The sequence below is a fragment of the Harpegnathos saltator genome, unplaced genomic scaffold, assembly GCF_003227715.2.
Source record: "Harpegnathos saltator strain DR-91 unplaced genomic scaffold, Hsal_v8.6 scaffold31, whole genome shotgun sequence".
Classification (NCBI taxonomy): Eukaryota; Metazoa; Arthropoda; class Insecta; order Hymenoptera; family Formicidae; genus Harpegnathos; species Harpegnathos saltator.
In genome coordinates, this window is record NW_020230106.1 from 9,564 (window position 1) to 297,921 (window position 288,358).

Consider the following 288,358-nt stretch of genomic DNA (forward strand, 5'->3'; position numbering starts at 1 on the left):
CTCCGCGAGATAAATACAGAGCAAAAAGGGAGGAAGAAACGGGGAGAGAGAGACAGAGAGAGAGAGAGAAAAAGAGAGAGAGAGAGAGAGAGAGAGTGAGAGAGAGACAGAGAGAGAGAGAGAGAGAGAGAGAGAGAGAGAGAGAGAGAGAGAGAGAGAGAGAGAGAGAGAGAGAGAGAGAGTAGGAGAGGGAGAGAAGAACACACCGCAGCCGCACGAAGGGAGGAAAGTCGACCAACGACAGACGGATATTACGGGGGCGGCTGGGTGAGATCACAGACGCGCTCGATCGCCGGCAGTGATCGCGTGGGAACGCGGAGGCGAACGCGATCCCGCAGTTTTCCGGAGGTCGCCGTTGCGAACGAATACATATCATTTTATCCTAGTTGCAGAGAGACGTATAGAGGGAAAGAGGACGACAGAGAGAGAGAGAGAGAGAGAGAGTGAGAGAGAGAGAGAGAGAAAGAGATAGGAAGGGAGACGGAGATCGAGAAAGAAAGAGAGGCAGAGAGAGAGAGAGAGAGAGAGAGAGAGAGAGAGAGAGAGAGAGGGAGAGGAAGAGAGAGTGGGAGAGAGAAAGAGAGAGAGAGAGAGAGAGAGAGGAGGGCGGAGGATAGATTCGAAGGGTGAACGAGAGAACAAGAGTATCGAGAAGAAAAGCGAGTGTACTTAACGAGAATACATGGAAGGAGGAGAGGACAAAGGGGAGGAACGGTGAATTTGATTGAGGAAAAGAGAGGAAAAGAGAGATGTATATGTACAAAGATATATATAAATATAGATAGATATATATATATATATATATACATATACATATACATATATATACGTGTGTATATATATATATATGTATACACATGCGCAACGCGGAACGTATGAGTGTACTTGGCTTGAGGATCATCATCGTCGTCGTCGTCGCCGTCGTCGCCGTCTCTTAATTGTCGCCGTCGTCGTCGTGAACGCGCCTTCTTCTGGCCCGGAAGGCAGAATAGTGAGGATCATTTGAGGGAGCTCCGGAAGTGAGTCCGAGGGGATTTCCGACGAGAGGAGGCATCCCCCGCGAATGATCGCTCGCAGCTACGTGTCGCCCGTCGTGCATATCTTTTCTTGTGAACTGTGATTCCTTGTGCCGTTCGGAGGGGTGGGACAGAGAGAGAGAGAGGGAGAGAGAGAGAGAGAGAGAGAGAGAGAGAGTGATCTGCGGCGACGGAATAGATACAGGCAGGGTAAGTAAGCCGAAATTTGCGATGTCTCCTAGCCGAGTCGAGGGTGGACATTTTCGCTCGCGACGACGCGTGGTCGGAAGGTTAATGGGCAGTTAGGCCGGTTAAATCGAAGCCCGTTGACGACACCGGAAGCCGTGTTAATGGATCGCCCATAAACTTGTCCGTGCATCCTGCGAGTTAACGTTCCCCGACGTCCTCCGTGTTAAAATATCCAAGCTCTTCGGCTGCGAACGCGCTTCGCGGAGTTCTCGCAATAGATGCGCGCGTATATGTGTGTGTGTGTGTGTGAGTTGTGCTTGCGTATCTCTCTTTTAGTCCGACAGCACTATTGCTTGCTTCCCAGGCGGAATCCTGGATGAATTACACCACGAGAAATTCGTCCGCGATGTTGCGTCGTACTTGTTACGAAGAAATTCTCTCACAAAGAATTTAAATTTTCTATTTTTCCCATTTCACCCACCTTACGCGGTGTTTGTACACGTAAGAAATTATGTTTGCATCTCATTTCTGGTCTGACAATGCAATGCGATCCTGTTTCTCAAGCGGGATCCTGTAAAAATTACATCGCCGGGAATTAGCCTTCAATTTTGCATCCTACAAAAATGATGTCACGAGGAATTCAAGTGTCCCATTTTTTTCCATTTTATCCACTCTACGCTCAGTGTTTGTACGTGTATGAATTATGCTCTCTCTCTTGCATCTCGTTTCTGGTCCGACAGTGCAATCATTGCCTCTTTTCCGAGCGGGGTGTTGTAAAAATTGCATCGGGAGAAAGTAGCTCTCAATTTTGCATCGTATTTCTTACGAAAACTATGTCGTTAAGAATTTAAGTGCTTCGTTTTTTTTTTTCATTTCATCCATCTCACGCAATTTCACGTTATATTTTTAAACGTCACATTTTATTTATTGTATGTATATCTCAAGAAGAAACTTCTGATCAATTTTTAAATATTCATTTAATATTGTGATATTTCTATATACCATATACATATATATATATATATATAAATATATATATATATATACTGTATTACTATTTATTATATTATATTATTATGTTCATTTATGTTATATCATGTTATTATGTTTCTACTACGTCTTCGTGTTGCTTTATGCCATTTTCCGTCCCCATGTTGCCTTGTTAATACTCGAAAATCAGTGGATGATATCTCTTAAACACTAATACGTTTCATTGTTGGGGATCGTGCGCGAATCAAACTTAAACGTCCGTAACGGCGTGCGAAAGTTCGCGTGCCGTGAAAGAGGAAATAAAATTTCGAGGCGATTGTCTGCGAAAACGAAGTCCGGTCGGTTTCGTGGCCGTATAAGACTTGACTTGACAGGAAAGCAGCGGAAGAGGAAGGAACAGGGGAACGTACGACACGGCAGACACTTCCGCGCGGGCGATCGATCAAACAAATTCGCGGCAAAGCCGAAGATATCGTTTTATTGGGCCCCGCGTTGTCCGCGATGATGGTCGCGGACGAGGTAAAAATACCGGCGAATGCGCGCTCTGTGATACACGCGCGATGAAAAGATATATTTTTACGACGACGGCATTTCGGTCGCACGGACGTACGGAGCGTTTTCGGAGAAAACGAGTCGACGATAATGCCGAGGAACACGCAAAAATACAACACGGAGCTAAATTGCTCGTACGAGGACGTCGTTCTTTCTTCTTCCCTTTCCCTCGGTTTTGTTCTCTTTTTATTCGGCGGATTCTTCCAACAGCCGGATTCCTTCTGACCGAAACGTCGCGAGCTGCTGATACAGAGCCGCCGGGTTTTTGCAAGCGATTGAAAATAAAGTGCCCTTTGCGAGGCGAGTTTCCGGGCGCAACGCGATTCAATAACAAGAATCTCACGTTCGTTTAAATTCACAGACGGAAATTGCTTTGCCGGAGTATTAAGTTTCAGCACTAATTACCGCGACATTTAACGCGCGACTTCAACAGAGACGTCGAGGGGTCGCGGATTGGAATGATCTCGCAAAGAAAATCTTTATCCGTCGCGAGGAAAAGCCGCAAAGAGGCGCCGATACGACACATCTCGCGTTTCTCCTCGCGATAGAAGAACTATCGGGATTACCCCGTCAGCCCGTCGCGCGGGGGGGGGGAGAGAGGGTTTCCGTATCAGAAGATTCGCTCGAAAATACCGATCGTGTGTCATGCGCAACGAGACTCTCTCTCTCTCTCTCTCTCTCTTTCTCTCTCTCTCTCTCTCTCTCTCCCTCTCCCTCCCTCTCTCTCTTTCTCCCTTCCTCTCTTGCTCTGTTTTACAAAACAAGCTGAATGTTCCAATCCAGCGACATATTCCGATTTGTGACAATTGCAGCGGTCTTTTTCACCAATTAAATAATACAGCTCTGTTTTCATTTTAAAAATAGAGAAGAAAGTTTGATTGAATTAACGTGACGGTGAACGCACCGAATTTCCGCTTTTCACCGAACTGAATTTGACTCACAAGAACGGGGGGGAGTTCGATTCCCTTCAAGTAAAACGCGTCTGATCCGTTCATTACACGTCGATTCTTTCTTCATTTTCACTCTCCTTACGCATCCGATCCATCTCGTTTTCTCATTGGAGAACGTCCGAACGACATATCCAATTCGTTTCAAGTATTGGTAAAGTGTTACCAATAAAGACAGCACAGATAGCTCCAGAAACGCTTCTTTTCCAAGTTATGAATATTCTTCACAGGAGAAGAGTTTATCATCTGGGACAACGCCCCTTTTCCACCCTCCCAATCCACTTCGTCGTCTCCGTTCCAAAATTCCGTGCACGTCGGGCGACGCGATCGTCGTCGTTGTTGTCGCGCGACTGCGTTTCAACGGTGAATTATTATCGTTCCACATCTCGCGAGCCGCCGAAAGTCGCGTTAATATCGATGATCGCACGATTGAAATCATCGACCGACGCAGCGCGACGGGCGTTTCTCTCGACGTCTTTCTTTCTCTCTCTCTCTCTCTCTCTCTCTCTCTCTCTCTCTCTCTCTCTCTCTCTCTCTCTCTCTCTCTCTCTCTCTCTCTCTCGACGTTTCTCTTCTTCTACGTGACGCAACTCCCGCAGCCACCACCGCGTATTTGCACCACGAATCACCTCCCCCTCCCCTCTGCCCCCTCTGCCTCCTGGCCGACAAATCTGGATGTATCTGCACGCAGGATGCGCGTTAAATATTCCCTTTTACGAGCGCAATCCGCGCGCACCCTCGCTCTCGGCGACACGCATTGCGTCGCGTCGGATTTCAGCCGAATTCTAAATACGGAAATAAATGATTCATCGTTCAGGACAGCGCAGGGATATTTGCGGCGTTAGAAATATCAGGATACGCAGGGCGCATCAAACGCGGCGAACACGCGCTATTACCGCGCGCTTTGTGGCCTTCACCCCTCCCTCCTGCCGCAATCACCAACCCCTAACGCTCAGCTCGTTGATTTCGACTTCAAGTCGCGGATAAATCGGCTGTGCGCGCATTCGGCGCGATCGCGAGAATAGCTGGAGTGCCTCCCTGGGGCCTCCGAACCCCCCTCGCAATCGGCGACTTCGTTCGCTGCTCGCGTGTTTATCAAGCGAGAGGAGATTGGAAAATATTTTCCGGACAGTCGAAACGCGTAGCTAGACGTAGCGAGCGGCCGGGGCGATTAATACAAGGCCGGTGTGGAATTTTTCGATGCAACGGGGGAAGGGCTTTTTGACCTCTACACCGCTACCGGGTTAATACCGTTTCGGCCGAGCCAACGAAATTCAGAACGACCCTGTTGGGACTCCGGAGGCCGACATCCGAGGGATTAATCGAGGGAGCGTGTAACCTGTCTCTCGGTATAAAAAATCCGCAAATGCGTGGAGTTTGTATGAACGAGCCTCGACAGTGTCTGGGAAGGCTTCGGAGTATTGGATAATTATTGGAACGATCCACAGTGGGAGTCAGATGACATTCTTTGGTTCAAAAATTCTCTAGAGACCTGAATTTCCAACCGATCATCGACACCAATGGATGAGGTTGATCCTGAATGAATTCCGAAGAGATCTGTCTTGCCAAAATTAAAAAAAAAATTTTTTTTCTCCAATTACCAGCCTCCAAAAGAGGAAAAATTATCGCGTTAAACGCGAGAAACTCGTGAAATACTCATTATCCGACACTTATTTCGATCTAATAGCGTATTCAGCGGATTGGATCGAAATTATGGAACCAATCAACAGACACCTCGAGATTTATCGATCTTGAGCCAGAAACTCATTGACCCAAAACTCATATGCCCAGAATACAAAAACATCAAATAAAAACCCGTTAAGCACAAAACCGAGGGATTTTAATCCTTAATTCTTTCTTAATGTGGCCTGAAATGATGAGTTTTGAAATTCTGAGTTTTCTAAAAAGTGATTATAAGTTCCATAGGCTCGAATCCATTGAGGTCGAACCCAAGACACTGTACTTTAAACGATAAACTTTTAAGACAAACCCTAAACCCATGAACCTTGAACCGATAATTTTTTCAAAATTCGGCTAGACAGATCTCTTTGGAATTTATTCAGGATCAACCTCATCCATTGGTGTCGATGATCGGAAATTCAGGTCTCTAGAGAATTTTGAACCAAAAAATGTCATCTGGCTCCACTGTGCGACCCTTTGCAGTCGAGGGTGACTCGACATTGTTTTTGAGATGAACTATTAAAAGTGGCAATTAAAAGAGACCGAAGATAAGTAAGAATGAGAACAAAAATTGGGCTGCAAAGGGTTAGATGTAATCTCATTCTCATTACGCTCAATTTTCAAAGTGCAACGTGCCGTCGCGATGTGAGGTTATTCGCAATTCGCAGCTCGCAGGATCTGACGGTCGCCGCGGAAAGCTAATCTCTCGTTGCCTCGTCGCGTCGACAGGGAAGCCACCCTCTTCATCTCGTTTACTTAATCGCACTGTCAATGTTTCCTCATCCTGTCGGCTGAGCGGGTAAAAGAGTCAGATGCCGGCACGGATATAATCGAACGCTCGAGCCTCGCTGAATCAATACGTATATCGCACTGGGGATGTTGGGTGGAAGGAGATGTTGAATCTAATGAACATCTCGTAGTCGACTGTATCTTCTTGCTTTTTAAGACAATAAATGTATAATAACGCAGATACATGCACACAAGGTTATTATTGTTAACGCTGCAACAACTTTTGCAAAAGTGCCTCTTCTGGCCACCAATCTTTCACCGTGCGATTATACGTATGTAATTACAAAAAGCAGAGTGGATGTGTTTCTCCCAGTTCGTAAACTCTCTGAAGTGCGTTGTTTAAAATCGTTAACGACGAGAGGAACACTCCGCGCTGAATCTCGTGAACTCGTTGCTTTACGATACACGAGGCTTTCGATTTTAATTATTTTTTTACTCCGCCCTTTCTATCGCAATGTCAATTTTTCCACACAAAATGGAAAATGGAAATTAACGTCGTACTAAAATCGTCATTTTCGGTGCCAACAACAAAGCAGCAACAGCAATATGCAAGAACACTGCAGCAACGCTCGCTACAAGAATGGTCCTCTTGGCGAGAATTCTTCCATTACACGCTATTACAGTTACAAATACCGGAGTACACTTTTTTTCTCGGTCGCTCTGTGTGGAATGCATCGTTTAAAGTCGCTGACGGCAGAAAAATCCCGCAAATTCGCCGCTCGCCGCTCCGGATAACAAACGATTTTAATTATCGCTTGAATCGCCATTTCTATCGCCATCACTCATAATTACCATTGCGCCGCGAGATCGCCGATACGAATTTCTCGCCGAGCGTAAAATGAAAATGCGCGTCCCTCTGATAATGCAGAGATAATTTCATCCAGCGAGCGAGGCGGCCTCGATGCTTATCGATGTTCCTTCGCGCATTCTCTCTCGCGCCTAATTTTACGCTCCCCTCCTCCTCCCGCCCCTTGCCACCACTCTCGCTACGTTACGCCTGTCGCGCGAGAATCGCCAACTTTCGTCGCTGATAAGGCGCGAACTCGGCTCGGGATCACGTAATCACGCTCTCCCGTCCCCCCTCCGTCTCTCGTCGCATGTGTCGAACTGCACGATGACACGTAAGATTAGATCCTCGCGGCGCGCCTCGTGAAATCCTTCAGGCAGCGTCTGAGAATAACGACGAGTACCCGCGGCTATTTGCGTTAAACGACGACGCGGGTCCGGCGGACCTCGTCAATTTTGTCAGAGACTTCATCAGCGTGCTCCGAATATCGCTGGTTTCAGCTCGATTAACAGCTCGCCGTAAACACAGGCTGTCGTGAAATATAATATTTATTCCAACGACTCCCCCCGCGAGCCGCGCCAACTCTTCCGCTCTGCGTCGCGTTCTTGCGTCACGCGCGACGCGCATTTCGAAAAAGATATTCTTCCTGCGGATATGTCAAGTCACAGCCTTGCGACTTACAATCTACCTAAGCCAACCACCTGCCTGCCCGACATCCCCCGAGTGTTTCGCGCACGTGTCTCACGATGATTGCTTCTCGGAATAAATGCACGCGCTTAGAGCGACGTAGGACGACGTGCTCGAATCCTCGAAATTCCTCCGAGCGAAACTCGTACGGTGAATTTTCTCCAATCTAAGCGGGGGATTCCCATAGTGTTTCTACTTTGATTCTGGACAGAGGATCAGTGTTTAAGATAGGAATAGGATTCCCAAGTGGCATCGTAGCCGGATAATTAATTTTGGGACAAATTAAATTTCGGAATTCTGATTTGTCTGTTTGTTGCATCTGAGAAAATCCCGAGAAGATTCTATACGTGGGATTCTCACTCGAAATTGGTGCAGATTCGTCGGAAGCAGTATTGAAAATACTATCACTTGAAATTGTACGAAGCATTGGATGCTTCACTCTGGCTTAAAGCTAATTTTGCTTCCGCGCAAGTGAATGTTTCTACCGATTAGAGTGAAATTGTTTTCAATGCACGAGACATTCGTAAGAGATTCGCTTTTCAATTCTAAGTGAAAATATTCACTCGGCTATTCAGAGTGGAGACTTTTCTTTATATGAGCGAGACATTGCGCTAATTCGAGTGAGTCGGCTGTCGCTTTACTTCTCGAGTGGAATTTCACTCGAAGGAATTTAATCGTAGTCAGAAAGATTGGCTAATCAGAGTCGCTCGCTAGATATCGGGAGCGATAATTTTTAATTTAACAGCGGGATAAAAATTGCTCGACGGGATATTTTTGGGGTTTTCTACTCTCGAAATTTCTTGGAGTGAAAACTGGCAGTATTTTTACTTGAGAAAAAATACTGCCGCTCGAAATCGCAGGCTCTTCTCGAAAAGACCTGATTCTAACCTATATTGCAACAATTTCTTGTAATTTATCAATGCCGAAGGATACAATCTGCTGTGTATGCAAAAATAACACACGGATAGCCGAAGCTTGATTCTCAAGAAATGTGAATATATTTGGTTAGAGTTAAGTTTTCTGAGAAGAGGATGCAGAGAGAGCTGCCCCTTCGTGTATATACAAGTATGCGCGAGGGAAAGTTACGTACATTCTGAATTTCTTTTGTTAATAACTTTTGAATAAATAATGGGCGACGGGGGCTTGAAACTTTTTTCCGTGTTACTCAGAGACCTCATAACCCTAACAACATATGTCAAGGCCAAAGAGTTATCGGAGCTGGTTTCGCTAATCTAAATAAATCCTAATCAGATTCAAAGAACTTTTCTAAGAATTCAAAGATCTAAGAAATTTCCTACTTTTCTAAGTTTGTTATTTATATTATATAATTTTATCCTTAACCCGAACACAGATTCTCCGTGTGTAGAATCGAGAAACATGATGGGAACTAAAATTCATGATTTAATTTCTCACTTGGGAAACTTGTGAAGGGAATTTCGGGAAATTCTCGAAGGAATTTAGCATTTACATCAATTTAGACAGTAAATGCGGATAATGCAAAGACGTTCGCATCGTATTACCCGACGGCGCCGTTTCACGGCGAGCCTTCACCCGCGCAATTATGCGAAAATAGACGTCAGCTACCGCCGCCGCCGTCGTCGTCGTCGTCGTCGTCGTCGTCGTCGTCGTCGTCGTCGTCGTCGTCACCGTAGTCATCGTAAAAGGTCCAATTAAGCCGTTCGCCGCTGTCGTGCGAATTAAACGCTCGGCGTTCACGCAGTCGCGACCGCTCGCGCTATTCCCTCGTGGCGACTCATCGATTGTAGAATGAGCTCGCGGCTACACACGCCGGCCCCGCGGCCGCCATACACAGGGTGTTTACGAGTTTTTTAATTCCCGCGCCCCGCTGGTCGCGCGCTACACGCAGGCACTTTCAGACGCGGTGATGTATCTCGTACTTGACCCGATTTCGCGGCGGCTCGAGAGTTTGCCTGAAAATAGCGCGGCCGATTAAAATAGGAAAGGGTGGGTGAAACGGTGATAACTCAATATCGCGAGTCGCTATTAACATTCACGCGGCAAGAGCCTACCCCGCGTGCCTATTCCGCATGACTTCCACTACTTCGTGTTCTTCTTCCGTCGCAACGCGGACGAGCTCGCGCTCCTCATCTGAGCCTCGGCGCCGCGGGTCTAAGAAGAGGCGTCGCCGTCGCGCGTAGCGTGATATATACGGCAACGTTAATCGCGACTTGATTCAATTTCGGATCTGTACATTCATCCCGCAGGATCTCGCGGCAGCGCCGCGGAAATGAAACAATCCGTAATCGAATCCGTTTCAATTTGAAGCCGCGGCGCTTAAGTACCGTTAAATTGCTTAATTTGACCGTAAAGTCTCCAGGTGAATTGCGGAAATAATGTCGCTTTAATTCGAGAATTACGCCGCCGACATTAATTGTCCTTCTCACAATTGCCATTGTTTGCGACTTCGCTCGAATCGCCAAGCCGAGCGTGTGGTATTCGTTGCTCCAACGCGGCGGCCGTCGACTTGCACTTTCGCGTTTGTGGAGGAGGGGGAAGGGTCTCGGGGAGAAAAGAAGAAGAGAAATAAAAAAAGATGAGGGGAAACATTCAGGGCAAAGTTCGGGGCGAAGAAACGGAAGAAGTGCCTTCCCCTCTCTCTCTCTCTCTCTCTCTCTCTCACCGGACGTCCGTTTGCGGATCTCCCTCCCGGTGCGGCCGGCGCTATCCTGAGTAATTACGGCTCCTGCGCAACCAACAACAAGCAGCACTTGACTTATCGTCCGCGGTGCAATAGCGGTCGCGATAAATCTCGTGATGGACGCGCTCGCGCGCGCACACCGACTCTTAATAAAATTTCTCAGCGCTCTTACCGCCGAGTCTCGTCCGAGCAGCCGCCTCTCATAGAGGCGGTGTTTCGAACGCGGATCGATCTCGCGCGGGTTCAGGGTTACGTTGTAAGGTCTCCTCCTCGCGCGTACGCGAAAATCTGCAGCCGTACATACACGTCGCGGCCACGACTTGGAGATGTTTCTCAAGTCCGCGGATCGCCGACGAAAACGGCGACGACAATCGCGCTGGGAATGCCTGCAAATGACTCCCGTCGCGCGAAACGCGCGTCGAATATTATTAACTGCCGCATCGAATCGATTAGCGATATTAATGACGCCCCGCCACCGCTGCGCAAACGGCCGACGAGGGAAGCACAACGCGCGCGTGTGCACGGGAATTTACGTGAGATATACCCAGTGTACACCGAGAGAGAGAGAGAGAGAGAGAGAGAGAGAGAGAGAGAGAGAGAGATAAATGTCTCTCATGGCTTTTTACCGCTGTATTCGTGACTGTAGATCTCTATAAGGTTTCCACGGATTTTTATCTCACATTGAGAATTGAATGTTAACGATAAAGTAATTTTTCACTTCATGCTTCGTTCTTTCATCTTTCATTCCATTTTTGTTCATATTTTCGTTTCTATTTTAGGCGGATACTTTTGATTCGGGGGGTAAAAACAGGATCTTCGATTGGGGTTATTGGATAATTCGTTTTGGGACAGATTTGGTAATTTTAATTGAAATTTATGTTCTATATCTGGGGGATCCTGAGAAATTTCTACGCGGGATCTAAAGCAGATTTCGCGTTCTTCGTTCCCTTTTCATTTTTATTAAATTCAATTTGACGAATTTCCTGAACCAATCGTCAGTTTTATCAAGTTCAAGAATCAGATTTATTCTCGAATTTAGTTGATTCTGCATTCTATCCGTGAAAAAATGACCGATAATAGCCAACGCAGCACGGCGATTGCGATTAATTAATTATTTTACGCAAAGATAATAATATCCGAAATGAAACATCGCACCTTCCATACCGCCAAGATGCACCTTCTCATACACCTTCTCATCAATAAATCGAACCCGTCGCTCTCACACGCCGTGTTACGGAAGATCTCGGCCGTGTAGAAAAGAAAACTCCTTCTGATTACGTCACAGTCCTATTCGGCTTGTACGAAAAAACGAAATTACGCTTCCAAAGTGTAGTGAATAGTGCTTTCCGATATTTTTACCGTTCGCAATGCGAAAGCGCAGGCATCGCGAGGGAAAGCTGAGACTCGATCTGTAAGATCACCGCGCTCCTTCGCGTGGGGCATAACTTTTTCATTTCCGCTCGCGAAGTGGATGGATCGTTTTGCGATATCTGAGAACATCTCCGCCGGTGACGACGGTGACGGGGGATGCGCGGCCGAGGGTGAACAACCGCGACGTAGAAATTCGTCGCGGCTATTGATCAGCTCACCGGTGTTACACAGTGTATCGTGACAGTGTTATCACTGCGCGCGGTAGTCGCGACGATGTTCCTCACATCGTTAAACGCCCTCGCATTTGCATACAGTTTAATACGGCGCCGCGCCGTCCGTTACCGAAAATCAACAAGTACACGCGGACGAATTCGACAGACACCGGGCTTACATGTCGCGCGTTTTCTCTTTGTGTTAACCGTTTAATCAGCGCGCTGTGGCGCGTTACGTTTCGCCGCTGGCATTTGAAATTCGAAGTACGAGCATCGCGAAACGCGAAGCACGCCGCTTATACAGCAACAAAGTACCGCCCGCTGTAAACCGGGACTAAATGGCCGTAAATTCGGACGCAGCCGAGGAACCGTGAAATCGCATCGCGAAAAAGGAACGCAGTGGAATTATAATAAAACGCTTTGCCTCACACACACACACACACACACATACACACACACCTTTCACAAAGTGGATCGAATATTCCGCGAAATTCGCGCATTCATATTCATATCCTTTGTTATTTATTTGCACAGTAACTTACGTGCAAAATAAATTCTTGCGCAACAATAACGTTCAATTTTGCAATGTAGGTCATATAAATTAGGTCATACAATTAGACCGTACTTTGTAAGTAATTAAATAATAATTAAATCAGCCCGTGAAAATACTGTTAGAAAGGCGATGATAAACACGACACAGAGAAATCCGTCGACAAACGCACGTCGACAAATGCGCATAAATCTGATATTTGAGACATAAATCTGACATTATCAGTCGCAAATTTATATAATATCCGGAGATCCGTTAAGAAATATAATCGTTAATAACACTTTCGGGACGCTGAAGCTGTCTGCGTTATGCGTTCGTGCGAAAAAAGTGTCACACAAGTGTACCGATGCACAGACGCACACTGATCTACGCTAATTAATTAGATTAACTAATTACCAGGTACACTAGAAAAATGACACGTCGTGCACGTCTCAACCGCCATAAAAAATGGCGTACTTTTCACACGAGCCTCCCCAGAACGATACCCTCAATGATCCTGTAATTTTTTTCCAATATTTCCACATGTTCCCTTTATCGTCTTCTTGTTCCTCGTTAAAAGCGCAACAGAGTAACTTGCTCGTTGGAGTTAAAAACGTAACGTATCGGTATTCGTTTCCTTCATGCGTTACACACGTAACTTCGATTTCCATTGTCTCAGCTCCGACATTTTTCGATATTTTTCTAATTGTACATTTCCATTTGTTTGCAACGTAGCGCGCTTCTCCGTATCGATGTCGACCGCGAAAATTAAGAAAACTGTTCGAAAGAATAAGTTCGCGGGCTTATTCCGGACGAATTCACGCGGAACGCATAGATGTTATTAGTCCGACCGACACACAGTGGCCTTTCGCGTCCGCGTTGTTCCGTGGATTATCACTTCGTTCGTGCGGTCTATCGGCGCGGCACGGCGCTCTCTTCGAATATCGACGTTCTACTTAGCAAAGCGGACTTTTCTTTTCGCGATACATATAACGACCTAGTTCGCCGGTCGGCCTGTGCATGCGGCGAGGCAATGAATACCGAGGTTAGCTGCTGCCCGACGGCACTTATCGTTCCTAATTGCTAATCACCCGCGTTGGCAATCCCTCCGCGATTGTACGCTGCAAGGTACAGCTATCATTTTCCGCTACTATCTGCCGCTCACGGTTGTCGAGTGCGAGTCGCGACATGGCGTGATTGCGGTAGTCAGATGTCTTAATTGCCGAAGCGCTGATTCGTCAAACTGCGTCGTCGTCCGGCGAAATTATCTTGCGAAATTATCATCAATGCGATCAAACGTGTGAGGATTTTCTTTTTTTTTTTTTTAAGGAACATGGCAGGGAGGATGAAAAGTTCAGTAGCCGGCACTCCTGCGTGCAGGATTTTATTGAGATGTACGAGGATCGCAAAATAATAAAAGGAAAATGGCAAATGACAAGAAATTATTAATTAATAAATTCTTGTACACTTGAATATTTGATAAAATTCGAGCAAGATCGCCTCGGGTCTTAACGTATGCTCAGACGAATACTTTCCGTCGCGTTAACGGAGATACCGTTTCTCGTCGCCGAGGCAGTACCGAAAGTTATTTGATTAAAATCTTATAATTGACTAAACTAATCAGCAAATCAATAATCACAATTAATCAATCGCCATGTATCGAATTGTGAGTAATTTAATCGATTTACAAAATTAATTATTAATCAGTCAATTACCCGTAATCGGTTGAAACGATCGTTATATGTAGTCCGAGTTGACTTTATTAAATTCTTCAATACTGTATTGACTTTTTAATCCTATATATTTTTTTTAGAAAATCTGTTTATTTTGCTCAATCACAATTGCTCGGTCGATTTAATGCCCGGCAGCAATGAATTTTCATCTGACTTCCATCCTCACGTTATACGAGCTGAGATATTTTTTCCGTTTTTAGATAAAGTTCTGTGTGTAGTTACAGGATGAAATACGGGCGCAAGATATATTATGAAAATCGAGACAGCCTGCTTTCCCTCTCGTCATAATGGAGTGGGTGCGAGGGAGACGAATTTTCGTAGATCTGATGGAAGAACCGAGGCGATTCTCGCAAAACGACGCGTGTTGTTGCTTACAAGCAAACCTCGGGGGGAACGTCAGACGTCGAAAATTTGTTTCCAATTTTTTATAGTTATTTTTAATGTCAAAATATAAAGAAATCTGTTATCATCTTCAGTTTAAATTAATTTTTTCAATTTTTTCGAAATTTCTCAAGTTTTTTGTTCATTCTTCTTTTTCTGTTCATTTCTTGTTCATTTTTTACCAGATTTTCACGTTAAAATGAGCTTGTTTGCTGGATAGTGAGCCGAAAGATTACCCAACGTCGAATGTAGCGTAAAACTGAACACAATGACGTCAGCCATATCAGATCCGCCATTTTGAATTTTACAAAATTGTTCCGATTCACAATCGGCGACATGTGTGTGCAAGTTTCAACAAATCAGACATATATATGTTTAAGAAATATTCTTTTAAATATGTATAAAATAGTGTACTTGTGCAAAACTTGAAAAATTTCGAAAAAAACTGAAGAAATTAATTTAAGCTTAAAATGATAACAGATTTCTTCATATCTTGACATAAAAAATAACTGTAAAAAAATTGGAAACAAATCGGCGTCTGACGTTCCCCGACGTTACTTATTAGTGTACAGACGTATGTTGTCGCGCAAAAAGACCCCGGCGATATCAGATATCGAAAGTCGCTCGAAGGAACGTTCGACCTGAGCTATACCCATATATACCCTCCTCCTCATTTTCGGATGATCTTATGATAAAACGGGCGTTGTCAGAAAAGCGTTTTGCACCGTCGTAACGGCGCGCACATGATTAGATGAGTTTTATCAATTGCCGCACTAAATCTTTCACCGTGACTAAAGGGAGCTCTCCACGTTACCCTTTTATTACTGTCGTGCGTGATGCTTTCCCTTGGAAATTATTCACGCTTAGGTACTGCCATTTGTCTCGACGGAAGGAAGAAAAAAGAAATATATTCGCGGTGTATCCTACGCAGGCAGCAATAACGCAGCGATAACGGCAATTAAATAATAAATCAAAGTGCAATATTAATGCACAACTCTTGACACGGCAATCTCTTTGTGTACTGAATATATTTTATATTTTTGTTAAATTTTTATCGGCTTTGTGAAAGAGTCGAACGGTCCGCTCGAAACGTTTGCCCGGCATGCTCGTTCTATATATATTCATACTCGATGATATCTTCGACATACATCGCCCGAGTACATTTACATTGATATTCGCGGATAAGAATCTAGAAAACGATGTCCCCCGAGTTTTTTTTTTTCGACCACAACGTCAAGATGTAATTTAAATTGCTGTTTGAGTTTCATGCTCCGTTACGGTAGACTTCGGTAAATATTTGGCCGGAGTGAATGATGGATCTCGAAAACTCGGCGTGACTCCCGTATGAACTGCTTGTCCGCGCGGTTAGATTAATTTCAATGAGCAAACTGACTTAAATTATCTCCGGGATAATACTCGGAAAAATTCCTCGTTGACACCGCCGCGGGGAGACTTTCGAGAAAAATGGCCGATTCCATGTCGTTCGGTTTCGCGATGTTAGCAGGTCGATGTCGATCGGGCCAACAATCGTGGCGGACACGCACATGCATATCCGTCGCAATAGAAATTCTTTAGATTCCTGAATTGAAATCCGACGTTTTGCATGCAAAAGCATATTTTATACATCCATGAGATACGCAACACTGGAAGATATTCTATATCGACTCTGTACTTATTTTATTCTCTCTCTTCCTCTATCTGGATCTGACTCACTTAATTAACGACTTCAGATAAATAATTAGGAGCTCTCAGGCTGTAAATTAGAACACAAGCACATTAATTGAGTGGAGGTAAGCAAGGAGACGCTGAGATGGAGTACTTAGGCGCACTCTGTTATTATTGTTTTATCACCGGCGATACTTTCAGCACATCACGTGGCGCGATTGTAACATCATATGTAGCGATGAGAAATCACGAACTGACGTGAATGCGAAGTGTTCGCTAATTAACTTGTACGCGTCCGTCCGATAAAGGAGACACCGATTGACGATTGGCAGTCTCGATATTGGATTAATGAAATATTCTTGACGCATGGCCGGCGATTGCAACCGCCCGCGTTGCACGTAATCCAACCTTTGATTTCAAGCGTGGTAGACATATCGAACATAAACGAGACGCCTCGTTTTCGAAATATCCTCCCGGTATTGTCGTAATAATTTCTTTATGAACATGTCGCTCTTAGTTTAGCTGCGTGTTTCCCATTTGTCGCGAATGTGCGGTTTGTTTAATGAGCTTTTAACTGTCTTACAAATGACCGCCTCGCGCGCGCGCGCGCGCGCGTGTGTGTGTGTGTGTGTGCAGATGCAAATTATTAATTGCATCTTTCTCTCTCTCTCTCTCTCTCTCTCGTTATGCGTCTTGTATTTATGATGAAAATATCGGTAGGTCGAATCGATATTCGTCCATGAGGCAACCATGAAGACCAGCATTAGCGCGAGTAAAGCACCACGTTCCCGGCACTTTTTCGATTAATAATTGATGCCAGCGGCTGCTCTTCGTGCGCACTTGCAGCTTGAAAGTCTCGGTTACTTATTTACTCTTTAACTGTAGCCGCTTGCAACGCAATAAACACAGTCTCAAATTAAACATGAATATACCGGAAACATACTTACGGTAACCGTAAAATGTACACATTCCAAATTGTATCGAAAAAAAGTTTCTCCGAATAATTAAGCAAGATCTTCTCTATGAAAATATGTGGAATATTGGCCGTACAAAAAACCGCTCCAAGTAGTACAGTAGTTTGAAAGTCGATAATTTCTTTGCTTACTGCTCTGAAAAGGGATTATATCAGAATTGAAAATATTTGTATTGTTTCTACGTCCGTTTCTATATTTTTGTCGTCTCCCGAGTAGTGCAGTTTTAACATCGTATAATTTTATACTTTCGCAGTGATGATGTAAAGAGTTGTTTAATTTTATCTCAGTATTTTTCCCTTGTGAGAAACGGCGAGGTAAGAAGTAATCATCGCGAGGTAAACTTTAACAACTAAATGGACAACAAAATAAAATAAATAACGAAATTGAAAACTCTGGTCAATTTTAAGTGGAGTTCATCTTAACACATAATTTTAACCTCAGTCGTTGAGATATATATTCAACAACTGAGAAAGTCGCCAATAAACAATGTTACATCCGCGATATTTCCGCTCAGCAACAATATTCTTAGAATCGCTCAAAGTATGAAAAAAAGAAATTAAGAAAGTCACGAGAACTCTCCAGGATATCCCATATATTTTATTTCTCTTGGTTGAATATATAATCGTACTTCGAGGGTCAATTTCAACTTCCTTGGTTGCATCAAGTTTATAAAGTAAGAGTTATGTCTGCAAATATCGTGAATACGGTATAAGTTACCGGCGCTACAGGAACCGAGTGCATGCACTAACGAGTTAAACTAGGCTTGTCGCGATGACGTTACGACGTTACGTGTGTTACGAGATGCCAGATACGGCTCTGGCGAAATGTCTCCGACGTATCCGCAAATAGTATTAGTTTCCGCGGCATCAAATAATCATCGCGAGAGTATTCCGGCTTGATTGACATATTCTTGATTGGCGTATTTGCGGGCGTCGTAATTTACATTGCTGCTCGAGAGCCGTCGGTTCGACTTTGATCGATTGCTTTTTCGATGCGCATATTTGAATCGTCTTCCTTCGTAAAGATCCAACGTATTTGGATACAATTCGTGAAAAGAAACAGATATTTTAACAATAAGTGCATAGTGAAAGATTGTAACCAGCAGCACTCGTGTGGCAAATGTTACCACACGAGGGAAAGTGCATTCAGACTTATGTAACAGAGCAAGGATTAGACGAGGATTTTATGACGAGAAATGATACCCCTATTACACCGCAGCCGAGAAAAACTCGTCCGAGTATTCAGTTGTAAGCTGAATGTCTCAGTTAGTAGCGGTGACCTCCAACCTGCAATTGTTAGCGGCAATTACTCCTGTTTCCTGTTTCCTTAAATCGACTAACACGGGTCCATATTTATCCCAGACATGTGTTCTTACTCCGGATTTCAAGCATTATCGACTATAACAGGTTCAAGTAACGTTAAAAGCCGCGGTAAATGCGGGAACGTAATTAGAAGCGTACTGCGGACGGTAATTCGGGGACGGTCACGGTCGGCCGACATGCTAGAAGTCGATTGTGTCTATTCGTTAGATCTCTGTGCAGTTACTTTTTAACTTTTGACGAAAGCAAACCGTCGATACCGAAATACCGCATCGTGTCACTAAACGGTATTTCCCTCACTTCCGAGAAAATGTTATAAATAAATGAAAATCTTTCCATAGATTTCCACAGATAAATTAGAAAGAAAAAAAGAACATAACGCAATTAAATGTCCAGGCTTTCCGGAGAAATCAATTTTGTGTACCATACTTAACACGTTTATAATTAATGTAACAATTAATTTGAAATGACCGAAATTTGAAATGTTGAAATTACTTGATCATCAATTCAAACGTCCATTTTATTATCAATCCGACCGAGATGATCGAAAACGATCGACTGATTGAAAATCGCCTCACTTTGCGCGCGCGCGCGCGTTCAGCGTCAGCTTTTCTTTATTCGACGAGAGCCCGTTGTGTTTTTCGGCGATGAGGACACTCCTCTTCGCCGAAAGCGCAGGAGGAGTGGCCGATCACTCCGGGTGGTTAAACGTTTCTTCCCGCGAAGATCACGTGAAATTCCCGTGAAAATCAGAAATTCTTTCGTTCCCACGATCGAGCTTTTCGTCTGGACCTTATTCCTTCCGGACGACGCAAAAATTCAGTCACGCATTATAACGGGATTGTATTCTCTCCATGTATCCAGTGTTAGCGAGAACGATAATCTTTCACAGTTATTACTACCACGACAATTTTGTCGGACCATCAAGAAGTTATAGCTGGCCACCAAAAATAACGCCACAATTTTAGTGACGTCCATTATTGCTTTATTCCGTCAGTTTATGCGATGAGGGGAGAATTATGCGATATCATCGATTTTATTTCGAGTTTCTCGCCAAGTTCCTCGCCAACATCGCCCTCGATCTTGATCACAGAGACGATCCTTCATCGCGCAACAGAAGCGGACGACCATTGTTCCGGCAAATTAGCGAATAACGAGGCTGCGAGTGCTCTTAGAGGATTTATCCGCGGTTAAAGGCTCGTCACGTGTCGCATCGTGACGTGTTAAACTACGAAGCTGTCGTTAGCTTGAACGGGGGAGGGGGGGGGGACCACGCGCTTCGAGGAGGCAGGTCGATGGCTACACACCGGCGGTTTTTTACGGCGCGCGATCCGGTAAACAGGAGCTCCTCATAAGGCGGGATTAATTAACACCCCGAAGCTCTCTCCAGCCGATAACGAACTTTCCCTCGAGCTCACTTTGTGAACGCGCGCGCGTTCCGTCAGCTTTTCTTCATTCGACGAGACCCCGTTGTGTTTTCGGCGATGAGAGCACTCCTCTTCGCGAAAGCGCAGGAGGAGTGGCCCCACTCCGGGTGGTTAAACGTTTCTTCCCGCGACGGCGAGTAAACGTTGGTGGTAAACGTCGCTTTGAGTCGTTTCTGCGTGACTACGGCACGAGGATTTCTTTTGTCTCGATGCTACACTCACCCGTTCTCCGCAAGTCGGCGAAGAGTCCAGCCTGAAGATGATGTCGAAATCGAGCTGAAGTCACGCGGAAATCAAACGACCTGACACATCTGAGACTTCATCGCGACACTTGGCAGTAGTTACGTAGAAGGAATTTTTCTCACGAGCCGTCCGCAATAAACAACCCATGCCGGGATAAGCAAGGATCGCGCGCGTTATTCGGCTGAGCTTTTCATTGATCTTCGTCGCGCTTCCTCGGCATGACGTGACGACGCGAGGCAAATGGATAACGGCGTCGATCCGCGGCGTCGAGAGATCGGTGCGGAACCGCTCTACTCTCGTCTACCCTACTTTACCCTACCCTCTCCCCCCCCCCGCCTGCGAATGTTCGCCGTTAATTCGATTCTCTGAGCAAGTACTCGAAAATTAAGGATGACTGCCTGGCGGATTAGCCAACTAACTAATCGAATTATCGTAATAAACGAACTTATATCGGACGTCACAGTCCTGGCGCATTTCGCGTAACAGCCATTTGCCTGGTTAAAATTCAAGCGAGACGGGGCGAGAGAGAGAGAGAGAGAGAGAGAGAGAGTCGACTGTTTCCCTCTTGTTTGCCGCTTTCGTCGCGGAGCGCAGGCGAATCCTGTTCACTACATCTTTCTCTTTCTCTCTTTCGTCGTTCCTTACATTCGCTCTGGTTTCGAGTTGTTTTCTCTCGTTTTAAAGCCATTACACGCAACCAAATTAGCGCTCTCGTTGTTTCCTCTTTTCGTTCCTTTACACGTCGTAATTTATACACCGCAATTTCCATACCGACGTCGACGGAATTATTATTTTAATGATATTCAAATTAATGATCGCAAACTCTCGCGGAAATTTAACATTAGGCATTATGTCCTATTTTATTTAATCAAGAGAGAGAGAGAGAGAGAGAGAGAGAGAGAGAGAGAGAGAGAGAGAGAAAGAGATGTCGACGTCGAAGTTCGAATTAATTTCCAACGCCAATTAGCAAATTCTCTCGTGGAAACGTCCACGCGCAAAATTGGAACGTGCGGTCCGCAGGAGCGCATAGGGGTTTTTTACTTTTACTACGGTCACATTATGTATCGCGGGGAGGTAGGAGAGCCCAGACGATTATTCAATGAGGCACAGTGATGATTTCGTATTAACCGTGGTAACAGAACGCGATGTGCACGCGGCGCATCCATCGAGCGACCATCGTGCGGCGCTGTTGGGCGCGCGCAATTCTGCGCTCGCGGCTAGAGAGAGAGAGAGAGAGAGAGAGAGAGAGAGATGTGCGAATTTGGCGACGCACCGCAAGCGCTGCGATTTGTTTCTCTCCGGCCGCGACGGGACAATGCGGTTGGATTTTTGCCGCAAAATCATCCCTGCGATTCGACAGCGCGCTCGGAAACGCGCGAGAAGTCGACTTGAAAAATTACACGCGATCAAAACGCGAGTTAGCGGTTGTGAAATCGCGCATTTGCGACGTAGAAATTTGCGGTGCATCACGCGTTCGTCGCGATTCTTGCGGAAATGCGCGCGCCGCGATGTGCACGATGCTCCCCTCTCCTCTCTTCTGTGCGTGTTTTGTCGCTCGCTGCGCCGCAACAACGCGCAACAGAGACACTTCTCGATTGAGCTCAGCGACGTCGAGCATTGTTTCTTATTAATCTTCGCGTCGCAGAGCGACGAACTATATAACGCATATTACCGCGGTGACAATAATTGCGAGAGAGAGAGAGAGAGAGAGGGAGAGAGAGAGAGAGAGAGAGAGAGAGAGAGGGAGAGAGAGAGAGAGGAGATGGATTACGTTTCACTCGTCCGAAAAACGCAAGGACGTGGCAGTATTTACAAAACTCGCGAGCTCGCGCGCGCCCAGAGCGAGGGGGACTGCATTTATCAAAATAATGATCCGCCGTTTATCTCTCTTTTCAGCTCTTCCTCAAATATTTGCAAAGCGCTTCTGCGGCGCTCAGCCATATTTCTACTCTCCATGCGCCGGAATTTCTTCGTTCTTCTCGTCTTTTCCTCGGGATTTCCGCGCGGTTTGTTACGTTTCGCTTCCGCTTCCGCTACGCGAGTCGAAAACTACTCGGCGGCTCTCTCGGCTCCGCCGAAGCAACAACGTGTAATCTGGCTCTCGCGAAAACAGAAGAAAGTGCGCGAGGACGCAAGTGTGGCGAGCGCATTTGCGTCGTCGGGCCTGCGTCCGGTTAATTGGCGGGCCGTTAATTAGCATGTTTCGCTCGCTGTGGCCGTAGTAGATAATGTTGAAAAGCGCACCCTCTATGTGCGCGACGTGTGTGCAGCCGTATGTAACGCCGGCGCGTGCACGCGTCATCGCAGAGGGTGGCTTTTGGCCGGCACAAAGGGAGCATTTGACGGATGTTGCGGCCCCGATGACGATGGCAAGCAATTCGACATAAGTGCGATTCAACGGCGGCTCTTCATTCCCCCACTTAACCGAGTTGCGCTGCCTTTTCGGCCGACGATCGTCGCCGACAGTCGTTGACGTCGGTGCACTCGTCGTTCGCACTCGTTTCGTCCTGATGAAAATCACAGATCTCAGAGACTTTTCGGCGCGTATTGTTTGGGTTTCCACATTTCTCGACAAGTTGCCCGTGGAAATTTTAAATATGTCGCTGTTAAACCTTCAGCTGCTTTTCAAGCCAGTAGCCTATCACTTTCGATAATTTCTGAATATCGATCGAACAGCCATTCGCATTGTTCTCGTTTGCCGCGAGTGAAATTAAAAGAAAACGTATTATTTCCTCTTGACACGTCACGGACGATGCCTACGCTTCGGAGGAACTCTCAGAAATTTTCAACGATTTTTATAACAGTAGGTGTGTCACTTGTTTGTAAAACATGATTTAACGACTAAAATATGTAGCTTTCTTTTTTCTTTAACTAAGACTGCAGCAGAATATCTCAGAAACTAAGCGTTTGAGGACATCCCTTCACACAGCACTTCCTTCTTAACTTACTTTTTTATGCAGGATCTATCCTGCGAGTTTGTCACCGGAACTCAGGTACACTCAGGTGCATAGAAGGTTCTACTGAGGAGAAAGAAGTCTTAATCTCTCCCGTAACGTTCTTTGTCCCACGACCTCGCCCCGAGGAGGCCACGACCCGAAGCGAAATTTATACGCTCGATAATCGCGCGCGCGGAGTCGACCCTTGTTTTAATCGGCGCGATAAATCAACTTCCGTATCGCGGAGGAGCTCCCGATGGCAACTTCGGGAAATTCGCGAGTTCGGCCAAGTTCTCAGCGCGCTCCTGGGAATAAAATATTCACTCGCTTATAACGAAGCATCTGTCAATGGCCGTTATTCCACCGAGGTGCGATCGGGGGCGGATAACGATCGCGCGATCTCTCCGACTCCGCTTAATCCGGGACCGCGGCGCGTCGTAGCCCATCATCGTCGCCGTAGCCAGCGTTGTTTCGCGTTTTCCATTCCGCCAAGTATCGCCGAGTTAACGAGCTGGCCGCGTGTCCATTTTAGCGACGAAGCGGCGGTCGCGCGACACCGGAAGAGCAGCTCTCGCTTAGCGTCCTTGCGTTTCTCCTACTTCATTTCCGCCCGCGACCCGAACCAGGGCTTTCGACTTTCTCCTCGTCGCCTGGCTTCTCAATTTTGCTCGCAATCGCATTACGAACACTCTCAGATCTCCTCGCGCCGATCCTCACTCACAATTTTCAAAGGCTTCCTCCATTTATCTGCAACACCATATATACGGTATTATATATACATATATATATATATATATCACACATACACACGCACACGCATACCTATGTGTGAAAGCTTCGTTCGTCCGTCAAGCACCCTTCCGTTTTCACAGCTCGGATTTGGCCTCTTTTGAGCCCACGGATGCGCCTGTGATAAAAACTGCAACGTTGTCGGGAGGTGACAAGAACGGCAATACACCAACGAGAGTCCGACGTCCGAGTACTTCGCGATTCGATGAAATTCAATATCGCGATGACGCTTTGAGGTGTTACGCGACTCCGCGATCGCGAGATTTTATAAATTTCAAAGTTCAAAATGCGCTTCTCTCTCTCTCTCTCTCTCTCTCTCTCTCTCTCTCTCTCTCTCTTTTACCGCCTCTGCCTCCCTGTTACTCTTTCTCCGTTTTATCGGCTCTAATTTTATCGCCGCGCATTTCACGTATCTCTATCGTTCCATTTTTAACTCTTACGCGACTCCTCGCGCTCTTGTTTCTCCCTTTTTCGTTTGCATCCTCCGCGACGAGCTCGCTCGGCGCCACGTCGATTACGAGAGGAGCAAAACGCGCGATTATATTTTCCGGTTAGTTCGCGATTCGCGCTTATCGACCCCAGCCCCTCCCTGCTCCCGCCTCCAGCGCCTTCCTCTCCGCAGCCCCTTTGCTCACGTTCACGAATAAATTATTCTAACGACTTCGCCTCCTCCGTATCGGAAAAGCGGCCGGCTGCGCCGCGGACTGCAAATTGGACTCTCGCTTCTCGATGAAAAGTATAGGGAGACCTCGGAAGGAATAGAAGAATAGAGAAGGAAGGAGAGAGAGAGAGAGAGAGAGAGAGAGAGAGAGAGAGGACACGCGAGAGTACATCGGACTGCCGTTCGTTCCGCGGCTTGCCGCTCGATTAATTGCTCAAAAGCGTGGCGCATCCGCTCGGGGAGGGCTCGAAGGGCTGGCGGACTCGTATCTGGGTCGAAACAGTCGCGGCTGTTCCGGGCAAAAAGCCTAAGGGCGATCTGTAAACGGAACACTGTGGCTTTGTGCCCGGCCAGAATGCGCATGCATAAATTGCAGCTGCGGATAAACGCGCGCGCGTTTTACCTATTTATTCCCCCGTTTCCTCCGTTTGGATAGCTCATTTGTGGCCGCGCGCGCGTAAGTTTCGATATCACTTTGGATATCCGCGTTGATCGGCTGATGATCGCCTGGGAATAGCTTCGGCCACCGGCGCTAAAAGAGGCGGAGTTGGCGAGGCGAATTGAAAATTACTGGCGCTGCCGAGAGTCACTCTGTGTTTCTGTGTCGTTCAGCGGCGAAGCAGCTGTTGCTACATGAACAATTTGTGTACTCGCCCACAACAGCTATTCCAGGAAGAAAAGTGCACCAACCACTGGAAAGAGAGACAGATGTGATTTGAGTGGAGCGCGGCTGCGCATTGTCCTGGTGTTCCCGTGTAGAATAAAAGTCGAGATTCAATCAGTGACTCTAAATTTACGGCGTACCCGCGCTCGAGCGAGTCCCGTATGGAACAAAAGTCGAATTAAATCAGGAACTCTTAGTCCTGGGGCGTTCTTTCGCATTTAGGAGTTTCTAAATGTTAGCCTGTTTCTACCGGAGCGATCGAAAAAAGATACTATCCCAGCAAGGACGAAAATGTTTTTTTTTATTTTAGTTTTATTCAACATGCATCGAAAGTGCAGGTCAGGTTTATTTTGAGGATTGACGATGGGAACGGATTGTCTACTATTTGAATTATCTCGGGAAAAGTATCGACCCTTCCCCATCTTTCTGGCAATAATTGGATTTACTTTTAGAAACAATCTGTCTAACGTCAACCCTCAGTTCGACGATTTAAAGTGAGGAATCTCTCCATTTGATGCGAGCGAAGAACCCCTCGAATTCGAATGTGCGCGAATGTGATTCGGCGATCATCTCTATTTTTCACCTACATTATATCTCTGAAATTTCATTCCAAGAAGTATAATGGGTACAAAACACCCTTCACCGGCCGTGCCGGGGACGCGTTCACCATGTCAGCGCGAGGTTCAGATTTCGCTATTACGGATCCACCCCGCTATCATCCATCCTATTCTCGTCGCTATTTTATTTCGCATTAAGCCCGGGCTGGCTATTATTACGCGTTATCGCGGTATATTTGCACGTCGTGCCGTTAGGCCAACGGAGACTATAACCTCGACAAGGACAAGTGCGCGCGGCGAATCCGGGTCAAAGGCAAAATCGAATTCTATTTAGGAATCAGCCATTTTATACGTTACGAGGATAACGTACAGAATGATAATTTTGGGGGATAATTCCGGGGACCGGTGGAAGTCGCGTGCGCGCGCGAGCGGAATCGAGGTCGAATTCGAGCCGGCGCGGCGCGCGTTCTATTTGCGACGAGAGAAGAGAGCCGCAGCGCGGCAACGCTATGAGAGCGCGTCTATGAAAAAATGACGAGACCGCGTCGCGAGTGGCAGCGGAGTCGCCGCGAATGGGGCTGTCGCGCGCGTTATTCACGAGCGAGAGAGCGATCGGGGGCGCGTGCGGTTCTCCGCGCGTCTTCGAGCGTGCCAAGTGCAGCCCGCGTCGCGTCGCGTAAACGCGCGTTTCAATTACAGAGCGCAGCGATGCGTCCGCCCGCCGTAAATCGCGCCAGCTGCTACGCGGAGAATGCCGCGATCGCGAATTTAATAAGCTCGCGGATTCCCACTCCATGAAATTAATCCCGCGCAGCGGGCGCAAAACTCCCCGCTGTGTGCCGCGCGACGATTACGCGAGGTGCTTCATCCGCGGGATGGATTCTTCTCGGCTCCTCAAGCGGGCCACGTGTTGGGTCGCGCGTTACTCTCGCGGACGAGGGACGATAAATAATCTCGGGAGGAAATTAGAAGAAGATTATTTCAACTTGCGAGATGAATCTCCCACATTCGATGGGACGTTCGGACGTTCGCGTGAATCTTTTCTTCTTCACTTGGAAAGATATTATTGACCAAATCGATAACCTGCTTTGCAAGCTGCTTTGTTTCCTCTTACTGCACTTATTTGTTGTTTGATTATATTCGGTGTTGTGTTTGGAGATGATTGTAAAATTAGTCGGAAAGATGAGATGAAATGGGTAAATTTTTCTTAGCATCTTGTCCTGATTACAAATGAATCCCAATGCAATATCAGTCTCAACGCTGTCGGATGTATATATATATATATATATATATAGCGTTAACGCAAACTTCTACGATGTAAAAATTGACAATTCAATACTTGGTATATTTGCGGTAGAAATGTAGTCGAAATGATGATGAAGATCTGTGAAAGTGTCATTTTGGATAATTTTAGATGACATTTTGTTCAGTTTAAGGTGTACAACACCGACTATAACTAATAACTGCGGGCGCATTCCCGACTAGAAATTTTGATCAGGTTCACCTAACATTGATAAGGACCTAATAGAGTGAATGAAAGGTAATCCTAAGTAAGTCAGTCCTTATAATGTCCTAACAACAAATGAGTAAGGAAGACCTTTATAAGTTTATAATGATTGGGTCCTTAATGGACCCAATCACATTAGGACCTTAACTTGTGTACCACCCTAGTGTATGATGTAATATGGTTCAGTTAATCAGGTTCTTGTCGGGATTTTATTCATTGTATCTAATATGATTTGCATTATCAAGTTTTAACAAAACAATTTTTGGGTGTGATTTCCAAATATAAAGATGTTTGCATTGAAAAAACACTTCGGATCACTTGAATATATTTGTAAAATGCTGTAGGAACTATCCTTTTCTTAGCAGTCAATAAATAGTTGTAAAATTAACGTGACATGCAACTTTTCTCTTTAACACTACTTTATGTCTTGTCACCTTGTGATACTTTATGATATTCATTTTACGTTTCTCTTCCGAAACGTTTTACAAATATGCTCAAGCGATCTAAAATATTATTTCATGCAAATATCTTTTCATTCTCAGCGTGTCATTTCTTATTTCTCATTCATCATCCAATATAGCCATGGCGAGTAATCAGGAGTCATAATTTGAAAAAAAAAACCATAATAACGATTCCATAAGGTAACTCAATAAAGACCTGACTATGAATCCTTACTAAGGTCCTGAGCTATCCACGCTGCGTTACATGACATATCAGGACCCGATAATACCTTATCGGGACCCGATATGTCCAAATGCGGTTAACCTGATCAGGACCATGGGATAAATTTCTAGTCGGGTTGTTAATTTGCGACCATACACCTCGTTCGCGGAAATATTGCCCGAAGAAGCATAACTTCCCCGATGATCGATTCGCGGCTCCATGTCACTCTTCAACACCTCGGTTACCAAACGTCGCCTCGGGCGACGTGTTCGCCTGGCGCGAGGGCGCATCGCTCTTCCGTGAAGAGATCGCGACAACGGATTAAAATTCCGGCGCCGGCTGATAAATTCAACCCTCTCGCCCCCTCCCCCCCTCCCCGCCCTCCGATGAATACGCCGTCGTAAATATATCCGTCCTGGCGGCGTCAAGAGCAAGTTCCGAAAAGGAGGAACATGCCCGTGAATTTATTCCCCGCGCTGAAGACGGATAATACGCTCGCGGCTGGCGCCCGGCCAACCCTTAATCGCACCTTCGCTCGGCTTTGCGGGCCAATCTGCCTCGACCTTCTCGCAGTGTACGCGCTGCGGATCGGAAAGCGGCCTTTACACACCCCTGAGCTGACCCCGATTCACCGGCCGCGCCGGGGTTACACCTCGTTCGCGGTACAGGGTGGTTTGTGCATACAAGTAAACCGCGCGTACGTTTGCAGGCAATGCGAACAGAGGGCAAGTGCGAGGAAAAGAAAGTAACTTCTTTATCTCAGCTTAATGAGATTCCGAGCGAGAGAGAGAGAGAGAGAGAGAGAGAGATGGGGAGGGGGGGGGAGTGAGGAGTTGAAACTCCCGCGGCTCGAAGCCGCGCAATTTACGTTATTACATCTCGCCGCGCATTCGCAACGCGATATTAACCATAGTTGATGCTGCAGTTGCGTTAGGAGAACGTGGAATAATTATCGTCGAGTGAAAAGTTCGTCGGCAGAGAGAGAAAGGCGGATAAGAATGCTCTCGCGGGAGCATAAAGTCGGAGAATCGCAGGGAAGAGACAGTTGAGGGTTGGCGTTTACGAGTATCGTCCGACGAGTCTTGATTTGTCTATTCTGCTCTAGTAATTTGCGTACGTATTTCTAGCCGCTAAGTACAGGTCTGTTGCATAAAAATTTGGTCACCTTGTAATTTTGTCATCTTATACTTTTCACCGAAATGGCACAAGAGCGGTAATTCGGTGGGATTTCACGATGTCGCTTACAGCGGCAGAATTCTTCTGAAATTTTAGCACTGCCATACGAAGGCATAAAGTTTAAAATGTTGTGTGCCTCATTAACGTCGTCGTGGGTGCCGCTGGACGGATACCGGTACCGGTACGGGACGAAGAGCGGCGCATGGGTCGGTCGGTGCCATCTCGGGGGGCTCGTCATTATCCCCGATCTCTTAACGTTCGAGTCACGTCAGCGGGCTCTTCGTGAAATATATTCAGCGGAGGGGTGCGCGCGTGATTGCACCAAAGTGAAAGAGGTCTCTCGGAGCCGTTCGAGGCCTGAGAAAATAATCAACAAGCGGACATTGAAGCTGAAGCTCGCGGATTACCTTCTCAGACGTTGAACAATCCCGGCTGCTCTCATCGTGGCTGATGCGAAGTTATCTCATTTCTCGCGGGCGTGCGGTCGCTGTGCCATCTGTGTGCATAAAATACACATAAAAATGACTAACCGCCGCATTTGAGACGTGATCGAGGGAGGGGGAGGGGAGAGGGGCGAGGAAATGCTGGAAAATATTTACATTATCTTGCACAGCCGAGTGCAGCGATTACTCACTCATTTGAGTACAGCATGTGTGAGCACGAGGTTTGATCAGAAAGTAACGAGAATTTTTAATTTTCTCGAAAAGTATTTATTTAATCTCCAATGTTTATCCCATCTCCTTCAAAGTAGTCCCCCCAGTGATGTTATACACTTGTGCCAACGTAGTTTCCAGTTTGAGAAACACTGGTGGAACGCCTCTTTAGGAAACGTCTTGAGCTGGACCTGCGATTTCGTCTTTATCTCATCTATCGTTGCAAAACGTTGAGTCCTCTGAGTGTCCTTGTGAGTTTCGGAAATAGGAAAAAGTCACAGGGGGCCATGTCTGGAGAATAAGGTGGTCGCGGCATCACAACGGTGTTGTGTTTCGCCAAGAACCGTTGGATAAATCGTTTCACGTTCAAAACATTAGTAAAAACCGCTTCGCATGAGCCGTATGAAATTCCTATTTCTTCAGCAACCTCTCCAATGGTGATTCTTCTATTAGCAAGCACAATCTCTTGAACTTTTTTCCACGTTTTCATCGCTGGTGGACGCGCTAGGACGCCCAGACCTCGCGTCAACTTCGATGTCTTCTCGGCCTTGCTGAAAGCGTTTGTACCGTTCATAAACTCATGGTTGTGACATAGTATCGTCGCCAAAGGCCTTCTCTAACATCTTGAACGCTTCGCTGCACTTAATTCCGTTTTTAACACAATATTTCAGACAAATTCTCTGATCCGACTGATTTCGCCACACAAAATATCGCCAAGGACACGTACGTCACTGATAGCGCTACCAACACACAAGAAAAGGAATCAACTGAATAGACAAGATACAGCGCGCGCAATTTCAAAAATCTCGTTACTTTTTGATGAAACCTCGTATATTTAAAGCAAGACCATCTTCGCAGCAATAATTCCATCTCTGAGCAATTTTAACCCCGGCAAGACATTTCAGGATATTGTCTCACACTGTTTGGCTCCTGTTGTTGCGACTCTTCGCGAAATTCTCGCAGTTTACGCGAATTTGGAGATTTTAATTTCCCGCGACGTGCACGTCTACTCTGATTTGCGCCCGGTGAATGAAATAAACGCCTCCACCCCTCTCTCTCTCTCTCTCTCTCTCTCTTACGGGGATGCCGGTGATACACAATTGCGTCCGAAAATATCCAACTTTAAACGGATTATACGAATACCCGCGAGAGAGAAGCGGCATGTGTCGTTACGGATTCAGGGACCAGCGATTTACCGCGTGATAACCGCACGGTGTTGTTACGTATCACGGTGCGCCGTAAACCCGGCCGAGAAGAATGCTAACGTCGCGCGCGCGCGCGCGCGCGAGGAATCGAAATTTTGCGGTGATCGACGCGACGGTGGTCGCCGCGGTCCGGCCCGCGCCATGTCTGGGATATCGGGATGCCCGATATCACTTATACGGGCATATCGTAAATAAGCCCGTACCGCTGGAATATCGTTTCTTCCGACGGCGACCTCGTTAAACGTGTAATAGCTTCTCGATAGCAGTGCCGGATTAAAGGACACATCGAGGACACGGCCGAAATTGCGAGCGTCGATCAGCGCGCGCAGTCTCCACTGAACGTCTCGCGCCGTATTTTAAAGTTAGTTTCGCATTTCGTCCGTCTGGAAAGCAGGTGGTGGACGCCGCTCGAGATGCAAATCTACTGCCGAATACACGCTAAGCGAACGAGCGACGAACGAGCGGACATTCGCTGTTACGGTGTTCGAAAAATATGCACGCCTTAATGAATTCGAACAGGGCGATCGATTCGCGCGTTCGGACCGGCTATCGGGGAAAGTTCGCGAGTAACGGATGTATGTAATTGGTGTAAAAGTAGAGAAAATGGAGAGTGGCCCGGAGAAATTATATCGCAAGATTAATCGGAGATCTTATAGAGAGCTTAAACTGTTAGCCCGGAACCCGTTATCGTAATAAAATTAAAAGGACTCACGCAAAGGAGAGAGAATTTCTGTGTATGTGTGATGATATTGGCACTCGCAATGATTAGCGATCTGCCTGGCATTTCCTGCCACGCGCGGCGAGCACCGAACTCAGTTGGATGCGATTGTTTCTTGGCACGTCGAGATAAACGAATAAACAACGAACGCGATTGCGAAAGTCCGAACATTCGCGTTCAATGTCCGTTTGTTGTCCCTCCGGCCAGTGTGTATCCAGCTTAGCGTTTCGCTCACTTGGACGAATCGCGTGAGCGCGAGTGTTTGCCAGCGTTCGTTACAGTTGTGTCGAGATCCATTACGCAAATTTATACGAATGTCCAAGCGCCGTCTTTGCGCCGTCCGGAGCCGCGATCGCGCTTCCCGCCGTAGAATCTCATTTTCTTCGCGAATACACCCACTCGTGAGTGATCCATCTACTCCCCTTCTCATGATCCAGCCGACGGAGATGAATTTATCTTGGGGGCGCGTTTATAGCGGCTCCGCGATTGGCAGGGAAAGCAGCGTCTCTGTAACCTTTCCATCCATTCCTTCCACCCATATGACGTGCACGCGTGAGCATTCGATTATTCAGTTGCTGACACGTGCGCTTACGTGACTCTTTTTCGATACACCCGCGGAGGGCCGCACGCGAACTGGCCGTTGATTTAGATAGAGGGAATGTCATCCTTTTTCTCTTTCGATTATGTGAGCTGAGCTCCGGAGGGGTCGAGTTCTGCGCGCGCGCGCGCGTGGAGAAATACAAGTTGCGTGAAAAGTTCGCGGATCGAAACTGAAATAAAGAATACGAAATTCTAAAAATGACTTTATTCTTCAATACAGTCTCCATTAACTTCGATACACTTGGCCCAACGGCTCTCCAATAATTTTATTCCATCGCGGAAGTGTATTTCTGGAAGGTCTGCGAAATATGCCTCTACGGCTGCTGCAGCTTCTTCATTCGACAAGAAATGCTTTCCACGGAGGAATCGTTTCAGGTTTCGGAACAGATACAAGTCGCTGGGTGCCAAATCTGGCGAATACGGTGGATGACCAAGCAATTTGTACTTCAATTCATTGAATTTAGACATTTGACAAAACACTTTTGTGAGCAGGTGCGTTGTCTTGGTGAAAAATGATTTGTTTGCGCTGCAAACCGGGTCTTTTCTCACGAATTTTTGCGTCCAATTGATCCAAAAGGTTACAATAATATTCAGAGTTTATTGTTTTACCTTTTTCCAGATAGTCAATTAACAAAATCCCTTTAGCATCCCAAGAAACTGATGCCAATACCTTTCTTGCCGATCTTTCATGCTTTGTTTGCTTTGGAGCTGAACATCCAGCTTCAGTTCGCTGTAAACGTTCCTGTTTCAATTTAGGATCATGGTGATAGATCCAAGTCTCATCCATAGTTATAGAACGACGCAGAAAAGCGGTCTTATTCTTCTTAAAACGATCCAAATGACGCTGAGAAATTTACTTGCGAGCGAGTTTTTGTTGAATTGTTAACGTATGCGGCACCACTTTTCCAAACACCTTTTTCATTTGTAATTCTTTATGCAAAATATGCCGTACCCGTTCATCTGAAGTGCCTACGGTCACACTTGGATCTTCAGAAACAATAACATGTATTTGCTCAATGATTTCTGGTGTCGATGCGCTTTTTGGACGTCCACTGCGTGGATCATCTTCAATGCTTGTACGACCACGTTGAAACTCAAGTGCCCATTTACAAACCATTGTTTTTGAAGGAGCAGATTCCCCTAACACATTTACCATCTCGGAATGAATTTCCATTGCCTTTAAACCTTTTTTAACAAAAAAGTCAATCACTGCACGCTGTTTCAAATTTTCCATTGCAAACAAATATACTGACCCGTCAACTTCGATTGGCTTGTAAACGCAGAAAGAATTGACAGATGGAAATGAAACCTAACCTAGGTTCATGTGAAGAGTGATTCCATACAACCGACTACAATTCTACCGTTTACTTATAGATGCCGCTCCGCGAACTTTTCACGCAACCTGTATAGGGAATTTCTGCTGTATTCAGACCGAAGCAGCTTCTCGCCTCGGCTTCAATTTGCTCGACGATAGATTCTCCATCCTTTTGCATTCGCCTTCCTTGCCCGCATCTTTAAATTTGGAATCGCTGACATTCACGACGGACAACAGCAGGAGACTACGAAAAGTGCGCGTTGCGAGAAGCTATGAAGGTGATTTATAATTTTTCGAAAGATACTGGCCAGCTGATGCAGGGTGGACAATGGTTAGTGGAGAATAGAAGAGATTAAGAAAAGGCCAGCATGTTCGGAGAGAAGTGGAAATCGTGTACAACCTTTTCATATACCTGCGTGGGGAGCTGAAGACGCCGCGACGAGTTCTTGAAACCTAAAAAAGAAAAAAAGCGAGAGAGAGAGAGAGAGAGAGAGAGAGAGAGAGACCCACGTAGATCCATCCGTAGAGCTAATGCGGTATCTCAACGACGACGAGGATTGTTCTCCTCGTCTTATCTGAAGCAATACGTTTCGCATGTACTGTCTAAAGTGCAACTTCTGTATTTTTCAGCGAAGCGCTGCACTTATGGCTCGAGTGTAGCACTGCAATCAGCAAAATCTCGCTGAAAAGATCAGTTAACAGTAGCGACTGTTATCCCATTATCGATTTTGCAGTTCGCAGACACGGACAGTGTCATCGCATGCAAGGCGCATGGAAGCTGTTAATTCCCCCGCCACAATCGCGGAAAGTTGCTGCAGCGTGTAACGAATTTGCGCAGCGCGCATTTTGCGACGAAACTTTATTTTCGCCGACCACACGAGAGCCGTAAAGTGAAGAGTGTTCCGGCTGAAAATCAGTAAATATCCGCAGATTACCGGTGAGCTACGCTTCGCTTTACGGTCATTTTATTGATCCGATAGGAAAGAGCTTTACTGATACACTTTATGGGAGTGATATTTAAGAGAGAGAGAGGTACGGAAATAGTTGACGCGTGAAAAGTTGAGTAATTGGAACGAATTTGCGCTCGAAAAAAACGTTTAAAGATACTTTGCTCTTTCCAAAGCAATTTCCCACCTCGACTTTAATCTGCCCGTCGATAGATCGCCGGAGATGTATTCGCGCTACTTCTCGCCATCTTTAAATGGCTTGTGTTATTCATTTACAACGGGCACTTCTCAGCAGCTCTGGATATTGATGGCGCGTTGCTCGATGAAAATGAAGAAATTTGCACAGGACAGAACTGATGCAATATTTTAACAGCGAGCTAGATTCTTTTTGTTTTATCTTAAACAATACGTATCGCACGCAAGACTTAAGTATAGAAGCTACTAATGCTTCTAATACAGAGAAACTACGTGACCGAATTCTATGAGAAATATCCAAAAATTTCTCATTCAGTTCGAAGCAGTTTCTTTCCTCGACTTTAATCTTTCAGGGAGTGAATTTATTAAAATCAGAAGAAAATGATTGAATAATAAAGTGCCATATATAAATATTACATCTGCCAATCACGCGGCTAGATTTTTCTCTGCCTTGTGGAATTTTGTAATGGACGCCCGAGGACATCACCGTTCGTTCGTTGTAGCTTTGTCAACAATATGGAATTAATCAAGAAAACTGGATCGTATCTATAGTATCTATCTGGACGTATGTGTCGATATTCTTGAAAAGGTTAATTTGTGGAACGGTGGAATGTCGGACGTGTATTTGCAGACCTTCCCTCCGTCTTCGAGTAATGAATTACTAATTTATAACGGACATACCTGTGCGTCTTTCGGCCCGTCGTTAACGCGTTATCAGAGATCGAAGAACTTACATGGATATTCGCAAAGTCGACAATGATATTCCGCCAGAGCGATTCCCTCCTCTGCATTTCTTTCAAACAATTTAAAATAGTTAACGTGAAAAATTAAGTAATTGCGAAACACGAATCGGTTTCGCTCGCGGCCGTCTTGTTTAGCTTATAGGCTGCCCCAAGAGATCGGAAGGAAACTGGCGACTCCTCTACATTTTGCAGTGTGTACCTCGCTCGGGTACGGCGAAAGGGGTCCCGCGGCGAAAGGGAGCCCCGTCCTAAATTCTCTCGGCCGCAGTAACTCGTGCTCAGGCGGAAAACCTCGAGCGCGAGCACATTGGGGAATTGTAGGACGCTTCGGAGAGGGTCTGTAAATTTAGCGGTATTCCTGTTTAAACTTTCAAGGGTTCAACGGGCCTCGATAAAGTTTGTCAAGCTGCCGGCATAGTCTCGGAGAAACGTTTAACATAAGGTAATAAACCGCGCGTGCGTCGTAATGCGAAAAATAAAAGTTTAATGGCGACTATTTGGCGACGCGACGGGATATTCGCTGCGAAGCGCTGAACACCGATTGCGATTGCGATTGCGTAAGCTCGACGGTGTGTTCCCCGACGAACAAGCGAGCTCGATTTCTTTCGCCCTGGAATTTAACCTTCTGCCGTACACGATGTCATATAACGGGAACAATGCACACAATGTGCCTGTCAGGCGCATTTTATGTCGCTTCGGAAAGACATCCTAAAATTATTTTCCTTTCTATATCGGCGTTGTTTAGGTTTAAAGAACACAATGTACCACAATTAATCCTTTTCACGATAAAACGACGAAATTTAGCATAAGGTAAATGACAATACATATATATATATATATATATATATATATAAATAAAATGACGTTTAATGTAAGGTAAGCCTTCGGGTTCTCGCGCCTATCACACACAATATCTTCTTAAAGTTGACTTATCTCTTCAAGTGGAAAGCAATTACACTAGCTTAAAAATTGGCGTTAAAATTACCGACGATCAACGCGATCTACTTCTACTACCGGAGCGCATCGAAAGGTTTTTGAAAAATAAAAAATACATTATGCAAGGACAAAAATGTTAATCTGTGCCTTTTAGCGTTACTCAACTGAAGATATAAAATGCGCCGTTGGATGAAAATTTGATAATTTCCGTGAGAAACTACAGATCGGTCATCTTCGATCGCGCTTGGTAGTTTTGGCGTCGAAGATTCTAGCCTGATCTCGCCAAGATCGATTGCGTCCGAGTGAAGGTTAAATCATTAGCGAACCGAGGAAATCGCGTCATTAGTTCGAGGCATAATCTTATGTTCTTCCGATACCGCGTCTTATGCCGTTATGATAACGTAATCCCTTTTACGTAAGTGGAATGCCTAAAAGTCGACGGTGGACGTCGCTTCTTCGTCGCCGGCGCCATCGCCGTCGACAACGTTGGCGGCCGCGACGGCATAATGGTCGGCATTGTACTCATCTAAAAGGCTCGCATTTTCAAAGGCACGAAAAGTATTCCAAGATAAGACAGGGAGAAGAATCTCCCTCGTTTCCTCGCTAACGCCGCACGCGAGAGAATGGAAAGCCTTTTTTCTCGTCGTTCGCTTAGGGAAGATATAATGGCGAGACTAGGCGGCAACTGAAGGGTAACAATCGGGGTAGGATCGGACGAAGGGGGAACTCCTGGAAGATTTCCTGAGCACGCGAGGATTGTATATCTGATATCGAGCCGGTGTTATGAGCGCGCGTGAGTGCCCGTGTCTTCAATTTTTTACGACAGAATTAATACCACCTCGCCTCACTGTTGCGTGCATCTCTAATTGCGCATCTTGATCGATGAACATAAACAGTGTCCCAGAAAAGAAATGTAAGGTGAACGTTTGAGAGTAGCGACGAAGTGACGCGTGATCGTGAAAATTAACTAATAAATTAATGATGCACGTAGCAAGCAAGCTGAGCAAAGTCGATTTCTCGAATACTTGGAGTGTCAATTGTGTGGAGTATATTTCTATCGTCTGTCGGGCAAGATTTTTATGTATTTGTAATATTTTTTTCAGGAAAGGCTAGCACATCATTTAGTGACGTTAGTTTTGTTTTTTCATTGACCGTTCGATTTTGAAGAAATTGAAGAACAACTCTGCACAGATCCAACACAGACATTGGCATTTATTTATTCGAATGCAGCAAGAGGATATTCAAATGGATTCAAATGGATAGATTTTAATACACCTAAGTGTGTATTGTTCTCGGGATAGCAGTTCCTCTCTGAAAAAATTGTACTTCGGTATTTGGCTTTCGATCTACGGCTTTTCGAGAGATCGTTCCAGTTTCCGAAGTTCAGGTTTCGTTTTTTTTTGGGGGCAAACAATACATTTTTCACCTTTCCATCCGCCGAAAAATCATTCTGGCCCATCGATCTCGTTATTCTCATCCTGTTCCCGTCAGCGTCAAACATTTCTCAGCGGTGTCCATTTTTCATCCGATACACTTCCCGAATTTGCAGTCGTTTCGTAGTCGTAAAATAACGTCACTCGAAGCTCTCCGAGTCCGCAGCAAGTCTCTCGTCTCCCAAAAGCCCTGCCAATTTTCCCCGTGTGAAGCGTAATTTTGCAAATCAAATATTTCATCTTAACGCGATACATCATAATCAATTATGGCGGTAGACACCCTTGTATTTCGCACGGGAAATTCAGATTTTCCGAGCGTCGGCCGTCGGCCACGCGTGCGAGACCAAGCGATGCCGAAGTGTTCGCAGTTTGAATTTTTCCGACGCGGATAACATCGAGCGAGCGAGCCAGCCGACTGTGTTAGTCTCTAATTTCCCCCGCAATTTCCACCCCTGCGCGAGCCTTCTCGCATTCTCCCTCCCTCCCTCCCTGTCTCTCCCTCTCTCCCCCCTCTCTCTCTCTCTCTCTCTCTCTCTCTCTCTCTCTGTCTGTCTGTCTGTCTCTCTCTCGGGAGCAGAAGACGGGGGTAGTCGATTGTTCGCGTTCAGTTGAGTTGTGCCTCATGCAGATTAAATGCCGTGCCGAAGAATTCGCCGATGACGGCTTTGAAGGGTGAGGAAACGAGCAGAATGGAAAACAGCCGGGAGAGGATCCGGCTCGCGCGAGGAGGTGCATTTCAGGCCGTTATTCTCAGGAGCGCTCATCGGTGTGCTATTGGCCGAACGTCTGTTCCGAAGGAATCTCCACGGCCGGTTCGTTTAATTATCTTCCACGAGATTTTCCGCGGAAACGATTCCATTACGTGCGGTGACGTTTCGCTCGCGCACCATAATGTCCCTCGGCGTGCTCGAGCGCCTTCTATTCGCGATCAATTTCTCGCCGAGGAAGGCGCGGCATTAATACTTCCACGAGCACGGAATTAATTTTGCTCCCACCTGCCCTCCTACTCTACTCGAAATATTCGATTGACGATTTACTCTCATCTGACGCACCGCGAACGCGCTGTTCGTCTGAATGTTTCATTCACGGAAAGTCGGCGAGTGGAATTCTGAGAGGCATTTTTTCTTCTCCTTCCCCGCCGCCCGACACGCGACTTCATCTCATCTTTGAACTTTCCTTTCCGTCCCGGGAGTGATCGATTTGAGATAACTTAACGAAGTCTATTGAAATAAATGACTCGTTTCGCGCACCGTCGACTTCCACGTCGATTTCCAACTGGCTGTCGCCAGCTGTACACAACTTGATGTTCGCTATCTTCAGCGCGTGAAATTTGTCGTTTAAAGACTCGCCCGTCAGTTCCGCTTCAATATTTATCGACTATAAACGCGCGGCGGGCGCGCTGTGTGCTCCTCGTCGTATTGTCACGATATTCCTCCTCGAATGCCGCTGCAGAGGGATCGTTTACATGTTTAGATACCGCGAGGATGTATGTCTCGCGAAATGATGCCGCGCGACGTGATTTATGCACGACAATGCGGTGATAAAATCTCTTCTGTACGGTTTATGCTCTTGTTACGAGCAATTCCACAATACGCGACGACTGTTTCGCCAGTTGCGTAACACGTCGACGTGAGTTACAGCGGGGCGAACACGATAACTGAATTCGAACGCCGACAGAGAGAGAGAGAGAGAGAGAGAGAGAGAGAGAGATCTTCACGTTAGAAGTCTCGGAGCAATCGAAACTCGAATTCTGAAAGTCACGTGGAAACAAACGTCCAACTGCGAGATCGAATCTCGCTCGGAAAATGGAAATTGACTTGTCACTGTAACTGAGTAACGCATCGATTGACCGTCGAGGCAATTACGTTTCGAGGACGATGTAGGTCTGAGGAAAAATTTCGAGAAAAATTACGCCATCATGCAGACTCACTAATCGCGCTCCAATTTGCGAAAATTACCAACTCCTGAACCCCTGCGAAATTGACTCAATTAACAAAGTACGATCACCAGTGTTATCACCAGATGCGAATTTAATTATAAGAGATATCGTTGGAGGGAAATACGTCGGCAGAGATAATTGCAATGAGAATTTCCTTCGACGTGTCAAGCGTCGGGACAACCAAGTCGCTTATAATTTACTCGGCAAAGTATGAGCGAACTTGCTTTAAATGGACGTACATTCAGCTTCTTAAATATTCAGAACTTCAGCGTGCAGTGTATATGCCAGTTAATTGTGACAATATACGATGAGTCTATAACGCGCTCGTCGTTATTGACGCGTTTAGTACGAAGAATGGTCACTGTCGATTAAACTCTGCGGCAAGTTCGGAAAGTTTATTCGGCCGAAGTTGATGTCGCGAAGTGACCCATGCAAAGCGAATAGTCTCTGTGAAAAGTATAGAGTGGGCGATCGCATTAAACATTACTTGCATGTAAATTGTAAATATTGAATTGTGTTACGTAAAGTATTATTCTATATATATGTACATACATACATACATACACATATATATATATATATATATATATATATACATATATACTCGTTTCGTATGCGCGTGCATGAAATTTGCGATCGCTAAATGGATAAATATAATTTGTGCGATTGTATATATTCTGGCTCTCCGGAGAATTATAGAGTGCATACACAAAATACATATTGCATTCAAGCAAATAGTGCTTGTTTCACAAGTATGTCAAAAGTTTATACATCTGCAAATCTATCATAAGCATCAAAACCATCGTAAATGTCACATTTACCCAAATACGTATATTCTGAATCTTGATAAGTTTAATATTTCAATTAGGAATATTACATTAAAGTAACAGTATTAAATGAAACATACGGTTTATCTTTTTTTTATAAAGCATAAGTTTAATGTTATTAAATCTTTCTCCGAGTACATGATAATAAAGGAAGAAGGTAAACTGGGTAACAGCTTTTCTTAGCGGTAAAATGATATTTTTCTCCGTGCGATTTATAATTTTAATTTCAATGCTTCCCTAAAATAAGATGGAAGTGGATGCATTATTCGAAAAAAATATTTCAGATCAAGGTTTGAAATAAAATCTGGCCAAAGTCACTTTATGATTGTCACCTTAATTAAAACCATACAATTTCTTGTCTAAAACTTTTTCCGCATAATGCATTTTTTCCGAAATTTTGAAGTTGCCGTTTAAAAAGGATCATTATGCGTGCAAGCCGAAGACGTAATAATTAAATAATGTTCGTTTCAATACGTTGAAAAGAACACATTATCGTGTTATTAAAATATATATTTCTGTGAAATTTTGCTTTTATTATATATTAATATATATTTTTTATATAATACGTTTTACTTTTCTCAAAGTTATTTTTAAACAGGCATTATCATGGAAGATGAAGGAATTTTAAGAGAATTTAATTATTCAAACAGGAAGTTCTTCAAGTTTTCCCCACTGTTAAACTGGACGCAAAAATTATTTCCTCCGAGATAAATCGAGATAAATCTGTGTTACGAATTCGCGCGGTAAGATATAATTCTTAATAAATTTGGTACTTTATTCGCGCGGAATTTTTGTTTGAACGATCGTGTTTCGAGAGCCCGGAGAATTTATGAAGCGTGTCGCGGCCGGCAATTTTGAGCGGAGGATTCATGGTATAGCCGGTAGCCTCCACGTCCAGCCGGATGAAAGCTTCGGTTTCGCGAGCCTGAAAATACCCTCGTGCCATTATCGCTCCTACATCGTCGTATTACACCGACTTTTCTTATCTCGCCGATTTTCTTCCCGCCCCGTGGGCGTTGTATCACCTTTCAACTGAATTTAGCGCGCGGTCATTCACGCTAAATAAAATAATATAACGTTAAAGCCCGCGACGAAGGGTCGAGTTCTTTCTCCCGCGAGCAATAAACTTTAATTTCTGCCCGAGAAAGGCGCAAGAACTTTGCTTTTCTCCATTTACTCTTTCACTCATTCGCTCATTCCTCCTCTCTTGCTCTCCCCTCTCTCTCTCTCTCTCTCTCTCTCTCTCTCTCTCTCTCTCTCTCTCTCTCTCTCTCTCTCTCTCTCTCTCTCTCAATTTCTCCCTCTTTCTTTCTGTCTTCTCTATTCTGTTTCAATTTTGCTAATTACTGAAATTGCTACAAAACGGAATGAGATCGGAACGCCACCGAAAAAATAACGTGCAAGAAGAGAACGGCACAATTGAAGAACAAGCTGAATTAAAAGAAGTCGAATTTTTCTCGTCGAAGCTCCTCGCCTTAATTGATGTCGAAAGAGTCAAGTAGACGATGGCCGCTGAAAAGAAGGGAGAAGAATTCGCCTCCATCGCTGACCCGAACAGAGTCGGCGAGCACCCGGGCAAGGAGAGGAGGAGGGAGGAGGGGGGAACGTCGTGCAGCCTGAGGGAGAGTGCAAGGCACGTAAAACGCGAAGACAAATTGCCGAGAATACCGCGTCCTCCCGGCAGCCACTTAAACTCGGGAATTCGAAGCGGGCCGCTATTCACTGAGCAAATCGCGAGTAAACTGGTGTGGTCGAAATATTAGAACAGAATTTCGAGATATTAAAAATGCGCTGACAAACTGCGATGGTTCTCGCGCCACTCGCGATCGCCAGCTGACGATTTCGCCAGCCGGCGCGTTTGCTACCCGATATCGACTCTCATTTTCTCGGTTCGTCGCCGTCGACGGCGGAGATTACACCGTTTTGTGAATTACGCAGGCGTTAAAAGCTGGCGACACGGGCGCGATTGAGCGATTTTATCGTCGATTTAGCCCCGTCATTTGAAACCCGCCCGTATCAGCGCGTTTCGGCCAGTTGCAGCCTGAAAGCAGCGTTGAACTACAGTGTACTGTATCGTGTTTACACGCGAGAAAAGGATTGGTCGAATTAACATGACAATGACATGACTAAACGCGTTTGAATTGGAAGGCAATGCAATTTACGGCTTCCTCAAATCCTCTGAATTTGTTTGGGACGATACGCGCCCGCGCCGGCGCGAGCGACGTTTGAAAAGTTCACGGTTTGACGTAGAAACAATTGTTTAATACGGTAAAAATCGATTCGGTAAATATTCTTCTTTTCTTACCTCCTCTCTTCCCCCCCCTCCTCCTCCTCCTCCTCCCCTCGCCCTCTGCGACTTTGATCTTGATCAGGATGTAGCTCTGTCGTGTTTATTGTTCATGAAAAAGTTCTTAATAAAAGAAGTTTTATAGATGGGACGTGGCACATTACTAAACTGCTCGTTCACTTCTTTGGAATACTTTTTGTAAATATAAGTTTTATTAATTTATTAGTTATTGCGTTACATCAACGCAGATTCACTGAATTGCACACTGTAAAATAACGAACGCGTCGCTACTATTCATTAGCGGCGTAAACTGCGCTTAGAACGGTGAAGTTCAAGTTAGCCATAGTTAAAAAGTTAAAGAGTTGGAGATCGAATTTGAATCGGATGATGCGGACCGGAAATGCTGTTTCCTCTTCCGTTTCCTTCGACTGAAACGCGCTCACTCGTAACATCGTCATCACGTTAGTCTGATCGAGTGTACATTTCGGATTTTAAAATGCAAAAATGCGTAACGACAATGAGAACCATAAGTGACAAAAGGAGATAAAATTTTGTCTCTTATTGTCGTTGCTTATTTTCGGATCGTCGTTAGTAATTGTTAGAGCCCTTCATCATTTATGCGAACTCTTAGACTTGTATCGGCCATGTGTGCGAAGAATGGCGGAAGATTATGTATCAATTAAACGGCGCGTACGATCCGTTGCCGACATTATTATATTATCCTCCCACGAGAGATTATTCGCCACCGTTCGTCCTTGTGCGCGGCTCCTATTGGCCGAAATTAATTTTCAGTGATCAAATATTCGAGAGCGTTTAATGCAGGTGTCGCGTGGAGAATATAAAATTTTTAATCTCGGTGAGATAGCGTCAGGTAGAAATATAATAATCCATCGAATAGCACGCAGGGAGCGCCGCGACCCAATGTTCTTTCCATATTGTTTGACGCGCTATTTTTTAACAGAATGTGGAAATTTTCCGTCGAATTCAGCTGGTTCGTCGGTATCCGCGTATCGACCGAAACCCGATTACACGCCCGTTCGTCCTTTTTGATAAACAGGCTCCGCCGGACTAACGCGCACGGTCGTTAATACCGCTTTGGGTTTTATCACTTTGTGCGAGTGATCGAACGCGATCGTTAACGTGCACGACGACCGGTTGCCGCGGAAATACAGGATAGCGCGCCATTGTAAAATCTCGCTGATCCTGTCTCGCATCGCATTCCAACTAACCGTTAATTATATACATCCGCATTATTCGAACGCGGCTGTTGTAACAATCGGCGCGCGGTAGTCAAGGTAGAAAAAATGTAAAAGAATAAGAAGAGAGGGAGAGAGAGAGAGAGAGAGAGAGAGAGAGAGAGAGAGAGAGAGAGAGAAAGGAAGATAAGAATAAATCGTCCAAATCATTAAGCTTGGGTGAGTCGAGAGAATTTTACTTCAGCTGTAACTTCGCGTGAACGTTTTTCCTTTGAGGAGAATTTTAATCTCTTTTGACAAAAATAATGAGATCTCTCCCCGCTTCACACTCGACTACCCACATTTTTCATTCTTTATGCGCGTTGCTTAGGAGGCCGCAAGCTTTGGACAGCATAATCTAGCCATAATTTTCGAGATTACTTACGTAAAAATTTATTTTGTTTAAATATATGTGTTTATAAATATAACGTATACAATAATTTATTCAATTTTTTGAAGACGCGCTGAAAATCTGGACTAGTTTCGAGTTTGACACGGATTTCTATTGCGCAATTAGCGGGGCAGAAATATTGCTTAATATTAAATTATTTAATTAGATTTTATTGAAGAGAATTATTGAGTGGCATTGGTGAGTAATTTCGGATCTTAGAACATATAACGAATAAGTGATTAAAAAAATTTTTTTGGCATTTTCCTTTTATCGTTGTTATATATTTTTATGTTTCGATTTGTAATTTTAGAGCCCTTAATTATTTATGTGAATTCTAGATCTTGTATTGACCATGCATGCGAATAATGACGATTCACGGGAGACCGCAAGTCAAAATGGCGCATACATTGTTTCATAAAATTATAATCATATAAAGATACAATCGTTTCATAATCTACCTGAAAGGTCCGAAATTATTTCTCACATAATCTAATATAAATCGCAGTCTCTCTCTCTCTCTCTCTCATTCTCTCACTCTCTTCCATACATCTATACACGTAGTTATTAGAATACTTATAATTGAATAAAAATCTCACAATCGAAGAACGATACCATTGCCTTAATCCGTCGTACGTGACTGCTCACAGGTTTCCAGATCACGTATTTATCACGACATAATCGACACCAGCTGTATCGCGCGAGCTCTCGTAAACAAGCGCATAGCAATGCGCTCGTTTAATGTCATCTATTTTATCGTGACGCGGCCAGTGATCGAGCTCAAACATTAGCTTGGTCGGATAGCGCACTCACGTTTATCGATTTTCAGGAAACGGAGCGCGTACGTGCGCTCTCGTCTTTAACGAGGTTATTTCAGTACTTTGTTCGCTTGCCGTCCTAAACAACTTTTTCTGCTGTCTGATACTTCAACGCGAAAGCCAGAGCTCGGGCTTTTATTGATATTTGGAAAACCCGAGAAAATAGCATTACGCGAGGAAAGATAAAATATCACCGATCTGAGAATTCAATTTCCAAGATACGCGAGCGGCTGTATGAATCCTAGAGTTTTAATTTCTCTCTCTCTCTCTCTCTCTCTCTCTCTCTCTCTCTCTCTCTCTCTCTCTTTCTCCTTCTCTGGTGAAGCGCTTGTAACGCTTAAGTAATATCAAGTAATTAGAAAGTCCTTTCCAGTCCTCTTTCTCTCTCTCTCCCTCTCTCTCTCTCTCTCTCTCTCTCTCTCTCTCACTCCCGCGCACATCTCCTCCACCTTCAATATCACAGAATTACACCGACGCTCCAGCGAGCAGCAGGACGCAGGAGTGCGATTTAATAAACATTGAGATCTTCCAGTCGCATGAAACGAAAGTTGAGCAATCGCGTAGCAGAGAAGTTTGCGTGCGCGATCCGCTCGGCTGACTCTTCTCTCGCCAGCGCGCTCGTGCGGGCGCAGTCCTGCAGTCTTGCGAGATGCGCGTCGAGCTGGTTGAATGAGGCTCTCGAGTTCGTAGTTTACGACCGGGCGACGAGGTCGGGTCAGAATTCACGTTTGGACGATGAGATTCTTCAGGGAAAAGAATATATCTTCTTACGAGGGTTGAGGGTACGCGTGCGCTCGCTCGCTCGCTCGCTCGCGGCTGCGTGTGCGTATGGGTGTGCGAGCAAATACGGGGGTAGTTGCACACGTGGGCGGGTTGGTGGTTGCGCACTCGGCATTATGGTTGTTTTAACGACATCGTAGAGCGGCGGGAGAGGGGAGAGTGAACACACCGCGGGGGTGGGATCGATAACCACGAAATCGCCGCACCGTGACCGAGAGATGCGAGTCGGACTCCCTCCTTTCCGTCGCCGAGTGTTTCTTGTTTTTTTTTTTTTCACGGCTGGTATCGACGCGCGTCAGCTACACCGGGAGCCATTCCGCTTCTCCGCCGAATGGCGAGAACGGCTCGCTTAGGAGTTCCACGGGATTTTCCCAGACGCACCGTAGATTCCGATTAAAGTTCCCAGATTTGCTTATTCGATTACGATACCAATTGGGAATCCCCGTCAACAGTGGAAACAAAAATATTGCAGAGGGGCGCGCTTTTATTTTCAGTCGTTTCAACGTCGATACAGTTTTATGATATCAAGCGGGGATATTTTATTCTATTGAATAAGATGAAAATAAACATAATATGAAATACAAAGGAAATATTGGGGTGTCTTTGAGTTTTCTACTTGGAATTGTGTATTTATAGAACATTTTTTCGAACCTCTAATTGAGATCTACTCGGATTTTATCGTCAAAAAGAAAATGAATTCTGGAAATATCGGGAAATCTATGAGGATTTGGATTAGCAACGTAATGTTTCAAAACTGCTATCCTGAGTGGGAAACCTGAAAACGCATCGCAATTTCTCTGCCGAGCATTTTGCCAAAGTTTTCACTGTTCCGTTCTCTACTTTATATTTATGTTGAATAAAATATCTGAAACGCTTTGAGCTTGAAATATCCGATCAATTTCGAGTATTTTGTGCAAACTCTTACTGAAATATGTATCAGCTATAAATATCTCGAGTAAAAATAATTTATAACACATTTTCTTCCTTCAAATGTAAATTTTTAACATCACATCAAACCACAAGAGAAAATAAACATTGGGAGAACTCTGGACAAAGCAAATGGGATCTGTTTGGGGAGGGGGAGGGTTTTGCACTTAGAATCGCAGCTTTATTTACTTGAGGAATCGTATATTTTACACGGCGTAAATTCGCGCTTTCAATTCGAGCGGAATTTACGTTTGGAAACGTTTCGGAAATTTTCACACTTGAATCCGCGCAGATTTGAGGGAATCGCCAAGGTGCCAATTATTAATCTCAAAAAAATGCTCTTTACATCGGAGTTGCGATTTCCACTGCGGGTGCAGTGGCGCGGCGAGGTGCGGGGAGAGACAGCACTCTGAATTGGCGGCGTTCAGCGTGTCGAAAAATACGGCCGCGATTAAAACTTCGTACGTTCGAGCGCTCGTCGGACTGATGAAATATTTGCCAGCGTGCATTGAGCCATTGAACGTTTGCTTCACAAAGTACCAATTGCCTCGCCCTCGCGTTATTATCGCGAACGAAAATACGCGATAGCCATTACACCGTGCACGCTCGTGATACGCTGTACAGCGCGTTGCGCCGCCAAAGTATCGATCTCCTCGCGAACGTGCGCGCGCGCGCGCGCCAGGAATTCAGATGAGAAGCGCATTTGAAATAAGTTTTACAGAAACGGTCCTCAATCCCACGTCTAATGGGATCCCCCCTCTCTCTCTCTCTCTCTCTCTCTGAAAATTCCAGGACGGAAGTTAACGCCACGTGGGATGTTAAAAGGGTCTCCAGCGCGCGCGCGCGCGCGCACACAGCACACACTCACAAACACACGTACGGCAGAATCCCACCCTCGTAGAAGGGTAGTCCGCAAGCACGACGCGATTCTCGCGGCGGGGAAAAAAGCACGACGACCAATGAGATTGGGCGTGTCGACTTGCGCGTGTGAATAAAATTAACATAATACCAAGAAAGAGAGAAGCGAAACCGCGAGAAAGCGGAAAGAGAATGTAGGTGTGAGAGAGAGAGAGAGAGAGAGAGAGAGAGAGAGAGAGGAGGAGCGGGGGTGGAAGGGGCGGGAAAAAGGGAGAAGAGGAAGGTGCTGATGATTAGTCTCGCGATAATGGTGGACTCGCTGCAACGTGTCGTATCTTGCAAATTATATGGAAATAGCACGCTACCGCGCAGCGAGTGAAAGGGGAGGGGGGGAGGGAGAAGAAGAAAGACCCTTGTGTTTTCTGGCCGTTTTCTTCGCGCGCGCATAATGTTCGTAATTCGTAGTCGTTGCATTCGAACCTCCGAGACCTGCTCTCGGGAGGAGCGTGGATTCGTAAAAATTTTGATTGCCGGCGCGATTTGCAACGGCGACGATAACGCGTGTCATTACGTCATTACGTCAATTTATCAACGACGTGCGTCGAGAGTAATTTGCATTCCTCGGTGGACCCGCGCGCGTAATTCGAATACAAAAGTGCGGGCGAGTGGGAATTAAACAAGAGGAATCGGCCATTTTACGGCTCTACCGAATATTTCGATCTCTCCCTCGTTGTCCGTGAATGTGCGTGAATGTGTGAGATAATCGCACCGCGTCTGAAAACCTGCGGACTAATTAACGCGGCCGTCGGGACTCTCGCTGCGCTCTTCTCGCGCGAGATTAATAATTCCGCCGATTTATCAACGGCGTCGCGCGCCACCACGAGCTTCCTCCGCCGACGATTGCATTCATAATAATCCGCTCGGCCGTTCGTAAAAAGCAGCTTATCGCCGCAGTTATTTGCTCGTTATTCGCGAGGTTTATCATCGCGTCGTAATTGCTCAACGTACACGGGATTTCGCCGTGTTCGCGCGCACGGAAACGGTCGCGGCCGTTCCTGCGAGATGTATCGATCGCGACGCACCCCCGAGAAATTACGGCGCCCGATTATGAGGCCGGCCGCTGTCGGCCGTCGGCCGATGCGTGCCGTAAATCATCTGAAAATTATCATGCTCAATTGTTCCGAGCGATATCCAGGCCGCGACCGAATTCTCGACGTTTAACTGGAGATTATTATCCCAAGTCTCGCCGCGTACGTTCGTCCTAGGCGCGCGCCAGGAATTTCCATTGGACCGTCGAATTGCACGTAATGGCGTACCACGTGGAGGCTAAATCCTCCAACTTCGTTAGGGAGGGCACGCTCGCGAAGGAAAGACACTTTAGTCATTAAATGGGATCGCTGATAAGTCGAGGAACGCCCGGGAGGTGTTTTTCTTGGATTTACATTTCAGTCTTTTCCTCGCTACAACGTGTACACACAGGGTGAACGACAACGGTCTTCCATTATGATTTTCCTCGAGAACGGCTGAAGACACGGTTGAAAGATAAACATTTTCTGCGGCACATCGCTGCCACAGAAAATTCAGCTGAAATATTCCCAACCTTTTGTTAGAGAGGTTCTCTCGGTGAGTTGTCGGTCTCTCGAAAATTTCGCAGAAAAAAAGGTACGTTTTGAATCACTAAGAATTAATTTTGATATACTTCAAGCTCAGAGGATGGTTGTTAAAACAAGCAACTTTTGTCTCTGGAAACTTTTTGAGATTTCAGCCGTCCTCGTTTTCTTTCTCCCTTCACATAGGAGGGCGAAGAGAAAGAGAGAGAGAGAGAGAGAGAGAGAGAGAGAGAGAGAGAGAATGGCTGGAATCTCAAAAAATCACTAGGAACAAGAGCTGCTTGTTTCTATAAGCATTCTCTGAGCACTCAAACGTACAACAAATAAACATATCTATTAGATTTGTATCCGTAACAATCGAGATGTTCCGTGAAGTGCAGTCAACACTTGCAGATTGAAAAATACATGTATAGATATGTGTAAATATATACATATTTGCATACATGTGCATAAACGGTACACATACGTGTACGTTTAAATAGGATTTCTTCAATTAGCAAGCAAAACTTACAAATCCGTCATTCTACGTTAAAACGGCTAGTCCACTTCGTACGTTGTACGTGTGTACAGCTCAATATAATAATAATAAATAATAATAAATAATAATAAATAAATTCTCGCGATTAACGTTTACTAAAGTTTTATCTACAAGATATTTTTTGCGATATTGAATTTTGTGGCTGGATAGCGTTTCTCAGCGACATTTTCGCACTGAGACGTCCAAGTTCGACAATCTCGCGATATTAACGACGTCGCGACGACGTCGTTTCGACGAGACATTTCTCGTCGGGACGGTCGCTTCGTGCGTCCCGGCGTCAAAAAGCCCGGTAAATGTAATCATCCCGCGCACGTGCAGTTCTCGCGAGCAAACCTTCGCGTAGCGTTAAGTCCTCGTTTCGCAAGTCCGTGTTTCGGTATAACAAAGCATCGTTATTATGCGTTAATCGTGATCGCATAGCGATCATCGGGCGGCGCGGATGCACCGCAGCGAGCGTCTTGATTTTTGCACGGTAAGCGCTTCGACTCGTTCTTAATTAAACTCGTTCGCGCGCGCGAGCGCGTGATATCGTCGGGGGATCGCGTTATAACGGGACAAAGCCGCGATATTATTTTTCCCCGTGGATTTCGCTGATTGCAACCTCCGCAGCCGCTTGCGCACTGGAGACTCCGAGCGGCTGGAGCTTTTGGAATCGCCGGGTGAAGCTTGCAGTTGGCGCGTGTCGCGCGCGCGCGCGCGTATTGTCCCTTTTAAACCCGAGACTCTCGACGAGGTCGACGACTACGTTGGATTGTATTTCGCGGATCCTGTCATTAACTCCTTTTGCGTGTGGGACAATACGCGAGTTACCCGTAACGTGAGAACGCATACGCGTGGGCTCTGTTCGTTATTCCTTGATTAATTGGTCCGATTGATCCTCCCCCGGCGGAACAATAAAGTATGAGGAAAACAAATCTGAGTGAGAAATGTAAATGCTGTGTTCAGCCTGAGTCGAAAGCTAATAGCTCGGTTAAATGCCCCGGCTCGTTATTGGCTCGTTACCAGCTGATTATTCATTGGAAATATCGAAAGCAAGTTGCGGTACTTCGAGTCGATGGCGCTCGATTCTTCACCGTTCATGTGCAAATGTTAACAACATATCACAAATTAACGCAGCAGATCTTCTCAAAGATTACAGTTGTTTGCAAACGTCGGAGCAGCGTGAGCTGATATGAAATTAATGTTCCACTTGGTGACTTAATGACCGAGTTTTCCACTTTATGATAAATGCGCCTGTTTCTCTAACTGAATCAGCTAATATGCGTCTATATTTATTTTACATATGTGTCTCTATCATGAATATTATTTTATATATATCGTTAATATAATACGTCAGATGTCTACATTTGTTTGCTCCGTACAGTTAATTTTTAATCCTTTTGGGGATAAATTAAAAATTGATGTAAAAATCGACTGTAGCAATAAGCTATGTACTTTTGCTTCACATACCGAAACGATTCTGCTGTAGCAACGAAACCCAATGCGCTGGAAATAAAGAATAATAAGAAATAAGAACTGCTAAAGCTGCAAAGCGAGATATCACGAGTATGACAAATGACGGGTTAATTGCATTACGCCACGTTAAAAGACGATCGCGTGGGACCGGTCGATCTCGCGGTGAGCCTGCTGTTACTTTGTCGCAAAATTGCATTTGCATTATTGAGAGAGTTGCTCTTATGCGTTATTTAATAGGGCGCGAGGGAGTGATTGTCTTGCATATCGAAAATGTTTGAAAGCCTCTCGGCTTTCGTGATATTTTCATTTCCGATTTTATTGTCGCCACAGATCCTTCTGCCGAACGTACTAATATATTATATATTCAACGTGTACGTGTGTATATTATATATATATATATATATATAATATATGTAATGTATATGTAAAATATACAAAATATATAATACATATATTTAAATACATGTATGTCTCTACATACGTCTAAATATACGCCGAAAGTCTGACTATACATCACGCTATACTACTTTCGTCCATCCACTTGAATCATTCGTTATAACGAATGTATTTATTAAATAAACATAAGTGCAAATAATGTTTATTTTCGATAAACTGTACAAAGCTCTCTCGCGTAGATTAGGTCATATCGAATAAAAAAAAATTCTCTCCCATTTTGCGAATCACGTAAAATCATGAGCTATTAACCGAATTTTTGCGAACAAAAATAAAGAGAGAAAAAAAGAGTCTTTTACATAGTTTTATCTATAATAACAAGCACGTCTCCAATGTGAAAAGCATAAGTCAAATATATTTCTACTTACATTTGCATATTTTACTTTAAAGTTTTTATGGTACTCACGAATATTACTTGAAAGTTTCACTCGGAGAGTTTCAAGTAACTTTTTCCCGACTAGCCATTGAAAGTCAGTTTGTTGCCTTTCGTCGGAGGGATGAGTCATGTGCGTGCGTGCGTGCGTGCGTGCGTGTGTGTGTGGCGCAAGAGTTTAATAGCAAAATCCAACAGTAACGTTCACTGAAATCTTATAACGAAACCAACAGTGGTTGATCTTGAAATACTTGGAAATCCGAACGATCGCTTCGTGCAACCCGGTGCGAAGAAGTCCCATAAGTGCAGCCATTCATGTTCCATTTACGTGATTCTCTCGAGCATGATTCCCTTTGCAGCGTTAGGTCTTATCTTACATGAGTGCGCGATACGAGAAGCAACGAGAGCGACCGAAGAGCTTTCGTACGTAAGACATCAAGTGCAACGATGAATTATTCAGCTAATATTACATCGATGTACGGCAAGGATGCACTTGGTTGTTTCTGAGCCGTGACGAGCCGTGTTTCCCGTGGCGGTCGCGTCCGTTCTGCAGACGCGCGATCACTTCGTACGGCCTGTCGCTCATACATTTTTCGACTCGTCAAAAATCCCGCACCCTGCACCCACCGGGAGCTTCAGTCTACTCGCGAAAACTCGTTGCACCGCGATGCGATTTACGGTCTCGGTTGAGAGAAATTTCACAGGCCCGTCCGTCTGTCCGAAGCAACCTGGCGTGTCTGTGTATCTTCTCACGGTGGTTCTTGGCGAAATTCCAGACGCAACGCGAAAATCCATTATATCCTCGATGCCGACCTCGACGACGGCGACTAAGAGTGAAGGAGAGAGGAGGGATGTTCGCGCGATTTTTACGCGCGTTATATTTGCCCTCGCGCTCGCGCTCTGTGCGGCACTTGAATAATTCACTTTAATGCGCACTCCGAGAGCGCGCCTTTTCACTCACTCGTTCGTCGATTGTCCCGTCTGTGTTCGTTGTTTGCATAATCCGTCATGAGAGGAGCGCATCGCGTCTGCATTACAAGCGACGCGGGACATCGAATGGCTTTTCGCATCAATCGCGTTCACGCGTCGCGTGAAGGCAACCGATCGTTCCGGAGCGTTCGCGACGTCTCATGGAGATTTTCGCCGAACATTCCTATCCGGCGCTCTCACGTATGCCGATTTATGGAGCGACGGGGTTCTCTCCGAAGAATTCAATTCAGCCACGGAGACGAGGAAAAATTCGCGAGCGACGCCGCCGTTTGTCGCAGCGTTCTGTGTCGTTTTTTCCGTCGTAGACAGTTGCATCCAGAATTACACATTTTCGTGGGTTCGGTCGAGAGAAGGGAGCGATATTCAAGCAAGAGTTTCCGAAGATGTATTTAAAATATATAAAACTGAACAGAGCTCTACATATGGTAACAATAAAAAGATATAATAATAATAATGACGAAATAATGATGAGTGAAACAAATTAAATATAAAATATTGGAAACAAAATAGTAATAGCAGTAGGAACAATATAATAATCATAAATATAATAATAATATAAAGTAGAATAACAGAATCGGCTAGATCGCGGAGGCCGAGGAGATTTCAATTTTGTGATTCAGCAGTCGAGTGTTAGTGTGTTAGTCGGCACGACTGAGATCTTATCGTCACGACCGCACGAATCAATCATCGTGCGAATCAGCGAGTCAGGAAGCGCGCGAGTGACAATTTTTCATCTCGGATAAGCCCCAGAGAGAACAGAATGCGCGAAAGAACCCGGAGGAGCGCGCTGCTTCTCGCGCCGGATAATAAATCGATAATTCGTGTGTGCGACTTTCGATCCTGGAATAAGCGAGCCGGACAAAGTGGCTCCGCGTGTGCCGGCGATGTGCTCCTCTCCTTTTCCCTTTCCTTCTCTCTCTCTCTCTCTGCCTCTCTCTCTTTCCTTCTAGCTCTCCCTCCCGGCCCATCAGCGCTACGTTGGGGTCGGTTTGTCTCCGTTTGTCCCCGCGAACGGCCGATTATGCGGGACGGGCACGGCCAATTTCTCAGATCCACGAACGTCGAACGTGCTGCCGGAGAGATGGACGCGAATTGTTTCCTTTATGGGGGGCGCGCGCGATATCGACGCGCCACGGCTATTTCTCGGGAGCGAGCATTCCAGGATCCTAGTTTCCAAATGCGCGAGATTTGTCAGATCCTCCTCAGCTCCGCCGGAAACGCCCGAAAGTTTGACCAACGTATTTTCGTGCGTTCGTTCTCATCGCCGTCGCGGGGTTACTTTTAATTTCGCGAAAGGACTGTGTGTTGACGCAGGTATGTATCAACCGTTCGCTGTAAACAACGCGAGCACATACTGCCGACGCCACTCTCAATTATCATCTGTGCGTGTCGCAAGTTTACATTTCCGATGCGCGTCCTACACGTACACACACACACACACACACACATACACACACGTGCGCGCACGCGCGCGCGCGAAGTAACGCTCGGCTTTATCTCCTTGCTGCGAGAAGAGTGTAGTTATCCTCGAGTGTATCGTGCTCCTAATCTCTATTTAAGGAAATGCGCGACTCGCTGCTCTCTCGCGCATTTCCGCGGATTTGTTTCCTAATTATTTTCCCCCGTTCCCTCGGCATCCGTCCGACAAGGCATCTGACAGGCGCCCTCATCCGATACTTGTCCTATTATCTGTCCTTTCTCTCTCTCTCTCTCTCTCTCTCTCTCTCTCTCTCTCTCTCTCTCTCGATATGTTCTCTATGTTGCATTATGTGTGTCTACGACGACAGAATGTTTGGCAAACATCGATCAAAAGTACCCCACTCGAGAGCTTCTTTCGCTTCATCTCTTTTTCTCTCTCTCTCTCTCTCTCTCTCTCCTTTTCTCTCCCCGTCGCTAAGAAACCCGTCGATGGTAATCGTGGTGTCTCTTATTCTGACTTGCAGAAAAATGAAGCTCGATCTGGACCGGGAGAAGGGCCTCGAGCTCTTCGGCAAGCTGATACGTACAAAGAACGTCGAAAGTCTTCAGGGTGACCAGCCCAAAACCGGTCCCGAGCCACTTCATCCAGCCGACTCCAAGCAGAAATTACAGGTAACGGAGATAATGATAATGATGATAACAACAAAATTATCGATTCGTAAAGCGCGTGCAAACAAGATCGGCTGGCAGGAGCTAATCGTTAAATACCGGGGGTGCGATGATTTCATCCACTTAGATAGTATTTCATGATTATCGCGATGCAAGACAATCGATATGATGGAAACTTTAGAATTCTTGTAATTAACGCTCACGAAGCGAATGTATCGAATTGACCATTAAATTTACTCCACACGATGCAACGTGAATTCTTTGTTACAACGACAACAGCGGCAACAAATTTGCTGAAGATTCAACTTTCAATTCCGACTTCCGTATTACATTTCACGTGGCAGGTTGTCGCAAGCAAAGTTTGACAATTCTCTCATATTCTTATTTGGTCAACCTATTGATCAAAAAGTAACGAGAATTTTTTACTTTCTCGGAAAGTATTTATTTAATCTTCAATGTTTATCCCATCTCCTTCAAAGTAGTCCCCCCAGTGATGTTATACACTTGTGCCAACGTAGTTTCCAGTTTGAGAAACACAGGTGGAACGCCTCTTTATCGTATCGTCTTGAGCTGCGGATCTGCGATTTCGCCTTTATCTCATCTATTGTTACAAAACGTTGAGTCCTTTGAGTGTCCTTGTGAGTTTGGGAAATAGGAAAAAGTCACAGGGGGCCATGTCTGGAGAATAAGGTGGTCGCGGCATCACAACGGTGTTGTGTTTCGCCAAGAACCGTTGGATAAATCGTTTCACGTTCAAAACATTAGTAAAAATCGCTTCGCATGAGCCGCATGAAATTCCTATTTCTTCAGTAACCTCTCCAACGGTGATTCTTCTATTAGCAAGCACAATCTCTTGAACTTTTTTCCACGTTTTCATCGCTGGTGGACGCGCTAGGACGCCCAGACCTCGCGTCATCTTCGACGTCTTCTCGGCCTTGCCGAAAGCGTTTGTACCGTTCATAAACTCGTGGTTGTGACATAGTATCGTCGCCAAAGGCCTTCTCTAACATCTTGAACGCTTCGCTGCACTTAATTCCGTTTTTAGCACAACACTTCAGACAAACTCTCTGATCCGACTGATTTCGCCACACAAAAGTCGCCGAACACAAACTAAAGTGTCGCAGCTGCCTGAAAATTGACACGTACGTCTCACTGGTAGCGCTAACAACACACAAAGGAAGAATCAACTGAATAGACAAGATACAGCGCGCGCAATGTCAAAATTCTCATTACTTTTTGATGAAACCTCGTAAATGCCGTGCGAACCCACTCATACGGGGCAGAAACTTTACAAATCGACAGAGGGGCGGGAGAGAGCGGCGGATTGAAGAATCCAAACAGGGCATCGCGTGCTATCGAGAATTCAGCCAAGGTTCCGCGTCGCGTTCAATTTAAGCGCGCGGTTCGCCAGGGTGTCGGCGGTCTCGCGAGGGGATTATCGCCGCGCTTGGAAAATTGCGAATAATCGAGAGCGACTGACGTGCGTGGGCGGTGAATTTAATCAAAGAGTCGGGCGTTTAATAGCTCGCGCCACTCCTAATTACCAATTAAACCTAACTTTTCGCGGCGGGAAATGAGGGACCTTCCTTTTCCCACGCTTCCATCGCTGTCGCTCCACGGCCGGCGATATAGTGGGCTTTGTGCGGCCGAGCTTTCGTTATTTGAGAACCGCGAATTACGACACCTGTAAATAACGTCCTCGGTGAAGAGCTCGAGTAGAAGAGTAAGCACAGCCGGCCCGAGTCGAAAGCTCATCACCAATTAGGGCAGACCGGTTAAAATTTTATAGCTCGTTATCGGCCCGTAGCTGATTGTTCACTGAAACGAGGAGTCGGTTTTTTTCGCGAATTAGCCGTTATATCTAGCAATTCTTGCTATTCCGGAGGAAATTAAACTTGGTGGAAATTATGTCTCACGTCGCTATTAACTAACGATCATTTCTCCAAGTGGCCAGATAAGTAAGTTAGTAAGTTAGTAGACGGCTAAATAAAAGAAATTACAAAGTTATCGAGTGTGTGGAAAGTCATAACCAGTTACCAACTAGTGATGCACCGCTCAATTTTCGGTCAGCGACTAGACAAACGAGTTAGTGACGGTTGAACGAAAGAAATGATATGCACAAAGCGAAAACAGCGTTAAAAATTGAGAACGATTACTTGCCGAGCCGGAGCGCGGAGTAACGCGACGACGTTCTCGCCGCTGCTTTCTGAATTTCACATTTAGCACGAGATAACCTCGCTTTCGATTCGCTATCAATTTTACAAATGCCAGCGCGGCGAGTAGCTAGCTCTCATGCATACTTGAAGTAAGCATCTGCACCATCTGCTCTGTCAGAGCATTACTTGCTGTGCGATGGCTGGACTGGTTACATCACAAAACCGTGTTTACATTTCGGTGAATAATTATCCGGTTGCAAGATGAACAGTTTGCTTCAGCCTGTGTCGACCACTGGCCAGTGGTCTCTCTGTGTCAGGCCGGCTGCTTACATTTCTCCTCGACCGCTGAATAATTCCGCGAGTGCGCGAGCGGACGACGACAGAGAGAGAGAGAGAGAGAGAGAGAGAGAGAGAGAGACTGTGTCGTGTCGCGCTCGGTCGCTGTGTTTGAGATTCGCCGCGATTAAGGGAGCATGACCATCGTCCATTTCGCCGGGATCGTCGGGCGAAGACAACGCCCGCTGTGGGATTACAAGGACGCCGACGAGGCGCCGCGCCGGCAGGTATGAAACGCCCTAACGAGCGCAAACGCGCGGGGTGGGAAAGATCGTTCGCGCTGGAACTGTGTCGTTTTCGCGGCTCCGACGCGGCCGGACGGCCGTGTAATTTCTTCGTGAAAGAGAGAAAGAGAGAGAGAGAGAGAGAGAGAGACAAAGCTCGCGCTCTCGCCCTCGTCGCTTGTATCCCAGCTGGTGATTCTTGTCGCGGTAATTCCGCCGTCCGGACAGCCTCTGTCGAGCATCCCTTGCTCCCTCCCCCCGCTCCCTCTCTGGCTCATTCGCGAGAGCTAAAAGAGACACACAGGCGAACTTTCTCGCATCTCGCGACGAGCCGCCGTTACTTCGTCCTGCTTCTGCTGGACCTTCGCAGCAGACGGTGCCAGTCGCAGCCGCCGGCGAGCGCATAAAACGGCGCGAAGTTTCCCAATAACCGATCCAGTTCCTAGCGGAAAGTAGCGCAGACACGAACGTAGCCCGACATCGCGCTGCATGCACAATGCGGACGCGGCTAAGACGCGAATTTTATCTACATGTTACGCGAAAGTGGCACGCGAGAACTCTCTCTCTCTCTCTCTCTCTCTCCTCTCTCTCTCTCTCGCTCTCTCGCTCTCGCAATGGAGGTCAGTGCTGATCGACGAGGATGTCGACGATGTCGACGGAGAGCGCGACGACTCGTTACACGATTTTGTCATTGAAAGCGGAGGCGAACGTCGTCAGCGATATTTTTGCCGACGGTGGTTAAACGATCATTCCCGTCCGTCCAGACAGAAGAGGATTTGATTGCCGGCTTCAATTGCGGACATTCTCCGTTTCGTGTCGGCTCGGCGAAAAATCTGCTGATGACGAAACGTTTGTTCGCAACAGCGTGAAAAAAAGAGGCGAGAAAATGGAGTAAAATGCGAGGGGTATTAACGTCGGGACGATTTTCGTTCGCCGCGGGAACGTTGTTTCGTTCGCGTGCGTTTTATCGATTTGTCGCCGACGCACACACACACACATAGAGTGGAGCGTCGCCGTCGTCGTCGTCGTCTTGCGTTCCACCAGTGCGTCGCTTGCGTCCTCGAATTTCGCTTCATAAAGCGGGTCAGAAATCGCGGACGTTGCGACGCGTGCGGCCGTTAAACGACGTTATGCAACCGAGACGATCCCGCTCGGTCTTCTCCCTCTCCCCTCCCCCGCTGCGGCTGGCTTCCGCTATTTACCAAGTCACTACGCGCGGTTCCGGGGCAGCGGAACAACTTCCAATCTCGTTTGTTATTTAGCGACCGATGGTCCGTCGCTGCTCGCCGAGCATATCGAGTTGCGCACCTCCTCGCGGACTCTAAGCGGCGATAATTAAAACTCGACTGTGTATGTGTAGGTTTGTGCGCGCGATAAGGCGATCGATCTAGCGCTACGTGATATTTGCAAGCGGCTTGTTATTATTTCATTTATTCCGCTTGCTTATTCATTCGTTCCCGTCGTCCGCTTTTAATCGACTCCCGTGCAACTGCGGAGACATATATTTTCTTTCGCGAACGAGAACGCTAAGACGAACCTGTTGATGACGAAGCGCGATTGCTCGCAACGGACGAGAAAAATTACGTTGAGTTTTGTTCGCTGCGCCTCGCCCGATGTGCGCGGTTGATAATGAATGGAAATAAGCGGAAATAATTGTTATGAAATGATCACGCAGGATATTCAAGGTTTGTAAGATTCTATTTATACAGGATGTTAAGGAAAGTATATACCGAAACAAACTTTCAGTGGCTAATAAGGGACACTTAAATAAGGAAAGTTCTAAAGGACGTTTAAAGCATTTGAGAAAGCCATTTGAGAGTAAAAATATCGTAACTTTGACAACAGTTTCAAAGAAAAGATTTCAAGTACAATTCCAGAGTTCTCTACAAGTAGAGTTTTTCAAAGTTGAGTTCTGCCGAAATAGTTGAAAAATCGATGTAGAAGATGTCGCACGGAGGAGGGTAGCATAATTAGCCACAACTTTTTAATTCCGACCTATCGCTTTGTTGATATTTATCGTTAGAACTCTTCGAGGAGTTGATAAAACTTTAATAAAATTTTGACTGATTTCCAGAGAAAAGACCGAGAAGATTGTAGAAAATGTCAAGAGACCGTTACGTGTCTCTCACGTCAAGGCAATATTAGTTGAAAATAGTGAAAATCGAATAGATTGTTATATTAAATATACTTAGCCACTTAACCGCCGTTAATTAAAGACGATAATGCGAGTGATCGTTGAATTCTACTCGGAGTATCGGATTTTTCTACCTCAAGACACCGAATAGAGAGTTTCTAGGTCTGCATAATGGACCATCAGAATCGAGACCATTTGAAACAGACATTAAGAATCTTACAGGGTCAAACTACAAATTTTGATATGTCAATTATATCTTTTGCATAACGCGTAGAAAAGCAGCTAGTTAGCTATCCGGCAAGATTTTCGTCATTCCGCGCGCGATCGCATAAATCAGCGTTACGTCATGCGTCGATTCTGCGACAGGTGAATGCAGCTGCACCGGCGCAATAATTCATGCGGGATTTGCATTAATTTACGACGTTGCATCCATTGTGTTTTAAATCCCGTGACGGTGCGCCTCGCGGATCGGTCTTGGAGTCATGACGAAATTCTGCATTGCGAATCGCGAGCGAGCGAGCGAGTGCGCAAATGCGGAAAATGCCAGCTGCATTTTCCATAATTACGGGCGATTACGTCTCAATGGGAATCGGCTAATTATAACGGATAAAATTCTATCGTCGGCCATTAAAGACGTCGTAACTTTTGTAATTAAGAGTAACATCGCGTCGATAAATCATCCCTCCCTCCGCCACATGACCGCCTTTGACTCATTTCTTTTTCATTTATTAGCTGTACCGGGTGATGCGGCGGTAACTCAAGCACTATAGCCGTGCATTTTACAATGTTGCAGTCGTCCGACTAGCTCGAGTCTGCGTAAAAGGTGCCGAGTAAAAAGAGAAAGAGAGAGAAATTATGTGCGAATCGAGAATAGCTCGATCGATCGTTTTTAAGACGAATGTCCCGATTGATGGTAATGGTATCCTAATTTGTGACAATTGCACGTTTTTTTTCTCTTTCTTTTTTCTTTTTAATAAATCTACTAATGCGGACTCATGTTTGTCTCAAACGTGTATTTTTACATTAAATTGCGCATATTATCGGCCATAGCAAGAGCTTTGAGTACGTATATTACACGTATATTATTTGTATACACGTATAAAATTTGTTAATTTATTCATACGATGAAGTTGCTCGGCCAATCGGGACATTCACCTTTCGGATCATTCGGGAGGAATATCCTTACGTGGAAGTGCTATTTAGGATCGGCGGAAGATTCTATCCTGAAGGCGCAAATTTCTCGTCCGAATTTTCACCCTGCCGCGACTATTAGCGATATGTCCGTTAATAACATTGTGCAATGAAGCGGCCGCCCGCCGAGGAGGAACAAGAGAGAAAGAGAGAGAGAGAGACAGGGAAAAAGAACGAAAGCTCACACGATCGCTTTATTCTTACCCTCGCCATCATTTTAGCCACTCCCATGGACGGCGCGAGGGAGCACCCTTGACAGTCGGGGGGGACTTCGCGTTTATTAATAAGTATCGAAGGAAAGTAGTAAAAATGGCGCTGACATTCTGCGAAGAAATCGGCTAGAAGACGCGGGATTATATGTGCATTGCCGCGTCGCGTCTTATTACGGAGCTGCGCGGTAATAAATTGGAAGTCACGCCGCCCTCTCGCCCTTTCCCATTGCTCGCTCGCTCGCTCGCTCGCTCGTTGTATTATTTATCGTTCCGTCGAAAGCTTACATATCGTCTCGATCGTTGCGACGTCGCGCTCTCCGCTGATGACTTGGCCGATTTTCCACGCGCGCAGAGTCGTCTCGCGCGTGTAAATGCATTCGTTGTTCAACATGCGCGGCTCAGCGCGGGACAGCAAGAAGCATGAAAAATGATGCCCGATGAATAATGGCTTTATTCGGATTAAACATTTTTTCTCAGCGGAAGGAAGCATGGAAAACAATTTCAGAGCTCGTACCGCGCGAGCGAGTAAATCACGCTGGAAATGATTTTTCGCGCACAAATGAATTGTTCACGGCGAAATGTTAACTAAAACGTCCGCGTTTCGGGAATAACTCACCGCGCGCGCGCGCGCGCGAGTCGCGATTTCATTTCGCATAGCTGGTCGCAAGCGAGCGTTCAATTTCGGGAAAGAGAAAAATTGGCAATTGAAGAGGCGCGGAGGGATGAACGTTGAGAAGGGTTCGCGCTTCGTCGCTACCGCGCGCTTATTAATCGGCAGATATCGCTCGTGCTGGGAAATGCGGGTGATACGCCGCCCGCCCGATCAATCGAATTTCTGCGACCTTCGCAGACCTTCTCACGTTTTCGTCGTGCGCACCGACGCGACCGACGATGGCTCGCTCGTGGCGGCTGTCTGAACGTTCCACGAAATGTTTGCTGCTTGCAGAAGTGCCTGACGACTCTGGACCTGACGTCTTTAGGGGTTGGCTCCTGCGTCGGGACAGGGATGTACCTTGTCGCAGGAATGGTGGCGCGCAGCGTTGCCGGGCCTGGTGTCGTCGTCTCATTCATAATCGCAGCTATTGCATCCATTTTTTCCGGTGAGTATCACTTCTCCGTCTACCGCCACTACCGCCACCACCGCCTTCCGCTTCTCACCGCTTCATCCTTACGATCGCACCGACGAGCGTAGAGAGAGAGAGAGAGAGAGAGAGAGAGAGGCGCCGCTGCTCCTCGGTCGTTATTAATAGCCCGTGAATTCAATAATACGGTGCGGTGCGGTGGGGCGCAAGCTCTCGGCAAAAAAAACGGCGAATTAGAAAGGCGATTATGCAAGCGCAGCCACTGCGCTTGAAAGCTGCATTTGCATTCGTTTCGTGCGTCAACAGCCACTTCGCGGAGGTGCGACACAACGTACACGTGCGCGCTCACACACAGGCTACATTCGGGTCGTGATGGAACTTAGCGAGAATCGTCACGTTAGCTCAACACACACGCGACATTCGTCGACGACGCGGTCGTTCGACCGCGCTCGCTAATTGGGATCGACCGGCGCCCCTTTATCAAAATTGTTTCTCGCGATCGCGTCCCGCTTTCGCGGGGATCGCCGCGCGCGCTTTCACGCGATGGCGATTCACACCGCCGCGGTACGCAACGTCGCGCCGTTCGAAGTGGTGCATATATTCACACACACACACATACATACATACATACATACATACATACATATATAAAGCATGTATATAGTCGGAGGGCGCCGACTATACATACACAATTCGCTGTGAGCAGAATACGAAAGCAGGGCTTTATTTTTGCCGCGATTCACAATCCTACTGAACGCGAAGAAACGGTCGCGCTCGCGAGAGAAAAGGGTAGAAGTGGCCTTTATCCATCGTAGAAAAGGGGCTTCCGACTATTTTTACGGGCGATCAATTTAACGATGGGCTAGCGCGCGCGCGTGTGTGTGTGTGTGTGTGTGAGTGTGTGTGCGCTCGTACATTACGACTGGCTGGCGTGTGGATGTGATGTCAATGCTTCGGCGGGGGGGGGAGACGGATACAGAACGCATAATACTTCCGAGCGAGCGACCGGCCGGCTGGTCGGCTGACAATTCGTATGACAGTCGCGAATAAATTAGGAGGATGTGAATGTTTGATCGACTGGCATTAATAATTAATCGCGCGTTACTCGCGGTTTCGTCAAACCTTGATCGTTGCGTTATTCAATCTTCGAGATACGCTCGAAACGTAATCATTATTAATTGTATAATATACATCAAATATATATATATATATATATATATAACGCAGAATAAAGCGAGTCGTAACAGCCGAGGTTTTGTCGGGCTCTATGAAAATTTGCTTTCAGGAAAATATGAAAATGGCGCACCGGGTGAATTTCAGCGATACGCAGCGATGGCATTTTTCGAATTTTTATTTCAACGTGTATTTACATTTATACAACCGAATTTTCAGTAACGGTAATATGAAAACTTTGGTTTATTTTCTTATTATTAGAAAATCATTGTTGCAGTAGTGGCACTTATTGTTACACCGATATCGCGCTTGAAAATAATATTCGATCTCTGCCGCGTCTCCCACCGAGAGATTATTACAATATTGGGACATGATTGAAAGAATACATAGATAAGATTTTCAATGAATAATATATCATACGTAAAGTAGTGTAACTTTCTATACCGCAAATGTTCGAATAACATGAATATTTCCTGGTCGGGTGAGCTAGCACAATATTTTCTTAGTGGATATTAACATCTTCCAAAAGAACTCTCCCCGTGTGACATTAATTAATAAACATCCACTTAGGAGGATAACATAAATTTTGTGACGCGTTACATAATGTTATTTAATGGCTTGAGTACGCGCGCTCGTTTGATATTAAACTCTACGTGTCACACGACAAAACTGCACAAAACTCCGCGTTATTACAAAACTCTCCGTATTCCGTAATAAAAATTGCGACGCGTTTATAACTTACTCAACATGCGCTCGCTTGGACCAGGTTGTGTTTTATGCACACTTGTGTAGCTCGGATTATCATGTAATCGCGATATAACCCGGACTCGAGTCGCTCCTCCGGGGGATTCTTCGATTATTTTCCGTCGAATGTGCAACACGTAGCTCCCGCGATTGTCATCGTCCAACGAGGCGGCAACGATATTTTTGACGGGATAGAGGTCTCCTCACGCTAGAGAGCTTCGACGAAGTTGCGATTTGAGTAGCGTGATAAGTCAGGCAGCTTCTCCCGAGTAGAGAGAGAGAGAGAGCACAGTAGACCCGGGGGAATAACTAGTCTGTAGTGGCCGGGGAGATAAGAACCTTATTCTGTGAAAATATGGATTTCACTGGCGGAATATATGGCTTGGAAAACTCTCGTCTTCTCTCGGCCATATATCACGTATAAATCCGCTGACTCTGCGAAGCCGCGAGCGAATTTACACTCGTAAATACATAATTTTGCAGAATCCACGCTGTAAACATTTGCGGTACAGTCGCGACGGCCGCGAAAATGGGACGTCATGGAAAGTAGAAAAGTTCATTAAATCCCGTTCTCTCTCTCTCTCTCTCTCTCTCTCTCTCTCTCTCTCTCTCTCTCTCTCCCTCTGTCGCGACGCGACAGAGAAAAACGTCGTCGATTATAAATCCCGTCTCGGACGGGGAGTAACGTCGTAATAATCCGGGAGAAGCCACACGTGATTATTACGCAATGTTACATAACGTCGTAGCTGTCGCGTAAACTCCCGCGTAAAACAATCTCTTTTTGCTATCGGTGGTAGTTTGGTGCGATACCGCTTTAACGTGCAAATCACATTTCTCCCACGTTCTCCCATATTCTCCCACACACGGTGTTTGCGCTAATCTAGATAAAATTATATACACGATAATCCGGGTAAAGGCAAATTTCCGATATATACGCCAACGTACATTTATTCAGATAATATAAATACACGCACCATCTTTGTCCGCATTTTAAATAAAAAAAAAAAATAAATATTATCCTTACAAAATTATCACAATGATGACGTTCACAGAAATTTATTTTGCACCGCTGCAAATGCGTAAAATATTGAAATATTTGTTTTAAATGTCGCTGACGTTTGTGTTGGCATTGCATATATCATTGCGACCGATTTATAATCAGGACTGAAGAGAAATTTACATATTTCCTTTTTCATCTTTATCCAGCTAATTTTTTAATTATCCGAGCATAACACTGACTGTATAATATTTTCTAATTACTAATGCAGTTAACACACTCATTCTATCTATCTCTCTCTCTCTCTCTCTCTCTCTCTCTCTCTCTCTCTCTCTCTCTCTCTCTCTCTCTCTCTCTTTCTAGCTGTCTTCGAAGTAAATGTCGTGTCGCGAGTAGTTTACCTTAACTAACGGGTACTTAGGTTATTTCACTGCTCTATACTTAGACGTCGCATCGATAACAACTTGTCGGCCATTCGAGTTTCTCATCTGCCAGCGATCTACTCTCAAAGCAGCCGCGAGAAATACTCGTCAATGGAATTTACGATTCATCGCGCGTGATACGAGTTCCTAACGTTGTCGTCGTCGTCGCCGTCGTTGTCTCGTCGTCGTAAACAGCCACGTGTTGTCGCGGCGGGTACTCCAACCTCCGTTCGAAATTGCAAATACGGAGTTTCAGTCCGGCGGTAAGGACGCGAGGGGAACCGTCTTTCAATCAAGCTCGCTTCGTTGTCGATCCTTTTATCCGACACCTCGAGAAGAAGTTCGCCAAGTAATCCTTACCACTCGCTGCGTCACCGAATCATGTCGATATCGTGACCGCGTGACTCACCAAATTGCGTCCTCGACGCTGGAGGAGCTTGAAGAACGGCTTAAAAATTTTCACGGGATAAAAACTTGTAGCTCCTCTAGGACTCTTCAATTAATTTCCGAACTTCCGACGTGATTGATCCGAATCTCTCATTTACGTATAATTAATTTCTATCTGATCGCGTTGAAAATCTTTTAATTTCTACATATACAGGGTGTCCCGTTTCAGTCAGTCCAGTCAATTTTCTCCCAGGTTGTTGGTGATACAAGAAAAATTTCTCGAATAAAAGTGGAACGATTTCAAGGGGGATGTACTTTGGTCATGTTGTCTTTCTTCTAGATGGCGGCTTTGAAAAGATATGAAAGTCATTTTTATCTTGAGAAAAACATAAGCAAAATACGTCCCTTTCGAAACTACTTTTATCTGAGATACTTTTTTGTATCATCAATAATCTCGGAGAAAATGGGACATCCTCCTATACGCGATCATGAAGAGTAAAAGAGAAGCGCTTCGATCATTCTCTCGTTAGATCGCCCGCGGCCCTCAATGGTAATTATCGATCTAACTAACATGCAAAGCTCTCCAACTGGCCCGATATTCAGGATGCGGCGCGAATTAATGGTAGGATTAAAGTTAGAACAGGACACATCACGGCCATGTCGTTTAATTAATTCGTTGCGTTGTTAACAGGCGATGCCGTCGGCTGACGGTTGACATAACGTACTAATCGCCGATCAGACGATAATCACAAAATCGAGAACCTTATTAGCGCACACTTCTAATTTGCGGTTTTTCACAAAGGACAAAATCTCTCTCTCTCTCTCTCGCGGAATTTAAAATCCGAAGTCGGCGATTTGAAAGTGATAACGGACTATCGCGATTTTCGAATTGTCCTCACTTTTCTCCACGTCATTGACAAAGAGCACCTTTTGCTCTTTTTTATAATTCGTCAAGAGCGTATAGACAAAAGAATTGCTTTGTGAATTATGAATAAATACGTAAATAAATATCCGGACAGAACATCCTAGCGGCTTTAAACAGCGGCAAGGGGAAAATTAAGTTACTTCGAAAATTAAGTTTTCTCGTCGCGGCTTCTTCAAATATATTCATATTAGCTGACAGCTGGCAGGAACCGCGTGACGTTTGCGAGCAACTGAGGAGACAACTAAATAATATAAAGGATTTGTTACCTCAATTCATTTGTTGTCAGTGTATCGTAAGATGTGTGCGAACAAAGTAAGCACATGTCAGCCGAATAACCCGAAGTGTCGTAACTTTCCATTTACCGCAAAAGTAGGTACGTTCTCCTTGCTTAAATAAATAGCATACGCGAGCTCCGTTCAGATATTTCTACGTCGACGGTTTACGTACAGTCTTTAGTTCTCCACGTCTCGGCGACTCGATCGCGACTGTCTTATCACATTCGTCCGGCTATAAATAATCGTTGTTTAAAGAAACAAGAATGTATTCTTCGACTTATGCGAGACGGTCTCTATACTTTCCGCTGCTCGATAGTTACGAAAGTAAAATAAAGCTAAGAATTCTGCAGCGCGGAAGAGAGACGGAGCAAGAAGGGAGAGGGAAAAGAACAGAGCGTGTGTTTTTTTTACTTTTCCACCGTCCAACGGCTATCTTTTTCTTCTTTGGACTTTGGTAGCCCTTACGGACGATAACATACGCGGGACACAAATTTATCATCAATGGTTGTTGCTTTCTAACCTTGCCGCGGCAGTACAGTTTGCGCAAACCGGCCGACTATAGCAGAAGAAACGGCAAGTGCAGTGGCTGACGTCAAAGGCAACGACGTCGCCGACGGGGACGTGAGAAATCAGATACCGCATTGAGCAGCGCGCTCGCAGTGCGTTCGCATTGAATCCGGATGCTGCCGCATCAACAATACGTTAATATCATTAAACTAGAGAGGCAGCGTTCACCCGACGGTCTGAAAAGATCGCGGCTGTAAGCGGATTAGATCACGTTTATATAGGCGCGGGCGCGAGCGAGATTTATCCGCTGCTGTAATCCAGGCTGAAAGGTTCAACCGACGTTTAATCAGTCGGTTACGTAAGCGAAGCATAATGATCGCTTTGGCGCCGAGGGTAATTTTCCTTCACCGCCGCGCAGAAATGCGCCGATCGCGCCAGCGTAAGCCGCTTCGAAATAACAATAGCGCTCCGCGCGGGCGCTTAAAACCTAACGAATTTAGGCGGTAACCGTTTGACATGTTCCAAAGCGCATCGAAGCTTCGGTTATGCTTATGGTTGAACCAACGAACCAGACGCATTTCGCTCGAAGAGAACGAAATGCGTCCTGTTTCTTACGAATCAGATTCAATTCTCAACGACCAAGGCATTCTGCTCTCTTCAAGTGGAAACGTCCTTGGCTCGTTCGGGGTTTGTTGTTACTTTAATCGTACTTTTTTTCTTCATGCGGTCTCATTTGTCCTTGAAGTTGTCGTTGAAGTCTGAATGAGAAGCGAGCAGGTGCATTTTTGAAAGAGGGAGAGCTCGGATCCTCTCTCTCTCGAGGGGTAAAAGTCACCCTCAGAATCCCTCTGCCGCTTACGCCGTCGTGCCGCTTACGGGTAACTTTGTCTTCCGTCTGATTACAGGGGCGTGTTACGCCGAGTTTGGAGTACGAGTGCCTCACACGACGGGCAGTGCTTATATGTACAGTTACGTGACAGTAGGCGAATTAATAGCATTCATTATTGGATGGAACATGGTGCTGGAGTACCTTATAGGTACGAGTGCGTGTGCGTGCGCCCTTAGCGCCTGCCTGGACGCGTTGGCGAACGGTGCCGTTTCCGAGGCGATAGCCGACAGCGTTGGAACCATGTTCGGTGAGTGAGCAGAACATAGTCGTCATTGCGTTGCGCGAGACACACGCTCGCCGGCGATCAGAGTCGGCGTCGTCGATTACCGCCGCGGAGAAGTTTAATATAACGAACGCTTTAATCCACGCGCGTGTGTTGTGTTACACAACGTATTATTGAATTAGCACGACGGAGAGTCGTACTAATTTAATAAGCTGCAGAAAAAGCAGCTTTCAGCCGGGAATGCATAATTCTATGGACATCCTGTTCTGCGTGTTCGCCTCGCGCGCGCGCGCGCCTCGGTAAATCTTGAAGCGGAACAGCAAACTCCTCCGTATCGAATGTTATACGTATATATGTTGAGGATAGGGTGTTTAGAGTTAGAGAGATGGATGAAGATTCGAAACTATATGGAGTAATAGCAGGAATGCCGCAAGGTTCGATCCTGGGTCTTACGCTGTATACAATTTTTACGTCAGATATAGCCACAATCGAAGGAGTAATGATGGCGCAACGTTCGCTGATGATACAGCAGTATTATCCGATAGCAGTGACCCGATAAGAGCAACTGTGAACTTACAAGCGCAACTATCCAAGCTTCAGCGGTGGCTGCTGGACTGGAGGATTAGAATTAGTTCACAATAATCTAGTCGTATAATTTTTACCTTGAATCGGAAATGCTGTCCACCAGTTGGTGCAATTGGTGATGAGATCTTACCACAAGCGGAACCAGTTAAATACTTAGGTATGTTCCTCGACTGCCGCCAGACCTGGAAGGAACATATTCGTGCTAAGCGCGCAATGAACTGGCCAACAAAACGCGAAAACTTATAATTCTACTTGATAGAAAGTCAAAACTCAGCCTTGAAAATCAATTGCTGATATACAAAACTATCCTAAAGCCATATAGAACTGTGGGGGGTAGGGGGGGGGACGGCTAGTAACTCAAATATAGAAATCTTACAGCGCCATCAAAATAGTGTGTTAAAGCTCATAGCACAGGCATCTTGGTTTACCAGGAACACTGAAGTACACGCGTATCTTCAAATTCCAACAATTAAACAAGAAATAAGAGCAAGAAGTCGAAAATATTGTCAAAAATTATCTGGTCATCCAAATAAGTTGGCTAAAGCATTATTCTCAGAAAGGCGTCAACACAAGAGGCTAAAATGATATCATATTCTGGAATTATTCGAGCGGTAACGAGTTTCATACGAGGCAGGGAATCATCATCCGCCTTTCACAATATCCACTCACTCAAAATGTCTGCTTATAATGCTACATATTGCAGATGTCCACTACGAAAACAAAAAAAAAAAAATTAATGTTATCTTAAATTAAATGATTGTCGTGAAACGTGAATCTCGTACATCGTGAATATCGGCGGGATAAAAGGAGGAAGGTTCAGCCGGAAGTATATTATTTCGTAAGTGTCCTACACACGCCCGCGTGGGTCCTGATGATTTTTTCACGCGTCAGTAAACCTTAAAGTCGCAGCTTCCCGTCCGGTCGCTCATAAAAGCGTGAAATGCCGAGTCATAGTGAACGCTGTCGTCTTTGCCGTCGTCCTCGTCGTCCTCGTAGTGCTCGGTCGCGATGTTGCGGAAATTTACGAGCGCATTTCCGTCCCTTGCCGACCCGAAGACGAGTGTTCGGGCGACGACGTGTGAGTTGCCGGACTTCTTTGTCGTCGTCCGGTCGATCGCGGAATACTCCCGACGGGTCTTTCCCGAGGCGTAGCGGAAAAAGCGTTAGTTGAGAAAGACGCGGGCTAAAAAGAACCTACCTTTTACTTGCCTGGCGACTTTAATTCGCGGCGACGTCCTTATTGTCGCGCGCGCACGCATGGATTTGGATTACCAGCGCGATTGCCAGCGTTGTGGCTTTTAACGTTCGCGCGAGCGACTGTTTGCGGTTGTATGTACGAGGGACACGTGGTGTGTCTTCTATTTCTGCGGATATCGGGTCGAAGGATAATGATTTTTGACTTACTCCAGTTGCGCGACACCGACACGCCAAATGAAAAAAAAAAAGAAGAAAAGAGAGGGGGTGCATGTGTGTGTGTGTGTGCGTGTGCGTGTGCGTTGGGCGCTGACCGAATGAAACTCAATTGGTCGTACACAGCCGTCGTTTCTGCAAATATATCGTGACAAAAAATGTGTGACGCGTCATGCATGGGCTACGTGGTGTAATGAGATTTTCAATTAATCCACGCGATCCGCGCGTCGGATAATCAGCAAAAGCGGCTCGAGGGCGCGAGGTTCTTCACTCGGTAAACAAAATGCTCGCCCTGTTCGCTCGTCCCGAGGTAGCGAGGGCGTAAATTCGAAAAAAATCTCTGCGCGCTCCTGCCGAGGTGCTCGATCCAATTTTCTACAGAGAATTAATTTACTGACGCTAGCGGGCTCCTCGTTCCGACGTTCGCTCGAAAGGCGAAAAGGCGGAACGTCATAACAGTCTAGACGTTGCGTTTTTTTCTTGTTGACCGCGGTTCATATAAGCGGAATGTCCGGGAATACCGACCTTAATTTTCACAGCGGGCTCTTCAGCAAACTTGAGGGCAACTTTTCAGGTCAATGTTTCAGGACAGACCCGTGAAAGTCTATCCCCCTCCGCGACTACGTTTTGATATTAAATATTTAATATGTTGGGACACGAAGTAGAATATCAAATGCCCGGAAAGTATGAGATACAGTGCAAATTAAAATTTCATAAAGCTTCACCTGTGCTTCCTATCTGTGCGTGTACGTGTGTAAATGTGTAAATTTCGAACGCGAGAGATGCGAGCTCGTCTCTCGATCGCATCCGGCAGCCTACTTGGCGGAGATTAATTCTGACGAGAACAAAAAGAGTCGTCCTTGAGGGATCTATCAGTGAAATTAAGGTCGACATTCCGGCAGCCGTTCGCAGGTGGGGAGGCTCCGGATTCATCCATTAATTCGCGACACGTTGTCGTCAACGAATTGATCGCGCGTACGAGCACAGATTGTAGACCGCTTAATGCGGGCAATTTTCGGCGTGCGCCCGTTTTATGAATATGCCGTGTTTAGCGGCGCCTGGCAACGGTATTAAGCCAATATCCCCTAATGTGGACGCCGATGTGCGAGCGGCCCGTCGCTGGAAAAATGCCAGAAACGTCCAGCGGCGATACGCCGCGCTTATCGTGCCTCGGAAATGACAACACGCAATTATCGGGCCCCCCGTGTACATGAAAGCCATGATTTATGTCGCTCAATGACGTCAGCTTGATAAAGGACCCGCTCGTTCATTTATCCGCACAGCTCTTACGTCATAAAGAAACAACGGACGAACGTCTCGATTCATCTAATAAGGTGTGCTCGCCACAGTTCACTCGCTTCTCTCTCTCTCTCTTTCATGATCACGACGACTCGGTTAGTAAAATATCTCTTGACTTACAAGACACGGCTGTCATGCCGTAGCTGATAAGCATCGCATCTGATAATTCGGCGCTTGCACAGCTCTCCCGTGCGTGAGGCACGGGAATTAAGCACGCAATTAGTCACGAGCGGATCGAGCCGCCGGGTGTAAGAAAAACTTGCCTCCCCTCGGCCGCCCTCCAACGTTCGGACGACGACTTTCTAGATTTTTCTTCGAGTTTCCAGCCCTTCGCGAATTGATTCTGCTCGCGGCTCGATTCGAGTCCACCCTCGGCCGGCATTCTCATCGGGACGGATAATGATTTGGAAGCGACGTGAGTGATTTTTCGTGTTACACCGGGCGCTTTCCGCCCGGATCAGCCTCCTTCTGTCAATTTTACGAGCAATCCACGTGGGATCTTCCACGCTCTCGTTCTCGACATTCGTGTGTGCTCTTGAGAGGCGGAGAGAATGTGTGCGCGCGCGCGCGCGCGCGTCGATTCCATCATATCGTACGTTCGTCTGCGACGGACTTTTTTTTCACGTCAAGCTCGAAGCGCATCAAGTGGCCGCAATTGTGAGCCGCCGCTTACCGCGTTGCGTGGTAATCCGTTATGACAGGAGAGCCGACGTGACAGCACACGATTGCTAATCATTGGTCCTTTATTATACTCTTATGCGATACATAAGAATGCAATAGAGGTACTTTTCCGGAGCCCTTTGTTGCATTTGTGTTGCATTGGGTGTGTGTCATTTCGCTTCTCGTCGTAACGCAATTACCGCGTAGGTAATTTGTAAAGCGGCTCATTTGACGTGTTTCTATCTTCATCCTGGGAACGGAAAAAAACGTGGCTTTCAAAACGGTCCGAATATTTTTCGGGACGCAGCAGATAAGTCCGATAACGGAGGATTTAATTTCTGGGAGATTTTTCTCAGAGATCTCCACATTTTGGGAAGACGGTCACTGGAGCATCGGCTGCGGTCTCCGAACTGCGTCCAAAAGCAATCTCCTGGGAAAGGAGATTTCGGAAAATGTTTCACAAATTAAAATCTCTCATTAGACACTCGACGCACACTCTGCGAATTGCAAACAGTTTCGTGCAGTTCGCATCCGCGAACTGCACGAAACTGTTTGCGCGAACTGAGATCCTCCTTCCGTGGGTGACAATTTCGTGCGCTTCCTCCATCTTGTGTCTAAATCATCCCTCAACGAGGTTCGCTCGCGAGCCGTTTCCCAAGTGGATGCACATACTTCGTGACTCATTATCGATCTACGCCGGTTGCGCATTTCGCGCAGCGCATTGTGTATTGTTTGCTGCTGATGTTTTATTTTATTGCAACGACGCATTAACCTGCGTAATTAATGACCAGCTCGGCTCGGCTGGGGCTCGATAATAATTAACACGACTTTGACGACTCTAGGTAATTAATTGTTACACGATTGCACGCGACGTCGGTCTATTAAAGTGCAAATGAAATAATTACTTCACAGCTGCCTCGTTCCGTGCGCGCGAGAGACGAATTTGATTGATTTTTTAAACATTCGCCGGGCAAAATGCTGGGCTCCAGTTTGCCAGTGTCGCACGTGAAATAAACAGCAGGGCGTATTTCAACAATATGCTACGACGATCTTTCGTCGCGCAACACGTTGCCGCATCCGTGACGTGCGGGCGGCAAATTAAGACTTTCGACTTTGCTTCTCGGAGACTTTCAATTTCGCTTGAGAATAACGCCGGTCGGTCAGTATATTTTCGCCGCGTTCGAGGGGCGCCGTGTCATTAATAGTTTACCTCGCATTTACCGTTTCGCGAAGAAAGCTTTAATTATCGAGTGCGGTTAGCGTGATATTGAGTCCCCCCGCACTGCTCCCGCCGTTCTTCTTTCACCCTTCATGCATTTTCCGTGCGGTCGAAGGAGCTTCGTCAACTCTTACGATATTAATGCATAACGACGTTATGAAAATAGCGCACGTCCCATAAATTTCATTCGCATCTCAATAAGAACAGGGCGACCGAGTCGCACCGTTCGTCTGATGCACACTACATGCGGAAAATGTTAATGTTGTCACTCGTAAATTTTGCTCTGTGTCTCATTCACTCTCCATCTCTCTCTCTCTCTCTCTCTCTCTCTCTCTCTCTCTCTTTTTCTTGCAGAATTTGGCTTACGTGAGACGTATGTTACGCGAGAAGTGATGTGTCGTGACTGTATTCGATCGAGTTGCGTACGTGTGCATGTAGTAGAGGCGAAAAGGATTTATTATAAACTTATGGCGGCAACTTGGAGTAATATTGGAATAGCTCTCGAATAAGGTTGTAACGTTTGCACGTGCGTGCGCGTGATTATATTTCTCGATGAAGTGGATCGGCGGGCGTAAGTGTCCTTGAATTAAATTCGTGACATTACCCGGGCGGACGTTCCTGATTGTTGTCGCGACATGAGACAATCGATGATGGAAAGTCCACAGTTGCTAAATTACATTTGCGAGGAAAATACGCTGCCTTGAATTAATCGTTAAGTCGATTTAATTACTTGCATCCTAAAATAATGTAAACTTTTTTGTAACATCGACGCAGCTATAAATTTGTTAAAAGTTACGCTTAGTTAGTCAGATCTTTTTGTATTCCATTTTACACGATTTCACAAATTGTTTTGAGTAAATTTTCTCCCGATTCTTTCATGTCCTCCTTTTTTGACTTCGTCAATTTATGATGCAGCAAACATTAGCGTCAAACGAAACACCCACGAGGTATGCAACTTTCACAAATCGAATTTAAGTAAGTTCGCCGTGAAATTTACATGCGCCTATCCACCTGAGTGTATTGGAGACTTCATGATTGTCGGGACGTGAGGTAGTCGGTGATGGAAAGTCCGAAATTTTTAAAATTACACTTTTCGAGCAAGCAAACGCTGTATCGGGTTAATCATTAAATTTGCATCGTAAAATAATGTAAATTTTCCGTCGTATCGATACGTGCGGTAACAAATTTACCAATATTTCTATTCACTTCGCATGTTACTGTTTCGAGCGAGAATTCTGATATAATCTCTCCCCGTATTTCTTTCTAATTCGTCAAACTACGCGACAAAACGAGTGCCATATAAATCATTCATGAGCGACGCAATTTTCACCAATCGACTAGCAAGCGTTAAAATTACCGCGCAAACAGACACCTGTCTATCTGGTAAGCAGGTGTCGAAAAAGTATCGATTGCCTCTCTCCGTGCGCTCTCGCAGCCGTGAAAAATCGAGCGCCGCGGGAAATCGTTAGATTTCCCGGCGCGTCAGCCTTGACCAGCAATTTCCCGGAAGCTTAAGCTGCATTGTTAATGCTTTGCCATCGTTCTTAGCCTTAACGTAAATTTCATTGTGCGGCTCGCGTCGATGCGACGAGGAAAAGTTTCCGCCGTTGGTGGAGGAAGAGGCGCGTTCGCCGTCCCGGCGGCGGCGGCGGCGGCGGCGGCGGCGACGACGACGACGGTAGTCGCCCACAAAACCATCCGACCTTAATTAACTTTTTCCCTCCTTCGCTCGCGTTGTCCCCGGCATTTGCAGATGAGTTTGAGCGCAAGGCGACGCGGCAGCTGTTATCCGGCGACGACAACGCGCGCGACCGCGCGGATAATCGTTAAGCGCGCGAGTCAAACACGCCGGGGCTGGGCACTCGAAACGATCGGATTAATTAGTACGTTGCCGGCGCGGAAAATTGCCGCGTCTCGCGATAAATCCGCGCGGATCAAATTGGTAGCGGTGAATCGACGCGCGTCGTAAACTCCATTGGAATGGTACACAACAAATTCGCCGGCGCGCAACAAATCCGCCGTTGCGAGTGCTCTCGGTGTAACCCCGTGACTCCCCCCTCCCCCCGGCGCGAGATCCCGAAGAATCGCACGAAAGCGAAAGCCGAAAAGCCCGTTGAATTTTTTACACGCGTGTCGGCTATCTCGCACTCGCGTCGACGCGACTCGCGGCTAATCCTACGCGCGTTCGCATGCTTCTCCTTTCTCTCTCCCTTTCTTCGCGTGGAAAAGCCACCGAGTCAGATTCGGAATTAACATCCGGAGCCTCAGGAGCGCGATCCGTTGATCCCGACATAGTCATGTATGCGTGACCCGTCAATTTGCCCGGCGTCGAGGACACGTGTAATCCGCACGTTCCGCACGCGAGTTACGCATCGCTCACGCAACGCTGTACACACGTTTTACGACACGCTGTGCGCGCGCGCCATGCATGAAACACCGTCGTCGCGACGCGAGACGGAGGAGGTGGATCTGGGACATGACGCCCCGAGGACAAGGCGAGGGAGGCGAAGGGTCTTCCGGCTGGGCGGCGGAAAACAGCGCGAGGAGGAGGGAGGACAAAGGTCGGAGGGGTGCGAGAGGGGCGCTTGCGCGGATGAGGCTAGGTCTGGCACCTGTGGACCTCATCGATCCGAACCGGTTCGTGAACCGCACACTCCGACGCTCTTTAACCTGTCCACCTGGATGCCGCAGCCAACCCTTTCCGCCGCCGCCGCCGCCGCCGCCACCGGGGTCGTGTCCTTCTACGCTCGGGCCATTCGAGCCTGTCGCGATTGTTCTCCTTGAGGAGAACCGATGTCTTTGATCCCGAGAGATCATACCCCCCCCCTCCCCGGACTCGCAATCGCCCGTGGCTGTCTCGCCTCGGGATCCGCTGGCTCGACGGAACAGCGCCCGTGCGAAATTCCGTAAGCTCGCACGGACTCGTCGACGACGCTGCCACGCAACCGAGTAACTTGTATCGCGCGGACTGAATCACGCGGGTCAGCCCTGGATAGTAGCGAGGATTATCAAGACGCTGGATGATACCGATGCCATCGAGTCGGGTATACCGGGTGCTACAGACCACCCGGGTCACCCGATCTTTTCGTTAACGCGCGACATTTTGGAGAAAAATATTTCAGACAAAAGCTGTTGGGGCAACTTCAAAGGATCTATTTACTGACGCTATGAATTTGACCTTGGGATAACCTTGGAAAGTCCAGTCAAGATCAACATAAAGATCTTAAATGGATACCCCCATTTTTTATCACATCATCTTTTTCCAGCAATTAATTTGAACAACTTTTGTTTGAAACATTTTTTTATTTTATTTTTTTTATTTGAAACATTTTTTTATTTATCTAATATTTTTTGAGATATTTAAGGAAAACTTGACAACTTTTTCAATATTTAACTCACGGTATCTCGCTAACTAGATGTTCCAATAGCGCCCTGAATTTGGTTAACTTGATGATTTTGAAATTTCCAAAAATCAGCGAGTTAACAAAAGTTAGGGCGCTATTATAGAGATATATTCTTGAGACTAGATAAAGCAAAAAAGTCTAGTACCACATTTTCTTCCGACAACTAGTTAGCGAGATATCGTAAGTTAAATGTTGAAAAAGTTATCAAGTTTCCCTTCAATATCTAGAAAAATATTAGACAAATGAAAAAATATTTTAGACAAAAGTAGTTCAAATTAATTGGTGGAAAAAGAATTGGTGTAATAAAAAATCGCGGTTTCCATTTCAGATTTTTATGTTGATCTTGACTGGACTTTTCAAGGTTATCCCAAGGTCAAATTCATAGCGTCAGTGAATAGATCCTGTGAAGCCCTACAACTTTTGTCTGAAATATTTTTCTCTAAAATGTCGCGTTAACGAAAAAATCGGGTGACCCGGGTGATCTGAAACATATCCGGTATATTGGGTCCTGAAGCGATTTGTTTATTTTTTCTAAAGATAACACGACTTCTCGACTTGAGAAAGGCATATGAGGATAATATATACACATATATTCATATAAAGATAAATCGATGTCCTGATAAAGATAAAGATACAGATAAAGATAAATTGATGGTCAGAAACTGACCCGATCGATCGATATAATTTTATCTAGATAAGAGCAAACGCGCTGACTACGAGATGTGTAGGTAAAAATGTTAGCGAGAGATATCGTTAGTTAAATATTGAAAAATCAAGTTTCCCTTCAATATCTAGAAAAATATTTTAGGCGAATGAAAAAATATTTTAGACAAAAGTTGCTCAAATTAATCGGTCTCGAGTAGGTAAAAGTGTCGCGACCTTTCACCTGCTCTAATGGTGCGGAAACGGTGAAGGAGATCTTTCGCAGCCCACGCGCGTTCTTACGTGACAATTTTGACAATTTCACACGTATTCGTATGGCAGAATTTTCGGAGCGTAAATCGCACGAAGAGCGGGCGCATCTTCCACTGGTAGGTAACCGGTGGAGCCGGCGAGCGGAACACGGCGGGTACACGTTTGAACACGACACTAGCCTCATAAAATTACTCCGTCGCCGTTGTTCTCGCGATCGTTAACTCGCGAGACGCCAGTTAGGTAGAATACTTAATCAGGATTCTAGTAGCAGTGCGCGCGTCTTATGCACGTGGTACGACGTCGTCATAGATAACGGTACGGCCGAACTTTAGCGGCGCGTTTATGCGGCTTAGCGCTTTACATGTCTTGTTACGTGCGTATAACCATCAGCATAGAAATATCTGGACGGAGTATTTTACGAGGGGAAGGTCTAATTAGTGGCAATAAAAAAGTTACGTTACCACGGGTTTCTCCCTGCTGCGGCTGCTTCAAATGTATTCGGCTTTTTAGACCGGCTTGCGTTGGGACGACGTTTGCGAGCAACTGAAGTGGCGTCTTTCGAAAGGTTTGCCGTGTCAGTTTATTGCGAACTGTCGGTGTGTTGTAAGATGCACACGAAATACCTACGTGTGAGCCGAATAATAATGGCGACTCGGGTCGAATGACTCGGAGAACGGGAGAACTTTCCCATTACCGTAATTGGTACACCCTCCTTGCCTAAATTAATAGTACAGTCGTAGGGAGGAAGGTAGTTTGTAATGTTTTGTGTGAGTTTCGGAACATCTCAAAGGAATGCGTACGTTTGGCGTTTACTTTATCTTGTTGTTTTTACGTCTTTCGGGAGAATTGTGAGAACGTTTTTCGTGCAGGCCGCAGTAGAATAGACTTAGATTGCACCAACACAAGCGTCATCGTGTTAAAAGAGTGTTACACAAACGCTAAAAGCAAACACTCCGAGGTGTATACTGAATATTTGGGCCTGTCTCGAAATTTCTTCAATGTTGGTGTCTCAAAAAGCGAGATCCGAAACGAATATGAAAATATTTCCCAGACTGTTATAAAACGTTGACTTATATACATTATAATTTTACGCTTACAATCGATGACAAAACATGTTTTTTGTAAAACATATAAGCTTGAATTAATATTATGTAATATTATTAAATAATATTCATTTTAATATATAATAATATTAATATTATTTATTATTATTAAATAATATTAATTTCAATAACATTTTTTAATGAGAAATAATATTTTATATTAATATTTTGTTTGATCGAGAGAGCACGTATGCTTGGCGCTTTTCTCAACTTTTGGAAGTTGCTGAGGTCCTTCCGATGTTATCTTCGCGCAAACCGCAGTAGAATAAGCTCAGATTGCACGCAAGCCGACGCAAGCGGCATCGCGTTAAAAAATGTTCTCGGTGTTGCGAAATATTGGACTAACGAACCGTTCCCTAACTTCGCTCCATAACAATACCGCAATCTTTATTCATCGCGACGTAAAGTCACCTTTCCCGAGCGCCTTCGTGGCGGAACCGACAACTCGGACAACGTGAGAATACGCTCGGCAGAGTAACTGCTATTTTTTCCCTTTTTGCACCAAGTAGGCGAATTAATGGAAAATTATCCCGGATGTTAATTCTGCACAATCTAATTTCGAACTCGCAATTACGTCCATCCAGGATAGATCCCCACAATTTTCTCGTTATGTATATATAATTAAAGAAATTTTCCCAGTAAAATGAAGTTTCCCTCGCAGCTAATGCTCGGATGAGGTAGCAAACTGTTCACGCGCTCGGGGAAAAAAAAACTGCAATTTTTACCGGAGACTCGTCCGATTATCTCCCGCCGTACGAATTACGTCGTTTGCCACTCGTTGAAAAATTTCCGCGTCGACGTTTTCCGGTTGGCTGTCACACAGATGTGTCATGCTCGAGCGAAACACAGGGTGGAGAGGAGGAAAAGGAGCAGAACGAAGAGGAAGAGATCCGAGTAATTTGACGAGTAAGAGTCCCAGGCGTTTACTTTTTCCGGGGGGGTTTCATCCGACAACGAAGCGCGCGAGCACAGAGCTTTTTGCCGGATGAACGTACGCAACGCGTCGGCCAGTTTGGACTCGAATTCTCCTATGTATACCTCGCAACGAATGTTAAAACACGAACCGTTAATTTAATCTCGTCAACTCCGTTGACTCGATCCGTTCAATGGCGGAGCGACGATGCGAAACGTGAAACATTCAAAGAGAAAAAAAAAGGATGTTGACGTGTGATATATATATATATATACCATATATGAGTACATGGCGAGTTGGCTGCACCAACACATTTGTGTATGTCGGAATTAGTTAGTTAATTAGTTGGAGCTTTTGACGGCTTGTTAAAAGGCACACAGAGGCATCAATAATTCTAGGATGCGGATATTAAATGTACAGGAAACATTTTTCGTTTAAGCGCGGAAACATCGCTGTTTTTCAGCGCTTCTCATATTTCAGTAATATCGATGTCCTTTTGCTTGTATTCGGTTGTTCGCGAGAGAGAGAGAGAGAGAGAGAGAGAGAGAGAGAGAGAGAGAGAGTCCGATACAACTCATACATTCGCTCCTGTGCAAGTAGAATTCATCAAGCTAGATGAAAAAGCCTTGAGGTGAATGTCCCTTCCCTCCCCCTCCGATTGCAACGCGATCACTCAAGCGTGAAAGTAAATTAATAAGTTAGTGATACAAGCGTCAAGCTGAGTACAATAATTTTCAATATTTTGAAAAAATTAAAAAATCATGAAAGGATTAAGAGAAATTTTTTAACTTGAAAAATTATAAAAATTTCATTAAAAAGCTTGAGCATTTTTCAATTGCGTTATATTTTTCTAATTTATATCGGATCGCTAAAAAAGTTTTAATACACATATTCCTTTTTCCTAGAAATAGTTCAAGTACTATTCAGTAACGCGGGAGTTTATTTTTGAAGAAGTTGAAGAATAATTATGCAGTTGTAACAAACAGACGTCCGATATTAATTACCAACTAGCGACAAATTCAAAGTGTCGGCGAGTAATTGTTTAAACTGTCGTTATCAGCAGTACGCTTGTAATCGCAATGTCCCAGCATTTCCTCTAGCTTTTAATCTTATTCGAGACTTGTTGCAACCGATAATACGTAAAAGGAAGTATCCGCGCAAGACCAGAGATACGAGTTACCTCCACACACCTTGTATATGAATCGTTTTCGAATACATTACATCGGGAGATTGAACCACTAATCTCACTAACGACTTCCTTTGTCGATTGTTTCAGGGCGACCGCCGGATTTTGTCGCGTTCGTCATCACGATACTCATGATGCTGCTGATGGCGGCGGGCGTGAAGAAGTCCTTGGTATTCAACAACGTGTTGAACGCCATCAATCTCGCCGTTTGGGTCTTCGTCATGGCGGCGGGTATGTTTTACGTGGATTCCGACAACTGGTCCGAGCACAAGGGTTTCCTCCCTTACGGCTGGAGCGGGGTAAGTACGGCACACGTGTAGCAAAATAGAGCATCGCGAGGAGTCCAGCAGCGTTATTTGTCACGTAGGATCAAGCGTAATGTCGGAGAGACTCGGGGATAAAAATTAAACGCGAGAGATATGCTCGGAGAGAGCAAGAGTTACGTGAACGTAGATCTCGTTTGGAAATGAGAGAGAGAGAAAAAAGAAACGTAAGTCTGATCGAGAAAATCGAAAGTCCCGGGGAGCCCGCGTTTCCTCGCTCGTCCGCTTTGCGATACAAATGATTCCTCCCGCGCAAAGGATTGTTAAACAATAGCGATTCGCTGCATCCTACCCGAGCGCAGGCGCAGGCTTTGTCGCGCGGCTCTCGCGGATAACCGAAAGAAAAAAGCGAGGGTAGAGATAGGATGAAAAAGCTCTCACGGCTGAAGCCCTCTCGGCGTGTCTTTTCGTAGCTGCTTTCAAAGATCCGGAGGCTTCCAAAGCCTCGTTCTCGGCGTCAACGACAGGCAGGGTCGTACCGCGGTATTCTAATACGACGAGAACCAAGGGTTTTATTAAATTAAAGAAAGGTCGCGCCGTTGAGGGATGACTTTGGGAACGATCTATCTCGCCGGCCGACAAGCACGTTCCCGTGCGGTATATAACAACGTGGCGCTAATATTATATTAAAACACTTGACTATATATTAACGATAAATGGAAGGAGATTAAATGCTGGCAGGAGAGGATTACGTAGATCTAGAAATATCCACTGAGGCACTCATAAATCCGAAATATCTTTAGGAACGATTAATCTCGCGAACCGACAACACGTTTCTACGTGATAAAACAACAGTGACGAAAGCGAAAACAAAATTATATATATATATATATATATATATATATATATATATATATATATATACGCTAAAATATTGTTTATATATTAATGATAGAAAAAAAGAGATAAAGCTTTAGGAGAAAAGGAAAATATATTCTAGAGATGTAAAAGTCATATAAAATTGGAGATATCTTCAGAAGAGATTCATCTCGCAAAGCGACAAACGCGCTTCTGCGCGGTGTAAAAGTGTTGCATTATACATTGACGAATAAAAAGAGGGAGAAATACTTGTAGAACGTTGAAAATGGAGGATATAATATATTCCAAGGATATCTAATAAAATATTAGGAAGGATTAATTTTGTTTGAACTGACAACCACGCTTCTATGCGATATAACAAAACGTTGGAAGAGAAGAGAGAGAAAAAGGTATATCAGAAAAATATCTAATAAAGTTCACATCAATCTTTCTCTCTCTCTCCCTTTCTCGAAAATATTTTTAAGACCGACTCATCTCACGAATTTCATTCGACAAACACGCTATTGTGCGATATAACAACGACGCTAAAATTATACGCCAACATATTTAAGTATATAGTAAGAAAGACACACATAAAACGTTAAAAGAGGAAAGAGGGATGTATTCCAGGATCTAATAAAGTTCATATAAATCCCAAAGATCGTCATAAAGCGAGAGGACTGGAAATCATGAGGACTTTATACACGAAGGACATCGCGTTTTTCGAAAGCTTCCAGCAAGTCAGAGAGTAGCTGGACGGGTTTTGCGGCCGCTTATTAGCTCTGAATAATTTTTATATACGCTCCACATATACACACACTCTCTCTCTCTCTCTCTCTCTCTCTCTCTCTCTCTCTCTCTCTCTCTCTCTCTCTCTCTTTCAATTACAGCCGCAGCTTTGCGAATCCTGTGGTATAGCTCGAGCAAGTCTTTTGCCGTCGCAGCTGTCGTCGCGCACAGTCCTGACGTTAGCCTCGTCGCGGTTAAGCAAGGCGCATGGAATTCCAGCCGCTCGAGGCACGGAAACCGCCGCCGTCGGCCGTGAGATTTTCCGGCCGTGGCTTGCGACAGTTGCGCGAAACAATGGCAAACTTGTTGCACTGAGAGTCGGCGGTGCACGGCCGACAGATGTAGCCGGCCGCGGAGACGCGCGCGACAGGACAATAATAATCGCGGAGAAGGCCGATGACGCGCGCCCGGGTTCGCACACGGATGGATAAAGCTCGACGCGGCGCGGCGGTTCAATCAATAGCGCGAGATAACCCTGGATATCGGACGGATGGCTGTCCAGAGAACTGGTGGACGGAACACGATCAAGGAACAGCGAGATTGCTGCACATCCAAGTTTCAGACATGTTCAAACGTCGAGCGAGTTTCAGACTATTATCCGACGGCTTGTTCGTAGATCACGGAGGATTTTGCTTGCCTTCGTGCAGTTTAGTAGAAATTAATATTAGAGAGAAAGAGAGAGAGAGAGAGAGAGAGAGAGGGGGAGGAAAGAGGATGAGGAATGAGCAAGAGATAAATACACGGATAAGATTATTATGTACTTTGACAAAATTACTCCCAAGCGCAATTAAGTATAAACAAACAATTAGGTAACAGCGCAATTAGATAATAATCAACGAAGAGCAAAACAAGCGAAATTTATGCAGAGTCGTAGAGGAAAAATGGGTATATAAGTTTGAGCCAATTAACGCTATGACTGTCACGTCGTTCTCCACTGATTATTTCAATGCTTAAATTAAGTGTGAATAAACATATTTCGCGATGCACATGTTCGTTAGTTTATTTTATCGCTGAAAAAGAAAGTATTTATTATTAATATTAACAAGCTTTTGGTAACACATTGTAGAAAGTGTCGCACGGCAGAGAAATTATATTCAGAAGAGCCGATTTTTTGTCAGGATAACAAAAACAGCCGGAGAAAAAAATAATTATAATTTTATTATCAATATATAAATATATAAAATAATTATAATAATATAAAATTTTATAAAAATGATTATAATTTATAATTTATAATTATAATTTTAGTAATATTAAACACATTTTTTCTCGGTGATTGATTGATGATAAATCGAGAAACATTTGTAACTCTGGAAGGATTGATTTTTTTACCAACATTTACTGAACATTTATTCCTCGATATGATTGAAAGCACTATCTACCTTGCAAGTCTCGATTTTTTTTCTTGTATATAAACATAGGAACAAATAGAAGCGAGGCAAACATTTAACAAAGCTAAGTTTAAATCAAATTTTATTCACAGCCGTCAGTTGAATTTGCTGCGCACATCAAGAAATAGAAATACAACGGAAAACAAAGCACAACTTAATGTTAGACAATAGAGATGTGCATTCCAGCATTACGAGATAGCATGTTTTAACTGCCTACCGTTACTAAGAGATTGTCAGTAAATTCAGACATCTTGAATGAAACTTTCACTAAAGAGCTCGTCCCATCGTATCACTTACATTTATTCGCTAAGTTTTTTTTTTAAGTAATATTTCAATAATTATCGCGGTCGTTTGTAAAATAACAAAAGACTTTTTTATCCAGTTTAACGAGTTTTATTTGCGCACGAGCGGATATCTATAAATTTGGATATCCTGGATAATGTATTAATTTTCGCAAAGTTAGTTCATTTTAAACATAAATTATTGAACGTACTACAGCGCCGTGTAGTCACTGATGATTATTATCGCAGTCGGCGTATTAAATAGAGACACTAATTAATTAGAGGCGAAAATAATGCTTCCGAGAGGTCACGAAATTTAAATTTAAATACAAAATTAAGTATAGGAAGTCTAAATTTCGTAATGAAATAAAAATGGATATGCAGTTTCTCCACAGGAAAGAGAAAGAGAAAGACAGAGAGAGAGAAAGAGAGAGAGGGAGAGAGAGAGAGAGAGAGAGAGAGAGAGAGAGAGAAAGAGAGAGAGAAAGATTGAAGAGAGAAGGGGAGAAATTTTGAAGTTAAAGTTTTCAGATGAAGTTAAACATTCGGATTAAATTAGATTAAACGACAACAAAGCATGCTTTAAGATATCGAGCACACTCTGTATCGTTTTGAGAGATTAAGATAATAATAAAATGAAACGAATCAGAATAAATTGCGAAAAGGGAATAAATCGGGAGGTATATTGGAACGAAGCGAACGCGCAATTCAGACCGCCCGCAGACTTCGGTCAAGACTGATCAAACAATAGCGTGGGATCTGCATATATCGTGTGGACGCGACTGAAAAACTTCGCCACTGGGCCAAAATTATACGTAAATCATTAGCGATGCACTCGTGCGGCCCAGCGCGCTCGATGAAAAAGCGCATTCCGTAGTCGAGTTGGCGCCGCGCGGGCAGTTCCAATGCGGCGGGAATAATAATTCGCGCCGCGGTCTCAAGGGAAATAAATTAAAAACCTGTCCGAGGCAGAACGATTGTAAAAACAGGTCCGTTTTGCCGCGAGCGGCTTTCGTTCTTCGTTCCGGTGTCGACGCGTTTCGCGTCGTTCGTATCGAAAGAATCTCCGTTTTGAGATTTCGCGGATAGAAAGCTGCCTGTCGTGTTCTCATCGCACGCGGAGTTTTTAGAAGTGAAAGTCTCGACAGGATTACTTTTTATTAATATCCACAAAATATGAATTATTAAAAATATGAATTATTTCCGATTTGCCAAATTATTATTAATCGTATATACACAATTTGCTCCTTTCGTTAATTACTTTTCATTGTCGCGACACGTCGGCCGATTTCTTTGCGACGTAACCTGCACTTCTGCCGAAAAAAGTAACAACGATTATCATAATCATTAAATCCAAGCTTAAAAGCGCGATCCGCAAGACGTTTCGCTCGTTCTTCTATAAATTTTCGGATTTGTAATTTATCGTTTATGATCAATTCGTTTCCAGATGCTTCGCGGTTCGTCATACAGACTCGACACTTTTTCTTTGATTCATTAAATTATTATTAATCATTCAGTTCACCCTCCTCATTAATTATATTTTATTATCGCGACGTGACAGCCGATTTGTTTGCGACGTAACGTATGTTTCTGCCGGACGAGATGACACAACCGCTACATCGTCATTCGCTGTTTCATTTTTCTGCAGTGGTTTATTTATAGCGAGCGCCGTATGATTCGGCAGAACGGCGTTATTTGCAATGGCCCACGACACTCTAATATGATAACACGCGTATTGTGCGTGCATCCGCGCGAGATATTGACGTGACTGTGCGTCGTGCTTCGTCCATTTTTACGCGGCTTCGAGCGGCGGACAAAGACCGCAGCTCGCCATTATTCCACGTATCACGCGGGAACGTCGAGCTCTTTTTGCTCGGCTTTACCTTGTCAACGATCACCGTATGACACGTTGGCGCACTCGAATTAAAATGAACGCGGTTGAGCAGTCGACGGCTAAAAATTCATTTGTTTCATAGAGCAGTCGCGACGCGTTCCCTTTGGATTTTATTGACCGGCGCGCGCGTTGAATCCGGGCACAATTAATAACACTTGTCCGTCAGATCACCGCTCGGATACCGAAGAAGAATGATTGCGCCTCAATAAACAGTCGTGAGCCTCGCGGCTGGGAACGAACGAATTATCTGGCTGCCATTTACGCTGAAAGTTTCAGAAGGTCGCGGATTCTTCGTGTGGAATTAACATAGTCCTTATACGCGGTGTCTGATCCTGATGTAACTTGTACGTGCGTTCGTGAGCAGACGAGCTCTCGTTGGACGCTTCGATAATTGGCGCGTTGACATGTATTTTCAAATTCTTCCTTTTATACCAAAAACATCTGAATAATTTAGACGAGGATGCGGTTGCATAATTTCTTACAGATTGCATGATTCCTTACAGTTTCAACAAGTCCCTCACTCGCATCTTGTATACATCTTAAATACTTTCATTCTGCTTAAATGTATCTCTCAATTCTTTCATCTTGTGCATTATTGAATAGTTCCGTAGTCCGATGGAAACTGTCTGTATCTGCTTAGCATTTAGTTTCACGTCATCTCTCTCCTGCGCCGATAATCCTCGATATCGGCGTATCGGCGGACGCTTCCGAATTCTATCGCATTAAAGAGAAATTTGTATAATTAATTCACAGACTTGATTGCACAACGATCTTTTATGCGTTTTCAACGAATTTTCATTTGCATCTTTTACAATTGTTCTCGTCCTTCTCAAAGATCTCCCGATTATTTCATTGTCTTTCTTACGAAGTAAGTCCGACAAGAATCATCTGTATCTACTTGGATTTAGTGTTGTGCCACTTTTCGCACCGACAGTTTTCGACATTGATGCGTTTTATCGTGTCCCCACCTGAATCCTGTCTGTTTTGCATAAAGGAAACATCTTAATAATTTACATAAAGATGTGTTAAAAAAGTCAACAAATTTCTCATTTGCGTCTCGCACGCTTGTTCTTTCACCCTTCGCAAATATATCCCGGTTTCTTAGTCGTCTGTATCATTAAGCAGTCTGACGAGAGCTGTCCTTTTCTACTGAGGATTAGCTTCTCGTAATCTTCCGTATCGATAGTCCTTGATATCAGTGCGTCAGCATGTATTGGGGCAGCACCTTTGACTTTTACAAATCGCGATGCTTATGTGTCACAGCTAGTACAACATCCCGTTTGCCTGGCGGGCCGACTCGACTACCATCGACCGTTTAATCTCGCGACGATGAATCAACTTTACTTCCATGATTGTATTAGCAAGGACGCGGGACGTCGCTCAAATTAATGGGCCACAATTCCTCACGAGGCGTGAAGATCTTTTTTCACTTCGGCTTGATGCATACGTAGTTTTTATCTTTCCTGGCTCTCTCCATTCATTAGCGACATTAAATTCGAGCCGTATCAACGAATTATTGTCATATATATTAACGGTGAGATAAAAATTATCATTTTCTACCCCTCTTAAAATAAGAGAAACGTTTTATGATTTGTACGGGAAAAGGAACTGGATTGTAACTGGATTGAGCTTGGCCAGATGATAATTTCAGGTAATTAGAAATAATATCTATGTTGCCACGACCAAAAATATTCGTCTGAGTATGCAGCTGTATTAAAACTCGATAGAGATAACTGAAAGCAATTGACGCGGTAGAAAGCTTTTACAGGGATTTTTCTGTTTTTACAACCGGAGTTTTCGTCCGTCCCCTATTTTTCTCGGACTCAACTCAGGAGAATTCAGTTATATTAACGGAAAACATTAGTTGATCTACAGAGGATCACCATAAGTGATTAAACCATAAAAGAAAGTTCATGTCATAGGAGAAAATAGTAAATTGAGAGAATATCTGCGAAAATATCTCACGGAAAGAAATCTTATTTGATGTGATACAACGGGGACAAAGAAGAAAACTCGGCGATATTGGATAACATTCATTCACGACTGTCTTAAAAATCGATTGAGATCACTAAGAACAATTGACTGAACAGGAATATCCTACGGGAATCATTGTGTTCGTACAGCGAAATTTTTATTTGTTTTCCAGGCAACAAAAAGTCAGTTACACGAATCGAGTTTTTCGTTTCTGTACAGAAAACTTATACGTAGTAATTGGCAGTTTATAACTTGATAAAACGGCCACAATAATAACACAGTTGAGACAGATGAGACAATTTTACTCGGGAATCGATCATTAAACGAAAATTTGATTGATACAATTTTGATTGAAAAATTATTCTGATTAAAGTACTCAAAATTAACATCAAATAAATTATGGTTATATACAATGGTTGTTTCAATCGATTACTTCAATCTGCTTAATTATACATTAATTAATAATTAATTTTATCGATCGATTAAATTATTCATGATAGCATCTATGACGATTAATTAATTTCGATTGGTGATTTGCCGATTATTTTCGTCAACCAAGATTTTAATCGATTAATTGCCTTAATTAATTCTCCATAATGATGCGAAAGTCGAAGTCACTCGCGCTGCTGAAGTTTATCGAAAAATTCACCGAAATATCTCGCACGGCGTTTTTCCCTCTGCGAGAAAATATATTTTGGGAATTTGTCGGGTGCACATGCACTCGACAAAGTTTCAACTTGACGAATCTCACTGTAAATAAGCATTCCTGTTCGCGTCTGTTTGCCTACTGAGAAGTCTGCGAAGTACCGAAACTACGGCGTACCAGCGAGTGTACGCGTATACTCGACGAATTTCCAAGATCGATTTCCTCTAAAGCCGAAGCCCCGCACGAGCGAATCCCGCGTTTCGCGTTTCCAATTTCTTCTCCCCTTTCCGGATCAGAACGATAATTGTTTGGCAAGGAGCGCGCGTATGCGCGAGAAAAAAAAAACCGGGCGAATTTTAAGAATCGTCAAACACAACAAGGCTGCGAACTCTCATGCCGCCGCCTCGATTCTGTTAAATCGCCCGTGAATCGCGACTCCGGCTCCGGTTTGCCGCCACTTACCCTCCAGACCGCCAAATATTAGCACGAGGTCATTACGTAGCTCGAATCCGCGGTTCCATCTCGCAAGGTGGGAACAAAGATCCTTTCAAAAGAGCGCTCCATAGCAGAAGGGTGCTGGGTTTCGGGTTTAGATGTAAGTGGAAGGGGAGCAACTCGGGTTTCTTTGTGACCTCGCCTCCGACTCGCCTAACCCCTTGTCATGTCCATTAAAGCCGGCCTGTGGCATCACGTATACCCTCAATCTGAGCAGCACCGCCGCCGCCGCGATCTAACCCACCCCCGTCGTCAACCCCCGGTACGTGGTAGAATTTCGCCGGCGAGCGTACAGAGCGTCGGACTCCGCAGTACGGAAGATGTATCGCTGTTATGTGAAAAGAAGGAAGAATCCTTAAGGGCGCGCATCCACGGCAGATAATTCCGCGACGGACGGGCAGGAAATTTCCCGGCAGCTTTGACACACGACGTCTCGCCACCGTTACGTGTCCTTTTCTGCTCGTGAGAAAGCGCGCGTTTTTATTTCTCCGTGAACGACGGAATCCGCGTGGACTCTCCGAACGTTCTCGGCATGAGCGGCACGCTCGAGATCGTGGCTGGTACCTTCTAACTGCGAGATACTGAGCAGCCATTGAAGAGGCCGTATACGTTATTCAAACAATAAAAGTTTAATAGGGCGCAGCAGTGAGAAGTGCATGCCGTATGTGGAATAAATTGTCGTGAGCTCGCTCTCAAAAGAGCATCTCGCGAGTAAGGAATCTCTACGTCTGATCCTCAATTACCAAATGACCAGCGACAACAAACATTTCGATGATTGAATTTGTTTCTGACTTCGAGATAATGAATTATAAACACTTCGCAGGAAACTTTCCAGAAGCTGTTTGTACGCTCAGTACAACTTACAGGGTAAAATATAAGTAGACGCGGTGATTGTTTAGATAAATTATACATTCCGAATCTCTTTGATCTTAAGATGCGTAAAAAAGGAAGCGCAAAAAAATTTTCGAGCCACCTGTACTTACACTCGCTTTGAGATATGGCGGTTTTTTCTTTATTCTCAACATGTTTCTCTCCCTTTCTTTGCGTCAACTTGTGTTGTTATTTCAGGACACCGCATCCTCTTTTTACTTCTACCTCTTCTCCACGCTCATTTCTCGTTTGTTCGGGATATCTTTGTTTGCTGTTTTACGAGTGTGGTTTTCTTGATCTTTGAGCGCTCCACTCGCGGACGCAATTCCCATTGAAAGCGGGGGAATAAATCAATCGGACGCAATGCAATACGAGGATACGGCGGCTTTCTCGTGCTCTCTGAAGATTTATCCCCTTCCTTCCGGTGCAATCTACGTTTTCCAGCCACGCCGCGTGCATCGCGATATTTTCAAGAAAATCCCAGAAGTTTCCTCGAAGTCGTTCGTTCTTATTGCGCCACGAATGTTCCGCGCTTTGCACATAGGATGTTCGATAATATACACGCCCGGCAAACGCGACTCATGATTCTCATCGTCCGGAAACTGGAATGATCTTTCCGCTGTTGAGATTTAACTTCCTTTAAGACAACATCTCGCTCGCAGTTTGGGAAGATGCCGTATATTACAGATACGAGATAGAATTCTGTCGATTTTGTTGAATTCAAGAGTGCGTGCGATTAATTAAAAATTAAAGTAAAACCGAGATAAAGTTGAGATAAAATAAGAATGAAATTTTTTTTTCGCCAGGGAAAAAAACGGTAGGTAAAAGTGCAGGTAAAAGCTTGCTCGTCTCTTCGTTCCTTCGTTCGCTTTGTCCGTTCCTCGCACGAATGTTTTCTAATCGAATAAATAACTCGAACTTTTAGTCGCACTTTAATCGAATAGGTAAAGAGTCAAATACATAAATCGATTAAATACCGATGAAACGAATCGTATCTCGTGCTGTTGAGCGTTTTCACAATATTTAGAAACAGTCGAGCGAATGCTCCTTTAATACAGAGACCGAAGGATAGCATGCGAGAATCCCCAACAGGGTCAGTTGTCCTATTGTGAACGATTCACGATCTTCCTTCGAGAGAGGACTGCTTTCGTCCTCCTTTCGTCCTTCCTCAATGTTCCTATATAGTCTTTACCGCTCGTATATCGGCCTATAAAATTTGACATCCGCCCGTTCCTCTTATCCTCCCTCATCCGCGCTCCCTTTTAAACGCAACTGGAATGCCTTCGGTCGGATAATTAATTTACAAAGCGCAACTTTCCGTTAAAAAACGGCGCCAACGACAAGAGCGCTCCGAGCGAACACGGGGAAAGTTCCGGCGGGACGTTACGCGATTCCTTTCTTTCGCGGAATTACGAAGAAACTCGCGATGTAATAATATTCCACGAAGCAAACTTGGCATTGTTCGAGGAATGTCGGGCCGGCGACGGGAGGCGAGCGCGAAAATAGCGCGACGGTATGCGAGCGCGCCGTAGCCTCACCGCGAGCGATTTCTTCACCGGCTTCGCCGGCTGATGAGATTCCGGACGGGAAGTCGGATTTTGCATTGCGAAGTTTAAATAGTGATATTTACCCCCGTGTTGTGTGGGCCGCCACGCCCGACCTTTAACTACGAGTTAACTGCGCTTTTGTGCACAGCGCGTGGGTGCAACGGGATGCAGAGACTGAGCGAGTTGATATGTACGACGCCCACCCCTCGCGAAGATTCACGACTCACCCCTTGGTACATTCTCCCTCGTAATCTCCCCTGGTTCCACGCTGCTGGCGAAAATTTAAATTTCAGCATTTCCATCCGACAACCTTCTGATCTTTTGCTCTCCCAACTTCCCTCCCCCCTCTCTCTCTCTCTCTCACTCTCTCTCTCTCTCTCTCTCTCTCTCTCTCTCTCTCTCTCTCTCTCTCTCTCTCTCTCTCTCTCTCTCTCTCACTCACTCACTCTCTCTCTCTCTCTCTCTCACTCACTCTCTCTCTCTCTCTCTCTCTCTCTCTCTCTCTCTCTCTCTCTCTCTCTCTTGTTCACTCTCTTGATAGGAGAGCTCATCAAAAATTCATAAGCACGTCAAGCAGACTTTAAAAATGTAAACACTTTAATCCCGTGTCCGTAGTAACATTTTCAGCGAATCTGGCTGCACAAAGCGGAAGCTTTGATGGTCGCGAAGCGACTCACGTCGGCGGGATTAATTGTCCATCGATTCCCAATTTAATTACTTGGCGCGTGTATCTGTAATTGATAAGACGAGCGTTGTTACCAACTCGGATTCTATCCCGATACACAAGTCTCTAATCGGCCGATCAAGTGTCTCCAATAACGGAGCTCAATTTCGCGCTTGGATAGTTCAGCTCGTGGAGCAAAAGTTCTTTAAACATTAAATAAAAATTTAACTCGCGCGGCTGGTCTTCTTTGTACGCTGAGGGAAAAAATATCCATAAAGTAAAAAATATCTGAAAGAGATATCTAAAAGAGAGAATATCTAAAAAGTAAGAAATAATTATTCGGGATTAGGTACTATTAATATATTTATATTAATACCTATTCTAATGTGCACATTTTTATTGCACACTAAAACATATATGTCTTTGCATCTGGCAAAATTTTTCTCAAACGAACAGATACATATTTTTCTAAAACCATGACTTTTTATGAAAGCAATTATTTATCTATTCTATCTATTCTGTTTATTAAATAAAAAAGTTTAAATTTAAATAAATATGTTACCAGTCACACATATCGAGTAAATATATATATATTTTTTTTGGTATTTCTTCTCTCACTCACACATGTACATTCGTCTGCGGAGCGGTCCGAATATTTTTTTTCCTTTGACACGCTTTGGAACGCGGCCGACGTCCAACCGGGAGAATTCGTTTCCGAGCAATTTCCATGAAATATATTTTCTCACCAAATGTTGGATACGTTTCCAAATGTGTGAGAACGTGTGTTGAAATCGCAGACGAGTGTACGCACGTAAACACATCCTTTCCAGAATTTTCGTCACATCGCTGACTTGTCTCGTCTTTTATTTCGTCGATTTATTAATAACCCTTTCTCGCCGGAATCCAATTCGGAACTCACTTTGCGACGGTCGTAATCGCTGTAATCGCTTTACCGTGTAACATCCCGCCCGACGAAAAAATTGAATCTCTCCACTCTCGAGCAGGTTTTCACCGGCGCGGCAACGTGTTTCTACGCCTTCATAGGCTTCGACATAATAGCCACCACTGGCGAGGAGGCGACGAACCCGAAGAGGAGTATCCCTCTCGCCATAGTCTCGTCGTTGATCATAATTCTCGTCGCTTACGTCACCAGCAGCATGATGTTGACACTGATTGGTGAGTAGACCATTAACGATGGTCGTCGGTCGTTGTTCGCGCTTCATTAGTCGAAATGCGTTTAGGCAACTTGCGCGATAATCATCCGCACGGATGGTTTAATGCCTCTCTCTCTCTCTCTCTCTCTCTCTCCCCCCCCTTCTCTCTCTTTCCCAGCCTCCCTCTCTTTGGATCTTTGTCATTGCAGTACGTACGTATAATTTCGCGCTGGCTCACTAAATTCGGATATTACTATTATCGCACGCACGGACGGTAAGCGGCTTGAAAGCTCTGCCTTATCTCTTTGTAAGCACTCGATGACTCGCGGCCGAACGGCTAGCCCGAGTCGAGTTCCAGCACGTCCCCAATCTGGACTATTTCACCATTCCCAGCGTAATGCTACTTCGCGGGATATCTGGGAAACGCGATGTGTGTGAGAATGACGCCAGGATGAAGTTATTACGAAACCGTCATTTCCCGCAACACAGGACTCGGGATCGCTCGCATAGAAAATTTCTCAGGATCTCTAATTGGGATTTTCTCCGATTTCCCGAAGCCTACTCAGACGCAAGGTTGAAGATGCGATGTATACAATTCTACGCGTGGGAAAGGCGTTGAAGGAAAAACGATTCTCCCAATACTTTCTTTGCTTTCCATCTCACGTTAGAATTTGATTTCTTATTCTATGACAAGCTCACGAGTGAGATTCTGCTCAATATTTTATATCATTCGATATTAAACTATTGAACGCACAACAGTTGATGTGAAAATGGAATTTCCTGTTTGATCGTATGTATTACTTTTTCCTTTTTCCCTGAAAAGTATACCGAGATCTCACCGGCCGAGAAGAAGCGTGAGTTCCCACAGTATTTCTTGGCTTGTTCGTCTTCGAACAGAAGTATAGTGTACACTGTCGGAATTTGAAAACAATCAGATACACAGTTGAAACTTGGGGGGGGGGGAAGAGGAGAAAAGAGCTGCTGCGAGCCAAGTCGAAAAGGAAGCGATCAGGGAAGTTCCAGCGAATTGGGAGGAAGAGTTGAAGAAATGCTTTCAGTCCAAATGAGTGCTCCTTCGCTGTTCCCTCATCGTCCGCTTGTGCATTAAATATCCCAACAGCTCGCGGCTAACTTCCGTTTACCTCGGCCTATTTTTGCAGAAGACACCTTGAGTGCTTTCCAGACATTTGCTTGCCGCGTTGTGCATTTTATAACAATCGGATTATCGGTCGGAGGAGTCAAGCTTGGCAACCAAGGGGAAAAATGAGAGATTTTCATCGGGGAGTCCACGCCGGGAAGATCCTGAGAAATTTTTACGCGGGGCGAAGCTGTTAACACATCGCCGAGTGTAATTCTCGCTGGGTGCCGCGCCCGCTATGCGCTATTGTTGCCTTTCGCGTAGAGTCGATAGTGTCGTTGCGTCGTCGTTGCCAACGAGCGAAACATCCCGATGTCGAATTCGCATCGGAATCAGGCGGCGCCTCGCGAGCGAACGGAAAGGGCCGCGTATTCCGACGCGTGTATTCCCCGTCACGTACTCGTCCCGCTTCGTGTTTCAGTTCCGTACGACCAAGTCGATCAGGACTCGGCGTTGGTGGAGATGTTCGGTCAGGTCGGGGCCTACAAGTGCAAATACATCGTCGCGGTCGGCGCGCTGGCGGGCCTGACGGTCTCCATGTTCGGCAGCATGTTTCCGATGCCTAGGATAGTTTATGCGATGGCGCAGGACGGCCTTATATTTCGGTAATGAGCAGTGCGGAGTGTATGTACAGTTGCCGGGAAGTTGGAGAAGCCAGCGGTGACGAGCAGGATGATCGAGTGGGCCGCTTTAATGAACGAGGCGTATTTTGCTTGCGCAGGAGCCTCAGCCAAGTTTGGCCGGCGACGGGCACGCCCGCATTCGCGACTCTCACTTCCGGCATGTGCGCCGCCTTCGCCGCGCTGCTGATCCAGCTGGAGGTGTTGGTGGAGATGATGTCGATCGGTAAGACACCGCGATCCCACGACTTCTATTCCGATCGGGGCCGAGAGATCATTCACCGGTATCTGTGTGTACTTAAGGAACTGTGTAGTCCAACACTTACACCTCTCTCAGCTTCTGAGGGATTAGCCTGGGGATATCGGATACCGTTTTTTGTAATAATTTTCTGCGCTTCGAGGCGCACGAATCGATCGACAGCATTTTTCCGTCCGTGCGACAGTCGACAATCGGTAGCGAGGAAAAATCTATTCGCGAGGAGGTCTCAGGAGACGCGAGTCTCTCGGCTTTCGCGCGCGGATTCTTCGCCGTCGAGTCGCGAATCCTGAAGACTTCCACAGCGGAATTTTCAATCGCGAATCGTCACCACCTGGCACCGTAGGTACCTTGCTGGCGTACACCTTGGTGTCCACCTGCGTGCTGATACTGCGGTACCAGCCGCACACGACGAATTTGGTTGAGCTGCTGCCGCAGAGCCTCAGGACACCATGTCGATCGCCCACTAAGGAGACGCAGGGGAACGGTCAGGTAGCTTACGGCAAGGAGCTCAGGCCCGATCAGCTTACGACCGCGTTGAATTCGGTCCAAACGACCCAGTCGGAGCTTACGGCCGCCAACAACGGACAGCGTATCACGGTGAGACGGCTGCGAATACTCTTTTTCTCCGGTCCCCCCCCCCCCGCCCCTCCTACCCGCCCCCTCCGCCGTTGTGCCATTGACCGGGCGTATCTCACGGCACTTTCATTGTGGCGAGGAAATGAAATTTTCCTCGCCTCGTCTGGGCTCCCTCGTTATTTATGAATGTTTGTTCGTATTCTCCTTCTCTCTCTTTCTCTTCGTTCCGTTAATCCTTCGTTTCGTTCCGTTGATATTTCCTTTCTTCGTAGACACACCGAGCCGGCGGCTCGCGCTTAGAATATCGCTCCTGGGAAACTTTAGTCTTCCCGATGACCGTTTTCTCTCAGTCGGATTTATTTCCCTGCGTGGAGCGCGACGCGACGTCGCGGGACGAAATGTTCAGCTACTACTTGATCATCATTGTTTCTAATTGAAATGTACTTTTTCTTAGAGGGAGAGATCTCCAATTTTGGATGTTATTTGTTTCCTTTTTTATCTTTTCCGTGATCACGTCGGGACCGTCCGAGTTGTTCGGCACGTTCGGCGTGTGCAAGTGGAGCGAGAGACGGTTCGCGATGCGCGACGAGATGACATTTACCGTTGCAGGTACGCCGGGTGAGGAGATGCAACAGCTCGTCGCCGGACTCGGACGACACGTACGGCGGCGAGGAGGACGAGGTGGGGCTGGGTAAGGACGATCAGTATCTTGTCAGTGACAGAACGGAGAATAAGTTCTATGGCAGCGTGCACGCGGCCGCGGCGGCCTCGAGTTGCGGTAGCGCTCATCAGTATCCCGGAAACACGCCGATTATAGGACCGCCGTTAAATTATCTACAGCGTCGGCTGCAGGTAATAATCGCAGGGCTCGCGAGCTCGGAACCGAGGATCTCGATGGAATAAGGATCTCCGCGGTCGGCCGTGACAAATTGGAGGGAGGACGGCGTTTCGTCGGGATTTATTAGCGATGCTGACAAATAATCGCGTAATTCAGGACGAAATGCCGCTCGATTCCTTAACCCTTTGAGGCATAGTGGTAAGTATACTTACCACCTATTTATTCTCACATTTTCATGAAATATTTCATATTTGAGGGATCCTTGTCGGGTTTCTTGCGTTTTTTAGCCTTCTTGTGTGTGATATGGGAAACATACATGAAAGGTTGGAAAATGTTTTGCGTAAGTTGTCCATTTATGATAAATCAACAGAGTGTGAAAAATACACATTTTTACAGAAAAAAATCATTTTCCACGAACCATGAGTGAATTTTTTGCTCAAAGTCAAGATTTGGGGGTTTCTTGGGTCGCTGATTACGAATCTGAGGTTCAAATTCCAAAATTAATCTTCCAAGATGACGGATTCAAGATGGCGGATCATAGAATTTTCATTAAATTAGCTAAAATTAGCTACTCTGGTTAGTTTTTGAGGTCGCTGATTACGAATCTGAGGTCCACATTCTAAAATTAACTTTCCAAGATGGCGGATTCCAGATGGCGGATCATAGAATGTACATAAAATTAGCTAAAATTGTACTCTGCTTAGTTTTTGAGCTCGCTGATTACGAATCTGAAGTTCAAATTCTAAAATTTATTTCCCAAAATGTCGGATCATAAAACTTTTATATGATTAGCTGAAATTGTACTTTGGTTAGCTTTCAAGGTTGCTGATTACGAATCACCGATGTCATCGAAATTATCGCGATTTTTCATAATTGCGCCCGCCATCTTGGACCCGCCATCTTGAATTTCGAAAATCTGACAACGGATTCGTCATCAGCGACCCCAGAAAACCCCGTGTATAAATTTTCATGTGATTGGGATTTTCTGAAAAATACATGCCTCAAAGGGTTAAAGCGCGTTTTACACCGCATGTTCTTATTTCGTCGAGCTCCCGGATTCGTCTCGCGACGTATAGCGGGATAGCGGGAGGTGCAACGAACGTCGTTACCGTGAAAAATTCTCTCCTCCCTTTCTCCGCCTTTTCTCTTTTGTTTTTAATAAATCACGATGCCCTCCCCAGGCGGCGCAATATCTTTGTCCCGCTATATTCCCGTGGGTGGATAGAGGTCCCGCGACGGAAGCGTCAGGACGTTACGTGATGAAGCTCGTCGGGGTCCTGTACTTGTTGATCCTTATCTTCGACCTGATAATCGTCTGTGGGATGGGTGAGGAAAAATCGCGCTGTCTCTGTGCCTCTCTGTATTCGCAAAACGAATTAACACCCCGGTAAACGTCAATAACGTTGACAATAACGTTTCGTCAGTGTTATGATTTCCCGCTCGAGGATGTAATTGTTACGCGCACTCGGCGGCGGAAACGGTTTAGAGACGATGAAACAATGAAACGCGGAAAATTGTCACGACCGAGACTATTGACAGCAGCTTGAGCGGTAATTAATTGTGACAGGAGCCGAAGGGTGACAGCACGCAGTGAAACTTTATTATACTCTCATCGGATACGCAATAAAAACACTTGAGCTTTTTCCTGAATCTTCAGTTGCTCAAGCTCGCCCGCGGAAGCTCTCAATCGCGGCAGCTTGGCGAGCAACTTTACTTCGTTGGGTTTGAACCGTTTTGTGCAGCCGAGTGTACAGTCGAGTGATTAACCCTTTAACTGCTGAGATATTAAATGACCAGTATGGCCCTCTTTGCTGAGTTATTTTTATTAATTATAAAATATTTTATAATTTGCTGATGATCCAGATTTTCACAAATTCACATTTTTTAATTTTAAAAGAATACCACACGCAATACCACACACATTGAAAGTATCCAAATCGAGTAAACTCGACCGTAGCAAGGCCGCCATTCTTCTCCACACTCGAGTTATCTCGACCGTAGCAGTTAGAGGGTTAAAGGTCGCGAATCTTTTTTTCGACAAGCGTTGCAACGCTTCTCGTATCCGACGAGGAAGTGCTGTATCTCCTGAGAATTACCAAGGGAACCAAAACTCATGGCTCAGAAAAGTGTTGCAATATTTAATCAGTCGACCGTGCAACGTGCGTTACGTAAGTAACTTACATCGCAGAGTGGGAAGGTATAACGTTGATGCAATGTTAGCGTGGTGTGGTTGGTGTTTACTGGGATGCCTCTTTCATCGTATTCTCCACGTGTCTCTCCCTCCTGTTTCAGGTAATATGGGAACGTTCACAACGATATTACTGTTTGTCTTTCTATTCGCCATAATCGGTGTACTTCTCGCCATCAGTAGAAAGCCGCAAAATAGGTATGACGCTATTCAGTCGCACTTCATGTTCGCGTAATCCGCGCCTCACCCGACGCGATCCTAAATGTGGAGCAGTTTAAGGGGATGCTACTAACTGGAAAGCTTTATCGACGGGATTTTGGCTGTTTTTCACAAAGTCCACGTTGTATTGTTTGCGCAGAATTACAAGTGCATTCGCGCAACGAAAATACACGTACGCGCGGAACTGAATTGGCTCGGTACGCGACTAAAAAGAATAAACAAAAAGTTTTGAAGTTGACATCTTAAGCTGTCATTTCTCTGACACAAACCGAAAGTGCATTTCCTCCGTTCAGGAAAGTTTCAAACAACATTGTTTACCTTCACAGCTGAATTTAAGGGCTTGAAAGTACACGAAAAGTTTGCAGAAAGATTTCTATATACGCTTAGTTAGGTCCTTCGCTAGACGTAATAAAACAGAGCAGCAGGTAAAGCAGAAGTATGAAAAAGGCACAGCCTAGGTGACAGCATGATCAGAGTGTCAGAGAGAGATAGAGAGTATTTATTTGATATAACGTTTGGACGATCGCTTCTACTTTATCGATGTTTTAGGAGCTCGTCATCGCCCACTTTGACATTCTCTTAACGAGCTAACCGCCGATTCCGGCGCTCTCTCTTTTGTTTTAGGAATAGCGTGATGTTCATGACTCCAGGCTTACCGTTCGTCCCCGCGATTGCCGTTACTGTCAACATCTATCTCATTTTCAAGCTCAGCATCTTGACCTTGGTCAGGTTCACGATCTGGATGACTCTCGGTACGAACTGACAACTTTTGCACTTTCAAAATTTCCAGTTATTTATACATGCCTGGACAACATCGATATTTCGATTACTTTAGCAATTTTACATGTATCAAAACTTGCTTGTTGATGAGTCACGTTGGTCTTTTCTTGCGTCTTTGATTGTAAACCGAAGAATCTTCATTTTCTTTGAACTTTTCAGTTATTCTCTTTATTCTCCGCAGTTATATTAAAAAACACAAAATTTTATATGCAAAAGTAAATTTTGACCTTACCTAAATTAGATTCAGAAAAATCCTTGTCCAGTTTACATTACGAAATACAAAATTTTATATATGAAAGTAAAATTCTATACTTTGCTTGAATTAAATTTAGAAAAGCTTCGGCCCAATTATATTATAAAATACAAAATTTTATACAGAAGAGTATAAAACTCTATCTTACCCGAATTAGAGATTCAGAAAAATTTCTATTCAGTTTATATCAGAGAGACAAGATTTTACATGCAAGTAAAATTCTATACTTCACTTGTAAATTAAATTCAGAAAAACTTCATCCATGTTACGTTACAAAATGCAAAACTTCACACGAAAATAAAATCATATCTTTCACTTAACTTACAAAAATACGGAAAAAGATCCCATCGACGGACAATACACGCGCCACCGATGAAAATTTCCCACTTTCCTCCTACCGCCGACCAATTACTCCACCGACAACCTTCATCTCCCCAGGCTTCATCATGTACTTCTACTACGGCATCAAGCACAGCAGCTTGGAGGAGGCGAACGCGTCAGAGAACGTCGACGACGGCGTCGTCGGCGGCACGGCGGGCAATATCGAGCTGACCGTAACCGACCACCAGCGGCAGCAGGTCCAACAGAAGCTGTATGTGACGCCTGACCGCAGCATCTACGAGGGCCAACAGCTGGACGCGTTCGGCCAGCCGGTCTTCGGTAGCACGAACTTCGGCGGCACGCCGAACCAGCAGGCCACCCATCAGCAGCAACAGCAACAGCAGCAGCAGCAGCAGCAGCAGCAGCAGCAGCAGCAGCAGCAGCAGCAGCAGCAGCAGCAGAAGCAGCAGAGGCAGCAGGCAGCAGGCCGCATCGACCAAACGACGACGAACACCCTGTTCATTGATCAGGACAACTTCCCCACCTGGGACGATTGAGCGCGCCATCATGGCGCGGCATCGAGCGGATATTAACGTATATACGAATAGGGAGAGAGATACTACTACGCCTGACACGTTCGCGCGCGCGACTGGCATCGGACGATTACCGGTGAAACCAGACCCTTCGGAGATCGCGCGCTGGGGGGAAGGGTCAAGGGCGGGAGAGGTCGAGGACGAGCCGCGAGGAGCTTCGACGACGGACGATCGAGGGTGGAACATGCTCTGAATCTGGAAAACGCGAGAATTCGGCCGAGATAAGTCGGACAGTTCCGCCCACATTCGCAGAAACAATTTTGCTTCACTGTTGACCGGATGTTTAGCGGATTATCCGACGGATCGCTCGGGGCTTGTCAGAAGAGGCAAGCGAGGAGGGAGGAACTCGAGCCCGACTCGAAGTTGAATATCGTGCGTGAAATACCGGCCGCTGGATCCGTCGGACTTTCTCTCTCTCTCTCTCTCTCTCTCTCTTTCCTTTTTTCTTTTCCCTTTCTCGACGTCCTTCCCGGCGCATCTTGCACTTTCGTCTCGTTTGGAGAAGGTACGCGGAAAACTTGTGCTAATATTTCCGTAATCTCATTGGCGTCGGGGAACAGCTTTATCTCCTTCGAGCAAGCGAGTGAGAGTTTCTTGTCCGTTTACAATTCCCGTCTAGTCCGGTTGAGTTTCGCGCGTTGGTTGCGCGCGAGTTTGTGCAAACACTCGGGAGGAAGTCGACCGCGAAGACGATGTCGTTGCTTCTGTTGCTGCTGTTGCTGCTACCGCCGTCGCCGCTCGCCCTCGATCGTTCGCGTCCCTCGCACGAAGCACGCGCGACGAGATCCTCGGGAAAATTTGATCGGTGCGACGTCAGCGAGCGAAATGGTAGGGGATTAGACGAGATCCGCGATTCTCCGAGGGTCGAACTTGTTGACTACTATTTGGGACAAATGTAGCAAATAATTTTGCGGCAATATTTATTATCCTAGTTATATAGTACTGTCGTTGACGAGAAGTCGCGAAAGGAGGCGCGGCGGTTGGGAGGGAGGGGGGGGTGATGGGTGGGAAGCAGAAGGGGTTGAAGGGTGAACGATGGACACGCGCGGTGGGAGAAGATGAAGAGACCATTACCATTAATAGTATAAGGCGAAACTTGTGTTTTCCAAGAGAGCGTTCTAACTGCTAATATAAGTTCAAATTTATCGCTAGCCTGTGAATGGTGAACGAATGCGTGATGCGAGTGACAGTGTTGTCGGAGGTAAAAGGGTGACTGAAGAACACACGAGAGAAAGAAAAAGCGCGTGCGCGCGCGATAGAGAGAGAGGGAAAGAGAGAGAGAGAGAGAAAGAGAGAGAGAGAGAGAGAGAGCAAGCGAAAGAAAAAAAAAAAGAAAGAAAAAAGGCAAAAGAGGAGGAGGAGGAGGAGGAAGGTATGTCTGAGGAAATAGCAAACAAGCAGAGAGAGAGAGAGAGGGAGAGAGAGAGAAAGAGAGAGAGAGAAAGAAAGAGAAAGAGAGCATGTTCGAGTGAGTCCGTAGAAAAGAACACTTTAATGAAAAACAAAAAAATGAGACGTCATCTTGCCTAACTTTAGTCTTTCCCAAAAGAGAAAAAAAAAAGAAGTTTAGTCTAACATATATTATAATCGTATATCTAAGCTTATTACGATACTTACATACGTCTTACCTCGAGTAAACCCTTTGATTATTAATTTACACGCAATTTGTATAAATTATCTAGGACTTAAGCGCGTCGCCTCCCAACGGACGGTGGATTCAAGTGAGTACGACTAATTCGGTTTGAGACTAATTCGGCTCACCGCGGCGGGAAGGGATAGACGTGTTAAAAAAGAGAAAGATGAAAGAGGATCGACGAGAGAATTTCTTTTGCGGCGGAAGGTCGCGATTGAACTCGGGGATAATAATCGCGGATTCGAAATTGTCAAACTTCCTTCCACGAATTCCTAGAATTAGTTATCTTGACAGTCGACAGAAATTAATTCCTTGCGCGGAGAATTAATGTATAAATCCATATGTGTGTGTGTGTGTATATATATATATATATATATACATGCATGTATTGCGAGAGGTAAAATTTCCGAGACAGGGACGGAGCAAAAAATCCGACGGTCGATTCTGGAAGACCGGACGAGCTTCGGGACGGTCTCGGACGTGATTTAATTTTGCGGGGACGAAGTTTCTCGGTCGATCGATTTTTTTGATTCGTTTATCTCTCACGGGGACGGATTAACGGACGGACGGCTAGGGGAGACGTAGCGAGATAAGATTTCGTTTTCGTGTACATATCTTCGGTGTTTCGAGACAAACCGTTCTTCTCCACGTATGTGCACAAGTCCGTTGTGCTTCTCTGTCCGCTAGTGTGTTCCGCGCGATGAATCGAGGGTAGCCTTCAATTCTCCCGAGTAATTAAGGTCGGAAAGATGCACGCCCGTGTCTCCGATGCGAGCGGATGCATGTGCGCTAGCTAGCTAGCGATTATTTATTCACGGCGTGAGAGTCGGGAGCAATCGTCTCTAATTAGCTCTAGCCGATCTAATTCAATTGCGTTGGTAACGAAACGAGCGGGAATACGCGCGAGAATACCGCCTCGCGTAATCGCTGCGATCACACTCGCCATTAACGCTCCGTGCCGGTGTCGTTGCTTCATGTTCACCGATGCCAGTTCCGCTTGTCGATTCGTATGCGTCGGATAAAAATCAATCTCGCGCACCTCGCCAGCCATTCTCAGCTGAGGATATTTTGCATAAGTTCCGGGAAGACGACGGGGGCGCGCGCGCACGCGCGACATGCGAACGTGATGAAACGCGTACAAAAACGGTGTACAACGCAATGTTTATCGATCCGCGACACCGCGATCGAGCGATGCGGGCGACGGGAGGCGCGCGCGATTCGTCATCGGGAATTTGTCGCGAGGATGAATCACGTCGTAAAGCGCGCCTCGAGAGTCAGCCGCGCGGCAGAAATACGACCGTGACACGAATCGTCTCCATAAAAGCCCGAGATCTCTGATCCCTAAAATTCTTAGATCTTGAGAAATGTCCTGGATTTTTATCACGAAGGATCACTGCTCTCTCGCTCTATATCTCACTTATTTCTTAAACAGTTCTTATTTATTTTTTATCCGGCTCTCAATCATTGTCTTCTTATTTATTCTTTATTTCTCAACTACGATTCTTATTTACTTTCTGTTTGCTTTTATTTCTCAACCAAAATTTTTACTCATTTCGTCTTATATATTTTTTTCTTCCTTAATTTATTTTCACCTCGAACACTGAGAACAATTGCTCTCCTATCGTAATCGCGCTCGTAACGGAGACGCGCGCCGTGCATGCTATTCGACTATTCGATCGTGCATCTTCCAGAGCGTCGACGCGATGCGTCGATCGCTTGAACGGGCGAGAGATCGTTGGCAGGTACCGACGAGATCGCCCGCGAAATCGCTTTCGCGAATTATATTTCTTCTCGTGTCTGCTTTACTTTCGTCCAGCTGCTCCGCCACATTACCTCGTCATCGCCGTGCGGAAATCGCCCCGCGACTCTCTCGGAATTATCGTCGTCCGACGTCTCTCTTTCTCACGTGGACGGAATTCGATGATACGCTCGATCGGAACTAGCGACGCGTCTAACAAAGTTGCGTCGCAGCCGAGGGGGAACGGCGATTGAATGTAAATCGTCGTCGATTAGTTGCCTCCGATGGAGTACTTATCGTTCGATTGAACGCCGACGGAGAACCCGTCGGGAAATCAATTCGTTGCACAATAACCGTTCATCGTTTCAGGGTTCTGTCTGCCGCTGATGGATTTTTCGAGAAAAATCAAATTTTCCGTCGCTCAATCCCCACGCGGAATTTCTCCCCCACTGTGGGGGGGGGGAGAAACTTCAGCTTGCGCAGCGGGATGAGAGCCGGACGGAAACTCGGTGACGAGAAACAATATCTCCGTTGCCGCGATCGTAAACGTTTGCCTGAACATCCGGTCGCATTGAAACTCGATTAAGATAATTAAGATCAATTAACATAGTGAGTTCGATTAATTAATAGCAACTTCCTGCAGAAATTTTTCTCTCTTCGCAGCTGAGTTCTCATCTAATTCTCAGGCAAAAGGAAATCCAGTCCATTAACAGACTTTGTTTTTTTTTCCGTGCGCAATCTTCTTCACTAGCTAGGATTGATCATCTGATCCGAAGTATGCAAGAGTAAGTGTATATTTTTGCAGGGTTGGGGAAGTTAATCTTTAAAACTATCTTATTACCGTTACTCTCTCGTTCGCCAACGCAGTAATAGTTATCGTTAACCGTTGCGGTTGTTTAACAATTGATAATTCGTTACAGTACATCTGTTACTTCGAGGAATAATTTGTTACCGTTATCGTTACTCATAGACGAGTCGTTGCAAACTCTGTTATTTCCCTCGTTAAATTTTCAACTCTTTTACGATTTTCGCTGTCCATCCCATGTACGTGCACAGAGAGAACGATTTAATTGAATCTAACAAATGCTTATTTGGAATAGTCGAAATGAATTTTTTGATTGATCGAACAAAATTTTGTTTGACGCAGCAAAAACATTTCGTTGGAACCAAGCTGCGACAAAATATTTTTGTTGCGTCAAATAAAACTTCGTTCGATCAATCAAAACATTTATTTGGACCATTTCAAATAAGCATTTGTTAAATTCAAGTAAATCGTTCTCTCTGTGTACACTCTTCGCGTGCGAAAAGAAGACGACAAAAGTAACAAAGGTAACGCTCGTTACTTTCGTCCAAAAAGTACAACTGCCTCATCGTTGCCGTTATTAACGTTGTTGAAAAGAAAAACCGAAAAAAGAAACAGTTTGTAGCTGTAACAGCGCTATAAGTAACGCGTCGCTTCTCAGCTTTGTACTGTCGGCCAGCGTCATTGCAGCATTTTCTTTGCGACGTTTCGCCGATCCTCGCGACTACCAAGGGTCGCCGTGGCGCGCCAAGGGCTTGATTTCCCGATCGAAGTCTCTCGAGAGAAACGTTCCGCTGAGCGATAATTCGCTCCAGAGCCGGCGTTCGCGCGATCCTCTGCCATCGTCGCGAGTCCACGTGGGAATCCCGAGTGTGCGATCGAGAGAACGCGACGAGAGGACTCGACTCTCGCGGAAACCGCGAAAGCCGCAATTCCCAGCAACGATTCGCGCGATGCGTGTGTACCCGGGCTGTGATCCATATTGTCGCGTTCTCGTGGACGTCGCGCCGTCGCGCGAGTCCAACACGGCGACGGCGACGGCAACGACGAGCCGGTCGGTCGTTTCGCGTGTCAAGCCTGGTATACAAATTGCTTTGAGGATCAAAAGGAGAGATACTCGACACGCTACAGGGGCTTTATACGTCGTCTCGCTTTTTATTCTCTACATATCGATCGGTGATCCTTTCACATATCAGTCTGCGCATCCGCGACGAGCCTCGCGGAACGTTACACGCGCGCGATTGTACTCAGCTGTGCCCTACGTCGCATGTTTACGCGAAAGACGTTTCGATTATACGTAGAATAATTTCTTACACGATTACACAAGACTGTTCGATTTTTTAGACGCGACGGCGGTATACATAAAACACACACACACACACAGACACATAGTATGGCGAAAGATTCGCATCTGTGCTCCATGCAAGAAAAAACGCCTGCGGTATCAACTTGAAACTCATTCCCGGGATCGAATTTGAGAACGAGAACTTTTGTGTCCGTTTTACTGAGAACCTGCCTTTTATTTCGCACGTTGCAACTCCGTCGGCCGAATTGATCTAATCAGAATTCGAAGAAAGTTAGCCTAAGCCTCCAGTTAAAAGGACATCGTCTCCAATGAGCCCGAACAATCTATTCGACATTCAGCAGAGGCGCGAATTGTACGCTTACCATATAACTCGTAATGTATTTGTTCCTTTCCTTTCCGTCTTGATCCTCCGAACCCTGTAATAATGTCGCGGATATCGTGGGAAGCGTTCAGTCGCATCGAGTCACCGTGGCGACGTTGTGACAACTTTGAGACTGTCAGACACGTGATTCACGAACCGAGCGTGTCCACGCGACGTTTCCACCTGAGCAAAGCTCGAGCAACGTTTGGCACTCTCTGTGTGATATTTCATTCGTAAACACCAACACTCATACCGACATTATAATTACTTATTTATCAAGGCAAGTGTAATGTCACACATGTTATACACGACAGTTGCATCGTTAAGTGAGAAATTATAACATATACCGTGATCTCGTTGTTAATTGGTGTTTATTGAGGAAGTAAAGTGAGTCACTCAAGTCCGATTATCCTTTTTTTTTAATCTGTACAGTTGTTATCTGACTTCTTCACAATTAGATTGTACGATCAATTTCCTCGTTTATTTTCAACGGAATGGGAAAGTCGTCTACGCGCGAGCGGTCAAGGGAGAAACGCGTGGAGCTGCCGAAGCGAAGTTTTCGCGAGTTGGGAATCGCGATTGATTTGGACGGAATCCTTTCGTCGACGGTGACGTGACGCGCGTGCGACCCTCGAGGATCACGATATTCCAAAAATCCGATACTTGTCTGTCCATCCTAAGCACACGGCCGTCCGCGGCGTCGCGTTACCGCTCGACGCTTAACGGGCGGGTGCGACTCTGTGAAAGAACAGTGCCTGTACACATCTCTTCAGACGTTAGACGAAATATAGAGATACCTTCCTTGAAACCGATTGAAAGGTACGGAGGGGACGAAGCAAGCGAAGGGGTCGCGTCATATCTTCGAAGTGGAAATTGCATCGATACTAGGGAAAAGTTATCGTCAGATTTTATCACTTAATTTTATCACTTGATTAATCAGTTTATTAAAATCAGAAGACAATGATCGAGCTCCGACAGTGACATAAATCTACCGAAGACATGACAATTAATATCGATTCTAAAGCAGTCGCTTCTGATCATTACCTAATATTATATATTATTTCACTAAAGTGTAATTATTATTTCACTAAGTGTAATTATTATTTATAATATACTTTATTTTTATTATTATTTAATGCACCAATATTGTCATTGTCATTGTCATCATCATCATCATAGTCATTATCCTTGTCATTGTTATGATCATGATGACTGTCATTATTATTATTATTACCACTGTCATTACCATAGTCATTATTATCATATCGTCGTCATTATTATTATTATCATTATTATTGTTGTTACTGTTATTGTTACCGTTATCATCAATAAGACATCTGTTAATTGCGTGACAAGATCGAGCTTTTTCCAGCGAAATATTTTGCTTAATTTTTATTTACAGTAATACTCATTATATTTTGTTGTACAAGTATGTTGGAATTAAAAAGACGTATCAGACGTATCTAAACGTGCACATACATGTCGACATCCCTGAGGATGTTAATGACTGTATTCAGCAGAATTTGGCGCTTAGCGAACGCTTTAGTGATTGTTGCCACCTAATATGATACATTTATCGAGGATCTAAAAGTATACTCGAATCGCAGACGATAATCATCAAGCGCTTACCGAGAGCACACTTCCGCGCTGAATGCAAGCAGTGTTATTGGACAAATTTTGCACCACGGTAGTAGCCTACTTGTAACGTTAAACGGTAAGGTCGGACGTTAATTTGTGTTCATTAACAATTAAAAATTGATCATTTGAGGATGTCGCGATTGTGGCGCGCCTTCTTCGCGCTCTCTTCAGTCCGTCGACTCGAGTATGCTGTTTACGTGACAACAACGTTGTCAGTAGGTGGCTAATTCTGCGAGATATCTAGCTCGATATATTGGGAAACGAGGGGAGTCGGGACTGCGCACGAGGCGAACGAATTCGCAGGAACGAATCAGGAGGACGTGGCATTTCGCTCTTTGCGTTTTTAGTTAGCCTCTCGAATTCTTAGATAGAAGGAAATAGCCTACTACATGCAGAAAGGGGAGGAAGAGGGCGGGATAATACCAGTCAAGGTACAAAATGTAAAGTGAGATTTACACTCGAGAGACGCTGGCGGGGATCTTTGTTGAGACGAAAGAGCCGAGGCGACGCAAACGACCTGGTAAAGACTGATTCTTACTATTCGCCCAGGTGGCGGAGTCTGTCAATTCTCCATCCAAATTTTTTGTAGTTCTTGAGATGTGAATAAGATGTTGAGATGTGATAGCGGAAACTGTGAACATTCCAACACAAAGGCATTGAGGAATGTTTTGACGAAGGATTGACGAACTGCTGTCGTCACCTGGACAGATAGTGAGGATCAACCTTTAAGGTATGAGAAAAATATTCAGGAGAATGCCTGCACTTATTCTTACATCTTTTGAACGTTCGCTCGTCTCCACAATAGGACGATTAAGATTGGATTCTCACCCGCTCAGCCGCTCAGAGCTAGCAGCAGACAGAAGCCCGTTGATCTTTCGACAATTCTTTCTTCTTAATTGAAACGATTGAGATGTGACAGTGACGAATATGTCATAAATATGCGACTCGGACGCAAAAGCATTATAGAAACTCTTAACGGAAAATTGACAAGCTCCTGTCTGCCGTCATCAATACGCACGGTGAGAATCAGCCTTAATTTGACGAAATATGTTGAACTAAGATTTGCAGATTTCGTGTATATCATGTGCGTACCTTGAAGCCGCAGCGATTGGCTGCCAAGTATCCTAAGAGTTCAGATGTGTCAGATTGTAAAAGTTGAAAGTATTAGACTTCTGCTAGGAGGCGAAAAGGATGAAAGGGAAAATATCGCGCTTCCAATAGAATGAAGTGATGACTGCGAGATTGTTTCTTGAAATGTATCTTCAAAAAAAATTAATGCGGTAAAATTGCTTGAACGTAATGTAATTATTGTCGAATTCTGGATGATTCTCTTTAGCGCTATTTTTATATCGAATTAATCATATAGTTTAAAGTAACGCTATCCTTTTATTAATTCTAATTACAAGCTCTCGACAGACAGTTGGTGATTTTCCATTGGAAGTGCGATACGACAAGCGGCAGACGAAATAAGCGATCAGTGGCTAAGGAACAGTTTATCTTCAAATTGTAATCTATAAACTATGTTATGTAGAAAAGATATATTCTGTCACAACGAAGCGCTGAAAATGATATGGAATCACAAGAGCCACACTTCTCTCTCTCTCTATAAAAAAGAAATTAATTTAATTATCAAACAGTGCGTGCGTGTGTGTGTGTGTGTGTGTGTATGTGTGACTTGCCCAAAAGGAACATGAGTGATTGCATCAGCGTATTTGTATCTTGCTTTCAACATCTGTAAATGTAACTTCGTGTACTAAAATATCTAAAAATTGTTTCTAAAAAGTATTCATATAGATAATTAAGTTATAATACTCTCTTTGTCATATGTAGAGGCCACAGTTAACAAGGATAATATTTTTGACCATGAAACGATTGTTATTTCAAACATTTTTATTGCAGTTTCTCATTATTCATCTATTTAGTATTATACGAATATATATTTAGATATTTTCCATTTTCTTTCTCTCGATTCAGCTTCGTGTGGCTCAAAGGATGTTATCATTCTTGGCTCTTCAAATTTAATACGATATTGGATACAGTTTAGTCCAAAAGCTGTTAATCTGGCACCGCTTTACTTTAATAAAAGCGAACGATATTTAATATTAAATTTATTACTAGCGCTTTTAATCTACTCGTAAAATATTCACGGGAAAGATAGCGCGTACACCTCGCGAATTCCACGTGCTTACTCGCGACAGGTGTTTATCCGTGTAAATCGCTGAAAAGTGCATTGTTCCTGCGTCACTGAGCGGATCGATCACACTCACGTGAGTGTGAATGACCCGGGAAGATCCGAGATTACGAGTTCGGGGTGGGTTAATGGGCAGAGGCGGCTTACATCGTCCGACGGAAGCCTCGAAGGTGTTCTCCGACGTTGGCGCATCGAACGCTAGAAATTCCGTGGGAACGCTATTTTTCTCGTTTGCCGGGAAACTACCAGACGTAAAAAGAAAAGAGAAGAAGGGGAAAACGAAAATAGGTTTTTTGTCCTTAACCAAAGCAGGGAGAACGACGAAGTGAGAAAGAAAAAAATAGAGAGAGAGAGAGAGAGAGAGAGAGAGAGAGAGAGAGAGAGAGAATGAAAGGGAGAGAGAGAAAGAGGAAGAGAGTGTGAGAGTGTGAGTGAGAGATGTGGTGCATGACGGTGTAAAATTAATTTTCTCTCGGGGCGATCGAGTGGAGGGCACTCGAGATATCTCGGGAAGATATATGCGCACGAGAAGGACAGAATTTTCCATGTAATATATATACCCTTACGTAACTACGTTGTTTAATATTGATAAGGATCAAAAATAAAAGTGATTATTCAAAAGCTAATGTGACGAGAGCAGTATTATTCAATATCTCCTATGTGTGTGTGTGTGTGTGTGTGTATACGTTTGTGCGTGTGTGTATATGTTGTATGTGTTTGTATATGTGCTGACATACAATTGTATGTTTGTTATTATGATCAGCATAAATTATTCTCTATCTAAAAATCAAGCGCTTTTGGTAGAAATTTTATTTTTTCTATGTTTCTATATTTTTCATATTCACAAAATCTTTATTATTTTTACCATCAGACTTTTTTAGGAGAAAAAAATGATTATATAAAATTACATATGATTTATGTCTTTATGAATTTTGTCTTTATACAGCCATATATATTTATAATTATATGTAATTATACATGTTCACACACGAAAGAAGATGCATGACTAGAGACTTTAGAGAGATAACATTTTTGCATTAAACTTCCAAAATTCTTGACTTCCACTGAATCTATAAAATGTCTCAAAACAATTAGCAAAAGATATGAAATGTACAAGGCTTGTGTTAATGCAACCGGACAAAGTTGTCTCGGACGAGGAAGCGCGCACATTCCTTTCGGCGCTCTTTCCGTGAACCTTTTTCTAAAACTCGAATGTAACGCGCGTTACAACACGCGGAAATAACGGCGCGGTGACGATCGCGTGCCGTGACACGTAAAACATTCGCCGAGAATCGCTGTCAGTATTTTCGTGATGTAATCGGACATCGGCCACTTTACGAAGTAAGAGACCACCACACTTTCCGTGTGACCATCTTCCAGACGTTCGAGGCGACTTGTTCGCCGATACGAGGAAAATGTCAAGGTTTCATTCCGAGCCCGAAGCGAAATGTTCGTCTCCTCCGGTACGGCGCGACCGTGCGGTGTGACAAGCGTTTTCCGTGTCGTTCGAGAGTGAGAATGAAAAAAATCAAGATAGGGGAGAAGAGGTATATTGCATTGGGTGTTGTGTAATGAGCAACATTATGAATTTTTCTAGTAAAACGAAACGATTGTATTCTTACTATATTGTGATTATACTATATTGTAATTATACTAAAATCCATGTACATTTTTTAACTATAATCTTTCCCCATCTTTCGCGTACTTTATTTCGCGTTATTTAATAAATTTCTAACGACGTAAAAGTATAATCGTTTCGCTCTGAAAAATCCGAAATTAATTGTTGCACAATTTAACGTGATACTCAAGTTAGCTTACTTCGAATTCTAATAATGAGCGGTTTCTCGTATAAATTATATTCTCGCGCCAATTTATGCAATTACGACTGCGCAGGATGAGTAAGGCAGAAGGAGCGAAGTATGGTACGCGTATAAACGCGCGTGTGGATGCGACGTGCATTATAACTTGCTCTTTGCTGGATAAAAAGAGACTTGACCTCCACAATTGCCATCGTTGTGCGGGCAAGCGGACAAGGCTGTTCGCGGATGACATTTCTTCGTCTTGACATTCATACAAACCCATCGTCGCGTCGCAAGTCGTATGGACGTCGTCAGGTTACAGGATATCGCGCATAAAATTCTCATCCCCCCGTCCAGGTGACGGCAATCAGGAGTCTGTCGATATTTTTTAAGTAGGCATGATTGACATTTGACGGTAATGGACACTGCGAATATTCCGATTCGAAAGCATTGAAAGCAATATCTTAACTTGAACAATGTCTGATCGTGGACTCTTGTCTGCTATCAGCTATAGGCAGATATGGGAAATCACAACTTTAATAGACGCGAGAACGCGAATTCGTGAACAAAAGGACGACGGTATTGATCAAAAATATTGACCGAAAATGCCTTCATTTTTCTCAAACCAGTCGAATTTTCCAGTCGAAAATTCGGAAACCTCCAGCAATATCGAAAATTACCTACCGCAACCTGAATCTACGTAAGTGGATTTGAATTATAACTTACTCTCAAATAAAAATAGAAAAACATCTTAAAATTCGAGAAGTTCGAGGTGAGAAAAATGAGAAAGATTACGTTGAAATCGCCTCACGACCGTAGCGCGACGTCGACGTCGAGTCAAAACCGTCGCGGAATGAATGGAACCCACGACGACGCTTTCGGCTAACAGTCGAAGCCACGTGAGCCTTTTACTTTTAAAGAAGGACAGGCCGGTTTTCTGCGGGCGGGTGGCATCTCCTGCGCGAACATAACCGAAGACGACTTACGACTCCCGCTCTCATCCGCGCGCGCCAAGATGATAAAAGCGTGCCAGGAGGTGACGGCGCGTCGTAGTCCTCTTTTCGGGATCGATTCAGAAGGTACGTGTACGAGCGCGCGCGATTCCACGCAGCCGAGATGGCTCCGAAGCCGATCGTTCATCTGCTGATCGCCTGCGGCGTCTTCGTTGTTACGACCTGTGAGTAAGCGTTACCCTCTCGTGCTCCGCTGCAACTTCGAGAAAGTGAAGCGTCTCCTCGTCCGTACGCCAATCGCGAGAGCAATGAATCGTTTGCTCGTTTCTCCCGTGTTACTTCAATCCCGCGATTGCAGTGATGTGACTCGTAATGACGCGAGTGATGAAACAGCCGGCGATCATTATTTTCTGTACTTAAATATTTAAATAGGTAAAATACACACGCACACATCCGGGGGTTAACTGGGATAATCAGTATTCAGTAAATTACGAGGCAGACAAATCGAAGTGAAAAAGATACAAAGTTTCAAATATCACGAGTCATGAAAAATAAGCAAAGTGATTAGAAACTGAAATGATACAGAGAGATCGACCATGCATGTATTTTAATTTATGAGCAAAGATTGAGCGGTTCGACTTATTCTAATTTATTAGCTTGCTTACGAAATGTTTGTTTGAAAAGAACCCAGCACAGAAATACATACACATTTTTCCGATGTGTGGACATATTATGTAACGTATTAAGTAGCTAGTTTCCCAACGTATAACTGCAGATTAAGTTGACAAAATCGGCACCGTGCACCGAGCTACACCGGCATGATCGAGAAATTCGCGCAGAACTATTTTTATAAAACGCAACGCGGCCCGAATAGCGCTTTTCCCGTCGAGCGACTATAAATATGCTCAGTCACGAGCGCACCTGTAATTTGTATGCGTTGCGCTCGCGCGCCACTAGAGAAGCGCATTTTCATGCGAAACTTAGAAAAATATGAATATTAATCTAACGTAGCCGCATTATAAAGTTATATCATCATCACCCTATTTGCCCGTAGTAAACAAGTAACGAGATGTAATCTGCGTTACATCGAGGTCGAAAAATTAGCTTTCTCGGTAAAGAAACCACAACATGGATGATATATAATTATGTATAATTATATAGTCATACATGAATTTTGTCTCTAAATAGAAAGAATGGTTTTATTCAATTAAACGTCGACATACAGGCTCCCATAAATATAAGCAGTTCTTTAATTCTATTTATATAGTAACACTTTTTTCTGTATAAAAGAAATATATATATATATATATAATTCTGCATAGCCACAAAGAGACAAAGTTCATATATATAATCTTTTTTCGGAAATGAATAGGAAGAGCCATGAGAGAATAATACACTTCGTGTAGAAACCTGTGAAATAGTTGGAATCTCTCTGGCCCATCCCTCCCCCCCTTCTCTCTCTCTCTCTCTCTCTCTCTCTCTCTCTCTCTCTCTCTCTCTCTCTCTCTCTCTCTCCTTTCCTCACTCTAACCGAAACCCTCGACAAACGAAATTAATGTTCGTTCACGTTAGCTTAACGACGGATAATCGAGTTTGTAATCAGCGGGACTTTCTCCCATTGTTTGCATTCATTATCTTGCACAATTTCTGTCTCTACGGAAATTTCTCGGGGAACATCACCGGGGTTTGCCGTTTGAAATGGTTTCCGTGCATGAAACCATTCTCGTCGTTTCTCGACCTCTCGCTGTATCCTGGAGCGAACGTTGGACTGGCGCACTCCTTCGTTCTATATTCGGTCACGAGCGAATCAATTTTCGCAAAGAAGGCGAGAGTAGAGGCGAAAGTAGAGAGATATTACTTTATCAGCTCACGAAAGATATGGTTTATTTGTAAGTTTCTGCTAAATATTTTTCTATATTCTTTAATTATATTAAGAATTTTTATAAATCCCCATAGAATTTTTAGCTTATCTTTTTGTGTGAAAAGAAACACTGCCGGGACCGTTTGCAAGGGATCCTTCCTTCTAGGGCACAATTTTTCGATCAAGAAGAATTTTTTCACTATTGTCACGGCCTCCCTTTCAAAGATCGTTTTATCTCTTCGCGCGATTTTATTTTCCCGCTTTGAAAAAATTCTCCAGCGGCCCCAAACTCAATCTCCGATACACTGCCTGCGGCGAATCGGTTAAAAGCGGCACGCGGTTGTTGCGTAAGCGCTACACGCAGGTAACGCTAATGTATGCGTCGTCTTCGTAGAGGTCGAGTGCTGTCGGCAATCGCCGAACTTTCGCCATCGCTTGATAATCGTACACGCTGTGTTAGCGCGACTTATTAATGCTTTCTGGACCGACTCGTCCGACGGGTTTTGCGCTACGATATTGCGTTTGAAGCCGGCGTTCGGAAACCTATCTTACCATACGATTCGACAACAGCGCTCGCGAGAGGAAAGAAACCATTTTCTGCGCACACAGCGTTCGGTTTTATCACACTTTGGTATTCGGTTAAATTAAAAATTACGGCCGATAGGATGATCGCGGACCTGTTCGAGTTATTTTTTAAGGAACCGAATTATTCTGACATCTTTTTTACACACGCGGTGTACATTGGGATTTAATCCGTGCCAAATTCATTGTATTTCAGCGATCAATCAAAATCAAGGATTCTCCAATCAGCTATTTGGCAATCAGCTGAATCGCGACCAGCAATTGTCAGCGAAACGCGGCGCATCCGCGTCGTGTCCGGAGAAGAACGGCCGTTTCCCGGTGCAGAATCAGTGCGACGCCTACATTGAGTGCATCGACGGGGTCCCCGAGGAGAAACTGTGTCCCGAGGGTCTGGTCTTCAATCCTGAGGCACGTTTCAATTATCCTTGCGGCTATCCGATCGACGTAGACTGCACGGGCAGGCCAAATTTACGTAAGTCAGTCACGATTGCGAACACCTTCGAAATTTGCAACCGCTTTCAGGCATACGATCAAGGTACGATTCAGGTAAACGTCAAGATCTGAATGTTAAGGACGATCAATTTGACCCTCTCGATCAATCAATTGTGCTCCTTTGCAAGTAAATTCTGACGTTAACACCGTAAGGCCACGTTTATAATATCATATCTCACGTCATGTTTTACTTTGCTTTATCTTCTTCATACATCATGTTTTATTATGTTTTATATCATGACTGATAGCTTACGTGTTCCTTTTTTATACATTTATAACACCTTGAATTCGGCTCTCATTCGGCTGGCTTTCATTTTGTACGAGATTTTTGTACGAGAAATTATCCTGCCAGACTTATGCGCATTAACACGACACTTGTTATCTCGAATTGTTTTCAGAACCGGCGGACCCGTCGGTAGACTGTCCTCATCAGTACGGCTACTTCAAGATCGGCGACCATCAGCACTGCGGCCAATTTATGAACTGCGTGGACGGTAGGGGCTACGTGTTCGATTGTCCGGAAGGTTTGGCTTTCAATCCGGAGACCTACCGATGCGACTGGCCAGATCAGGTGCCGGATTGCGACGCTGAAGCTTTCCTGGGTTTCCGCTGTCCGGAGGTGAAGAGCAACAGCTTCTTTCTGGCCGGCGAGACCAAGTTCTACCGCAGCAATGCCGATTGCCATCATTTCTTCCTCTGCGTGAACGGTCGGCCGCGACTGCAGAATTGCGGCGAAGGCAACGCTTTCAACGAACTGATCGATGCCTGCGATGCCGCGGAGAATGTCACTGGCTGGTGAGTTATGTTTAACCCTTCTCGAAAACTTCTCGAAGAACCTTTGTCATGTTTAATAAAATTGCTGCCTCTTTTAGACTAACGCTCGATGAAAAACAAATTTCATCGCGTTTACAGCTTAGATTAAAACATTCCTCTCTCTTTTTTCAGCGAGCACGAGGCGAAAGTGAGGACCTCTGAATTAAATATAGATTCGCGATTGCAGCTCTAAGAGAGCTGGGAATTAAAACAAAGACCAGCACAGTGCGACAGTTTCAAAGGATTAAGTATTGAAGGATTTCAGTAATAATGTCTTCGGCAAGATTACACGTATCGTGACGTTTATAACACACATGCAACAGCAGATAATTGTATATTTTTATACTCTAGAAATGCATTATGTATTTTGGACGATGAGATCTCAATGAGAAAGAAAGCCCGACTATATGTGTGATGCTTTCGAATATTGTAAATTGCGTACTCATCCTGATGCCATAAGCGGTATGTAATATATTAATATATAAGTTGTGTGTGTGTGTTTTAAGAGTACGTGCGCGCGCGCATCGTTCACATAGAAATATAAAAACTTTACATTTAATAAAACAAATGTGAAAATATAAAAATGAACATTTATTGCACACATGAACGAAAGTGCGATTGGAATTCAAATACAGCGAGAGAGAATTTAATCACAGGAATTTATAAGATTATTTGCGTAGTTCTACCGTAAATTCTCTCGTACCGTGAAAACCTGTTAAGTTCGCAATTGGAGTCTCAGTTAGACCCGATATTTGCGGCTTTATTAGTTCCGAAGTCTCCGCTGCGAGGCGCCATCATCTGAAAAAGAGACTTTGTGAAAATTTCAAAACTCTGAAACTGATGCCATTAAGTAAGTTGATCGTGTATGTAATAATGTATCATTGATGTTACAATCTTAACGATAACTTATTAAAAAGAAACGGCATACGTTGTATTTGAAATTAATTCTACTCAAAAGTAGTTCGCCGCGTGGTAAAAAGTGACATCTTTTCTGACGTTACACATTGTCACGATTATAACGTTGTTACTACGACATAACGTTGTTACTCGTACATACGATTGTATAACATTTTGACGTCCACATGTAGAATTTTATACGACAGTTAAACAATTAAACAATCACAGTTAAACAATCACAGTTAAACAATCGAGATATACACAGTTAAACAATCGAGATATTGGCGGCAAGACTGTGAACACAGGTACTCATAAATCGTTGAAACGTAAACACTCTTGTCTTATATCAGCTCTTGATTTATTTTGGTTTAGTTTAGTTAGGTTTTAGACTTCACCTGATTATCTCGCATGATTAGGCATAAAATATCACACAGTTGTCGAGTTTTATGAGAGTTTTATGAGACTCTCCGAACAGAACAATGTTCGTAAATTTTATATTGATCAATACAAAGTCGAGTCTTTGTACGCAACAGATATTTTTGAACATTCGACATTCATCAAGAATATAATCCGTTGAAGAATAAAATTATGTTGAGGAACAAAATGTCCTGCAATTTGAAACTGTAATTTATATAGCCATAATAACATCCCTTCTAATAACGTCGAAAGAAAGAAAATACTCACCTTGATTTGAGAAATATTCTAAAAAGGAAAATCTCCCTTTTGTTCCGACGATAAATAAGTAGCTACATAATAAACGTGAAGAAATACCGTAGTTAAAAGGTAACTTAAATATTAAATTTAAAACAGCTGCTTCTTGATTATTTCTACAATTCTACAATATTCTACAATATCGATCGCGGGTGAGCAAAAAGTCATTAAACGTAAAACGTGATTCAAATGATCTTTAATGGTGTAAACGTAACATTCTTCAGTAAGTAATTTCAGTATCAGAGAGCACTCGGGATAATAAAGAATGAATACGACGAGCCCAAAATAACGAGGATCACGCGTGGTTACTGAACCGCAGAGAAACCTAAATATGTACGAGCTATTGTTAATCACCGAGTTCACTAATTGACGTCCTGATCACAAACCGCTTGGGTAAGAGAGAGCCTACATAGAGAATATACATTTATTATTGACATGGTACAATTCCTTAGAAAATATAATAATTGTAATTTCGGACACACACGTCATCCAAATGCGCGCGTGTAAGGATGCGGAGATACACGCAACATATAATATATTTATACACACACACACACACACACACATACACACACACACATGAACATGATCATTAACGAGTTACAGGCTCACTTAGGGACACGCGTGGTTTTCCTAAATTCTATCTAAGCCGCTAAATGATCCGTAAGGATCTGTATCTACATACGTTTACCTGCGACTGACTTAAAGGTGCGCCCGCTTCGCGCTCGTGATCGGAGCGCGCTAATTGACAGTAGGAAATTAAGGGCATTCGCGAGAAATAACGCGAGTCCAGTGACGTCGCACGTAACTGGCGGTGCTGTGTAGCGAGATAGACATTGCAGCGAGTACGCCATACGAATCGTGCGTACCGCGATTCTTCTCCCCGTGGCTTTTTGCACACGCATGACGACGCGTTTTGTCGTGGCGCGCGTCATTAAATCGACTGCGTCTTGCACATTTCGATACTTGGAAAGAACGAGACGCCTGCGTTCCTTCGTGTCTAGAAAAAGTTTGAGCAACGATACTTCTTCCGCGGTCGCGAGATTCTCGGATTCCACGAAGACTTAATCCGACGATCGCGACAAGCGAGACGATCGTCCATATCTGTGATATTCAAATTTTACGATACGCGATGGGGAGCGGAAATTCTCCTTAACGTATAGTCAGGTTGGCACGCATGCCTTAGCGTCCCTCTAATCGAGGGTTACACGACTTTCAGCCTTACATATATACGCGTAAAAATTGCGTAACCCTAAAGTTCTAATTAAGTCTAGTTGCAATTTATTCGCAATGATAAGGCATACGTGACGTGAAACGTGTGTACTAAACGCAGTTCTCTGCAAGAGAGACCAAAGATATTTTTGGGCTAAAGGTCGTTCTTCAAATATCTTCGGGCGCGTGCGAAGAAATCTGAATATCACTGCTTCATGCGATCGGAATCGTGTATATTTTCACGAAAAACATGTATCTTCGTGCAGTTTCGTTTCGTTTAAATATATTTGATTCTACACTGATCGATCGATCGAGGGATCGAGAAAGAGGCTGCTTTCTCCCCGAAAATTGTTAATGTATATCGCGTTACAGGCAAGGCGCTAACAGAACAACCGTGCTGTACTTTCTTCGGCAATGTGTTCGGCAACGTTCAGAGATTCTCTCGTTTGTGAAACAGTCGCGGGAAAAAAATTCACCCCTCGCTCTTTACCTTCTTCTTTTCTAATCCCTCCTACGCTTCGAGAACATTGTAGGAACCGATTCTTCGCTTTCTAACTTAACCATCGAGCATGAGATGATGTCCGGACCAAGCATGGAAGCTTCAAACCTTTAGTTCAACACGTGCGAGCTATTAATTTGTTACTTTGTTCTCACGACTTTATTTCTACACGGTGGCTAATTGAGACATTCACCTTACGTCTGAAGAAGAACCGCGAAGGAAGCAGCCCAATAGTCCGGTAACTAACCTCTACATCGCTATTCAGAACTCTTCCTTGTGAAACGCTCGGTCCAGACATTCTTACGTCGATGAACTTAACACACTAGGCGCGATCCGCTTCCTCCCGTTGAGAAGCGGACCGGGTTGGCGTTCCGCATCGCTCAGCGACTCCTCGGCGTGACCTCGCTTCTCCCTTGGTCCAGTCGACGCGACGGGATCCGGGGCCGATCGGAGGCTTGTTAATTTTAATAAGTGTGAATCCAGCGCTCGGCGAGGCGCTATGGCAATGCTTGCGAGAGGCGGTAGCCCCTCTTCCACGGGCGGGACGGGGGCGGGGGCTGCTCTTATATGTTAGGAATTATATAAATACACTAAGGAGAGTCCTAGGATTCACGAATTACCAAAATCAACGCTATCGGAGGAAACGTGTACGTCACACCGTCGCGTCGCTTCCCTCCCTCCCTCCCTCCCTCCCTCTCAGTCCCTCTCATCAGGAACGGTTCTGGCACTTCCGGTTGCGCACGTCGTGCCGGCAGCTTTGCGTCTCTTCGTCGAACGCCGTGCCCTCTTCGCACACGAACCGGAAGTCCAGCACTTGCCGCTTCGTGAAGCCCGGCGAGCAGTAATGGAACAACCGGCAGTCCCTGGTGTCGCCGTAGAAGCGATACATCTCCTTCTCCAGGCAGTTGAAACTTGCGTGATTCCGTGGAGGACTCACGGGCTTCCGCTTGCTCGGCCGGAAAGCCGTCGACTCCGTCGTCGCGTCGGAATAGGCGTGCTCTTCAGCTTTGAAGAGGACGGTCGTCGAGAGTGAGGCTGAAGTCGTCGGATGTTCGCTGCGGTCCGGCTGTGTCTCGGTGACAACATCCTGTTGGTAAGTTTTCGTGGAGGCTGCCATGGTGGCGGCTTCAGTGTCCTCCGAATACATCTCGGTATTTGCTTCGATGTATTCAGACCTTTCGGAAGGAAGCGTCGTCGGCAAGATGGACGTCGTGAGGATGTCGTAGCTCTCCGTAGTTTCATGTAGCTTGCTCTCTGCTTCCTTCGCTGTCTGCTCGGTGGAGGTCGTCAAGGTGGCCAGTCTGGTTAAAGGATACGGAGTGAAGGACTGGATCTCCTTGACGGGGATGTGCAAGTCTGGGTCTCTCGAAGAGTTGACGGGGGAATCCTGCTCGGATGGGCTAGGAAATTGGTCCTCCTTGTTAGCGTCTCTCTTCGGGGAGAGATCGAGAGATAAAGGCTCGTGGTCCCTGGCTTCCAACTTGCTCTCGAGCACGTTCTCTTCGCTCTTACTGGACTCCGTCGTTGTGGTCGTCGTAGTCGTGGTCGCAGTCGTCATCGATGTTTTCGGTGCCGTCATCATCGTCGTCGTAGTTGCAGATTCCGTCGTGGTATCTTGATTCTCCGGGTTTATCTTGTCCATGATCGTGGTAGCTACGGTGCTGGTGCTGGTGCTGGTGGTGGTAGTAGTGGATTTACGCGATAACAGAGGTAGCTTTCTGATGACCGGCTTCGGTGCCAGCTCATTGTAGGATTTGGGTGGCTTCGCCGGTTTCGGGTTATACAGACCTAGTCTGGGTTTGATCACAACCGGCACGGGGGTTGTCGTGGGGGGAACGTAAGCGTAAGTCCTCCTGCCGGAGACAGGCTTGAAGAGTTTCGGCGGTGTAGGACGAAGAGTAGTAATTGTCTGTCGGGGTGTAGTCGCACTCGTAGTGCTCGTTGCGATCGTGGGCGTCGTCATGGTTGTTGATTCCGTTACAGGTGTCGTCGTAGATGATGTTGTGGATGATACTGTCGTAGATACTGTCGTAGATACTGCTGCCGTAGATGCTGCCGTAGATGCTGTCGTAGATGCTGCCGTAGATGCTGTCGTAGATGGCGTTGTAGATGGCGTCGTAGAAGCTGTCGTGGGTGACGTCGTAGGCACCGTCGTTGTAGACGTCGTTGTAGACGCCGTCGTAGATGTCATTGGGATAGACGTTGCTGCGGCGGTGGATGAAGTCGTAGTCGGATTTGCAGTTTCCTTGAGACCCATTACTTCTGTGACAGCCTCTATATGCTCCGCCTGGGTCTCCGCTTCGACGCTGTCGTCCACCTCGCGATCGGGATTTTTTTCAGTCGCGTTCTCCATTTCTTGATTCTTCTCTTCCTTCTCTTGATTCTTCTCCTTGTTATAGTCACCTAACTGAATATTGAATATCAGCTGCTTGTAATCCTCGCGCTCGTAATTATCGTCGACGTAATCGTAGGCGTTGAATTCCTGATCGTTCACCTTCGTGAGAGATTCGTCGCTCACAGCTTCTTGCTCATTGGAGGGAGACTCCCCGACTGGCGGACTTTCTGTCTCCCGCTCGTAATTATCGTCGACGTAATCGTACGCGTTGAACTCGTAGGGCTTCGACTCCATCGACGGCTCTTTGGTGTTCTCCGTGTGCTCCAATCTGGGCAGCTCATCCGTGAATTTCAGGACACCCTCGGTGCTGCTTTCAGTCGAGTCCACGACGTCTTCTCGGGGATCAGTGTACTCATCGAAGCTTGTGTAGTCCGCTGGCACGGTGGAGTACTCGGTACTCCCCGGTTCCTCGTAATCCTCCTGGGTGCTGACGTCATGCGTGTTTTTCGCAGACGCATCCGTCGTGTCCTGGTACTCGTTTGACTCCTCGTCAGAAATGGACTCTTTCAAGCGTATCTTCATCGTTGTGGAGTCCTCCTCTTCTTCCAGATCGTCCTTCGGAGTGCTTGGCTTCTCGCTTTCCTCGTCCTCCTCCTGACGGGATGATTCCTCTTGATGGAAGGTGTTCTCGCTGGAGACCACAGCTTCCTGGGAGAAGGATATCTTGTTCGGCACTTCTTCCAGATTTTCCTCGGACTCCTGGTCGTTCACCTTTGCGACAGATTCCTCGCTTATAGTCTCGTGTTCGCTGAAAGGAGACTCCTCGACGAACGATTCTGTCTCTTCGGGAGCGTCTGCGACTTCCGTCAATCCTGTCTCGGCGCTTCGCGGCGGATCCTCTGCGCCTCCTGAATCCTCGGTGAAGTTTGTATCTTCCGAGCTGGTGTTCTGCGTGTAATCTGTTTCTGGTGCTTCCGTTTCTGGCTCTTCTTCGAGCTTGTCGACATGTTGTACTCGATCCTCACTGTAGTCCTCCGTGATTTGGCGATCGAACGGTCGTTCCATCTCCTCGCTCTTGCTCACGTCATGGCTTTTGCTATCCAGCGAGCTCTTCGAGTACGTCGCAGAGTGCTGGCCGACCGCTCGTGTGTCCACCTCTTTGGAAGTTTGCGACTCCAATTCCTGGAAAATGTGGCTGTCGATCCGTTCGACAACTTGTGCCTCGAGAGGCGTGATGGGCGGAGGTGTGGTGGTAGTCGTAGTGGTGGTGGTGCTACTGGTGGTAGTTGTACTAGTCGTCGTCGTCGTCGTCGTCGTCGTCGTCGTCAACGTTGTCGTCGTTTCATCCGCTTCTTCCTTCCGTCGGATTTCCTCCTCCGCGTCGACGCGCACCGGCCTTTGCTGCTTCACTCTCGAGGATATGCGTCTCTTCGAGGACCTCGGTCGCGTAGCCTTCCTCCTCGAACTGAACTTTCGTTCTCCGGTTTCCGGTTGACTCCCCTCCGCGTTGGTCACTGAAGCGCTCGGCTGCTTCGGCGATTCGGCCTTCGTTGCGTATTCCGCGACTTGCCCGTTCTGTGTGGTTTTCTCGGTGGTTTTCTGCAGATCCTGCGAGCGGGATTTCGTCTCCTCCTCAATGATGATCTCGATGGGCCCATCACCCGTGGAAGTTTTCACGATATCGTCGGAACTCGAAGACGAGGATTTTGTTTTGTCATCATCGAGGATTATCACGTCTATGACATCTTGTTGAGGCTTGTTCCCCTCGGAAGGAGCAGTTGTTGACGAAGGCTGATCATTAACTTCAGGTATTGATATAACTTCCACTTTCAGCGCGCCTTTTTTCTCGCCGATTATCTCTTCGGTATTTGTTTCATCGTTCGGATCTTCGTCGCTCGTCTCGACGTCTTCTTCCTCGTCCGAGTCTTCCTCTTCGTTCAGGTCTAAATGCTTCGCAGCTTCCGTCTTCAGGTCCTCCAGAGACGCCGGCCTTCTTATCGCGTTATCTTTCGGCTGCTTCGTAAATTTCACGTCGAGACTGTCGCCGTCTTCGTTCCCGACGTCGTCAGCCTCGCCTTCAATCTCCCTGGCGACGTCGCTGTAAGAATCCACACTGTCCACTTCGTCGCTGAACAGGATATCCCTGAATCTCATGAGACTCTCTTTAATAGCCCGGAAATCCCCGATATCGATCTCGGCGCGTGTCCTTGCCTCGTTCGCCGCGTTATCTGCATCCCGACGGGAAGACTCGTCCTCCTTCGAGTCGTTCTCTCGGCGACTGTTCGCATCATAAATGAAGCGATAAGCTTGATCAAGTGATCGCCTCTTCCTCTTCCCTTTTCTCCGTCTGCTCTTCGTTCTCACATCGTCGTCTTCGTTTTTCAGGGCTCGACGATTCTTGCGAATCTTCGGCACGTCGCGGTAAAAAGGATCGAAGGACTCGTCGCCCTCCTTGTAGTCGTCGTAGCTCGCCGGTATGGTCGGCAACGGCAGCGTCACCAGCTGCGTGGTGTTGAGAGGCCTGCCGGACTCGTCGCTCACGCTGGCTTTCGCAGTGACGATCACCCTCGACTGCGAGGGCAAAAGAGGTGATGGGTTCTGTACGATTCTTTGGATGTCGGGCGGCGGCAGGTTAATGGTGATCTGATGTGGCTTCAGCTGCGGTATCGTCACGCTTGGCGACACGTGGATATGCTGGGTGACTTGCTGAGTAACCGAGTGCGACTGCGACTGCGAGGACTTGGCCGAAGGTCGTGGCGTCGGGTAGAAGGACCTCACGGTAGTCTCGATGGTGGTCGGAGTTGGTAGGAAGTTGTTGGGTATTCTCTGCTGCTGCGACCCTTGACCCGTCTTCGTCTGCACGGGTCGAGACGACTCCTGCTGACTCGGGATCGGTGATATCGACAGCTTGGAAAGCTGAAATAGGAAGATTCCCAATGTCACTCGTTGTTCCTTTCTCAAGGAATATACAGCGGCCCTAATATTCATTTGAATTGCTTGGGAACTTAACTGATGGTTGAATTAACAAAGATACAATAGATAAATATGTGACGCCAGGTTCGTATATCTTTTATTTCGTTCCATTGACTTTTTATTGCCAACGCGTGCCAACGTTGTTGGCACGATGTTTGAGACGCAGCTAAAAATTAGAAAATTAAAAATCTGTCGCAATCCAATCAAATTTTGATTGATTTCAAAATCAAAATGTTTTCCACCGCTTGTTGCGCGAAACCTTTTCCCATCCTTCCGCCAATAAATGAATTCCACGGTAGAACACATTTTCTTTTCTAATTCTCGAATTGCAAGTGAAAAATTTTTCAAGTAGTTTATCAAGTGTTACGTTATGTCGTTGTAAGATAAATTAGATTGTGTTGTTCTAAATAAATTAGATGCAAGTGAATCTTAATTGAGCAATTTTAATTAAGTTCAATCGGATTTAAAGTTAAATGCAACTTAGACTTTGGTGTTTTACTATTTTATATGGTACCGTCCATATGGTACATCAGCGCAGGCAATTATTCTAAAAATTGTCAAGTGCTGCACGCGGCAGGATAATCGCGGCGCGCATACACACCTTCCCCTTGTTCGTCGGCTGTATCGCCTCCAACGGCCTCTGCTCCTGATCGTCGTCGTCGCGATAGTCGGAGGTCTCGCGCGGATTGTTGCTGTGCACGGTGAACTGTTCGGTGGTGCTGGCGATGCCGTGATTGTGAAAGATAGGGTTGATCAAGGCCGGGCTGTTGGCGTTGCTGTTGAGTAGCGTCTGGATCGTCGAGGAGGTGGCGTGGAACAGCGGCGTCACGGTCGACGGCTCGTTGTGAATGATCTGCGGGCCCACCGTCGAGCTGAACCTGATCTGGTGGATTTGCGGCGGTGGCGGTGGCGGCTGGACGGTCGTCGAGCTGACACCCTGATTGCTGAACAATTGATAGGACGTCGCCTGATTGTTGCGCTCGCGTTCGCCGCTGTGGAAGATGTACTGGTGGTGGTAGCCGCCGTTCTTGTCGTCGTACAGCGACTTGGACTGGCTCGTGTGGATCTGCGGGAACGGCGGCTGCGGCTGATAGTGTTGCGGATAACCGGTCGGGTGCTGGAAAGAGCCGCTGGCGGCCGTGGTGGACGGCTTGATCGGCCGCGACGTGGTCGTGCTGGTCGTGGAGGTCGTGCTGGGCCGCGCCGAGGTCGTTCGCGGTTGATGATCCTCCACCGGATCCGACAGGTCGTCCTCGTCGTCGTTCTCGTGCAAACTGCAGCCGGGAACAAGAGAATGCTCGAATGGTGGTACGGATTAAGCCGAGTAATTGATTAGCGTTGCAACATTATTCGCTAATGTTGCAACGGGGAACACGCAAGCGTGCCTCCGCGTCTCTCTGCTATTGCGTTTTGGCACGAATGGCGCGCTTTGCGAAATCGGACACACCGGTCGAAACGATTAGGAGATCGCACCGAACGAACAGCTCCGATCGGCCCGCCCGTTCGAGTTGCAATTTCTCCGGCCGGGTCTCGCTCGGGAATCGCCTCAGAATTGTTATGAGGTATCGCATACAACAGATTGCCTCTCAGGTACGTCTGATATCTTGGAAAGTTGATCTTTGAGGTCAATTCGGCGGTAGAATTTAGGTGGCACATTTTGCTGTCTATACGCCAATGGACGGAATACAATTTTCTAGCAGATTTTTCGTCATTTCTTAATTACCTGCCAAACGGTATTCTCTCTCTCTCTCTCTCTCTCTCTCTCTCTCTCTCTCTCTCTCTCTCTCTCTCTCTCCCTGTCTCTGTCTCTGTCTCTGTCTCTGTCTCTGTCTCTGTCTCTGTCTCTGTCTCTGTCTCTGTCTCTGTCTCTGTCTCTGTCTCTGTCTCTGTCTCTGTCTCTGTCTCTGTCTCTCTCTCTCTCTCTCTGTCTCTGTCTCTGTCTCTCTCTCTCTCTCTGTCTCTCTCTCTCTTGGTAGATTTTGACGTGGCCGTTAGTTCATATTTACGTTTCAGTATTTTAAACCCTGTTTCTACGTCATTGGCTTTTCAAGATATCACGGAGGTCTCGAATATTTTAACGCGACGTAGGCCGCGATTCGTTATGAATGATCAAAAAGGAAATCGTCCTCGTGTTCATACCGGCCGCCGTGCCGGGTGTCAGGAGGGCAGAAACGCATTCCTGAACCGGTGGGAGCGCATTTCGTTGCATGCGACCTCGAGATAACCGCTTCCACCAGTTAACAACCGTTAATCAACGGAGTGTCGAGCGTACGGACGGATGATGATAACGACGTTAGCTCCGTACAAGGAGCAAGACAGGCAGACAGGTAGGCGGGCAGGGCAAAACGAGCCGGTGCAAATGAAATTTATCGGCCGAGTCGGCCAAAAATAGAAAAGTCATCGATGACTAAACTGCGCGCGCGCGCGTCGTTGCACGATAAATTCCATCGACGTGACAGTTAATCGTTACAATTTTTATCTGCATGCTGCACTCCCTCAGCCGGAGGGCAAAAGCGGGCCGCGGAGGGGGAAGTCGGCATTCCTCGAGTGCCGGCGAGCAAAGGAAAGCTACTAAAATATTTATGGATGCCAGAGTGTGTGCATGCCTTTTACAGCCGGCTACTTCACCGTCATGTGTCCCCGGTACCGCGAGATAGTCGCGCGCGTGCGCGCACGTGTCGCGCGAGTCCGCGGCTGCACACCTGAATCTGAAATATGCGGCTCCCTTGATAATCGGGTCGGAGCGAGGCTCCGGTGTTATCGCCGCGTCGCGTTACACGACTCGTACTTCCATTCCGTGTTTTCGTCGGTATCTCGGGACCGGTATGCCGTCCGAACGAGATGTAGCGAACGGCCAGTTTAAAAATCTCTCTCTCTCTGCCCCCGGCTCCTTCCCGCCCCCGGCAGAGAAATGTAAACGGGAACCTGCGTGGACCTCACGGCGTAACGCCGGTCGTCTCGCAACGAACGAGCTTAGAATTTTAGTGGTCAGTTTTACGATCGAAAATGCACGCTTCCTCGAGAAGAATATTTCTCCTCGATATTCGATAACTGGAATCTGGAATTACAATTCGGAAGAATTTGTACGCGTTCCATCGGTGTTTTTCTTTTTTTTTCTTTTTTTTCAATTCAAATGAGCGGTAAAGTCTCAATATTTTATCTTAATCTTAGTCTTTTGCTACTAATTTACATGACGGGAACTTTTATGTAACGTACCGGTGTTTCAAATATTCCTCCGCAAAATTCGATTGCCGATTCACGTCAGCAAGTCGTAAGAAAAAGAATCTTCGAAACATGAAACGAAAAAACAAAAAATAAATAATTGAAATAATTAAAATTATGAATGAAATAGATTATTGGACAAGTTATGGGATAAATAAGCAGGCATTGAAAGATGCCTTTTGTAACCTTTTGTAAGTATAGCCTGGTGTAGTTTATAGAAAATTAAAAAAAAATGAAAAAAACATCGCGACGGCTCATGGAGTAATGACTTGTTGAGCAACGATAATGATTTAATTCTCGAGATAAGTTCGGGAGAAAAGTCTATTTCTGCGCGAATCGACGATCTAAATTATATCGAAGGAAAGGCGTTCGATGTGTCTTTGGTCCTTACGAAACGGTTCGGGGTGAACGTGCAGGTCTGCTGCGAGCAACTGCGGCATTAGTAAATGTGTGACCGGTGATTCGTACCAATTGAGGTGTGTAGCAACTTATTCCACTTGTTAGCCGGTTTCTGTTCGCGGTGACTCGCGCACAACGCGAAACCGGAAAATGTATTAGGAACTGGCTCGCGCCACGCACCACCGGCGCTAACAAAATTTTTAGACTCGCACTGTCATTAACGGAACCTTTCCGGCTACTCGTTATTGTGTAATAATTTTTAATTTCTTCCGCATTTTATCACGACTGATCGTTTTATCGTCAAGCGATTGTTTCCTAGTATTGATAGTAAATAACGTGTAATTTGTGACATTACGACCGTTATACAGATTATTTATCTTCAATAATGAACCAGTAATGTTCTTATTAAGATAAGAAACGAGAATTTTCTTCATTTCTTTACTTTCGATTTTTATTCTTCTTTTTCCCTTTTTTTATCACCAAGTTCGGACGATTTTTTCTCTCTCGACTTGCTGCTGAAGAAATTTTATTTCTTTCATGAAGAAAGTTTCTTTATAAAAGAAATCTTTCCCTCTCCTTCTGTTCCATTCTCTCTCATTTTCTTGAGCAACAACAAAGCTAACGGGATATTCCGCAAGATAAATAAATAAGTAACGATAAAGATAACGAGTTATACCCCAAGATATACAACGCTTTTGTAAAAAAAAACAACTTTCCCAACTCTGTTATCTTCTTTATCATTTTCTCTCGTGCGAGATATCACATCGAGGCACAAAATGTGGAATTACCTGAGAGTCACCGCATTATTGCCGTAGAGCTCCAGATTCAGATTGTAGAATCGCTCGCTCTTGCTGCAGTCGACCTCGTCCACCCTCTCGCAGACCCTGGTCTCCTGGTCGAAGACGGTCCCGTTCAGGCAGAGGAACTTTATGTCCATAATCTCGTCTGAAAGCAAGTCTCACGGTGAAGAACAGGATCATTATTCGGGGATGCTCTGGACTGGTGGGATGTGCTTGTTGTTGGAATCTCATTGAGATTCCGTGCGGTGCGTTTACGACTTTGCCGATTCCACTCTACTAACTTAATTCAAACGTCGATATCGTCGACATGTAATCGCCTGGACAAACCATTCCTCGAGTTCCGTCCCAAGGAACCAGAAATCTCTTCGAAATCGACTCTTCGTCTGCAAGTTACCCGTATCTCTCTGCCGCAAAGTCAGCAATTTACGCCCGTGCAGGAACATTCTATACGCGTATCTCAAGAATTCGCGCTCCGTTCTGCAGAATCCCGAGAAGAAAGAGAAGAAACAAGTAAAACGAAACCACGAGCCTGGTGTTGATTTCGATCCAGCTTGTAGGAGCTACTTCACGTCGGCAATTATGCAAATCGTTTTATATGTCAAATGTCCGTATGCTGTCACGAGAGATCAAAGTCCGGCCGCTTTGAAACTCCAGGCCGGCGAATCGATGATTTGCCAGACGCAGAGCTGGTACGGCGAGAAATCAGGCGCGATATATCGAATCCGCGTTTCAGATCGGCATATGCACATACGGCGATAAGTAGATCGTTTCGAAAGGCCCCCCTCTCCCCCCTCCCCCCCCCCCCGCCATCCGGCCGAAGGCCCCATCGAGGTTTTGTAATCGATCGAGAGATCGCTCTCGGCGAGAATGTCACGGTCGTCGAGGAACGTTTACTGACCTAAGTCGAGAGTCTGGCTGGCTCTCTGCCGGCTCTCTCTGTCACGAGAGAAGCGGCCGATTTACTCGTCCGATCGTGCACTCTCGACGCGCGCGAATCCGACCATGAGAATTTAATTTGTTTAAGGGAACTCTCTCGTGAGCGCTCGCGCGCCCGCGAGTAATATTCTCGCCCCGAGAAAAATCGCAGCGCGAAATCGCGCAACCCGATCACGCATTGCTCAATCATCTCGGCCGCCTTTTGCGACTTTTCTCGACTCGGTCTTTTGACTTAAATAAATAAATAATCTCGTCACTGTCTCGAAATTGTCCCATGAAGCGGAATACGTGTGCTCGGTGTTCCATGATTCGTGTTTCTGCGTTTTCAGTGCGATCGGCCTCGCGAAGAGCAGTCTTCGAAGCGTTTCTTAGATATCTGCCGTTACGGCTTTGTGAGGGTGCGACGGTGATTTGAGAAGCATCTCTGCGTGTTTTGTACTTGGGGATCCCCGCCTTCATAATGCAGAACTACCTTTCTGACCGATGGTGCAGACGTGAAACATTTGACAGCCCGCCTCGACGTCCGCGTAGTAACCGCCAATCACCTTCCCCTGACACGAGAAATTCGTCTCCGGCAGGTTGTCGAAGTCCAGATACTTGAGATATCGAGAACATCAAAGTCGAGGAGAAAATACAATGAGAGGAAGAAAAGATGTAAAAGTTAAAAAAAATATTCGATTGATACTAACAACATAGGTATAGATACGAGTTGTTGCAAATATTTAACTAATTAATATGATACAACTGAAAAATTTAATTACTTGTTGCAGTTACATGTAGTCAACTTTTCAAGTTAACTAAACATTCCTGTCGTAATTTCAAGACCTTCTTCGGCGAGAGAAAAGAAACAAATTCACACTGCACAGAAAATCAATCGATCGATATTCGCGAAATGAAAGCTAATCAAAGCTATCAACATGTATGATAAATATAATGCCAATTACATAAGTGACGAAAGAAGAAATGTTTGTCTCTTTTTTCTCGCTTTTTTTTTAACAATTCTTAAACACTTACGCCAGGTTCCCCCGCGCTGCATAATAATAAACGGCCATGATGAAAGTTGAGGATCGACAATAAAACTGAAAAACAAAAGAAAGAAGGAGAATTGAGGACACTGAGGACGTGCGATTGACTGAATTCTCGGTGTTCTTAAAATTTCGCAAACGGTGCGCTACAAATCCTCCCCTATATCACATCTTTTCCGTGGGTGTGACATTCGACTTTCGCTCCCGACAATTTTCCCCGCTGTATTTTCCGCGTAAACGCTCAGGTTCACGCGCGCTAAACCATTATATAGTGGCACGTATACATCGACACACATCGCCGCGATAACAGAAGTATTATTTTCCGCCAAAAGGCAAGGAAAATCCAGCCCCGCCGTCGCGTTCAGCGCGGCTCAGCCGCAATTTACGGAGGTAATTTATACGGTTGCGCAATCACGCGGACCCGAGGTCCACGGTGGACCTCGTTGCACCAGTTGCAGCTATAATTATGCACAACTATCGTCACGCACCGACGATAGGTTAATGCACTAGAATGTTCGAGAAATTCGAGTTTGTAATTCTGATCTACCGTCGTTATGCCCATAACGTAACCGTGTAACGTTACATAATTGCAATGGAGTCGGATAAAAATTCAAATTAAGTCAAGAAAGCAAAAAGGGGCGTTCAATTTGTGCTAATTAGATGGAGACTCGATCAAATTCAGGTTCAGGTATTCTCACATGAACAATTTCTCGGAGAAATATTTAATTAGGAACCAGTCCAAGTTCTTGAAATAATTATGGATTCTGATTCTGGGAAATCTATGTAAAATCACGTTAGCAGTATAATATTTCAACGATGCGAATTCAAATGAGTAACCTAAATTGATCCCATTTGCTCTTCTTAATGTGTTAAATAACATTTACACACACTCTCTCTCTCTCTCTCTCTCTCTCTCTCTCTCTCTCTCTCTCTGTTTCTCTTCAAATATACATATATTTTAATTTTTAACTTATATTAGATTAAAAATTAGAGAAACAAAGTAAAATATCAAGTACTTACACTTTTCTAATATAAATATATAAACATTTCGCAACGGAATTTGAAGAGATTCTTTTATTTCTAGAAAAACATATTTAAGTGATCAGGATTTCTATTCGCAGACATTAACTTGTGATAATATCAATTTACATTCGCGTATTTACAATAATCTGTATGCAGAAAATAAAGATGACAATAAATATGAATATAAAAGTAGAAATGGAAACAAAAATGAAAACAGAAGTAAAAATGGGAGTGGAAATGACAATGTAAATTCCTATATACGACATGTAAAATTCGCGATAGACAGAATTCCCTCTCGAATTCTGCCTGTCGCCAAGCATAGAGCGACCTTTGGCGGGGAGAAAAATATCGCTTTCAGTAGAATGAGGTGTTATAAGAAATGACGTACAGCAGTTGATATATTCCGCGCGGTTACAAGTGGATGTGTAATTTCGTTACGTGACAAAGACACCGTTTCGCGAAAAATAGGAAGATACAGTGTAATGAAAGGTAATAAGGTACTGGAGTAGGCAACTTTCACCTCGCTTATCTAACACGAGCCAGACAGGTGTTAATTGTTACCGTCAGATTAAATTATATTCGTCCCACTAGCTTGGTGCGCCGTAGTCCATTACGGTTTGCTAATAAACCTTTAGATATTCAAATCACGGTATTCGCGCTTCTTGTCGATAAAGATTTACGTAATGCCGCCGTAACTGTTTCCCGTCGCAACACTTTGTCAATGATGATTCGGATCGGATTGTTTTGATACTCGCGAGTCGCAATTTGGTGCAAATATTTTACACGTCTCAACGCAATTGGATTTAACTAATTTGACCGAATTACAAAAGCGTTTATAATTCGGCGCCATCGCTTCGAGGTAAATCTCGCGGAGAAAGATCCCAGTAAAGAATTCGAAACGCCCCAAGGAAGCTAATCCGGAAATTTCGCCGAAATCTCCGAAACAACGTCTACGCTTTTCGTAACATCGCTAACGATCGACGCGTGGCGCAACGGAGCGCGCTTTCGGCGCTCGTTTTTCATCGATTCGCCGGTCTGACCATGAAGAACGCGCTACCTCGCACGAAATCGCACCTGCTTCGCATACCGATCGCGTTCGTGCGAGCGTGGACAATGGACCGCGATAACTTCATAGCAGTTTCTGTAAAACTGGTCGATGTTCAATATATCGAGACTCAGCGACTCGCGAGCGACTTTTAATTCGAATGCACCGAGACGAGGAGGGCCTTTCACCGAAGTCGCGCTTGTGTGAACGCGTGCGTGAAATATTCCGCGTGTTTCAGTACGCGCGAGCGAGCGTGATTGCTCGTCGTAAAAGAATAAAGGAACACGCTCGATCCCAATGTATAATTATATAATTTGAGCGAGAAGATGGAGGTGCGCGCGAGGACATCGGAGCGATGATGTAAGTCAACAGCGTGAAACAAAACAAAAAGAAAAAAAAAAAAAGAGTACTACAAGCAATGGATACGCCCGACTCGCGAATCTTTCGCCAATTATTTTTTACATATGCTGACCTTTTGCATTCGGAAAGGCCTGGCCGCGACGACGACGTCGTCGTGTGACGTTAGTCTCTCGTCAATTTCACCGCGGGCGACGTCGTTAATAACGCTACTCATAGCTTTCTCGAGGTGAAAGAATATGCCCACGTTCTCGATAATTTCGTGTGAATCATAACAATGAATTCGCGGAGTTATCGCTCCCCTACGGTTAATACGTTCCATTTGTCCGCGTACTAATATCGGTCTAGTTGTAAACTAAAACTGGCTTTGTAACTCGCGGCAAAAAATTCCACAGACAGATTTCGATCCGTAATTTGACATATCGGATTATTATTTTCGCTTCAGTCGAACGATTCGTCGGAATGATATATTTCATATATTTCGCGGATGAATCCGCGAGACAGAATTTTATGCACTGTCCGATATAGAAGAGACTTGAGGATTTACTCGCATCTGTATGAGTCAGGACTTCTGCAAACGCTCTCTCACAAACAGAACTCTGTCGCTGCTTATAACTCACTCGCGAGGCGGGCTTTAGACGAATGTCTGTGTAGCTTCTCGGCCGCGGGAAAGTCTTTTCTCCTGCTTACTATGCAACTTGAAGATGCGCGCTGAAGATCTCGCATTTAAACCTTCATCGAGTACGTGTAAGGTGTTCATGAACTTGAGGAACAATATCGCACTGAGACTGGAACAACGCACATGTGCACAATCGCGAGATTGGGGAGATTGAGAGCAAGACAGTGCTATATCTAGATCGATCCGCGCGAGCGCGTCCAGTGCGAGAAGCTGAAAAGGGAAAGGAGGAAGAAATGGAAAGTGCGATCGCGCACGTGTCCAGGAGATTCCACGGTAGAAACCGAAATTTCATAAATAATTCCTCGGGCATACCACGCTCGGCCGACTGTGACGGAGAGTTCCTTGGAGCACTTTGGCGCACATCCCGGCTTCTCCACTGTAACAGCCGTTGATCGGCCGTCCACGAACTCCTCTCTGCCTTCATTGACCGCGCACGACTCGGTATTCCATTCTTGCTGCGCGCCGCGAGCAACATCACGATTTTTTCTTTACCGAACGACCCGAACGTCGGAGATCCGATTATCCTCGTGTAAGCGAGTGTTTCGCAGCCTCGCTCAATGAAACGATATGCAGACTGGCATGATGTTAATAATAATAATAATAATAATAATAACCCAAAAAAAAAAGAAATCGAAATAGTGCGAGAGAGAACCAAGATTAATTTAATCGTGACAAATTCGAGCGAGGGAATCTGTATACCAGCAAATATATGTTTGGATCTTACGATTGGATTTTTTTTATTCGCTGGAATTTATTATTAGATTGATTTTAGTTCAGCGTATCGTGGCGACACGAAGCGACGCACAATGGGGCCCAGATGACATTTTTTAGTTGAAAATTCTTTAGAGACCTGAATCTCCAACCGATCATCGACACCAATGGATGAGGTTGATCTTGAATAAATTTCAAAGAGATCTGCCTAGCCGAAATTTTGAAAAAATTATCGGTTCAGGGTTCATGGCTTTAGGGTTTGTCTTAAAAGTTTATCGTTTAAAGTACAGTGTCTTGGGTTCGACCTCAATGGGTTCGAGCCTATGGATACTAAATGCGAGACCCCAGAACTTATAATCACCTTTTGGAAAACTCAGAATTTCAAAGCTCATCATTTCAGCCCACATTAAGAAAGAATTAGGGATTAAAGTTTTCCCTCGGTTTTGTGCTTAACGGGTCTGCATTTGATGTTTTTGTATTTTGGGCATATGAGTTTTGGGTCAATGGATTTCTGGTTCAAGATCGATCAATCCCGAGGTGTCTGTTGATTGGTTTCATAGTTTCAATCCTCTGAATACGTTATTAGATAGAAATAAGTGTCGAATAATGAGTATTTCACAAGTTTCTCGCGTTCAACGATAATTTTTCCTCTCTTGGGGCTAGTAATTCGAGAAAAAAAATGTTTCTTTCAATTTTGGCAAGACAGATCTCTTCGATATTTATCCAACCTCATCCACTGCTATCGATGATCGGTTGGAAATTCAGGAATCTCTAGAGAATTTTCAACCAAAAAGTGTCATCTGGCCCCACTGTGCGACCCACGTCGCGTTCATTAACAGCAGCCCGGCACACGGCAGCAGTCAATCCGGCCTTCGTTTACCGCAATTTTCGCACCCCGGACTGCCGCCGCTGCGCCAAACGGTCATCACCCTCCTCCTCCTCCTCCTGTCGTCACAGCAGGTATGCACCGGCGATACTGCATAGAGGCATGACCGAAGAAGCGCCGCCGGAGTGATATAACCCCTCGCGCGCGTAATAGCTGTGTGAATCTTGTGACATTTAAATCCGCCAGCCTGGCCGGCCGCGCTCGACACGTTGCTCGTCTCCGTCGGGACGCGACTTCTGACAGTCTCCGGCGATTTCGTCGATAAATCTCCGGATCTCGTCCCGCGAGCGCGCGATGACGCCGGGCCGTTTGAACCGGTACGATGCGAGCGAGCGAGCGCGATTCCGAGCGCGCACGTTCCGCGCGCTGGACCGTTTCATAAGCGCGCGCGTCCGCCTACGCGCGCCGCCGGAGATGCCAGCGCAGAGATGCGGCGCGGGGTGAGATGTTATCAGTCTTCCTCCGCGAGGAAGTAATGCCATTATCGGCCGATCTGCGATTAATATATAATTGGCTAATTTATTAATTAAAGGTGATAGCGATCGCGTGCGACCGCGACGTCTCTCCAAGAGGGAGAGAGGGACGGAGAAGAGGGTTGAGAGAGAGAGAGAGAGAGAGAGAAGCGTTATTTATTGAGCGCTCTGGGACAAGTCCCCTCAAGCGCGTAGGCAGAAATTACAAAATGTAGGATATAAATTAAAATATAATATACAAGAAAAGTAGACAATTAACAACAATATGCAAAATGAGAAATTGATATAAAAACATCAAATAACAGTAAAAGGTTGAGGAAGAAGGGAAGAGAGAGAGAGGAACGAATGTTTCCGCGGTGTGAGGTAGCGAGGGAGGATCGAATGCTATTCTTTCTCGTACAATTAACGAAACAACACGAGCGATTGTTGTAGCAACATTGTGGGGAGATTTAATCGTCCGCGAGCCTGGTTGTAAACTTCGCCGGGACGAACACGCGGCCGAGCAGGCCTCCTCGGATGATTCATAATTCGCGACGCGGAGTAGAGAAAAATAGCTGTTAAGGGGACTGGAGGGTCAAATTATTGAAAAATCGTGCTTGTTTTTGATAATTTGATTTTGTGACAAACTGAATAAATGTGCAAGAATAAAAATTTTACATATATTTATATAACATATGAAGAGTAGAAAAATTTTGTTTTTAAACAAATACTCATATAAATATACGTCCGCTTAAATTTTAAACGCGCTTTTCTCGAAATTTTATTGTTCAACTTTTTGCAGTGATTTCTCCAAAACTGAGCTTCGTATCGATTTGAAATTTTAAGGGGCTTACCTAGTGTGACGGTTTGAAAAAATCGAATTTTTTTTTGCATTTTTTGACAGTTTAACATCTGTGGAATAATATCCTGAAGTGTTATGGTCGTATCTGAAATATTTTAGAAACGGCAGATATGAAACGACAGCGCAGCTGGTCGGGGGCCATAAACTCGATTCTCGCCGGCGAGGCAGGATGCCGGGCAGTTGCGGTAGTTCTTAGGCTTTGACGTAATCGTTTATACTTCAAAGATAGAAAAGAGAGCCTGGTAGTTCCAAGGACTCACAATAATCCCTTTATGTTTGTACGAAAGCGTTATTGACAGCTCAAAAGGTTTCGAAGCCGCTCGACGCAGGTATTCGTAAGCGGCCCGTTTAGTTCATTTTTAGCCACTGTGCAGAACACATCGCAGCGCGAATTTCATTCAAAATGAGTGGGAAAAGTCAATCTAGTGTTCAAAAAGGCACACACGATACTCTAGCGCGTAGAAGTACCAATAAGATAAGAATGTTCCAGGGAAATCGATACACGCTGGAGCAGTCGACCGAGTACACCAGTACGACATGATGAAATTTAAACATGACTATCTCCCTCTGGACCTACAGATTCAAGAAGTTCTAGAGCCAATTTATAGTGATTTAAGTAGGCCTGAATTATTAAACAGGTGCAAGGGTAGTAATACACAAAATAATAACGAAAGTTATAATGGTTTGTTGTGGCACTTTGCTCCTAAACACCTTCACAGTGGTTTAAAAACAATAGAACTGGCCAATTTCTTTGCTGTTGCAATTTTTAATGAAGGTTTCCAAGCTATTTTGAAAGCATTTGAAACAATGGGAGTGATTATTGGGCCCTCTGCCAAAGATTATGCAGAAAAACGAGACATGAGACGAATGATGGTTGCAGAAAAACAGCACCGCGAGGCTTCAAAGGGGGCTCGGACAGCTCGCAGGACAGCTGCAGCGGCCCAGCAACAATTTTTCGAACAAGAGGAGGGCGAATTATATGGGCCTGGAATAGCTGAATAGCTGTAAGTATGATAAATTTTCTTTTATAACAAAAAAAATCAATAGTTAAAACTTGAAACGCGTTTTTCTCGAAACAACGTTTTCGAAATTTGCTGCAGTCATAACTCGCGAACAAATTAATGAATCAACTTCAAATTTGATAGGCATACTCAGTACATGTTTTGTCATATAGTAAACTAGGATGTTTTCAATCCGTCAACAAATGTCAATTTGCCACGCAAAAAACGGGCACTTTTTTTTGCTAAGTTCGAACTTTTTCTTTTACAACACCGTAATTTTTTTAATTTTCAATATTTTTTCATAATCCTAGTTCACTGTATAGGAAAACTTATCTCGTTCAACGCCTTTTTTGTCTTTTTTTATTTCAGGCACTCTGACGTCACTTATCGCTGCAGCAGTTGGGCTACTTTTTTTTTTTACCTCCGGGAAATTACTAATATTTCCAATACATGTTAATATTTTTTCGTAATAAAATTTTTATAACTTCTTCAAATGTTACTTAATATAGCCTCAAACTTTTAAAATATATGGTAGAATAGTTTTTTTTTTAAATCCTCGAAAATCGCCCTCATTTTCATGTGGTCACACTAGGTAAGCCCCTTACCTAAAGCAATAATATTTGTTCATGTGGCTCTCAGGTGAACCATGAACAACTTTGTCAAAATATTTCGAGATATCAATTTTTTTATTGTAAAAGAACTGAAAAGTTTGAATTTTTTCTTAATAATAGCTGCCATTTTGTTAATTTTGTTCGATTCTTTTTATAGTGCTTCACCGGGTAATAATAAACCTCCTCAAGATTTCTAGTTAAAATTCGCTCTGATCGGACTACCGAGAGCCGAGATATTACTGCAAAAACGATAACTTGAAAAAGAAAAAGGAGAGTATATTTCAGCTATATATATCGTATATTTATACGAGTATTTTGTTAATAAACAAAATTTTTCTACTCTTCATATGTTGTATAAATATACGCCTAAAATTTTCACTCTCGCACATTTATTCAGTTTGTCATAAAATATGATCAAGAACAAGCACGATTTTTCAGCGATCTGATCCTCCAGTCCTCTCAATAGAATTAAGATTACGCACGTTCGCGTGTGTGCGCACTCGCACGTTCCAGCAAATCTCCAGATGCGAAATATGCTAGGCGCGTAAGTGAGATGATCGATCGATTTTCGCCACGCGACTCCTGTCGCGAATTACAGATTGCCAGAGGTTCGTCGGATAGAGTCGTCGAATCGGTCGCTGCGAGCGGAACGGCTTCGCATTGTTTCTACTGCGTGTGTAACGTCGGAGACCGCGCTGGATAAAGAGAAAGACAGCGCGAGAGGTCGTAGGTCGCAACGCGAGCAACTTAATTAATATCGACCACGGCGGATCTCGCGGTGGAGAATCGAAAGTGCGCCACGCCGGTAGGCAGCTCGAAATGAAACGCGGCTCGATTATGTATTGAGAAACGATTTCCGCGAATCGAAGCACCGCGGCAAGGGAGCTCAGGGATACTTTTGTCGGCGTATTGGCCCGATAATAATCGGCGACTCCGCGCAATAAATGACGATTATGCGCTCCGACAGACCCTTCCATTCTTTCTCTCTTACTTTCATTTCCTTCCATTCCCCCCTTCTCTACCCCTGTCGCTTGTTCGCGGCTAATTAACGGCTAATCAATCGTCCCGTATTCGCTCGCGGAGCCGTGCCGACGCAAGACGGTAAGATTCATTTCGCCCGAAGCTTCCGCAACCCCATCGCGGCCCGGCAATTAATTCTGGCTCGCGCGCGCTCTGCTTCTTTTCGCGAATGTTAATTGCGACTTCACGGGAGTGAATTGTGGACGCGCCGGAGCGGCCCGTCTCGCCGGAGATATTGGCAAATCGTCCGCGCTATAGTTAACGAAGAATCACAGCCGAGGTCTTCTTCCTAATATTTCATTTCAGGGGAGACATAATTTTCACGCGTTGAAAAGAGCAATCGGACAGAGCGAATTAACGTGCGAGTGTGATGTAAATTTTTTCGCAAACTGCGTTGATTCAGTCAGTTCGAATAAACAAATCGAGGCGTAGCCATAGCTTAACGTAAGAGATTTAAACCGCACAATTTTGTGTCAGCAACAAATGGTGAAACAAATCTGAGAAATGCGATTGTATGCATGATATAAATATTTAGTGATTTTACAGAGAGAGAGAGAGAGAGCCACAAAGCGACTCCATTGCGGTGTAGGCATCGCGTGTTCCCGCGACTTGTTCAAATTTCGTAATTGATAGCCGATGAGATAATCGCTCGAAGCACCGCGGCTTCGCTCGCGCGAGCGTACGCATCGCGCGTCTACGGCTCCCTCGAAGGAAGACGTCTAAGTCCCGATTATTGCAACCTAACTGTTACCACCATTACCGTGATATTACCGTTACAGTAGCGTCACTACGTAGAGTTACTCCATCGGCCGGGAGTGTTGCTCAACTCCCCTGCGGCTCGTCTGGCTCATCTCGAAGCCAGTTTTCCCCTCGTGATCTCGACCGCACCGTGCTTGCTTTTTACGTGCGCACGCGAACAGAACCGTTCTTCGCGTGCCGGGATTATTAACACGGTCGAATGAAAGAAAATCGAATTACCGAAACGAGCGCTGCCGATTATGCGATCGTCCCGCTTGCCTATCGTAAATTTTTTATACCGCGACGATGTGGTGACTGCTTCATTAATTAGCACTTGTTTGCAATTAATTTTGATTACACGTAATTTATATTCTCTTCAGGACACGATAAAAAAAGAAAAAGAATGCCGATAAACGTAATGCCTAAAACGCTTTGACAATTCGTCCGTCAAAATCCGTCAGAGGAGGTCAGACATGATGGAATATTTAATATAATTACAGAAATGCACGGAAGGAAATTTGCGCGAAAAAAGTTTGGATAGTTTCTCCTTGCAAGAAGCTAATTCAACTGCGTTTTTCCTGCGCGAACGTGCCGATTATAACCTCGTGGGATCACGTTCACGCTTATTATTTCCGTCGAGGTGGAAATCGTGGCGTTACATCACCGGGGAGCATTCCTTATCCGTTCGTCCACGAGTCGTTTTCTCGAATCGCGGAAATAAGAGACGAGGGACTCGCGGTCGCTCCGTATCTGCATCATCCTTGGGGATGGCACGGTCGAACGAGGAAGCACCGCCGTCACCGTCACACAACGGCTCGTCCCCCGATTTTATTATAGCCGAAAGGGCACGTCGGTATGTTGCGGAATCACGTAAGAAGAGCGCACCTTTCACCTTCCGCGAGCTTGCGCAGATCGCTCTTATGTCGATACGTTCCGACGCGCATCGATAAATTCTGTGGGTGGCATGATTGATATGTATCGAACGTACAAAAGCAGCTGTATCTCGCGGCGCAGGGCCGATCGAACGGAGGACGCAAACATGAATCGCGCGTCGTCCGTCGCGGCGAGATTTACAACGGACTCGATCGCGAACGGAAATCTCCCTTCGCCGCGGTATTCGACAAATGTGCAAAAATCGCAAACGACCGTGACGGCCGATTGAATTTTCATCGAGAGAAAGTCGGTGGAAAGAAGACTTTAGCGGTAGCGTCACGCGCCAAGTATGCTGTGAAAGATGCTACCGTGTACCCACCTAGGAAACGAGAATCTCGATTCTCTACGAGAAACACTGGCTGGCTCGTTCGACGAACGTGTTTGTTATTCATTTGAGATCCGAACTATACCGCAGGGAGTTTCGGAGATATCAGACTGTAGAAAAAAAATTCAGTCTGCTTGCTTTTAGATACACTTCTTCTTTGCTTTGTACTTGATGTTTCTTCTCTTCTCATTTTGGATATACTTACGAGGTGTGTCGAAAGACAAAGTCAGAAGAATACTGGGAAATAAAAGAGGAGTTTGAGTAAAATATGCATAATGTACTTTTTTTGTACAACTTTTTTTGTACTTTTCCTATAGTTTAGTAAATGCAACGCGTTTTTACACGAATGTGTAGAAAATGTTGAAACCTCTTCAACATTTCGAAAAAATATTTATATTTTTTTATAATATCTTCGAAAAATGTATTCTGTACAAAAGTTATATGGGGTTTTAGGCGGTACGTTACGTAGTAAAATTAGTTACGTAGTAAAATTCAATCTTGAATAATATTATCAAGGTCACGTAAAGATTACCTTGAAATTTAAAACTTTCGAATCTTCACGTGATCTTGAGAAAGCTATTCAAAATCGTACTACTTTTACTGTGTAATATATCACTTAAAATCTAATTTTTGCATACTCTTTTCGAAAATACATATTTTTTTCGAGATGTTAAGAGACTTCGATATCTCCTACACAACGCATGAAGCGTTGTATTTATTAAATCATACGGAATATAAAACAAGTTTCATAGAGAGAAAAAGTTTATATATATTGTATTTTACTGAAGCTTCTCTTTTATTTCCAATTTGATTGACCTTCCCTTTTGACGCACCCTGCTGATCTGATTTTTCTGATTTTTCAAATTCGACGGAATTTACATGGTTGGAGCAAAATTTCGACTCAGGTTGCCTCTCACACAGACGAGCCGACGTAATCTCATAATGATCGAGCCGGCGGTGTTGCGGGCTACTCCGTGCATGAACATTTGATTCGGAAATTACGTCAATTCCTCTGTGAAATAACTAACTGTGGAATCGCCGTCGCGATCGCCGTCTGATGAGCATAATCCATCACGAGAAAGCAGGCTGAAAAACCGATCCCGGTAATCGGACGATCGCGATGCCGATGCCGATGCCCCGTGAATAATTGTGTGCCGCTGCGAACTCGTAGCGCGGATGACTGATCTCCTTCCGGAAAATAATCAAGAGAGACGCGTCTGGCTTCGAACAAACTCCGGCTCGGGTAAACGGGTAAATATCATCCGTCCGCGAGACGACGTTCGCAACGATGGCTCGCGAGCGCTCGAATGTGCACATGCGAGGGAAGGTCTCCGCGACCCGGAAGCCGTTGGAATTGGAAATCAGCGCGAAGGCGTCCTAGACGAAATCGTTTATCCAATTAAGATGTTAATGAGGGACCGTTGAGTGTTGCACCGTTTCCGTGTGCGTCGCTCGTGTGGTCCAACTCGTCGTTTTGCAAACTCGGTAAAAATGCCTTCCGAATGCTTCCGAGCTTCGTGACTTCAGCTTGTGAGATCACATTTTAATGTAACAACAACTGACAAGTAATCGGTAAATAACATAATACGGAAATGTTTAAAGTATAAGTATATTATTACATGTTTAAAATAATTCTAGGCAGTGTAAAATAATTGTAGACAAATAGCGAGCTTAAGAAATTCAGAGCTGGTCATGGAAATTGAATTTCCCCCCGAACGGCTTCATTTGTGATCATTAAATAAATAATATGTTATGTAAATAAAGAACTGCAAGTCATTCGAGCTGCGCGAGAAAGAAAAAGGCGAAACGAGATCGGCGCGAACGAACGAAAGTGAAGGTGAGCGAAGCGCCGACCAGGCGAACCGTTACAAAATCGAGGTGCGATAGTAAAAGGACGAGAAGGTCGCGGATCGGTTCACTTTCTAATTGTCATGATGTCCTGAAGTAGCATTAGGAAGAGTGAGAAGGCCGGCCGGCCGGCTGGCCGGTCCAGAAGGCGGATAAAAGACAGCCCATTCTTTTTTTCGTTTTCTCAAACGAAAGAGCGAAAACTCGTAATAAAGGTCGACCGAAAGGTTACAATGTAACAAGAAATCATAAGATCAAAGATGTGCACAAAGTCTAAAGCACCTCGTTGCCGATGTCTGAGAAACACTCGTTTATTTCGGTTAAGCAAACTGGTGCGATCTATAATCTACTGATCGACGATCGATCTGGAGTACTTTGATATTTTTCTAAACCTTTCTCGATTTACTTTATCCCATTTATTTATAATTTCTATAAATTGATTCCTTGTTGAAAAGATATCTCAGGCTCGTAAATGTACAATGTGAATAATGTAAAATACTTAATATGAAAAAAAATAAGATACAAAATATCAAATGTTAAAGATAGAAATATGAATTACAGAAATATGAAATATAAAAATATAAATTTGATTTAATTTAATCCTTCTCTTAAGTATTAAAGAAATGTATTAAAGAAATATGAAATGTCTAATATTCAGTGATTAAAGAGTATTTATTATAGTGTTTCAGTGAACAATTAATAAACATTAAATCAATGTTTTATATTTACAACTGACAGCTGAAGAGTTTTGCTGATGATTTCGTTGGCTGATTTTGTATTTTCTTTGTTGATTTGTTTGAACGATCGGCAATTTCTTGTCGAGAAAATTTCTTTTCATGTACGATCATTCGGAACACGTACGGTGTAACACCGTTAGTCGCATCTCCTTGTAATTATTTTTCAATCGTTTCAACGTCCTCGTGCATCGCGTAATGCCGCGAGCAATCGATGCGGAGGAAGAAAGGCGGAGGAGGAAGAGGAGGCGCGGTTAGTTTCTTCAGCGAGATGAACGAGCCGGTATTTAAGGTCAGAGGAAGAGAATAGCCTTTACGCAACCGCCTCATTACTATAGATAGCAAGTCGTCCGACCGAAAAGTAATAAATAAGTTCCGTAAGAGAGAAAGAGGAATGACGAGAGAGGAAAGATTACGTGTGACTCGGCACGTCATCTCGTCTCGCCACGTCTCGTATCACATTACATCTCGTCTCAGGGTTATCACATTCGCAAAAAATACAAATAGTACTATTTATCTCGAAGCGTCGAAATAAATCGGCATCGGCCAAAGTTGAAGTCCGAAATTTGGAATGGTTCGACTTCAAAGCTTCGAATCTTCGAATTTTATTTCTTCTTTCTTGTGTCTTTCTCTTTCTTTTTCTCATTTCTTTCTCGCGTTCTGCTCTCCGAACTTCTCTCCTCCTTATTTCTCTTTTTGTTATCGTAATTATATTTAATGTATCGGCCACAGAGATAATTTGCATATTAATAAATAAATAACTAAATATATTATTTATACTTTCAGAGAAAAGTACTCAAGACTCTGGAACACACCGAAACTTCGTTCTTACCGGTCGCGAGCGCGAAGACGAGCAATGCGATGGATCCGGCGATCCGCATATTTCCGCCGTAGCCGTCGACCTCCGCGTGCTCGTGGCTGGAGCGGTCGGAGCAAGTGTCAGGAACGCGTCATGCACCGAGCGCGCAACGACAGCCTTCTGCGGTAATGTCAAGGTTCAATTATTTGCAAGGCGCATATTGAAGCTCGAATTAACTGCGGATGCACTGCGTTCGCTCGGGAACTCACCGCGGATATGTGGAGCCGATTCCGTGTCGACACTTGACCCTGAACTCTAGCGGGACGTTTGTTCGTTTGCACGTTCGTTCGTCGCGTTCGTTCTCGAGCAAGGCGGAGAACGGACCAGGAGAGGAACAAGAACCGGATGAATTATTCATGTAGCAATTGTCATTTTCGTTGAGATCATTTTTCTCCACATTTGTTTCACGCACCGCTTCATAATTCTCTCAGCGAGCGAGCGAGCGTTTACACTCATGATTAAACGCGCGAGCAAATCGTCAGGAAACAGCAGAAGGTCTCATCACACGGTGACTATGATTATGTTTGATTATATCTTTTCGTCCTTTTCTCCCTCCCGAAAGAGAGAAGAAAGCGTGCAGTCTTCATCGTTTTTTAAAATATTTTTTCTCGACTTTCTTTTCGCTTTATAATTCTTCGGGGAAGCTTTTATTCTCGCGGTCGGACGAGCGACGAAATGGTCGAGAAATCGCAGAAATCAACGCAACACTGCGTTAGATATTTTTCTCTCATCTCCAAGAGAGATGACAAAGAGTGCTCTTCACTTTTTTTTTTTAAGTGAACGTCGAGCACGAAGCTATTAGCGATAACGGGGGAGGAGTAAAAGCCAAGGGGGCGACTACGACAAGGTAGAAACGAGTTCCCTGACGATTCTGAATCAGCATTTTGGCATTTAGAAGAATCAATCTTGTACATTCAGAAAACAAGATAGAGGAGGGTCGAACGAAGAAGAAGACGAGGGGTCACGGCGGTCCAATCGGCTCTTTAAATATTTATGAGGACATTCTCCATCCGACGAGAGCTTAAGCGGCAGCATCACCCGAATTCTTGTCCTTTGTAAACTTTCTCTCGAGTGCTTTGCACACAAACCGCTCTTGTTTATCCCGTCTTCTCTTGTGCTTCGTTTGTTCCGTCCGCCGACGAATGAAGACCGCCGAAGAGGCCTACGTGTCTTTCGCAAAAGGTGTCCCAAAATTCACGCAAGAAGTAATTTTGATAGAAAACACAGGTTCATAATTAAAAATTGTAAATTTTTTATTGATTCATAAAGTATACAGTATAGGGTTATGTGTGGCCTCCACGGCTTTCCTGGCACATATGCACTCTTTTGTTGAAATTTTCCATGACCGTTTTGCATAAATGTGGCTGAATTTCGTTGACACAGCGCTCAATTTCCTCCTTCAAGGCGTGGGTGGTCGTGGGGCATAAACCCCACGTGTTGGCGTAAACCTTAGACTTCAAAAAAACCTCAAAGAAAAAAGTCCAACGGCGTTAAATCGCATGATCTGGGTGGCCTGATCTGATCAGCAAAACGGGAAATTACACGACCAGGAAATGACTCATGCAGTAATTGAATTGTTTCTCGGGCTGTATGGCATGTGGCACCGTCTTGTCGTTGTCAAACCACATGTCGTTCACATCCATATCTTGCAATTTAGGCACAAAAAACTGGATTATCATGTCGCGATAGCGAGCACCATTAACTGTTATTACCTGACCAGCCGCATTTTCGAAGAAGAATGGTCCGATGATGCCTCCGGTCCAAAATCCGCACCAAACAGTGACACATTGTGGATGCATTTGTTTCTCAACAATCACTCGTGGATCATCTGAACCCCGAATGCGACAATTTTGTCGATTAACCAAGCGATCAAGAAATGAAAATGAGCCTCATCTCGCTGAAGATGATTTTGTTCGAAAAATCAGCATCCGCTTGTTGTTGTTCCATAATCCATTCAACGAACTCTCTTCGCTGTGCGCGGTCAGTTTAAAAACTCTAAACTGTCAGCTGTCACGCTGTCTTTTTTCTTCGCTGGCAACACTTTACCGCACAAACGGCGCAAAATTCAAATCTTGCGTGAATTTTGGGACACCCTTTAGAATGAAGACTCTAGCGAGTGTAAAATCCACCCGAGATAAGCTCAAGTTTCGATGAAACTTCGTTTTATTAAATATAACTCCGCCCGTGAGACGCTCGGAATATCCCAAACAACTGCCGTGCGCCTCCAATTTTCATGATCATTCAGATACACTCTAGAACGCGCGACGTGAACGACCCAATTACGTTTTACGCGTTTAGAACGTTAATGGGCGTTATAGTACTTAGGTAACAGTTAGCACTGGACAAAGCAACTCGACAAACTTGTGCTGTAACAAATGTAATAAATGTGTATAAATATGATTTATGACGTGCAGCTTTGATGTTATCGCGAGAAAGTATCGAGTAAACTTACAAACCCATAAAGAAGTAATATGTATCACGCGCACTAATGTATTTTTATTAAAAGCGTGAAAGCAGTTTAATCGCTAAGATTGAATAGAGTGCAAAACAGTGTGATAGCGCGAATAGCGTAAACGTTGCCGAGATTTCGACCTAAATTATTTCAGCTTCCGCATGGTCAGTCTCTTCGTACTTGATTGATTAATCATACATGTACGTACAGTCCGTGTTGTCATTGATATCCCCGTCAAAATTGGAAAAGACTCACGAGAAAATAAGTCCACGGGGCAAAGTCTCGTTTTTAAAGAAGACGAGAAAAAAGAGCAGCGAAGAACCTCGTCCTTTCTCTCATCTTTCACGTCTTCTTCCTCCTTTTATCCGCGAGATTGTCTTCTATAAATAACATCCCGTTAGCATAATTATACGGCCGGGCGATCAGCTTGGAATGTACCTCGTAGCGGGCGGCAAGCGGACAATGTCAATGCGGGTCAAGCGGCGGCCGTGTCTAACTCAAAGACGGGCTCCAGACGCGGACGCGGCTGAAGAGACACTCGAGTGGGTTTTCTACAATAAAAGGAAAGGGGAGGAAAAAAAAGGAAACGGCGAGCGCGCGCGAGAGAGAGAGAGAGAGAGAGAAGCGCGAGAAAGAAGGAACGTTTCTCGCGCGGGACGGCGGTTCGGGCGGTGTCGGTTCGGCCGAGCGAAAGTGCGAATCACGTAACGACGATACAATGTGGAGTGTTGCGCCTTTTCTGTCCGTATTTTCGCGGCGAACGGCTCGGTACCGCGTATGTTCGGACGATCGCCCGATACACCGCTGCCCCGCACTCTCATTTTGTGTGTACACAGATCCATAAAGATAATTAGCTCGGGCGGCCCGGGCTGATCTATCTTCTGCGCTCTTACTCGCGGCCCCGTCTCTTATATACACGACGCCGTGTTTCTTAGCCGATAATCCGAATCGACCGAGACACGACTTCCGGCTCGATTTGCGGCCGGAATCGTTACACGGTGACAGCGCACGCAAAAACGCACCTGCCGGCTGCGCGGCATTTTTGCGCGCCGTGTATAATTGTCGTCGGAGCCGTTCCGCGGAGTCGTTCATTCCGCGGAATGATCGACACGAATGGATTCCGGACAGACAAAACGGGAAACGACAAAACGAAGCTTCGCCTCTCGCGACGTTCTGCGTTCCAGCTGAGGTAAACAGATCGTCATAATGGTCTCAACACTTTGACGGTCACCCTCATCGTGAGAATATTTTCTCTCGCCGTTGAGGAAATTTAGAAAGCTCTCTGCACAATCTTCCGAAGTTTTCTGCTCTCGGCGACGTTATCGGGAGATACTTTCGTGCACTTTCCGGAAGTGCTACAGTCTGTTCAACAAGAAAGTGTGGGTGATATTTTCGTAGAAACTCATGGTAACACCATCTACCTTGTATCTACCGTTTGAATCTTGAAACTATCTTCTTTTGCGCGTACATAAAAAAGTGTACATAAAAAAGTTGCGTTGAGTAGTCGTTAAGAGTAAACGTTATCTTTTAAAATGTGTGTGTAAAATATTTGAAGCGTTAGGAGGCGGTATTTCTTATTAATCATTCTAAAAGACCAAAATTAACAATCGCAGCAACTGCTAGAGCAATTAAAAAGTCAGAGGCTTTCGTAAGAAAGTGAGACCTGCCAGAAAGAGAGCTGTCTCATGCAACGACTCCGAAGCAGGACAAAGCGATCTTGTGTCTCTTTCAGACGAATCCCAGTCTTATCCTTAGGCGTTAGGCCCGAGTAAAATTCCGCCGGAAAGGCCAACATATCTCGCTTAATATCATCAGAAGCCGCCTGCATGAAAATTACGTGGTATCATCACATTTTGGTGTGTTCCATGAAAAAACCGCTGCTGTCAGAAAAGCTCGAAAATGGCATAACTACTATATGATGGATTGGTCGGCATTCTCTCCAGATGCAAATCCCATCGAAAATATGTGGTCATACCTCAAGATGAAACTTAAAGGGAAGCGTGTCTTTACTTTTAAGCATACTGTGCATAAAAATAAAAACAATATGGCGTTCTTTACCGGAATCACGCCGAAAATCTGCAACGTCGAAAATATGCAGAAATGGTGGCAAGCAATAATTGATAATGGAAGCAACTGGATCAAATTAGATAATTAGAAAATTAGATAATTGCGCATTACCAAAAATCTTCCATTTTCGTTTAAAAGCAACAACTTGACTTTATCTTTCATTCTTTTCAGATTATCGTCAACACTTTCTTGTCGAACAAACTGTACTTCTGTTACTTGCAAACGTCACGGCTGTGAGCAAACCACTACCACGAAGCCAAAGAGGATCCGAGGATGATGCGACAAGTTTACATATTTTCGTAACTTTCCCTTCACCGCTATTCAGATCTCCCCCTCCCCAGAGTGCTCCCTCCAGGTATTCTCCTCCAGGTGGCATCGACGGTGCAGCCGGGTAAATAAATAAATCGAGCGGATTCTGTCCGTCGTCGTCGACGCTTTCTCGCGCCGCGTTTTGCCGCTCGCGACCGCGACGTTCTCGTCTTGCGTAAATCCCAACGTAATAATTCGCGCGAGGCGACGATGGACCGACGTCGAAAAAGCGCCACGGCATTCCGCTTCCCGATCGCGCGCGCTAGTCGTTCCCCCGGCTCGATCGCAGTCGGTCAGGTAGCAGCGAGGGAGGGGAAAGGGCAAGCGATATCGCGTGGTATCGCAAGGAGACACACGCACATACACGCGCGCACTCGTTGCCGCATATCGCCAATTGCATTCGTGCGAATCCTGCGTAATACTTTCTAGTGCCGATATTACCCGCCGTGCGTACCCGGACGTTATATTCGAGACGTCGAATAAATAGAACTCGAGCGCACCAAGTGTCCCGGTTACCTGAGCTACCGGCTCTCATTCGCGGCTATGCAACGCGCCTCTGTCCTTTCCAGTTCGCTTTTTTTTCCGCGAGCGGGTCGAAGTCCCGCCTGCGTTAATCCGCCTTAACGCGATGATTTTCCGACAAAGTCGCCGAACAGTCGACTTCGCGCTGGGACACTAGATTTCTTTTCGAGTGAAATTCCACCCGACAATACGACGAAACAGAGAAAATCGATATTAAGACCGAAGAATCGCGTGTCAGTACGATATGTTTTAACGAACGTCGATGCAGTTGCTAATGACGTTGACTCGATCACTACGCTGAAATTCGTGCGTGGCGAATTCTTCGCGGTCGAATTATGCAACCGCGCTGCCTGAGAAGTGCAAGTATCACTTTGTAAGCTCGTATCACGCTCGCTTGCGAATTCCATGCGACACCGTCACTTTCGATTTGTCATTATACTCAGCAAGTAATCGACAGAAAGAATATCATAATGTCACGTCACCGTGATGTAACGTGACTGATAGATAGAGAAAGGTATGCGGAGACATTACGCGGAACGGGGAGAAATGGAAATAAAAAAAAGCATGATTTTCACGCTCCGCCATGAGTATGCAAATTTTATGTAAAACGCTGACTTACGTAAAATGTGGAAATCGCCCGGGTGAGAATGATTACGCACGTGCGAATCGACGTAGCCTTAATTTAGTCAATTTACTATTTCCACCGATGCAACCGACATTGTCATGAAACTGAAGTTACAGATTTCTTTTCCGTTTCACCACGCTCGGCCGTCGTATCGATTTGCATCGTTCCCGAGTTGAGAGCGAAAAATACGACGAGCGATTTCTTGTGTCGCCGCGAAACCCTCGTTCCGTTCCGTAAGACAAGATAATTTTTCGATTCAGTTTCTTTAATTGCACGTGACGAGGGAAACGTAGACTCTCTCAGGTCGAATAAAGATACACGCGAACGGGTGTATGTACCACGCGCGAACGGAGTCATTGCTATTCGAAGCCCGTCACGGGAAACGGAAGTCCTTCATTATCCTCGAGACGTCGAGTACACCTCGCGGATCGCGGTGCTTTTCAAGTTAAACGTCGGAATTCCACGCGACGAAATTCCTTTTTACGTTAATCATCCGTCAAAGTTGACTGTCAAGCGGAATATTGATTCGAAAAATACATCTTTTTTAGCTGCTTTTTTTTCAATTTGACTCGGTTACGAGATTATTCAATTGCAAATTAAATCACTTGTTTTTTTCAGATATTTTACAAGATATTTTATATATCAGCAAATCTATCATAAATTCATCGTAATCATCACATTTAAAATATTCTCTGATCGCTAATACGTCTACTTTAATCAAGAATATTAAATCAAAAATATAAAAATTCGATCCACTTTCTTTTCTCGTGTTCAATATGAGTTTTATAATACTTACAAAAATAAATCCTTCCTCTCTAAGATTTGCGATGAATATATTTTGAAACTGTTATTAAGAAAATATAGCTACAATATGTAAATACAATCAACAGGAAGAATATCGTGTTTCATCAAGACGGTGCTTTTTTTACACGAATCCCCGCACATTCAGTTCCACTAAAAACAACCAAGCGAATTTATGTTGCGAAAAAGGAACGACGTTCCATCGAGCTGCCCGGTCATCCTCGCTCATCGTCGTCGACCGGCAAAAATTAACGATATTCGGCCGTTTTGATTTGTCTCGCGCGTCGTTCGCCGCGTGGACACAGCAATTTATGACATACCTACAAGTTTTCCAGCGCACGCACCGATACGCGATGCGTACGTACACGCGCTCGCGCTCACGTAGTACGTAGTACGTGATCACACGACGTGCATCGACGACGACGACGACGACGACGACGGAAGACGTTCCATTCAGCGACGGAGAGATGAATGAGCCGCGAGAACGAACGTCTCGACGGGGATTCATTCACCGCGGCCATCGCGACCGGTATAAACAATCGCATGTGCGCGCGCGCGCGCGTCGTCGGAGCGAAAACGCGTCGTCTCCGTATGCAAATTGCCGGGCTCGTTTCGTGACCCCAGCACGACAATTAATCATCGTGTCCGACGGAGGAAAAGGACCGATTATCATCTGGCGTGGCGAGCCATTATTATCGCGCGAAGTCGCGCGGCCTTATTAATCGCAGGATTTCGAGATTTCGCTCGCGGAAGCCGTCGATCACGTCATTAATGAGATTATGCGCAATTACGCAACGATAATTGTCACCGCGGCGCAACGTTCACCTGCATTAATGAATAATAATCGTTTCCGCCTCTCAATCCGAATGGACTTCACAAACATGCAACATGTGAGGTGACAAGTATAACTGACGATCGGATAAACTCGATTTTCGAAGCTTCGGTTTTCACTTCGTGGACACACAGACAGTATTTCGAGATCGTTTTGTATAATATATTCTCCCATTTGGGAAGAAATTTTTTCTCAGCATACAAAATGTGTGTACGTTAATGGACGTAAATGGACGTGCCGTCCGTTATCGAGCGGCCATTTAATAAACGTTATTAAATGTTCAAATGTAAATGTTTCTTCGATATTTTGTCTTGTGTCGGTTAGACACTTCCAATTTCATTTCTAGTTCACCTCTGATGAATGACTGTAACGTGGGTGCTTATACCTCCGCGTGCGCACGTGTGTGTGCGCGCTTGACAGATCAGGCGGTAGTCCTTAATGCTTATCGCGCGGCTATCGCGACCGGTCAACGAAAAATCACGCCAGCGCGGCCAGTGTTACATATGCGACGAGTGTGTCCGGTTCGGTATTGGGACGCGTGAAAGTCGCATGACGGCTTGGCCCGTCTTGGTCATACGCTTCGATTTGCTTTAATTACACGAGGAGCTCGTGAAACCGATCGTTTTTAGCATACGCGCGCGTTGCCACGATCGTGTCCGCTCACTCGCTCCGATCCGGTGCGCGACGATTTATCGACCGCAGGAGGAAGTGGATTATTATGACAAATGTCCGGGCACTCCCTTTCAACTGAGTGTCCTTCGTCGCAACTGTCATTGTTCCTTGCGCTATTTCTCGACCGCTCGCTCCCGCCTCGTTCACCGCGACTACACTCGTGTAGTCGCGGAAAGTAATTATGCATTTGGGATCCATAGCGAAAGGAGAACGGGCGAAATGTGTAAAAATTCCGATGCCATGCAAGCGTTTCCTACGTCGAAACGAACATTTCAATGTTTTACACATTCGCAGCAATGTAGGATAAATTATCTTGGGCCATTTTATACAAAAGAAAAAGCATATTCTTTTTTTCATTCTTTCTTTTTTTCAATTTAACACGCAGATGGAGATAATAATACTCATTTGTATTGTCCACGTAGAAATTAGTTGGTGCGGCAAAAATTTATCCGAAGATGACCTCTCTTTTTTCATACAGAGATTACAATATAAAATTATTTTTACCTAGATAAGATGGCAGAAACACTATTATATAGAGGGGGTGCGGCGTGATTTACGAGCGAGCGAAGTCACAGCGCGCCTTTTGCGGAAGCGACGCGGTCCGCAGGAGCGGCTGTACGCGAGCCCGAATGTCGAAAGCACGTGCGTGCCGCGCGCGCGCGCGCGCGCGCGGTAGTACAATTTTCATTGTAGTCCTTCTTTCCCTCCCGACGTCGAGAGCCTGCCGCGACTCTCTTGATCCGCGATCGTACGCACGCGGCTTTTGCGTACGCCGACGACGTCGTTACCGCGCGCTGTTCTCCACAAAGGCGAGAGAACCCTTCCATTAGCCGCACGTCAACGCGCCGTGCAACTCCGCCGCGCAAACGGTTCTCAGGAAACGGCGCGTGGAAACGCCGCCCGCCGCCACGGTGAGACGGTGGCGAAATTTTCCTAGCATCGAGGAAAGAGCGTCACCGTCAACGTGCGCTCGTGCATCGCGACTCAGAAGAGAAGAAAAGTACTCGCTGATGCAAAAATGCCAGACGCACACGTGAAAGGTGCGCGAGCGTCCACGTGGGCGTGTTCCCCATCGACTTCCGCTTGGCTGCCAGCTGACTCGATCGGGCTTCGTTGAGAGCCACGCGATCTGCCCGCAGCGAACACGTAATAATTTATTATCTCGGAGAGAAGGATATTAATATGTTGGAGTATCCACCCTGCTCATTCAAATAATTAGATACCGTTATACAACGACCGGCTGTGCAACGTACTTAAGAGTTCCGATATTTCGGTAAAATTGTGTGTTTCAGGAGATTGCTATCTATCTCGGTGATTGTGACTTTTTTTAAGAAATTTGAAATTGCCATATTTTTGAAAGTTTGATATATTTTTCGCGAAACAATGTACGTTTATGTCGGCAAGAATTGATATTGCGATATTGCACACGAAATGTAAAAAATCCTTTCGTGCCGCTGCATTCGCCAAATTACGAGCTTTGTATTATTTACCATTGAATACAGCGAATCTTTTTTGTTTCTTTAGCTCGTGGTAATAATGTCATTGCGCGCATCTGCAAAGGATTCGTACATGCGTCTGAAATTGAAAGCCAAAGTAGCGAGCAGCGATCGTGCGACCCGCGATTCTGTCGGGACGATTCATTAGGAACGATTGTTAACGTCAAATTGATAGTTTTCACGTCGACCGCGATATCGACCGTGAGAGATGAAAACCGAAGCGACTACTCTCGCGAAGAAGAAGAACGGCTAACAATCGGCGGAGTTGCGCGTAAAGGAAGCTACACCATTGTCTCTCTCCCTCTCTCTCTCTCTCTCTCTCTCTCTCTCTCTCTCTCTCTCTCTCTCTCTCTCTGCCCCCCTCTCTCTTCCTCGCTCGCTCCTATTGTGCATTAATTAGAATTGTTCGGGAATCGCGCGGGATATTAATTAGATGGTCTTCCTCCTGAAACTATCGATACCGCGGCACTGTATAATTCCCGTCTTAATGACGCAGCGTGTGCCAGTACCGCGCACACAATAAAAATTTGCATAGGATCCTATTGTTCGCGCGAGCTCCAAGCAAAGAAACCCGACAGACTCCACGCGAGTGATCGATTTAAGTTGGCAAGCATCTGCGATGCCGCCAGCCGCTCGAAGTGCAGAACTTCACTCGGGGCTCTTCGATCTGCGGAAAGATCTCCGCGGCTAGAAGTTTGTTTCGAAACATATAATAGATCTCCCTCTCTCTCTCTCTCTCTCTCTCTCTCTCTCTCTCTCTCTCTCTCCGTTGCGTGTGTGTGGTTCGTTGAATATACGCTCGGAGATGTCGGCTTTTTGTCTCTCATGTTTCCAAACACTCGAGACCTCGCGTCGAGATACAGAGACGCACAATATGAGGAAGAACGTCTCGGAGGGCAGTCTCCCGAGTCGTTTGAACATAATTTCAAGTAGCTTATATAACAGAAGATAATAACATTGTGCGAGTTGAAGCAGGCTGGGGCTCTCTTTTGTTCGCTCATCGGCCGTGCAAATGATCTTAGCCTCGCACTAAACAAATGATTAGATATTAGAAGCAAGAAAAAGCTCAACAACTTTATCCTACATGTGCGTTTCCTCTAGAAAGGTACACATACGACTGAATGGTTTGACGGTACAGAAATGGTTGAGCAATTTTGCAGTTTGACAGGCTTTTAGGAAAAGAAAATTGTAATTTCTGACGGTTTCATCTGTTCGCGGCAAGAAGGTAAACGGTTTACGGTATACGTTTTGCTTGGGGATAATCACAAGCTAAATCACAAGCGATTAATTTGCAGGGACGGCCATAGGTTTTCAAACGGTACGGTAATAGCTGAAATCTCACGAGCGATTAGTCGAATATGTGGGAAATGCCTTAGAAATTTCCGTGGAAGTGGAAATAACGGCTGCGGGGTATTGCAAGGTGGAGCAGAATGCAAAAATCGGAATCGGTCTCGCGTCCGGTAACGGCTCGCGCGGGGCAAGGACACGACAGATGCCACTTTTCCCAGCTAACGAGAGTACACGAGAGTCAATAACACTACCGTAGCGAAAAACATAGTGGAAAAGTATCGCGCCTTTCCGCGGTTGCGCATGTGCAAGTGCACGGGATAAGGTGCAATCGCAGTCAAACGTACGTACGTGAAACGCGCGCAGGGCCGTGGTTAAGAGGGCAATGCCTCTTGCCCCTTCCTAGAAAGGCACTCGCACCCCGCTACCCTTCTCCTATCGCTATTAAGTGGCGAAGAAAAATCGGGAATGAATAGGTGTTCGACTTGAACGAGATACCGCAGCTGAATTCCGCGAGAATAAATTCCGGCGTGTGTCGATGCGATCTACTTTTACTGACTTTTTAAAATCTGACGGCAGTGAAAGTGCAGAATTGCCGCGGTGTTATAATAAAATCCGGGAGGTTATTATTTTTTCATTTATTCTTCTCGTACTCTCGCGATATGTATGAAATTTTAATTTTGATCTCAACTCTAATTCTCGTTTTAATTTCAATTCCAATTTCATGTTTAATTTTTAAGCGTACTTGCCACTAACAGCTGTATTCTCACGGAAAATGTCACCAGTTATATTTCTGTAAAAAAATAAAAATTTTTCTTTGCCCTTCTTTCCTGTTTTTGTTTGCAGGTCCCGTGCAGGTGCATCGCTCTAGCGTTGCCTTGAGGACATAAGAAGCGACAGGTCGGAGGTGAAATTTCGAAGGAAGAGCTGGAAGAGAAGGAAAGGTCGTTGTGCGAAGTTCAGAGCCTTTGGTGAAAGAGGCTTGTATTGTGTTGCCGTGTCGGAGGATATTAATTAGGATTAGCGAGAGAAGACGGACGCGTTCGCGCGCGGCGATGTGCGCACTCCCATCGCGAGGCTTCCGTCGATACTTGCGTCTCGATAAGAGAAAAAATTGGAAAATAAAAAATCGGAAATTTTGGTACAAATCTTACTTCGGTAAAAATATTTCCATTTCTGAGATAATTGAGTAACTGATAATTGGCATATGAATAATTTATCGCTCGTAAATAATAATACATAAATACGTATAGTATTTGTAAAAATTGCCGAAATGTCAATTACCATATCTCCGAGATACACGTGTTACAAAATCAGAAATGTAATTAATGTTTCACTTATCATCGAGGGAAAACTCTGAAAACTTCAAAAACGGCCGCTGCTCTATTTTCCATCTCCGTTCGAGAAACAGCATCGAATTCGACACGAAGCAGAGAACGGGCTTGTCTTCGCACCTGGCAGGCGCAGGTGCGCGCAGTTGTCCGTAGATAGCCAACACCTCGAGCCGAAGATGCCACGCTACGTGATCGACATTCAGGAAAGGAGAAGCATCATTCTTCGCAGCTTTCGTCGTGAAAAAGGTTGCGGTTAAGTATCAACTACGGCGGCGAAGCGAAGAACGAGCAGTGCGTCCTACATTTCTTCCCTGTAATGTTGCCAATATGGAGGAAACGATTAGGGAAATAATGAATCTTGCTTGTTTCTCAAAATGCCGCGCTGTCGTGCAGCGTAAGTGTTTAGACGTCAATTTAAATGTATCTCGGCGAACGTATTATTTCGTAAAGGTAACCCGCCAGCTTGCTGCCGCAACTAAGGAACGCGTTTTTTTAGGTTTCGGTCGATTGACCCACATTTAAGAAAAGAAAGTGCGATACTGGCGCGAGAAAACATTTTGTGATTTATCCATGTTTACGTCTCTCGGCATTGTTATCGCGCGTTTGTTGCGCAATTTTATTCATTCTATCAATTTTGCCTGCGCTCGTGTCGGCTAATTGATAAATTAAGTCAGTCGCCCGTCGCGAATAATTTCTGTTACGTTTTCACATTTACATAAGCACCAATTCAAGGGACACGTTCGCGGCTCTTCGTTATTTCATTTGTATTTCATCAGAATTTCATTTCTCGACTCATTGGGAAAATATTTCTTTTACGATAGTGTTCTCGCAGATCATCTCAAAATTCTGAAATTTCGAGATCTTGTTTGCTCTCGACTTCAACAACACGACGCAACGTCGAAACTCGATCATGCGCGAGAATTTTTTATCTCCTTGAGCGATTACGAGTGTTGCATGATCGTGTTTCATTTTGCGGAGGTAAAATCGAGTCGGACGAAGCATATGTTAATATTATTTCGTAACTAACACGTTGATTTACGCGCGAGTCCCACTAGACCCAAATTCTCGATATATTATGTTGTGTTCAGAGGTTGTCCAAGTGAATGACAAATCTTAAATATGCATAGTTGCTGTCTACATGACATACGCTCGAGCTGCTGAGCGAGCTGTCGATTTTCAAAGCGATGTAAGAGTTTCGCCTTTCGAATGTATCACTAATCACCTTCGAAGATTCGACGCGACTCTTCGAGCATCACCAGACAGGCCTCTCTTTGTACTCGCGAAAAAGAAGGTGCCAATTAAAAGTGCGTGCACATTAAGCGGTGCCCGATAATTTTCCGACCGCGTGAGAGAGTGAAATTAAGATCGTGACTGACTAATATGCGTCTTACGTGACATCGGCACCGAGAGAGACACGCTTCGAAAGGTCTAACCGCATCCTTGCGCCGGAGTTACGCGGTTACATAAGGAGAAAAGTGAGACACTGAAGGAGGGTGAGTGAGAGAGGGAGAGAAGGAGAGGAGGAGGTGGGAGAAGAGAGAGAGAGAGAGAGAGAGAGAGAAATTCGAGGAGCGAATCGGGGAAATATATACGGAGCAGTAACCTGTAACTGTTATCGTTTAACTGTTATCTTCCGCAGTTTTTCGCAGACCTGTCGCGCGCAAGACCGAGTTAACACGCGTCGTAAAGAAACGATCTAAGGTTTTGGAAATCGGGATCGCAAATCTTATGTATTTTTGTTGTGCACCCTCGATGTCCGCAATGTTGTAATCTAAATATCTATTATAGTTGCTATAGTTCAAATAAAAATACAATTTTAGTGACCTCACGGTATCATGTGAAGTTCATCTTATCGATTTAAGAGGGAAGCAATATTTTTAAAATTTTCAAAAGATAAATTTTTTGCCTTCTATATAATTACGTAGAACTAACTTTCCTGCCTATCTCCGATTTCGTCGCAATTCAAAATTCCAAAAATTATCTAAATTTCAGTAGAAATACTAAAAGAGCACATAGGTTCACACGTATAATAATTTACATAATTATGATTTAATACATAAAATTAAGATATAATATATTACAATACATTTTAAATATACATTTTATAATTTATAATTTAATTTTAACCTTTAAGTAAAAAGTCGTGTCGTGCAAATTATTCGGTCAAAATGACATTCTTAAATTCAGAGTATACTTTCATTTTTATTCCGTGAGAACATTGCGACAATTTCGAAGCGACTGTCGATGTCATGTAACGTGAAAATTTATCGGATCGCAGCGAATTTACACTCGCACACCCCGATTGCAATTTCTTACCTGAATGCGACGCTAATTCAGGCACAACGACAGTCCTGTTCGTCGCCGAACTTGTTTGTCCAAGATGAATATGAATATTTTCTAATACGCTTTGCAATTCGACATGCGTCGGACACGAGCTGAAGTGAAAGCCAATCGCGTGCATTGTACTCCGAACGAAAAATCCGCGTCGAAGATCGCGCGGAATTACGTAAAAGAAATTCATTTTCACGCGAATATTATCGAAGTATTACGCATGAACTCGTAGGAGCGCGATTAGTTCGCAGAACAGAGAAAAAAGAAAGAGAGAGAGAAGCCGTAAGATTAATTGTTTTCTACCTTCGCGTCGGTCTTTTACCTAACTTTTGCGCGATTGCGTAAGCGCGAAAGGGTAATGTCAAACATCACTGACACAAAAACCCGCGGGGCACCGAGAGGAGCGCAAAGTGCTTTCATTTTTTAACCACCGGGCCGCAGTCGGAATTTCGATACGTAAATTCGTAAGTATCTCTTTCGTTTATATTTAAGTCGTCAATCACCGCGCACGGTTAAGTAACTCGGCCTCAATTTGAACACCATCGATCATGAAAATTATTATAAACACCATCGAAAGCTGTGAATAATTTCCAAGATAATAGGAGTCTATATCACAGATAATAGATCGTGTCCTCCTCTTCGATCAAATCCGCTCTCGATAAGAAGAAAAAGAAGAAAAAAGAAAAGAAGGAAACTAAAACGTCTCAAGAGTGGGTTATCTGGATCGGGATTGCTTTATCTACGCTACAAATCATATCGCTTCTTTTGGCACAGCGGTCAACGGTGCGACAGATCCTTCAGCAGGGATAATCAAGGACGAAGAAGCAGGAAATCAATCGAGACGAAATGAAAGAGAGGAAAATCAAAGCTCCATATAAGCGCGCGATAACCCGCCGTACACGACGAATCTGCGAATGAACGCGCAACAGCCAGCCAGTTTTGCATGTCCGTTCGCTCTCGCGGCCGCGGTTACATGCTTCACAGTCGCGGTAACTTTCTTCGTGCAAGCGGCAACGAGTTTCCATGTGCGGCGACGACGTCGGCCAGCGGTGTGATGAACGCCCTCGCAAGCGTAAACCCGCAATGATCACCGGTGATTCACTCCGATCTTCGTCTACGAGCGACTACTAGCCGCGCGTCTTTTCTCGGCAACTATTTGACCTCTTTAACCTGGTAGCGTACATTTCAGCCTGGCGATCAAAGAGCGCTGGGTTCTCTCCTTTTTACTTCCCGCCTCCTCTCCCGTGCCCCCTGCCTCCCTCTCTCTCTCTCTCTCTCTCTTTCTCTCTCTCTCTCTCTCTCTTTCTCTTAACGCGTCTTAGCGTACAGGAAACGCGAGGTGGCGATGAACGGCCCCGACGCTTTTCCTGCTTTCTCTGCACTTCCTCTCACCTTCTGTATCCTTTATGATTCTCTCTCTCTCTCTCTCTCTCTCTCTCTCTCTCTCTCTGTCTCCGAAGTGTGCCCCTCTGACGTTTTCGTTCGCCTCGTTAAGCGCATTGCATCATAATCTCGCGCTGCGCTAAATACATCGGAAACTTTACCTTGAATCGATCGGACTCGAGTACGACCGCGAGAAGTACCGGAAGAAACACGCGGAAGCGCGCAGTCAAGACGCCGTAATACGTATGCGCGTTAATTAGAAGCAGAAACAAACACTTCATGCACATACGAAAGTCACGGCTACATAATGGCGTATGATTTGCTCGCTTTTCTGCGGTTCTATCGCGTAATGCGATCAGGTCGTAACGACGGAGCGCGCCGGAGAAAGCGCTAAGAACCTTCGGCCGTCGCTCTCGCGGAATCCGTCGCGCGAGAGGATAAATTCCATAATTATCGACGTCGGAGGACATTGTCATCGAGAGATGAAAATTCGCTTCTTAGAAGGAAGACGGGTTTATTTATCAATTAAGACACAGCCGACCGATTGGAACCGATTCGGCTTGCAACGCAGATAACGCGTGAGACCGCGTCGCGAAGAGAATCGTCTCGGATTCAAACGCAAGTCTCCTCTTTCGAGTTCGCGTTGCTCCTCGACTACTTGCGCCGTCACGTGCGCCAACAGTTAACAGGTTAAGATCGATTTATCGGCGAAATTGCGCGAAACAGACACGCGCGTCTCTTCGCTGGACCTCCCGAGGCGGCCTTGGCGGCCGGAAGCTCGTGAACCGCCAAGGAAAAATTTCCTACGTGCATAAACCGGTGAGGGAGGGAATGGGTTAGAGGGGAGGGGGCCACAATAAAACGCGTAAACGAGTGAGCCATCCCACGTGTTTCGACCGCGATGCATACGATTCCCCCCCGCGTGGATATCCCACGAGGCCGCATTCCGCCTGTCTCGCATTCAATGGACGGTGTTCTTATGCGGAACGTGTAGATTCGCGAATATACGCGCGGTGCGTCATCCCGCCGAGTCGTCTCTCTCGGTTATTATTATTACGGTGCGCGCTCGCGTACCGTATTTAGCGCGAAATGGTGGGCGCTTGGTTTTATCTTTCGCTTTATCTAACGTGGACATTGTATGTATGCGGTATTATTGCGCCGCTCGGCCGGCGTATCAGATGGCCGCGTCTCTCTAACGCGGAATGTGCCATGAATCCGCAAGGAGACGTGCAATTATCGAAAACAGCGAGATTGAATTCAGCGAGACTGCACAATCGTAACCGAGAATTGTCGCGCACGTAAGATTTTCCAGATTGATGGTTATCCAAAGAAACAGAGTCACTTTACTCGCAAGGTACGAGAGAGTATAAATAATAAAGTCCAATAAATGAAGGAAAAATTGATCAATTCCGCGCTGCAAATCCGAATGAATATTTTCAATCGAAATTTATATTTTTTACGGATTCATAAAAAATAGATAAGTCGATAAAAATAATCGGATAGAGATAGATTTATAAGACAAGTGGACAAGAGATGGGATAAACTTTTATATTTTCTCGCGAAGTAGAAGAGTAAATCTATTGTCTATCGTTACAGGAACAAATTCACTCAAATCGATTGAAACATTCGCTTCCTAATTAAACGTTCATTTACTTTCATCGTCGTTTCATGCGAATTTTCATTTATTCTGATTTCACTCCGCGAAATTTAGAGTACAAACTCAAGACGACAGCACGTAATCGCACGTAGAGCCGGTTAAGGATTTTATCGCAATTTACCGCTCTCCCGCCGTTCGGCGTTCTCTTATTAATTTCTTTAATTGCTTGCGAAACGCTCTCCCAGTTCGGCGTTCTCTTATTAATTTCATTAATTGCTTGCGCTTCGCCCGGCCGCCAGGTAGGTATAGGTGACGTGTGAGGAATCGAGATTTACATTTTATACCTCGTAGTCGCTGTTGGTGGTCCGACGCAGGCGCTTGAATTGCGATTTGCACAGAATACCCACAGCATCGTTGTCCTTCGTCCTCCGTCGCGCGGCGGATTCGGTATCGATTGCGTCGCGCTATCTTCCTGCGCGCCAATTTATACGTTCAGGCGGTGATTTAACGCAACGTCTCGACCCTAACGTAACATTCTCGCACGACGTTCTGTATCGTGCGCTTCTCGAGCTGTTATTTACAGTCGTGCCGGGCTGTCCTCCTCTAAGTCGCGATAAACCGGCGTTTATATTACGTCTCGAAGAAGTGCGTCGTTGCGTTTTATCCCCATGCCCTACGCCGCGCGGAGATGAGACACCCATAAAACCGCGTGGTTGTGGTTGTGCGGTTCGAGTATCAGTGTCTTACACTCGCTGTGCTGTCTCCCTCTCCCTCTGCCTCTCCTTCCCTTTCTCTCTCTCTCTCTCTCTCTCTCTCTCTCTTTAGTTCACTAAAAGAAAGTTTTACATCCTGTCTTCCTTGATTTCTGCGAATTTTGCATATCACGTATTTTCCACATCGAATATACTTCAGTGCGGATCATTCGCGCGCCTCTTCTTACGTGTCCGCATTCACTTCTCCGCCGAAGAATTATTATTTTTCGATCTACCAATTTTGTACATTCACATTTTCCCTTTTCGCATGTCTCTCCGCGTTTCCTTCGCAATTCCGGAGAAGCCGAATTGTCGAGAGACAATCTCCTGTAATATGATTTTACCAAAATATCTGGATTATCTCATTGGACAGCAGGGCGTGTTAATATCTACTCATTTGACTACAAAAGTATACTCGAGTGAACAGATATCAATGCGTCTGAGCGTTTTCGGGAAAATAATTCCTCCCCAGAACAATTGTGTTCCTCAGGAAAAATGATATCTCGGAATATTTGTCAGTGGTATTCGTACTTTTGTACTCTGACTTTTCGGAAAATTACTCGAATTTTGAAATTTGACTTCTCAGAACCACGCGTGTCCACCGGCTGGCAAACAGTTTCCTTTTTTCATGTACAAATCAGATGCATCCACTTTTTTTCCCCGATTGTGTCGGACATCCATCTTCTCCTCTCGCACGCGACGCGATGCGACGATTGTGCGAGACGACTCATTCGCGATTCTCGCGGCGCGACGATTCATTCGCGATTCTTGAATCGTACGCAACACGCGCACTCGGTCGCCACACGCCTGTTTACGTTCACGTAGGAAACACCTTGGTCTCGGCACGAAAACCCAGTTAGCGAGCGAGCCGAGCTGAGCTGAGCTGACCGAGTCGAGGCGTTTGCCGCGGAGCTTCTCGAGGACGTTCCGATCGCGCGAGTTAAAATCCTCAGAAACGTCGTAGACTGATTTTATCGTGGTAACGCGAGTTTTATGCATCCTGCCGGGAGGATGACCGGGAAAAATGTCGCCTGCATACGAATACGACGGTGAGTCACGGAACTGGGACGGAATGCGTCTCTCTTCTCGCACGAGGCGAGTCGCAGTCGCGGCCGAAGAATCGTAGTGTCGTCCGTTAACTTCGACACGCATCTCGCGGGATGAACTTTGAAGCAATTGAAGGGTCTCTACTTAGCGACTTACCCTGCAGCAAAAATCCATGCAGCGCGAGGTTCATGGCTACGATATGATCGATTTCTTCAGTCTGAAAGCAAAAAGAGAGCGTCACGTGAAAACTTAGTCGTTAAAGTCGCATGTGCGACTTTTAAGAGCTTCGCTGCGAATACGCTGAATTCCGTGGAAATTCAAGCGTATTTTTAATAATCCCTTATCACCGCGTGATTACTTTCAACGCGTTAATCGCTACGATCATTTTCGTTGATTATCTTCAATCAACTGAGGATTGAACTTGACCGATGATATGATAAATAAATGCAATCCGCGACGCACATATTCGTTTCACATTTGGTTCTCTATTGGCGACACAATTAATTAATTACCATATGTTAATTAAAGAATACTAATTACAATGAATTCTAAGTTAATTTATTTACCTACATGTACATTAAGAACGTTATCAATTAATGCTGTTACGTGCCATTGGGGTCACGATTTATACACAGATCAATGAGTCGCGGCAGAATATTTACCTGCTGCTGGTCAACATGACAATTTAATAAACGATCGATGAATAACAACGAATGTACGTAATGAGAGGGGCGAGATTCGTCTCGTGGGTGTCGATCGTGGATGAGAAGGAATGCTGGAAGCTGAACGCTGGAAACGAAAGCTAACACGCTAACGTTGTTCTAACAATCAGCTCGCGCAGAACGTAAGAACGTAATAACAGAGCGCGCTAATTGCTCGGACTGCTAAATCGCTCGGAGGCGTAAAAGAATAACCGAGACAAATAAACCCGCCGTCCCGTCGTCCGTCCGCCCGCCTGCCCGCCGCCTTTGTGTGCTCTTGCGGATGGTCAGTAGCATCAAAGGACGTGTGTGACACCTACCGCCGGTAGGTCAATATTTGACTGGAAGTCGACTCGGCACGAAAGCGGCTAACGGGCGCCTAATGTTGTTGTCGCACACACACGCCGCTTTCGCACGCCGCGAATAATTAGGGAGACGCGATCGGCGAGTGCGCGCTGATCGATCGAGTGAGCGCGTCTCGAGAGCGCCGGCTAATTATGATGGCGGCTGGTAATTGGGATAGCGATTTAGGGAACTTCTTTCTCGAAGAGGCGAAAATCCACGGCGCGCGATTCGCAAATGTGTCGATCAATTCTTAAGATCTCGCGCCTGGCTCTTCATTAGACGGCGGCGATTAGGCCGGGAACTTTCCTCGCTGCATGTATAACTTTACAATGAAACTTTCGGATGATCTTGAACGATTTCATAGACGTCCATTTTGTCGCGAGCCCGCGCGACGTGATTGATGATTTGTTATTTAACATCTTAAAGCAACACCGAAAGCTGTGCCTTTTATCTCTAAGCTATGAGAATGTATATTATTATTAACGAGGATTTATCGCGACGACAGCAAGGACGGTACAAGGTGATGTTAATAGTGAATAATTTCTTTCTACGAGACAGTAACAATAACGCGGACAATACATCGCACGTGCCTGAGATTCTCGTCGATCCTATAAAGTTCACTTTACGTCGCTTTCGTCGTCAATTCCTTCGTCCGCAGCGCTCACCTTGTGTGCCGACTACGTGCGATAAATGATCAATAAGATCGCATGTGCATACGTTTGAAAGTCCATTCGGAACAATGGCCGCGTTGCAGTGAAAATAATTCAGGTCGCGCGCGACCGTTTTCGCGCGTGTAAGTGTTATAACGGTACAGAAACGACCGATGGGTTTCGCGACCCGATTTACTCCCAACGATAATCACACCATATCTCTCAAAAACAATAGAGAGAGACAGAGAGAGAGAGAGAGAGAGAGAGAGAGAGCACGATACCGTCAGAAGCTTGAAAAAAAAGACGCGCAAGGAAAAAATAAAATAAAATAAAAATAAAAGCAGAAATAATAAAAACATCGCTTCAACAAACGGAAACGGTTAAATTATTTGCGACAGAGAAAAGTGTTAATTTAAATTCAGGGCGAATTCAGAAACACATAATTATATAGTAGAGTGAAGTGAAGCTCTAGTACAACTTAAAATTTAAAATTTAAGTTAAAAATTAAAAAAAAAAGGAAAGAAGGAGAGAGTGAGAGAGAGAGAGAGAGAGAGAGAGGGAGGGGGAGTGACTCGCATTCGATTCGACAGAACGACAAGGAATCATTAATAATTTCTCACCGCCGATCTTACGCGTAATTGTCCTTTCAAATCGATCGACCCTGTCGGGCTCTGCCCGGCGATTCATAATTCTTTCCAGTTTGCGGTAATTCGCAAACGCGTTTAGAATATTCATCTCCCATTGTGCAACGCAACTTTCTCTCGGTCTCTCGCGATCGCATCCGTCGTCTATTACTTCCAGGCCGTCGAGTATTTTTTCAGAAGGTCACTTTCATCACGCGTTCGTTAGATCGTATCGTACGTTCCGCGACTTGACATATTAATGAGTGCAGCGTTAATTGTTCTTCAACTCGTACGCGACGCACGCGCTCGCTAATTCCCCGTTTCATAGATTCAAGCGCAGTGAGTGACAAAGTGATCACCAAGCGTGCGGAAAGACGAAATCAACGGGTTTCAGTAATCGATCGCAACGATCGCGAAGTCCGATCGCTGAGTTCAAACAGTCCGATATTCGGCGATCGTGCAACATGTAAGTAGCTTCAAGGTCGACTTGCACAAGTGCAACGTCCAGGGCGCGCTCTTATGCGGCTTCACGTGCACTTTATTGCGGCGTAAAGCGGTTTGAGGTTTATCGGATCTCCATTTATCATGGCGAATCGTGGCTCGCCGTTCGATAAATGGAAGCGATAGCGCGAGTCTCTCTCTCTCTCTCTCTCTCTCTCTCTCTCTCTCGTTTTCGCGCGCGCGTTCCTTCGATACGTTTATGTGGCAGTTATGAATGATCGGCGATTCAATCGTCTGACCGAATATCCGCCCAGCTTAGGCTGCGCGAAGTCGTGTATATCACGGTTTGTCAGCCGCCATCGGCATCGTCGACGCGAAATATTCATTTCGCCGGCTCAGCTAACCCTTCGCGATCGTTAAGTCGGCGAAAAATTGCTGCAGCCGATCTTCTATCGCTGGTTCTTTAACCCCGACCGTGTGTGCGTACGCGCGCCTCCAGGTGTAAATCAACGTAACGACCGAGAGCGTGCCGTTGCGGTGCCGTAAAGATGGGCCGATTGAAAATTTGAACAATGCCAGGCGGATACGCTCCTGCGACTTTTCGCACGCGATTATACAGTGAGTTTTCCACAAACAGCTTGAATTGAGTTTGATTTATACCACCAGTGGTAAATTATATATCTTCCGTAATATACGAAAGCTATTTTTATATGATGGTGTACGGTGTGCAGCTTGAGAATTATCTGAAGAATTTGTTAAAATTCGTATTTCGTAATTTCGGCTTAATTTAATTTTAGCTAAAATTCTCAGGTCAAATTCGACATATTTTCCAGTAAGATTATTTTCACTCGGACAAATTGTTTTTAGAAAAATTTTAGAAAACTCGCAACAGCGTGAATTTTATATTATTACTAATTCAAAGTAATAAATTCAGGATTTCACTTTCATCGTCATTAAATTTTGTAATTTTGCTGTACTGAATTACAGCGAATTGTTTACATGCGAGCGATGTAGCCGGTGTATTAGATCGCAGCGTGCATGCGAATGAGAGTCTGTGCGGTCTACGTGCGCGCGATTCGTAAGGCGGTCTCGCTCGGTTTCGGAGCACTTTCCTGCGCCGCGTCACTCGCGGTCGCGCTCTTGAGAGAGACGATTTTCACCTTACGTAAAACCGGCACATCGCCGGCACGGCCCGGCCGTGGCGTGGCTCGTTTCCACGGCGCACGACTTTCCCCGATTTCGTATCGCCCGCATTACTCCCGTGCATTGATATCGAAGACGATCAGCCGGCCACGCCTTTGGCCAGACTGGACTTCGCGGTCGATCGGGTCTCGCGAGATCTTGCTCTCGTTTGCACGCAGGATGATCCAAATATTCGGTCCGTAGCAACGTTGTTGAAATTATCAGTACGATATGGGGGAACTTACATAGTTACATTAAATGTTTTCAAATCTGATATGATATCATCCGATGTCAAAGCCGTGTTTATTTATTAATAATAATGAGATGGCACGTATCTTAAGAGGACTGGGGTGTCAGATTACTGAAAAATCGTGCTTGTTTTTGATAATATTTTGTGACGAACTGAATAAATGTGAGAGAATGAAAATTTTAGATATATTTATATAATATATGAGAAGTAGAAAAATTTTGTTTATTAACAAATACTCATATAAATATATGTCCGTTTAAATTTTAAACGCTTTTCTCTCGAAATTTTATTGTTCAACTTTTTGCAGTGATTTCTCCGAAACTGAGCTTCGTATCGATTTGAAATTTTAAAGCGATAATATTTGTTCATCTGGCTCTCAGATGAACCATGGGTAATTACGTCAAAATATTTCATTTCGAGATATTAATTTTTTTATTGTAAAAGAATTGAAAATTTTGGATTTTTTTCCTAATAATAGCTGTCATTTTGTTAATTTTGTTCGATTTCTTTTTGTAGTGGTTCACCGGATAATGATAAACCTCCTCAAGATTTTTAGCTAAAATTCGCTCTGATCGAACCATCGAGAGCCGAGATATTACTGCAGAAACGACAACTTGAAAAAAAGAAGAGTATATTTCAGCTATATATATCATATATGTACATGATTATTTGTTAATAAACAAAATTCTTATACTCTTCATATGTTGTATAAATATATCTAAAATTTTCATTTCTGCACATTTACTCAGTTCGTCACAAAATATTATCAAAAACAAGCACGCAATTTTTCAGCAATCTGACTCTCCAGTCCCCTTAATGAAATATTTTAATGAAGGTGTTGACCGCTGCCGTCAATGATCTTTTGCCATTTTTGGGGGCGATGGTCTGATTCCTCGTCGATAAAATAATTTATCTTTTTAGGCTATCCACTGATCGACCGGTTTTCGCATTTTCTCGCATCGATCTGGATAAATGAAAATCGGATTGAACGATGTCTGGAGAGTACGCTGGGTGCGGTAGGACTTCTCAATCGAAGTCGAACAAAGTTTCTTCACTCGCAACGGCAATACGGCCTTGCTTTGTCGTGAAGCAGGATGACTTTGCGTCGATTCGCGGCTATTTGAGAGCGTTGTTTCTTCATGGCTTGGTTCAGCCATCATAATTGTTGACTGTAGCCTTCTCCTGTGACTGTCTGATGATAATAACTGATAGCCAAAACACTCCTTCTTGACCCTGCTAAGGTCGATATTGCGATAAGAGGGATAAGGGATATTGCGTTTCGTTGTGAATGTCGATGGCTGACTGGAACTTATGATTCCTTGCGTTTAAGATAGTCAAAATAAATCCATTTTTCATCAGCCGTAATTATCCGGCACAAGACACCCCTTTTCCGCCTAGCAATGAGAAACCAATGAGAAACCGATTACACAGATTGGATCTCAATATGCCAATTTAAGCAGCACAAATAAATCTGCTAACGAAGGGTCAAGACACGAGAGAAATGCACATGGTCCGTCGAATTGCCTGCGCAATTTCCCGGCAATGCGGGACTCATATGCTAATCCGTCGGCTCTAATTGACGGGACAATCGTCGTAGATCGATCGATTCCTCTGTCACGTTACTTCCAATCATTAGATTACGATAGAGCTCGCAGCGTCCTCATTATCCGGCTTGTATTGCGAACCGAGTCGTAGAGTCGTGCGATAACCGCCGACAGATGAAAACCCGAATAATAATAACAACGATCGCCGATTACATAAACGAGCCGCTGAACGAAACAATGTACTCTTTCACGCGGCAATTTTATCGGGGGATTATTCTGGCCGTGACAGCGCGCGGATTAAGACAGAGCCAGATTGCGCATCGCGAGTCGAGCTGAAGAGAAAGAGGGACAGACAGAAAGAGAGAGAGAGAGAGAGAGAGAGAGAGAGGGGGAGAGAGAGAGAAGATGCCTTATGAGCGCATCCTGAACTTTCTAAACCGATCGCGAATCCGACGACTCGATCGCTACGCTCGATCGTACTGGCTTTATTCCCTTTCCAAGCGAGTCACGAAGCGCCCGCTTCTTCATCATCTTTCTTCTTCTTATTCTACGGTCGAACTCTTCATATCGGAGTTGGGGACGCCGGGTCTTCGCTAAGAGAATTGAGAGAGGATTTCAGTTTTCACATGTATGAAATGTTTCAAGTTTTAGGATCGCGGGAAGTAAATTTTTTTTTTTTTTTTTTAGTAATAACTGCGTTTACTTTACTTCTCGAAAGTAATTTCTCAACCGCGCCAAATGCATTTCTATCTATCGCGATCGTAATTTATTATAATCAGATATTTATGAGATAAGAATCCACCTTGTAATATACTGCAGGTTTTTAAATGAAGTCGTTCTGTCCAACGCGATAAAGAAAATTGCATTGTCTTCTCTGGAAATTTGGTCAGGCCATTGTGCGTGTTTCGGCATTACGTCGGATGATCGTTCTTCAATTACGCTCCAGTTTCCGCGTTTCAGTTCGGTCAGCCGGAAATTAGTCTGCGGTTCGCATGTCGATCGCCCGACGATCATCCGGATCTCTGTTTCACCCCTTTCCCGGATTAACAGGAAGTTACGAATTTCCTTCGCGATAACAAGGACTGCTTCCAGGCGCGATTCAGTTTCTTTAAACGGATGCGACTTGCTAGCGAGATTTAAAAGTGGTTCAACGTCACATATGACTCTTTTAAATACCGTGCAGTTTGATCGAAAATTCTAATTGCGACATTCCTTGAAATAAAATTTTAACTTAATTGAATAATAAAGTTTAATTTAATATTTTTATATTAAATTTATTTAATGTTAAATATCGTTGAACCAAAAATATTAACTTCATACAAAAGGTCTATCGTAATTGTCGGATGAATTAGGAAACGAAATTATCGAAATTTTTATTTCGAAGGATTAATAATTTTTAAGAGGACAATGAACAAAACATTGAGGGTATTCGGTATTCTTTTAAATATCTATCGAAAACGTTCTATTTTCCTTTTAATTCCCACACGTTTTACGAGAATTTAATAGAAAAATGACAAATCATTTGCGTCAACTTTTATTAATATTAATTTATTATTAATGTTAATCGCGACTTTTAGAAGTAAGTTTGTAAGTGAATATTATAATAAGGAAGAAAATAATTTTTTATCTTGTTCGACTCTTAAAACGTTAATGAATTGATTTATTGATCCGTTTGTTCTCTACAAGAAATATCCATTCATTATAAATCCATTATAGATGTCTTAATGGAGGAGTGACCTGATACAAGCTCGATGCCTGATCATTACTTACTAACCTTCCTCGCATCATCCTCGCTACACGCCAAGATTTATCGTCGTAGCTACGACATTAAATCCATTTTCCTCGCTCCATTTTCGCGAAAGCACAAAGCAGCGGAGCTGATCACCGTCTGCCGAAGGAACCGCTCTCGTCTCCACGATCTTCCGCCTCCGCGGATCAATATCGAACTTTCTTGTGAACTTATGCAAGGAACCAATTATCTGGCCCGGGCGATCGGCTCGTCGCTGCGGTAATAACGAGTCGTTGCGCGAAGCCGACAAATACGCAGGCGCGATAAATCGCGCGCGTGCGCACGGAACGAGAATAATGCGCGATCTCTTCTTGACGAAGTTCGTGGCTTCCTTCTTCTTCGAAGATTATCCCTTAAGGAGAGCGCTCTACTCGTTAACGACCGTTTCGATGGACCACGACGCGGAACGGCGCGCGGCGAGCCGCGTAATCGCCCGAGAAAATCTCAGCCGCGAGCCGCGCGGCAGCCACGAACGACCGACCGTCCGCGTGCGGAATCGTGATCCATCCGCGGATCTATAAATCAAGCGAGACTGTACGCGATCCCTGCTCGCCGGCATCTCGCGAGCGAGATGATGGCATGGGGGCACGAGCGATGATGACGCCGGATGAGAGATTCTCGGATGAATGGACGCGCCGATCCGTGAAGAATCGCGCCGAGTTGAGTCCTGATCGTGTCAATCGTCGTCCTTAATTACGTCACCCCGCGACGTTCGTCGAGCGAGCATCTAGGCTATATTCCACATAGATTCGAAGAAGTCTTCTATATAAGTCTGCAATTCCCGTTCCATGATTTCTATCAAAATAAATGCATGGAAACGCATTGCCAAGCGTGACATTTCTCGACCGAGGAAGATTATATATAATTATATATAAAATCATATATAATTTTATATACATTATCTATTTGTTCTTATATGTGATCCATGCATAAATGTTGCCTTCACATGGTCATGTGTATAATCATATAAAATTGTATACGCCTATATGCTGAAAATAGACACTGTCAAGTGAAGAAAAGAAGAAGGTCTTTCGCGTTCAATTACACGTCTGCATCATCGGTTGCCAATATCGGTCGTAAATATAAGCAGTTACTTTAATTATATTTGCGTAACGCCATTTTTTTTCTATGCGGACGTTTACGTACAATTACGTGTGTTTATACATGTGTCTGGCTATAAAAGAGAGACAAAATTTATATAATAACATTATAATTTTATAATAATATTATTTTATTTTTATTATTATTATTATATTAATATTAACATTTATTATTACAATATTTACGAAAAGATAATAATATTAAATTTATAACAGTTATTTTTTGCCAGGTTGGGCCAACTTGACGCTTCACTTAGATTTCAAAGTACTAGCGGAATTGCAAATCGCCGGGAGTTTTCGCAAATAACGAGCTTGGTTTTCCTGCTGTCGTGAAACGTCTGCTAAAAAATTCGACATAAATTACGGCGCGAAGGATTGTTTCTCTAGCGAGCAGCACGCGCGCATTTCACGGTTGGCCGATCGAATCGGTTTCCGTTACATACATCGATCGATCGATCGTTCGTTCGTCCAATAAACCGATTGTACTTATTCGTTATCCTTTTTGCGTCTTTCGCATGGACATAACGAGCCGTGTCATTCGCCCGTGAATGAACCGCACATATTGAAACGTTCCCGCGGCGGTCGGAACGGCGGCGGGTGGGCCGCCTTCGCCGTGGCGCACCGCCTAAAGATCTTCATTCGTCACAATGCGCGCTAAACGGCGTGACATCCTCTTTTGTAAGGCGCGAAACCGTTGCGCGAGGTGCGCGCGTGTGATGCATCTCAATGCATCTCGAAATCGGCCGCTTCGGGACATGCGCGTATTGTGGCCGAGCATTGTGCTGATTGCGAAAAATGTCTCAATCGTTCCAAGATTGTTCCTTCCGTCGAAAGGGAGTCGTTTGACGGACGATTTTCTCGAAAACTGATCCGGTAAAGTGTTTTTCAGATTCGCTCGCATCTCTCAAGCAATTTCTCAAAATTTTTCTAAGAATGGCGTAGATTCCAACTGGAAGATCTAAAGATTTCTCAGAATAGATTATCCCTATTTCGACGGTAATCGGTAAACACCATTTTCATCCCAAACATGTGGAATCTGACCTTGAACCTGCGTAAATTCCTCAATTAGAGCCTGTAACTTTTTTCAGAGGTCGTGCTGACTCTCAATTAAACCCCAAGAAATTTTCTAAATGCGATTGGATAAAATGCGGGACAATTCAGTGGCGAGTTACCATCGCAGCTGCGAACTTGGTACTTTGTAAAATTAAACAGCTCCAAAGTAGAAATGAAGGAAGTATTCACGTGAAGTATTAGACGTAGACGCACGACAGCGCGAGAAATGTAATTTACATCAATATCACGGCACCACACCGCAATTTATGTTCAAGCCGCCGCTCGAAGCAACCAGAATGGCAATGTCATTCTGCGGCTGCGTACGGAGAAGGAGGTCTCTCACGCGTTTAAATGTAAAGTATCCGGCATTCAGCTCCTTCGAAACCACAAAGGAGGCATCTGTCCCGCTACCTGAGCCGTTCATTGCCCAGATATATCAAGGCCCATAGACGATGTTGCGTCTTAGAACACTTCTCGTAGGAAGCTGAAACGAGCGACACCGATCGCGATTAGAGCGAATTTGCGAGCTCGCAGATTAGACAACGGTTGAGCGGACTTTTAGTTTCCCATCGCAATACAGCCGAACCCTTGCCATGATCGTGGCAGGTGCATCCTTTCAACCCTTTGAGGCATAGGTGGTAAGTATACTTACCACCTATTTATTCTCACATTTTCATGAAATATTTCATATTTGAGGGATTCTTGTCGGGTTTCTTGCGTTTCTGTTTAGCCTCCTTATGCGATATGGGAGCATACATGAAAGGTTGAAAAGTGTTTTGCATAAGTTGTCCATTTATTATAAATCAACAAAGTGTGAGAAATACACATTTTTACAGAAAAAAATCATTTTCCACGAACTATTTTATTAAATTAACTAAAATTGCACTCTGGTTAGTTTTTGAGATCGCTGATTACGAATCTGAGCGGAATCTTGAATCCGCCATCTTGAATCTCGACAATCCGACAACAGATTCGTAATCAGCGACTCCAAAAACACCACAATACCCATTGTCACCGAAATTATCGCGATTTTTCATTTTTGCGTCCGCCATCTTGAATTTCGAAAATCTAATAACGGATTCGTCATTGGCGACCCCAGAAACCCCCGTATATAAATTTTCATGAGATTCGGATTTTCTGAAAAATACGTGCCTCAAGAGGGTTAAGTGACCCGCCGGCATATATTTGCGAGTAATCTCGGCTCAAACATGTTGAGTTATAGACATGAGAAATCTGTCGCGTTTGTCTCGTGTATCTTGGGACGAGTTTACGTTTACCCTGCGTTGAGATTTAAGATCTCGCGGTTGGAGTTACCGGTTTATGCCGAAGAGTCGTTTTTAACAGGAATCCGGAGTTAGTGTCCTTTGAGGAATTTTCATTTTACAGGACATTATTGTCACGGGTTCACCGCATTCGCTCTGGAATTCCTGCGCCATGAGTGGACGAGTGTGAAAAACCTTCGAGAGCCGCTCGACGAAACTCGCCTTTCGGGCTTCCAGTTCGCGGCGGACGCGACGTGAGAATGCTGCTCGCGAGGTGATCGGCACCACGGTAAGTCCTTTTATCATTACGTCACTACACCCACCGCCGCGTGACGTAAGCGGCAGCCGTGTGCATATTAATTTGCATTTTTGCCGCGCGCCGCGTCTCGGCCCACCGGCCGCGCTTTAAATGCTACGTTACCGAATTATCATAACCGCGTAGCCCCGTCGTTGTTGCCGATCGCGCGATTGGGAAATCAGCGTCATCAGCGACGGCGGCGGAACGAACCCGTAATAAAGGTGCCACGTCGCGGAAACACTCGCGGTAATGGCCACGGTGATCGTTGCGCCGCGTACCAACAACGCATGGAATGAATAAAGTAGAACGGATGAGCCGCGCGCGCGCCTCGCCTCGCCGGATCATGACGTATGAGGTTTGATTGAAAAGTAACGAGAATTTTTTATTTTCTCGGAAAGTATTTATTTAATGTTCAATGTTTATCCCATCTCCTTCAAAGTAATCCCCAAAGTGTGATATTATACACTTATGCCAACGTAGTTTCCAGTTTGAGAAACACTGGTGGAACGCCTCTTTGGGAAACGTCTTGAGCTGGATTTGCGATTATGTCTTTGTCTCATCTATTGTTGCAAAACAATTGTCCTTTGAGTGTCCTTTTGAATTTGGGAAATAGGAAAAAGTCACAGGGGACCATGTGTGGAGAATAAGGTGGTTGCGGCATTACAACGGTGTTGTGTCTCGCCAAGAACCGTTGGATAAATCGTTTCATGTTCGAAACATTAGTAAAAGTCGCTTCGCATGAGCCGTATGAAATTCCTGTTTCTTCAGCAACCTCTCCAATGGTGATTCTTCTATTAGCAAGCACAGTCTCTTTAATTTTTCCCACGTTTTCATCACTGATGGATGTGCTAGGACGCCCAGACCTCGCGACATCCTCGATATCTTCTCGGCCTTCCTGAAAGCGTCTGTACCGTTCATAAACTCGTGGTTGTGACATAGTATCGTCGCCAAAGGCCTTCTTTAACATCTTGAACGCTTCGCTGCACTTAATTCCGTTTTTAACACAATATTTCAGACAAACTCTCTGATCCGACTGATTTCGCCACGCAAAAATCGCCAAACACCCTGTATTATGTAAATTCACTAATGACGGTAATTGCATATTAACGTTATGCGGCGACGGGGAGGCGCGTTCGATGAATTAGCGCCGGCCGGTTTTTCTTTCTGCCGAATAGCAAAGGGCGATTGCGAACGTCTCTCTCTCTCTCTCTCTCTCTCTCGAGAGAGAGAGAGAGAGAGAGAGAGACTGAAGGCAGGAGGCTGAAGAGGCGTCCGCAGTGGCGCCGTGACGAGAAAGCTTCTCTCGCGAGTTCCCGTTGAGAAGTCGTCTCTCAAAAGCGCCGAATATCCGCCGGACAATCGAGGCTTTGTCTCTTTGTCGATCGGACTACTATGGGGCCTTTCCATTGAGTCATACGAACAACATCCCGCCTTTCTTCCAGATTCTCAATGAGTGAGAAAGGTAGGATGACACTTGTATTGACTCGTGTCATTAAACGGAAAGTTACCCTGTGACAAACGACGAGCTTTCTAGGGGTGTGGTGTCCGAAATACGCTTCCAGCGCTCATTACGTCGGGAACGTCAAAGACCGTTGCGAAATTCATCAGTGTGACCGGGCGCTGTTTATTTCGGCACATTCTATTAATCGTCTGCTGCGATCATAACTTCCAAAACAAACGAGGAGAAGAATGACACGAGCAACAGGTAACGATAAACAGCGGGTCGCTCTTGCGCAATTTTTGAACCTTGCCTTCGAATCTTTTGATGAGGCAAAAGCTAATTTGCCTGGAGAGATTCCTCCTTCCTTCTTCCTCTAATGAGAATGAATATAAAGCAGAGATAACAGCCGCTGGCTGGAAACGATTTAAAGAGTGAAACACTTGACAAGAGACCTCGTTTGTAAAATTACATCGAAAGAATTAGGCTTAATCGTATTATGTTGCTAGCTGCCTCGAGATGGCAGCTTCAATCTTCAGTCTCTTTTGCGTCTTCAATGTACCACTTCCGGAAAGAAAGATCGTTAATGAATTGATGCAGTTTGCAAAAACACAGACAGCGTCGTCGTAGCACGCACGGCGCATGGACCGCCATTAGTCTCATCGCCGCAAGCGCAGAAAGTCGAACGTGATACAGCTTGTAATGAATTTGTGTATTACGGATTTTGCAGTGAAACAACCTGCTTCCGTTAGACAAAATCAGTGAGATATAAGACAAGGGGCAATAAAGTGAGAGTGTTTCCGCTAAAAATCAGTGCGCGCTCGCTGAATGAAGCACTCCTTTCTACCGATTCGCTCCGAGAGAGTGACGTGTCGCTGAACGCAGCTTATATTTTCGCAGCTCGAGGAGAAAAAGACAAACTGCTTATACTTTTTGCCTCCCTCTCGTTCCGTTTTCTCCCCACTTGACTGAGCCTTCCAGCATAACAGAGAGTCACCGTTGGTGACAAATGACGCTATAATACGGCGTCGTCAAGGCTTTCGCGGCCTTTTTGATTTTTGTATCGCGATTATCGCGGACAAAAGGATCGCCGCATTTCCCGCAGAGTCCCGACGTCGAGCCGAAGACGAGCTGGTGGTGGTTAATCCGGTGATCGAGGGATCGTTTCGCGCGGTCATTCAAGGACCGCGATCGGCGGCGGCAGCGGCCGCGACGGCGTGAAAGTGAAAAAGTATGTTACGTCGTCGGTCACATCGTTTTGCCCAAGTGTGCGTCGCTACCTCATTATCTTTATTATGTTATCCGAGCGAATCATCGTCGTGGCGAATTACCGTGATGACGCGGTGACCGTGTAAGGAGACCCGCGAGAGAGACCGTCGCCTGCGCGACGAGCCGCTGAATAAAGCCGAATTCATCCAAAAGCGGCCATTAATTGCGGCCGTTTGCATCAGATACGAATACATCCGTTCATTTTGCTTGGCCGGGCCGAATTACCATGGCAGGGGATACTTCCGCGCGAATCAAACAAACAGGATATAGTCGAGTCTAAATCGTACATGTGCCTTTGATATACCAATCCGATGCCGATTTGAAAAAAGAAAAGGGTAATTTCGATGACGAATGAGCATTCTTTTTCCAAACGCGTTGAGACCGAAAGTGTCGCGTGAACGTGTCTCTCGTGCTGGACGTGCGGTAAAGAATCCGCGAAGGAATCTTTCCGTATTTCAATGGCGGCCGCGTGTCAACCGGCCTCCGTCGTTACGAAAGTAACGGCTCGTCAGCTCGTCAGTCGTTTACACGCGTCGCGGTCCTCGCTCGTCGCGCGCACGCGCGCGCGTTCTTCGTTTGCTCGCGCCGCGCGTAACGGTGCACGCGTGCACTCGCGGCATCTCTAATTCCTCGACGGACGTTGCATTCGCAATGCCGTGATCAATCAGAGACACGATGACCGACCGACACCCCGCCGGATCGGTGATCTGTCCCTCTGCTCGCAGGGGATCGTTTTCTTCTGCCGTCGTGAGCTCTCAGCAGTCAGACAGACGCTAAACGCTAAACGCGTCTGTCGTTAAGTAAATAGGTCTTAATGAAGCGTATTCCGAGACTGGAGGCGAAGAGAGAAACAGGAATACTAAAATAATTAATAGTAAAGTGTCCTGAGGTGTCCGGCCATTAAGAAATGTCCAAGTCTGTAAGAACCACGTGCTCGCTAAGGCGCAATCAGTTTATTCCTCCGGTGAGAAACGCTTCTTACAACTCGTAACTCCAATCATAAATAATTGTTCGGTTGTAGATATAGCACCGCAATCAGTGGAATCTGAAGGATGAGATGAATGAAGCCGCGATCAGCTAATAATAGCGGCTGCTTTTTAACTCAGTTTACAGACACAGACGGGGTATAATGAATTTGCGCAAATTTTGCATTGAGATATTATATTTTCACTGATCAAGAGTGGTGAAATAAAATGAGATTGTTTCAAGTAAGATGGAAAAGAAGAAAATTGGGATGCAGAACTCGACTCGGACGCGACTACCAATTAATTATCCTTCCGCAAGAATAAGTTGAAGATTGATAATTACGTAGAAATTGTGTAGTTTTACCTTATCTCTGCCGAGACATGAAGTACTGAACAGTAGCGGCCGAATCGGAGCCGCGCTCTATTCGCGCAGCTCGCGCGATTTACGTCCTTTCCGTAATACCACGACACACTCGAGAAAGTTTTACAATGCATTTCGCGCGCGCGCGCGCGCGTGGGTCGTGTCGTAAAGCCGCGTTCTCTTGCGTAACGCAGCTATCGATTATCGTTAGAGAGTTATCGATCGCGCCGGCACGGAGGAGGCGAGAAGGAGGGTAGGAAGAAGGAGGAAAAAGCGACGGAGGTGAAGAGGCAAGGAGAAAGAAGAAAGGAACGGCTGAGTTTTTGCGGCTCGGAAGAGATCGTCGTGTTGCGTCGTTCTTCTCTTCGGACGGAGGAAATTCAGGTTCGATCGCCCGTCGACGAGCATTTTCTACGGTCTCGTTCACTAAAGCGAGCATCGCGCGCGCCTGACGGGCACTTACGGCCGCGGGAAACTGCACGAAATTTAATCTGCGAGCTTTTACGCCGCGCGTTTAACCGCGCGGCTTTACGGGCGCTTTCCACATCGTGCAGCCGCGGCCGCGCGGCAATAAGCGCGTTTTATCGTCGCGGCGCGGTATAAACGCGCTTTGCGAAATCCGGAGCAGCCGCGCGCCGCGCTCGCCATTAGCATCGCGCTTCGTTGTCGATCGCTCTGGTGATCGAATGCGCGATCGCCGCCGATTCGTCATATCGTCGCGGAGCCTGTCACGCGTTTTCCCGCGGGAATCCCGCAGGCCCGAGCTCGCGCGAACCTCGTCTGGCTGCGCGACCAATCTTGCGAAAGAAGCAGTATAAATCACCGCATGCTTAATTTTGTATTATTTTATCGTGGACGACCGTTAAAGCGCGTTTACGCCGGCAATAACTTCGCTAATGACTTGTGTTTTCAGCGATCTTATCGACGATTTTGCACGGGGAGGAGTGCAAGTCGTCGCATGTTTAATTTTGTATTACTTTGTCGTAGGCGGCCGTTAAAGCTCGTTTACACCGGCGATAACTCTGCTAATGACGCTTTTCTAATGTTTTTAGCGATGGTGTTCCGCGTGTGAAGAAATACGATTATGGTATGTCTAATTTTGCATTATTTTATCAATAACGATATAATGATTACAAATAACGCAACAGGTACAAATTACTTTCAAACCTCGAGAGACCTCTCTGGAAGTTCGATTTCGTTCGTAAAGATGCGCTTCGCATTCGCAGTTCGTTTTTAATCTTTAAAGGCCAAAAATATATGCTTGGAAGAATGTTTAACACTTTTTCGTCTGTTTCGCTGAATTGTTATCAATTCCGATGTGTAACGCTTACACAACAGCTGATGAATCTATTTCAGAGAACAAAGTCGTCCACGAAATCAGCAAGAAAGATAAAAAAAAACTGAAAATAAAGAGAAAAACGATAATAGCTCGTTTGTATTTAGAACAAATATTTATCTTAGAAAATTTTTATATCAAGAGCTACTATTGTCTTAAAAATGAACTTTGAGAATTCTACCCGAGTCACCCTCTCCAAAATTTACTGGTTCGTTCCAGCCTCCTCATTATGTACTCACATCGAGCCACTTCACAGAGAACGCCTGCATTATACAATTACAAGACAGAGATTGGTCGCAATATTCTGATTGTTTTTAATAATTCATATATATTTCCTCGAACGGGAAAAGGTCGTGCGAGTTAATCGTCTACGGTTAAAGGGTCAAATTTCTCGTCGGAAATGGAGCGAATTAAACTCTCGGCCGGACAAGTAGATACGGACCGGAGGTGGTCGGACAGACCGCCAATAAAACGAACGTAAACGCGAGCGGCGATAGTTGCAGAACGGGAGCGCGACTGGCCGGCTCTCGTTTACGACAGCGAAGCGTGCGGTCTCCCGAGCGCTTGGATTTTTCAAAAAGGGACGCGCCAGTTGCGCGCGAGACCCGTTTCCTTGTAAAAGTACACAACACGGAGCGTGTGCTGAAATTGTTATGTAAATCGCCGCGCTCGTTCGGTCGGTCGCGCTAAAGCACACGGAGAGCGAAGGAAAGAGAGACTCTCTCTCTCTCTCTCTCTCTCTCTCTCTCTCTCTCTCTCTCACCCGGTTGCACCCGGCTGGACGAGAGTCGCGCGGCCCCTTGATAAATATGCTATTGCGTTAAATTCGCCATAATTGTATCATTTCATTTGCCGTTCGATCTTATAGAGCGTTCTCTGTTAAAGGCGCGCGTTAGGTGACCCGGCGGAACGAGCGGCGCGCGCTTGCTGGATATCGATAGTAACTTGATTTACGCCGTCGTCGTCGCCGGCGTCGAGAGCGAAACGCGGCTCACAATTAGATCTCTCGCTGTTAGATAACGTCCGTGAGCGATCGGCGTCGGCCATGAAGAATGCGATCGCGATCGCGAGGCCGACAGGGTGAGTTCGCCGGCGTGGGTGTCGCCGGTCCCAGAGGACGACGTTTCTTTCACTCCGGCGATTCGACACGTTAGCCGTTACAATTTACTTGAGGAACTCCCCCTAACACCGCGTTTTTTCGTTATTCGTCCTTACGTGATTGTGTAAAATCGACTCGGCTCGTTTATGTATGGGAGAGAAAATCTGTCATTATCACGCGTATGTAACGCGATCCATTTCTGTCGGAGCGGTAAAGCGGTACAGGTCTTTGAAAAAATATCTTATGCAAGGGCAAGTTTACTTGTTTATTCATTCCCTTTAGTTTCATTCAACTTCCATTCAAAATGTATAAGATATACCATCGTTGTAGAAGTGTCCGAGTAATTTTTGAAAGGAATCAGGTGGTTAGACACATCTCGAAAAATTCTTTTCTTAGAAATATTTTTAAATTTCAACAATACATATCTCGATGGAAAGGCGTAGAATAATCGGGATCAAATATTGCATAGATGATATGTACGAAACGGACGCTAATATCACGTTTTTAATTCCAACAACCAAATTAATCTTACGTTTTTAATAAAGAAAGAGAAGGCGATGAGAGAGAAACTTGCACAAATATTATAAAAATATTATAAAGGATTATAAATATCGAATGATATGGAAAGCACACCATCTCTGATAAAACGGTTAATGTATCTGATAGCCGATCTCTCCATTTCTCTAATAGCGTTTTGCATTGTGCGTTTACCGGTGCGCACGATATTTTTGCACAAATACATAACGCAGGCGAGTACCTGCCAACAGTATTATTCGTTACGCGAGAAACGATTATTTCCCTATGTGGTCTCCAATATTACGTAAGTTTGATTAATATTCCCTCGCGATAGTGTCAAACTTGCACATCATAAATCACCACCTATAAACCTCCAACGTTCGGACTTCCTCGCGTTGTATCGATCATTAATTTCTTCATTTCAGCATTATCGCGGGCCGATAATCTTCAGTGAAACGGAAAATTCTGAGGAAAGATGAGAATGAAATGAGAGAGGTCGGTGCGCGACATTGACAGCGAATCTGTTAACTTCCGACGTCGAATGTGCGACGGAGATTTTCAGCGATTTCGCCGCCGGCGCTTCCGGTCCAGCGCAGCTGGGCGAAGAGACAAACGAGGCAGCTCGCGTCACTGTGCTTTCTATTAATTAGCGTTCGGCGAAATATAAATGACCGCGAGAAACCGCTCGCGCGCGTCTTCGACCCAGTTCGCTAGAGAACATCCGTTTGCCAAGCGCGAATTATCCGAAGCGATAAACGGGAAATCCGCCGTTTATCCGCGACGAATCCGCACGTGAATCTCTTTCTCTCTCTCCCTCTTCATGTCAAGTTTCTCGCAGGAATGCGCGATATCGCCGCGTCGATGGTAGCCGTCGTCGCCGAGAGTGTGTTGAACGACGGCGATCGCCGGCTGTGAGTAAGAAAGTACGAATAGAAAAGAAAGCCTGTAATAATGGTATCGCGCATATAACTCTTGACGGCGATCGTGATTGTAACTCGCGGCGCAGAACGACGCGCTTATCGGTAATTTAGCCACTCGTTTCTAATGAACTGGTTCGCTCATGTTACATGAAAATATTCCCCGCGCCGAGTGCTCGGGATATCTACCGTTCATCTACTTCTACTTAAAAATGTGCAATGCGTATTGCAGCTCTCGGCTGGTATTATGCCTCGCTCCGCGATCGCGGCTGGATCGTGCCCCAAAGTTGGAGTCGTCACAATCAGCAGGTACCTTTTTGCGTAGTTACTCGAAGTGTCCGCGAGAAGCTTGTTACGAGATAATTAGACCGCCTGATTTTGCTCGCTCGCTCACGAGCGAGAGAGGAAACAGGAAAAATCAATCAAAGCTGGCATCAAATCACACTAATAGAGGCGTATTAGTCAAGACAGAGGTGATTAAGTGTGGCAACAAGTTCGTCGGCGGCAGCTCGCATGATCATTAAGTGGGCGATATTTTACACGGCGAATCGGCAAATCCTATACGGTAATCTCCCGGCTCTGAAGTCCGCTTTCGTCCTCAATGTTTGGTCTGTTCTTTTTACCTGCGCTACTGAACTGCTGCGACGAGCTAAAGTGAGAAAAAATATAGTTGCCTCGTTCTAACTTATTGCACTAGTTCCGCAGTGCAGCTAAAAAGAACAGACCACGTTATCAGCGCGCGCGCGCGCGCCGACAACGTTTTTCCGGCAAACGTGAACGTGAAAATTCGCGACGCCGGCCAAGCCGGACGCGCCGATGCGCAACAGGTGGTTGAGGCTCGTCGAGGATCGACACCGCTCCGGCGCGGCTCGCGCGAGCGGTGAATTCGTAACGGGACCAGCGGGTGTTATCCTTACAAGTAGGCGCGTAATTACGGCGCAATAAACGACGCCGGGCTAACGCGCCGCCTAGCCGCGCCGTTAGTTTCTCGAGCGCGTCGATTTCCTCGAGCGCGCGCGGCGGCAGTAGAAAAAGACAGCCGCTCTGAGCCCGCGCGGAAAATTGGCCTCTCGCGCCGCGGCGAGAGTAACCTAGCGAGAAAATGACCGCGCGGGGAGGCACGTTAATTTGCAACTTTCCTTAATCGCCCGCCGTTCTCGGAGAGGCATCTCGGATACCTGCCCATTCGTGGACGTGGCCTGATAATTGCTCGGTCATCCTTCCAAGCCTTCGCGTACGTGTGAACGTACGGCCTCGCATTTCCGTCGATATGGAATATACACCCTTATATGTCCATTAACGCGTTCGCTGACGATTATTTCAAATGCTACATTCGCTTTGGGTCGTCGGATATGTCGGCAAATGAATGCAATCCGCGGTATATATCTCTTAGCTCGTTTCATTGGCTTTCTATCGGCCGTGTACGAAGTGTTTCAGAGACAAGTGGCCCGATTTTAAGAGCATATTCTACTCACTGTAAGGATGAAAGAAAATCATAAGCACGCTTTTGACTCGCAAATAACGCGTAGATCTCGTTTTTGTAGGGAAAAGTGAGCGATTAATACGGTGCCCGAAGAATCTAAGCTGAACGTTTATAAATATGATGTATAATTTTGATACTATCGCGTTTTAACGTGTAATGTTAGACGCACACTGAAGGACGCTAGAGAAATTATGGGTTTAGCTGCGAACTGTATTCGTCAACTGCAATCAGAATGTGTTGTACACCTTCCAGATGAGTTTCTCGAAAACTTACAACGATCTCGCGAACTGCGTGTATTTCTACAAATTTCCTTCGCCGTCTTCCTCTTCTTCACTAAGAGCGTAAGAATAATTCGGCCCCGCTGGAACTGAAAACGTGATGTTGGCATCCGTCTCGTATCCGCGATACGTGTAACTTTGGCTTCGATTATCTCAGCTTCGGTACGGTCAATCTTCCGCTACTTGTCCGCATACGTGCGGATCATGTCTCCCCATTGATATATTCTCAACTTGAAAGGATTCCTTGGAAAACGGGTCCACGGACCGAACATCTCAGTTACTTCTGACTTCAGTTCAACGCTTCAACGGAGAGAACCTTTCGAGATTATCAACTCTCTTCAAATAAGAAGCGCGAAGTGTCACCGATCTGTGACTCGCGCCCGCCGACTAACGATTATCCTCGCGATCGATCCTGGATCGATCGTCTCTTTCGTTCGATGATCTTCGCCAAAGAGTCTCTGTCTCACTTTCTCTCTCCCTCCCTCCCTCTCTCTCTCTCTCTCTCTCTCTCTCTCTCTCTCTCTCTCTCTTTCTTACTCGCTCTCTTTCACTCTCTCTCTCTCTCTCTCTCTCTCTCTCTCTCTCTCTCTCTTCCTGATTCAATCACTATTCTTTCAGCAAGAGGAGCTGTCGAAGCCCGCGGACACACCTGTCTTCGCGCATGTTAACCCACGCGGATAATTGCCGTCGTACGCGTCGAGGGTCATGCTGCTGTCCCGAGGCGGCGCGAGTTCCTCATCCTCGGACCGGACGCCGACGAGTGATCGTCGGATTGGATTCGCGAGTATCCACCGAAAAACCGACACACAGCGAACACTTTCTCCTGCCGCGGCACGGCCGCGCGACACCAACACGTCCGCCGCCGCTTCGTCGGCTTCCTCGAGTCTAGATCGGCGAGAGGGAGCTCGCGTTGCCACGTGCCGCGGGAACGTAAGTTATGATGATGTCTTTCGTAAGTGGTGAATTTTTGATCGCGAACTCCGCGGCTGTGATACGTGATACTGATCGCGAAACAACGGTCTAAGAAATCTGGAGGACTTCCCCTTGCCCGTCGAGTCGACAAATTCCGTCCCTTTCCCGACCGGATTTCTCGGACTTCTACACACACTGTTTTTCTCGCGTCGTCAAGCGGGGCCCAGCTGATCGGTTCGATACTTGGCGTTCGTCGTATTATGAGATTCTCGTTTCCTCTGGTTCCTTTTCTTCAATTTTTCAAGCAAGGTACCGCCGTCCGGCACGGCGAGGTCTCGGAGCACAGAGTCGGATCCTGTTTCCTTTTCGCGCACCAATCACTTGCCAGGATCCGAGGGCACCGTATCGAACCGAGGAACGATCCGGGATCAACGTCGAGTTTAGTCAACCTCGCTCCGTAGAAGCGGTCGTCAGACTAAAGTCGTCGCACCGCTGGTAAGAGTACGTGCATGGGTTTCTTATCCCTTCTGTTAGCACGAAATCCCCTCTTTCTCTCTCCTTCGTCCACAGGAGCCTACACTCTCTCTCGTTCCGCGGCCGCTATCTCGCTAGAAATTCGTCGGATCCATTGCACTATACGAGAAATTATTAGTGATTTTTCGGAAATGCGCCATCCTTCATCAGCTCCGTAAATTTTCCTCCGGGAGACATCCAGAAGCGCATGCGAAAGTGAATCTCGTCCGATGAAAGGATATCGATTCATGTGACATGTGTATTTTTATTATTATATAATTGTCCAGATTTCTATATAAATTAGACCTTAAAATTATCATCAATCACGATAAAAAGCATTGGAAATATCAAAATGATTAATAATCTATAATTAATAATAATTAAAATAATAAAAAATTAAAATAATAAAATAATAATAAAAAAATTAAAATAATAATAAAAAAATAATAAAAAAACTTGCCGTTATTAAACCAAAAAATTTGACATTCAGAAATTAAATCGGAATCTGAAAAATTGGAATTAAATTGGAATAGTTATTATATTTAATATTTTCAGTAGCAGCAAGTCTAAACTTTATTGCGTTTGAATTTTTTTTAGATTGGTTAAAAAACAAATTGTCAAAGACTAAGGACAGAGTTGATTCAATGCAGAAAATGAAAACTTTTCCGCAGGAGTAAATTAAATGGCTCTGAATGTCTTATATGTCTTGCTCGTTTCTAGGTCTTTGCCAATAATCGCTTTAAATCAAAGTTATAATGCAATCTTGCTCACGTGACTTCTTATCAAAATCAATGCGTGAGGTAATACCGGAATAAATAATTTATAAATCGTTCGGGGGCCCCGACGTGGGATTCTGCTCGGGATTAGGCAGATTTCATCTCGAGCGAGCGACGCCCGCTCCGTATTACGCAAACGCGGTTCTCACGCATTTTTCGTGCGCGCGTCCGCGGAACGTCGTAAATCGTCATTTACGAGTCGCCGCCGCCGCCGCCGCCGCCGCCGCCGCCGCCATCGCCGTCGCCGTCGCTGTGTAATAATTACCCCAACGAAAGAAGACGAAGAAAGCGCGGCCGTAAGGTACCGCGAGACGCCACCGTTGTCGATGTGAAGGCAAAGTTCAGCAAGAAGTGTCCGCTATTAACGTCATTCTCAATAGCCATCGCCGAAATCGCGCGCTCGTTCTCGACGGTCTTAATAAGCGCCCTGTCGACAACGCTAAAGGAAACTCGCGAAAGATAGACGCAAAAATGGCCGAAGCGTTGCAATTCTCGTATTTACCTCTGGGCGCTTAATCGTCTTTTAAGAGCGCGAAAGAACTCGCTTTAAATAATACGTCAAGAGAATGTTAAAAAATGTCAATTTTTCTAATTTGCTTTCATGCTTTCCCCTTTGCTTCTTACAAAAAATTTTGTAAAATGCAAAATTAACGCGGAAATTTTACGTTAAATTTAACCTATATACCAGGATATTTCCAAACTTTCTCGATTATATTTATTTATCTGCATTTTTGTATTACATTTTTATATTGCATATTACATTTTTCTTTTGAAGAAAAGAGATATTGAGTAGTTTTAAAAGCGTCTTTTCTTTATTGTAACATCTTATCTCGAAATGTACAATGTTACAGTTCCTTTCTTTCCTTCAGTACATATGACTTGAAAAAATCAACGGGGAAGCTTTAAGTAAAACAATAACATTTTTAACTATTGGGTGTACAAATTAGTTCGGTTCGTTTTCAAAAGATGGTTCCGGCTGTTATGAATGGTTCACAGTGACTGCCGATTTTGGCGGTTTCAGAGAGGTTAGACATCTGCCAATAATATTCAGTTTATATCGCTTTGAGTTTCATACAAAAACCCTGCTTTTTACAGTGTTGAAAATGTCGAATTTTGTGTTAACCAAACAGCATTTGCGGGAGGTTTTAAATTTCTGCTTTAATTGGAAGAAAAGTGCAGCTGAAGCCCATCGAATGCTTGGTGAAGTTTATGGTGACGCTGCTCCAACTAATAAATCATGTAGGGAATAGTTTCGACGTTTCAAGGATGGATATTTCAGCGTCGAAGACAAGCCTCGCTCTGGACAGCCAAAAAAATTTGAGGACAAAGAATTAGAGGCATTACTCGAAGAAGATCAGAGTCAAACGCAAGAGGAGCTTGCAGAATCATTGGGAGTGGACTCAACAAGCTGTTTCCGTACGATTGAGAGACATGGGAATTATTCAAAAACAACGAAATTGGGTGCCTTATGAACAGAAACCGAGAGACGTTGAAAGGCGTTCTTCGTGACAACGCTCGGCCTCATGTCGCAAAAGTCGTAAAAAAATATTTGGAAACGCTCGAGTGAGATTCTCCGGACTTTGCTCCTTCTGATTACTGGTTGTTCCGAAGGATGCAGCACGATTTGGCAGGTCACCGGTTCACTTCTTTCGCAGATATCGAAAATTGGCTCCAAATTTGGATCGCCTCAAAAGACGAGAGTCATTTTTTTGAGATGGAATTCGAAAATTGCCTGAGAAATGGGAGAAAGTAGTAGCCAGCGATGGAAAATACCTTAATTGATCTGTTCATTCATTTCGTTTTGAAATAAATATATCTTTTAACACAAAAAAACGGACCGAACTAATTTCTACTCCCAATATTATCTCAAAGCGATAACAATGTAGTTATCGAAGATACGTAGAGAATTTATTTCACACGACACACACATTCTTTTTCATTCTTTCTCTTTCAACAAAAATAAGATAGAATAGGATCTAAAAAATGCTCTTAAGGTAATTTGTCCGTGAAATGGAAGTTCGATTATCTCAGAAGAAATTGCAGCGAAAGTAAAAATAGAACATACACTACAAGAAATGTTGGACAAAGAGATACTTGGATATTTGGGTTAGGCACGAATTTGCATGGCAAGTTCGACTGGAAATAAGTTCTCCTTTTATTTTCAAGGGGCTCAACATTGAGATTAACAGCAAAAAATTATATCGATACTTTTTTTTATACAATGTCGTATCGGGAACCTAAGTGGAAAAATCATCAGTTGTACTTTTACTCGCCAGTACAACTTTGAACATAACGAAATGAAGCGTAACACGTTCGAACGGAATACAAGCATCGGTTTAAAAATAACCGAGTCTTATGGGAACGGCGTGGCAGCACAGTGAAATGGAAGTGTAGCAGACAGGCGGGAGTAAGAGGCCCGCAATGAGCCGAGAATCAGCCGAGAAAAGTGCGAGGGAAAAGTGAGCCGGGCGACCTTCGCGACAATTCACTCGCTACCTTCTGTGCAACCTCTCGAATTCAGCTCTTGCTCGGAGCTGCCCGACTTTTCGTCGGTGCATGTCCGGTCAGCATCGGCCGTAACTACTGTGGCCAGCTATTTACCGACGCCGAGGACACTGCGTCTCATCGTTCAAGAAGATACAAATACTCTGAACATGACACGATGTTGGAGTATAAATATATATCCACCGACTCTGTAAGTAAAATTTTAATCGACCAATCGACGAAACTGCTGAGATGGAAAGTTCAGCGTAGGCCACCAGGGTGGCCCACGCGGCACGGAAAATGTCAAACTACCGGCGGGAGAATAAAAATGTTTGACAGTGCAACATATACGACGAGGTCACTTCAAGTTTTTTAGCATACACGCAGCATTAATCAGTAGATCACCATTCCAAATCAGATCGATCGTGTGTGCATGTGTATGCGAACCTTTTAAATAATATTATCTCGCTCATTCCCTCGAAACTAATCGAAATAAATTTGTAGCGTCGCGAAAAGGATATTACCTACACACTTGCGTCATACGTGTCGATTTTATTCTCCCGCTTGAAGCTTGAATTATCATGTACAGGGTGTCTCACACGTCATAATCACCTGAAATATTTTCGACGCAGAAAATTAGATCATCGTCTGTCATTAATTGAGACATTGCGTTTGGAGACAAAAAGAAAGATTACCGTTGTCATACGAACGTGACAGCGATCTCTCTCTCTCTCTCTCTCTCTCTCTCTCTCTCTCTCTTTCTCTCTCTCTCTCTCTCTCTCGTAATAAATCGCCACGTCACACACGTGTGTGACGCTGGTTGCGCGATGTGTCGACTCGCGAGCGCGAAATCTCTTACATCGCTTACCTCGCTTCTCCGGGCACGCGATTATCGAAACCGGGGAGCGTCTACGGCGTTAACTCCGCAAAAATTCCGGAACCGGTGCAAATCCAACATCGCCGCCGGCAAGGCGTACATTTTTCATCGCTCGCCGCTTGAATTCTCGACGACTCGTGTGTACTTACGTACATACGTACTTATGAGAATACGTAAGTAAGTAAAATAATCGCGCGCGCGCCTGTCAGCACGTTGCCGATCTTTTTCCGTAGCGCGTAAGCGCAGAAAATCGAGCGGCCGGCAACAGATACGACGGCGGCAGCGTTAAAGCTGGCAGCCGCGGAGAAAGGCGGCCACCCACCGGCTTACACAACTCTTTGCTCCAGTTATTAGTATGTGACTCTTTTGCGAGCCGGTCGACCCGACGAACCGTGGCGCGAGCGCAGCGGGATTGTCATATTCGCCGGTCGTCACCGCGCGCGCCGAATCGCGCGGAATTACACGCGAAAATGTCGATTTTTCGCGGAGGAACTCTCTCGCCCGCCCGCTCGCTCGCTCGCTCGTTCTCAAGGCTGTTGCGCGCCGCACGATCGTCGCGAGCAATTAAAAGTGAGATATTGCGCGTGCAAAACGCCGCGCGTTTCGCTAATTCGCCGCGAACGGCGAACGCGAATATCTTGTCCGCGCGCAGATGCGCGATAATCGCGGCGATATTTCTGCCTTTCTCTTTCTCTCTCTCTCTCTCTCTCTCTTTCTCTCTCTCTCTCTCTCTCTCTCTCTCTCTCTCTCTCTCTCGACTCGCTCGGCAGCTTTCCGCTAACTACGAAAGCGGTCTAAGAGCGATTTACATGGGTAGTAACGAATTCATCACCGTTGCCTTTAGCGGCGTGGATTTATCGCGGACGTCGGAAAGTAATCCTCGCGAGGTCCTCTTCCTGGCGCGTAGACGATGTCACACCGTCGGTAAAATGTCGCTGCTGCGACTCTGCAGTTTGACAAATAACGACGTTAGACGTTAGAGCGGTAGCATTCTCATGGAAAATTTTTCACGATCTAATCGAGATCTAATCCGAACTTTCAGAACAGGGACAAGATTCCTGGAGGAGGTTCCAGTTGCCCTCAATCGTCGGCATAAGAATATCTTTCGACAGCTTACGTTAGCGACTGAAAAAAGCGCGAATTTCCATAATATTTCTGCTGCGACCTGCGAGATGGAAAACCTATGTTTAGGTTAAAGATAAAGATTCTCAGGTAGTATCGTCATCGGATAAATTATTTATGAAAAGAAGTTTCGGAATTCTAATGAGAGAAGTTTCTGAGAAATTTCCCCGCTGGTGACTGCTCGCTTGTCAAGCGCCACGGTTGTACGCGCGACGGTAATACATCCCGATAACGAGATTGTTATTCGTTACGGTTGTGAAACCTGTCCCAGAGACAGCTTAAAGTAGCAATAGATCCTTGAGTGACTTGCTCGATTGTCTTGATCGAAGTGATCTACAATGGTAAACGTTACGCCACCGCATGCTTGACCGACGTGTTTCCGGTTAGCGTGATTATTCGTTGCACATAATATTACCGTCGGAACGACTCTATTCTCTCTTTTGCTCGCCGATCACTCTGGCTCCTGATCTTGACGCGATAATCAGAGATTTATTAATTGTAGATCGCCGATCAAAGCCGTCGAGCCGGTGAGAACAAGAGACGGAAAACGGCATCGTGAGCTCTGCGAGATCGTCGGTCGTGTCGCTGAAGAAGTCGGGGGAACGGATGTACATATATATTTTCATATCTTTCGCGAGAAATGATCACACTTTGCGCGTGGTGCATTGAGTATACACAGAGTTTTATTACATTAATTTACAAAATTAAAAGTTTTTAATATTTTTTAATATTCATACATAACACAGTAAATTAACCGATGGAAAATGTAATAAGAAAAATATAGCAAAATAAGATAGATATTTTTGTAACATATGTATGTATATATTTTAATATTGCTGCGTACATTTTTAAGTAATCTTTGTACCTTGCAGAATCGACGGGAAAAGTCTCACATATGAACTTTTCAAGTTATTCGGACGTCAAGCCGATCGGCGGTTCCTTTCATACTTTGGAGCGGCGATGATCTATAGCGATTCGACGCGGATCCCGTGGAGAAGTCGACGCAAGGCAACCGACTTACGACAGCATACCGTGTTATGTAAGCGCATGTAATTGCTATCTAACGTTGAAGGTGTAAAATATTATAAGGCCGTTTTACGAGCTAATATCCGACCGAAAGCGCGTCGTCGGCGAGAATGCAAGCGGACGAAAACCCTCGGCGAATTTCGCGAGGAAATCCTTCAAATTCCTCCTGGCGAATTCGTGCGAATTTTCTGGATGAACAGATAAAGAAGGGAACCACAAGTGGAAAATATGTATGAAAGGAAAAGACATTAACGTCAGAAAAAATGAAATATCAATTTCTCTAAATTATTTAAACAAAACGATCGAGATTTTTGGGTAAAATGATAAAACGAGGAGAAACAATATTCCCTTATATTCGTGCTCATCGATCGAGAAATTAATTTGTCCGGTGATCACTCCAGTGATCAGAGAAATTTGTTTGAGAATTTGTCTCGAAACTTTCTTTGAATTTATCGAAATTTATTAAATTCGGAGAATCCCTCGCTTGCGCGCGTAACGCGTGTGAATTTTCCAAACGAAACGGAAAAGATTTTGTTGGGCTCGATTTCGACTCACACGTGTCTCCCGATCGCGCAAATCGCGTGTAAGAATCTATAGTGCAAGAATTAACATATTATCACGTTATTCATAGTCCAGCTAAGTGCTGCATAATTACCTTCTATTCTATTCTATTTCGCTCTTACATCTCTCCGAACACTGGGATTGCGCGTGGAGATGCGGAGATTTTTAGAAGGAGCATGTGAGTTCGCAGGATTCACTCCATTTCTGGAAAATTATGCCCAATGGTCACCCTAGTAACCAGAATAGTAACCCACTTGCGACGCACGTGTACATTTTTGCAAGAAGCATCGGAAACAGCAGAATGGGATATTTTCCTCGGCCCGACCCGCATTTGCATTTGCATACGCGATTCTGAGATCCGCGATCCGGAGAATTCATAGAATTCAACAACAACATACCGCGCGATACAGGACACCTCAAAATCTCCCGTTTGAATCTCTCTGCTGACAGATTCTCCGCGACAATCCGACAACTCGTTGCCGACTTTTCCCGAAAGAATACACCCGCCGCGATGATTGTCGAGCGATTGAAATGAATTAGACTTCAGTGGATTTGGCGACATCTACGAGCGTTTCTCGGTGCTCTCATATTTCAACTTCCACTGAGACATTCTGTAGACACGTGAAAGGATCGGCAGCTGGTTCACGCGACTCTACGAGCTGCCCAGACAATTTTAATCCCGGTACGTCATCCGCCGATCTCGAGTATCTTGTCCGCTACTATTATGCAACGATGCTAACACGCTGTTCTTCGAAGATTACGCAGAGATCAGTAAACTACTCTTTTCAGTTTGCTCCGCGAACTGTGATATCTTTATTCGACTTTAGTGTATAACTGGACTGTTTCCTCCGTGTATATCTATCATTATCTAATAAAGTCGCTATTGTGTCATTGTCGTTATTATAATATTATTATTATTAAATTATTATTATTATTATTATTATTAAATTATTATTATTATTAAATTATTGTCTCTAGCGTACGACACGCTGTCGTTCTCCGACGCAGCCGTAACGACCACGTATAGCGGTCCTCTAATCGTATTAGCATATCTGGCCGCGAACTGTCGCCGGCGATTGCACGTACAGGTAGCAGCTGAGGTAAAATGAGCCATTTCCTTTTATCGCGCTAGCCGAACGACCGCCACGCGGAGGACACACGCAAGTCGCAAGTTCTCCCACTCGTTGTCTCGCCTCGCGCCACGAATCTACCGGATCTACCTTCGCACCTCTGCCAAGATCTTGTCTCCGTAGAAGTGCGTTTATACTTCGCTCGACGTGCGACAGTTTCGCAGTGAGTGAAATAAGATATCGATTTAACCTTTTAACGCCCACTGGTATAAAACTATAGTTACCAGAGAACGAGAGAATTTAAGAATCCATAACTCAGTCAAAAAAGGAGGTCTTTTCGTTTTCTTCGCTTACCACTGTAAAGGTGAATTCTTCTTCTAAAAAATGGTACATAGATTGTATGTAGATTCGGTTTAGTCTGTTTTTAGCTCAGTTTTAATGATAACATGGGGCGACCAGTTCACTTTGACAACAAGAAACTGAAGATGATCGAAGACATCAGGAGGTGTTACAACAAGCACATGCCTGTTAAGGAAAACGTAAGTAAAAGACGTTGTTAATTGTGTGCAGCTCGAAAGGGAAGCAAAGCAGGACAAAAATAATTTGCAAAACCTGTAAAATTGCCCTCTGCATCTCTCGATGCTTTATGCAATTTCATTCCGGGTAAATAAAGATCAGGTTTTGAATATGAGTTTTATGTTTCGAGGAATTTTTCCAACCATTAGGTATGGTATAAAATTATTAAAACTAAAAGAAAAATTTTTAATTTAAGTATTTTTCGCTTCTGGGAGTAGTTTCTGCTTGGAAAGGTAGTTTCTCGTAGATACAAAATTCTGATATATTTTTTGGTTATCACTACTCATAGTCTCAGTTCAAAAAAACACAAATTTTGTTCTTAAAACACTTGTAAAAAAGTCGAGCGTTAAAGAGTTAAGGAACGCGGAATCGGAAGGCTCGAGCCCACCGCGGCTGCGAGTGTTGGTTGCCGAGAGCGGAAAAGAAAATATCCGCGACGCCCGCGTGGGCGCGTCGCTTGTTCGTGTAAATCTTTTTCCATTTCCATTTCTTCGTGAACGACGGCGAGAGTGTATTATAATACCTTACGTGGTAGTAGAAGTGTCGCGAGATTTTCCCATATGTTGCGTAGATCTCGGCCAGAAAATTCGAAACTTTGCACTACCTGCGTAAACCTGTCTTCACCAGAGTCTACGGTTCTTTTTAAAGATAGAACTGGACCCGTATTCAATTTCTAGGAATGTTCCGTATCTATGAGACTCGCTGTCGTTTGTGCCTTCGCTTACGTCGTCGCCGATGAAAAATTCGCAATCAGTGCGGCAACCGCGACTACGGCAACGACGTTACGTCAGAAATCACTCCGCTGTCGGAGTCGTTTTCGACGTGATTTCGAAATTCCGGGACGATCCACTTTCGAAGGCCTCGAGATTCGCGCGGAAGCACCTGAAAAGAAGAACCAGGATCGCATAGATTCAAATGAGCAATGATTTCCAAGGGCTTCGAGTGGTGTCCCGAAATGAGTGGTCGTTAGAAACGCACGACAAAGGTGATGCTGTCTCGGTGCCTTTTGTAAAAGTGATTGCCAGGCATGTCGCGCGCACGCGAAAGCCGCGAGAAACTGAAGTTTTTTTTTTTTTTTACGCGCGAATACGACTGTTACGTAAGACGTTTCTTCGCTCTAACGCGCGGCTTTGATACATTCTTGGCTCTATTAGACGCTGCGTTTGTCGCATCAACAGCGCGATCGTCTAATCCGTACTTTTAATCGTCTAATGCGAGAATCATCGTTCCATATCAATAAGGGAAGACAGAATTTGTGAAGCGTTCAACACAAAAGAAAGAAAATCGGCCTCCTGTTTGTATTCTAATTATCTCCAAGCGACCTCAAGCTATTAGTTTCCTAAGCAGCTTATATAATCATTATATATATTATTACAATAGGCATATCAAAATAAAAATATAGCGAAATGTTTAAAAATGTTCTAAAATATTACAAAACATTTTATTTTCCTATTAAGAGTTTAAGAATTGCGATTAAAAAATTGAGGTTGACCTTGATGTAACCTTGGTGGGTAGTTGAGAAATATTTCTCTTTGCGAAGGACGTTCGTCCCTTCACACCCGTAATAAACCTGCCACTTGTCGTCACTTTCTAAGATCATCTTAATTGCTGCAAGATGTGTTTAGGCACTCGTACGTGATCAGACGTGTGCGCAATCATCATTACGAGAGGGCGACGATGAGAATTGCGTGAGGGCGAAAACGCGCCGCACTGGCTAATTAGTCGCGTGCGATCTTTTTTTTTTTTTCTTACAGTCGCCGCTTGTTCACCACGACTAAACTACAACATGTGACAGACACAACGGTCATAACTTCCCGATAACATCTGTATCGTTTGTCATTGGCGAAATATCCGTTTACCTAAAATACGTGATGATAAACATACGTAATTATCCAAAATCTATGTGACCTTCATGCAGAGATCGTTTAAAAAAATTTATTCACCCAGATTCGTTAGAATGTATTATCACAACTATCTGCGCTAATCAGCACAAGGGCAGCTCATGAGTTAATCCCATGGTTTAACCAGGGAAGATAGGAAGTAAGATAACATATTAATAAGCATTTAGTCTGCGCTAATACCATATTTTCTTAAGAAACAGAAGTAATTTAAACAATAAGTATGACATTTTTACAGAAAAAACATTAATTTTGTCTAATTATTAAAAAATTAATCTAATGCTTTTAAGAATATTTTCTATAAATTTAAAATAAATCTCTCGTATTTATCTCGTACAAAATTGTATAACTTTATTAATTTTTGAGATGTTGATTAAAAATTTTCAGGTTATATCTTTGAAACTTGTAAAATATATAAAAAAGTCGATTTTCTTGATGTTTTTATCCAAATGTAAGTACCTTAATTAATAGAAGATCATAGAAAGCAATTTGACTTTAAAAAGTCTTTTCCGCTGATTAATTATAAGCAATTGAAGCAAGATGAATATTCTTCTTAATGAAAATATCAAAGAAAATTGTAATATCTTCAATTCAATTTTATAACTCTTTCGATCAAAATTATTTCAATCCCAATCACGGGTAATATAATTTTGGAATTCATTTCCTTCGCGTTCATAGTTCATCGGAGATTCCTCGATTTCAATCACAGCCGATCGTTCGAAAACTGTACGCGCCTGAACACTTTCGTCGGAAAGAAATCGACGGAGCAAATGCGAACGGGGAGAGGGAAAGAGAGAGAATCTGTCATGAAAAAAAAATATATATATCGACAAAAGTGGGACATCGCTGTATGTATAAATATTCATTAATTTTTACATACGAGCGCCACGGGGAGTTCCAAACCCGGCAATTTCGTGCGGATTTCACGCGAACGGTAAACAGCAGCATTGATTTTCCTGAATTCTGCGACGAAACCGGGCACGTCATATCGCGTCTGTTCCAAGGTTTAGGGAGAAAGCACATTTACATAAGGAGTCCGTGCCAGCAATATCAGACGGACTGGACAATTGAATTTGGAAATCGCGCGTACCACGCCCACGATTAATCAGGCAGTTCCACCTTGAACTCGAACCACTTTACGATCAACGACGCGAAGTCGCTCTAATTGGCCCTCGTCGTTGGCCAGTACGAAGCGTTAATAACATTTGGAATGCGCGAGCCGTTCGCGTATGCCGCGTGAATTCGTAACATGGACGGAGAACGTAGTTTGATCATCGTCAAATTGACGAATAGCTCGAATTAACAGGCTTCTAAACAACCAAGCCACAAGTAAATCAAAAGAAATAGCGATTTTGTTAAGTGCTTCGAAATGATAATCGTGTTCGCGCCTGGCGAAAGATTTCCCGGACAGCCCGAAAGGATAAACGAAGACCGACTGATCGGCTGGTGCTCGGCGTTCGTCGTGGTCGCGATCACTCCTTGCGAATTGATCTAAATGTCGATTGTCTTCGCGAACAATGTCAACGCGCGAAAGTACTTCAAAATGTTCTTGAGCAATTGGAATCTTGTCAGAAGCGCGTAAGAATCAGGAAAAAAACTTTTCAAGAGAAAATTAATATTTCCTCAAAACTATGATTTTCGGTAACAGCAATTATTAATCTATCCCATTTAAATAAAAAAAAATTTAGATTCAAATCATTAGTGTTCACTAAATAAATATTTTTGATCCCCCCTTTAGATATTTTTTTCTCAATGTTGAAGCGTCATTAGGAATTTTGCTGATGTTCTACATCAGGAAGTTCTACAGAGGGAAGATCAAGTTACATACTTTAAGTATAATCAAAATATTCCCAAACAGCAAATGTTTTTTAGAGACATCCTACTTTCTCAGATGTCCTTCAGACGTATTTCTAATGTCCTTGAGAGATCTTATGGAAGTTTCTGCTCTACCTGAGTTCAAGTTACAGATAATTCTTTTATAGGAATTGTGGATAATTTTTTTAATCCGATTGCGTTACGCCAGAGGGAAGTGTCATAAGTAAGCATGAAATTCTACACGCGGCCGCAGTATGAAGAGTGACTTGCGCATTAACAGTTGTAAATCAATTTCGACGTTCCGTACAACTTAACGGTCAGCGGAACAATCCTACTGAAACGCGCGACGGTGTAAAGCCACGCACGTCGTAAAAATCGCTGAGTAACTCGAATGTCAACGTTCCGCCTGTGGCTGCAACGAGGCACGCCGAGGTGAGTCATTAAAACGGCTCACCTAATCGAAGCAATCGCTGTCAATCATTTTGCATAAACCGTGTCCAATCAAACGGCCGTAAATCTTTCTTTAGCAACGTTAAAGTTGAAACGATAGAAAAAGTTGTAACATTGTACCAAGTCGCAGTCATGTAGTGCTCGCAAGAAGTTTAAACGCTGCAGAGCTGATATAGAACGGTATGATCGACAGATATTGATATCGGACTACGCACGATTTAAAAAGATTTTATTAACGATCCATTATTGGCTACAGATTAAACTATTTTTTACTTATTATAGCTTGTCGTTTTTTTATACGAGTAGCATTCAAATGCTGCTACTTATTTCCCTTCTACGAATATACGTACGTCATATATACTAGTATATACAGGATATCTGACAATTAATACAATTAATAAAACAACAGTATAAATAAAATCGCAGACTTTTAATTAATTAATATCAATCAATAAATTATCGTAAAATTTAGGTGACATGCAACTTTAATCTATCTTTTCTCATAACTTTCTGTGAGCGTATGAGTGCGCGTGTTTATGTAAACGCGCTCTATGTAAAGAAGCAGAGAAAAAGAGAGGAAAACAAAAAAAATGGATGTATCGAAAAAGAAAAAATGTAGAACAATTACAATTTGTTTTTCACTCATACGTCATTTTCGAAACGTCTACCATTTTTTCATACAAAAATAAATTTTTTAATATAAAAATAAAATTTTCTTTTTAAATTATATATAATTTTACATTTTAAACATATCAATATTATAATATCGAATGTTCGTTATTAACAAAAATAAATATTAGTTAACCAAAGATACTTATTAATACACGATAAACGCTATTATTAATCAATATGTATGAAAGAAACTACGTTAAGTAAGAAATATATATATATTTCTCACTTAAATGTACAAAATATAACTGTATACATCTTTCGATAGCGTGCCTTTGTTACATTTAAAAGATATTAGTGCCTAAAGATCACAGAATACTTAGATGTATTTAGCTTTTCATTTTTATTGCATCGGCCTCCTTATTTCTAATATCAATTACAACCTACAAAATTTATAAGACATTTATAACGCCATTTTACCATTAGCAATTTTTGAAAACTAAAAAACAATCCGAATTTTATCAGCTACTTACTTTCCCCAAAGATTTATTTTCAGAGTAAAACTGTAAGGCGTCATTGACCTTGTGTAAACCAACAATTAACGAGCAAGATGGAGTAATAAGTCCTTCCTCGAGAAATTGTAAAACTTCATCTCCAGCTTGCCTAATTTAGAAATTAATAAAATTATTAAAAATTTCGATACTACAAATGGCAGAAATTACGAGTACATAACGTACCGGTACACATCAGGTTTTTTCTTCCTATATTCCGTGAGATTGAAACCACTGACACTGAAGGAACCTTTCTGCACCTCAGAATGAGCATCTGCTATTGTTGTTGCTGTGCCAGCTATAACCACTCGCCCTTCATGACAGAGGCTATAAGTGAACGTATTGTCCAGTATTAAATTATGGACACTTTAAATACAAAATATATACCTTCACGAGAAAGATGATGTATCACCACTGCAAAATTGTCATCACGCATCAAGTCCTTTAATGTTGTGTCTTTGTAGACATCGGTGAAGCTAAAATATATCCTGTATTTCAACAGTACATCTTACCTAGAGATAATCCGAGTGGCACAGCTTTCTTGAAACCCGCTAAAAATTTACTTCTATCAACTATATAAGATCTTTAGAACTCACCAATCCAGTACTTTCTTGAAGTATTCCCCATCAACATCGTCAAAAATGGCTTTAATATCTCGCTCGGCTGCAATCTCTTCTAACTGCTTCAATAACTTCTTACTTTTATACTTGAGAGATGTGAACGCTCCTTTTTCACGGACTAGATTTGCTCCATCTTCTGTAGCACAGACTCCAATAACCTGTTTGATTCAATGTGAAATAGTAAAGTGTTAAGTAAATTTATTGTTTACTGAAGATTCTCTTCAAATGACTTAATTCTAAGCTGTATTTAATTATCCAGATATTGAAAATAGAAAATTAAAATATATTCTAAGACTTATTGTTAGAATAAATATATTGTAATAAATTGGTTTTTAGGTAAAGCTAAAGATGTTGTTAAAATAAACTTAGATATAAATATAGCAAGATTGCAATATAAAAATATATGACTGAAACATATGAATTACTAGGAAATGTGACAAAAATATTATAGTTAAATATAAAAGAAATACCTTAGCTCTAAAAACATTTGTAGCTAAGTCCACTGCTGCTAGACCAATACCACTTGTGCCAACATTTATTAAGATCATATCATTCTCATCGAGATTGACTTTCCTCTCTAATGCAACCAGAGCAGTAACATAGTTGTCTAAAATACTCACAGCATCTATGGATTTTAGTACAGAAGGTACTTTCCATATATCCTAGATCAAGCAAAAGATTATAAAGCTTATTAACCCTCATGGGTCTGAAATTTCATATTTTTTATATCTTACTTCAACTTCAGCCAAGCATTTCTCAGCCAAGCCTCCATAGCGATCTTTGTTAAGGGCAATGACTTTGTCGCCAATTCTGTAGCCATTCTTTTTTGCTTCTGCACCAACCTCAATTAATTTTCCGACAACTTCATAACCAAGAACTGTTGGTAATTTTGGTTCAAATATGTATGAATTTTTACTAATGAGAATATCAGAAGCATTCAAGGCGCAATAATGAACATCAAGAAGAACCTATGAAGATACAATTGCAATTATCATTAATATGTATTCTTGACACTATGTTATTAATATTTAAATATACATATTATAGAACAAATTATATAAGTTATACTTGAAATATTTTCTATAATATATATATATATATAATTTACATATACTTCATTATGCTGCACTCTTTTTGGTGGCTCCAAATTTTCTATAACAAAAGGATTGGAGAATTCCTTCAATACTGCAGCATGTATTTTTCCCGGTTCCGGTGCCAAACAAACATTCTTAACAGATTCCGCATTTTCTTCAGTAGATATTAATCTAGCTCCGATAATACGATGCGACAAACTGCCTCTATATAATTTTGTGAAAATTCTACGTCCTATTGATGACATGATACTCAGTTCAGTTCAGTTTTCAGTTCGGTATATGGTTTTAGGTAGAAAGATGCACCCATACACCATTCTCCAGCTGCGTTATGACATGATACTAGAAACAGAGAGGAATGTGAGAGCGGCCAACACGGCGTTTTCGGCGACACCGATTTTTCGCACTGGGAATGGGCGCTATCTGCATCCATTTTGAGAGCGGAACTACGATGCTACATCCACTTTTAGGTCTCGACGGTAAAACCTGCATCTGGTGGCTGTCCGTGCTACATCCACTTTCAGGCGGTTTATGTCCGTGCTACAACCATAATAGCGTACTTGACAAGCGCGGTCTCGCACAATAGCCGCGTTCAGTAGAACAAAGTGATCAGAGAGCGCTTAGTGATTATTGTCTGTGATTGGAGCATTCTTTTAGATTCTTCATAGACCCAGAAGTATTTACCAATCAGGAGCAAGATTCAGTGGTAAATCTAGTAATGTTGTCCAACTGTTGAGTTTGCTGAATGCAGCCATTGGCTGCGTTCAGAAAACACAACGGTTGAGTAATTCGTCAACGTTATTGGTCTGAATGTAAGGATCTAACAGTAAGGACCAATAGTTACTAAGCGCTCAGTGAGCGCTTTGTTTTCTGAACGCAACCTTTGTGTCCAATCGTGCTGTATCGAATAGATACCCGATGCAGCTTTCTCTTCTTCTAGATTGGCATATAAACTAAACTTTAACCAGTTGTTATATATGACAGCTCGCTCTTCCTTACTGCACCTTATTTATTATCAAAACATAAATAGGAGCGGTCAGACAAAATGCGACCACGCAAATTTAAACTACCATGTAACATTGATAGGTAAACAATTATTTATAAGATGCAAATAGAGATGTTTATATAATTAGGAATATTTATTAAGAATCGTCTATCTTATAAAATTAATGTTCTGATGATTATTTTTACATTAAATTCAGTTTTACGCATACTGACAAAAAAATAGTGGTTGTGTCAGTATTTGGAAAGTCACAATATCGAGCAAAAGGATGCAAGACAGACATGCTTAGTTCTGTACTTGAAGTGAAACTCTTGGATGAGCCTAAAATTGATGAAGATTCTTTGGTAAGAAACATTCTCTTTCTAAATTCTTAGAACTTTTTATTAAGTAGCAAGTTAATTCTAATTAAAGGTATATTTTTCATGTAGTGTGAGATTGAAGGATATTACAATACTAAAGAAAAGACAGTTTACTTGCATTTGAGAGGATTTTTGGATACTCATACAGTTTTAGCGGAGTATGACAAATTCACAGAGAAACAAGACTGCAAAGATTTCCTCAGTGTATGGGCACATATGAGAGATAAATATGCTAGAGCCCTTCTAGTACTTTTTCATATATCTCATGTAATTGTCCTTACTCATCCCACATATAATTTTGACTACAGCTATATGCATTTATTTAGAGCTATGGATATAATCAGGTTAATATCGGATACTTATCTTGTAAAATTCATTTATTTAATTCAGAATATTGAAAGTGTATGCTAAAGGATATGTAAATGAACACATATATATATATGTATATATATATATATATATATATATGTGTGTAAAGTTTAGAGGTCATAAATGTTCCTCTAATAATTGATGCAATGATTTTTTTCTCATAGACAAAAAGTTTCTCCTCAACTTTCTGATGTACTAAGTTGCATTCATAATCTACCCAAGGATTGGATTTCAAATGTCAGACCTTGCTCACCTCGAGTTCTATTTTATTTTGAAAGCTGTCCTGTAGTATTTCAGAATCCAAACAGTGATGTTAATATCAAAAAGTTGGAGCATTCCCTTGAGGATCAGATTTATCATACATTAAGGAAAAATAGGATTGTTACCAATATTAGGTATGAGATAACATGTAATATAAGGCAAAAACACATATTTGATAAAAAGATATTGAGATTGCATTGTTTTATTTTTAGCTCAAATTCTTTGTTTGCGATACCAGCTAATCAAGAATTTGTTTATGTGCATACTGGGAGTACAGAATCAAGCGATATGTTGGGTTACATGGCAAGAAAGTTAATACAAAGTTGCAAAGTAAGTTCCGGTGGTTCAACATCAAGAAGTCTTATTAGTTTGGACTCAAACATTACAACAGATGATGTTGAAGAAGGTAAGATGAAAACAAAATAAGCGACATATATTGATGTACATGGAAACATAATGTTCATCTATTTACAGAACCTCACTCCTTCAGATTGTTTTTGCAACAACACATCGATTTGGCCTTTGCGAGAGGATTTGATGACAATGTCGGACGACATTCCGTGCCTGCTTCTTTCGAGGTATTTCTTCGTGAATTATATCATTGATCTAAATATTATTTTAACATCGAACATATCGCCGTTTCCGATTATGTTTCATTCATTTGCATCAGAAGCAAATACAACATGTCTGTTACTAGATAGAAAAACGCGCATGTATATGGAGATTAGATCTGAACACGAAAGTTGTTTGTCATTTTGCAAACAACTACGCAAAATTTTGAATTACGAGTGTTGTTCGAAAAGTTCTCGATTTGACACAGAGATAGGAATATCCACGCCAGGAATATCAACTGGCTATGATTTTTCTCAAGTTTGATCCTCCAGAGAGCCTACCGTAACGTTACAGACAGATGCCTTCAGTCATTTGTTTGTTGTGTTCGAGGAAAGGAAGCAAGATTTGGTGTTTCTCGAAAAATGGATAAAGTCGAGTATCGCGCAGTGATAAAGTACTTCGTTTTGAAAGCCCACATTTAACGCTCAAATAAAAGACGAGCTGGATTCCACTTTGGAAGAGGAGTTCACCATCGTTTTCAACGGTGAAGAAATAAGTTGCTGAATTCAAACTTGGTCGTTCGTTCATTTATGACGCTGAACGCCCAAAAATCGCTACGACTGAGGAAATCATCGCAAAAATCCACAATGCCGTGTTAAGTGATCGATGAATGAAAGTGCGTGAGCTTGCTGCCATTGCAAAGATCTCAATAGATCGTGTTAACAACAACTTACACGAACATTTGCACATGAGAAAGCTTTCAGCGCGATGGGTGCCGCGTTTGCTAACGGTTGATCAAAAACGCACTCGCATGAATATTTCTCAGGAGTGCTTGGACATGTTTAAATGCAATTCGACCGAATTTCTGCGACGATTCATCACTTGATGAAATATAGATTCATCACTACACGCCAGAGACGAAACAATAGTCCAAACAATGGGCGGAAACAGGTGGAAGTGCTCCAAAGAAGGCAAAAACAGTTCCATCGGGCGGAAAAGTGATGGCGACTGTTTTTTGGGATTCGAAGGGTGTGATGCTTATAGACTATCTACAAAAAGGCAAAACCATCAACGGAAAGTATTATGCAGCATTGCTGGAATAACTGAACGATACTAATAAGTCCAAACGTTCTCATTTGGCAAAAAGAAAAGTGCTTTTCCATCATGACAATGCACCCGCTCACACATCTTCGATTGCAGTTGGTCTAAGTGTATTGAGTTGAAAGGGAACTATGTAGAAAAATAAAAAAACATTTTGTCAAATATCATATGTTTTCTTTGTCAGGCCGAGAACTTTTCGAACTACCATCGTATTAAAAAAGAATGATCGAGCCGAGGCTAGATCGAATCACAAAATCCGTGTTTCCCATATATTTTATTGGACATAACATCAGTTTAAAAAGTAGAAGATTCAGTAATATAAATATTTTTCAAATCTCTTAATGCAAATGGCTTAAAAAATAAACAGATACCGACCTTTAGCGTGTTTTGTCAAGTGGCGAACAAGGTCTTCGACTACTTCATTCACAGCACCGATAAAGAACTGTTGGCGCTTCATAACTTGTTAGATACCGATGTAAAGTTCAGCAAAAGTAGATGCAGCAAGGTACTTCCAAGAGCTTTGCAAACATATCAGGAGAACTTGCCACAACACTACACAAGGTAGAGTTTTATCAATGAAATATCATCGCGATTCGAAAACGTTGCATGCGTCCAACTAAAATTGTTTTCAGAGCATACCACGAATCGAAGTTGGCACATGCAATGGCGGTTTTCGAGATGCATGCGCGCGGCCCGTTGTTCGAGGAATTCAGTGAGAAACTACAGGCCGAGTGCGATAAGCACTGGCGTGCTGGCCGGCAAATGTGTGAAGTTCTCTCGCTCACTGGTCATCCTTGCACGAACCCCATCCACAGAGGCGGTAGCGAGGGTGCTGGAGGTGGTGAACAGGCAGAGCCCAGAGATGATGATAAGTATGTAGCATACGTTGACAGTGTCAGATATTAATTAATTAAGAAATCTTAGTTGACTAAAATATAATTAATCGTCATGTATGTAAATGTATGAATAATTTAATCGATTGATGAAATTTATTATTAATCACTATATAAGTAATCAAATCAGAGTAATTGATTGGAACTGTTGTATGTAATCACAATTTACTTGATAATAGATTATTTTAGTCAACCACAATTTCAATCAGTTAATCGCATTATATATGTATCTTCTGCGAAACATTAACCAGCGGTCATCAAGAATCTTTCCTTTCATCCGCAGTGAATTACCTGCTCGAGAACATTGCAGTGGTGTCAGATACGTATGTGCCTGCAACTGTGGTCGATATCAAAGTTCGAGAGAGGACCCCTTTAGTCTGAAACAGGCCAATTACGACTATTTCCAATTGCTGGCGAAACAGTGCGGTTGTACGCAATTGGAGAGCATACAATTTCCTGTGTTTCAACCCAGCACTCATAACTTTAGGTAGAATATATTTTACGAATTTGCGAAATTTTTCATATTCAATCTATTGAGTCACACAAGAGGGTGACCTAAATAGTTGTAGAACCCAATTAGTAGAATATTCGTATCTCACTTTTCTTGATATTTTTTGTAGTTTGTATTGAGATTCTATTCGATATAACTACAATAATTAATATATTTTTTCTTATGCAGAGCAGCACAATTATTCTCTTCAACGAAACGTCACGATTCCTTCAGTCGTACTGGATCTTCTACACCTCAAGGACATACGCAAGCTTGCAGTTTAGGAGGCGACAGCTTAAACGGTAAGCAATAACACTTAAGTAAAACATAAAATTCATCCAATAATAATACAGTAACCGAATTATTAATTCCTTGCTAATGAACAAACTATTATTTTTTTCCGGGAATGTTATAGGTGAAATTACAGATTATGGTAGTGGTGGCCAGTCGCCGGTAACGAGTGACCCGATCGAAGAAGATATCCCTAGATTAAGCAATAAGACGAGTCTTACGCCTAGTGATGCGCACAAAGTCGTCATAGAAGTTACCGATAGCGACGCCGAAAACTCGAAAGGTGCTCAACTTTATTTTTTCGCTGTTACTATTTTGCTACTGCGCAACTGTTTGAAGAATGTGAATGGAAAATGTGAATTATAAATACATATGTGCGTTATAGAAAAGTCGCTGGTCAGGCAACCATCAACAACGGAATACTTGCCGGGAATGTTACACACCGAATCACCGATTGGCTTGTTACCGCAGTTCTCCAGCTGGTCATTGGTATGTCTCGGACCTAGTAGTCTTTATTCTCATAACTTAGGACTGCAACATCAGACCGGTGTATTACCAACATCCGCATTTCTACTACCGTGGGATGTAACAGTGAGGTGAGATGAAATTTCATTCAGGGTTGGATGATATTTGTAACAACCCAAAATGTTTATTACAGATTAGAACATCAAAAAGAACGAAGCTCTTTATGGCCTACGATTAATGACCATGGAGCTCATGGCAGTTATTGTCCACGAGGTAAAAACTTTCAGAATGCAAATCCTATTCGTGGTCGGAAGTCGAAAGGTGGTAAGGAATTCGTCGTTAAGATATTTGTCGGCGTGGAGTACGAATGCCCACGTGGACACAGATTTATGGCTTCTGCACCCGACAAGGTGCTGAAGGCAACTGGAAGCGGGATCGTGAAAGACAGTGGGAACAAAGTTACCTCTAGTACGGCAGACATGCCGCTGTACTTTCCGTGCCCGTGCAGGTTCGTTGAATTTACATTACACGTTTAATATAATCATCTAGATAAGATTGATATCTCCTTCTTTCCTTCGTTTAGGTCAACTAAGCCATTAATTGCGCAATTAATGAGAATCCATGTTGTAACGCCTAAAGCACCTGTACACGTCACATTGAATCCCCGGGTACAACCTGGCCCACCACCTTGTCCAATATTCGTCACTGGATGCGAAGAACCGATTAAACTCTCGCAGAGTGCATATTGGATCTTGAGATTACCGTATCCTTATCTACATTTTTGAAGCCGTTAATACTCGCGGAAGATTTACGTTACTTCTAACGTCCGGTATCTGAAAGAATAGATTCTGAAAAATGTAGCTAGATAAAATCCCTAAGAAACAAATTTTGTCAAAAGGAATGAAAATTATGAAACGATATCTGTGATAAATGCTTTTACTCTTGTACAAATATATATATCAAAATCTGTAATTATTTTCTCTTTCAATCTTCTGTTTACAGGGGGAATAGCAGTTTCGCCTTCTACTTAATCGATTTTTCCTTTTCATTTAATAATTCGTAAATGCAATAAACAAGTTAAATTTTTCCTTATAAGTTTTGCAGTTATGTATATATAGGTGAGAAAGGACCATATTTAGTACCCAAGGAACCAGTACCTACCTCTCATGGACGTTTGTTAGCTGGAATGTATGGTATCAGTGAAGTTGTGCCAGAGAAAAAATAAGACGATTATTTATTATTTTCTATTAATCATTATTTTATAATTGATTGTTAAATTGCGTTGGTATATATAATGATGAGGAACTTAAAAGAATAAAGACGAGAACTTGTTGAAGAAATTATTAAAAAATAAAACAAATAAGTAATTTTTGTTTTTATTTCCTTTCAATTATCAGAATACGAATAGACAATATTAAAAATAGGATAGTACCTAACATACATTCCATAGAAAAATATGTACCTTATTTTTGTTGAATATTATAAAAAATGATGTGGATAATGATTATTTTATACGACAAATTCTATCTTAAATTTTTAAAAAGCGCGCGTGCTATTCGCAATTATCAATTTAAATCAACGTCAATTTAAATCTCACAACCTGCACGATCGTGCTGATTGGTCGTATTTAAAATTGTAATGGTCACATGTGAGGAATTCACATTTGTAATTGGCTCCTATGTTCCTTCAATATCGTTACAAATTTTATTTACAAAGACAATTTTCATATTTTTCGAATTCTTTCATAATTTAGTAAAATATTTATTTGCGAAATGGACAATGAAAGATGAAAGAAATGCCGTAGAGAATTGTTGAATTGTTTTTGGAATGAATATAACTAGCGAAATTCGCGGTAAAAGTGAGTCCGCCATGTGCAATAGACATAACCGTCACCGGCGCACAAGCCAAAACAAGAATAAAGTACTTGTCACTGCATTTGAATCGAGAAGGTGGTTATTTTCGTTGCTCACGTATGCAAAATTCGCGATGACGTGATAGAAACCATCGATTTTTCTGCGAGATCGTAAAAAATCATAGGAACAACTTATGTCTAATATTCGCTCAACGTGTGAAATTGTGATACGAGAATAATAGAATAGTCACGAGGTGATTAGTTCACTTCGACGTATTATCTATTTTTAGTAACATTTTTTAGTGGTACGTTCAGTTTTGTAACGTTACTTTTAACAAACTTACTGCTATTGTCAAAATAATATGTATATATGTGTATACATAATTTATCTACTTTACTTTACTGTTGTCAAATAATTGATTCTGTGTAATTTTTATAGGTTTGAAATATTTTTAATCAATAATTATACAAAACTATAAATTTTGCCAAAATATTACTTGAGAACATTTTTTCAGGCAGCAAATTGAGTGTTACTTGAGTGTTTAGTTAAGTATGATGTACATTAAAATGTACTGTAAGCTGTTATTATTGATATTTATCGTATTATTTAACTGTGAACTTGGGAGTACATCGGTATTAGATTGGATATGGCAAACAAAAACAGACGATACAACTGTTTTGGTGGCAGATGGTGTACCTTTGGTTTCAATTCCTTACGAATCAATGACAGAAGATGAGAAGTTTCTTCAAGAAGCTGCAAAGTTCACAGATATTCAAGTATCTTCTCCACTGGAAACTTGTCAGCACAAAGTTGTAATGAAAATAAGAACATCCTGCAGTGATATGACAGAGGAACAATTAGCTAAGCTTAGTGTCAATCTTCTTAATTGTCAATCTGCAGTAGAAGGCAGAAAAATGTTTTCTTGCACAGAAGAAATGGTATGTATTTTGTTTTTTGATGTATTTTGTATTTCTATATATATCATAATGAAAATTATATCTTATCAATTTTTTGGCTGACTATATTCTGTTTCCTATTCTATACTAAATTCTATTACTATTCTAATTCTATACTAAATTCTATTTCATGAAAAAAAGTAATCTATTTCGTTTAATAAGAAATATACTTTGCTATCCTATACTTTTCGATATACAGCTTGAGAATTTACTTAACAGATTTATTATGCAAGAATATTGATAATATATACAAGAGTTAACAAGTATTTATCTTTATACTAACTATAGAACTACAATATATACCACTGCAGATTGTCTGAACCCTTCATAAATTGAGAGGGTAAATTCCATGTGCATGTTAGAACCTGCACAGTTCCCCCACCCTTCAATCCTGAAGACCTCCCCAAAGATTGGGGTTCCAATATACTACCATGGTTTAGTTACTCTCTTGCATCAGTGCTTGAATTAACTTGGTCATAAATGTTAACATTATAGGAAATTAATTATAATCTTAAAAATATCAAAAAAAAGAAAATATATAAACCAAATAGTGCTAGGAAAGTGTGCATTTTTTATAAGATACCTAATATACTGCTTATCATGTAAGTATAAAAGTATAAATTATATCTTTTTAGTCTCTTAAACAATGTACAACCGATATGGATGCTGATATGTGGAATGCCTATCATTTAATGAGTAACAGAGCGAGAGCAGTTTGTTATGCAACTCGAGGTACACAATTTAGGGCTCTTACAGAATTGACAGTTAACAAACTAATGCAATCTGCACACTCCCAGATTGATGCATTGAACTCCTTGAAGGTTGTTATTATTATTATTCTATTATTATATCTCGAATATAAATCAGTATTTTCATTATGATTTTATTGATTGTATCAAATAGCAAAGTCAAGATCGCTTAGAAGAACAAACAACAGAGGCACTGTTATCATTGTCTGCAGGAAATAAAGCACTTTTAGAGCAACAGAATTATCTGAGGGATGCACAGATAACAGCTCACAATCTTGTGACAACGAATTTAAGAGAGTTGAATGATGAAAAAGCATTGATACGATCTGGACACGCTCAACTCGCCGCCATGACAGAGAACATAAAAAATAGATTAGGTGATAAATATCTTCTAATGTAAATTTTTGCTTTACATAAGATTTCTCCAAATTAATTATAATATATTCTTCAGAAAAGGCACAAGAGGACCTTGAACAACAATCTATCGAGCGTGGAGCTAACCATCAAGAGATCCTGCAAGACTTGATTCAAATACAGGAACAAGCGCAATTAATCTGGGAGAAGATCGAAAGCAGCACTAGTCATATATTGGACAGACACGAGAGAACAATCGTGCAGTATGAACAAACGTTGCACAAACTTACGCAAATCAATGATACTATTCAATATATCTGGAATGTCACTGACACAATGCGTAAAGAAATGGATCAAAAGTTAGGATGGATTACTGATTATATTGGAGACACTGGTAGGTATATTACATATTGACATATAGAGTATTAAAAAACGTAAATTCAAGATTTACATGGTAAGAAGCACTCATTATATTAAGTAAAAACTGCTTGTAGTAAATATAGATCGAAAAATCGGCTTTTTCAGAGTTACAAAATGTTTCTTGGTTTTGGTATAAATGCCCACATGTAAACATACAGCATGTAAAATATACAAGTATAAATTTGGAATATATCTTGACTACCACATCTAATATCATGCGATTTCTGCTTTCAGGTGAACAAGTGCAGAGAGTGTATCGTACGGTTTTACACGTCATTTACATACTAGTAGCAATGATAGTCGCTTCCTTTTTACAAGCGCCCTTTTTGACCAGAGCTACCATCATGGGTATCGTGCCAGTGAATCTCATAACTTATTTGAAACATGGCATGGAAGCTTCCTTAGATTTTACATCTATGACAGTGTTAATATTCTTAATCACTGGGAGTAAGTTATGTGTATTGTACATATCACAATTATAGATGCATATAGACTTCAACCGCAAGATCTGTAACATGAAATTCATAAACTTACGTCTAACTTAACGCGTTCTCTTTAACACAGTGCATTTTATAATGCTGGGAATACAACGTATCTTTGGGCCAAGCAGATTGAATACGAAATCGGCTGATTTGGCCTATCAGAACGGACATTCGAACAGAGATGCGCACGAATACACATCGTCGTCGTATTCCAATTCCATTTCAAAGGCGCCACTGCACACGAGATTAATGAAAAGAATTCGGGAACTTTATAGTTTCATTGTTTCTAAAGCAAATCGCTGCGCAGGTATATTCTCGATTTAGTCAGAAAATAATGTAAAAGAGATTAACTTGTAATCGCCGTTATTTTTCAGAAAAGATCAATGCTTTAGTACAATCGGCCATTTCATGGAGTCGACAAAGTTCAAATGCACACGAGGAGCTCTCCTGTTCGTACCAGCCGTCGAAGAAGAAACGCGAGGACGTCATTCGTAACTATTTGAATAACCGGGAATTGCCGACTATGATCTCGGACATGGATAATTCCTTCAATATAATAAATACAACGCAGTATGATGATGACGATAACAGTGACCATAGCGACAATGACAATGACGGCGATGATGAGAACGAGCGCAACAACAATGATGACCATAACATTAATGACTTAGTGGACGCTTACGAACTCAGACGTCGTCTGCGTAAAATGGATCCAATGCAATCCAAAAGGTACGTGAGATCTTTAGAAGCTAGAAAGTCATTACGATTTGGTAAATAACTAACAAACTTGTGCGATATAGTGTTACTCCGTCATTCACATCGCCGAGAACATTCACCTGTTTGGCAACAACGAGGGCTGGCAAACAATGTCGAATGATCGCATCGCCTGGAAGAAACTATTGCTACCATCATGCTAGCGGTACATCTCTCATTGGTAACTGAAAGAAGAGAGCTGGGAATGTATAAGTTCCCATTAAAATTGAATTTGAGGTTCATAGTAAGCGTTGGATAGTGTGACAATTGATCCTCCAGTCATGCTCAGCAGCATATTAGGCGATTAATACGCTCGCAGCATATCTTGAAAACGGTACTTACAGATTATGTTAAATTTTAAGTGATTTAACATAATACAGAATGCCTCGCGCGAACGCCTTAATCAATATATCGATAGTTACCAAAAGTTTCCGGCTAGCCGCATCTGTGTCTAGCTGTGCGTTTCTCATGACTGAATTAATAAAAAAAATCCGAAACATTCAAAGAAAAATAATATTTTGATAACATTTTGATGTTTCGTACATTTCAATGAAGAAAGTTAAACACTTGTAAGGCATATTTAACAGAAGGATATTAAGAAAGACAAAACAGTTATGTATAAAATTAATTTTTGTACGCGCGCGCATGCGTTTGCACTCGTACATATTAATGTTAAATATCGATATCAAAGTATCCGCGAAACCGTATGTATTTTTATATAAAAATTTTTATGAGAGAAATTGATATAACAGGTAGCGAATGTATTAAAAAAGGATTCACAGTCTTAGTACACTTGTTTATGATAATAACAATAAAATTTTTTCTTCTATTCATGGCATACGCAGTGTGATATGTTTAGTAAAAAATTAATCATTGATCGAATTATATAATATCCAAATTTTATAGAATAAGAGATTATACGTTTCTTTTCGTATTTCTTATAAATGCTATTTCGAGCGTAAGTATCTTTATTCTATGTTTATGTAATGTAATAATAGCGTTATTTATAGTTTATAATTAATTTATTTTATTATCGTAATTTATATAATTTGTTGGAGGTGAAAGTATACTTAAAAATCATGAAAGTTATAAAAAAAGAAAAAACGGTAGTTCTAATAATACTTGTCGTACATGAACCGTACGTTTTTCAATTATATATATGTTATGTGTAAAGTATCTTCACACCGATTTCTTACTATTTTTCTTAATACTATACGTAACAATAAAATTGCGCATCTCCGTGTTCAATGCAGGCTATAAAATATCTAATACATAGCGATATATAATTTATTACTCTAGAAAGACATTACAAAGCATAAAATGACATGTAAATGTTTTTTGTAACACTTGTATGAAACCATGTAAATTGATACAAATACAAATTCCTGTTTCTATGTTCGCAATATTCTAGCCATCAATATAGATCTTAAGAATCACATAAACAACGAGTTTTGACCTTTCATCCGCAGACCGCCATGTTAAATTGCGTGCAAACAGCGTTGCTTGTTAGTTCTAGGAACTTCCCATATCTGTCAAGACCGGTTCCCACTACCAAGTTGCGCAAGTTGCAATAATTCACGCCATAATCGAATATCAGGAACCATTTGTTTGACACAGAATCAGCCTACATATTCAAACGGATATATTTACTACTAACATTATTTACGTTAATAATACTTAAGAATTCTAGTGGTCTAGTGAGACGTGAATTCAGCGTGGTATTTAACATATTAAAAGTTAATACAGCAATGATCAGATATTTTATGTAACTTGGCGCATTTTCTAGCAGCTATTAGATGTTATCACCGTAGATTAATTTCGATTATTCGATCGAGAATTTACCGTAGCGAGACATGTGTTGTTCACTTCTTTGAAGACGATCTTAATTTTCTCATGTGCCTTCGGGTACAAAGTAACATGCGTCGCTCTGATCATATTTTCTTCTGCAGATGTCTGGAGCTATTATATGACGACATATTAATACCAATCTACGTCTGATGATAAAATCGTGTCTTTACCAGGTATACGCAATCATTGCGTTGCCGACAGGTGTTCCAAGAGGGCGAATGCATTATTTGCCATCGGAATTTTTGCATCACGTACGTGCAATTTTCGTCGAATTTCCTGGAAAATTAAAACAAAATTTTTTAAATACTAATTTTCTTCATATTTCTATACACACACATTATATACATTAAGATTACCATTTTACAATGCATGATGCATGTAGAGGATACGGAAACAGTGTGCTAATAAATATGATGCAAAAGGTTACTGCAAGCGTTCCAATGAAGCAACAACTACAGTACTTGAATTTTCCATTAGACCAGTTGTCCGTTACTCCTATTGAAGATCTCTCATTAACTATAAAAGAAAAACAGAAATAATGTTATCATTTATGTAAAAGTGCATCTTTTTAAAACCAATGTACTGTCTCACATCAGGTATAAATATAAAATTTGATTAAAAGATATAATCTTTGTATAATATTTCTATATATTTTTATCGTTGTCAGTTAATATCTTGAAAAATTATAAACAGAAAGAGAAATGCTCGTAGATAACTAGGAATTAAAAAAAAATTGTAGATAACTAGATAATTAAAAATTTATCCATTGCACACTATCCAACGACATTGCTTATAAAAATATTAGGCTAAAAATTATTAATTAATATTTTTTCGAATATAACTTACCATTTTTCTCCGGAATATCTTCGGGAATCTGCGATTTCGCCGATTTTCTGCTGCTATGGCGAAAATAATACGGTGGATTTATTGTTGCGTTATCTCCACGTGCCACCATCTCGGTTCTCTTGACGATCTTCGACGAACGAACCATTACAAATTGATTATCTCTTATAAAGAAGATAAAAAATGAAAAATTCGCCCTTTCCCGAAGTCTGCTTCTGCTGAAGAGGCAAACAACTGTCATTCTGCGTATGTATTACATTACGCCTTTGTTTTTCTTTTTGCGACTTCTTTTATGCAATAACATTGGTCGTTCCGAAATTCCAATGTTGTTTTTTATTTATCGAAGCTTCGAAAACCTGTGTAAAGAAATCACAATTAAAAATAAATTGAGATTAAAATTTAGAATATTTTATCGTAATTAAAATGATCTGTTTTTTGTATGTTTTACGAGAAATTTCTTTTGAAGAAGAAAAGAAAAATCTGGTTAATTGAGGTCGAGGAGAGAAATATAATGACTATTTTTCTCGCTTTTGTAAAAGTCACCGAATATTAATAATCTTGTGATTATTAATGTACGCGAAATTAAACACGAAGATATTACTATACACACGTCAAAACATGTCAAAATGTTATATATATATATCTCAACCACGGAAGATTTTCTTCAGACTGATAACGGCCTTATAACTTTTGTCTGAAACACTTTTCTATAAAACTTATATCTTTCGAGATTTTTAAGGGTTCCCATCTTTTTTCCTCACCCTGTATAATTGTAATATTATTGTTATATAAAAAATTACTCCTAGTTTTCTCATGTCTTGCGTTCGTCGATACGCGGCGAATAACGGCGTTTTACAGCGCCGCATTGGCTGCTCGTTGTATACTGTGCGATATTACAGAAAGATATTAGTATATATGTATGAGGCGACTGAAGATGTCAGCTTATTTTATCTAGCTGGACAGCCGGCAACGACGTAGTTTCGGTTTTTCAAGTAAATCAGAATTTTTATAATAATCCCGAAATACGATGTCTCGAATCTATCTTCCTCTCTTTTCTGAACAGAACTTCAGAAAACTCAACTCCGCAAGGAAACGAGTTCTCCTTTATAGCTATCTTATTTTCGATACTTTTAACGTTATTATACATTAAAAGGTTTTCACATTAGAGAAAACTGAAAATTTCCATCTTACATATATCAATAATATTATTTTCCGCAATTATGACATCGGTATATTCAATATTACTATTAGTAATAATCAGCAGTAGAATACTTAGTAAACAGGAAAATACTGTTTTTCTATTCATTCTTATCAATATTCACATAAGTACGTCCTAATTTTTTAATAGACCTTTATTGTGTGTGTTTATAGTTTATATATCTTCATGAATAAAACTGCTTAGATTCTCTTTAGATACAATTTATTAATTTATATTTTCTAATTCTTTTTATAATAAAAAACATACCTTCTATAGGCATATTTCTTTGCATTCTAATATACTCCACATTATACCACAGTAGTAACTTCCAGTTCATTGTCATCATAAAATGTCTTTAATGCTAATACATTTTTCTTTAGTTTTATCGTAGATACCTCTATATTGTGCAGAGTAATTTCTTCTTTCCCCGTTTCTCCATCTGCTAATGCTAATAAAACTTGTGAACGAGTTGGTGCCATACGTGATAAGAACTATAACAATGTTAATATTTAGGCTTAATGATATCATTATATTTCTATCATATATTTTAATTTGACCATATGAAAATCATATTAACAATAAATAAAATATTTGTACTCACATTAAATAATTGCTGTGCCATCCAACCATGATAAGGCTCTAAGGTTTTGTGATATGCCTCTTTGAGAAATGCAACTAAATCTTCTGTTGCTTTTCCTGCTTTATGATCCTCCACAATTTTTTCAAAAAATAATAATATCATATGTAAAGCCCTAAACGACATTAACAAATGTTATAAATATTAAAAGAAAAACCATATGTGAGCATGCACACATATATAAATATAGAAGATAATATGTAATATACTTATACCTTCTTAACCACATTAAAGCATCAACTGCAATAAGATCTTTCTCAGTAGATTTTTCAAGTAAAATCATGTCTTGTAATGTTGAGTTACTGTTTTTATCCATAGAATATCTAGTTGTGAGTTTCTGTAATTAAAAGAGAAATATACATATGTTCAATCCTATAGCAACTCAGGTAGTTTAAGTTTGTATTAGTATTAACTCCACCAAACAACCTGCAGCAGATTTTCGCAGTATCTGCTGTAAATTTTGTCAGCGGCTTGCTAGCAGCAACACAACAAAATCTACTAGCAGAATGACAACAGAAATCAAACAGGATCTGTTATTCTACAATCATTTAAATATATATAAATAAAACATTACAGATCATGTTTGGTTTTTTGTCATCAATTTGCTGTTAGTAGGCTTCGTCAATAGAACACAAGTTTGATGCAAACACAGATGGCTATAAATTTAGCATGACATTCTAATTGAATCTGGTGTCAATTTGCTAATATATTATTAACATTTCGTTTATTAGACAGTTAGTGTTTACTTACATCAATATTGCCTTGCATATCATATCGTACAGGGGCAAATAATTTGCCCAATTTATCTGAAACATAAATTAGCTCTTTATGCTTGCAAATTGTCACATATTTAAAACATATTTAAACATAAGACATATTTAAAAAAATTTTTAACGAAATGTTTGAATTTTCGATTATCTTTATGTTATATAATTTGATATTAAAATTTTAAAGGAATACGTACGAATTGTGTGCACGACATCACGTGCAGCTTGTAAAAATTCTTCAGTGTTTATTTTGCCGTCAATTATCTCAGGAAATTGTATTCTATCATCGGATTTTGCTCCCGTAGAAATTTCTTGCATAGCCGAACTGAAGGATGACATGTTTGGACATATTCTATAATTATAATTCTATTTAGTTTTATCACTTGAAGTATGAATTTGATAGATTCTGAAATAGCGAAGTATTACTATTACATCAGTGTTGCCAATCGTTGACAAGATTTTTCTACTAGGTGTTATCTTGAGTAGTACGCGGGAACATCAAATCCCACACTAAATTTTATTTTGTATAAAAAATTGTTTTAGAGAGGAGAAATAATATAAATTGCTATTATTGAATCATATTGTATGGGAATGTATTAATTAGGTATTCAGCAGTACTAGTGAAGAGTATATATGCTAGTACTTACAGATTTTATATTTTAAATTAAAAAAACATATATAATTTTTAACATTGAAAAATTACAGTAAGCTTTGGAAGCGAAAATTAAAATTAAAGACAATGTGAGAAAATTAATCCACCGAGTAAAAGTTAAACTATTTAGTTACGGAATCGTGACTACGGTCAGATGTCTACGACCTATGTCCTGTCTGGCAAAAACAAAACGTGGAACAAAATGGTACAGGAGAGAGCAGTTAGACAATAGGCAATTAAGTGAAAAACAATACAGAGAAACTTAGCCGAAGGACACAACTACTTTCATTCAATAGATTTTTTATCGCAAATGCGAACTGTGAAAGAAAACTTTTTTTTCGAATCATTGTGCTGAGAAATGACATTGCAAAATTTTGAACATCGTGTGATAAGATTTATTATACTAATGTCCATACTATGGATCGGTACATACATGCAAATTTGGCTATAACCATTTCCACTAATAATATAAAAATATACAAGAATAATTACGACTTAACACATTATATAGATTGTTAAACTTTCTTTGAGTTGATAATTTTTTTTGGGTCCGAATAAAGTTTAAAAATATATGAAAAATTGTTTAAATCCTTTAGTTTAAAATGAAAAAGAACTGGCGAGTCTTTTATTTATGATAAATAGTTTATAATATACAGTAAATATAAATGTAACAAACAAATATAAATCATTGGAATAACAATAGCATCTTATATCATTAAAGAATATAAAGAGTTAAAAACTTTTTTACATAGTAATTTTAAAAGCATTCACTAATATGTGAATTTTAAATTTTGAGAAGTGGAATTTTACAGACTTTAGTGGATTTTTACAATATATGTCTCAATTAAAATATCTAAAAAATGTATATATATTAATGGAAAATAGTATATAAAAGAATCAAATACAACCTCGTAGTTTCCTGGTAACCATTATTTTTGTCTACGTTCTTATCCTCTTTGTTTCCTTTCTCATTTTCTTTTTCTTTTTCTTCTCAATGGTCGGGTACGAACTAACAATTTAACGAAACACTTCAACTTTGAAAAGAAGCGCTATTTAAAGGAAAGTCTGAAGGCGGAGCTCCATGGATATCTGCAAGAATAGAAGTGAGTTTTGTCTTTAGTAAAATTTCAAGAGGGGATAAGAAAGAGTCAGGTATAAAAATGTGCAGGTAGCCGAAAATTCTACCGTTTCCATTCTACCGTTCAAGCACTCGCCTAGTTAGTATCTGTGAAGGAAGACGGGAAGAGAAGTTATTCTGTGTTATAAGTATTGCAATATGTATGTATTCTAAATGTGTAAATTTTTAAAATATTAAACCGGATTTGTGTAAAAAAAAAACGAATTACAAGTGATTTAATCAAATTAATTAAAATGGCAATTTTGAGCCTGCGATACGATATTAATGTCAGATGATAAAAGTACAAAAATTTATTTCAATAAAAACTTGACATAAATCACATGTCAGAATATACTAATTCATGTTCTCGGTACCGCACTGCATTTCCTAAGCCATGAAGTCTACGTATATATTAATAGTGGGCAGTGGATGTAATTTCTTCTTTGCATCTTCTTTGCAATGTATCTTCTAACTCACCTGGGAGAATATGAGGAAATACCATGGAAACACCTTTGTAGTAACAATTTTTGGTGATGAGTGATGAGTGTGATATATTTGTGCGTTATAATAATCGAACGAAGACATTAAGCCAAAACATTTCAAATTGAAAGCGACGAACATGAAGTATGGTTTTTATACATATATTTATGACATGTAGCTTGGTATGATTCAAACAGAAATCTTACATGTTTTTGAGTATAATATATTGGAAATACAAACATTATCGATATACGAAATTCACATGTTTGCATTTGATAGACCTTTGAGAACGTTGAGAACGAAACAATAAGACTCTCAGAGGTCTATCAAATGTAAACATGTGAATTTCGTACATCGACAATGTTTGTACTTCCAACATCCTTGATAGCACATGTTCTCCTAAAGACGTCCTGAGGATGAAGAAACATCCCCAGGACGTCCTCAAAACGTACTCTGGACATCCTCTGGACATCTGTGCTATTAGGGATGTCATACTCATAAGTATATAAAATTTTTGTTTACATCATACTAAGCTATATGTCACGTATAAAAACTATGCTTTATGTACGAATCCATCTCTCTATTATTAATACACGTAAACTTCATGGCTTAAGGAGGTGCAGTGCGTTACCAAAGACATGAATTGGTATATTTTCAACAAGCTCAGAAGATACAACAGAGATGGCGATATGTTGATTCGTATAACATCGTACTTTTAATTACTGATAAGGACTAAATACAGAGCCGGAACGTTTGACATGTGTTTTATGTACTAGACAGGTTTTTATTGAAATAAATTTTTGTACTTTTATTATCTCATATTAATATCGTGTGCAGGCTCGAAATTGTCATTTTAATTATTTTAATTGTATTTGAAAGAGCCTTGAGATAACGTTTTTATTGAATGCTTGATTTAGTTCGTCAAATATAAACAAGAATAAGGAACTAATCATGGAAGATCATATACACACGGAGCGATCTATATTTGCGAATGTTGCTTCGGATCACAAAGTATACGTGCCTTTTATGCAACAATCACAGAACGTGAAGCCATGTGTCGAAGGGAGCAGTGTGCCTGTGCTAACGCCCGTCGGAAACACACAAACGGTACCATTGCAACTATATAATCATGATTTACGATTTAAAATCAGGGTTTGATAGATACTTATATTTTTCTATGTTTACTTAGGCTCAGCCACAAGATTACATCAATTATAATATAATGTCCAATGATGATGTTAGCGCATATCCCACCAACACGTCCCCGGCGAATTATAACAGCAACGTAGATGTTATCAACGCAACAGGGATGAGAAATATCAAATACATGAATAATTGCATGTCGAATTATGAACTCCAGTACCTACATGATCGGTATTCAGCCGCTGCTTGTAATCACTCGTCAAAGTGTTCTGGTAAACATTCGGAGAAGAAATACGCCAATTCTAGTTATTATCATATGGAGAATGTAAAATGCAAAGACGGAGAGGCGATCAGTCAAAGCTGCGATGGTCATAAATCGATGGAGATCGATGAACCTATGGTAAGGCCATGTTCGAGTAACAATTATGTGATGAATTTCAGTTTATCTTCGGAAAGTGAAGAAAAGCTTGTCAGTATCGATAATAGCGATTCTCAGAGCGAGATAGTTAGCTCAGAGACTTCATCTTGCTATAAGCAGTGTATGGATGATGACCCAGAAAATCAACGAAAGATGACGAACGCCAAGGAACGACAAAGAACACGAGACCTTAATAACGCATACGACGATCTGAAGAAGGCTATACCCTTCATGTCAAGTGAAAAAATGAGTAAAATACAAACATTGAAACTAGCTACGAAATATATATTATATCTGCAATTTAAGAACAGATGCGATTTTTGTCAAAAAATTAGTAAGTTTCTTCTTTTACATCCTTATATTTGTTTCCATATTTCTTTTTCTTTTTATTTGCTCGAATATTCGAATTCTTTTTTGGCCATATTTTATTTCTCAAAATTAAGCTAACAGCAACCGAGTTATCATTCTGAAAGCAATTTTTTTGCTTCTTTTTATTTAACTTAAATAAAATTGAAATAAAATTTAAATAAAAAGAAGCAATCAAGAGATTATAAGTGTGTGTCTCAAATATAAATACACGGGTACTTGAAATACTTAAAAGAAAATATTTCAGGATTACTGTGAATAATTGCAAATATAGTATCAATCGAATATGCAATTTTTCAAAAAGATAATGAATTGCTCTTTTGAGAACGTCCAATTCGTCTTAAATTTTGTCAATAGGCTTCTATTAGATAAGAAAGTAGCATTTTTTACAAGGGTCTTTTCCGACTCAAAAGTTAAGTAACTTTCATCGTCATTTTTTCATAATTTTTATTATTTAGATTATATATAATGTCATAGATCATTTTTTAATTAAATTTTTTAACGAGAAATAAATCACGTGGTCTGATGCCTAAAAATTAACAAATGGTAATCTATTTAATCTTGTGTGATGTAATCTTTTCGCCGTATTTACCGTATTTTGCTGTAAGGAAAATAAGGAACTTATATTGTGCGGATTAAACGCAAACTAATGAGAACAATTGTTATGTTCCAGTAAACGAAGATGTGAATCCAGCAAACAAGAGTGTGAACCACGATGCGAAACACGATGCGAACTCATTGCACGTGATGCATGAAGAGATATTACCAGTAGCTTTTAGGGAGTGGTGTAGAAAAAATCTGGTGCAGATAAATAACATGTAATGTTTATTTCTAAGACCCTAAATAACATTTAGGGTCTTAGAAGTTGGAAACCTTAGAAAAAAAAGTAAATGTTAATCTATTTATATTGTTTTAAAAATTGTTAAATAAAAAGAGGCAAAAGAAATAGATTTTTCATATGCTTATGTTACACACAACCAATTATATTAAAAAAAGAAATAATTTATACATAATACTATAGAATCATAAATAATTTTATGTCTATAATTTTCGTATTTCAACAAAAAAGCGTCGAAAAAGCGATTATATTAATACTTCACGACCCGCTGATGACGGCTCTATTATTTTTAATTGTCAGTATTTTATCGATGATTTAATAATGGAAATTCAGAAAAATTTATATCACGTTTCTTAATGTTCTAGCACAATTTATAATTTACAGATATTAGGATTAAAGTTAGATATAACATTTTTATTAATAGTCACCTCTGCAGAAACTGGCTGTGCAATGAGACATTATCTGAATCGGCATCACATAGTCAATTGGCGTTTGATTCTGAAATATCTTCCCTCGATTTGAATACTTCTACGGGCAACTAATAGTTTTCAAAAATGTGTCAGTGCACCGTATCAAAGAGCAGCGCGCTGAAAATAATGTTACACGCGTTTCGCTTAGTGCGGGCAGCTCGTTCTCATGAGATTAAAAAGCGCGCATCGTGTATTTTTCGGGCGGTACCATCCCGGCCAAAGGAAAATATACGAGCCGCACCGTGGGCGATATTGAGTTTCCCTTATATACATAACTAAACGAGAGCGATGGGGACGTCCCTTCAAAAGAGTCTTTTCGAAAGCTCTAGCTCGACGTCATCCTCATAAAAATGACACGACAGTCATTTGTGTAGCTACCACGAAGGATGAAAGGGCTCCGACCAGTACCCCTGAACGAAAAAATAACTGTAATCGAAAATTACTAAAACGTGGCAGTTGGTGAGACATAAATTCGTTGAAAAGCCTTGGAACTTGTTAACGAATGTTACTCATCGCCTATTGCAGTGATAAGTCTTTAAAATACTAGCCATTTTTTAAATTGACGCGTTTGGGAGAGTTTACGAATGCAGAATAATTTCTCTTTGTAATATTTTACATACTTTTAGAAATATAAGCATTAAATATTGTGATAATTGTTAAATGTGCAAATATGTAGTGAGAGATTTTCTCTTTATATATCTGTATGTCTTAATCGACGCGAATAGATATTTCGAGGAAACGCTTGCAAATAACTGGAAAGTTAAAAGAGAAAAAGTTGACTCGTGTTACACATTCTGCATCATACGATGAAATTCCTTTAAAAAATATTAGCTTCCTAGGAATTAGCATTTTAATTCTAAAAATTAACATTAATTTATATTAATATTGATAATAATTATGATAATATAATTATATGTACATTATATATTATGTAATATAAATTTATATTAATGTTAACTAATATATTATTCTGGAAATTAATAAATAAAATTATTAAAATATTCTGTTGAAGATAATTTACTGCTATCTCCGTGAACTTGCCGTTTCATCAATTTTTTTTTTTATGCTGTGGCGAAAATAATACGGTAGATTGATCGGTATGTTATCTCCACGTGTCGACATCTCAGTCCTTTTGACGACTCTTCGACGATTACGAATCGATCATCTCTTACGAGAAGAAGAAAAAAAGGAGAAGCTTGCCCTTCCTCGAAATCAGTCTCTATACTGAAGCCAGACGACTGTTGTTTCGCGTTACATTACATCGTTGTTTTTGCAGCATCTCCTGTGCGATGGGATCGGCCGTTTCGAGGTTTCGGTGTCGTTTGTCTTTTATTCTACGCAGTCTCGAGAACCCGCGTGAAAAAAGGAAAGTACGATTAGATAAATTAGAATTGAAATTCATGACGCTCCGTGACAATTAAGATGATGTATTCCGTACATTTCTTACGAGGAATTTCACCGAAAAAAAAAGAGGGAAAATATAACCATCTAATTAAAACTGATCAGAGTGAAATGTTTAGCAGAGGAATAGAGCGGAAAATACAAGCGATCGCTCGATATATTCTACTGAGATACGCGATGACACATCTAACGGCAGCTTCCCACGAAGCGAAGATTGCTTAATTTTTTATAAACATTTTTTTACGACGATCTGATGACGCGCAACGGACTTCCTTGATGAATACTATCTACTAAGATGCATCCCATAAATGTACCCGACTCGGCTACTACGCCTTTTTTCTTTCTTCCTCTCGAGTCCTCGACTTAATTACTTCCCTTCCTCTCGACCGTCTCCCCTTGTCCACCTTTTTCATTCTTATAAAAGCCATCGTCCATTAATAACTTATGTGGCTACTAACGTACACGGCGGTAAAGAAGAAGACACTAGTACTTTTTGACATTATTATTACATCAAAAGAAGCTCACGCTTCATATACACATGATATATACGCATGATTAAGCTCTTCAGTGATATATTTATCAAAATCAGAAGAAACTAATTTAATTATTTATTTAATTTAACTATTTCAATTATTTAGTATGATTGTACGTAATCTTTCTTGATCGGTACATCTAAACATACACATGTGTCAATATCCTTAAAAAATTTAATAATAAGTTCTTAAGAAAATGTATTTTTAAATCTATCGTAGATTGATAATCCTTTCATCAGAGACGAATTTCGCGAAGAGAACTCTCGTTTAGTTCATCTGTTCTATAAAGGAAATACATGCGTAAAATTTTCGATCACGGTGGACCGCAGCGAGGTCGACGTCGGTGTTTTAAAGTGTCTCCTTTGTTGCTCGTTGTATCCTGCGCGATACTGTGCGGAAAGACATTAGGGTTGTGTACAAGTCGAGAGAAGACGTCGGCATGTCGGCTTGACAGCTGGCAGCGACGTAGATCCGGTTCACACGACGTTCCGAATCAACCCCCCTCTCTCTTGGCAGTGCGCGTGGTGGAACTTTGTCAACTCCGTGAGGAAGCGCGTTCTGCTTTATATCTTGTCTTCTTGCGCTTTTTCTACCTTCTACAATATACATGCGAGCAAGCAAATTCACGAAGTTTCCACATCGAGGAAAATTGAAAATTCACATCTCACATGCATCAAGAACGCTAATATATTTCATTTAATTGTGACATCGCCGTGTTCCATATTGGCAGCAGCCGGCAGTAAAGTCGGCATTAGATCTAGTAAATAGTAAAACACTGCCCCATTCATTCCTTCCTACAGACCAATATTCGCGGAAGCACGTCTCATCACTTCTGCGTCCTTCCTTTTTTTTTTCGTCGTATTTCGTCAGCGATCGTCACACATAGTGGTCCGAAAATAAAATCTTTTACCCGAACGTTCGGATAATGAAATATATAGCATGTGCGTGTGCAGTATATATTTGAAATAAATGCAGATTGCCGTCCTTTATTACTACTGTACTGTTTGATTTTAATCAGAAAGTCTCACGGTCACTTACTTCAGGTTGCTCCCGCCGAAACTCTGAGGCCTGATATTTTAATTTTTCTATTTCACTGTTTGTTTCTATTTACTATTTTACTGTCATTATATTGGTTTGACCATTTCCTATTATCATTTACTGTACTTTTTTAGTTTACTGTTTTATCTTCGTGCGTTTTGAGTCGACCGATTGTTGCTTCACGCATAAAACTTTAGCGCCATTACAACAATATCGCCGTTACCACCCTCCGAGTCGCCCATAACTTCTCGCGAGCAGATCGGCGCAGAAGTCGACGGGAACCGCAGCAGCAGACGATGACGACGTATGACGCGACGACGGTTCTCTCTCCAACAACGCGACGCGGCGCGACGCGCCGTACCGCCGTGGATTTCATTTACCCTTCCGCTTGCTGCTCGTCGTGTTCCTTTTCGCCGGCCGTCGCTCTCGTCGTCCACGTACAACCTGACAGCTATAAAAGACGAGCCGCTCGACCGACATCTGGCCTGACGTCGCGCACTTTGTAGTCCACCTATGCGTAAAGGGATCCTCGCGTCGTCTCCAGCCTTTGCTGGGGTGGTACGGATTGACAAGGCGAACGCCGTCGACGCCCTTCCAGGAGGCCACGGAGGCATATACAGAGTGTCTCCGGTCGTTACGCCGTGCGCTTTCTTTCTGATCCTTGCCTGCACGACCAGTTTCGACCTTTCTCCAACAGGAACGTCGACCTAGTAAACATTAATCAAATTAGAATGGAGAAAGCAGTAATTTTTTTGGCCGAATTCTCTCTCTTTCTCTTTCTCCCTCTCTTTCTCTTTCTCTGCTGCCGAATTTTCCTAATTTGTCTATTGTTTGTTTTGGGGAACTAAAGGACCGTAAAAATGAATGACCGCGCGACCGACACACCTTTAAAGTTTCTGAAAGTTTCTGATAAAATAGAATCGGACGTAACACACGAGGAAGTCTTGGTTCGAATAACCGAGTTATTAGATTAGATCCGAACGAGAATTCGGCGACGAGAAGCGATATTTTTCTGTCGACGTAATCACGCAGACTCAGTAATTAATAATTGGATAGAAACTTCCTACAGGAAATTTTTGTTTTCATTGCTAAAAGTTCTCGTCTCTGGTTTCCGGATAATAGAAAATCACTTGCGCAAGTAGAGTTCCTTTTTTTTTTTCTTTTCATGCGGAAGAAACGAAAGAACGATTGCTCTATGGTCTCTCCCTAGAAATTTATAATTCGAACCGCCTGTCGGCAGCTAATTTCCTGTTTCGGTGGGCGTGTATGCCTACAACCTAATGCTTTCTCGCGGTCAACCTGAGAGGTCGGAATTCACGGCGGTGAGGATTCCGGAGGGAGTGGAAAAGCCGCGCGGACCCGAGATCTCCCCTACTTTCTTCGCACTTTTTTTGAAAATGGCAGCCGCGGCACTTCGTCGGCCGCCGCGAAGCAGCTGCTAGCTCCTCGGAGACGAATGCTACGAAGAAATGATAATGAAATGACGAACGTCGCAGCCATTGAGAAGAGGGGCACTTGGCGGCTCCTTTATTCGTTATTTCCGAGGCCATGCGCGTGTGCAGCTTTCGTTTTATTCTTCGTTTTATGCAATTGATTGAGTACAGCAGGATTTTCGATTAATAAAACATTATTGGGCGACAAGTAGGCATGCCTTAATTAAAATAATGACTCAGAGAGGAATAAAAAAAGAGAGAATTTTTATTTAGAAATGTGCACGATTTTATTCACTATTGACGCAATTGTCATCACTCCAGTATTTCTTTCAAATATTAAAAAAAAATAAATAATTCGAAATGTACACTATTCGACATCGCTTATGTACTTTCACTCAAGCTTCAAAGCTGTGTACTCGCGTGGCCATCTTGATCTGTGAAATTTGCTTATTTCAATATATTTTGCAAGAATTTTGAGTGTATATTTTTTTGCTTTTGACGTCAATAATCAAGAGATCCGCGGCAAGGGACCAGGAGTTTTAAACTAAATGTTTTATTGAAACGCTTCATTGTTTAATGAAATTGTTTAATGAAATCGACTTTCGGTAAGCAGGTAACGCTGAAACAAACCTTATCCACGTGGCAGAATGAGAATCACCCACTCTTCATTAACACATGCTTCATCAGCAGTGCTTAATGAATCAGACGTTCATATATCAGCTCGCAACAACTCTTGCGCGATGTTTTTTCAAGGAGCTGATTTATCTACGTTGAAGAAGCGGGGAGACCTTTCCATCCGAGGAGCCATTCTGAGTGTCCAAATAAAAAGGAGTCATCCGCAATCTCCAATTGGCTCCCGAGGCGGCCAATCGTAGGTCGACATGGGTAGTAACCCTTCTTTATTCTGACACATGCACCCTCGAAAGTTGGGGTGAGATCGTGCTGCCGTAAAAGTATGGCACAACGTGCTAAAATTTTAAGTATCGTCACATCCTTTTTTCTTTTAGGATGATTGAGGATGATTCTTCTATGTTAGAAGAAAAATAAGACAGTTAATATCAACTTTCCTAAATCCTACATCCTAGATCAATATCCTCCATCGTGAGTGACAATTAGTTGGGACTAAATTTTTTTATAGTTTTGTAATATATTAATGGATAAGTGCAAAAATTCGTGTCCATTTTTCCAATAAAAGTCATTTGATGATTTAGCACACGAAAATCTTTGTCTAATCGACGAAATCGTCGTTCCATCATTCTTTGTAACCCTCTTCCAACATTCTGGCAACGTATAGATGCCATGATGCAAAATGGGTCAAGGTGATTGGAGTTGACTCCGTTTTTATCAATAGGTATCAACAAATTAATTCGTCTAAGGTAATTCTTTCTCGATTTTGTTTCTGTCTTTCGATCCCTCCTTTTTGGTCCCATAACGAAAACGTACGAGCTTTCCTTGGCTCCGTCGAGCGCATCGACGCTGTCGACGAGAAGCGCCGTGTGGGCCTATTAGTGGCCTTCGCGGTATCGTAAAGTAAATCCGACAAAAAGAGTCGCGGGCCTCTTTACGATCCCGTCGTTTTCACGTGCGCCGATGGCTCGCGGAAAGGGCGGAGGGCCCGGAGAATTTACTACTTCCACGTTCCAATCTATTTTAATGGTAACGATGGCTTTATCGTCTGTCGCATACCGATCTATGCAAGTATCAACAGCGTAGTAAGATGTTGTTAGGCACCAGGTTGAAGAGAATTCGGAGACGGAATCGATTTATGATATCCTGTTACTGAGAATTAATCAAGTCAATTAATTTACTTGATAAAATTGAAAGTTACATTTACTAATTCAATTATATTTTTTTATTTTCGAAAATTCAATTTTCTAATTCATCAAATACTACATGAGCATTTATTTCACTCTTAATGCGCCGTATAACGTTGCTGATTTTTGCCGATTCTTGGGCAAACCTCGGCGAAAATGAAGAATTCCAAGAGAAGTGACAAAAATAAAGACGAAAGTATTAACACTTTTTACTTTCGAAAGAATTTGACACTCTTGTATTATTCTTTTTGTATTCTGTCGTATTTTTGTACATTTCCTCTGCAATTCTCATCTGTTTTCTTTTTTGCAAGATGGAAGCATCCATCAGTTCTTGCTTCACCTACAAGAGAAACATTTCCTGTGTTTTATATCATTTTTTCTAACACTTTCGTTGTCAAAATTGCCGTGTGCATTTTTTTTTACCGCCGCGCCAACGATAGAAAGACAGACCGGGGTGGCTGGACGCTTTTTTGACAGGAAATATAATATTCTCGACAGGGATGAGGAGATACGCTCGATTATACTAGCTTTTTGTCGCGCTGGCGCCAACGAGGCGAAGTCGAGCCGCAACGTTCCCGGACAAATACGGTTCAAATCATTCGCCGGGTGTGCCAATTTCGACGCTCAAAATCGGGCCGGCACTTGTAAGGGCTGAAAGCAGGAGGCGGGAGCTCCGACTACGACAGTTAGCCACATTCGTGGCTACGGCATATTTAGCGTACGGCTACGAAATGAAGGCTGCACGCCGCTCGCAATGTACTGAGAGGAAACGGGAGGAAGAAAAAGGAACAGACAGAGAATATCTCAACACGTTGGAGGCCGCACGCCGGTTTCCTATCGACTTCGCGAAGATCCACAATGCGGAAATAGCACGCGTTCGCTGTCGTAAGTGAATTCACATCGTCCGACAGTAATCGCGCTCGTAATTAATATCTCGGAGTAGGACCAGGATACTGTGACATCCGTTTCAAATGTTCCACGCGGCGTTGACGACGGAATTTTCGCGTGGCTGCCCGCTCCGTTCGACCCCTGCGAGCCGGAGGGAGGTGCAAATATGTAGCACGCGGTACGATACTTCGCGTTCCTATAAATTCACGCAAATTATAATGGGCATGAGACCACTTAGAGTGACGCACGACAGCGGCCAACAGCTGTTTCGGTGTCGACGAGACGCAGCAGCCGGTCGTGTATGAGCCTTGCCGAGCCAGCGGCATCATGCGCCGAACGTGCAAGTGCGGTCCCGTCGGTGACACCTGCTTACAGATGTTTTAGATACCGTAAAGCGATACCGCTGTCTCTCCGTACGGGAGGCGAGCAGCGCCGTATAATTCATGTTCGTCAAGCTCCACTTCGGGAAATGTATGACTCGCGCTTGCAAACGTACGTATTATTCGGTTGGAGCGGCGCATCCATTGAACGGTACATCTTCTTTTATATTCCGATATATATTCTTCGCAATGTTCCAATATCTGTAAATGCACATTCTTTCTTTTTCATTGCGATTCTACATTAAATTCTGCATTATCTTCCCTTAGATTTTAAGTATCGCGACTTGCTTTGTGATCGTTTCTTTTTTTACATGACTAAATAAAAAATTTTCTTTCTTTTTGTTACAATCACTGCGTAAAGTGTTATAAATATCATCTTCTTTCTTTTTTTCCTAAATTAAGAATACACAAGGGGAGAGAGAAGCCGCCATAACGGAACTGGCTGTGATATCCATTTTGAAACTCACCTGGGAATAGGTTTACCTGCCTCTAGATTTCATTGGACCAATCATAACGCGCAGTACTCCTACAGGAATTAATAATTCTCTTCAAGTTTCAACGATTGGATAGTAGGCTGGATAAGTAGTAGGCGAAAGATATATTAAACTTTTGAACCAGGATCTTTTTTCTAACGACCTTTAACCTGAGGAGAAACCAAGTGAAGTATCTTGACCATGAACAAAAGAATCGAATTTTCGCTGACTAGAAACGTTCCTGAGAAATTCGTTACGGTACTTCCAAACCCTGAAAAACCGATTCTTCGAGAAGAAACAAAAGGTCGCACACACAGGGCAATTTAGCATCTTTTTCAGACAGTGTATTTGTCACGGTTATTTATTTTTCAGTTCGTTCAAATTTTTATACGTTAAATCATTTATCGTACTTATTTTTGGTGCACAAGAAATGCAGGATCTTGAAAGGGACATCCTGAGCAAATAATGCTGAATCTTTCGTCGAGTAATTCTTGCGAGGTTCTTGGAGTCCGTTAACTCCCAGTAACAAAAAGATCGAAGAAAAAACAAAGCGCACACTTTGATGACAAGGATGAGTGTCGCGTGTCCTGATGGGCTTTTGAACTAGGACCCTTTTTCTAACGACTTGACCTTTAACCTAAGGAAGGTTCACATCACTGCGAACGAATTTACTGAGAATAGCGTGCGTCGTATATGTCGAATTAGTTTTTCGCAGTGAAAAATATTTTTATTGAATCAAGATGATAATGAGTGAACCAAATGCGTTTGAAGAAAATAGAATTTCTAGTTCTTAGAACCGAAAGAACCGAATTTAGTTTACAAAAATCAAACATTCGGTTTCCTTCAATCGAAATGTTTGGTTCCTTCATTCTTATATAAAAATTCAATCAATTTTTTTTCCCCATGTTAAAGTTCCGTCAGTTAATCATTGATTAGATTAGTTGAAATTTGGAGAAAGTTATCCTTAGACTAAGATTTAGACGATTTTCAATTTTACGTGTATATTTATAAGATTAAAGAACACATGTAAAAAAATAACTCTAATTATAATGGTAATGTTATAACAATTTTGATCTGATGTATACATGCGTAAGGCTAAAAATAATTGTCAATCTCTCGATCTAAGAAATAATAAAGATATATATGTAACGCCATTTAACAATACGCAATAATCTTTGAGTGTCGTTTGGCTTGACATTTTTGAAAATTTCCGTGCTTGACAGAAAACGGTCGCTAGAATTGCTAGGAAATGTCTTCGTGATTTATGAGCTAGAACTCATTTATCCGAAAACTAATAAAGAATTCGATGCCAGCTTTGTTTCAGGCTGGGACCCGTAATACCTGCTGTTTCCGTTCCCTTTTCAACCAAGTTTTTCGACTTGTTTATAATTTTTTTTACTTGACTTGTAAAGCAAATAAATAAATCTGCAAAGAACAAAAAAGTTGGAGCCATATAGAGATGTATTTATATTGAAACGAATAACGATGCTGTAGCATCAAGCTTTCGTTGGAAGAGGATTTTATTTTGTAATATTCTTTAGAAATTTACTTTATACAAATTTCATATTTTATATAAATATTATTTATTATAAGCAAATTTAAGTTATCTCCCATGTTAAGGTTTATTAGTTCATATAGAAAAATTGTTGAGATTTAATTGGGATATAACTTGATTTTCGGAAATCTACGCAGCTCAATGTCTCGCACGGAAATTTCCCAAATATTTCCATATATTGAATATAAGTTGGTATAAAAATAGGATCCTTCATTTGATATTATAAATTTATACCGACGTTATTAATTGGAAAAAGCGTGAATTCTTACAATATTTCTATTTCAATCTGTTTCTCATTCGTGATCATTTTAGATAGATAATCCATGTTTGGAATAAGAATCGATGTTTGAGGGAAGAATGAAATTCTTATAATTGGTGTCGTAATTTGGTAACCAATTGTGGACGGATTTGAAGATTTTAACCGCAATTTATATGCTACACTTTGGAAAATCTTATGAATTTTCGATGTGGGCAGTAATAAATAATTAATTTGCTCCTTAAACTGATTTTAAAGTAATCAATTTCTTCCTTTTTTATAGTTATAGGAGATCGCGATATTGGGCCAATCGAGACAGCAACGTTCGGGGTTGAACCGCCACAAAAACTAGTTCGCTACACGTCGAGCCGTAACGTCCGTTAGGGATCGCCTTCCTCGGGGTACAGTGGTGAACAAAAAATCTCGTGGGATGCGCGATCTCGCCGCTGTTTCTCTCGCCACCGAAGCGGAGATCGGGTCAGAACACTCGAATTAATGTCTTCGGGGGGGTATAAGACCTACGTCAATGGGTCGCGGGGTCTCGTGGACTCCGACATTAAGACCGTTAACTGTCGCACGGACGTTGACAAAAAAAGGGGCCTCATGGGCAGCTCGAAAGGACCCCTTCGGACTTCTCCAACTTCACCAGCGGAGGTCGCATCCTAGTGACGTAATCTTAACATCTCTCCCCTTTGTCTGTTAACGCATATTGTCGAGTTTCGCATTTTTGGAGGTGACAACTACATTATTAGATTAAAATCGACGTAATGAGTTGCTAATTGCGATAGGATTGCGTGAAGAACGCGAGAATCGGACACATTTTCGTTTCTGTTCTTGTGACATCTTTATCACTAAATCCGATGAATATTGCTTTTTCATGAGAAAAGTTACAAATTTAAGAAAATATATTTCCTTATTCGACAGTTTTTCAAACAAATAAAAAAAATATATATATATATCAGTATGACTATATATAAATATGTTATTATTACCTACCAAATAAATATTATTTATTTTATATATATTTTCTCTTTTCTCAGATGCTCTATATTTTTTTTATTCGAAGAAAACTATTGTTTCCTTCCTAAATCTGACCGAATTGTTAGAGTTCCGCGCAACTGGAGATTTTTATGACATTCAATTCCGTTGAACCTTCACAGAATCTCTTGAAAGTCTTGCCTTTTTTTGTATTATAAATTTGTCATATTCGTTTATGCCATGTCGTACTTCTATGTCAAAACATATCAAATTTCTCCGCAATTAGCGATATTTGCACTTAGCTGGTTGTGTTATTTATCGGAACGACGTTTCTGGCTGTTGAAGTGATCGTGTCGTGGGCGCGATTTCGAGGTTGTCCGCTTCTGTAATCTAGATTCTTTACACCCTTGTAGAACAGGGCCTGATGAAACGTAATTCATTCCCATGCACCTTGAGGAGACGTCATCGTCGTCGTCGTCTGGCAAACATGTGTCCCCGTCTGATTTTACGTATTAAGAAAAAGTACACGCGCTCTCTACTACTCGTCGCGCGACATTCGTCGTTAGTCTAAACGTCGCTAATTTTCTGATGTAAAATGAAAACGATTTAATAAATTTTTCTGCAGGATCATAACAGCAAGGAAATATTGTCGAAAGTTGCATTGTTCATGCTGATGTCCTCCCTAGGAAAAAAAACCTAAGAAATATAATTGAAAAATGTTAAATTTTTTTTAGAACCCTGAGTAAATCTAATGCTATTCGATTTATATGAAGAATTACTTCTTCTACTAAGCCTTCTAAATATTCAGATATATGACTATCCAGGAAAAAATAATCATATATGAAATCATAAAAAAAAATCCGAATCCAAAGCAGAGATCTTCGAAACCGTATATATCAGCTATTATAAGCACTACTTTCAGCATTTTTATCCGACAATAGTTTGATATCTTACTAAAATCTTACTTACTAATATCTTACTAAAATATGAAACTCGTAATTAAATAAGGAGTGGAAGTACAAAATGATGAATCGAAAGAGCGATACTAAATATAGGATGAAGCGATGGAATCGTACTAGCAAAAAGATGAAAATTGATTGAAACAATAAGCAAACGGCAAGAGTGAAAGTGCAGAAACAGCGGAAGTTTTGTTTGACTTTTGAAGGCGACTCACAATTCGTCGCGATCCCTCGCTATTGCCGTCTTCGTCATCGTCGTCGTCGTAGTTGCCGCATGCATTCATCAGGTTCCAAATGCAGTTTCTTGAATCACGAGAGGAAAGACCACCCTCGTCGTCCGCGACACAAATATCGCGCCGATATTTTGGCGATAACTGGAGCGACCCTCCTCGCGATACCTCGAACTCGTAAAATTTATCGACTTGGTTCAAAAACAAAAAATACGACAAGACGAGCATGATCATGTTATTAGTACTTATTTGACATGATGTTTCGATAATTGCCTCTGCGTTATCTATATTTTTGAAGTTCACCGACATTTCCTTAAAAATACATAGATAGAATACTAAAATACATAGATAGAATTAATCACTTGTCCCACTGATAACGATGTAATTATCGACGATGCGCAAACAACTGGTCCCTTTTGTGGTATTTAATCTTCTTTTGTCTTTATCTTCCAAACGAAAGAAGATAGCCATATCTAAAAAAAATGTTTTTAAGAATTATTCAATATCTCTCTTTTCCTCAGAAATAAAGTACGAAAGATAAAGTGTAAAAAGTGACACGATTAAAAAACATCTTGTGCATTATTCAATGTAATCGGAGATAGTATTAGTGAATACCATTATAAAAAAATCACTATTTGCGTTTGCAATATTAAATTTTTGTTTTTATAAAAATATAATAACATTATTCTGGGTGATTTTCATTGCTTTAGAAGAAAGAAATAACTTCGGGGGAAGTGAAAGTAGAAGTAAAAAGAAAAGATAGAAAGTGCGTTGTAAGAAATACGTGGTGAATAGATATTAACAAAAATATTAAATTTGAACACAGATATACACACGTCCAATTCAAACGTCAGAATCACGTATGACTCTGAAAAGGAAAATTAGAGCACAAGTACCTTATTATGGTTTATTTTGCAGGTTCTCCACATCCTTCTTAAACTCTTCGGAGCTGCTTTCCTGATTTTACTTTGACGAACCAAATAACTGTACCATAGATTTCGCTGTTTTAATTGTTTTTCGTTGCTTCCTGCGACGGAGTGTTCTCTTCTTCGGTGTTCTTGTTAACTGTTTGCCTTTAGGCTTTCCAATGTCTCGCTGCGATCCTATCCCGCTTTGGTGCTTTCTTCTGATATTTGCGATATGGGAAATTCCACGGCGGCTTATCCCTACCGGTCATAACGATAGTGCCAGACGTCCTACCGAGATTCCCTGTGTTGGCGGAAATAACTCTTTTTGACATCTCGAGAAGTCCTTTCCTCTCTCGACTGTGGATAATTGACAGATTTCCTCGGTATTACATCGTTAACGTTTGAATTCGTATCGTTTTTAATAAATCCTTTTTGGTAATATTTACAGTGGGCTTTTGATTTATGCACGTCACATGATATTGCGACGTGTATCAAAATCTTGTGGTAACCCGTTACTAATAAAAAGTAATTAATGCTTTATTACTATTTGTTAATCAAGTCAAATATCATTTCGAATACTGTTGCGATATGCATCCTTTACGTATCTCCGATAAATAACATCCACCAGGTAAACAAAAAACCTTCATTTATTTGGCTTCTAAACCGTGACTCATGTCTTTACAACTCACATCTTTCCCGACAGAAAGGGAAAGACAACGGATAGAGAGGGATGGGCAATCGTGAGAACAGCAAGAAAACAACGAACGAGAGAGTTGGAAACAATGCAGAAAAAATTAGTCAAAGATAACATAGCTACGTCGTCTCTAATGAGTTTCTTGAAAAAAGAACGCGAACTACGGGGAAAAGTTTTCTTCTCGCCTTGAAATTACGTGTCGAAATCGCGCGTTACAAAACAATGAAACAATGAAGAACGAGTCGTTGATGATGAATAGATTATTTTTAAAGATAAATTTTTTTATCTTTTTATTTTTTATTTAAGTTGTTTATTTAAATTTTTTTTTAAATTTAAATTTATTTTTTTTAATTTATTTAAATATTTATTTAAATTTCTTTTATCTTTTTATTTTTTTTATCGTAGAATCTGTTTATTACTAAAAGATGGGAGGAGATTGTAGCAAGCGGTGAAAAATATCTTTATCGAAACAATTTTAATAAATAATAAATAATAAACAATCCATCCATCGTTAACCCTTGAAATTAACTTGCTACGTACTAAGGAAAAAAATAACCTTGGTACCAGATCGGCATTGAAAAGAAGGACTTGTAACAGTAACAGCGTTAGAAGTAATTCGTTACTTCCCGACTCTTGTAGCAATATATCACGTTTCTTTGTCTACGCTTGCATCTATTGTACAAAAGACAATATACATTTTACTCGAACGTCTTCATTAAGCGTATGTCAACTTTTTCCTCGAAAACTCGTTTGTGAATGAAACAGGAAAACGCTATACCACAGGTCCTTCGTGCGAGGAATATACTGTAGTCCAGCTGGCGAAACCGTTACAATCGCGAACACGTGTGCGCGGAAAATGACACTTATAAAAATACCACGTGTTACGTTTCTAGCCGGAGGTAAGGAAATTCCGAAGGAAACAGTTTCGAGTCCGCAGGCTAGATCTTCCGATACCTGCCAAGCGTAAAGTGTTACGTTGCTATTTTATTTTTCTCGAAAGATATATTATTTGATTATTCATCATTTTGCTTTTTGTTGTCGCACATCTAGTGTAAACTTCGCTGTCTCTAATATCTCTTACTACTTTCTCAGTTAATACTAGAACTACTGTCGATTAACGCAACTTATTTCTACCTTAGCCTATTTTTAACCAACCTTTCGCAATGGCAGATTTCGAAAATCTTAAAAATATTAAGCAAAGGTAAGATGTTTATTCAATTCTTTTATTTCAACTGCAAAAGATTCTGTTAGTTAAGCTCTTTTATTTTCCATTTGATTGAACACCAGTAGAGCTTGCGCTGAATAAATTATTCTTTATATCAGCTATTCACAAAATGCAGTCGCGCGAAGCCAAACCAATCGGCAAGGGACCCTTCAAGTCGCACAATCTAAATTATAACTTTTATTATATTTTTTCCACTTTGCTTTCAGTTTTCTCTTTTTATCTGAAATTAGTCGTATCTCCAAGACGCAGCAAGTTTCGTGTGCGCTGATAAAACGACGAGATGAGAGAGGGAGCGCCGACAGGGGCGTTTGAACCTGCAACGGTGCACGACGTCGTGCACAGCGATTAAACTTGTGCGCCGGCATGCACAATTAAATCTGCGTTAATATCGTCAAACGACGCGTGGCGAGGTGGCGCGAACACGTGTGTGCGCGTGATCGCAAAGGTCAGTATCCTGCTGGGAGACTTGATAGGTAGATACCAGGTGAGAATTTTACACTTTCATTGATGCTGAAATGGTCTTGGGTGGCACCGTAACTCTTCGACGTCAACTTCAAGATACTCGCCCCGTCACAAATAACAAATTTCAAATACAAATGCTGTTGCATAAGATAAAAAATAATTTTGTTAGCGTAATTGAATCTTCTTGTCTGAGAAGAAGAATAAGGACACGCGATACAAAACTCGATTGTAGGAATAGAAAAAGTCCTGCAGGAGGTTCCTGAATAATCAATTATTCTTACTTATTTCAATTGAGTTTTAATATAACTGAATATTCATGATGAATATTTCCAGTCACAGAGACATCATTTCTCATCACCGGATTTTTTATGTAATCCTTATTTAATTACCTAAACTGAGATTTTTTCCGTGTATCAATGTATCCGTGTATCAGGATCGACCAACAATATATAGCATTATTATAAAGCCTCGAAACTTCGGAGGATTGGAGTTCCGAAGCTTCGATACAAGAATCGATATTTTTCAAATAATAATAATTTATAATCTTATTATGAAATATTATAAATCGAAATCTGCTAACGATGAGAGTTAGAAAAATATAGAAGATGCATTTCGCACTGCGGAAAAGCCACCGCTAGTTTTGCCGCCGTTTCGACCGCCGTCTGGAATATTATTTTGGTATTCGACCGCGTTATTTATTGGTCTGCCTATAGGCGATCTGATTTTCGGTTGGAACACCGCCAAAACAGTAAAGACGGATTCTCCGTCCGTCGCGGTTTCGAGAAGCGAGTGCGAACGATGAATATTCATTCACTATTACTCGTCACGATATAGATGGAATCATTTAACGAAATCGCTGTTAATTTGCGAGAGGTAGCAAATTCGCTCTTCAATTCTCCAACTATCGACGTACAAAAAACACTCTTAGTTGAGCGGCTAGAAATGGATTTTTCAAAAATTTCAAGCTAACGATAATGAGACTCATAATGACTTCATCGACCGATTTGATCGGCAAACAAAGAGATGGTCCGGTTTCCCTCCCTTCATGACTAAATATTCCGTAGGCGTGGTGTGGCGTCGAACGAAATGGTAAATCACAAGGCGAGACGAAAGGGGCGTGAAGAGAAGCTTGCGAGAAAGCTCGAAACGTGGAATTTATAGATACCCTCAAAAGAGCTTTCGTCCGTCACAACAAACACGTCGTGGTGCATCCAACGCGGCGATTCATCAAGCACGCTCAGCAAGAGCGCGAGAAGAAGAGGAAGAGAGAGAAGGAGAGGGAGAGAGAGAGAGAGAGAGAGAGAGAGAGAGAGAGAGAACAAGAGAAAGTGTACGAACGAGAAAATGTAAAAAGGAAGAGGAGAGGAAGAGATATCTGAGACATTAATTTACATCGTAAAATCGTCAGCGGTATTAATTTAAGTTCACGCGTCTACGTCGGCTCGAGCAATAAATCGATGTGAACATCATCTATTCACGAATATTCGCGTTCACTGAGAGTTCAATCGCGCGAAGAAATAAAAACATGAAAACTTCTTTCTCGGTTCCTCGATTTCACGCGCGATCATCGAGCTATAGGAAAACAAACTGTTGCGTTTGGATTTCTACATTTTTGCCTTTTTATTATCAGCGAGTGTAAATTGAGATGATAGATGCGAGAGGTGAAATCGTTGGTCTGTTTGGTATCACAATCATTGCTACACGACAAAGTAAATAGCGCGATCTTTGTTCTTTGAACAACCAGCATGAAGTGGCTAAAGTATGAAAACGGCTTGTCAGGCAATGCTCTATTTTTACGTAAGATTTCGGTCTCGAAGGGATATTTGAAAGATGTATCGTTGTTTGTCAGAATACTCAATATTTTCGCTCCTTCCGTTTCCCCTTTTCCCACCCCGACATGTACTTTTCACGTTGCCGCGAGTGTTCCCCTATTTTCAGCCACGTCGTAATTCCCATCGTCGATTTTTCATCCTCGCTCCGCTTCCGAGTTGCAGGAGCCGGAAAAATGTCGATACATCACTTTCCTGACACATTTTGTAGCAGCTATTTTAAATCCGGACCCGCGAGACTTGTAACTTTGTGATAAAGTGGCAGTACAGAACGAATGATAAGCGAGGTATCATGCATTTCGGGTAAACACACATAATAATATCTAATTAATGGAGAATTTCGGAAGAAACTAAACTTAAAGAAATTTAAAGCAGAAGCAATTCAGTAGGATTAAGAAAAGTAGAAATATGCGAACAACGCGACGACAAATTTTTTAAGTAGAATTTTCAGATTCGGATAAGAGAACTTTTAAATAAAGTTACTTCGAATTCATAGGTCAGTTTAGATTTAAGTAAAATTACTTTAATTCTATCAATTTTCTTGAACGCCGAACGATGCATAATTTTAACGATAAAACTGCTTCGCATACCGTTCAATGTCGTATACTTCAGATGTACGTCGGTTAATTCGGGAATTTGCGAATCTTCACGAAGTGAGCCTGCAGAATCGCGAATCATAGTCTGTCCTCGTGATTTTGGGCTCTCTTCTTCTCACTGGCGCTTCGCGATATAAATATTCAAGATAGGTCGTTCCTTACATTTTCTACCTCCCTTGCGCTACCATGCTCTACGGCATCGCCTTCCTTCGTCACCATTGGTTCCATAACCCCCGCTCTTCTTCCTTTCCATTGCCAAAACGAAGCTCACTGAAGTCCCCTATCTCGCCCGACTCTCACTGTTTATTCCTCTTGCCGCATTCTGCTTCTCGGATGTCTTCGGACTGTGATAGAAAATTTTAAAATTTATAAACTTCGCTAAAAGACAGGACATGCATATATCGAAGTTAGTATATCATATGTGTCTTAACATTGTGTCTTTACATGGTAATCGGGATTACTTGTACGATTTTCAACCTACCAACATATAATACATAAAGTTGGAATTTATAAGAGATTTTAGTAAATTATATTAATATTAATCAGCTTGCTTTGCCGAGCTAATCTCATTTGTGGAGATCTGTGATTAGCGCCAAAATTGTACATTTTTCATTAAACTTTGGCTGCTTTCCCTCTTTTTCGGAATGCATGATGAATTGGGAGTCTTCTGTTCTCTTCATGGTTCCCTAGTGACTATTCTCTCTGATCTCTGTGTCTCTCTCTCTCTCTCTCTCTCTCTCTCTCTCTCTCTCTCTCTTTCTCTCTCCTTCTCTCTCTCTTCCTTAGGTGGGTGGGTACGACCAGACAGCCAGGATGGATAAAAGAAGCCGTTCGACGTTGGAAAGGGAACTCGTTGGTAGGGACGCAAAGCCGAAGGCGGAGCTCCATGATGAAGCGAGAATGGGAGATCTTCAAAGTTCAGTGAAGCTCCAAGAGAAGCTGCAGTGACGCACGAAAGTGTATTGAATTCGAGGTCGAGATTTGTTCTTCGAGAAATCCGCGAAAAGAGAAAGAGAGAGAAAGAGAGCGAGAGAGAGAGAGAGAGAGAGGGAGATAGAGGAAGAGATAGACAGCAAGAGAGAGCAAGTGGGGAGAAAGAGAGAGAGAGAGAGAGAGAGAGAGAGAGAGAGAAGAATAAAAATTTGTGCGGGTAAGTGTTGTGGCACGTGACACCGATACGTTGCATATTGTTCCGTATCTGTATCTGTAGTGAGCGAGATAAAAGCAAAGCGCAGACAATCACAGAGCTGAACCGCCGCGCCGTCGGTGCGCATCGCCGTAGGCGTCGTTGAAGTGCGTGCCGTCGCGCGGTAACTCGCGCCGTGTAGCGCAGGTGATGCCCTTAATCCAGGAGGACGGATCACAAAACTGGAACCGAAACTCGTCGTTTCCGGCGCGCAGCGATCGCGGAACGAGGCGCGATGCGCTGAGGAGGCCAACGTGCCCATGCTGCCTAATGGGAACATACAGACACCGTCGGAACTGCCGCCACCGCCTGCGCTTCAAGTTTTACTGCAGCCTCAGGCTTCCGTACCGATCCAGGTTCAGACTCAAGTCCGCGTCAATGGCTTCTACCTCATGGAGTCCGGCGACAGCTCCAGCGCTTTGTACAGCGCTGGCAACAGCTCCGCCAGCACGTCGCCGGCCAATTACGACAGCATCACGCCACCAGGATCGCATCTGATGGACCTCAGCAACCAGCCGGAGCACCGCAATCTATCATCGAATTATCATCAGCAGCAACCCCTACATCCAACCGCTCATCAGCAGCACCATCATCCAATTGATTATCCGCAGCAGCCTTATGTTTATGAGAACCTAGAGGAGAACAAGAAGTATCACAATCCTCATCACCATACTTCGGACCATCCGGACGGCAAGATCCTGAGGGATCTTCAGTCAGACTACAATCGACGGATATCCAATAATACGGGATCCGAGTTATTGTCAGACTACAACAGGAACCACGAGCAGCATATGTGCGTGACTCCGCCGTCGCAGATCTTCGCGTCTGGGAATGAGGACATGATCGTTTCTAATAGACCGCATCAGTCTCAGAATCAAGGATCTTACCGCAATCACTCGAACATGACAGAATTCAAGCCAGAGGAGATAGCATACAAGAACGAACAGGTGGTCGATCAGAGGTACGGTTATCAGCAGACGGAGCTCAACGGTCATGTGACGGAACCGTCATCGACCAAGAGCTACGCGGCTGAAAATGGCAGGTCGCCCGCGAAAAGAAAGAAAAAGTTCGTCAGCACCAACAACAACGAGTCCGAGTACGAGTCGCACTCCTCGATGAAGCTCAAGGTACGCCGAAAAAGTAGCGCGAGTATGGAGGAGATTCAAAATCAACGAGTGATGGCGAACGTCAGGGAACGCCAAAGGACACAAAGTCTCAACGAAGCTTTCGCCGCTTTGAGATCCGTCATACCAACTTTGCCAAGTGACAAACTGAGCAAGATTCAAACTTTGAAACTAGCCACGAAGTACATCGAGTTTCTACATCAAGTATTACGCAGCGACTTGGAGAAGGATGATGGCTCAGAGAACATTGGTAATATATTCCTTTGTTTTTACCTTCTCTCACTTCTCTTCAGATTCTTTCGCTTAATCTCTACTTGCTACTATGTTTCATCTCCTAGTCAGATTAAAGGCGCTCGTCTCGGGTTGTGTTTGTCGCAAGCCGTTAAAGAAATTGTCAGATAGGTCTCAAATAATGTGTGAAAATAAACGCTCTGGATTTATTGTCAGCAATAACAGAGACGTTGTCGATAGAAAGTACAATCTCAAAAGAAATGCAGGTAGCGTGTTTTATCATATATTTTTATACGTATTTTTCATATATAATATTGTATTATATAATTCTATATAATTCATATAATAGTAAAATATAAATATACAATACAACATGTCAGTATGGAAATTTAAGATTGTCATATGAATTATGCGAAATATCACGACAAAGTAACAGCTGTGTGATATAACGAATATAAATTGATAAATTGATAAATATATGATGAATTGATATGATTTATTATATAATTTTTTATGTTCCTTTATGTTTCTTTTTTAAATCAGACTTATCTATATACTTGTTACTTTATCATCAGATTTCATATAATTTAGTCGACATTTCTGAGTATTTCGATCGAAACTTCATATCGAAATACTTACCGCGAGTTTTTGTCTCCAAATCACGTATTATACGAGGATCGTTTCCATCGGTACTTTCGGCGATCATATAATTCTTGCCAAAGAGCGGAAACGAGAAAAGTTTCACATTTCCGTCATTCGAAACATTAGGTGTTCGCTAAAGTCGTTGAGTTCGCCCGTGGAACTTTTCACTTTTCATATTTTGATTGCTAGGAAAAAGTTACATGATCATTCTATCCTTGAGAAGTATATGTTTATATAAATTGGAATCCGGTCTGTTTACAATGTAAGGTGAATAAACAGATCTTCACTAGCGGCTTTCTGCCATTTACAAGCTACAATGAGTTCAGACCGACTCACGGAAGCTTGTGTCATCATGTGTTGTATAAGTGCTCTCAACGAGGTTTATGCTTCATGTTGCTTTCATAATATTTGTAAATTCTTCGGAACAGCATATGGGTCTCGTTTCTTAACGTTTCGCGTAACTTTCATTCTATTTTTCAAATAGCAAATCGATTCAAATGTTTGAATAATATTTATTGAAACTAAACAAAACAACTAAACAAAAACTAAACAAAACAATACATATCGGCACTAAAATGTGATTGAATTCCGTTAAACCGAATTCGGTCCTGCATCTGAATCTTATTTCTAGGCCGAATCTTTTTTCGTATATATTTGGATCTGAATAATTTATATTCAATTATCCGGATTATCCAAATAGTGCGGTTCTAAATTACAGGGTCTAAATCGATTTCCGATATGCAGATAGTTAGACATTCGAATACTTAGAAGTTCTAGTAACGATAATAATGTATAATAATAAAATATTCACCTAAGAATTTGAAAGCAAATATTCGTGAAGTTATTTTCGCAGTGACCGGAACGTTTGGTATTTATTCATAAGTTGTTCATAAGAATGCATCCATAATTCCGAGTGGCTTACGGTACTGAGATGTTAAGGACCGGAACCAGCACCGATTGGTGGTTCTCGGCTCTTGCGACGAATTCACCGGACGGAAATATATCGCGCGTTTCTTTTATTCGACTTGCTTCCTCCTGGCTTCTCGCGATACTGTAATGCCAGTGCTTCCCTTTTATTTTCGACCTCGCATTATACGCAGACAGAATTGTCACCCCCTCGAACTGTCCTCCCAATTTTTACCGTCGACTCTGCTCTGCTCTCTTCTCTCTATTGCCGTCTCTTCATCGAGACAAATAAAAAATGTTGACGTCTTAGAACTATCCCTCCTAAAGTGAATCAGTAAAACTGTTTTCGATTGAGTCAATGGAAGTTCAATAGAAACGTTCCCACTTTACTGCTTTGTCTTTTATTTCAATAATTTTGAGTGGAAATGAAATTTCGTCGTAAAATCTGTGCACAAATTCATTATATGTTATGTCAAATCCCATTTTCTGTGTTTGCAACAATCGAATTAGGGTGAGTGTTAATCCAGTTAGTGATCAATAACCTTGTTGTAAAACTTAATTATTATTAGGAAAATTAATAAATTAATAATATAAGTGTTAAGTTAAAAGTATACCAAGTTGATTTTGTTTAAAAGTTTAAACAATTGGTGTTTTAATTGTGTTATATTTTCTAGTTTATGCAAAAATTCATTTATACTTCTTCATAGAGAAATAATTGAAGTACTATTTAATGATATAACAACAGTTCAATTTTGTTTTCCTATCAATTTTGTTTTAAAGCAATTAAAGAATAACGTCATAGATCTAACATAAATATACATTTGATATTAATTACCAACATTTAAGTTAAGTCTGACAGAGATTCGAACTGTCATGGTCAGTAATACGCTTGCAATTATGATGTTCTAACATTTATTACAGCTATTATTTTATTCAAAACTTATTATAACCGATAACATATAAAATTTAAAACAAATATACATGTTTTAGGATAAATGGGAATTTTTTCTTCCTCTCTCTCTCTCTTTCTCTTTCTCTTTCTCTCTCTCTCTCTCTCTCTCTCTCTCTCTCTCTCTCTCTCTCTCGTATAAATTGATTTATTAAGGAAAACGAATGCAATTATTACAAATTAGAATACTGTTATTAATTAAAATATTAGTTTAAAAATTTCGATATGCTTTAAATGCGATGTCAATGTCTGGATTTGCAAACTGTATTAATGATGACAACGTTACTATTATTAACTGATCTTTTCAGCGGGCTCTTATTAATTTCATCGTTATACTTATAACTGAATCATTAATTACAGATATAGCATTTCAGTACAGAATACATTGATTGTGCTTTAGAGAATAAAATTGAAATTTATTCCGTCCGCTAAAATTTGCTACTATGATCTCAGTAAAAAAAGTAAGTCAAAGAAATTTGCAACGAGGAAAATCTCGGAGAATATGAAATTTATGCACACAATTTACCAAGTGATAACGAGGAAAATTTTTGTATTTCAGCAGGTAGAAGTGCCAAGAACGCAATTATAGCTGCGAGACAGAGTAGAGACTTACCTTGCAGTTATATGGCGCATGAGAGATTATCGTATGCGTTCAGCGTTTGGCGCATGGAGGGCGACTGGAATTCAAATACGTAGCATTTGGGATCGTGCAGACATATAAAAACGTAAGAGTTAAATTATCAAGATTAAGTGCAAGCACAGAATAAGGATGTGGCCACAATATCGCACTCGTATCATTTTTCTATAGTTGTTTTTATTTTTTTACTAGTAAAGGGATTTCTTGTATTAATTCTATCGGCATAAGAAAGCTCGAATAGTTGCTATACTTTGAGTGTTGTTATACTTGAGGTAAGCATAAGCTTAGAAAAAAAACAAAATCTTATATTATAAAAATATTATACGATATTTTATTGTATATTATGTATTATTGGAAAGCTAAATGGTAGCGGCATTTCTTTACAGTTAAATTTTAAACATACTTTCTGCTGACTCAGACTCAATAAATTTTCCTAGTAGATATAAGATGCGCTTCAATACAAATTGAAGGAAAAATTAGCGCTACCATTTAGCTTTCGAATATCGTATATATGAATCCAAAATAGTCGGAAATATTCATTACTCATTCTTATATATTCCACATGCTGATAAAACACGATCGATGAATATGGAGCTTCTCAACATTATGGTAGAAAACAATTTTAATAACATATTTTTCAGCTTAAATCAAACTGAAAATTCTCACATGAAAATATTAAAGTCTCAATAATTCTTAAATTATAAGCGATTAGTGATGATTAATTTTTTAATTATATACATAAATATAATTATATATATAATTATTATAAATTAAAATATTTTTAAATTATAATAATAATAATGATTAACCAATTTGCCAAAGACTAAAGTTCAAGTTTCGTGAAATAGACAAACATGCTTACAGTTAGACATACATGTGTAATTTATTTTATTTTTCTGTCTCTTTCAATATGTTTCCTCTAGTTATATAATTAGAATATTAGAGTGGCGATTATAATGGAAAACTCGAGAACTTTTAAATATATTCGCGTGGAGTTATTTTCTTAGTAACTAAACCGTTTAGTATCATTCGTTAATATATAAATGTTGTACATGAACAAGCGGCGGAACAGTACGGCTCTTACTTGCCATTCCTTCCCGCGTTCAATTTTGTCTTCATAAGAGCCGTTAAAATTGTTTAGCATTATTTTCTTTGTCATTTATTCACACAGCACACACACGTAGCACACACACAGCTGAAATATTTCCGCCTATTTTCTGTTCACGTAGTAGGTAAATGTGTATACGTTTTTCATAATGATACGATCATTAGGTTAGGACATTATTCTTGACACGTTCCATACTGCACTAATTTTACGCATGAAGAAAAACGATTGATCAGATTAACGTGACGATAAATGAATCGTATATCTTTCGAATTGTTTACCATTACCATGTTAATTTAATCAATGCTTCTTCTCCGTAGCCTGTTGTTCAGTCACTCATATTATTATATTATGAGGTAAATTTTATTCATCATATACATAACATAGGTCTCATAATAATTGTCAAAGTATTCCATGATTGTGTTTCGTTTTAGAGACAAAATATCAAATCAGAATATAAATGCAAAGTTCACACAAAGTGACCCACTGGGGTGGCATGGAACGTGTTAATCGCCTATATAAATCGATACTTTATAAGAATGTAGTGTCTATTATCGTTACAATTCGACGGTAGATTTTCTTATTGCCCTCTACTAACGTGGACAGTATACGCGATCGATCAATTCCCGTCGTGGAGTTTCGGAACGTGAGACGCATCCCGCGGATGGTCATCATGACTACGAAAACGTCGCGGTTAATGACGATCGGTTAATCACGTGTCCATGTGCGTACGGTTGTAGCTAGGTTGACCAAAGAGACAGTACCAAAGATATACAAGTGCCTGATGGTGGATAAGAAATATCCGTATGCTGTGTATAAAACTATTACAAAGCGGATTGATCTCACTCGCGCCCGAGCAATTACGCGCGGCGTTACGCTCTTCCGGCTCACCCGCCGACCCTTTGAAACTTAATCACGGCAGTTAATTTTGTCCCTGTTAATTCAGCGGCGCGACTTCGTTGATTCGCTTCGTTAGTCGTTATCTCGCTGGCTCATCCACTCGTCGCAATAATGTAAGCCAATAATTTACGTCTTCTCGTCGGACTATTAACGGCGCGACAACATGGTGAAGTGCGTCGTCGGTGTCGGTGTCGGCGTCGTGTAAAGCGCGCTTATTAGCCGACCCGGCGTTACACCTGCATTAATCAGCGAAATTATCTAGTCAGGAAAGCTAGAACGGTCGCGACACGATGAATTTTTGTCGTCATGCGCGAGCTTGCAAGCTCTTCGCCCTTTCTCTCTCTTTTCTTCTTTGCCTCAACGAAGATGTTCCCTCAATAGACGTCTCTCGTTAAATCTGATGCATTGCATTGCATTGCACATGCATATTCTGTTCATACACATAAGAAGCAAAATGGAAGCGCAAGTAATCGTCGTTTGAAGTTTATGATGGTACATTTTTTAATATTTTCACCGCTGCGACGGTCTCATCAGTGGTCAATGTCACGATACTACATGGTTCATGAAATCACGGTTTCCGGAAATTTTAAATTTAATATTTTCTGTTATGCAAATAGTTTCTGCTTTCTTCCTTACGAACATTTTTCAGTTTACACCGACGCCATTTTCCGCGTGCCCGACGATGTTTTAATCATCGTTATCGGGGATAACTCGCGGCCTCGAGACTGAGGAAACACTCATAGGAGGGAGACGAGGTTGAGGAGGAGGGGAGAATATTAACGATCATTTTGGCGCCCATCGGTCGGGCACAATATTATTTTTTTCTTCCAAGATGACAGTCGCCGTTCGGCAACGCGCGCGCGTCCCTGCCTCTTCATCGGCGTAACGCATATAAAACACCCGCGCGGTACTCACGCACCGTGAACATTTCGAACGGCGTTAGTTATTTTAGACCGGTCAAAGCAAACTTTCGGCCGGATTTTAACCGCTTAACGAAGACACGCCGCGTTAAAGAGCCGCCTGGGCCAGACTCTTTATTGCGGCAGTGAATCTTTTCGCGAAAGGGGAAGAAAAAGGAAGCACGATCGTGGACGGAGAAGGCGCTCGAGTTCTCGCCAACGGCGATTTATTTAAAAATTCCGACTAATATGAATCTTACGCGACCGTCCTATAGTGGACCGAAAAGAGGAATCAATTATGTGTGAGTTTAATGCAATTGATTATATTCAATGTAATTTATTTATGCCGTTGATTAACGTTTCCGGTCCATCAACGAGTAACACACGAGTGAACTTTCCGCGACATAAAATTGATATTTGACTTTTTACCGCTCGAGTCTGACACATTTTCGAAAGTTATCGCATCGATGCAACGCGCATCGCGTAATACTTAGCGATCGCAATCGCGAATGTCAACGTAAACTTCAAATTACTCCCGTTTGTACTGACGAAGATTCAAGTAATTCGAGATCCAGCAGACACGTTTAAAATCTTCGCGATTAGCGTCGCGTCCGGCGGCCTCTCCGCTATTCCGCTAACGTTAATTGGCCCGGGAACAACATTTATCAACGTTTCGGCCGGCGACAGTCTCAACTGAAACTCGAAGGCGGGCAAAACCGCAATTGCCTCAGCTTGCTCCCCCCTCTCTTTCTCTCTTCTTTTCTTTTCCTCTTTCTCAAATTTTTTATCTTTTATTTGTCACGCAACGCGCCGGTGCCGACCATAAATCTCTTTGAATTCAATTAGCCAAGACACCCAACGTTCAGCATTCTAGACCCTTTTCGGGAAGACCCCGATGACGCTCTTCGACGCATTACTACGTTTATAAAAACAAACCCGATCTTCTCTTCTCGCTCTCAGTGCACCACCCGATGTGTTTTACCCGTGTTAAATCGACGACCGTTATGCACACAAAGTCCTGTGGTTTTTTCGTATTTTGTACACATGCATTTCTGCATCTCAAAAATGTCCCATTTGGTCAGCTATCGTCTTTCTATTGAATTCTCCAGAGAGAAAGTCACGCGAAGAACTTGTCAAGTTGCAATAATTGTATTTCTTCGGCCGGTCTTCCTTAGAGTCCCGACTTTTTCGAATATTCTGTGCATTCTACTGGGGGAGGGCTTGAAGAGAACCATCGAGAATGACCGTGACAGCTGCTTCACTTCGTGGGGGCCTAGACGACGAGTCAAGAAACAGTACACACTGTCCAAGGACGATCCGAGAGAGGAAAAAAGAAAGAGAGAGCGAGAGAGAGAGAGAGAGAAAGAGAGAGAGAGATTCCTCTTACGTCGATGTAATTGGCGTTATTCCCAAAAATAATTTTACCAAGCGAGCGACTGAACGAATGAGCGATAAATCGGAGACTCATCATCTGTCACGGCGCTGACAAAACGTTCAACGCGTATTTACAAAACATTCTTGAGAAACTAATCACCAGAAGCGTAATCGATGTCGCCGTATCGACAGTCACTTGAAAACTTGAGAAAAACAAAGTTACGAAGATCAGTGTTAGGCATTAATCAACTGAAATTTTAGTTGTCTGATATAATTGGCAACTCAATCATCAAAATTAATCAATTGTGATATGTGTAATAATGAACAATTGGATTAGATTAATGAAATTAATCTAATCCAATTGTTCATTATTCAAAATTAATTTATTGACCAACCAAATATTCATACAAATTAATTAATAATCAACTATATATAATCACCCAATCAGAGTAATTAATGGAAACAATCATTGCATCATGTAATCATGACTATCTCAAACTTAATTTTGATTATCTTAATCAACTGAAACATTTTAATCGATTAATACTGCACACTAGCAAGGACAATGATAAAAATTGTGCTTAAATCACGAGATATTTTCAATTCGTTTATTCGAGTTCTTTTCAGCGGAGAAACGCACTTAGAATTAGCTAATATTGATTGATTGTCACGTTCATTTCCATCAATAGTTCGTCAAAGTTTAATCAAGACCCAAATAGTCAAGCTTACTTATCAATAATAAAAACAATTACACGGAAAAAACTTGATTAATGTAAAGCTGGTATCACACGATATTTGATTCTTTGCACGATTTATTCGTTCGTATATTGCTATGCATGTTCGGTGCATGCTAGCGTATGATTTAAATAATTTCTATGATGCTTACTTCTTTGCACCAATCAGTGCGTGGAAAATACAGCCAAATATTCAGACGAATCTTTTTACAACTGCGATAACAGAAAGATTATAATCTTTCTTCGTCATCGAGTTTTCGTTTACTTTCCATCCTGTTACATAAATTAAGATTTTTTTCTTTTTAGTGTATAAAAGCCGATCATCGCATCAAATGTAATTCTGATCCAATGCATGGCTCTTATGGACTCGTTTTTATTCTTGATTGTCATCTTCCAATAGAATTATTTCAATAGATTGTCTCTATAATTTGATTTCGATATTATGACTTTTCGAGGAATTGTCCCACCACTTACATTTCGATATACTTTGTTCGAGACAATGCATATCCATCTGGTAATCATCCCGATGACAGTCAACGCATTAAGTTAGAATGGTGCCGTTAACGCGTGGAAAGCTTTCTGTCGATGCTGTGTGAAGCTCGAGTGAAGTTCGAAATTGTAAATTTTTGTTCAGATTGACCCTTGGTATTCACGCTACTATTGTCGTACATACAAACTACTCGTAAAGAATCAATTTCTCAAAGACCGGTTATAATCTGTAGTTTCATTCGAATTTAGCACAATTTTATCATTAATGCCAATCAAATTGGCATGTGTGAAGTGGAATGAAACAAAACTGTCAGAGCTAACTTCATTGGTGATTAGAGGTGCAAAAGGTTGAGTTTAAATCGAATGAATATTTTTCCTGATGAGAGGAGAGTTCAGCTGAAAGCTTTGTACGTTTCTAACGGTGACGAAACGGTTTGATTGAAACGGTTCACGGTTTGCACAAATAACATTCTTCGAGAAGCAGCTCTCTCACGCGTCTCCTTGTTGCATGTAAAATAATACGCGCAAGAACCAAAGAACTGGAAGACATTATTAAAGTTAGGTGACAGTTGGTTTATTTCTTTTCTCTCTTTCGTTAAGATTACAAAATGAAGGTTATGCGAACATAATGCGGGTATGCGGTACTTTCGTTACTTTATACTTCTTATTCTATGTAAGCGCGTAACGAACAATCGAGTGTGCGATTGCAGGAAGAAATTCAGTTGCTGTTAATGAAAGACTTCTGTTGGCAATCAGTTAATATCGTCACTTCCGTTAACGATATAACATATTAATCATTGAAGGACAAAGTGTAAAAGAAGGCATAACATGGATTCGTGATGGTTTAGATGTAAGAATGACTCAGGTGCTTTTTCAAGCCTTGACCATACAATCAAAAATAGTAATAATGTATTTGTACATATGCGATCACGTAGAAATTAAGTTTATCTGTAAGATAATGTACAAGCACTGTACATATTTCATGCTCTCTCATGTATCTATTCTCTCTCTAAATGGCGCGTTGATACCAGAATGTAGAGATATATATATATACATACAAAGAGGTATATGTATAAAGATGTATGAGAAAAAAATTTATATATTTTGTTGCCATATAACGTGTATCTATGTAAGCCCGATTTTATGTATTAAAATAGCAAAAATATATGTGCCGTTGACGTTCAATTAAGATATCCGTGGGATACGGACAATGCAACAATTACGTTATTAAATCTCGAGCACTGCGCATCTGACGCGTTAATTAATTAACGCACGTGTATGCAGCTCCTCAGTGTACATACTATGACGATATGTTAATGATACGCTATTGCGATTCCGTAAGCAACGACGTGCCGTAGATCTTTTATCTCTTCGGCACGGCTGACGACTGTCGAACGCTCTCAGATAGCCGAGCTTTGACTACAGTCGACAAAACGTCTCGAATTCTAATTAGAATTCATTTCAATTTTCCTCAAAAAAGACGGTTTCCTGACTGAGAAAACAATGAAAGTTTGGATTGGAAACGTAATGTTTAAAAAATGTGACTTTAAATGAAAGTAATGTTACAAAAGTACGATTCTAAAAAAGCTAAATATTTTCTCTACCAAACATTTTCCCAAAGTTTTCTTTCTTTCGATTCACATTTTTATTTTATTTATTATTTTTATTTTATGTTGAGCAAAATATCTGAAACGTTTTGAGTATTTACATATATTTTACAAATATATATACTTAAAAAGCGGAAATACTTAACTGTTTCAAATATTTTGAAGAAACCCTCCCTTTAAAATAAATTATGTCTAAAATAAATGTCTTGAACGAAACAATATATATTAATTTTTTTAGATTTCAGAAAGTTTTTCTATGTGTAAAAGAATACGAATTCTGTCAGTGTATTTCTCTGTTCCGATTTTTATACTAAATAACATGCAATTCCTGGATATTTTCCAAACATTCCTAAGTAAAGTATAGATTTTGATTAGATCATCCAAACATATTGAAAGAAGCGACAAACCAATGACGAGGTGTAAAACATGATGGTAATATCCTATTTATTTACTGATTTGAATTTGAAGAAAGAAATTCCTTCGTTTAAGAGCAATAATTTTGAAGAATTTAAACACGCTGTATTTCTGAAACAAAGCCTTTGACAGTACATGTTTATGGGAAACTTTCCGTCATAAAATAATGTCAAAAGTTAACTCTTGAAATATTAGACAATATACAGGGCAGCACACCCTGTATACTACATACAGTCACATGTCTGTTTCTACTCAGACGTAAGCGCTCGCAAGCTCGAAACGCTAAATTATTACCTACAATCTCTTCCTTTTTCTTAGGCACAAGATCGACGAGGAAATTTCACGTGACGATTATTATCTCTTGGCACCACTGTAAAATAATCTTACTATCGCAGTTACGTATGCAGATTTATCGCAACGTTAGATCTCGCGAACGCTCCTAATGTCGGAGGACGTCCCGCATATCCGGAGAACGTGCGGATTCTCCCAGATCATAAATCACGGGGTCGACTGTCGTAGGAAAGAGCTTTCGCGAACGATTATGTGCGCTTGCGACGAAGATGAAAGCGCGAATAACAGGCGAGGGAGAATACGGCGCGCGGGGTGGAAGGTCGATAAACAATTTACCAAACGCCGACCGGACGGCGGCTCTAATGGATTATAAACGTGCCAGTGCAAATATTATCACAAGCAACGTACCGAGAGCAGTAACGCCCAGTCCGTTCTATTGGTCGGAAACACTGTCATCGAGGTTGTAGGTGGACCAGCCGCGCAAAATCGAATGCTGCTGCTGTATCTTCCGCGCAGCTTCCTTGGAGAGAGTTGAGCGCGAGAACAGGAGATCGTGATTACGCGTATAATGCTCACAAAGTTGTTCAATCCTTCGCTGTTTGATTTTTATCGTTGTTAAAAAAGTCTCTATAAATTTTGTCTCTATGTGCTCATATCAATGTACAATTGTATGTGTCAAATAACTGATGATATAATTATATATGATTTTAAATAATTATATATAATCTTCTTCATATGTTCACTTATTAACATTTTTTTTTTCTTTTTATACTGCTCGCTCTGCCATTTCAAGGAACAAATGCATGTCCTCAGCAATTAATCACTTTGACAAAAATTAGTAAGAGGGACATATAACACATCACTCAATAAGTTCGTAGGATGACATATAAATGACGCTACTATTGACAAATCCATATGATTTTTAGGAAGTATACTAACCTTCAAATGATACGTGTCAAAATTTCATGACAATCGGACGTTCACAAGTTCACAAGTTACAGTGGTTTTAGTGACGCACGACGTCGACTTGTTTTAGCAAGGCTTCAGTTTCGGTAATCACTTCTTCATTGGAGCCAAATCTCTTTCCCTGGAGCTTTCCCTGCCGATTTGACTCTGGAGTGTAGTGATGGATCCATGTTTCATCCATTGTCACATACCGCATCAAAAAATCCTTTTTATTGCGCTGAAACAGCTCCAAACAGCCCGCTGAATCGTCGACGCGTTGCTAAAACGAGTCGACGTCGTGCGTCACTAAAACCACTGTAACTTTTGAACTTGAAACGTCCGATTGTCATGAAATTTTGACACGTATCATTTGAAGATTAGTACTTCCTAAAAATCATATAGATTTGCCAATAGTAGCGCCATTTACATGTCATCCTACGAACTTATTGAGTGATGTGTTACATATTTTTTTAAGGAATAAACTTTACAATTTTCATTTTTAAATAAATAATGATTCTCTCTGTCTTAATATTAGTATAAAATAAATTACTGAATTTTTTCTAAGAAGGAATAAGACTGACAATGAGTGCCTAAGTATGCATTCGGTGGAGTAATGACAACCGGCCCACGTGTATACCATGGCGAGTATACAGAAAGTAACAGCATACGTAACGGTGACATTAAACATCGGAACTCGTAAAAGCGACTCGACACTGGTATAATCAATGTCTGCAGCCACTGGAAGGATTTCCATCGACTCCCCTCTTTCGTAAATAAAGCGTCGGAACGCGGTGGGTCGCTATGTTTAGTTTAGACTGTTTCTCAGATCTCTAGGATCACCGTGAGAGAAAGTCAAACAGGTCCAACAGCTATCGTTGGATCGTCCTTTGCTGTTATCACGACTGCGATCCTATTTCTGCGATTATTGTAACGAGGAAATAAATCAAGGTTGAGTACAAATGCACAATTTCTTAAGTTCGCTTAAGTTCTGGCTGCGCCAGAAAGCTTTCGAAAAGATTCTACGGTTCACTTACTTTTGCAAATTAACTTTTCATCACTTTAATTAGGTATATATTTGTGGTGTGTGTAAAAAATCTTTTCAAAGAAATATAAAGTGTTTGACAACGACAAAACATTCGAGCGTAAGTAAATCGTAACAAATTGAACGGAAAAGTCCTAGTCGTACTTTAAATGTCTTTTATTTGGAATGGATATATTTAACAAGTTGTATTTTAAATCCGGAAATTATAATATTATAGTTCCAGAACTTTCGTATATGGTGCATGTAAAAAAATGCACTGTAAAAAAAAAAAGAAAAGAAAAATGATCCAAAACATTGTCGTCAAAGTTATCGCAATTGTAATTCACATGAAAATTAATTGTGATTCTCATCCCCGATCGCGATTTATGTGCTTAGCTCATCTTATTCTACATCACCATTAATTCTAATATGTTGCATGTGTAATTTTGAAAATTGAAAAAGTAATAAATACTAACTTATCACGCGACTAGAGTAGCGAGAAGAACGTTCGACGGGAGAAGATAAATAGAAGGTAGGAGGAGATAAGCGGAAGGTGCGACGAACAGGAACGACCGGGTATAAACATCTGCTCTCTCTTGTCCTTTCATACTAAATCACCACAATTTCTGTCACTCTTTTCGTTTTCCCCGAGATGATGTATCGCCCGTCGTTAGTGCCAACGATGTGCCGTCGCGCATGGCGGCATATATATTTATATCTGAATAGGGCCAATCTCTTTGCCAATGGTGAGGACTCATTCGCGGTACGGAACGGCGGTTTTCCCGCCGGCAGTAAAGCGCTCCGCGCCGGATTATGAGCGCTTTCCGCGCGACGGACGTAGGTAAATACGTGGAGAACCACCGAGCCGGTTTTTCCACTGGCAGTTTGGCGATAGAGCGAAGGAGCAAACTTCACCTACACACGTGGACGAAGAGACGTAGTCGACGCCGCGGATGGAAATAGAAGTCGATGCGAAATCCGTCTCAACGGAAGAGCAGTTCGAACGTATGTGAACACAATTGCCTGTTAAGAATAAATATAAAAATAATATAATACAATAAGCCTATTCTTTATAGATGCATGAAGCTGCATTTAAAATGGGATGGACATGCATTTGTCATTTGATGAAAGAGAGAAGAAAATAGAAAAATTACAAAACAATAAAAAGATTTCAGTTATAAATAAACTCAATCACAAATTTTCATTTTACTGACTAGATTACTGACTTTTTGCACGGAGAAAAAGGGTTGGGTTGAAATTTCTGATTCTCAAATTGAAATATATATCGTTGCGCGTGATGTTCGTATAGGAAAATTAGAACTTTGAATTAGAAAAGCATATTCGGCGTTTGCCCATAATGAGGTCTCTGGAATGAAAAAATATTTCAACGTCAGTCTCAACTTTAATTCTGGTCTCCATAAATCACCGTGTCTTGTAATGTCTGTATTAAAGATAATTTTTACCGTGAGCAGGGAATTCTTTCTCTTCTTCTTCTTCTTCTTCTTCTTCTTTTTCTCCTCTTTCTTCTGCTAGTTTTCCTTTCTTTCTTTCGTCGTATCCTGAAAGTCCTGAAAAAGTATCAACGTCGTGATGTGGGCGCGACGCGAACGCTGGCAGCTCATTAAGTCGCGTAATGAGGTCGTCCCTACAGTTAATTATCCCGGGACGGTTTTCGATGGTCGTGCTTTCGTTCCCCTTCTTTCATTCTTTTGGTCGCGATCGCGTTTCGTTTCTCCCGTCGAGAGAAACGAGGGCGTAAAATGATTCCACGAAGCATTCTGGCTCGATTGACGACACTTTAAATCACCCTCGCGGGAAAGTCCTCATTTCATTCATTTCCGGTATTGAACAGACGCATAAAGTTCGACGACTTCGAATTTCGATCGTGACGGAACTGAAAGTCCGACTTCCTCTACATATAATTTATATACGACGAGATATCGCTTAATATTATAATTTCGCGCGAACAAAAGCCTAGTGTGTTCTACGAGAAAAAGGAAATAATAAGAGCGGCAATTTGATTCCTAACTATTACAACTCATATCTCAGTGAATATCATTAAAAGAAAAACAGCGCTTCACACATACATACTATAGTATACGTATATTTGAAACATAAATTTCTACTACAAAAGCAGGACGACGATTATATCGGTATGTTTTTCTCTTATAAGCTTTTAATAACTTGTTGCACGTATTTTTCCAGTCCTCACTTTTAAACGCGATCGCTTTAATAAATGCATATCCGATACGCGCGACACATCCTGCCCCGCGGACATGTGCATCCTATTTACGCAGGATCTGAAGCTAGACCGAAAGTGTCCTGGCGCCTCTTTCGATGATTTACACATAAGGGGCGGGTGAACGTCGCGGAAGGGTGTGTGTTTCGGCGGCGAGGGTGAGATTATGCACGCGGCTTTCCGGCAGGGAGGCGGCTCGGCCGTAGCACGACTTCCTTGTTATTTTGTGCTCGAATAAATTGCTGTTTGCTTCTTTTGCGGGATGTTTTTCCGGATTAAAGCGGATCATAAGGGTGGCGTAAGCAGAAAGTAATATCACGTCCGCGACATGTGCTGGCCAGTTGATGATACACATGGAAGAGAGACGCGGAATTTGATTCGGCGTCAAAACGAAGCGGGACGTTGACAGATGTAACGTGAGCGGAAAACTAAAAATAATATCAGTAATAAAAAATGATACCCAATGAACAAAAAAAAAAGAAACATTGATAGAACGTTGTTTCAATGATATTCAATATCGTACAATGTTTTCAAATACATAATTTTTAACGAGGTATCAATGTCGTTACGAATATAACTTCAATATATTCTAATATTTCTGAAATATTTATTATTACATTTGATATCATATTATATACCATATTATTTAAAAATATCTATTATTATATTCGAAAATGTATTATCCGATAATATCTTCCAAATATTTTAAAAATATTGAGGACGTTCAAGACGTACACATAAAAATCAACATTTCAAAATGTTGATCTAATGCTCTTTATTTACATATTCGAAAATAATCCAAAATATCCTATAAGATGAAAGATTAATTTCAAACACAATTTTCCTCTGCAAACTGGAAAAATACATGTGTTAATATAAAATCTGTTAGAAAAAGTTAATTTAAAATTTATATATCAAGCACACTTCGACAAGAAAAACTCGATATTTGAAATATATCGTAAAACTCGCGAGAGCAAATGATCCATCGAATTCGAGCCGAACGACATTTTACGTGAAACACACAGAATCATCGAAGGAAGATCCGAAAGGATTAATAAATACGGCTGCTAGTGCAAGAACGCAAGAGAAAACTTGACCCCGATTTATTCACGGTAGGAAGGAATAAACACGACATCGGCGAGAGAACACACACTCGGTTCACAGGATGTGTCCTTCCTCCCGAGCGCACTTGGACAACGAGGCATTCAACGCTGGGGATTCTAACAGTTTACGGGAACGGTAAACGCGCGCTACTATAAGAATACTCGCTGTTTCTTTATATTTCGACTCTAACTGATAAGCCATAGGCGAGCTTCTGTCGATCTTGAAATTCCTCTCGTAACAAAAGTCCCATTCATTAACATGCAAAATGTTAAACGATTATATGTAGAATATCTTGCAAAGACTTTCTAACATCGATAAGATTTAATTCTATGGAACCGAAGATCAACCGAAAGAGCGAAGGACCTTTGATGAATAAACATAACTCGAAATACGAGATATTTTTCTCTTCTGAAACGTACTATATTTTTCTCCACACGCTTACAGAATAATAATAGTAATAATAGTACTAATCTGTTGTATTTACATGATCTTGACAAGTTACAATGCAATTTCCACGTATGTTTCAACGTATAATAATAATAGAATACGTATAAAAAGCATATCCGTAATTTGCCTCCATCACATTTTCCGAGAAACAGATAACATTAAAAATCCGTATTTCATGAAAAAAAAGAAAAATAAATCGCCCATAAAAAAAGTAAAATTATGTCGACCGAGTAATTATCTTGCCGTTCGCTTGTTTGATAATAACATATGATATTCTTTTTCCACCGATATTACAAAAACTGTTGTCATGGAAGTACAAATTTAACGATTTAAAGATATAAACATATTCTTTGAACTGACTGAGGAAGAAACGACAGACGTCTTCAAGAGGAAGAAATTTCTGTTTCTCAGTGCACGAAGAAACAAGTCTACGAGTCACGTTTTAATCATAGTAAACAAAAAAATATCGCAAGATTGAGATAGAAAGAAGTCGAACTTCGCTAATGTATAATACGATACAATGTGTCCTTATCGTATATTTACAAGGTGGACTCATTTTTAACGAATGGAATATGTCAGATTGCGAAGTATAATCTAATTCAGCTACTCTCCATTATCAGTTTGGGCTTAGTTTTATTGGCACGGTGTGATAAATTTGTGCACTTATACCCGACAAAGATTTCCCTGTGTAAATAAAACCAAATAAATATCTAAACTTTGGAGACCGGGAAAACAAATTTATTGTTAATTAACATCTGCGGATACCGGTCGTCAAAGTGTTAAATAACGGATGTACAATTAATAACCTGAACAAATTCGAATTCGTAAAAAATTCGACTTAAGGAAGGACGATGTAGCGCAAATCCTAATCACAAGCTGCGCTGGAAGAGTGCAAATTTTGGTGCGAAAAAGATAGGAAGCCATAATGACCATATCGTCTCATTTTACGATCCCTTTCAGGCTCTAAGTTTCTTGGAGCGAAATTTCACTCAAGGAGTAGAATGACTCACATCGACTCAGACAAGGTTGAATGATTTTCTATTTATATAGAGTGAATTCTTTGCTCTTGAATAATCAAGTGGATATTTTTACTCGAAACTGGATCTGATGCATCCAATTGCTACAGAGAAACGAATCCATTCTAATTAATAGGAACATTTATTCATAAGAAGCTGGAATTAGGTTGGAATAAAACATTCACTCTTACGATTCCGGATGGCAGAATTTCCATTATCACTTTGAGTGAGACTTCAATTGAAGAAATTTAGAGAGGATTACAGCTAAATTTCTTGTCTCTGGAAATTAGCGAGAATCCAATTGCATCTGTTAATGTCAACAAGGAAATAAGATAAGGTACAATATAATTTTTCAATTCATAATTAAAGCAACAAAACAAACAGATTATGGCTACGTTCTGTCATTCGCTGCCAGTACTAAGAAACTATAGTATACATAATATGATTCATAGATTTGTACTGGCAGTAAATATCGGAACGTACACTATAACTCATACTTTCCTTTGATAATGGCTACTGAATAAAACTCGTGCTTATATAGTACAGCTTGTATCTTACAATCGACTTGATATAAAAATCTATCAAATACCCACAAGCCTATACTGGCAAAGGTTTGAAGCTGTACAGACTTGAACGATTCTGCGCAGCTTCGACGTAGATATCAACAGGCAAATGTTCGGATTTGGGAGCTCCTGAATTCTTCTTCTCTCATTTTCTTCTCGCTATCGTTCCAAAATTTACCCAGATCAGATGATAGCTTCTTGCCATATTACGACCGCTGTGACTTGACGTTCGACTCGCTCTTAATTCACTCCGTGGCGATACTCCTCAGCACGTATTTTACTGTATACGCGAACGCTGCGAAGCCGATAATAACGACGAGATTAGCCAAGGTGCTGTTGAATGGGCTCTGCTCTCTCTGCAACTGATCTCGTATCAATGAAGAGACTTCGGAGGCGGTGGATTGATGCCTTGCTTGTTTCTCCAGCTCTTTCCGTCGTTCCAACTCAGCTTCGATTGCCTGATATAAAGCAGTGATATAAAGCAGAAATTAATATTACATAATATTAATATTGTAATATTCTAGAGATGGATGTACTTCAACAGTTTCTGGGAAGAGTTCACAGAACATCTTATCCTTCAAGTTGTATTCTAAGCTCTGTGCAGCTAGTTGTTTCTTCTCATCGTCTGTTGTACTAATACTGCCAAGTGTAGGACTTTTTTCAATCTATAAAAATGTTTATAAAGTATAGAATATATATATTTTTTATATTTGGTGTAGTACTTTTAACACATACGTGTATGTATGTGTATGTAGCATTTTTCTGACATGTGGAAAAATTTACCATAAAACTAAGCAATCCTGTGAGAATGGTGGACACACTCCACGCTGGATTCCATGTGTCAGGATGGAAGTCAGAAATGGACAGACATAGTCTGGTATTGACTTTAAAACGACCATTTGGTGTAGTCATGTAAATACTAGGTGGTTGGAATGGAAATTCTCCTGGAAATATCAACTTGCCATGGTAGAAGCCACCTTCGTATGGAGTCTTCTCTGGTCCTTTTACAACATAATGCCTGAAACAAATAGTAGACTATGTATAACTCGATCAAAAAAATCAATGACTGTTCACTTAACCTATATACCACTGAACTTACCATTCTAATATGTTAGAAGGTACTGGCTCTGCTAATACATATGGTACCGGATCCTTTTTTAGACGAAGATAATCTTGCTTTAATCTGGCAGATGCACTATTGGTTTTTCTGTTCATCCTTCCCATATAGCTCAGTACTGCCTTTAAACAGATTCTGCTTCGTGTCCTGCACTCGTTCTAGCTTCTCTGCTTCTCTGTTCAGCAGCTCTTCACTAATCAGATGTCAACAGCCTGTGCACTCACTTTGATGTGACGTTTCACAGACGCAAGCAGCAAGAAAATTCTTCCCGAAAAATGAAATACTAGACTTATTACAAGTCCTGCACACGAAGCATCCAACGCAGTGAGCTGACCTCGTTGTAACTTCAGTATCAAGTGGCATAACACCCGTACATTGCGAATTCCACGTGGAAGCGTCAGAACTTATCTGTCAGACTGAAGATAAAGTTATAGGCGAGGTCGTGTAGACGACGATCATATGAGCAACGCAACGCGACAGTAGGTTACGTCGTCATACGTGAGAACTTGGATGACATGCGATCACGAGGACAGGAAGTCACAAAGAATATTGTTGAATGCACGCACAAACGTGACCGAATCGAGCTGACTTTGATCGGACTTTAGTTACTGACTTTAATAAACCTGACAACGACGACTTTAGCAGCGTGATGAAAACATATGAGTGACCGCCGAACAGGTCTGTTCACGCGTAACGGCACATTCGGTGATTACAATGAAGTCTGTCCTGCTCGGGTTTCGATTACTTGATAAATTAACTCAGTGCTGATTCAGACTTCTATTTCTTATCATAAAAAGAAGTCTGCCCGAACCGCTCTACAATTAGACAACGGAAAAATAACGGTTTGTCCGATCTGCCTTTGAGTTATACTATTTAAAGCTCCCCTTGCCCTGTCGTTGGTTGTATTTCTGTCAGCTTTTCCGCGCATGTGCCCGCATATCATCGATTAAGACATCAATTTTTCATTAAACAGCGACAGCGGGAATATCTTGATGTTGCATTTTATATTTTATTTATTGCAATTTTAATTTATTGTCAACAGAGGCTGCGTTCCGATATTCACTGCCAGCACTGAAATTCTATATATAATATACGTGACACAAACTATTATTTTCAGTACTGGCAGTGAATTTCGGAACGCAGCTAGAGTCTCGATATCGCCTGTTTAGCCATTAGCAGAAAGGAACCTGAGAGCGGCTAAAGCCAGTGGCACACGGTGCTTGTTTTCGTGCTGGATTGCTTGCTGGATGAAAATACTGCGTTCTGATTGGTGCATTTCCATCCATCTTCGGAAATGTACCAATCAGAACGCAGTATTTTCATCCAGCAAGCAATCCAGCACGAAAACAAGCATCGTGTGCCGCTGGCTTTACGATTTTACGACTTCTATTGTAGACGAAGTATAAGGTTTCTCTTTGGTTCAGCAGAACTCAGCGCTTTGTAAACAGTTTAGTGATATATTGCAACAGTTTGGGTGTTCTGCTGAACGCTCTTTGTACTCGCTGAGTGATATATATATATATATATTTGTAAACATCGAATTAACCTTTCATTATTTGCTGTAAAATAGTTCTATATGCATTTTTCTTATTCAGCTGTTATATTTGATACACTTCGTGCATTAAAAAAGATCTATATAAAATTTGAAACGTTCCTTTTTATTTTTGCTGTGTAGCTTTATTCTAACCTATGCATTATCTATAATATGCATTAATATCTAAATATACTTTGATGTGAGTATAATTATATATTTAATTATTAAATTATTTATAAATATCTTTTTCTAATTGCTTGTGCACCTCTATAGAATCTACATTATGTATAACGTCTTTATATGTGTATTGTGCTTCACATAAATTGGGAGCATCCATCTTGCTCAACATGTGGGCTACGTTCCGATATTCACTGTCAGCATTGAAAATCTATAGCATATGTGACACAAACTATGTATTTTCAATACTTGCAGTGAATATCGGAACGCAGCCGTGCTTAGGTTCAGCTTACTTTTAGTTCGCTGAACAACATGGCGACCGCTGAGTAAACATGTTGAATCGCTGAGTTCGTTTAGTACCGTTCAGAAGAAAATTATAAAACGGTTTTGCAACCGTTTTGTCCTGCTGAATGCAACCAATGCTTATTTACGTTAGGAAATGTTCGGAATATTTCCTATAGACTAACTAATAGGATAAGGGAATTCTATATTCAACGGAATGCAACATCAGTTGACATTAGATATTCCCGCCTAAGAACCTTCAGTATTTATTAAACTTTCAAGTGTTTTTAAAAATAATTTATTAAAGTGGATTTAAGTGGTAAGCAATATAAAATGGCCAGTAAAAGTAAGCATTATACCCCAGCCGAAAAAAATCTATTTTTACAATTATTACAAAAGTACAAACATGTTGTTGAGTGCAAGAAAAATGACGCGAGCACTCTTCGTGATAAAGAGGTTGCGTGGATAAAAATTTACGAAGAATTTAATAACTCTTCAATAATTACGCAAGAGGTAAATGAAATTGTAACATTTTAGTGTAATTAGGTTACATTGGGTAGGATGTTTAGCACTGCAAATGCTGCAGAGTAACGAATAGGTCAATTTAATTTTGGCTTATTTGGTGCCTCGAAGCGTTTGCAATGTCAAATGGTACTCTACCCATTAATAAATGTCTCTTGAAGATTAATGCTGCCTGGGTATTTTTATTAAGTTTGTTAACAAATTGATAGCATATAGTGTACTTTATGATATTAATATTTTAAATTAATAGTCATTTCTTTCTTCTTATATTTTCTTTTTATATTTTTTGTATACTTTCTTTTTATACTAAGTTTTAATATTTTAGAGAAATATGCAACAACTAAAAAAACTGTGGACAAATTTGAAACAAATACAAAGAGACCTGATAATCAAAAAGGGACAAGCAAGAGTTGCTACCAGCGAAGGGGAAGAAATATCAGTACAGCTTGATTCAGAAGTAACATTAATTGCACCAAATTTGACAGATACAGTTCCAACATTATTTTCATCAAATATGAGTGATGAGGAGATAAAAAGTATACCTTCTCTAATGTACTTATAAGTACATTTAACAATAAGTAAAAAATAATACTAATGAATATATGATTCAATATATTAATAATAATAATAAAGTTAAAATGATTTTATGTATCAAGTTATTACATATAATGTTATATATTATGTCATTACACAATTATGTTATATATTATATTATTATATAATATATATTATATGTTATGTTACATATTATATTAGTAACTGTTCATTGATTAATATTTTATAAATTTTTACCTGAATTTCAGGTGGAACGCGGACATTACCAAATATAATTAGCAACATGGATATAATAGTTGAGAACACTGTGGAAAATGAAAGTGTCGTAGACAATGGTAAGGAAAATACCATACATGATTCTAGTTTCAATGTTTCAACTTTCAAAGGTGAGTGCTATAATATAAATTCCTTTTCATTATATTATGCAACAAATATGAATCGTACATATATATTTATCTATTTAAATCATTTCCATCCATTTTTGGAATATAAGTACATACAATTATACCTTATAATTTCGAGATATATTATTTACTTTTTAACAGAAGTTACAACAGAGGAGTGGAACATAAGGAATGAAAACAAACAAACTACAAGAAAACGCAAATTTGTGGAAACAGAAGACACTTTAAAAATCAAAAGAATTAAACAAATAATAGATCAAGAACATCAATTAGCAGAAATGAAATTGCGACATGAAAAAATTATGTATGCTATGAAAGAAACACATTTAAAAGAAATTAATAAATTAGAATTAAGAGCATCAGTAGCAAAAGCCGAACTTGCAGAACTCTTGTTGGAAAAAGAAAAGGAAAGAAAATAATCTAATACTATAATTTATAACACAATTCAATTTCCAAAAGTGAGTGCTATAATATAAATTCCTTTTTATTATATTATGCAACAAATATATATCTTACATATATTTATCTATTTAAATAACTCTATAATTTATAACACAAAACTTTTCTTTTCATTTTATGTTAATTTTATGTTCTATTTTTATATTTTTCATACATTTCATGTAAAACACATTGATTGATGTAAGACCTTTTTATCGTTTATATTTTAGAAAAATAATAGCTGCAGTTGTCAAATTGGGCGCAATTAAGGCTATTTCTGGATCAAACTGTACTGATGGTAGTTCTTTTCCTCTACTAGTATTGTACTAATCAATAGCAATTCTTATTTGGTTATAAGGTCTCTTTGTGTTTGCTTCAAATTTGTCCAAAATATTTTTAGTTCTATACTTTTGTTTTGTTTGTATTTTCGTAATTTTCATAAGAAATTATTTTCCGTTGGGGTATAATACCTACTTTTATTTGTTATCTTATAATTTCATACGCGTGCATGTATTTATATATATATATATAATTGAAAAAACATGTTATTAATAAAAAATATATATTTTGTTATGTATTAAAATAAATATTTTATATATATATAAAGTTTTGTAGTCTTTTTTTATTAGATTATATATAATAACATAATGTAGACCCAACAAATGTATATTCTAAATGTTTTAATTTATATTTTGTATATAAAATGTTACAATTATATACTTAAAAAATATAGTATATTTTTGTACATTGTCTAATAATTGATACAATTATAAACATATATTTTCAAAATTAATTTATCGAAATAAATCCTCAATGAGAGCTTCTCTCACTGCAAACCCTTCTCTTGGCTGCCAATGTGGAGGATTTATTGGCACTTCTTCATATTCATCACGTGGATCGTTTTCATTATCCTCAGGAAGTTCATCATGGAACATAAGAGCAAGATTGTGTAATACTGCGCATGCTACTACAATAGTTGTAGAACATAATAATTTTGTGCCAAGTCCTCTTGACAGACAAGGAAATCGTCGTTTCCACACACTGTACGTTCTTTCAACAATTTGTCTTGTTCTTCCATGAATAATATTATACCTGAAAATAATAGATATATAGAGAATTTTAAGATATATTGAATTAAGCAAAACATGAATTGAATAAATTTATAATTAATATAATTAAATATATATTTTGTATAATTAAAATTATCCTAAATGTAAAAAAGGAATTTTACTTGCTATGTAATAAATATTCCTAATAGCCATATATAAAGAAATATTTATATTAAATACAAAAAAGATTCTTACATTATTTCTTCGTCTGTTTGTGGATTTTCTATAGGCGTCAAAAGAAATGGTAAAGCTGGATAACCAGAATCACCAACTAGTTTACCATTTAGTCTTTCCTGCATATATCGCATGTATATTCTTGAATTTTTAAAAATCCTGCTATCATGTTGACTGCCAGGATATTCTGGTACAATATCAAGAAACTCCATTCGAGGTCCAATGACAGTCTGTTTTGTATTAAAATAAGTAAAATATAAATTAAGATGTATACATATTAGCATTATATAATTATCAAGTAAGATTATTATCAAATTATAATCAATGGATTATTATCAATGAATTATAACATACCTGTATATTTAATGAAAAATAACCTTTTCTATTACGAAATACTTCATCAATACCATGGAATCGTGTATGTGTTAAGCGTATATGTGTGCAGTCAATTGCACCATCAATCCCAGGTAATCCAATTGCTCCATTCCCATATCCAAGAGCTTGAAATAACTGATAATTTTTGTTTTTTCTTTCCTGAGTAGTTGGCATTTTTATAACATCTGAGATCAAACTAGCAAGTAGAGCTGACACACGAAAAACAATTCTGGATATTGTTGGCTGCGACAATGCCATTGTATCTCCAACAACTATCTATAATTTCGCAGAGATAGAAAACAGATTATTATTATCATTTAATATATATATATATATTAGGACACTATTTAAATACTATACAATATTATACACACACACACACACACACACACACACACACACACACACACACACATATTCAATAATGAATGAACATATAGATACAATGTTTCTAACCTGAAAACTTGCACTTGCATAAAATCGTAAACAGACTAACAATTGCACGATAGGATCAATTGGTAAACCACGATTGTTAACCTTCCTTAAATATTGTTCTATTCTAGGTAATATCCCATGTAGAACAGATTCTTTACAAAATCTAAAGCATTTCTTAAATTCCGAATCTTCATAAAATTCAAATATATTATTTTGATCACGAATATACCGTTTTGGAATTCGTGTTACTGCAAGATCTTCCATATCTTCAATTTCTTCAATATCAATATCTTGAATATCCATTTTTTGCTTTATTCCTGCTGGAATTTCAATTTTTTAAATACTTTTCACTTTCATTTTTTTCCTCGTCTTTTCCATTCCAATATGCCACCACACTAAAAACATACCACACTGTAAAATAACCCTTCTCACTAGCGATTACAAATAAAATCATCTGATGGCCGGTATTCATAGTCAGGTTTTATATTTAAGACCGTGTTAAGTTCATCTTCAGATACTTTGTAGCCAATGAAATAATTTGTACAGCATCTGAAGATGAATTTGAGACGGTCTTAAATATAAGATCCGACTATGAATACTGGCCTTAAGAGCTCATTTCAGAAGACTTGACGAAGATGGCCTTATTTAAAGCCAGCGGCACACAGTGCTGGTTTTCGTGCTGGATTGCTTGCTGGATGAAAATACTGCGTTTTGGTTGGTGCATTTCCATCCATCTTCGGAAATGTACCAATCAAAACGCAGTATTTTCATCTAGCAAGCAATCCAGCACAAAAACAAGCACCGTGTGCCGCTGGCTTAACTTCTTTTACGTCATACAAGACTGTCTTATTTGAAAACAGTCTTCATCAAGGTAATGTTTAAAGGTCATTCTACAATATATGTCGTAAGTTGTAAGTCGTAAGAATTGGTGAATCATAGTCGATTATTAGAAAAATAATCGACTATAATTGGTCAGTTTTTACGACTTACAACTTACGACACGTATTGTAGAATGACCTTTAGACTCATTCAGTTCTTTTTAGCTGCACTGCGGAACAAGTGCAATAACTTAGAATGGGTGCATTCAGTACTACAACCGCTCACTAAGCGCTAAGTGAGCTCTTGCATCTGATTGGTGCATATTTTTAAATCTAAAGGAATATACCAATCAAATGTAAAAGCTCATTGAGCGCTCAGTGAGCGGTTGTAGTACTGAATGCACCCAATGAGACAACTATGTTTTTTCTCACTTTAACTTATTGCACCAGTTCAATAGTGCAGCTAAAAAGAACAGACTAGGCTGCGTTCCGATATTCACTACCAGTACTGACAATATATAGTTTATGTCACGTATATTATAGATTTTCAGTGCTGGTAGTGAATATCGGAACAAAGCCCCACTCTTAAGATCATCTTAACTTTGACTATGAATCCAGATGGCATCTTAAAATTGTTCTTAAGACAGCCTTAAACATGACTATGAATACTGGCCTTCCTGTATTTTCCGCCGCGCTATCTAAAAATATATTTCTCAACAACATCCGTTATGCCACCGACAAGTCTCAATCTTTCGTGGCCTCTGAATGCGAAACGCGTAATTACAGCTTGATGCGGTTTACGCTAATCATTCTTATTTTGGGTCTAGATTAAAACCTTATCACTCATATTTCGATAATTAATATTTCATGACAGGTCATTGTCGAGCATGTCATATTTCCATCTTGCGTGACCTGTAAGTCCGAAATAAAAAAAGATCCTTGTGAACCGCATCGAGCTGCGACTACACGTTTCGGAATTACAGGCTACGAAAGACAGAAATGACAGGCACGGAAATGAAATATTAAATATCGAAATATGGATAATAAGGTTTTAATCTAGACTCAAAATAAGAAAGATCTTCACAAATTACAACAAGATGCGCCTATTCGTTAGCGAGAAATTAAAGCGGAAAGTTCAAGACTTATCGATGCGAAAATAAGGTGTCACCGGATATAAGCTGCAAAATTATTTGCTATAAGACATAGCCTTACGGGATTTAGCGTAAAAATATCTCGCTGTGCATTAGCACCCTTTTAGAAATACCGTAGTCGGAATATGAAACGTTTATTAAGTGCTTAGTGATTATTAACTATGATTGGAGTATTCTTTTAAATCTTTAACGAATCCAAGGGAATGAACCAATCAGGAGCGATAATCATTTAGTGCTTAGTAAACAGCTGTTTCTGCTGAACGCGGCCATTGTCTATACGTAGGACTTTCATTTGTTTGTTTATATCTCAGCTGAAATGCATAATTTCGGGTCGATCTATGACGAGTTGTCAGAGACAAGCGTGTTCTGTCGATACTTATTCCGGTCTTTTGCGCATTTTTCTCGAATCCTTTCTTTTACGTGCCGACGTTTACAATTTCTTCTTTCTGCAATAATGGCAAACATGTCTTCCACGTCGCGGGATTACACGAAACCAGCTATTGACCAAAGAATTGCTAAGTTATTGAAGAGGAGGATCGGCACGCGGGAAGATTTACCTACGGAAAGTACAAAAGAAAGACTCGTAAGTACTCTTCTGCTGTGATGTTCTTTCGTAAATGGTTGAAAAATTACGTATTTCAGCTTGAACATTATTACATTTTACGACATTCATCTCCATGATTATAAAGGAGCGGAAAATGGTTTTTTTATTAAAACAAAATGGATCTTTTATTTCGGGTACTGTTTATTGTAGGCGAAATTCAAGGAAAATCGTTACGCTAGAGAAGGATTATTGACGACTACACATCGACATGTTTTAGAAATGGCAGCATACATTTTAAACACAGATGTTGAAGTGTTGGAGGAAGGAATTCTCGATAAGGATGAATACGTGAATATGTTCAGTAGCTTTTTCGCCGAGGGTGGCAAACAAGCGATTATTATACATTTTCAAACGATGAGTCCGCCGGCGTTTGGTATCAATTGATATATTTATTTATGCAAATTTGTGACAAATGACAGAGAGAAATAGAAATCGGTCTAATATTCCTAATATTCCTAACCCTGATCCTAATATTCTTCAATTATCTCGACGAATTGCTTTCAATTCACGAGAATATCGAAGTGCCAATTTTTTTTTTTTTTTAATTAATCAGTGACCGAAAATAAAGGATTTTTTATGAGAACTTTTCTTCCAAAGGAGAGACTTATCGAAAGAATTATATTCTACTGATTTTGAGTAAATTTTAACAAAGTTTTAATTTGATTACAAAGGTACATAACGCTGATAAATGATGAGCTCTTGTGTCATTTTCATTAAAGAAAAATTGTCTTCATTTTTCTCATAATTGTTATTAAAATTAATTAAGTGGATGGAAAATTAAGTGATTGCAAAAGCTCCACTTAATTAATTAATTAAGTGGAGCTTTTGCAACATCTATGAGGAACATAATTGTTCCTCCATTTGCAATATTTATAAACTATTTCTGGCTCTGTATTTCTCTCTCTCTCCATTCGTATATATTATTCGTATATATTATTTTAACATAGAAAATAATATTATTTTATATTATATCATGACGTCGTAATAAAACTTACATAATCTTAGAGTCCGGACGATGGACGCCGCAATTTAGCGGGGTGCAAGAAGTTATACGTTGTTGCATAACGGACGGTACTGCCGAAGAGTTCACAGGCAAATGTGTAATAGTTTATCGATTAAAGTCAAATCTTGAGTTCGGAGTCAAGGAGCTGCTCGATGTAAGCACCTCCTCGGTTAAAAGTTGACGTATCGAGAGAATTTACTTACAACCAGAATTGACTTCAGATTTAAATTTACATCGCATTTTCCGGATGCCGTGACACTCATGAAGTGTAAAGTTTTAACTCACTTTCGCACTGATAAGATGCATGAGTTTAACGAGATTGTACACAATTTAAAGTACGCCCGCGGTTCAGATAACTCTTTCCTCTAGTTCGTGTCGAAAATTTCACGCAAATAGGATATTCTTTCATGTTTCGTGAGCCACGAAAAGAATTTCAACCAGTAATTCTGTTTACTCAGTCATATATAATACGATAATTATTTATACTATATATATTTATTCAAAATTTTTAAAGGTTTGTAAACCATCAGAAAAATGTATTATACAAAACGGCATAGTTCTTGAAATCAAAACATAAATCAATGAACTCTGCGTTAAAAGAAAAGTCTGCCGATACACTTTATATACGTATAAAGGTGTAAAGACGACATTCTATTCTTTGCTTTCTTTATCTTATGTTTCTTCTTCCACGTTTCACACAGGAAACATATTACGCGTATGCCGAAGTAGATCCTACATCGAAGAGTGCCTTGGGAGGTGTATCCGACTTGATTTCGCGCTTACATATGCGAACATTGACCGTCGACACACAATGGGGACAATTGACGAAGAATATGAGAAATGATTTCGTAGGCGATTTTAAAGATTTCTGCGAATTTCTTAGCAGTAAGCAAATTATATGCGATTTGTATTCTCTCGCGTGTGACGCGCGTACCTTTCGTCCTTCAAAAGAAGTATCTGATCCCTCGTTTTTCTCCTCCAGTGACGAAGATAGATTTAGAGAACATTATGCTCTTCCAAGTTAATTGGGATCTTTATCAGAAATATTTCATGCAACCTGAAAATATAAGAGAGAGCATTCTCAATTCGAACGTTATTGTAGCCGCAGAAGCCGACGTCCAAATGTGGATGAAGACGATGGAACGAGTGTGATATTTATTAATTATATCTCATCTCGACGTCTCAGCTCAGATTAAGCTTATACGATTGTTATAAAATAAATGGTTCCTTTTTAGGCTGTCGTCGAGAGTCAACAATTGCGCCGGGAAACCGAGACCGTAGGACCGTCCGCGGAACTTGAGTATTGGCGGAGATTATTCGTTCGCTTTTCATCGATAATGAACCACATTAAGTCGCCTCATACTCAGTCATTTATACGACTCCTAACGGAGGCTAGGTCCAAACTTATAAAGGTACGCTATGTAAATACGTAATGCGTATGAAATCGAATGTCGCCCTGTGTTACACCCGAAAGAGAGAATATCGCCCAGTGCTAAAGATAAAGAGAGTGAAATAGGGAGTTAAATTGGAACTGGCGACAGACCATTCCGCGAAATTGAATTCTTAATCTTTAAAATTTGGCTTTGGCTTCTTGAAATGTCTCGATTCTTTTCTCATTTCCTGCCATTCCCGACGTTACCTTGCCATTGCCGTTATCTTGTATTCTTTGAACGTTCCGTTTAATTCTTCCGAAAGAATAAAGTATAGCGATATACAGTGAAACGTCGAGTGCGAAGTGGTGTATATATATATATATATATAGCAGGGGGAATCCAATTTAAAATATTTATTAAATTCTTCTCAAGAGGAATTGCGTGAGCATTGTGTGTATTTTATCGAACGATTTTAAACGGATACGAGAGAGAGAGAGAGAGAGAAGTGAGAGGATGTTCAAGAGTCTCAAAACGGATCTATGAATTAAATGAACAATTACGAAATCTTAATTTCGCTGTATTATTTCTCATTGTTTCGTTTCGACGACGCTATTTGAGATGGAAGAATGATTAAAAAGGCTGCACGTATACAAGCACTATACAGTTTGACATAATGAAATATTTACCGATGAAGAATTTTATGTGTAGAAATGGCGGAAATTGGAAGATCACGTTATATTGGTGCATATTCTGTCACAAGACAACGTGAAGTACCTGTACGCGTTAGAAAAATTCACGCAACCATTATACAGATTGGATCCGACAAAAATAGGAGATCACTTACCCGCGCTCATACATGCCATAAGAATGATTTATGCTACATCACGATTTTTCAACACGAGAAGGATGGTAACCGCTATCTATGTCAAGGTATTCTTCCAGAATTGGATTTTTCAATAAATTTGAATAGCGATTTCTAAATATACCGTTACATCAGATTGCTCATTATGAGATTAGTTTGCAGAATTGCAATGGAATTTTATATATTTTTATTATTATGAAATTTCTCTCCTTTATATAGATAACAAATCAGATGATATTAGCATGTAAAACGTACTTAACGGAAGATGGGAAATTAAGCATTTGGAACGAATCCAAGTGTACCATGATATCCAAGATAAAGGTGAAGAGTTGAAGTGTAGAAATGTGTAGAAAATCGACCCGTTTCATTTCACGAATTGATGCATTTAAATTCGATAAAGATCTATAATTACTCTTCAGGACTGCATCAAGCTATGCGAGACATATCACGACTGTTACAGCAATATGTGCAAGAAGGTTGCGGAATCCCCGAATGAGAAGCCATTTGAGGTATCTGAAATGTATGTTTTCGGGAAGTTTGCCACTTTTAAGACGAGGATAATAAAAGTAAGCGACAATACGTGTTTAGAATTTTACGTATCGTTGCTTCGTCTCATTTGCGATACACAATGTAGATCATGGATATCCTCGAAACGGCGCGGATGTATTCGATTCTGCACAGTTCCACGATAGAAGGAATCGACGTGTACGCGCAAAAGTACACAAATCAGTTTAAGAAGATCTCGTCGCAGAAGTACGATCCACTGAATCACAGAAAACCATACTTCGACGTCGATTACGACGAGTATAAAAAAAGCGTCGCAGAAACCGACGTGGAATTCCGAACATTCTTCTATAATTATGTCTCCTTCGTCCCGAGTCTATCGCAAGCTTTAGAATTCATAGCTAGGTGATATCATCGCGCTAGGTGACATCATCCTTTTCTAATCGTCCGAGCAATTGCACATTTGTGGCTTACGTGTTGTTCGTTTCTCAGATTCGAAAAGTTACATCTGAAGCAATTGAGGATTGAACGGAAGTACCTGGAACTTGTGACAATGTATCAACAAGAAATTGAGAATATTCGCGACAAGTATAACGAGGATCGATCCAATCCACCCGTGCCGAGGAATATTCCGTCGATCGTTGGTAGAATTTTGTGGATCCGGCAGTTGTTCAGACGCATTGAGATCCCGATGAATATTTTCAAGTTGCACGAGAAAGTGATTACGAAAGAGCCTATGCAGAAATGCATCAAAGCGTACAATGCACTCGTCAGTGTGTTTATTCATTACGAATTGATATATCACAAAGCGTGGTACGACGCGGCCGACATTGTAAGTTCCGGATGTTATATCCTGTGTGATTATCGTGTTCCCAAAACGATCTGGAGATTATACTCGTTTTCGATCGTCAGGTACGCTTGGCGCTGTCGTCTCCCATAATCGTACGCCATCCGAAGACGAACAAGTACTTCTTGAATTTCGATCCTTACATTTACGAGGTGATACGAGAGTCGGAACACATGTTCAAGTTGGGACTGGAAGTGCCAGACTTTATACAAATCCTGATCTTCTGCAAGGAGAAGATATTCTCGTCCTACGAAACGGTGAAGGAGTTGCTCAAGAAAAACGACGTTCTCAGGTATAAAACTTAAATCGCTAGTTGACCTGATTCAAGAAAAATATGTCTGCTTCTTGCAGAAAAATATGTACCTTGTCGCGTTTGTATGTGCAGGAAATCCATCCCAATCTTATTCCTGAAACTAATGAAAATCGCGTTGATCAACCTTGAGGTTGCTTTTCAACCTTGTCTATCGGTGATCACTTGGTCCTCCTTGAAGATCTCTCAAGTATGCGTCGATATACAAAACGCGATATATGACATGGGGATATTCGTGAAGGAAGTGCGAGATATGAAGGAAGCGCGAGTGGATGAAGTGTTCGAATGCATCGCAAAAATGATGATGCTGCAGCTGGATAAGTACCCGAAGCGTCCGGAACAATTTTTAGCCGATAATTTGGCTTTGAGGGATAAGATCGCGATTGATTTGGAGATCAAGTCATCCGCTGCAGAAAGGGCTGTTATCATGATTATCAACAAGTTCATGGATCGTGTGACTGATCCCACCGTGCAAAACATCAAATACAACTGGATGGATCCCGAGAAAATGCATAAACAAGTATCTGAAACCAAATTAATCGAAGGATCATTTGAGCCAGGTATTGCATGTGCTCCGAAGACACTCGTTATGATGTGGGGTTAATCTATTTTTACGGTCAATAAAAGGATTCGATCGAACACACACAGGCTTCGGTCCTGTCGAAAGAACGAGCTCAGTGAGGATAAATCAAGTGCACCACGATTGCATGGAACTCTTCGCGTACTTCAATAACAAATTGGTCGAGGCTTTAGTGAAGTGCACTAAAACTTCTCTGGATTTATTGAGGACGAAAGCGGAAAATCTGAAGTACTTTCGATACGCGCATGTTTTTTATTTTCTTTTATACACACGTCTCTGTATTTCACTTTTATTTCATGGTCTATGCGCGTACACGGAGAATGCGAGGGATAAAATAAATCGACGTATATATAAATTAATATGTGCTCTACTGTAGTGCTTTGATGGAAGATATTCCGATAGAAGAGCAAGAGATTCCGATCATGATGACGAACTTTGTCCTACAAATACCGAATATCGTAATCATTCCTTCGATAGAAGAATTACAGTATCATTTCGGCAAGGTTATAACGAATGTTATAGAAACTCACAAGAAAGTGATTATGTGGGGCCAACGATATTCCTCAACAAATATGCGAGCGGATCTATTTACAGGTAATGATGTTATAAAATAAGAAAGAAGAACGATAAATATGTTCTACGATGTTAGAAAAATCAACATGCTTTTTTACACTGTCGTAATCTTTTAAATAATTTTTGAATATTCTCAATATTTTACTGCTTATTTTTATACCGATCAGATAACCAAGATAACTCGCTCAACACGTATTTCCACCATGTATCTGATCACAAAGAGATAATTCGCAGCTCGATGAGTTTGCAAGGTATAATATTATCATTGAGAGATGACGTTTCCAGAGTCAGCCAGGTGTGGTAATTTATTTTGTGTTTACTTATATATTCACAATCGTATAAAGTAATTTAAATTCATCTAATTATCCATCAACGGCAGAAGTATTTAAGGTATTCTTATATATGGGCGGAAGATAGGAATAAGATAATACAAGCATTTGTCGATTCCGCGCCTCTAATACAAGAAATCAAAGAGAAATTTATAGAATACGAGAATATAATGACAGAAATAAAAAATTTGCCGGATTACCACGTAGTCGGTCCACTTCACATTAATATGGGTAAGTAAGACAAATTTTATGTTCTAATACTTCGAATGATTGTTATAAAATAACAATAATAATAATCGTATTAATACTGCTATAGTAGTAGTTATAATAGTAGTTTAAATGCACAAGAGAATTGTTTTAGAAAGTGTTGCAGGTAATTCTGTATATTTTACAGATAAATTAAAATTAGCGTTTTACGTTGAAGCAAGTGCTTGGAAGAAATCATTGGGCGTCGTTTTGTCAAACAGATACAAGGAAAAGCTGCAGAATGTAACAGAATATATTCAAGGGAAAAACAAGATCTTGTCTAGGAATATTAAAGATTTAGAAGACGTCAGGGTTGCGATGAAATGTTTGGGAGTGATACGGAATGAGTTTATACCGTTAGACATGGAACTGATTCTAATCGAAGAGACTTATACGATGATGGGAAAATTCAACGTCGATGTATCAAAGGAGGAGCAAGATATAGTAGACGGACTAAGATATAACTTCAGCAACATGCTCCATACGGTATCGACTTGACATTTTTATTTAGGTCTGCTTAATATTTCTTTCGATACACTCTAAGTTTTTCATTAATAATATTATCGCGCTTTGAAGTTATCTTATTTCCTCTCACGATAAGCGATATCGATGTTCACAAATACATATATTTCTTTCTCCAGGCGAAAAGAGTTCAAGCGGTTATATGTGAAATGCAAGAGCCGTTGAGAAAGGAACTTGTCGAAGGGGTTGCAGTTCTCAAACAGAATGTGATCGAATTTGACATTGATTTCGAGCTCAATGGTCCAATGGTCGAAGGAATACCTGCAAAAGAAGCCAGTGAACGGTAACGCGCTTAGTTACTTTTTGTAAAAAAAACTTGCACATGCATACCGATTGAACATATTTGATTTTAGTAGAATTTCAATAAACTCATTTCAATAAATCGTTAATAATAATAATAATAATAATAATAATAATAATAATAATAATAATAATAATAATAATAATAAAGAGGTTTTTTTCGCCTACGTTATCTTTCCTCAAGGCTCATCCTGTTTCAAGCGCATTTCGAAGAATTGTGGGAAAGGTATGAGACTTACAGCAGTGGCGAGAGTTTATTCGGCATGGAGGTAACGGAGTATCCAGCTCTTCAACAGAGAAAGAAAGAGATTAATTTATTGCAGAAGTTATACACATTGTACCTGCAAGTTATGCGCACCATCGACAACTACTATGATATTCCATGGACCGAACTTGATATAGAGTCTATTGTGAGCGAGTTGGCCGAGTTCCAAAACAAGTAAATTAGATCGATCCGCTTAACAAGGTTTAAAATTGTAACAGCCGTTATGTATACGCGGTAATATTCGCGATTTTAGATGCCGAAGATTACCTAAAGCCATGAGAGATTGGCCGGCGTATATCGATCTGAAGAAAAAGATCGACGATTTTAACGAGATGTGTCCATTATTGGAGATGATGGCGAACAAAGCTATGAAAGAGAGACACTGGGAAAGAATGTCTAAACTGTGTAAATATTTCTTCGACGTGGAGTCAGTAACATTTACCTTGGCACACATTATGCAAGCACCTCTATTGAAGTACAAAGATGACGTGGAGGTATGCGCGAATAAATCATCAAATTATCGTCCTTAAGTATTAATCGTTGCTGTGGTTTTTCCGAGTCATCTTGAGGTGTATTAAATGTGTTTAATAGGAGTGAAATAAAATGCAAATAAACACACAGAGGTCAAAAATAAAGCGTGAAAATTACATGAAAACTTTGTGCCGCAGGAAATATGCATTAGTGCGGTGAAGGAACAAGATATCGAAATCAAACTGAGGCAGGTGATTGCAGATTGGACTGTTGTAAATCTGCAATTTGCCAACTTCAAGCAGAGAGGCGAACTATTGCTGAAGGGCGCTGAAACAGCTGAGATAATAGCGCAACTCGAAGACAGTTTGATGATCATAAGTTCTCTGCTAGCAAATCGGTATATTAGACAGACATTCAGATCCAAAATTGCCGAATTTAGAATAATGCACATTAAGAATCTATTTGACGTGCGATGCTTACAGTTACAACGCACCGTTCAAAAAAGAGATTCAGTTGTGGCAGACTAAACTCAGCAACACGTCAGAAATATTAGCGAAATGGTTGACCGTGCAGAATCTATGGGCTTATTTGGAAGCGGTGTTTATCGGCGGTGACATATCGAAGCAATTGCCCACTGAAGCGAAGCGTTTCAATGTACGTATATAAGAATATCATATCTGCGGTTCAATTTAATCAACCTTTATTGTAGACCATCGATAAAGCCTGGGTCAAACTCATGCTTCGCGCTCATGAGAAATTGAACGCGGTCGAGACGTGTACCGGGGATGAAACCATGAGTCAATTTTTACCTCATTTGCTGGAGCAATTAGAGTCGTGCCAGAAATCTCTCAGCGGGTATGTATATTATCGACAAAATCCAGCGACTGCGTTTATGCCTGTCAATGTAATTAAAATATTTTATTAATGCAGCTATCTGGAAACCAAGCGTGCGATTTTCCCGAGATTCTGCTTCATATCGGATCCTACTTTGCTAGAGATACTTGGCCAAGCGTCCGACTGCCATACGATACAAAATTATCTCGATGGATTTTTCGATAATATTGCAAAGGTATCGAGATATTGGGTCAGTCAAAAACAGTCCGACTCGATTTTTCAATGAAATCCAACTTCATATTTCTCTCTGTATGCAGCTGAGCTTCTGCGAAAAAGAATATGAGAAAATCTTAGCGATGCATTCGCGAGAAGAGGAGGAAATAGTGTTGGAGAAAGAAGTCGTGTGTACAGGAGGTGTAGAGAATTGGTTGAACACTTTGTTAACAGTCCATCAGCAATCCGTCGGTGCTGTAATATCATCGGGATTGCAGTCGCTTTACACAGCCGAATTTGATATTTTATCACTAATAGAGAATTCTGTTTTGCAAGTGAGACGATGCTTGTGTATCTCGCGTATAACAATTGGAGATTGCATTTTAAATTAACAGCTTTATCCGTTTTCCGTATATTCGTTTCGTTGCAGGTCGGCTTGTTAGCGTTGCAAATTTTATGGACGCGCGATTCTGAAATAGCGGTAACGTTGGCCAAACGCGACAAGACGATAATGAAACGAACTAATCAGTGGTTTCTAGACTTGCTCAATAGTCTTATAGAAGCGACCGTCAGAGATCTTACGAAGTACGCCAGAGTGAAGTACGAAGCTTTGATAACGATACACGTGCACCAGAGGTACTGCTCTCGAGTATTTATTCCTCACGCTGTTCAATTATCGCTTACGATAATTAACGCGGCGAAGATTGGTGGAGATAAATCGGATCAACCAATTTTTTCTCCAGAGACATATTCGACGAGTTGTGTCGTCTGAGAATACGAAGCATACACGACTTCGAATGGTTGAAGCAGTGTCGGTTCTATTACAATGACGACACGGAGGAAGTTCTGATCAGGATAACCGACGTGGAATTCGTTTATCAAAATGAATTTCTGGGTTGTACAGATCGGCTCGCGATCACACCGCTCACTGACAGATGTTACATAACTCTCGCGCAGGCTGTGGGTAAGATAGTCGAACCACAGAACTCGAAGGGGGGAAGGATCGGTGTAAAACAACATTCGCAGCGTTGCTTATACACCGCATCGTGTTCAACTAATAAATAATATTTATATATCAATCTGTCTAATGATATTAATAGAGAGATATAATTATGTGTATAAATACAATTGTATTTTCATTACACGTTATTAATATAATATGATGCAAAAACTAATTTTTTCAGGTATGAACTTTGGCGGAGCTCCAGCGGGCCCGGCCGGCACGGGTAAAACGGAAACAACGAAGGACATGGGGAAAGCGTTGGGAAAATACGTGGTTGTTTTTAATTGCTCCGATCAAATGGATTTCCGAGGTTTAGGCAGGATATTTAAGGGTCTCGCGCAGTCCGGCTCTTGGGGATGTTTCGACGAATTTAATCGAATCGATCTACCGGTATTGTCCGTTGCCGCGCAACAAATAGCGATTGTGCTTAACGCGCGAAAAGAACGGAAGCTGAGCTTCTTATTCAGGTATCAATGCAGGGTAATCAATGCAGGGTAAAATTAAACTTTTAATTCCAGAGATTGGATTTTTGATATTTCGTAAAATAGATAAATATTTTTACACGAATATGAACTACCGATTATTTCGCGAACTTATCGCGAACTTATCGCGAACTTATCGTTTTATTGAGTAGAATTTATTTTGCAAAAGCTACCTTTAATTAAACTGACATGTACATATTATTCGCAGCGATGGCGAAACGTATAAACTCAATTATGAATTTGGGATATTTATTACAATGAATCCCGGATACGCCGGGCGGCAAGAATTGCCGGAAAATTTGAAAATACAGTTCAGAAGCGTCGCCATGATGGTTCCCGATAGACAAGTATGTTGAAAAATTTATTGCCTTCTGTATGCCGAAATACACACTAAATTACACATTCTCTTGCTGACAAATTGGATTTATATCCTTTATCGCGTGAAAATGTAAAATACAATTAGCCTTGTTGATATGAGAATTCAATTTCGTTTATCTAGATTATAATGCGAGTAAAACTCGCGGCGTGCGGCTTCAAAGAGAATGTGGTATTATCGCGGAAATTTTTCACTTTGTACAAATTATGCGAGGAGCAACTTAGCAAACAAGTGCATTACGACTTTGGATTGAGAAATATTTTATCGTGTCTGCGGACATTCGGCGCTCAGAAACGAGCTCATCCTACCGATTCCGAGGAGAGGACGCTTATGAGAGTGTTGCGGTAAAAATTACGCTATTAAGATCATCATTGCGTCTCATAGCAAGCAACTTTTGCAAATTAAGATATTTTGAACGTTTATTAACTTTCCAGAGACATGAATCTGTCCAAATTGGTAGACGAAGATGAGCCGCTGTTTATGTCACTCATCGAAGACATGTTCCCGGGAATAAAGTTAATGACTCAGACGTACAAGGAATTACAGAAAGGAATAGCTAACGCTACGGTGGTCCTTGGCATAACGAATCATAGCGAGTGGAACTTGAAAACCGTGCAGGTGCATTTGATATAAATATTCTCACGTGCATTCTTTGATCTCATAAAATTACTCTGCTCTCGGATTCAGCGTAAATATTACAATTCAGTGTCTAAAAATTCCTCGAGCGGATACGGGAAAACTTTTATTCCGCGCACCTGTTTAAACTGAAATATTTGGTAGAATATTTATAAAACCAAGTAAATAGATGATATATAATTATATCATCTTTTATAAAATCATACATAAATTTTCTCTATTACGGCTGTGTATATAATTACATGGAATTATTTCTTCTTGGGTAAATTCAATGAATTGTGAATTCAATCGGAAGAGAAACTTTTTGCACGTGAATATATATCGACATATATAAAGTTATTAATTTACAGTTGTACGAGACGTCGCTCGTTCGACACGGTCTGATGGTTCTCGGACCGACAGGATCCGGCAAAACGCGATGTATGTGGGCGTTAATGAGAGCTCTAACGGAGATGGGCATACCGCACAAAGAAATTAGGCTGAATCCAAAGGTTGATATATATAATCGTTATTTTTTGCATCGTCCCAAATATATCGACGCGCAGACAATTCCTTGCTAATATAATGAAAAAATTGCCAGGCGATAACTGCGTCCCAAATGTTCGGAAGGCTCGATGTCGCGACGAACGATTGGACCGATGGTATATTTTCCACTATATGGCGCAGATCGACGCAAACGAAGAAGACGGAAAATCTATGGATGGTGTTGGACGGCCCGGTCGACGCGGTATGGATCGAGAATCTAAATTCGGTTCTGGACGACAATAAAACGTTAACGTTGGCGAACGGTGATCGCATAATAATGGCGTCGAATACCAAGCTGGTGTTTGAGCCTGACAATGTGGACAATGCGTCACCGGCGACGATATCGCGCATGGGGATGGTCTTTGTCAGTGCTTCCGTATTAAAGTGGACTTCAATTTTAGAGGTAACACGGATATCTGGGTCAATCTAATTCCTTTGTGTGTGCGTCGTCATAGCGATATTCATTTGCGGAAGCCTGTTTTCCATGTCGCGACGCTACTTCTAAACGCAGGCTTGGCTCAGAAAATGCTCCCCCAACGAGGCTGATATATTACGGATATTATTCCACAAAATATACGGAGACGCGCACA

General features: G+C 42.4%; 14 protein-coding genes across 19 annotated transcripts in view; 9 read left to right on the forward strand and 5 right to left on the reverse strand.

Annotated features, from left to right (window-relative positions):
- The first annotated feature begins 816 nt into the window (after positions 1-816).
- Positions 817-103,581, forward strand: LOC105189195 (cationic amino acid transporter 2). 2 transcript variants are annotated; one of them, XM_019844145.2, is made up of 14 exons: positions 817-1,226; positions 55,270-55,417; positions 62,614-62,767; positions 69,085-69,315; positions 82,076-82,284; positions 94,662-94,833; positions 96,371-96,554; positions 96,671-96,795; positions 97,172-97,425; positions 98,014-98,256; positions 99,424-99,568; positions 100,535-100,628; positions 101,274-101,401; positions 102,121-103,581. In XM_019844145.2, the coding sequence occupies exons 2-14, from the start codon at positions 55,274-55,276 to the stop codon at positions 102,558-102,560; spliced, it is 2,523 nt and encodes an 840-aa protein (XP_019699704.2). In that variant the 5' UTR covers positions 817-1,226; positions 55,270-55,273; the 3' UTR covers positions 102,561-103,581. The 2 variants fall into 2 exon arrangements, with proteins under 2 accessions (XP_019699704.2, XP_025155776.1); XM_025299991.1 differs by lacking the exon at positions 817-1,226 and adding an exon at positions 34,507-34,531.
- An 11,501-nt stretch (positions 103,582-115,082) lies between these two features.
- Positions 115,083-120,266, forward strand: LOC105189194 (protein obstructor-E). Its single transcript, XM_011151148.2, has 4 exons — positions 115,083-115,241; positions 117,657-117,932; positions 118,351-118,747; positions 118,898-120,266. The coding sequence occupies exons 1-4, from the start codon at positions 115,181-115,183 to the stop codon at positions 118,956-118,958; spliced, it is 795 nt and encodes a 264-aa protein (XP_011149450.1). The 5' UTR covers positions 115,083-115,180; the 3' UTR covers positions 118,959-120,266.
- Positions 120,267-120,477: 211 nt separating this feature from the next.
- On the reverse strand, positions 120,478-188,746 carry LOC105189193 (serine-rich adhesin for platelets). The gene is made up of 7 exons (XM_011151147.3): positions 188,261-188,746; positions 167,522-167,582; positions 133,764-133,828; positions 133,222-133,345; positions 131,802-131,958; positions 127,994-128,666; positions 120,478-127,335 (listed from the first exon to the last, which is right to left on the reverse strand). Exons 2-7 carry the CDS (start codon positions 167,553-167,555, stop codon positions 122,794-122,796), a joined length of 5,595 nt encoding a protein of 1,864 aa, XP_011149449.1. The 5' UTR covers positions 167,556-167,582; positions 188,261-188,746; the 3' UTR covers positions 120,478-122,793.
- On the forward strand, positions 140,172-141,376 carry LOC112588833 (uncharacterized). The gene is made up of 2 exons (XM_025299986.1): positions 140,172-140,793; positions 141,160-141,376. The coding sequence occupies exon 1, from the start codon at positions 140,327-140,329 to the stop codon at positions 140,789-140,791; it is 465 nt and encodes a 154-aa protein (XP_025155771.1). The 5' UTR covers positions 140,172-140,326; the 3' UTR covers positions 140,792-140,793; positions 141,160-141,376.
- Positions 188,747-203,218: 14,472 nt separating the features above from the next.
- Positions 203,219-205,575, reverse strand: LOC105189192 (quinone oxidoreductase-like protein 2). Of its 2 annotated transcripts, none has more exons than XM_011151144.3 (8): positions 205,240-205,575; positions 204,860-205,093; positions 204,596-204,787; positions 204,102-204,283; positions 203,893-203,993; positions 203,692-203,818; positions 203,488-203,617; positions 203,219-203,397 (listed from the first exon to the last, which is right to left on the reverse strand). In XM_011151144.3, exons 1-8 carry the CDS (start codon positions 205,462-205,464, stop codon positions 203,344-203,346), a joined length of 1,245 nt encoding a protein of 414 aa, XP_011149446.1. In that variant the 5' UTR covers positions 205,465-205,575; the 3' UTR covers positions 203,219-203,343. The 2 variants fall into 2 exon arrangements, with proteins under 2 accessions (XP_011149446.1, XP_011149447.1); XM_011151145.3 differs by having other exon boundaries at positions 203,893-203,981; positions 205,240-205,574.
- Positions 205,576-206,097: 522 nt separating this feature from the next.
- Positions 206,098-212,350, forward strand: LOC105189191 (protein SMG8). 2 transcript variants are annotated; one of them, XM_025299985.1, is made up of 15 exons: positions 206,098-206,302; positions 206,419-206,563; positions 206,648-206,922; positions 207,112-207,342; positions 207,421-207,614; positions 207,683-207,786; positions 209,229-209,422; positions 209,494-209,733; positions 210,038-210,241; positions 210,434-210,546; positions 210,660-210,818; positions 210,921-211,131; positions 211,194-211,508; positions 211,584-211,763; positions 212,119-212,185. In XM_025299985.1, exons 1-15 carry the CDS (start codon positions 206,262-206,264, stop codon positions 212,120-212,122), a joined length of 2,610 nt encoding a protein of 869 aa, XP_025155770.1. In that variant the 5' UTR covers positions 206,098-206,261; the 3' UTR covers positions 212,123-212,185. The 2 variants fall into 2 exon arrangements, with proteins under 2 accessions (XP_025155770.1, XP_011149444.1); XM_011151142.3 differs by having other exon boundaries at positions 206,099-206,302; positions 212,105-212,350.
- Positions 212,351-212,874: 524 nt separating this feature from the next.
- LOC105189190 (protein brambleberry) lies at positions 212,875-217,965 on the forward strand. Its single transcript, XM_011151140.3, has 9 exons — positions 212,875-213,157; positions 213,368-213,791; positions 214,445-214,630; positions 214,713-214,935; positions 215,010-215,306; positions 215,567-215,779; positions 215,897-216,121; positions 216,189-216,543; positions 216,615-217,965. Exons 2-9 carry the CDS (start codon positions 213,405-213,407, stop codon positions 216,754-216,756), a joined length of 2,028 nt encoding a protein of 675 aa, XP_011149442.1. The 5' UTR covers positions 212,875-213,157; positions 213,368-213,404; the 3' UTR covers positions 216,757-217,965.
- A 695-nt stretch (positions 217,966-218,660) lies between these two features.
- LOC105189187 (pleckstrin homology domain-containing family A member 8) lies at positions 218,661-222,279 on the reverse strand. 2 transcript variants are annotated; one of them, XM_019844144.2, is made up of 8 exons: positions 222,058-222,279; positions 221,844-221,899; positions 221,309-221,430; positions 221,058-221,208; positions 220,852-220,947; positions 219,262-219,614; positions 218,772-218,931; positions 218,661-218,691 (listed from the first exon to the last, which is right to left on the reverse strand). In XM_019844144.2, exons 1-6 carry the CDS (start codon positions 222,197-222,199, stop codon positions 219,549-219,551), a joined length of 633 nt encoding a protein of 210 aa, XP_019699703.1. In that variant the 5' UTR covers positions 222,200-222,279; the 3' UTR covers positions 218,661-218,691; positions 218,772-218,931; positions 219,262-219,548. The 2 variants fall into 2 exon arrangements, with proteins under 2 accessions (XP_019699703.1, XP_011149437.1); XM_011151135.3 differs by having other exon boundaries at positions 220,724-220,947.
- Positions 222,280-223,713: 1,434 nt separating this feature from the next.
- LOC105189188 (uncharacterized) lies at positions 223,714-226,968 on the forward strand. Of its 2 annotated transcripts, none has more exons than XM_011151139.1 (4): positions 223,714-223,790; positions 225,027-225,216; positions 225,299-226,004; positions 226,710-226,968. In XM_011151139.1, exons 2-4 carry the CDS (start codon positions 225,061-225,063, stop codon positions 226,856-226,858), a joined length of 1,011 nt encoding a protein of 336 aa, XP_011149441.1. In that variant the 5' UTR covers positions 223,714-223,790; positions 225,027-225,060; the 3' UTR covers positions 226,859-226,968. The 2 variants fall into 2 exon arrangements, with proteins under 2 accessions (XP_011149441.1, XP_025155768.1); XM_025299983.1 differs by lacking the exon at positions 223,714-223,790 and adding an exon at positions 224,730-224,889.
- An 18,857-nt stretch (positions 226,969-245,825) lies between these two features.
- LOC105189186 (protein twist) lies at positions 245,826-250,961 on the forward strand. Its single transcript, XM_011151133.3, has 2 exons — positions 245,826-247,556; positions 250,594-250,961. The coding sequence occupies exons 1-2, from the start codon at positions 246,443-246,445 to the stop codon at positions 250,728-250,730; spliced, it is 1,251 nt and encodes a 416-aa protein (XP_011149435.1). The 5' UTR covers positions 245,826-246,442; the 3' UTR covers positions 250,731-250,961.
- A 15,037-nt stretch (positions 250,962-265,998) lies between these two features.
- LOC105189185 (ubiquitin-conjugating enzyme E2 J2) lies at positions 265,999-267,937 on the reverse strand. The gene is made up of 4 exons (XM_011151132.3): positions 266,919-267,937; positions 266,603-266,837; positions 266,356-266,484; positions 265,999-266,277 (listed from the first exon to the last, which is right to left on the reverse strand). Exons 1-4 carry the CDS (start codon positions 267,041-267,043, stop codon positions 266,065-266,067), a joined length of 702 nt encoding a protein of 233 aa, XP_011149434.1. The 5' UTR covers positions 267,044-267,937; the 3' UTR covers positions 265,999-266,064.
- A 797-nt stretch (positions 267,938-268,734) lies between these two features.
- LOC105189184 (myb/SANT-like DNA-binding domain-containing protein 3) lies at positions 268,735-271,350 on the forward strand. Its single transcript, XM_019844147.2, has 5 exons — positions 268,735-269,442; positions 269,777-269,987; positions 270,255-270,392; positions 270,552-270,868; positions 271,079-271,350. The coding sequence occupies exons 1-4, from the start codon at positions 269,263-269,265 to the stop codon at positions 270,827-270,829; spliced, it is 807 nt and encodes a 268-aa protein (XP_019699706.1). The 5' UTR covers positions 268,735-269,262; the 3' UTR covers positions 270,830-270,868; positions 271,079-271,350.
- A 235-nt stretch (positions 271,351-271,585) lies between these two features.
- LOC105189183 (putative nuclease HARBI1) lies at positions 271,586-273,387 on the reverse strand. The gene is made up of 4 exons (XM_011151128.3): positions 272,963-273,387; positions 272,486-272,782; positions 272,153-272,361; positions 271,586-271,940 (listed from the first exon to the last, which is right to left on the reverse strand). Exons 1-4 carry the CDS (start codon positions 273,242-273,244, stop codon positions 271,643-271,645), a joined length of 1,086 nt encoding a protein of 361 aa, XP_011149430.1. The 5' UTR covers positions 273,245-273,387; the 3' UTR covers positions 271,586-271,642.
- Positions 273,388-282,032: 8,645 nt separating this feature from the next.
- The window catches only part of kl-3 (dynein heavy chain 8, axonemal kl-3), a 17,065-nt gene continuing 10,739 nt past the window's right edge, over positions 282,033-288,358 (forward strand). Inside the window, exons 1-19 of the mRNA XM_025299990.1 lie at positions 282,033-282,126; positions 282,290-282,627; positions 282,783-282,946; positions 283,148-283,402; positions 283,482-283,722; positions 283,897-284,096; positions 284,182-284,353; positions 284,409-284,554; positions 284,630-284,768; positions 284,851-285,081; positions 285,177-285,382; positions 285,490-285,710; positions 285,931-286,216; positions 286,440-286,578; positions 286,731-286,951; positions 287,042-287,225; positions 287,594-287,734; positions 287,824-288,171; positions 288,280-288,358. The exon at positions 288,280-288,358 is cut by the window's right edge and continues 111 nt beyond it. Of these exons, the coding sequence (XP_025155775.1) occupies positions 282,066-282,126; positions 282,290-282,627; positions 282,783-282,946; positions 283,148-283,402; positions 283,482-283,722; positions 283,897-284,096; positions 284,182-284,353; positions 284,409-284,554; positions 284,630-284,768; positions 284,851-285,081; positions 285,177-285,382; positions 285,490-285,710; positions 285,931-286,216; positions 286,440-286,578; positions 286,731-286,951; positions 287,042-287,225; positions 287,594-287,734; positions 287,824-288,171; positions 288,280-288,358 (3,772 nt within the window). The 5' untranslated portion in view covers positions 282,033-282,065. The remainder of the gene's footprint in view (positions 282,127-282,289; positions 282,628-282,782; positions 282,947-283,147; positions 283,403-283,481; positions 283,723-283,896; positions 284,097-284,181; positions 284,354-284,408; positions 284,555-284,629; positions 284,769-284,850; positions 285,082-285,176; positions 285,383-285,489; positions 285,711-285,930; positions 286,217-286,439; positions 286,579-286,730; positions 286,952-287,041; positions 287,226-287,593; positions 287,735-287,823; positions 288,172-288,279) is intronic.

Bases quoted from the DNA above. Each gene is read 5' to 3' on its own strand.
- LOC105189195 (XM_019844145.2), top strand. From the start codon at position 55,274: ATGAAGCTCGATCTGGACCGGGAGAAGGGCCTCGAGCTCTTCGGCAAG. The intron at 100,629-101,273 runs GTATGACGCTAT...CTTTTGTTTTAG, and splicing joins AGTAGAAAGCCGCAAAATAG to GAATAGCGTGATGTTCATGA. The intron at 101,402-102,120 runs GTACGAACTGAC...TCATCTCCCCAG, and splicing joins CACGATCTGGATGACTCTCG to GCTTCATCATGTACTTCTAC.
- LOC105189194 (XM_011151148.2), top strand. From the start codon at position 115,181: ATGGCTCCGAAGCCGATCGTTCATCTGCTGATCGCCTGCGGCGTCTTC. The intron at 117,933-118,350 runs GTAAGTCAGTCA...AATTGTTTTCAG, and splicing joins CACGGGCAGGCCAAATTTAC to AACCGGCGGACCCGTCGGTA. The intron at 118,748-118,897 runs GTGAGTTATGTT...CTCTTTTTTCAG, and splicing joins GCGGAGAATGTCACTGGCTG to CGAGCACGAGGCGAAAGTGA.
- LOC112588833 (XM_025299986.1), top strand. From the start codon at position 140,327: ATGATGAAATTTAAACATGACTATCTCCCTCTGGACCTACAGATTCAA.
- LOC105189193 (XM_011151147.3), bottom strand. From the start codon at position 167,555: ATGAACCTCGCGCTGCATGGATTTTTGCTGCAGG. The intron at 133,829-167,521 runs GTAAGTCGCTAA...TTTGTTTTTCAG, and splicing joins GCATGGATTTTTGCTGCAGG to TTTTATTGTCGATCCTCAAC. The intron at 133,346-133,763 runs GTAAGTGTTTAA...CGATATCTCAAG, and splicing joins GCAGCGCGGGGGAACCTGGC to TATCTGGACTTCGACAACCT.
- LOC105189192 (XM_011151144.3), bottom strand. From the start codon at position 205,464: ATGTCATCAATAGGACGTAGAATTTTCACAAAATTATATAGAGGCAGT. The intron at 205,094-205,239 runs GTATATGTAAAT...GTATCTTCATAG, and splicing joins AAAGAGTGCAGCATAATGAA to GTTCTTCTTGATGTTCATTA. The intron at 204,284-204,595 runs GTATTTCTTTTA...TGAATCAAACAG, and splicing joins CAAATGTTTTTAGAGCTAAG to GTTATTGGAGTCTGTGCTAC.
- LOC105189191 (XM_011151142.3), top strand. From the start codon at position 206,262: ATGCGACCACGCAAATTTAAACTACCATGTAACATTGATAG. The intron at 209,423-209,493 runs GTAGAGTTTTAT...AATTGTTTTCAG, and splicing joins TTGCCACAACACTACACAAG to AGCATACCACGAATCGAAGT. The intron at 211,509-211,583 runs GTTCGTTGAATT...TCCTTCGTTTAG, and splicing joins TACTTTCCGTGCCCGTGCAG to GTCAACTAAGCCATTAATTG.
- LOC105189190 (XM_011151140.3), top strand. From the start codon at position 213,405: ATGATGTACATTAAAATGTACTGTAAGCTGTTATTATTGATATTTATC. The intron at 213,792-214,444 runs GTATGTATTTTG...ATATCTTTTTAG, and splicing joins TTTCTTGCACAGAAGAAATG to TCTCTTAAACAATGTACAAC. The intron at 214,631-214,712 runs GTTGTTATTATT...TGTATCAAATAG, and splicing joins ATGCATTGAACTCCTTGAAG to CAAAGTCAAGATCGCTTAGA.
- LOC105189187 (XM_011151135.3), bottom strand. From the start codon at position 222,199: ATGTCATCCTTCAGTTCGGCTATGCAAGAAATTTCTACGGGAGCAAAA. The intron at 221,900-222,057 runs GTACGTATTCCT...TTTATGTTTCAG, and splicing joins TGATGTCGTGCACACAATTC to ATAAATTGGGCAAATTATTT. The intron at 220,948-221,057 runs GTGAGTACAAAT...ACATTGTTATAG, and splicing joins TGGCACAGCAATTATTTAAT to TTCTTATCACGTATGGCACC.
- LOC105189188 (XM_011151139.1), top strand. From the start codon at position 225,061: ATGGAAGATCATATACACACGGAGCGATCTATATTTGCGAATGTTGCT. The intron at 225,217-225,298 runs GTACCATTGCAA...ATGTTTACTTAG, and splicing joins CCGTCGGAAACACACAAACG to GCTCAGCCACAAGATTACAT. The intron at 226,005-226,709 runs GTAAGTTTCTTC...GTTATGTTCCAG, and splicing joins CGATTTTTGTCAAAAAATTA to TAAACGAAGATGTGAATCCA.
- LOC105189186 (XM_011151133.3), top strand. From the start codon at position 246,443: ATGCTGCCTAATGGGAACATACAGACACCGTCGGAACTGCCGCCACCG. The intron at 247,557-250,593 runs GTAATATATTCC...TTTGTATTTCAG, and splicing joins TGATGGCTCAGAGAACATTG to CAGGTAGAAGTGCCAAGAAC.
- LOC105189185 (XM_011151132.3), bottom strand. From the start codon at position 267,043: ATGGGAAGGATGAACAGAAAAACCAATAGTGCATCTGCCAGATTAAAG. The intron at 266,485-266,602 runs GTAAATTTTTCC...ACATTTTTATAG, and splicing joins CAGGATTGCTTAGTTTTATG to ATTGAAAAAAGTCCTACACT. The intron at 266,278-266,355 runs GTACATCCATCT...GCTTTATATCAG, and splicing joins TCTTCCCAGAAACTGTTGAA to GCAATCGAAGCTGAGTTGGA.
- LOC105189184 (XM_019844147.2), top strand. From the start codon at position 269,263: ATGGCCAGTAAAAGTAAGCATTATACCCCAGCCGAAAAAAATCTATTT. The intron at 269,443-269,776 runs GTAAATGAAATT...TTAATATTTTAG, and splicing joins CTTCAATAATTACGCAAGAG to AGAAATATGCAACAACTAAA. The intron at 270,393-270,551 runs GTGAGTGCTATA...ACTTTTTAACAG, and splicing joins CAATGTTTCAACTTTCAAAG to AAGTTACAACAGAGGAGTGG.
- LOC105189183 (XM_011151128.3), bottom strand. From the start codon at position 273,244: ATGGATATTCAAGATATTGATATTGAAGAAATTGAAGATATGGAAGAT. The intron at 272,783-272,962 runs GTTAGAAACATT...GCGAAATTATAG, and splicing joins ATGCAAGTGCAAGTTTTCAG to ATAGTTGTTGGAGATACAAT. The intron at 271,941-272,152 runs GTAAGAATCTTT...TATTATTTTCAG, and splicing joins CAAACAGACGAAGAAATAAT to GTATAATATTATTCATGGAA.